This window comes from Salmo salar, chromosome ssa24, assembly GCF_905237065.1.
Source record: "Salmo salar chromosome ssa24, Ssal_v3.1, whole genome shotgun sequence".
NCBI classification, from domain to species: domain Eukaryota; kingdom Metazoa; phylum Chordata; class Actinopteri; order Salmoniformes; family Salmonidae; genus Salmo; species Salmo salar.
The window spans coordinates 24,074,031-24,315,890 of NC_059465.1; the positions used below are offsets into that span (position 1 = coordinate 24,074,031).

A 241,860-nucleotide genomic window follows, 5' to 3' on the forward strand; every position below is an offset into this window, starting at 1 on the left:
ATAGCTACTGTAAATTGGACAGTGCAGTTAGATTAAGAAGAATTTAAGCTTTCTGCCCATATCAGATATGTCTATGTCCTGGGAAATGTTCTTGTTACTTACAACCTCATGCTAATCATATTAGCCTACCTTAGCTCAACTGTTCCGCAGGGGGACACCGATCCTGTAGAGCACTGGTTCTCACCGCTGGTCCTGGGGACCCAAAGGGGTGCACATTTTTGTTTTTGCCCTAGCACTACACAGCTGATTAAAATGATCAACTCATCAAAAGGCTTTGATGATTTGAATCAGGTGTGTAGTGCTAGGGCAAAAACAAAAATGTGCACCCCTTTGGGTTCCCAGGACCAGGATTGAGAACCACTGCTGTAGAGGTTTTAAGTTACAGCCTTATTCTAAAATTGATTAAATAAAAAAAATGTTATCAATCCACTCACAATAGCCCATAATGACAAAACAAAAACAGTTTTTTTGAAATTGTTGCAAATGTATTAAAATAAAAAACAGAAATACTTTATTTACATAAGTATTCAGACCCTTTCCTATAGACCCGAAATTGAGCTCAGGTGCATCCTGTTTCCATTGATCATCCTTGAGATGTTTCTACAACTTGGAGTCCACCTGTGGTAAATTCAATTGATTGGACATGATTTGGAAAGGCACACACCTGTCTAAATAAGGTCCCACATTTGACAGTGCATGTCAGAGCAAAAAACAAGCCATGAGGTTCGCAGGAATTGTCTGTAGAACCTTGAGACAGGATTGTGTCGAGACACAGATCTGGGGAAGGGTACCAAAACATTTTTGCAGAATTGACTGTCCCCAAGAACACAGTGGCCTCCATCATTCTTAAATGGAAGAAGTTTGGAACCACCAAGACTCTTCCTAGAGCTGGCCGCCTAGCCAAACTGAGCAACCGGGGGAGAAGGGCCTTGGTCAGGGAGGTGACCAAGAACCCAATGGTCACTCTGACAGAGCTCCATGGTGGTGACAGCATCATGCTTTGGGGACATTTTGCAGCGGCAGGGACTGAGAGACTAGTAAGGATCGAGGGAAAGATGAACAGAGCAAGGTACAGAGAGATCCTTAATGAAAACCTGCTCCAGAGCATTCAGGACCTCAGACTGGGGCGAAGGTTCACCTTCCAACGGGACAACGACCCTAAGCATACAGCCAAGACAACGCAGGAGTGGCTTCGCGACAAGTCTCTGAATGTCCTTGAGTGGCAGAGCCCAGACTTGAACCCGATTTAACATTTCTGGAGAGAACTGAAAATAGCTGTGCAGTGACGCTCCCCATCCAACCTGACAGAGCTTGAGAGGATCTGCAGAGAAGTTTGGGAGAAACTTCCCAAATACAGGTGTGCCAAGCTTGTAGCGTCATACCCAAGAAGACTTGAGGCTTTAATCGCTACCAAAGGTGCTTCAGCAAAGTACCGAGTAAAGGGTCTGAATACTTATGTAAATATGATATTTCCGTTTTTTTTTTTTTTTTATACATTTGCAAAATTTTCCTAAAATATTTTTTTGCTTTGTAATTATTGGGTATTGTGTGTAGATTGATGAGGGGAGAAAACAATGTAATACATTTTAGAATAAGGCTATAACGCAACAAAATGTGGAAAAAGTCGAGGGGTCTGAATACTTTCCAAATGTAATGTGTTTGTATGAAGCAGAACAGTGCATTAGATCAATGGGCTCTCTTCCTTATTGCTCAGAATGAGCCATTGCATTGCTATTCCAATTTCTGAAAGTCAGCACGAAATCAACATCAAGGTTCATTGCCTTGATGTTCAGTGTACTCAATTTCCACATCACATCAAATGGAACCCACACCTGCCGTTCACAGAGAAGTAGTTCTATCCACTGAAGCAACACAACTTACATGCTGACCAGACCGGACACGTGGTTTGCGCGAGCGTTGCAAAATACATTTACACATACATGTTATTCAATCATTGCACACACACTGCTCGCAAGTGTCTGTGTGGCCAGGCGCTGAAATAGAATCTGGTTCTATTTGTGACGCTCAACGCGCTGCAAGTCCGTCCTCTCCCATCTTCTCATTGGGTTTTAGTAGCATACACTACCGTTCAAAAATTTTGGGTCACTTAGAAATGTCCTTGTTTTTGAAAGAAAAGCTATTTTTTTGGTCCATTAAAATAAAATAAAATTGATCAATACAGTGTAGACATTGTTAATGTTGTAAAGGACTTATGTAGCTGGAAACGGCTGATTTTTTTATGGAATATCTACATAGGTGTACAGAGGCCCATTATCAGCAACCATCACTCCTGTGTTCCAATGGCATGTTGTGTTAGCTAATCCAAGTTTATAATTTTAAAAGGCAAATTGATCATTAGAAAACCCTTTTTCAATTATGTTAGCACAGCTGAAAACTGTTGTGCTAATTAAAGAAGCAAAAAAACTGGCCTTCTTTAGACTAGTTGAGTATCTGGAGGATCAGCATTTGTGGGTTCGATTACAGGCTCAAAATGGCCAGAAACAAAGAACTTTCTTCTGAAACTCATCAGTCTATTCTTGTTCTGAGAAATGAAGACTGGGGTCACTTAGAAGTTGATTGCCAACCGCCATATAAAGTCCAAAGAAGAAAAGCCATATGAAGTCCAAAGAAGAAAAAGAAGCCTGGAGGAAGGAGAGATGATGAGAAACAAATTCGGTTTACCGTTTCATCTGTGGATTAATTGTCGGAGTAGAGGACCTTGTGCATTTCAGGTAAAATAACAACCCAATGTTGTCATGTGTGCTCCCTCTCCGGCCTCTAGGTCACCAGGCTGCTCATTCTGGCGCACACCTGTCACTATCGTTACACGCATCAGCGCATTATGACACTCACCTGAACTCCATCACCACCTTGATTACCTGCCCTATATATGCCACTCCCTTTGGTTCCTTCCCCAGGCGTCATTGTTTCTGTGTCATGTCTGTGCGTTGTTTGTGTTTTCTTGTTTTGTATTATGTTACGTTTATTTATTAAAACACTAACTCCCTGAACTTGCTTCCCGACTCTCAGCGAGCTCGTTAAAAATGTTTATATACCAGGACAAATTAGCGAGCTAGCTAAATTGCCATAAATGTTTAATGCTTTTTGACCTGTCCCCAAATTAATATAATTGGTTCAGAGTTTGTTTTTATATTTCAACCTGCTTGTCCTGATCGCATCTGGTGTGGGTGGACAAAATCAACGTGCGCACGATGGCGGGCGCACGCGCGTGTCCGGTTTGGTCAGCATGTTACGCTATCAAATGCATTTTCTATGCTGGTAAAATCTGTTAATTCCATGTTTTCTCTTTGATGGCTTACAAAAGTGTTACATATTTTATCAATCAAATATTTCTGCCACACTCTCCTGTTGCCACAATCCCAAATAATTTTTCTACCATTTGTCTGTCTCAATATTTTCTTGTTTCAGTCATTAAAACATGTTTGTTTGGCTTTCAAATGAAGTGTCATACAATCAGATGGTGAGTGTTTTTGGCTCTTGGTAATAAGGAAATCAATGCTTTTCATTCTCTGAATGAGGAGCTTGGATGTTTCGGATGTTTTGGCCCTTCACTGTGTACACTGCTAAATCCTCATGCTGCAGAATCAATATCAGCCTTCCGCTCCAAGCGTGCCCAACCCCCCTCCTTTATACAACACAGGAAACACAATATGACACAAGGGCCATGTTCCCAGGTCACACACTTAGATGATACAATTAACACAAAAATATCACTACTCAGCCCCTCTATTTCCCTCATTCATTAAAAAAAGGTGCTATCTAAAACCTAAAAGGGTTCTTCGGCTGTCCCCGTAAGAGAACCCTTTGAACAACCCCTTTTGGTTCCAGATAGAGTCCTTTGGGTTCCATGTAGAACCATTTCCACAGAGGCTTATACCTGGAACCAAAAATGGTTATCCTATGGGGACAGCCAAAGAACCCTTTTGGAAAAATTTTTTCTAAGAGTGTAAGCTCTGAGATATCTTAACTGAGCTTTTGTACTTTCATATCCAAGAATGTCTCAAATAATGGTCAATATCTAACCCTTTTTTTCTTTACAGTCTCAAGACAACCCTGCAGAGAAAAGTATCCACAGACACAGTTGACTTGTCTGGCATACCTCTCTCCAGTCGAGATGTCCGCCACGTGGCGTTCTACCTTCAGAACAGTGGGGATGCAGTGGTGGCTGTGGATATCAGCTTCACTGAGCTCCAAGATGAGAACCTCCGTGTCCTGCTACCCGTCCTGGGGTCTCTGCCCAAACTCAACACCCTGGCCCTCAACGGCAACCGGCTGACCCTGGCCATAGTCAAAGACCTGACTGAGATCCTGAAAGACCCAAAGAAGTTCTCCAGCCTGGCTTGGATTGATCTGGGCAACAACTTGGACATTTTCACCATGCCCCAGCCCCTGTTAGTGGCCCTGCGACGCCGCTGCAGCCTGAAGAGCAGCTTACCCACCATCTATGAGTACACAGAGGGCCAACCCTACTGCTACCACATGGAAACCTCCATTGAGGAACCCAGCCACTACGAGGAGGAGGAGGAGGCAGGGGAAGAGGAGGGGGAGGAAGATGAAGATGAGCTGGAGCCATGGGGTATAGGGGAGAAAAAGATTTCAAAGGACTTCACCCTACACTACTGTGAGAGGTGATGAGTTAAAGTCCCCCTGGCTCGGTTCAGCAGTGTTTGAAAGGCCTTCCCACAGCTTCAAGTTCCTACCTTTCCCATGTTGCCCTTTACACCATGAGCCCAGTCACCCATTGTGGCACGAGGGATGTTTAGCGCCACACATTCCAGAGACCATCGTTCCAACACAGCCACCAAATAATCTCTCACCATCTATGAGTTAACCCACACAAGACCACTGCAGTAACTGATTATGTTGGTGACTTACTGTGTTGGTGGATGGTGCTCCTAGGAACGAGGTGCGGTTTCATTGGAGGTGGGCTAGAAGAATTTAGGAAAAGGTGCTCTCTCTCTCGCCCTCTTAAAGTAGCAGCTGTGGAGCAAATCCCAAGGACTTGGGATCAGACGGCTTGACGATGGAGCGGCATAACGCTGGTGGTCTAATGAGCTGCTGTTGGTTTGGAAGCAGTAGGTCCCAACCAGGTTCTCTACCAGGACTGTCACTGAGACTATCCCTGGCAGGCAGGGCCTAGCTCCACATTGTGTGTTCTCTGTTAATCTCTCAACAAAGGCTATGAAACAAGTTCAACAGACTATACAGCCGACGAACCGTCACGTGATTCTGGCAAAACTGCTAAGTCAAGACTTTTTGCTTCCCCCCCTTTCGAAATGGCCACTTGTGAATACCTACGTAGATGTAAATGATGACACAAAACAGGGCTCTGTTGTATTTCCACAGGCTATTTTAGTGCACTGCTGGTGAATAAAGCCATCTTAGAAGACAACAGGTAGGACTCAACAATAGACAGTTGTTTTCACTGATTGTTTGTGTTTTCACTGATTGTTTGCTGTTGCCAAAACTCTGAGATTCACCACTCTATTTTGCTGTTTTAGTCATGATCATTTTAGAACACATGTGGGGTGAATGACAGTACAGCCAAGCCCCAAGGGTGGACCCATTCATCTCTTTGTAGTAAGGAATGTACCAAATGGAATCACATACTGACACCCTTTGTACTAATATGTCGTTATTAACATTTATATGTGCTTATATGTTTGTTTATTGTGGGAGGAACATGACTGTTACATATCAGCTGTAGGCTATTACCAGGACTGATAATCAGCGGGGTGGGCTGAGTATAGTGCTGGATAGTGGTGGTCTATGAAATAGCACATAATAGTTAAGTTGGGTTTACCAACTGCAGCTGAGCTCCATGCTGTATTGCACTTTAAGAAATGTGAGAAATGGATTTGACTTCAGATCCATTTCATTCTCTCATTGATGCATAAAGCTGTTTTTGCCAATTCATCCTAATATCAATATTGATTTTTCACAGCGATATTTCAGAAGCTTAACCACACTGACACCATAATATAAATAAAGGTCATTCTGAGAACTGTTATTAATGGAGTCAATGGATTAACAATAATTGAATAACTGGGTGTAATATACTTGTATCATCTGATTGAATATGTGTGAGGGTGTTTAATGTGTGTTTGCTGTTGTATAATGTCTGATTACTGTTGTAACTGTTTGTATTATTTATCATAGTTATTTCATTGTGAAAATGAGCACTCTAACCTCTGCTGGAACAATTAGGGGACACACAAGGGCAAGGTATTAATAAACTAATGACATACCGCTAGCAACAAATGTTCCCCATTTCACTGACATTAAATGTACACTGAAATGTAGCACAGGAAATCGCTTTTCATGTAAAATATGTGTATGTTTAAAAAATATCAAAGGCGTTGTAATGGTTTTATGGGACTATGATAGGAAAATATTTTGCTCACACTGTATATGTTAGCATTGTCTGGCATTGTTATACTATTTGTCAACTCTCAGTCATTGTATCTGTATGTGGTGCCATACTTAGAATGACATTTTACTGCCAATAAAAACAGTGACTCTAAGCAACTGTTTGCAGGATGAAGTGTAACAGAAAGAGAAGAGTAAGATTGGCATAAGGGTCACAAGAGCCCTAGTTAAGTTTAATTTCTATGTTAAAGTCATGATTGAGTGTTTGAGTGGGGGTGCAGGTGATTTAATAATGACACCGCTAGCAACAAATGTGATGAGTTAATTGTTTGTCTCTTTGGGTTGTTTTGACTCGTCTGCCGCTGCTCATTGGCACAAACAACAGGAGGAAGTGTAGAAGTGTCAGTAAACAACAAAGCAGCTATGCAGACTTGAGAGGTGATTGATGTGGGTGGCTAGGCTAGAGTTTTAGGGGTTGGGGTGCCAGGGGAGGGGTTTGTGTGTCTGTGTGCCAGGGGAGGGGTTTGTCTGCGTTGTTGCATCCCATTAGTAAAAACCTTAAGCTCCCATCATGCACCAAGGCGACGCAGGGGCAGGGATAGGGTGGCAGTCACAAGGTCTTGTCCCTGGTCCTCTCCTCCCCAGCCTTTTGTCCCTGCTGCCACAGATGGTAATGTGGCATTTCCACCAGGTGGCTCCCATAAGGTCACAGCACAGTGTGACTGTCACACCTCCCAGGTCGCAAATGCCATGTTCTATCTAGGTCAGACATACACACTGTAATAGTCAAGGATTGCCCACACCACATCTTGTAGATTTGGTCTTGCTTACATAGCAAGTCAAACATCATACATGTGAAAGTCTTAGTTCGCTTGTTGTGAATATTTTAAGACATGAGCAGATTTTCTGTATCTACTATGTTCACACAGCTCATGACTAAAGGCTTCCTGGGTATTCTTTTAAAAGGGAATCACAAAATGTATTTAAATGTCGTAAAATACCATCACAAAATGTACTTAAAGTTCATAAAATACAGTGTGGTCAGCATCATCCTTGCTGTATCCCCTTGCTCATGACTAAAGGCTTCCTGGGTATTTTTTTAAAAGGGAATCACAAAATGTATTTAATGGTCGTATAATACAGTGTGCTGTATTCCCTTCCTTTGTCCAGTGAATAGTTAGCACTGATCTGAAATTCAAAGATTATAGTTACCCATCCTCCTTGTCTGATAGAGCAATAATGTTTGCATAATGAGTTTGGCGGAAGCACACTTGAATAGATTATAGAATTAAGCCTGCTTCTGCTAAATCAAGGGGAGGATAATTTTGTGTGATGCTTTATTTTCTGTATAATAGCTACACTACCTGACCAAAAGTATGTGGACACCGGCTCATCGAACATCTCATTCCAAAATCATGGGCATTAATATGGGGTTGATTCATCTCAAATATGTTTGATGGGGTTGAGGTCAGGGCACTGTGCAGGCCAGTCGAGTTCTTCCACACCATCTCTACAAATCCTTCCTGTATGGACCTCGCTTTAAGCACAGGGGCATTGTCATGCTGAAACAGGAAAGGGCCTTCCCCAAACTGTTACCACAAAGTTGGAAGCACAGAATCATCTAAAATGTCATTGTATGCTGTAGATTTAAGATTTCCCTTCACTGGAACTAAGGGGCCTAGCCGAACCAGGACCGAAGATTTTTGCACGATACACAATTCAGCACTCACCAGTCCTGTTCTGTGAGCTTGTGTGGCCTACCACTTCGCGGCTGAGCCATTGTTGCTCCTAGACATTTTTACTTCACAATAACAGCACTTAGAGTTGACCGGGGCAGCTCTAGCAGGGCAGAAATTTGACAAAATGACTTGTTGGAAAGGTGGCATCCTTTCACTGAGCTCTTCAGTATGGGCCATTCTACTGCCTATGTTTGTCTATGGGGATTGCATGGCTGTGTGCTCAATTTTATACACCTGTCAGCAACTGGTGTGACTGAAATAGCTGAATCCACTAATTTGAAGGGGTGTCCACAGACTATATAGTGTATATTCACAATGATGGTTTCTACAATTGCCATCGAAGTCCCTTCAATCTTACAGCGATGCCATTTATCTATTGTTTACTTCAATTACTACTCTAATGACTTCCGGACCACCAATGATAATCATACCAAAAGATTTATTAGAATGAATTCTGATTAATTTACAGTATTAAAGTAAACATATTTTGCATCAACAGCACTTGCTCTAATCAGACACTCAAAACAGAAACAAAAGAGGAGTCTCATCTTCAGAAAAATTGATACAGGAAAGAGCATTGTATCTGCAATGAGTCATTTACTGATCCCATTATCTTGCTCCATCTCCTGTATACTCCAGCACCCTGAAAAAAAGGAAAACGGCAAGAAGCCAAACAGATAGACAGCTCCTAATACAATCTGGTACAGAGCAGCGGAAATACCCAGCAGATCTCAATACGGATGAGCTATGCTTATGAAACATGCCCAGCTGACTCACTAGCCCTGTTTATACCTGGTTCTAACATGCGTCTTTTGTCCTGATCAATCGGATTGTGCCCACATTTTTAGACAGGTGTAGACGATTAAAAGATGCATTGTGAACTGATTTTGATCAGATATTATAACTGTAACGGGCAAGATCAGGACAAGATCAGGACGAAGGATGCATGTTAGCGGCAGGTATAAACGGGGATACTGATTCCCCACAGAGTGTTTCATTTGTAAAAAAATTAAGGCCCAATAACAACACAACAGCTCTCCGTTTCTAACATCTGGAGCAGACCAGCTCTTCCCTCTGCACCCTCAGGCATACAGAGGACCAGGTCGATGCTTTCGGTACTGTTCTGTTCAGAGCTTCAACAGTAGGATGCTCTTGTAATATGTGACACTTGATATTAACATTCTGTGTAACCTCAACATCTGTCTATCATTTACAACTTGATAGACCACAGCTAATATAATACCCCTCCCATGACAAATCAGATATTACATACAGTATGCCTATCCAACAGTGGGCTGTATTTAAGGGTCAGTGAATGTTTTCATAAGGTGTGAGGAAAATGTTCTGTTAAGCCCTACTAATACTTGTGTACTAAAATATCCTTATTTAAGCCTAGGCATTGGGCTTGAGAGAGTTAAAGAAACTAACTCATATAAGCTAAGTAACAAAGATAAAGATAATTAAGATAATTGAGATGTCTTATCTGCAGAATATGCTTATATGATTGAACTGTTGAAACTCTTGTTATTAGAATGTCTCCTTTCGGGCTCTGGTGTTGGCAGCTGTGCTTCCTCCCTCAAATGGGCCTCAGTCACTTTGGGTCCAGAGAGGGGAGAAATCATGCTTATCTATCACATGTCGCTGTTGCTATGCAGAATATCAGCAGGGAGTATGGCAAAGGTGGTCAGAAGGAAAAATTGTTTCCATATGTGAACTGTGTGTCTTTATTGCAAACCCTGTGAAGGGATGGCGCGAGTAATGGGGAACCAATCACTTGTCTCCACAGTGTTTGTGCGTCAGTCACCTCCTCCTAGGGGGAGATAGTTTCTACCTTGAACTAGGGGAGAGAACAAAGTGACAACAAATGTCCTAAGTTCTTAGTACTGAACAAAACAAGTTATTTGTATTTGGGGCCCAAGGTCTGGCACGGGATGTGTGGGGTTAGTGTTTGGAACCATTGTACATCATATCTGAAGTTGCACCTATCCTGACCTATCCTGAGATCGTATATAACCCAGAAGCTAACTCCACTCAGGGGGGCTCTCACTCCACCACCTGCGGGGGTGGGGCGACCAGCCTCCTTGTTATAACAAATGTTTTAATAAAAGTAATACCTTGATTAATTTTGCCTCTCCTCATTATTGACTAAGGGTATAATTTCCACCACAAAGGTGTCACACAGTGTATGAATAAAAGATAAAGACCATGTGGCTATGGGCCTGTTAATAAGTTTGTAACCACCAAATATATGAAACTTTCATTAGGTCAGAACATATGTAAAATAAACAGACCTATGTAATAATACAGATATGAAAAGCAAAACTAAAGTATCAAACTGAAGAAAGCATCAATAGAAATAAATTCAACATCAATTCTAAAATAGAATATAAAGAAAATATATTGCATAGACAACATATTTGAACATTTCAGGTATTAAAAGGCTCCTTCCATATACACTGAACAAAAATATAAATGCAACATGTAAAATGTTGGTCCCATGTTTCATGAGCTGAAATAAAAGATCCTAGAAATGTTCCATACGCACAAAAAGCTTATTTCTCTCAAATGTTGTGCACAAATTTGTTTACATCCCTGTTAGTGAGCATTTCTCCTTGGCAGAATAATCCATCCACGTGACAGGTGTGGCATATCAAAAAGCTGATTAAACAGCATGCTCCTTACAAAGTTGCACCTTGTGCTGGGGACAATAAAAGGCCACTCTAAAATATGCAGTTTTGTCACACAATATAATGCCACAGATGTCTCAAGTTTTTAGGGAGCGTGTAATTGGCATGCTGACTGCAGGAATGTCCACCAGAGCTGTTGCCAGAGAATTTAATGTTAATTTCTCTAACATAAGCTGTTTTACAGAATTTGGCAGTACGTCCAACCGGCCTCACAACCGCAGACCACGTGTAACCATGCCAGCCCAGGACCGCTACACCTGGCTTCTTCCCCTGTCGGATCGTCTGAGACCAGCCATCCGGACAGCTGATGAAAGTGAGTTTGCACAACTGAAGAATTTCTGCACAAATTGGCAGACAGTCTCAGGGAAGCTCGTCATCTTCACCAGGTCTTGGCCTGATTGCAATTCGGTGTCATAACCAACTTCAGTGGGCAAATGCTCACTTTAGATGGCCACTGGCACACTGGAGAAGTGTGCTCTTCACGAATTACACCTGGTTTCAACTTTACCGGGCAGATGGCAAAGGATCTGTATGGTGTCGTGTGGGCGAGTGGTTTGCTGATGTCAACGTTGTGAACAGAGTGCCCCATGATGGTGGGGTTATGGTATGGGCAGGCATAAGCTATGGACAACGAAGACAATTGTATTTTATCGATTGCAATTTGAATGCACAGAGAAACCGTGCCGAGATCCTGAGGCCCATTGTTGTGCCATCAATCCACTGCCATCCCCTCATGTTTCAGCAAGATAATGCACGGCTCCAAGTCGCAAGGATCTGTACACAATTCCAGTAAGTTGAAAATGTCCCAGGTCTTCCATGGCCTGCATACTCACCAGACATGTCACCCACTGAGCACGTTTGGGATGCTCTGGATCGATGTGTACGACAGCATGTTCCAGTTCCTGCCAATATCAAAGCAACTTCGCACAGCCATTGAAGAAGAGTGGGACAACATTCCACAATCAACAGCCTGATCAACTCTATGCAAAGGAAATATGTTGCGCTGGCTGCTTGAGGAAAATGGTGGTCACACCAGATACTGACTGGTTTTCTGCCCTTTCCTTTTTTTTAAGGTATCTGTGACCAACAGATACATATCTGTATTCCCATTCATGTGAAATTCATAGATTAGGGCCTAATTCATTCATTTCAATTTACTGATTTCCTTGTAAGAACTGTAACTCAGTAAAACCTTTGAAATTGTTGTGTTTATATTTTTGGTCAGTGTACATTATTAAGTACATACATTCCAGTACTGGAATAATATCCAGTAAGTTCTAGAAAAAGGGATGGGGAAGAGAAGACAGAACAGATCTAGCATTCAATCATCCTCTACATTACAATGAAATACAGTATGCTCCTATTTGTGACTCAATATCAGAGGTTGCTGTTCTACATGTTGCCTGTTGATACTGTAGTAAATGGGATGAGAAGCATATACTGTCTGCACAATCACATTTTGTCTGAGGCATAATCAGAGCCATGTTTTTGCTATAGCTACAGTAGCTCTATATTGACAGTTGGAAGACTATCTATATCCAGAGTCAGTGACCAACAGTCTGGAAGACTAATAACCAGCTGCCTTGCCCATCTTTCTGGAATCTGAAACGGCTTGGATGCAACCGATGTCCTTCTCTACAGCATTGACCACATTGTAGAAGTACTTTGGAACTTCCACTGTGTGCCCAAAATTCTTCAGATCCTCCACCACAGCCTTAGGGAGAGAGGAACAAAGTGCCACGAACAGGAGGACAGACACACTGAAGTATGAGCACAATGTATACGGAAACCTGTGAATACTACCCCTTCAGATGTGTAAATCTGTGAAAGACCAACAATATTCTTCAGAAACATAACTGAATACTTCTTTAATTGTTGAGTGCTCATGATGTGTGGTGTTACCTTGTCAAAGTCAGGTTCAAACTTCAGTGCATTTTTGGAATCCACAAACACAACGGGGGCAGCGATGGCCTCCTCCAGACTCTTCCCAAACCACAGGTGGTTCATGAGGGTCTGGGAGAGAGACAGATATACGAGACCATGAGGAGGAAGACTGCTAATACTGTGCCTGTATGTGGACTGAAAGTGAATGTTAACATGGTGGTGTGTTTAAGGTACAGAGTGTTTTCGAAAACAAACAGTAAAGTATTGGTCACACAGTCGATTTATGAACATTAGGTGAGTGTTGGTGTTATTCAGGTATTTGTTATTTGCTTACACAAAGTGTATGTTGATCAAATATTGTTGTTACCATGGTCACTTACCAAGGCCATCCCTGTGGTGATCATGCTGCCACCTGACCCGCCAATCACCAGAGTCTTATACTTGGACTGCAGGACAACAGGGGACATGGAGGAGGGAGGCTGCTCACCTGCAAGCCAAACCATAAAACAAATCATCAAGGAGAGGCTACAAAAGCAATCGAAATGTCCAAGAAACTATCAGTTTATTTTACAGCCACCCTTACAAACACTCAGGAAATATTTTTGGGGGTCACATTACCTGCAACAATGTGATCTGCCTTCCCACAGAAATCTGCCAACTCATTATTGAGGATGACACCAGTTTTAGGGGAGAACACTCTGGATCCAAACCTGAGTGAAGGGAAAGATATTTGACAAGTCATTGTGTGTATTGTGAATGTTACATGGTTATACATAGCTAATGACAATTATACATTGCTGACAATTATACATTGCTGACATAGCCCTAATGATGATTATTGTTATGATTCTACACAGTGAATAATATTTGACTTACATGTGATTGATAGTGCTGGTAACAGAGACGGCAGTTCCATCCTCAGCCATCACAGACACATGTGTGGTGCCCATGGTGTCCAGGTATGGAGTGATGTTGTAGTACTGAGCATCATGGGTCTCATTACTGCTGATCATGGCCCTGAAGTGGTCAGCAAACTGCTGCTCAGTGAACTTCAATGCTCTCTGGACAAAATAAGTAAATGGACCTTGATTAGGCATGTTGGAGTTACAGTATATATTACATTACAGTAGCAACTCCCTACTTAGCCACTTCCCATTTCACCCTCCTAACTTATCATGCAGAATGCATGTTTTGCTGTTTTGTGTTGTTTTGTGTGTGAGTGATTTGAAAAGCATGTGTTTTGCCCTGGGGCGTGGCTGCAGACGCCTGTGACCCCATGGAGTTAGACACCTATGAGTATACAGCCATGTCTCAGGTCTAGCAGGTTTGCAGAGATGAGACATCTTTTGAACAATTTGTGAAAGAAACCCAGGAATATCTGATCATGGTAGGGATGGAAAGTCATTTCAGACTGGAGCACAGCTAAGCTGGCATCAGTAATAGCTGATGCTGCACCCTCCATAATTATCCCTTGTGGCTCAACATGACCCTGAGAGTACCCTGTTGGGATAAAACAGCACTTAGATCATTAAAGACTTACGACTTACGAGCACCCAGGTCTTGACCTATAATATGTCATGATTTCCTATACGCCTGGAGTCTTGTGGAACTTACTGGTTCTGAGTTGAAGTGTGGATCACGGATGTACTTCCTCAGTCCGTTAGAAAATTTGCAAGCTTCGATGTAGCGTTGATAGGTGAGAGTCTTTTGTTTTCCCATCAGAGAAGCTGAGTTTAGGGTGTATTCTATAGACAAAGACATAAGGAAAATGTAATAAGGAGGTGGGTTTCCTGCCAGTTTTCTGGTCTCCAGGATGCTTTCAATCTTAAACGTTTTATAATCAATTTCAGTTAACCCAAATACTGTATCAATAAGCTAACGATTACTTATATGCTCTAAATAAGAGCATGTCAGTGTTATATGGGGTCCATCTTAAAATGAAAAAATTATTATTATTCAAGTCCAACCTTTCATGATGTTGAGGATGAAGCTGAGGATAGCGCCTCCTGATGGGGGTGGGGGGAAGTGCATCTGGTACTCTCCTAGAGGAATGGTCCATGCATCTGTCACAGTCACTTTAAACAATTCCAGGTCCTTCATGGATAGTGTTCCACCTAAAATACAGTTACAAGACAGCAAAAACATTAATTGAAATATATTGATGAGTTAATCAGCACTCCAAATGCCTATACATACCACAGGCACATTATAGTTTGGGTGTGATCAATGTGAATGCATTAGAGACTTACAGCTTCCTTGTAATTAAATATATTTGCTGTAAAGCAATGCCACAATCAGGGAGAGGTGATTATCAATAATGGAACTTGGTGTACCTGCTTCTTTTATGTCGCTGATTAAATCCTCTGCTACTTTTCCAGTGTAAAAAGCATCTGCCCCTTGGTTTGCAATGATCTCCAATGTGTCAGCCAATTTTTCAAACTTCACAGTGTCTCCAACCTTCAGCAGGTTTCCATCCTTATCTAGAAACAACTGACTACAGCTCAAATATTATTTTCTTGCAATGTGGTGACAGAATGATGGCTTGACATTTGATCTCTTGAAAAACTTTTCATATTATACATCCACACATCTGGGACTCATCATACTGTTTTATTGTCTCACTCTAGGGTGGGCTTTATGAGTTGGATTCCTCCAGTTATCTAGGGTCAACGTGGCTCTTACCATAATGGTAAGGTCTTTAAGATCAGGGTGGTTCTTACCGTACTGGTAGGGTCTCATCCGTGTTGATCAGTGGGATAAAGCGGCCCAGGACCTGGGGTACAGGGAAACCCTCTCTGGCCAGCTTGATGGTGGGATGGAAGAGGCTGGCCCATGGGAGTTTCCCAAACAACCTGTGGGCCTGCTCATACCCACGGATCTCTCCAGGGACACCAATCCATTGGCTGCCTGGAACCAGGAGTGGGGGTGGGGAAAATCAGACTTTTTTATTTTTTCTCGCTCTCTATCCGAAACTGTCTTTGGTCACAGTCACGGTATCTTTTATATGCCTGAGTTTGCTATCACATACTGATTATAGCTTGTTTGTCCGCTTTCATATGTATAAGTAAATCTGGTGTTGTTTAACTTTTAACAACGTTTCTGAAAAATAAACTTTGAATGGAGTAAACATTGTTTAAGCCTTTCATGAGTTGATTTCCTTTAGGGATTTTGCTAAGCCATTACATTTAGACTGGTATGGTAATACATATAATCTTTTGCGGAAGATTTCTCTTTTTGTGTTTACAAATGAAGATGAACATTTTCAATAAAGTTTATGTTAATTTATAGTATATATAACAACCTGATTTGTGGTATTAAAAACAAAGCCAACTGACTGGCTGTTCACTGTGTGTGCTCTTGGCTTACATCACATAGCAACATGCTGCTTAAAGGTCCACGGGAACCCTTTTGTCTTGTTTAGTGCGTTTATAATCTCATTTTATTGAAAAGGGGAGAAATCAAAAGGAAGCAGCAAAACCATCTGCCTCACAGTGTGAGGAGAACCAGAAGCAGGCTGGCATTAACCAAGGAATGAAAATCCTTGCTTATAAACCAGCATAGTCGGCTTGTCGCTTGACAGACAGCTTTAATCAGCTAGATCAAGCTGCCCCAGGATTACTGGAGTTCAACAGAATTCCCACCTTGATGCCAACAGGAAAGAAAGCTCGAACAACAAGAAAAACAGCTCGCATCGTAAAGCGGAAGGACATGCTTTTTGACTACAAAAACAAGTCAAGTAAGACAAAGTTCATGTTCACTCATTTTCACTACAAATACCTGTCATCATTTGGAAGGTGTGTGGGCATCCACTCAGTAGATCAGGATTAAACTTCTGAGGGACAGTCTCTCTTGAATTGATGATTTTAACCTTGCCTTTGAAATAAACAAATGTACATGACATGAAAGTGTTTATCCCCTCTCTGTGACTTTAATATTTGGATGTATGTGTGGTATCTCATAGTAGGGGGATGAGGTGTTCTTACCGCTACTGTCCATCACCGTGAATATGGACCCCCCGCCAATGCCCATACTTTGTGGGTTTATGACAGAGGTGCACAGTAATGCAGCAATGGCTCCATCTACTGCTGATCCTCCTCTCTGCAAGATATCTCTGGATGGGGGATTACATAGCATGTAGTGAGCCTGGCTATTTGTCTGTCTCGATGTGGACTGTGCAATAATACTAAGAACCATTAGACTAGCATTAAATTAATCTGATAGCTTCAAACCCCACTGTAGATGTATAACCTCAGTAAAATCAGATAAGTACTGGATATATACTGTAGCTATCAATGCAAATGCATGTTCATTTCATTTCTTAAAGGTCAGACAATACATAGATACACAAAAAGGTAGTTGCATAGCTGGAATTGTGTCAGCGATTATGTAGTTGATAACTGAATTGTTTCAATGAGCACTTTGTATCATCTGGTAGGCTGTTTGATTCAGTGTCCTCTGTCTCTGTCCAACCCTGTGTGGATGAACCAGCGAGAGCTGGTCAAACCTTTAGCTTTTTGCCATTCTCAGTGCAGGTGGTACATAAGGCCCTGAAATCCTTAGATCAGAGAAATCCTGCAGGTCCTGATCTTCTTGATCCCTGCTTTTTAAATCTGGCAGCTGATGTCATAGCTGAACCACTTACATATCTGTTCAATCTAACCCTGGAATGTAATGAAATTCCAAAGATCTGGAAATCAGCATTTGTCCTACCACTTTTAAAAGGGGGAGATCCAACTCTTTTAAATAATTATAGGCCAGTCTCAAAGCTGTCACCCCTGGTGAAAATACTTGAAACACTTGTGAATGAACAGTTAAAATAGTTTTTATATACTAACTCTATTTTATCAATGTACCAATCGGGCTCCAGGAAGAAGCATAGCACAATTACAGCAGCCATGACGGTTTTAAATGATATCACTGAAGCCCTTGACAAAAAAACAGCACTGTGTCTCACTTTTTATTGATCTCTCTAAGGGTTTTGATACAGTTCATCATGCTATACTGAGGCAGAGATTGTCAAGTGTAGGTCTTTCGGAGCATGCAGTTGCATGGTTTGCTAACTATCTGTCTAATAGAACTCAGTGCACTCAATTTGATGAGCTCATGTCTGTTAAATTGTCTGTCTGTAATGATGTGCCCCAGGGCTCTGTACTTGGTCCCCTCTTATTCACGATTTATATAAATAATTTAGACAAAAATGTGCAAAATGCTCAACTTCACTTTTATGCTGATGATACTGTTATTAATTGTTGTGCCTCATCTCTCACAAAAGCTTTCCAGAACTTGCAAACTGCTTTTCAACATACCTTGTGTCAATTGAAGCTTATCCTCAATACTGACAAAACTAATCAAATGGTTTTCTAAAGCAAGAAATATATCTCTGACCCTTTCACCCATTACTACCTGTCAGGGCAATGAGATTGAGACTGTAAGCTCATATAAATATCTTGGAATTTTAATTGATGATGGCCTCTCTTTTAAATTGCATATTCAACAACTTTCAAAAAAATTGAAGCTGAAATTGGGACTTTATTTTAGGAATAAGGCCTGTTTTTCTTTTGAAGCCAGAAGGAGGCTAGTATCAGCTACATTTATGGCTTTACTAGACTATGGGGATATTTTATATATGAATGCTTCCGCTCAGTGTTTGAGATCAATTGACACCCTTTACCATGGCACTTTGAGATTTATTTTAAATTGCAAAACCCTTACGCACCACTGCACTTTATATACCAGGGTTGGCTGGCCTTCTCTAGTCACTCGTAGGCTCAGTCACTGGTATACTTTTATTTACAAAGCCATTTTGGGTTTACTACCTTTTTATTTGGGCATTTTTATTGTTCAGAAATGTGATGGGTACTCTCTTCGTTCGCAGGACTTTATCCTGCTAACTGTTCCAAATGTCAGAACTGAATTTGGTAAAAAAGGGCTTTTATGTACTCTGCTCCATCGGCTTGGAACGCCTTACAAAATACTTTTAAACTGGAAGAACTTGTCCAGATTTGGTGTTTTTAAATCACTGATGAATGATCTTGAGACTGATTCCCTGACCTGTCAATGTTTTTAATTTGCTGTTTTATGATTTTGTTATACTCTTGTGAATTCTATGGTTTTTACTAGATTACTTGTAGTTTTTCATGTTGTCTGTCTGTAATTTTTGTAATGACTTGGCGCTGCCTATCTTGGCCAGGACTCTCTTGAAAAATGAGATTTCAAATCTCAATGAGCCCTTCCTGGTTAAATAAAGGTAAAATAAAATAAAAACTGCCTATTTACATTTCTCAACAATGGGTACTATCTAATAGGCTACATACCAGTGCAGATGAGAGGGTAGAAGGAGGCCACATTTTTCATTAAACTGGTAGGCAAGGTAGGCAGTAAATCCTAACGTATGAATAACCAAAGTTAGTGATTAGGGTTAAACTTTATCTACTCAAGACTAAATGTGGCCCTGCGCGGCTACGCGCGTGACGAACGCACATACATATCCGCACCGGACAGCTCCTTTTCTCGGCTATTTAACAGTGAGTGACATTGCCTGTGTTAGAGACTGAGGAACTGTTTCGACTTTAAGGATTGTCCATTCCTAACATTTGATTAAGTCTAAATTATACGCTCTATGCGACTGTGCCATTTTTGTTTTTGGAAAACTTGACCATAATAAGTTTGTCAAATAAATAAATACCAGTTATACCACCTTTGCAATACTATAATCCACTGTAGCCTACCTAGGGGTAAACGGATAAGCAGTAAGCACTTACCGTCCAATCTTTGAGCATGTTTCCGAGTCTGCGGCTACAGCTGCGCTTCTAAAGACCCCTTCCGTAGAATGTTGCTTGGCGAATGCAGTGCATAAGATAATTATCCCAATCGCGCTCACTAGCGTTAAAGCTATACACGTGTATATTCTTGCTTTAGATCTGGCCATTACTTGTTTTTTTAGTCCACTCTTATAATTGCGGCGGCGTCCAAAACTTTTGTCACCATGTCCTTATTCCGAACGCAGATGGACAGGCAAACTCCTCCTCTTTGACATTGTTCATTGGAGTCACAGGAGAAGATGTTTAGGATAAAACTCGTAGGTTGTTAAGTCATACCCATGTCAGCAATGCTCTGGTCCAATGTAGGTAGTGTCATAGCATAATGCGTGGGCGGAGCCCAAAGGAATTATGGAACAGTGGCTCATGTTATCATACCTGGGGGAACTGTGCACCACCTTGCAATTATGGGCAGTTAGGCTATGTTTAAGACAGTTGCTGTATAGCCTAAATGGCCAACATTACGCGTAGGTATAGTTTAACGACAGTAGGAAAAACAATAACTATGGGTTTATACTGCTAACCACCTCTGCACAGATTACCACCAGCGATTCCTTCAAGTATTAGCCCAGAGCCGGCCCTAGCTTTTTGGTGGCTCTAAGTGAGATTTAGTTGGGGGCCCCGTCATACCCAATATTGTCCCCTGGCCAAATAGTGTCCCCCTCTACTTCACAATGGGATTCGATAAACTATTAGCGTCGTTGCTATATCAACGCTGTGATGACCTAATGATTAGAATTTTGGAGATCATTTTGGCCTAAATGACGTTCGTTTCATCATCGCTATGCAAATAAGGCAGGTTTCCGCGACCATTCCGCTGTTTAAAAAACTCTTAAAGGATCCGACCCTTTTTTTCAAATGTTGCCTAAAACGACATACCCAAATCTAACTGCCTGTAGCTCAGGACCTGAAGCAAGGATATGCATATTCTTGATACCATTTGAAAGGAAACACTTTGAAGTTTGAGGAAATGTGAAATTAATGTAGGAAAATATAACACAGATCTGGTAAAAGATAATAAAAAGAAGAAAACATGCAGTTTTTTTGTACCATCCTCTTTGAAATGCAAGAGAAAGGCCATAATGTATTATTCCAGCCCAGGCACAGTTTAGATTTTGGCCACTAGATGACAGCAGTGTATGTGCACAGTTTTAGACTGATCCAATGAACCATTGCATATCTGTTCAGAATGTTGTATCAAGACGGCCCAAATGTGCCTAATTGGTTTATTAATACATTTTCAAGTTCAGAATTGTGCACTCTCCTCAAACAATAGCATGGTCTTCTTTCACTGAATAGCTACTGTAACTTGGACAGTGCAGTTATGTTAACAAGAATTTAAGCTTTCTTGTAAACTTTCCATGTCTTAAACATTGCTACGTTTCGGAAATGGCAAAGAAAACGTGTAATTTGTTTGACACATTAAAGTTACATACCTTACAGATCACAAACTCAGCTAATTTCCACTCCATTCATATGCAAATCGATTTGATTCATACACTGGTTTGTCTGGCTGTCATGTTTTTATTTTAACCTGCCTTTCACTTATCTACACTGAAATAATATAATTTCAGTAGTCTTCTGTTATGATTAAAAAAAAATCTGTGTCTTGCATAGCTCATTAGTACACCCTTGTGGTTGAATATATATGTATCTATTGTAGGTCCTAGGAAACAACAATGAATAATGTGGAGCAAATAAATACAATCAAAAGATAACTTACAATAATGAACACCTTGTGAAACAGCTGTGAAAACCTACCAGGCAATATTTAAGATTTTAATACCTCAACTTTGATCGTTTTTGGTACAATTGTGTTAATCTGTGTATCTCACATACTATGTGCTCAGTATGATATAGCAAGAAAGCTTTCTTAGCGGATAATGACAACATGTCAACAACTGTAGCTGTAGATGATGCAATGAAAAGTTGGAGGGTGGTTGGTAATGAAGGACATCAGGTAGATCCACGTATGGGTGTTGGGCAGAACCCCTAGGTCCTGGAGAACAGGAGCAGAGTTAAAGGGAACAGGGTAGGAGACAGAGACGTAAACAAGCAAACACACAGGTTACACTTTACTGTGAGAAAATGTTATGGATTAGTGCAGTGTTATAAGTGGGAGATATGTACTTTTCAACACTACCTCATGCTGGTTCCCCTCGACTCAGAGCACAGAGAATCAGACTGATCCGAACTCACTGGTTCTGGTGGACGAGATTCCTCATGGGGGTCAGGTGTTGAAGATGTCCACCATCGCCTTGGAGGTGGCCTCGCAAGTCTCGTCCTTGATGGGTATCACACAAAACGAAATTCATAATATAACAGATATAATAGAATGTGATTGAAAAACAAAAGGTTATTTGACTTGCCCAGCTGTCCACCTCCTTGACAATTCCCCGTCAGAAGAAGCATAGGTTGGTTTTGCCAATCATGCGCTTCACTCTGAAATGGCCAGCATGCATCTCGGTCAGCACGGCCTTCTCAGTAAAAATCACCCTCCTGTGTAGCTTTCCATCCTTCCTCGGTAGGTAGATATGATTGCCTAACAAGTTGGAAGAGAAGAGTTGTTGAAATAAGTCTAAGTATATTTGCACTGCTGTCTTTCTCTCTTTGTTACTCTCTCCCCATCACTCTCTCTGTCTGTCTTCTACGCTCTTCTCAGCTCTCTCTCTTCCCCCCCCCCACCCCTCTAGCAAAGACACCTAGTTAAGGGCATTTGGAATTACCATAATTGCTGACACCTATCCATTTGATTGATCAGGTTTAACTTATAGCTATAAATATAAGAAATATAACTATTACAGTGGAGGCTGCTGAGGGGAGGACGGCTCATAATAATGACTGGAATGGAGTCAATTGAATGGTAACAACCACATGGAAACCACGTGTTTGATACCATTCCATTTACTCCATATTATGAGCCATCCTCCCCTCAGCAGCATCCACTGAACTATATGTATAGCTAGCAACTAGCTAACATTAGATGGAAAATGGTTGTTGAAAAATGGTTGTACATAGGTAAATCCGTCCAGTTATCTGCTTAACGTTAGCCTGAACTGTGAATTTCTCAGAATGTTGCACCTCTTGTCGAGATCAGTGTATCACTTTGCAGGTAAGACCCAGATGCAGTCAATGTCGAAGTAATTAATCGACCAGGGGCAGGAAAAAGGCATGTCAAGGGCAGGCAGAGATCAGTAATCCAGATAGGTGGGGCAAAGGTACAGGACAGCAGGCAGGCTCAGGGTCAGGGCAGGCAAAAGGGTCAGTAATCCAGATAGGTGGGGCAAAGGTACAGGACAGCAGGCAGGCTCAGGGTCAGGGCAGGCAAAAGGGTCAGTAATCCAGATAGGTGGGGCAAAGGTACAGGACAGCAGGCAGGCTCAGGGTCAGGGCAGGCAGAATGGTCAATAATCTAGAAAGGTGGGGCAAAGGTACAGGACGACAGGCAGGCTCAGGGTCAGGGCAGGCAGAATGGTCATCACCGGGAAAACTAGGAAACAGAAACAATGGAGATATGAGCAGAGGGAAAAACGCTGGTAGGGTTGACGAAACAAAACGACCTGGCAACAGACAAACAGAGAACACAGGTATAAATACACAGGGGATAATGGGGAAGATGGGCGACACCTGGAGGGGTGTGGAGACAATCACAAAGACAGGTGAAACAGATCAGGGTGTGACAGTACCCCCACCCCCCCTCTAGGGGCGCCACCTGGCATCCTACCTGGTCGCATACCTGGTTGACTGGGGTGCCGGCGTTGGAAATCCGTGATGAGGCCTGGGTCCAGGATGTCCCTGGCGGGGACCCAGCACCTCTCCTCCCAGTCAACCAGGTACTGGAACCCCCTGCCCTGAGGTCAAACATTCAGGAGACGCCTGACAGTGTACGCCGGTTGGCCGTCGATGAGACAGGGGAGAGGGGTTGGCCTGGAAACAGGAGACAAAGGGCTGTGAGACATGGGTTTAACTCTGGACACACGAAAGGTAGGATGTATACAAAGGGTACAGGGCAACAGAAGACAAACAGCAGAGGGGTTAATGACTTTGGAGATGGGAAATGGGCCAATAAACCGGGGGGAGAGTTTGCAGGATTCCACCCGGAGGGGCAGATCCCAGGTAGACAGTCATACCTTCTGCCCTAGCCGATACCAGGGAGCCGGGGTCCGGTGGCAATCTGCTTGTCGTCGATACCTGGAGGTGGTCTTGAGGAGGGCCGATCGGGCTCTCCTCCAGGTACGATGACAGAGGCGGACAAACATTTGGGCAGAAGGTATGCCGACCTCTTCTTCCTACTCAGGAAAGAGTGGGGGATGATACTCCAGGGAACACTCAAAAGGTGATAGGCCCGTGGCAGAGCAGGGAAGAGTTGCGGGCGTATTCGACCCACACAAGCTGCTGTCTCCAGGTGGTGGGGTTGACAGAGACCAGGCAGTGCAGAGTAGACTCTAGGTCCTGGTTGGCTCGCTCTGACTGGCCGTTGGACTGGGGGTGGAACCCGGAGGACAGGCTGGCTGACGACCCAATGAGGGTGCAGAACGCCTTCCAGACCTGGGACGAGAACTGAGGACCCCGGTCGGAGACCATGTTCTGTGCACAAACCGTTTAAGTGGCGACGAACGCTGGCACGTCAAGGACCATGGTAGGCCACCAAAAGCATTGTCACACAAAAGCCAGGGTCCGACGGGAGCCTGGGTGGCAGGCAAGCCTGAAGGAGTGGGCCACTCCAGGACATCCGGTTATCAGGGCCCCCCCGGGGTTCGGCTGGGAACACTGCGCCTCACGGACCTGCTTCCCTATTCCCCAGCTGAGTGCCATTGCCAGGCACGAAGTGGGAAGGACGGTCTCGGGTTCTGCGGTAGTAGTCGTGGGGCTATAGCGGTGTGACAGCACATCCGGCTTGACAGTCTTGGATCCCGGCCATTACGAGAGGGAGAAGTTGAAACATGCGAACAGCAGGGCCCATCTAGCTTGCCTGGAATTGAGCCACTTGGTGGTGCGGAGATACTCCAGGTTCTTGTGGTTGGTCCACACGATGAACGGATGTTCCGCCCCCTCCAGACAGTGCTTCCATTCCTCCAATGCCATCCTTACCGTGAGAAGCTCACGATTCCCCACATCGTAGTTCTTCTCCGTGGCGTTGAGGCGATGGAAGAAGAAGGCGCAGGGATGTAGCTTGAGGTCCAGGGCAGAACACTGGGACAGGACAGCCCCCACTCCGACATCCGAAGCATCGGCCTCCACCACGAATTGACGGGATGGGTCAGATGAACCAAGATGGGAGGTGAAGTGATGTTTGAGGTCCCGGAATGTCCGGTCAGCAGCTGGAGACCACATGAACGGAACCTTGGGCGAGGTGAGTGCTGACAGGGGGGAAGCTAGGGTGCTGTAACCCCAAATAAAGCGGCAATAGAAGTTGGCGAACCCCAGGAAACGTTGCAGCTGCACCCTGGAAGTAGGCTGGGGCCAATCCACCACTGCTCTCACCTTCCCGGGATCCATTTGTGCACTCCCTGCAGCGATGATTTAACCCAGAAAAGGGATGGTGGAGCGATGGAACTCGCACTTCTCTGCTTTTACAAACAGCTGGTTCTCCAGGAGGCTATGGAGATCATGTCGGACGTGAAACACATGTGCTTGGGTGGAGTGGGAGAAGACGAGGATGTCATCGAGGTAGACAAAGACAAACCGGTTCAACATGTCGCGGAGAACATCATTAACCAGAGCCTGGAACACAGCAGGGGCATTGGTAAGGCCAAAGGGCATGACCATATGCTCGTAGTGACCGCTGGCCGTGTTGAAGGCTTCCACTCATCCCGTTCTCCTATCTGCACCAGGTGGTAGGCCTTCCGTAGATCCAGCTTGGAAAACACGGTGGCCCCCTGGAACAGCTCGAAGGCTGAGGAGATGAGGGGTAGCGGGTAGCGGTTTTTCACCGTTATGTCATTGAGACCCCGGCAGTCGATGCACGGGCACAGGATCTTGCCCTTCTTCTCCATTGAACCATGCGCCGGTGGGAGAGGAAGAAGGACGGATGAATCCTGCAGCTAGGGAGTCCCCAATGTAAGTCTCCATCGCCTTGGTCTCTGGTCCCGACAGAGATTAGTCATCCCCGGGGTGGAGTAGTGCTAGGGAGAAGGCCAATCCCGCAGTCATATGGTCGGTGCGGGGGAAGCAAAGTGGCCCGGAGGTCCTGGTACTCCGCGGGAATGGCGGAGAGGTCCGGGGCAACTTCCGAGGCCCCAGGAAGACGTCCCGGGGAAAGCTGTGCTGACTTCAGGCAATGGGTGTGGCAGAACAGGCTCCAGCCCATGATGGCACCAGTAGACCAGTTAATGAGGGGATTGTGTCGCTGGAGCCAGGAGAATCCCAATACCACGGGAATCTGAGGAGACTAAATGAGCAGGAACGGGATAGCCTCGCTGTGGTTCCCTGACACACGTAGGTTGATGGGAGTGTTGTTCTGGGTGACCCGGCCTATAGAGCGCCCATCCAGTGCTCTAACGTCCATGGGAATGGAGAGGAGCTGAGTGGGGATGCCCAGCTCAGAAGTCAGTGTAGAGTCCAAAAAGCTCTCATCAGCCCCAGAGTCGATGAGGAACAGGAGAGATTTCGACTGGTTTCCCAACAGCAGAATGGCATGAAATGGAGTGCGAGTAAGGGAAGCAGAAAAGTTCTCCATATGGCCCACCAGAGTACTCGCTCCTACCGGTGAGCCTGGTCTTTTAACGGACAAGAGGACACAAACCGACTACGAGTCCCAAAATACAGGCAACTCTTAGTGTTGAGCCTGTATAGCCGTTCCACTGGAGACAACCCAGCTCTGCCTAGTTGCATAGGCTTGGGAAACGGTAACTCGGCAGTCTTCGGCGACTCTCGGGGAACCTCGGGTAGCCTTGGGTTCTCTCGGCAATGGGACCATCGGGGACTTCCAGGATGCCTCGGAGGCGAGGTGGAATCCTTGGATGGACGAGCAAAATCAAATCTCCTCTCCCTCCGTCGTTCCCGTAGTTGCCCATCAATCTTGATTGTCAAGGCGATGAGGGAATCGAGATCCATTGGTAATTCCAGGGCTGCAAGCTTGTCCTTGACCTCCTCCGAGACTCCGTGTAGGAACATGTCGAACAGCGCTTCCTGGTTCCAGGAACTCTCAGCTGTTGACGTGCGGAAATCCACCGCATAGTCTGCCACACTGCGGGAGTCCTGCCGAAGCTGGAATAGCTTCCGGGCAGCCTCTCTCCCGGAGAATGGGGCATCAAACACCTTCTTGATCTCTCCCACAAACTCCTCCAGACTTACGCATATGGCCGGCTGTTGCTCCCATACAGCTGTAGCCCAGGCGAGCGCCCTCCCGGACATCAGCGTGATAAGGTACACTATCTTAGAGCGGTCCAAGGGGAAGGAGGAGGGCTGAAGCTCGAAGATGAGAGCACACTGAGCTAGAAACGCCCGACAGGTGCCCGGCTCTCCATTGAAGTGTTCCGGGGGAGGTAAGCGAGGCTCCCGGGAAAGTGGAGTGACCGGTGAGGTGGCACTGCTAATAGCCAAGTTACTGAGGGGCTGTGAGGTTACCGTCATAGTAGGCTGCCTCCCAGCCAACCCGCGGAATTGCTCCAGCAAGATGTCCAATGCCCGGTCATGGCGTTCGGCTAAGGTTTGGACCACCTCCATAATGCCACGAAGCAATTCCTTATGCCCACCAATGGTGGCTCTTTGGGAGGAGATGGCATTGCGCAGCTGGTCTGAGTCTACTGGGTCAGTCATGGCCAGTTCGTACTATCACGTTTCAGGTAAGACCCAGATGTAGACAACGTCAAAGTAACAGCAGTTTATTAATCGAACAGGGGCAGGCAAAAGGCAGGTCAAGGGCAGGCAGAGGTCAGTAATCCACATAGGTGGGGCAAATGCACAGGACGGCAGGCAGGCTCAGGGTCGGGGCAGGCAGAATTATCAACACCGGGAAAACTAGGAAACAGGAACAATCGAGAGACAGGAGCAGAGGGAAAAAAGCTGGTAGGCTTGACGAAACAAAATGAACTGGCAACAGACAAACAGAGAACACAGGTATAAATACACGGGATAATGAGGAAGATGGGCGACACCTGGAGGGGGGTGAAGACAATCACAAAGACATGTGAAATAGATCAGGGTGTGACACAGTGGTGTCTTCATAGTAACGTTCCTTCACCTTGTTGGAAAGATAAATTAACATCTCCTCGAGGGATGTCATTGAAGTGCAAGCTAACGTTTCATACAAACAAAAAGCTGCAATAACAATTACAGTAGCTTGCTTGCTAGCTAGCTAACTAACGTTAGCTACTCTAGTTGGCTAGCTGACAAGGCAGGCTGGGGTATATAAGTACAGTAGCTAGCAACGTCAATCTAAAAACAGCTTAAATTACTTATTGTTATTTGTATTTACATAAAGACAAATACATGGTAAAGAAAGTGTTCTCTTTCCAGTCTTTTCGGTCCTCTAAGCAGCAGGTAGTCAGCAGGTTGTCACCGTCAAAAACACCGTCCTTGGAGAGCAATTCTGAGGTAATAATTTTGCGTGGACTGAGCGAGCGTCTATGCGGTCAACTGCCCGCGTCCTCCTTCCAAGCAACCAGCATAGCAACGGACACTTTGGTTCATTACGTAATCCAGTCAGAATGTTTCAAGTTCTAGCAACAGCCCTAGCAACAGAAGCTAGAACTCATTGAATACCATTGTAACGTAGAGGGGGACACTATTTGGCCGGGGGACACAATTTGGCATGACAGCCCCCCCACATTGTGGGCCAAACATTTAATTTAAGTTTTGAAGTTTATTTTCCTGCAATTCTACACGTTTTGCCATGGGGAGTAGAGAAAATGTTGCAGTTTTAAAGCTAGCTTTCTGCAATTCTGCACATCTTGCCATGGGACTGAGAGAAGTTTAGAAATGTTATAACAAATTTCATGCAATTCTACAAATTTTGCCATCGCACAGAGATATATTTTTTTGCAGTGTTACAGCTAATTTCCTGCAATTCTATCCATTTTTCTATGACTTATACCATGTTAATGATATCTGAATGAGAGTGACTAACACCCCTGGAGGTCAGGGATCCTTGGCGCATGGTTGTCCTCCTGGAAGCTTCTCCTATCTCCACAGAGGAACTGTGGAGCTCTGTCAGAGTGACCATCGTGTTTTTGGTCACCTCCCTGACCAAGGCTCTGTTTGGCCGGGCGGCCAGCTCTAGGAAGAGTCTTGGTGGTTCCAAACTTCTTCGTGTGTTCTTGGGGACCTTCAATGCTGCAGAAATGTTTTGGTACCTTTCCCCACATCTGTGCCTCAACACAATCCTGTTTCGGAGCTCTACGGACAATTCCTTTGACCTCATGGCTTGGGTTTTACTCTGACATGCACTGTCTACTGTGGGACCTCTAGGTGTGTGCCTTTCAAAATCATGTCCAATCAATTGAATTTACCACAGGTGGACTCCAATCTAGTTGTAGAAACATCTAAAGGATGATCAATGGAAACAGGATGCTCCTGAGCTAAATTTCGAGTCTCATAGCAAAGGGTCTGAATACTTATGTAAATAAGATATTTCTGTTTTTTATTTTAATACATTTGCAAATTATAAAACCTGTTTTTGCTTTGTCATTATGGGGTATTGTGTGTAGATTGCTGAGGATTTTATATTTTTTATTGCTGCCAAAGGTGCTTCAACAAAGTACTGAGTAAAGGGTCTTAATAATTATGTAAATGTGATATTTCAGTTTTTATTTTTTATAAATTATCAAAAATTTCTAAAAACATGTTTTTGCTTTGTCATCTTGGGGTATTGTGTGTAGATTGATGAAGAAGAAAAAAACAATTGTATCAGTTTTAGAATATGGCTGTAACTTAACAAAATGTGGAAAAAGTCAAGTGGTCTGAATACTTTCTGAAGGCACTGTATATAATCTGAAAACCAATTCAACTGAGGAACTCACCCTTACACAGCCTACCACCAGTTTTTCCATTAAATACAAACCCACAAGTATAAATCCTTATCACCCGTAGCTTATAGGCCTGTAACTTGTGTTACTTTTTAAAGCACATAAGCTAAAGACAACAGTAAAAAACAACAACCCATAGGCTAATCCAGGGATAATGCATTTTTATGGACCCCCCAACATACATAATCATATAAGCATGACTCTCCTGAAACTAAAAAAATGTGTTCCTGGACGGTCATAAGCCTACTACATATAGGCTACTGTACCAATGTATCAACAATGTTAATGGAGCAGTTTACCCTAAAATGTACGTTTGAGAAACATCCTCGGATTTCAGTGTCACAAGGTCAGTATTTGGTGCAAAATTTGATCATCTGGATTGGCACAAAACCGTAGTGGCATTTCTGTGCTCTGTGCTATTCAAAGCACAGGAAACATGCACATTTACATCAGCAACTGGTAATCTGACAACCAACTCAATTTAATGAAAAATACACTTTGAAAAGAACAAAGGACTATAACATTTGATGTTGCTCCTATTTCTGCCAACAGCAGCCAGCTACATTTTAACCTCGTCCCCAGACTATTGCGCACAGCACATAAACCTGGGATATCAACTACTTAAAGTTGGCCTTAGTTTGCGTGATCCGTAGAGATAGATAGAGGACTCATCTTTATATCTATGCCATTATAGCGTCTGTGACAGCTTGGGCAGCGCCATTGAGGTGACAACCCATAGGAATCCCCACCTAGTTGACTACTATGACTACTTTAAAATGGTGGAAGCATAGATGTGGTAAAGGAGTCAACGGAATGCAGACGTTCCATTGACCAGATTGGCACACATTCACCAAATCCAATATTTTTTTATATATAAATATATATATATATACTGTATATGTATTTTTTGTACCCCTTTTTTTCTTCAATTTCGTGGTATCCAATTGGTAGTTACAGTCTTGTCCCATTGCTGCAACTCACGTATGGACTCGGGAGAGGCGAAGATCGAGAGCTGTGCGTCCTCCGAAACACGACCCAGCCAAGCCACACTGCTTCTTGACACCATGCCCGCTTAACCCGGAAGCCAGCCACACCAATGTGTCGGAGGAAACACCGTACACCTGCCGACCTTGTCAGCATGCATGCGCCCGGTCCGCCACGGGAGTCACTAGAGCACGATGGGACAAGGACATCTCGGCTGGGCCAAACCCTCCCCTAACCCGGACGACGCTGGGCCAATTGTGCACCGCCCCATGGGTCTCTCGGTCGCGGCCGGCTGCGACAGCGCCTGGACTCGAACCAGGATCTCTAGTGGCACAGCTAGCACTGCGATGCAGTGCCTTAGACCACCACCAAATCTGATCTAACAAAGTGGATATTTGTCAAATCCATCATTATTCAGGTATTGTAACAGGCCCACTATGTGGTTACTTAAGTCAAATGTTGATATTTGTGTCTGTATTTGCTGCATAACATGTAGAAGTTGTCCCTTTTCAGGTTTAGAAAAAGTAACTGCTAAATGCTAACTCCAGTTCGTATAAACTGGTTAGCATAGCTAGCATACAGAAATCAGTGGTGTTAGTCAAAGTCATTTTTAACTGTAATGCATTTGAGTGGTAACGATGACATGAACATGTGTTGGGGTTGACATCCTGGGTTACCAGTTGTCTTCAACTTACTGACGTCTGAGATTTCCCAGTTCCGAGTTTCCAGTTGTTTTGACCGCGGCAAAAGTAAAAAAAACAATAAGAGACAATAAGTTTTGAATGATCATCCAATTCAGAATTCCAAGTCGGGAACTCTGGCCTCTTCCTTGAGCTCCAACCTGAAGATCAATGACGTCATTATTCAACCTTTGATGGCAAAGTTTGATGACAAAATTTGCTCACAAGAAGGACCGCTGCGCTACCTCCCTGTTCAAGTGAGTACAGCACAACAAGGTGAGTCCAAAAATGTCTTGTATGCTGCTGCATAAATGGTGTACTATGCCAGGGAGATATGTATACTGTAGCTAAGAAAGTAACACTTAGTGTATGTTGTGTAGTAAGTTGTTAGTAGGCCATGTGCCTAACCCTAATAATTTGGTCCCTTTCCCCCTCATAACTTAGTCTACTGTTCTGACTTGGTGGTGGACATGTAGCCTATAGCCTGTTTAAGAGAAATGTAATCATCTTAAAATATATTTTAAGAGCTTTCATTGTTTGCTTATATGCCGCCTTTATTTATCCTACAGTTCTGACTTGGTGTACAGGGAGAATACTGTAAGACCGGCCCATGTTCTGAATTCTGTCACTGTACATTTCAAAAGTGCTGAACAAATAGTTATATTGACAACATCCATCCTAGCTTGCTTATTAATGTCTTAATCGGAATTAATGATTGCCTCTTATCCGCTCGTCGTCCCCTTATGCCATAGTTTGTACATCTCAATTGTCAGTAGAAACCACATTTGTTTAAGCAAGTCAGCCATATCAACAGTGGCGACCTGTTTTGAGCAACATATTTTTAGCAAAAAAACCCATGTTTTTGGGGCTTGCCTGTTTTGCATGTTGTTTTGGCATTAGTATGTGTCACATATCAGTTTGCAAACAATGTAAAAATATATATATATCATAGAGATAATAAAGCCGCATACAAACATGGTCTCTTTTTTTGTTTTCTTGAGTAAGGCAGCTGTAAAATGCAGGTGTTTCAGCCTAGCTCAGTGCTTCTGTGGTAGTGGGGCAAACCAGCAAAAAATAGGTGCGTTGCACCGTGATTGTCTCAGTATTCTGTCACTCATGGGGACACTACGTCACCGCCAAGTCTAAGGGTAGACATCGAAAATTCAAGCCCTTTGGGTCCGGACATAGTTATATTAGAAGTGCCCTTCCAAGAAGGCTCAAGGTCAATGACCACAGATAAAATGACGTCAAGTCACGTTATATGTACAGTAGCTTTGATTGGACTGATCGTGTCAACATCTTACTTTCAAAATCTAAGCTAGCAGTCATCATCATGAATCAAGCTGACAATCTACTGGCAAATCCTTTTTAATCCTTGTCATATGAAGAGAAATAATGAAGAGAAATTATAGATAAAAAAGTATCGGTGCTCATCAGCCATTAGACATAAACATTACACAACAAGTAGGAAATCACAAATTCAACAATGAGTGGTTTGGAAGGAATCGGTGACAGTGGCTAACTGCAAGCATTGCAACTGGGAAGTTCTGGGAAAATACATTTTGAACGGTCATCCAACTCGGAATTGTAAATCCATCCTCTTTCTCTTTCTTTGGTGACAAAATTTGCAAACGAAGGACTGCCGCGCCACATTTATTTTATGCTACTGCATAAATGATGTAATATGCCAGGGAGATATGTATACTGTAGCTAAGAAAGTAATGCTAAGTGTATGTTGTGTAATAAGCTGTTAGTAGCCCGTTTGCCTTACTCTAATAATTTGGTGTACTTTCACCTCTTAATTTTCACCCATAACCTGTTTTAGAGAAATGTAATCATCGAATATTGTAAGAGCTTTCATTGTCTGCTACATGCCCCCTTTATTTATCCTACGGTTTTGACTTGGTGTACAGGGAGAGCACTGTAAGAATGGCCCATGTTCTGAATTTTGTTGCTGTACATTTTGTACATTTCAAAAGTGCTGAACAAATAGTTATATTGACTACTTACGTCCCAGCTTGCTCATTAATGTCAATCAAAATTACGGATTGCATCTTATCGCTAGTCGTCCCTTATGCCATAGTTTGTATATCTCAATTGTCAGTAAACACCACATTTGTTTAATCAAGTCAGCTATGTTTTTTTAAAAGGCAGTAAATGAGGCTGAATGAACTGTTTCGCTGCAAGACAAGGCTCCGCTGATAGCCAGGTGTAGCAGTGGTAAGGATTCACTCCATGGTGCTGAAAAGAAGGCTCTGTTGTTGGGACAATTTTTATGTAGACCCTAACAGTTAGTGGGCACGTTTGTCACCGTTATAGTGCGATTCATATATTGTTTAGTATTGTGTTGTGTTGTGTAGAGGCTTTGGTGGCATGCATCTTTAAAAAATGTTTAAGTTTGCCTCGCCAAGATATATATGCTAAAATCGCCACTGGTGATTTATGACGATCAATGGGACGTCGGAGTATCGCGTCTCAGCGTTTGTGGACTATTGCCACGTTCATATACTATTTGGAACCAGGAAACTCAGAAATATTCGACTTGCCAACTACAACCAGTTAGCGAGTCGGACATTTCTTAGTTTCCTAGTTCCGACTAATCTATGAACGTGGCATAAAATGTACGTTCCTGTCATAGTTCACAAGGGCATGTTGGGGACTGTAGTTTAAATAGTAGAGGGACTGGATGAGTTGCCCAAGTCTTCTGTCCTGTAGAGTTTTATAGGCTACTGGCTACATTATTACAAGGCGATTTAAGGTTATTTTTACGGACACATATAGCTTATAAGTATTTAGCATTTACATTCTTATTTGCGAAGGCCTATGTTTAATTTTAAATCTAAAGATTAGCTTGTACGCCTATACCGGGGTAGATTGATCTGACTTCCTGTTGCACTGCAGTGCTTTGTACGTGCTTTGCCTGCTGTTAGTTTACTAGATATCGCGGTGAATGTCATGCAACAACACAAGTTAAGTAGGGCCTCGTTAGGTAATTATAGGCTTATAACCTAGATATAGAGGACACTAGCTGCTTGGTAACATGGTAAACCTGTAGGCGAGATATCATCCACAACCATGACAATTGGGTGAGTTGTTATTATTATTGCGCAGGCCTATCATGTTGCATTCGTTCCGAGTTGTTTTTATGGGCTACAAGTCTAGCTTTTACAGATCTTCACACAAGATGCTGTCTGAGATTCTGTGGTGATTTTATGCGATTGAATGATGACACGTAGGCAAGCATGAGGGCATTAGAGGCAGGAATATTGGTGAAATTGAGAGAGGAGAGGGGAGACGAGTGTTATGGATGGTTGTCCCCATTGCTGTAGGGTTTTTTAATATGACAGTTCCTCAAGGCATGGCAGCAGACAACGAGCGTATATAGGCTATAGCTCAGTGGAGTGAACTATGTAGTTGTGCCAGGGCGGTTCTGTGGGGGCGTGCGTCTCGGTGGACTGTGATCGGGGTTGTGTTCACTTGAGAGGAGAGGGCTGTTCTGGCTGTCCAAGCAGGTTTGCCGGACCATTCTTGGTGAGATTGTTTTGCAGGAGAAGCATAGGCAGTTATGTACATTGTGAGCGCTGCTTATGCGTGTTTATGTTTACTGTATGCAGTGCATAGTATTCTTGTGACAGTATCTTTTCGTCTGTGTCGTGACTCGTGATTGTGGGTGCTTCATACTGCAGTTACTGTTCATGTATATATGCTGGTGCAAATCCTTTGTTCTCTTCATGCACATCATGGTTGTTTACATTGCCATGATCCTTTTTCACTTTCCTAAGGGACAGTTCGAAACGAAATGTACAGTACTGGGTGGGGGGGGGCAAAAACATTTTTTGGTTTGGGGAGTGTTGTTTTTTTTTGTTTGCACAGGGGAGGGTAGTGCGTTTTTTCCCCCTGATTTACATTCGCCATTCTGCATGTGTTACTATATATTGTCTTCCATATTGCCAGATTTCCTATTCTGCTTGCATGCGCCTCCCCTATCAAGGTGTTTTGGTACTTCCCTTATGCCCTATGCTTTTTCCACATGCTTACTATACCACACACAGGTCAATATAGTCTACCAATCAACTGTCTATCCTGCCCTGTATTCATAGTGACAATAGTGGTAGGTGGATCGTTTGTCCAGATCTGCTGTAGGTTAAGTAGAAATCATACCACACAAAATAATTAAAATCGGAATTTTTCAAAATAAGTCCACAAAATAGAGGAATAGCTGATAAGCAGAGGAGAGGCCAGGTGCATAATTGCATGAAAGAACAGTGAAGACATGCAATTCAAAAAGCTCTCTTATTGATCTTGTTTAAGAACAATCAAATTATCCTACCAAGCCTACAACACCACAATCCAGTTAATAATTGCAATATTGTTTTCAAGTGAGTATAATTCTACTCTAGGCTTTACACTGCAGTGGAAAAGGTCATTTGAATAATGGCGCAAAAGCCCTGTTATTTGAATGTTTCATTCCATTTGGATCAGTTGTGGGTCTACTCTTGACAGATTATAGAATGGCACAGTAGCAGGCCACTCTGTCTGTATTTTTACTTCTGATGCGTTGTCTGTTGCTGAACCATTATTCTCCCAAGTTGTCATATGCTCCCAGCAGGCCCAGTTATCAGTGTGGACTCGAGTCACATGACTTGGACTCGAGTCTGACTCGAGAAAATAAAATAACTTGACTTCACCTTGGAGCCTCAAGACTCGGGACCTGACTGATTACTTGAAATTATTTGGCCAGGGTTTGTAATGTCATGTCACTTATTTTGTGGCACAGAGTCTCCATGGATTAGGCTACTCTCCACACAGCCAGAGACAGTACCGCACTTGCAAATAAACAGATTAGCTAGTGAAACGCACACTCTGCCCTCTGATTGGACCAGCAAACTGTCAATTAACACAGGTCGGGTGCGCTACAGTAGCGCAGTGAGAAGGTTTTGAGGGGATGCTGGCACTGGAAAAAACAGAGTAGACTAACTATGTTATTATTATCCATATAAAATTCAGTCTAGAAATCTGCTACGGAGGCATCTTGCCAGAACAATAGGCTACCTGGTGATTTCATTGATTATTTTCATATTTCAGGTAGGCCTAGTTTGGGTGGGTTATAAGTAGGCCTGTGGCGGTCACGAAATTCCGTCAGCTGGTGATTGTCAAGCAAATAACTGTCAGTCTCACGGTAATTGACCGTTAATTAACAAACACATTAAGGATCTCCTGGCTTCCACACATAGCCTACAAGCCATTTTAAAAACTTGAATAAATCCATGTAATATAGCCTACACCTTAACAATAAATCCATAATTTATTTTAGACATGTCTAAAGAAGCATGATATGAAGAAAATGTAGTCTATTTCAGAAGAACATAATAGCATACTCTGAGTTGTCCTGATGTGGCTATGACTGTGGGCTACACTAGTTTAACAGACAAGATTTACTTATAATTCCGTGGCATTATTTTATATTATTTTCTAGTATGAATAATACAATTGAACAAAGCTGAATAAAATCTAAATATTTTCTCCAAACGATTTGAGGGAGTGCGCACATGCGGCTATTCTGTGTTGAGTGGTTAACAAAGAAACTGGTACTCCTATATGCTTAATTTAGAGTTATTAATGTAACTTCAGTTGTTCTACAAATGTTGGGCTATATGTTTTGATGTTTAATACATTGTAAGGCTGCATGGTGAGACTAATGATTATTTTTAAAAAGTCGCTTGAAAGGCATGAGCTCTGCTTTGTTTTTTTGCGCCGGCTGTACATACTTCATTAGTCTCTCATTCACTATTTGACAAGCATTTGATGATGCCTTGAATTTCATGGCGGCATTGCCTTTGTGGCCGTAATGCACCCTAAAAAAATCCATGCCTTTTGCGGCCGGGAGTGCTGCGTTGTGCCATATCCAATTACGAGGTGCATATTGAAGATATTGGATGAACTGTCCACATTTACTTTTCGTCAGCCAACAAGATGAGTAGGCCTAAAAAACAGCAAAAACTATAGCCAATGTCAATGTACTATCCCCCATAGTACAAAAGTCGACCTATTCTGTGCGAGAAATAAATATTCCAAACAGTCTGGGACAGTTGTGGGATGCGATAGATCCCAAATTAATACAACAACTAGCATCAAAAAACCTTGTTTATGTAATGTGGCTGACAACAGAAGAGCACGTTTAGCTTAAAATGTTGATAAACTATTAGGCTATTTCTTCACATTATAAGCGCAGCCATGCGCACATGGTAGTAGGCTATAAGCGCAAATGTTCCATTAGCAGAAAACACCATTATCAAAAGTGACCGCAAATGAAATTATGCATGTAATGCTTTTATCATAAAGGTGCATTTTTATGTTGAAAATTATCTTACCCAAACTTGAAACTCACGAGTAAAGCGGATTAATGTGCTTAATTTTAAGAAATTATTTGGCCACTTTAGTTGTGTTGCAAACCTTATTAAAACATATAAGCCTATGGGCTAGGCTACATGAGGTGTGTGACTATGATTTGAACAAGTCGCAAAAACAGGCATTGTTTCTTATGCTCGGCATCATTCACAAGTGATGATATATAATTAATCAGACTATTCTTGATTTAATCTTGTCTTTACATATACTAAACAATATGTGTGACATTTATGATTTAGAATGGACCATTATCATGCACCTGTATCGAAACGGGCAGAGGAAAAAATACATGTCATCTATGCACTTAAATAGCGAATGGATGCTTTTCCCGTCGTTTATTTTCATGCCAGCCAGGTTGGCTATACTCCTGTTGTAAATATAAGCAATGTGCTTAATATTAGGAAAGTTGATGAATAAATATAGTAGGCCTAGCCTATAGAAAGCTCATGGGATCCTCCTCTTTTTATTAGTGGCCATCACTCTGTTTTCTCACACAATTGCATAGCCTATAGAAATGTTGCGCAACATGAAGTGTTTGATTAGATTTTCAAATACATTTGCATTGATGTCAGAGGGAGTAGAGGGACAATATAGTGCTGAGTACCAGGCAGTTAGAAAGTTTGGTAGGCTACTAATGACCTGCAGCAACATCGGAGCTTAGACAAGCGTAAAAATCGTAAGTAAATGGTCATGTGGAATTTGAATGCCTTCATGACTTGTGACCGCTGGTAATACGGTCACTGCAACAACCCTAGTTATAATTTTATACCTCAGGGGTGGTACTGGCTATATATCTAAGATCGCACTAGCTTCAGTACTTATGTGATGAAGATGTAACATATTCTGGTGAATTACAGTGCCTTCAGAAACCTTTACTTTTCCCACATTTTGTTAGGTTACAGACTTATTCTAAAATGTATTCAATTGTTTGTTTACCCTCAATCTACACACTACCCCATAATGACAAAGCAAAAACAGGTTTTTAGAAATTTTAGCAAATGTATAAAATAAAAAAAAACGGAAATATCACATTTACATAAGTATTCAGACCCTTTACTCAGTACTTTGTTGAAGCACCTTTGGCAGCGATTACAGCCACGGGTCTTCTTGGGTGTGACGCTACAAGCTTGGCACATCTGTATTTGGGGAGATTCTCCCATTCTTCTCTGCAGATCCTCTAAAGCTCTGTCAGGTTGGATGGGGAGCGTCGCTGCACAGCTATTTTCAGGTCTCTTCAGAGATGTTCGATCGGGTTCAATTCCGGGCTCTGGCTGGGCCACTCAAGGACATTCAGAGACTTGTCCCGAAGCCACTCTTGTGTTGTGTGTGTTCTTAGGGTCGTTGTCTTGTTGGAAGGTGAACCTTCGCCACAATCTGAGTTCCTGAATGCTCTGGAGCAGGTTTTCATCAAGGATCTCTCTGTACTTTGCTCTGTTCATCTTTGCCTCAATCCTGATTAGTCTCCCAGTCCCTGCCACTGAAAAACATCCCCACAGCATGATGCCGCCACCACCATGCTTGACCGTAGGGATGGTGCCAGGTTTCCTCCAGATGTGACGCTGGACATTCAGGCCAAAGAGTCCAATCTTGGTTTCACCAGACCAGAGGATCTTATTTCTTATGGTCTGAGAGTCTTTAAGTGCCTTTTTGGCAAACTCCAAGTGGGCTGTCATGTGTCTTTTACTGAGGAGTGGCTTCCGTTTCGACCACTCTACCATAAGGCCTGATTGGTGGAGTGCTGCAGAGATGGTTGTCCTTCTGGAAGGTTCTCCCATCTCCACAGAGGAACTCTAGAGCTCTGTCAGAGTGACCATCGGGTTCTTGGTCACCTCCCTGACCAAGGCCATTCTCCCCCGATTGCTCAGTTTGGCCGGGCGACCAGCTCTAGGAAGAGTCTTGGTGGTTCCAAACTTCTTCCATTTAAGAATGATGGAGGCCACTGTGCTTTTGGGGACCTTTAATGCTGCAGAAATGTTTTGGTACCCTTCCTCATATTTGTGCCTTGACAAAATCCTGTCTCGGAGCTCTATGGACAATTCCTTCGACCTCATGTCTTGGTTTTTGCTCTGACATTTACTGTCAACTGTGGGACCTTATATAGACGAGTGTGTGCCTTTCCAAATCATGTCCAATCAATTGAATTTACCACAGGTGGATTTCAATTAAATTGTAGAAACATCTCAAGGATGATCAATGGAAACAGGATGCACCTGACCTCAATTTAGTTTCTCATATCAAAGGGTCTGAATACATATGTAAATAAGGTATTTCTGTTTTTTTAAATGTCAAAACTGTTTTCGCTTTGTCATTATGTGGTATTGTGTGTAGATTGCTGCAGATTTGTATTTATTTAATCCATTTTAGAATAAGGCTGTAACGTAACAAAATGTGTAAAAAGTCAAGGGATCTGAATACGTTCTGAATGCACTGTAATTACAATATTTGAGAGAAAGAAAAAGACTACAGACAGATCATGCTTTCCATCCAATCCTGCAACCCCCGCTGCATATAGGTAGGCTGTGTGATCGTGCTTGCTCTGGACTCTGGACTAGTTTATATTGACTGTTAACATTAATGACTTTCAGCTCAAAATGCAGGTGTAAAACGCAGTTTATTTCTGTATCTTTCGTTTAAAAAAAAAAGCATCATTTGCGCGTGCATGCGTGGGGGGTCGCAAACTTTGAACCCCTCCTTTTTGTCGTACGCAGGTCAAAACCTTTGAGATCCACTGCGCTAGCGAACAGGTTGCTGATTTGTGGTACAGCTATAGGATCGGGTGCAGCGCAAATGTAGGGAGAGAGGATTAACATAACTAAATATGCAGCTACAAAAATGGTTTGCTGATCAAGAATATTAACTGTTTTGTAGTGAATTCTTCTTTCTTAACCCATTATTTTATTTTTTATTTTTTTATTTCACCATTATTTAACCAGGTAGGCTAGTTGAGAACAAGTTCTCATTTACAACTGCGGCCTGGCCAAGATAAAGCAAAGCAATGCGACACAAACAACAACACAGAGTTACACATGGAATAAACAAACATACAGCCAATAATACAATAGAGAAAGTCTATATACAGTGTGTGCAAATTAGGTAGGATAAGGGGGGCGAGGCAATAAATAGGCCATAGTGGCCAAATTATTACAGTATGGCAAATTAATCACTGGGGTGATATATGTGTAAGTAGCGGTACTGGGGTGCAAAGGAGCAAAATAAATAACAGTATGGTGATGAGGTAGTTGGATGGGCTATTTACAGATTGGCTATGTACAGGTGCAGTGATCTGTGAGCTGCTCTGACAGCTGCTCTGACAGCTGGTGCTTAAAGCTAGTGAGGCAGATATGAGTCTCCAGCTTCAGTGATTTTTGCAGTTTGTTCCAGTCATTGGCAGCAGAGAACTGGAAGGAAAGGCAGCCAAAGGAGGAATTGGCTTTGGGGGTGACCAGTGAAATATACCTGCTGGAGCGCGTGCTATAGGTGGGTGCTGCTATGGTGACCAGTGAGCTGAGATAAGGTGGTGCTTTACCTAGCAACGACTTATAGATGACCTGGAGCCAGTGGGTTTGGCGACGGATATTAAGCGAGGGCCAGCCAACGAGAGCATACAGTGGGTAGTATATGGGGCTTTGGTGACAAAACGGGTGGCACTGTGATAGACTGCATCCAATTTGCTTAGTAGAGTGTTGGAGGCTATTTTGTAAATGACATAGCCGAAGTCAAGGATCGGTAGGATAGTCAGTTTTACGAGGGTGTGTTTGGCAGCATGAGTGAAGGATGCTTTGTTGCGAAACAGGAAGCAGATTCTAGATTTCATTTTGGATTGGAGATGCTTAATGTGAGTCTGGAAGGAGACTTTACAGTCTAACCAGACACCTAGGTATTTGTAGTTGTCCACATATTCTAAGTCAGAACCGTCCAGAGTAGTGATGCTGGACGGGTGGGTAGGTGTGAGCAGCGATCGGTTGAAGAGCAGGCATTTAGTTTTGCTTGCATTTAAGAGCAGTTGGAGGCCACGGAAGGAGAGTTGTATGGCATTGAAGATCGTCTGGAGGTTTGTTAACACAGTGTCCAAAGAAGGGCCAGAAGTATACAGAATGGTGTCGTCTGCGTAGAGGTGGATCAGAGAATCACCAGCAGCAAGAGCAACATCATTGATATATACAGAGAAAAGAGCCGGCCTGAGGACTGAACCCTGAGGCACCCCCATAGAGACTGCCAGAGGTCCGGACAACAGGCCCTCCGATTTGACACACTGAACTCTATCAGAGAAGTAGTTGGTGAACCAGGCGAGGCAGTCATTTGAGAAACCAAGGCTGTTGAGTCTGCCGATAAGGATGTGGTGATTGACAGAGTCGAAAGCCTTGGCCAGGTCGATGAATACAGCTGCACAGTATTGTCTTTTATCGAGCGTGGCTGAGGTGCACCCATGACCAGCTCGGAAACCAGATTGCATAGCGGAGAAGGTACGGTGGAATTCGAAATGGTCGGTGATCTGTTTGTTAACTTGGCTTTCGAAGACCGTAGAAAGGCAGGATAGGATAGATATAGGTCTGTAACAGTTTGGGTCTAGAGTGTCTCCCCCTTTGAAAAGGGGGATGACCGATGCAGCTTTCCAATCTTTGTGGATCTCAGACGATACGAAAGAGAGGTTGAACAAGCTAGTAATAGGGGTTGCAACAATTTCGGCTGATAACTTTAGGAAGAGAGGGTCCAGATTGTCTAGCCCTTCTGATTTGTAGGGGTCCAGATTTTGCAGCTCTTTCAGAACATCAGCTATCTGGATTTGGGTGAAGGAGAAATAGGGGAGGCTTGGGCAAGTTGCAGTGAGGGATGCAGGGCCGTTGACCGGGCTAGGGGTAGCCAGGTGGAAAGCATGGCCAGCCGTAGAAAAATGCTTCTTGAAATAGTCAATTATCGCGGATTTATCGGTGGTGACAGTGTTTCCTAGCCTCAATGCAGTGGGCAGCTGGCAGGAGGTGCTCTCGTATCCCAGAACTTTTTGGAGTTAGTACTTCGAAGCATGTCAACCGCTGTTTAAAATCAATTTTTATGCTATTTTTCTCGTAAAAAAGCGATAATATTCCAACCGGGAAAGCGTGTTTACGTTCAAAGAGAGAGAAAATAAAAACATGGGATCCCCTCGTGCACGAGCCTCAGTCTGATGGTCCTCTGATAGACCACTTAGCAAAGGCGCTAATGTGTTTCAGCCTGGGGCTGGAATTACATCATTCAGTTTTTTCCCGGGTTCTGAGAGCCTATGGGAGCCATGAAGTGTCACGTTACTGCAAAGATCCTCAGTTTTCAATAAAGAGAGCCAAGAAGCCCAAGGAATGGTCAGAGAGGGCACTTTCTGTACAGAATCTTCTCAGGTTTTTGCCTGCCATATGAGTTCTCTTATACTCACAGACACCATTCAAACAGTTTTAGAAACTTTAGGGTGTTTTCTATCCAAAGCCAATAATTATATGCATATTCTAGTTACTGGGCAGGAGTAGTAACCAGATTAAATCGGGTACGTTTTTTATCCGGCCATGCAAATACTGCCCCCTATCCCCAACAGGTTAAGCTAACAGTCCGATGTGCTCTAGACAGCTAGCGGGCCGCGGCTAGCAAGCTAGCGGGTGGGCATACAGGGGACGTCGCGACGGAGGAGTCAGTTGAAAAACCAGTCGTGATGGGTCGGTGGGGGTCCAGGTATTGTAGCCCAAGGAGTGGCTGATGTGCCTCTACTGCTAGCCGGGAGATTGGCCTAGCAGATGGGCCCAGCAATGGCTAACTGACTACTAGTTAGTAGCCAGTTAGCTGGCTAGCTTTTGATGGGGGTTCCGGTTCTTAAGTATAAAGAAATAGCAGATCTGTACCACATTGGGTGAGGCGGGTTGCAGGAGAGTATATTCAGTCCGTAGATGGAAAGTGATATTAAAATATATATGAAATATATACGGAAAAAAACAAGGAAAAACGATATTTACACGTGACAAGACAAAACACACGTCCCACTGCTACGCCATCTTGGATGTAGACCCTCACCTTAAGGTCCTCACCTAAAGTGCAGAGTATCAAAATCCTGAGGCATTTGTAAATCTGTTTTTTTCAGGAGGGTGCAATCACAAAGGTTCTATCTGACACTTCTGAATTAGACTTGTTCAGTTTTTAAGAAGACTGTAGCTATTTGAATACATACATGATATAATATCACTATTGTACCAAGATAGTCAGTACTCATCATCAAATAGTTAAGAAATGTATTACGATCATCAGACGAATTACTGTCATCACTGAACAACGATGTGACATTGTTTACTTTAAGATTTCTGATAGTGTTATTTTCTTGCTTGTGTGCCATTTTTGCTCGCTAGACTAGCCTAGACCATACTTAGAGGGAGATGGCAAAGACGTGTTCTGATTGGTCCCTCTGTATTTGTTCAGGCTTGTGATTGGATTGCAGATACAACCTTATAGCACCAAGTTCAAATTAGTTTATGCGGATAGAAAGCTGTAGTTTTTCACTTAAAATTAACTTTTTCAAAAATCTAACTTCACAAACGTATGAATAACCATCTAAAGATCTATTATATGTGACTAATTCATTTTTGACAAAAATGTCAGATGGAACCTTATGGTCTCAGCATCTCAATTTGTACTTGAACAAGTCATTGCATGTATAGATTTTTTTTTTTTACTTGACTTGTGACTCGACTTCACTTGCTCTTAGAATGCACGACTTTGACTTGACTCCACCCGTTCTACTTGGGACTCGACTTGAGACTCTGACCTTGTTACTTGAGACTTGCTTGTTACTCGAATAATAGTGACTTGGTCTCACCTCTGCCAGTTATTCAGGAAAGCTTAACGCGTGTTCTGCCTTCTTTCCGGATCAGACCGGCTATTCCTCGACCTAGAAACTAATGTGCCAATATAGCCTAAATATTTGTCATTTAACTTTTAAAATGTATTACCTTTTTATGGGGCAGCAGGTAGCCTAGCGGTTAAGAGCGTTGGACCAGTAACTGAAAGGTCTCTGGTTTGAATCCCGGAGCTAGCTGAAAACTCTGTGAATGTGCCCTTGTGCAAGGCACTTAACCCTAATCGTTCCTGTAAATTGCTCTGGATAAGAGTGTCTACTAAATTATTAAAATGTAATAAACATTTAAAAAAGCATTATTTATGGGGAAAAAATAAGGTATTATCTTATAAATAGGGAAGGTGGAGTTATGTCACGTGCTGTTAACAAAAATATGGAAATGTTTGCTCTATCCCAAATTACAACCAGCTGATTTCAGCGTTAACTCAAAAATGGAGGAGGCAATTGGAAAGTGGAGAAGGTAGGGAACTTGTCTGCCCTTTATTAAAGACCAAAATTGGCCTCCAAAAATTGTCATAAATACAAAAATATACCCGCTTTAATTTTAGGATCAAAATCTTTTACAGGTTGCAAAATAGTTTCGATTTTCGATGTGCCGATTCCATGGCACATGGTTTATGAACTGATACACAAAACAACGCTTGTTTCAAAAAACAGTTTTTTATTATACAAGATTCTTGCCATGAACAGAATGTTATGTGCAGTGCTGTGAAAAAGCATTTACCCCCTTATTTTTCTCATATTTTGCCAATTTTGGATACTGCAGTGTCTGGTTTTTGCCAGGCATAATGGGACCGATGTCGTCCAAAAATTTAGACTTTTGAATCATCTGTGCATGGAGCATACTTCCAAGAGTGTTGATGGCCATCCAGGGGCTTCCAGGTGCTTTTTGGAAAACATGGGTCCCGTTATGCCTTGCAGAAACCAAACACTGCATTCCACAGTAAGTACCTCATACCAACAGTCAAGCATGGTGGTGGTTTGGGGATGCTTTGCTACTTCAGGACCTGGACGACTTGCCTTAATAGAAGGAACCATGAATATCAGAGAATTCTACAGGAGAATGTCAGGCCATCCGTCTGTGAGCTGAAGCGCAGATGGTTCATGCAGCAAGATAATGATCCAAAACACACAATCAAGTTTACATGAAAATGGCTATAAAGCAACACATTTGAATGGTTTGGAATGGCCTAGTCAAAGTCCAGACCTAATCCGAATTGAGAAGATGTGGCAGGACTTGAAACGAGCAGTTCATGCTTGAAAACCCACAAATGTCGCTAAGTTAAATCAATTCTTCATGCAAGAGTGGGCCAAATTTCCTCGACAGCAATGTGAGAGACTGATCAACAACTATAGGAAGCATTTGGTTGCAGTCATTGCAGCTAAAGGTGGCACAACCAGTTATTCCGTGTAAGGGGGCAATTACTTTTTCACACAGGGGAATTGGGTGTTGCATAACTCTGTTAATTAAATAAATAAAATAATATTTTTTGTGTTATTTGAACAGGTTCCCTTTATCTAATAGTAGGTTTTGGTTGAAGAGCTGATAACATTACCTATCAAAAATATGCAAAAATAGAGAATCAGAAAGGAGGCAAATACTTTCTCACGGCACTGATATGGGGCATACAACCATGTTAGCTTTGCAGATTTTGCTGCGAAGAGACAGAACCATTAGATCACTTATTCTGGTATTGCCTCTATGGTATTGCCCACACAAAACCCACACACATTCACATACACACATAACACACACACACATAACACACACATGCATACTGACACAACACAAACACACATACAGTTGAAGTCGGAAGTTTACATACACTTAGGTTGGTGTCATTAAAACTGGTTTTTCAACAACCCCACAAATTTCTTGTTAACAAACTATAGTTATGGCAAGTCGGTTAGGACATCTACTTTGTGCATGACACAAGTCATTTTTCCAACAATTGTTTACAGACAGACTATTTCACTTATAATTCACTGTTTCACAATTCCAGTGGGTCAGAAGTTTACATACACTAAGTTGACTGTGCCTTTTTAACCTTTCTAGCGCAGGCGTTCTGCTAGCGAACCACCTCGACAACATCCGGTGAAATTGCAGAGCGCGAAATTCAAATGACAGAAATATAAATATTTAACATTCATGAAAATACAAGTGTTATACATCAAAATAAAGCTTAACTTCTTGTTAATCCAGCCGCTGTGTCAGATTTCAAAAATACTTTACGCCGAAAGCACACCATACGATTATCTGAGGACAGCGCCCCGCATACAAAAGCATGAAAAACATATTTCAACCAGGCAGGTGCGCCACGAAAGTCAGAAATAGCGATATAATAAATGCCTTACCTTTGAAGATCTTCTGTTGGCACTCCAAAAGGTCCCAGTTACATCACAAATGGTCCTTTTGTTTGATAAAGTCCTTCTTTATATCCATAAATACTCAGTTTAGCTGGCGCGCTTCAGTCAATAATCCACCAGTTTCCCTCCTTCAAAATGCATACAAAATGAATCCCAAACATTACAAATAAACTTATCCAAACAAGTCAAACAACATTTATAATCAAACCTTAGGTACCCTAATACGTAAATAAATTATACAAATTTAAGACGGAGAATAGTATGTTCATTACCGGAGATAAATAACAAAGAACACACTTCATCCACGCGCATGGAAACACTACAGCCAAAATGGGAGCCACTTAGAAAAACTACAACTTCTAGCTAATTTTTCCAAAAACCAGCCTGAAACTCTTTCTAAAGACTGTTGACATCTAGTGGAAGCCCTAGGGACTGCAATCGGGGAGGACTTCGCCTCATAATAAACATGAAAGCCATTGGAAACAGTGGTAGGCTGAATTTCTTTTGGGGGGGATGGTTTGTCCTCGAGGTTTCGCCTGCATATCAGTTCTGTTATACTCACAGACATTATTTTAACAGTTTTAGAAACTTTAGAGTGTTTTCTATCGAAATGTACCAATTATATGCATATCCTAGCTTCTGTGCCTGAGTAACAGGCAGTTTACTTTGGGCACGCTTTTCATCCGGACGTGAAAATACTACCCCCTAGCCTAAAGAGGATATTAAACAGCTTGGAAAATTCCAGAAAATGATGTCATGGCATTAGAAGTTTCTGATAGGCTAATAGACATAATTTGAGTCAATTGGAGGTGAACCTATGGATGTATTTTAATGCCCATCTTCATACTCAGTGCCTCTTTGCTTGACAACATGGAAAAATCAAAAGAAATCAGCCAAGACCTCAGAAAAAAAGTTGTAGACCTCCACAAGTCTGGTTCATCCTTGGGAGTAATTTCCAAACGCCTGAAGGTACCACGTTCATCTGTACAAACAATAGTATGCAAGTATAAACTCCATAGGACCACGCAGCCATCATACCTCTCAGGAAGGAGATGCGTTCTGTCTCCTAGAGATGAACGTACTTTGGTGCGAAAAGTGCAAATCAATCCCAGAACAACAGCAAAGGAACTTGTGAAGATGCTGGAGGAAACAGGTACAAAAGTATCTATATCCACAGTTAAACGAGTCCTATATCGACATAACCTGAAAGGCCGCTTAGCAAGGAAGAAGCCACTGCTCCAAAACCGCCATAAAAAAGCCAGACTACGGTTTGCAACTGCAAATGGGGACAAAGATCGTACTTTTTGGAGAAATGTCCTCTGGTCTGATGAAACAAAAATAGAACTGTTTGGCCATAATGACCATCGTTATGTTTGGAGGAAAAAGGGGGAGGCTTGCAAGCAGAAGAACACCATCCCAACCGTGAAGCACGGTGGTGGCAGCATAATGTTGTGGGGTTGCTTTTCTGCAGGAAGGACTGGTGCACTTCACAAAATAAGGCAATAAATAGGCCATGGTGGCGAAGTAATTACAATATAGCAATTAATGGCGCTGAGAGAAAAATTGCAGTTTCATAGGTCATTTCCTGCAATTCTACACATTTTGCCATGGGGCTGAGAGAATTTGTAGTTTTAAACCTAGTTTCCTGCAATTCTATACATTTTGCTATTCTTATGCTATCTGATTGACTCAAACATTATAACAAAGTCAATGGGGGCCCCATGCCATGCAATTTTTTACATTTAAAATTCTCCTTGTCTAGTTTTTATTTTGGTGATTGTTAGTTCTCAAAGATGATCTTATTTAAAAATATATTGCTCCATGATATGTTCTACATATTTTTATATCTGGTTGTAGTCGTTTAAGTTTATACTAAAAACGTTTTACCATCCCAAAAAAATTATCCATGAAGTCATTTTACATGCATGAAATGTGACTCATGGCTTTGTACAATGCAGTGTGGAGGTGTGTGGAGACCTGAATTTGAAATGCCATCCGTATGGGTGTGTGCATGATGCACTGCGTGTGTCCAGAGCTGAGTGTGGGGGTGGGAGTTTGCACAAAGGGTGGTGCAGAGGGTGGGAGTTAGCTGGTTTAATATGGAACTAAGTGGGGGAGTCATGTGGAAAACTGAACTTGCAATGACATCTGCATGTTGGTACTCTACTTCTGTATTAGATGCTGCCTAAAGTCTTGAGTGTATTTGTTTGTGCAATGCTTATGTCTAATGACCTTTTCCCTATTTCCTTCCCTGTCTTTCTGATGCAGATGCCAGATACTCTGAGGTATGTTGTCTGTCTGCATTTGTCTAAAATGAAAAAGGGCGGGAGCAGCACAAATACCGCACAGCCAGACGCGATGCAGGGGGAGCCCTCCCCTCATCCCTGAGTGCTGAAATGTCCGGACTGGAGCCTTAGTGTGTCATCAGATAGTGTCAGACTGCATCCAACAGGGGGGATGATAAGAGTTTATTGAAAGTAGCCTTTCAGACACCCTGTGGAAGATTTTCCTCTAAAATACATTTTCAATCAGTCAGACAGATTTGGTCATTGACCTTCTCAACAGTAGTTTCTCCAGACCAGACCATCAGGGGTTTTAGCGAGGAGCCAGTATGGAGTGGTCACTAGAAAGGGTGAGGGAGATGGTGGCTGGAGGGATGCAGTCTATGAGGGACTGTGAGTCCAGTGCCTTTGGCACAGCCATGTGCCTGCTGCTGCTCTTTGTGTGGTACTGTTACAGGGTAGGCCGTGAGCACAGCTCCTCTCCCCTGCGTGGGGGGTACAGCACTGAGCCCAGTCGAGTAGGAGGGGGTGGGGGGGCCTTGATCAGCACAGATGGGGATGGTAGGGCTAAAGGCAGGCCGGTGTCAGGGGTGGAGGAGCAGAACGGCTTTGCTTACTGCCAGTCCACCGAGTGTTTTCGCTGCACCAACACAGGGGAGGGTCTTAATCAGAGGCTGTACCACAGCTTGCAGGATTACGCCAAACGCTACACCTGGTCAGGCATGGGCAGGGTACACAAAGGGGTACGAGACCAGGGCCGCTACCTCACCAGCCGGCCCACCATCCAGAGGCCAGAGGTGTTCTTCCTCCCTGACCTGCCCTCAGCACCCTTCTTCTCCCGGGACGCACAGAAACACGACGTGGAGCTGCTGGAGAGAAGCTTCCCTGCTCTGCTGGCTGAGTTTGAGAACATCTACCACGCCCCCCCAGCGCGGGCAGGCTCCTCCCTGCCTCCGGGCTGGAAGGCCAACAGCACCCCCCATGGCCAGTGGTGGACCTTCTACCTGGTGAACCAGGGAACTCCGCTGGCCCTCAACGCCAGGAGGTGCCCCCGAGCATGGAGGGTGCTGGGCCAGCTGCGCACCTTCATTGCCAACAACGTGTTTGGAAATGCCTGCTTCTCTGTGCTGACCCCCGGAGCCCTGATAACTGAGCATTACGGCCCGACCAACGTCAGGCTGCGCTGCCACCTGGGTAAGAAATAGAGAGAGCTCCCTGGAGGGCTACAACACTGTTAAATATAGGGATGCACCTGGCTCCCAAAATGCACCTGGCTCCCATATGTATGTGTTCACCTGTGCCTTTGTGAAAGTATTACAATGATAATAATGATATTCACTTTCGTATGGTTGGTTTCAAAGCTTGCTTTGCTTGCAGCATATACAGCAGACATTTTAGAATATATTCATATATGTTTGAGTCATACAATATTTTCCTTGGTTTCTTTAGTAATTATATAGACTGACTTGCTGTCTGTCCTCTGTAGGTCTTAGAGTGCCCTCTTCCTGTGAGCTGGTAGTTGGAGGGGAGCCGCAGTGCTGGTCTGAGGGGAGCTGTCTGCTGTTTGATGACTCCTTCCTCCACAGGGCCTTCCATGAGGGTGAGAGAGGGACAGCTGTTTGTGAGGAGGGATGAAAGGGGTTGCCTTTTTCTACCCTGGGTTGTGTGTGTGTGTGTTTGTAATATTCTGACAAAATGTTATTAAGCTGTTATAAAGGGTTGATTGGAGGAAAACAGGAATCTGTGTTTTCTCTATGTTCAGGCAGCCCAGAGGACGGCCCCAGGGTGGTCTTCATGGTGGACCTCTGGCATCCTAATGTGGCAGCTGCTGAGAGGCAGGCTCTGGACTACATCTTCACCCCTGGACGCTGAGCAGACGGTGGGGTGGGGTGGGGTGGGGGGGAGAAAAAGAGAGACAGAGCTACAGAGAGAAACACAGAGAGGTAAAGAGAGACAGAGAGAATGTGTCAGAATTGAAGAGAGAGTTGGTGAGAAAAGTAGAGAAGAACAGTGTGAGTGAGGTGAGAGATCTTCTTTGTCTCTTGTTCCGTTCCCACACTCACTGTGTACATATTCTCTGTCTTGTTCAAATTGGCTCTCTCCCTGTAACTCTCCCTTAGCACCTACTGACTTTGACCAAACAGACGTAATGTAAAATATTACATTTGAATGTTTACAGCCCCAATCCTTATATCTGTGATTATCCCTGCCCATGTGTGATAGTTTACCGTGCTCTCCTTTAGAAATCAATACAGCTTTCACAAAAACAGTTGGATAAGCACATAGAAAATGTTTTTTAGAGATCAAATGATTTGCTAGAGACTGCCTGTGTTGTTGCTACACAGGAGAAATGGTTGTATTTGCAGTAGTGGGGAAAAGCCAGAAAAAAAGCCATATTACAACCTGTGTTGTGATAACTGCGTTGTTTGCTCTATAACCTGTTAATTCATATGCCTTGCGACTGTGATATATAGCTCTAAAGGCCAAGACAATAAGAAGACAGTGGCAGAATAAATTCAACCACCCTTGTTTTATCACAAAACCGGATAGCAACCTCTGTCCGGTTTAGTCCACAAAGCATATTGCATGTAACAGACAGTTACATGACCTACAGCATGGTCAAGCAAGTTAATGTCTCTGACATTTTGGACTACTAAACAACTATTGATTTAGAACCACAGAGAGTTACCGCAAGTCACAAAGAAAACAGGCGCTGCCTCCACTATTCCAGCACCATTTCAACTTCAACATTTCAACATCATCAAATCACCTTTGCTTAGTCTAATACAGTGAACTAAAAGATACCAAAAACAATTTAGTCCAATCAACATAAGCTAAACATGTTGTGGCTGTCCACGGTTCTAATTTCTTTGTGCGTGTGCGCGTTTGTGCAAGTAGAATAATATGTTGACTCACCCTACTTGTAGAGAAATTCCAATGCCATCCTCCTCCCTTTCATTTTGACCAAACAGTCTGTCATACAGTACACAGTTTTATTTTTTGTTGTCCTAGGCTAGCTGGCTAAAACGCATGCTGGCCTAACTTCCATTCATGGGCAATGTTAGCTAGATAACGTTAGCCTTCTACATCTAGCTACATGTTGAACTAACATCCTCTCAGGCCAGGGTCACAACAATGTATGAATGAATGGTCAGAATGCCGTTATAATCATTGGCCAGTACAGAGAATTAAGTAAAACAACAAGTCCAAATCCCTATCGCCATCCATGGCTTATTTAGGAAACGGACAACTGTAGCTAGCTAGCTAGTCACTGGAAGACAATAACACAACGAGATGCAACACCTCAACTTGTTTCTATCAATGATGTATGCTCTCAATGCGATTTGATAGTAGTGACGCCAAAATCCAAGCTGGCTTCCCTTGACACTTTTTTTTGGTGCGCCAGGACCGTTTAGCTCAACGATGAGCAACTTTTTTTTTTTATCAAGGGAGGCCAAATGCTCGCAGGCTTTCCTTGCATTCCATTCAATGCTTGGGGTCGGCAACAATGTCATACATCTATCTGATGCTGGCTGTCGTTGGGACCATACAGAATCAGAAAGATGGCATACACGTAGACCGACAGAGGGGGATCTGTTTCGCTTGTTCGGATGCTTTCTCCTCCGAGATACATTCAGCCTCTTGCGAATTGAGGGAAAATGATGAAACAGAGAGATGAATGATAAATGATTTAATGTTATTTTCTTGGTACATTTTGGGGGGAGCCTGGCTTCCCTTGACATCCATGAATACACGCCACTGTGTATTTGGTAAATTATCTAATTAATGCTTGTAATATGCTTGGTTGTATTTGATATCAACTTTGTATTTATGTAAATATAGTTGGAGTACAAAACATATCTGAGAGGTTTTGAAATATAATTGTCTTACAATCAGTAGTTATTGTGTGGTCTTAATTTACTGGTACTGCAATGTCATCTTCTCTCCCGAGTATTTGTCATTTTGAGACATTCATTTTTAGATATTTGAAATGTTTATCAAGTGGTTTGGCTATTGTTCAGTAACATTTTATACCATTCTGTGATTTTTCAGCTGCATATCAAATGTTTGGTGATATTCTTCCCCAATAGTCATATTTGTGGCATTTGTACTCATTTTGAACAGTATTTAATAAATGGCAAATTATCTGAATCAGACAACTTCAGTCTTGAATTCATAATCTATTTTGTGCATGGTAACACTGTTGCAACCGCTTATGTATTCCGTGTGTGTCTGCATATCAGTACCCTTGGGTAGAATGTTGTTCTGCAGTTTCATATTAGTGGCACGAGGAGGCGTAGGTGTGCCATATTCAGTATGAACAGATGGAGAGGTGAATATGGAGATTCCACTGAAGCAAAGCAAGGCCAGTACACTAACACACCTACGCTACTCAATCTTAGCAGCAGAGGAATTATAATGTACTGTAAAAAAAAAAAAGTGTGAAATCAGTAAAAAACAATGGTTACTGGAATGAACACCTGTTCTGGGGCTACTACCCTTCTACATATGACTAAGTATACTGAACAAAAATGTAAACGCAACATGTAAAGTGTTGGTCCCATGTTCCGTGAGCTGAAATAAAATATCTCAGAAATGTTCCATATGCACAGAAAGCTTATTTCTCTCAAATTGTGCATAAATTTGTTTACATCCCTGTTAGTGAACATTTCCATCCACCTGACAGGTGTGGCATATCAAGAAGCTGATTAACCAGCATGATCGTTACACAGGTGCACCTTGTGCTGGGGACAATAAAAGGCCACATTAAAATGTGCCGTTTTTTCACACAACACAATACCACATATTTCTGCTGATGAGTATTTCTGTCTGTTATAAAGCTATTTTGTAGGGGGAAACTCATTTCTGATTCACTGGGCCTGGCTCCCTATTGGGTGGCCCTATGCCCTCCAAGGCCCAGCCATGGCTGCACCCCTGTCCAGTCATGTGAAATCCATAGATTAGGGCCAAATGAATTTATTTAAATTGACTGATGTCCTTATATGAACTGTAACTCAGTAAAAACTTTGAAATTGTTGAATTGATATTTTTGTTCAGCATAGTTTGAGTAGTTTCTCAGACTGTTTTGTAATTTGGTCCATCTGCATAAAGCTGCAATTTGTTCATTTGTGAAAATGGGTCATATTTTACCCTGCACCTCAGAGTTCAGTGATGATTCAAGTGAATCAGTAGTGGGACTATTCAATTGTTCAGGGGTGCAATTTTGGATTTAGAACTGGGGGGGACATAACTTGGTGGGGGGTCTTGGGGTCCTCCCATTTTTGGGGGTGTCTAAAGCACATTTCCTTAATTTCTACACAATCTAATATGACCCATGACCCTTCTAGCAGTCTCTATTTAGAACAACAAAAAGTCAACAAAAATGCCCACAGTCATCAAGCTAGGTAAGAGATTATTAAATATATTAAGTGATTGAAAAGACTGAACTAGATCAATGATAATTCAATCATCAATATTGTGTTGCACCTTTAACCAATAGCCTAACATATTAACAACTGTTACAAATAAAGTACAACGACTTAACTTTTGATTGTTTTTATTAAGACATCCTCTATATTCAATTTCAGCCAGACCGCCCAGCCAGCCAGCCCGAGCTACCTGCGCACCCAGACTGAGCAGACCAGCAGCTAGGGATTGCCTAAATAGGTAACTTCCCTGACGTGGGAATGTTTTCAATAAAGACTGTCATCCAGTATTCCATATAAGGCATATAAACACTAGCACACGCACTCTATACATTGTTATATGGCGATATTATGCATTTTGTATTGTAGATATGTAGTGCTGTAATAATGTTACATTGTTTTATGTATAATGTAAGTGCCTTAATGTGTTTGGACCCCAGGAAGAGTAGCTGCTGCCTTGGCAGCGCCTAATGGGGATTCGTACTGAATACAAATACAAATCTTGTAAAAACAAATCTAGTATACATGACTTGACATTTCTTCCATACACTGTGAGAGGATAACCAACCTTCCAATTAATAGCAATGCATTTCTTAGCCACAATAAATGCTATGTTACAGTTTCTTCTGGTAACAGTTTCCAGTATCAACATTTCCAAGCAAACAAAAACAGGAAGAAGGGAAAATCTTGAGACATGCTGATATAAAATAACATATTCTTTGCCAGAATTCAATTGGCCTTCACATGACCATAACATACAGTATGCAAATCTTTCCCCGTTTGTGCTTTAGGGGCGGGGGTGTATGTCTATTTGTCAATAACTGCTGGTGCACGAATCAGAGGGGTGCGGGGTGCTGCCTTAATCGACATCCACGTCTTCGGCGCCCGGAGAACAGTGGGTTAACTGCCTTGCTCAGGGGCAGAATGACAGATTTTTACATTTCAGTTACTGGCCCAACGCTCTAACTACTAGGCTACCTGCCGTCTGTAGAGATATTTATACTGTGTCAGTGTGAAAAGTAGGGAATTAGCTAGGGAAACTGACAGATCAATAATGTTACATTACTATACTGACTAATAAAAACTAACATTGCGCTGAAAAAAACGTCAGAATAACGATCTTTAATCGTTTGGCAGCTTGTTTCATTGTTTGATTCAGGACTAGTGTGATTGAGAAAAAATAATAGCTGAAGTTAGTCAGCTAGCTAGCTAGCTAGCTAACATTAGCCAACTTTTGGCTAGCTCTAGCTAGGTACATCATCAAATGTACTCATTTTGAAACGGGACAAAACAAAGTCTACAAAATATTTCCATACACACAACAGCTGTATTCTGTTACCTGACAGATAGGGGCGACAGGGTAGCCTAGAGCGTTGGGCTAGTAACCGAAAGGTTGCAAGTTCAAATCCCCGAGCTGACAAGGTACAAATCTGTCGTTCTGCCCCTGAACAAGGAAGTTAACCCACTGTTCCTAGGCCGTCATTGAAAATAAGAATTTGTTCTTAACTGACTTGCCTAGTTAAATAAAGGTAAAATATATCTTTTTTAAATAGTTAGAGGCTAGCTAGAGCTGAACTGGCTATGGTTGCTACTAGCTAGCTAACTAGCTGCTAGTAGTTCATTCACTTCAGTCGAGAGGGTATGAAACATTGGCTAACGTAACATGTTACTACTAGCTCAGCACTCGGAATACATACTTTTTTTCTGTCAAACAGCAGTTACCTTGCCAGCTAGATCAGTCAACTAAACAGTAGCCAGTTTCTGCTCAGCTTGCACAACTCGGAGAAAAAGCACGATACAGACAGCAGCTGCCTCTTCATCTCTCCGGTGCTGGTCCTATACGCCAGCCTTTCAGGAGCTTTGCCTTCACACAGCCTGTCAGCACGATCTGTGGTGTCCATGTGGTCCTAACTCCACCCGGCTGAAACTGGAAAACAGCCTACCCGACCGCTCTGAGGTGTCTGCGTGGTCCTGAAGCACACCGGCACCACGTTTTGTATCACAGTGCAATGATAAAACTGGGGGGACAAATATGCAATTTCAGAATGTGGGGGGGACATGTCCCGTCTCCCCCCCCCCATCCCCTGTCCCCAGTGAAAGTTGCGCCCCTGCAATTATTCAATAAAGTGTGTGCATGTGTTTGTTTGTTAGAGTGTGTATAGCAGGGAGGGGTCAGCAACCTGCTGTTAGGGGAAATACGCTATCTCCTGTGCCATAGAGGACTAGACCTTTTGGTAGACATTTGCTTGAAATTATGCTTACATAAAATGGCCTACTGAGTATAAATAAATGCAGTTGATAATGTGTAACATAGTTAAGAACATATCGTAAGATCACTACACAGCTAGCTTGAAATGTTGAGGATGGAGCCTTCCAATCTGTAGTTTTTGGGTTGTCAAGAAAGGCAGTCACGTGTGCTGCGAAGCAGGGGATCACTGGTTCGAGCCCAGTATGAGACAGTCGGACATTGGGGGAAGCTATTAGTAGCAAACTGACCCCCGTTACACGAGCATACAGTGGGGGAAAAAAGTATTTGATCCCCTGATGATTTTGTATGTTTGCCCACTGACAAAGAAATGATCAGTTTATAATTTTAATGGTAGGTTTATTTGAACAGTGAGAGACAGAATAACAACAAAAATATCGAGAAATACGCATGTCAAAAATGTTATAAATTGATTTGCATTTTAATGAGGGAAATAAGTATTTGACCCCCTCTCAATCAGAAAGATTTCTGGCTCCCAGGTGTCTTTTATACAGGTAACGAGCTGAGATTAGGAGCATACTCTTAAAGGGAGTGCTCCTAATCTCAGCTTGTTACCTGTATAAAAGACACCTGTCCACAGAAGCAATCAATCAATCAGATTCCAAACTCTCCACCATGGCCAAGACCAAAGAGCTCTCCAAGGATGTCAGTGACAAGATTGTAGACCTACACAAGGCTGGAATGGGCTACAAGACCATCGCCAAGCAGCTTGGTGAGAAGGTGACAACATTTGGTGCGATTATTCGCAAATGGAAGAAACACAAAAGAACTGTCAATATCCCTCGGCCTGGGGCTCCATACAAGATCTCACCTCGAGGAGTTGCAATGATCATGAGAACGGTGAGGGTTCAGCCCAGAACTACACGGGAGGATCTTGTCAATGATCTCAAGGCAGCTGGGACCATAGTCACCAAGAAAACAATTGGTAACACACTACGCCGTGAAGGACTGAAATCCTGCAACGCCCGCAAGGTCCCCCTGCTCAAGAATACATATACATGCCCGTCTGAAGTTTGCCAATGAACATCTGAATCATTCAGAGGACAACTGGTGAAAGTGTTGTGGTCAGATGAGACCAAAATGGAGCTCTTTGGCATCAACTCAACTCGCCATGTTTGGAGGAGGAGGAATGCTGCCTATGACCCCAAGAACACCATCTCCACTGCCAAACATGGAGGTGGAAACATTATGCTTTGGGGGTGTTTTTCTGCTAAGGGGACAGGACAACTTCACCGCATCATTTGACGGGGCCATGTACTGTCAAATCTTGGGTGAGAACCTCTTTCCCTCAGCCAGGGCATTGAAAATGGGTCGTGGATGGGTATTCCAGCATGACAATGACCCAAAACACACGGCCAAGGCAACAAAGGAGTGGCTCAAGAAGAAGCACATTAAGGTCCTGGAGTGGCCTAGCCAGTCTCCAGACCTTAATCCCATAGAAGATCTGTGGAGGGAGCTGAAGGTTCGAGTTGCCAAACGTCAGCCTCGAAACCTTAATGACTTGGAGAAGATCTGCAAAGAGGAGTGGGACAAAATCCCTCCTGAGATGTGTGCAAACCTGGCGGCCAACTACAAGAAACGTCTGACCTCTGATTGCCAACAAGGGTTTTGCCACCAAGTACTAAGTCATGTTTTGCAGAGGGGTCAAATACTTATTTGCCTCATTAAAATGCAAATCAATTTATAACATTTTTGACGTGTTTTTCTTGATTTTTTTGTTGTTATTCTGTCTCTCACTGTTCATATAAACCTACCATTAAAATTATAGACTGATCATTTCTTTGTCAGTGGAAAAACGTACAAAATCAGCAGGGGATCAAATACTTTTTTCCCTTACTGTTTAGGGAAGCATTTACGCAAGCTTTTGGCAAGAATCAATATGTGCATAGCAACATCAATATTCATGCAAGTAGGAGGAGGTTGACAGTTAATATGTATGGAAGCCCATTCCCGTTGATACTATCTAAAGATTTTGAGATTTGTCAGTCAAAATTTCAAGATAGTATCTCAAAATGTTGTGATACTATTTTAAAATGTTGAGATACTATCTAAAAAAACATTTGGAGATACTATCAACTGTAGCCTACTGATAACAACCACAGCTGCAGTAGCCTAGAGAGGCCTATGCGCTCTGCTCTACAGGTGCATCAAAGCTGGGACCAAGAGACTGAAAAATACTTTTTTTTCACAAGGTCATCAGACTGTTAAATAGCCATCACTAGCCGGCCTCCACCCAGTACCTTGCCCTGAACTTAGTCACTGTCACTAGCAGGCTACCACCTGGTTAGTCAACCCTGCACCTTAGAGGTTGCTGCCCTATGTACATAGACAGGGAATCACTGATCATTTTAATAATGGAACACTGGTCACTTTAATAATGTTTACATACTATTTTACTCATTTCATATGTATATCACAGGAGGTTGGTGGCACCTTAATTGGGGAGAAGGGGCTTGTGTTAATGACTGGAGCGGAATTAGTGGAATGGTATCAAATAAAGCAAACACATGGATTCTAGGTGATTGATGCCATTCCATTTGCTCTGTTCTGGACATTATGATGAGCCGTTCTGCCCTCAGCAGCCTCCTGTGATGTATATGTAACAGTATAGCTTCCGTCCCTCTCCTCGCCCCAACCTGGGCTTGAACCAGGGACCCTCTGCGCACATCAACAACTGACACCCATGAAGCATCGTTACCCATCGCGCCACAAAAGCCGCGGCCCTTGCAACGCAAGGGGAACAACCACTTCAGGTCTCAGAGCGAGTGATGTCACTGATTGAAACGCTATTAGCGCGCACCACCGCTAACTAACTAGCCATTTCACATCGGTTACACTCACCCCCCTTTTGACCTCCTCTTTTTCCGCAGCAACCAATGATCCGGGTCAACAGCATCAATGTAACAGTGTAGGTTCCGTCCCTCTCTTCGCCCCAACCTGGGCTCGAACCAGGGACCCTTGCACACATCAACAACTGACACCCACGAAGCATCGTTACCCATCGCGCCACAAAAGCCACGGCCCTTGTAACGCAAGGGGAACAACCACTTCAGGTCTCAGAGCGAGTGACGTCACTGATTGAAACGTTATTAGCGCGCACCACCGCTAACTAACTAGCCATTTCACATCGGTTACATATATACTGTATTCTACTGTAGTCTAGTCAATGCCACTCTGACATTGCTGATCCTTATATTTATATATTTCTTAATTCCATTCTTTTACTTTGAGATTTGTGTGTATTGTTGTGAATTGTTAGATATTACTGCACTGTTGGAGCTAGGAACACAAGCATGTCGCTACACAAGCATCTCGCTACACTCGAAATAACATCTGCTAAATATGTGTATGTGACCACAAGCATCTCGCTACACTCGCCATAACATTTGCTAAATATGTGTATGTGACCAATAACATTTGATTTGATTTTAACATCCTGTATTTATAGCCTAAACTATGTACTGTATTTATAGCATAAAATACGCCAATTTATTTGTGTTAAAAGAGAATGTGATCAAATGTTGTTAATATTCACATTTCGGGTGGCTAGGTTAGTACTTTTCTAGTACTTTTCGATACAAAATGATTGACTGGAATTAATCAATCAACATTAGTGATTAAATACTGTATGAGTAACTTTTCAATTACAGATTTAAAGGCCTACATGATGCAACCCTACATAAAGCAAGCTTAGCCCTGTTATTTCTATTGTCCAAACGCAGTTGTCTCTTTGTCTGTGTAAAGAAAAATCGCTACACATGCTCAGAATTCATATCAACAATTACAAGGTGTCTGCAGTTTGTTTACCGCTTCGTTTCCCCTGGCCAGAGGTGATCAGAGCGCATAGGCTCTCTAGGCCAGGGTTTCCCAAACTTTGTCCTGGGGCTCGCTCTGGGTGAACGTTTTGGTTTTTGCCGTAGCACTACACAGCTGATTCAAATAATCCAGGCTTGATAATGAGTTGTTTATTTCAATCACCTGTGTAGTGCTTGGGCAAAAACCAAACATGCACCCAGGGATGGCCCCAGGACAGAGTTTGGGAAACCCTGCTCTGGGCTACCTGCAACTGTGGTTGTTATCAGTAGGCTACAGTTGATCAGACTGAAGCACAGATTAATTGTACACGATTTGACAAATCATGAGGCAAATCAGTCTAAACAACATTACTTTGTCCATATTTAATGGCTTTGTGCCAATATTTTTTATTAAATCATATCAAAACTGCTGGGGTAAATGCCAGCTCACCACACATTTGATGGCGGTCCCACTGTGCTGATCTCTGCAATGTCAACGTGGATAGATGGAAATCGCCACACAATGCTACAAATTAAGAAACATATCCTCTATGATCTACTATCTCAACATTTTGAGGTAGGCTAGTATCTAAAAAATGTTACTTGGTATCTCAATGTTTACATAGTAGCCTATCTCAACATTTTTTAGATAGTATTGACATTTAAAGGCCCAGTGCAGTCAAAAAACGTGATCTTCCTGTGTTTTGTATATATATTTCCACACTATGAGGTTGGAATAATATGTGAAATTGTGAAAATTATGATAATGCCCTTTTAGTGTAAGAGCTGTTTGAAAAGACCACTGGAATTTTTTCCCTGTTTTGGTGGGATGGAGTTATGGCCTGCCTGTTGACCTCACCAGGTGGTAAATTAACAGACCAATAAGAAAGAGAGTTCCAAATTATCTCTCTGCCAATAACAGCTAGTTTTCAGTTTCCCCCTCCCCACTCAGACCACTCCCAGAAATTGCTCTTTGTTAAGAAGCTATTTTTGTTTATTTTTGACCATTTTAATTGTTAACAATTACAGTAAGGTACTTGATTGTTATCCAAAAATGATTTGATATTGAGATTTAAAAAAACTGCTGCCTAGGAACTTTTTAAAAAATGGTGGAGGAAATGGGTTTCCATATCCATAGTTATTATCTGCATTCATTTTGGAGCTTTGCCCTCTCTGTTTAAATCAATAGAGATGTAGCCTACCATAGCTGGCACCCGAGAGATGGGCATTGACATTTACTGCTGAATTATGACCCATTCCATTTGAAGACGGCATAGCCTACCGCAATCATTTATGAGCACGGTGTTTGGTCCTCCCACAACAGAACACGCACGGTAAATTCAATGTTCCAGGGACGTTTACATTAGTGACAGGATGACGCGACGTGAACATCGTGCTCTCCCTCATCACTATGATTTTGGTTACGCGTCTGCGCGCGCCCTGCATCAGCGGCCGGGCCACATAGCAATCAGGTGGTAAAATGCAACTTTTAAGGATAGCTTTTGAAGGCAGCTATGGTGTAGTTGTTACCTTACGAGGGCCGACAATGTGAGAAAATGACATAGTTGATGGGTAACCAAACGGCAATGAGTAGGTTAACCGGATGAAACGAGACTAGAAGCAAGACACAATCATGAGCTCCTCTTTTCCCAAATCCGAATCCAAGACCTCATTGCTGAAATCTTCCTCGGCAAGCGGAAGATCGACACACTTCCCTGAACGTACGACAGGAACCGACCGAAATCATCATCATCATCACCACCGTCCAGCTGCAAGTCAAGTGAGCAGCAATGCCGCAGAGGAGTCTTTCTGGTCGGCAGAGTGCGACGTTACCGCGCGGAGACCCCTGTGCCACCCCTCGCTCCTCGGTACCCGGAATAGGGCGACGACCCGAGCTAGTAAGAGCCAGCCCCACGCCCCACATGGCAACGTCCCCGCCGCCCACTCCCAGGATGACCCATCTGAGCAACATGGTGTGGGTCGAGGTATGAGAGAACGCTGCAAGTCAGCCAAGCATCACCGACACCACCGGAAAACGACCCGGGACGACCAGCCAGCTGCACAACACCACAGCCACACTCACCCTACCCGTTTAGACCCCAGAATAGGCATACAGCCTCACTCAGACTGCAAAGACGACACCGCGCTCTTGTTTGAATCGAGGGACCATACAAGGGCCAGTTCGTCTGCTAGCGTGGATGCCAGCATCCTGTCCCCAGCTTCCTCCTCACCTATCCCCGTATCCAGCCGATCCTCTCACCGCTCTCGAAGGTCCAGCGCAGCATCGTGTGAATCTGACTTTTTGCGGCCAATTCTCAACTCGGTTTTTGGACAGGTAAGACCCTTGCCTAAAACATAATACACATTAAATTGTTAATTAAAAGTCTTTCTTAATTATGAAAAATAATAATTAACTTGCAATCACAAATTATAAGGCTAAGCTTCTTCAAATAGTTTCATAATCAATAAGGCCTATTTAGCCTAGTAATGTAGGCTATTTCTTAAGAGGGAGTAGGTCTACCATTATCAGAGTATTGATCTCAGATAGAGAGGTAGTAGTCTGAATGTAATTGATAGTGCATGAAAACTATAGTATTTGAGGTTCACATTACTGTCTTGTAGTGGAATCGTACAGCCATTGAACATGCCTGGCTCACTGAGCCCAGTAAATCAATGACATTATTAATGGATGAGCTTGTCTGTGAAAGCACAGAGGGCTTCAGTGAGTCTTCTTATTAAAGCTCCTCTGTTAATGAACCTTGAAAAGGAAACCATATAGGCTATCCTCATTGTACATTTCACATAAAATTATCCAGAAATGTAATGCCCACATTTGGTGCACAAATTGTTATCCTCACATGTACCATGATGTCACAGGTGATTTAGCCTTACGTTCCAGATTTTTCTGCCTTTGTAACATTCACAGCTACACACATTGCCATATAAAGCCATGTCTCGATTGATGGTTTCTCAGCATGGATGTTCAGTAGTAGGCCTACACATTGAAATGAGAGAGGAGAGAGGCAGAGGAGATAGAGAGTTACAGAGTAGAACGGTTCTGAAGTGTTCATTTGTATTACACTGAAATCAATGTAATTTGCATATTCATAAATACATTGATTTAAAAAATATAACTATCTTTTTTGTATTTTGCTGTTTGACGGTAGCCGAGTCACATTGAAGGTAGCCTAGTCACATTGAAGTATCTCGTCACGATGAAAGGATGTTAGATGTTCCTCACTGCACTCCGAACAGGTGTTTTCCAAACATTTGCTGGATGTGTTTATAGATATTCAAATTATTGTCCAGAAATAAATAGCCAATTGTTATTCATGCACAGAGCTTAATCTCCATAGTGACATAGGCCTTCCAATAGTCGATTTACTGGTGTTAAGATATGCCTATCTATAGCTCAAGCAATTTGTTTTAGGATGGTTGTGTAAATGTCATAATATGTTAACTAGAGGTCGACTGATTAATCGGAATGGCCGATTAATTAGGACCGATTTCAAGTTTTCATAACAATCGGAAATCGGTATTTTTGGATGCCGATTTGGCCGATTTATTTATTATTATTATTATTATAATTATTATAATTTATTTTTTTAGACCTTTATTTAACTAGGCAAGTCAGTTAAGAACACATTTTTATTTTCAATGACGGCCTAGGAACGGTGGGTTAACTGCCTTGTTCAGGGGCAGAACGACAGATTTTTACCTTGTCAGCTCAGGGATTCAATCTTGCAACCTCACGGTTAACTAGTCCAACGCTCTAACCACCTGCTTTACATTGCACTCCACGAGGTTACGCGAATGCAGTAAGAAGCTAAGGTAAGTTGCTAGCTAGCATTAAACTTATCTTATAAAAAACAATCAATCAATCATAATCACTAGTTAACTACACATGGTTGATGATATTACTAGTTTATCTAGCCTGTCCTGCGTTGCATATAATCGCTTAGGTACACGTTACTCTAACCATAAACATCAATGCCTTTCTTAAAATCAATACACAAGTATATATTTTTAAACCTCCATATTTAGTTAATATTGCCTGCTTACATGAATTTCTTTTAACTAGGGAAAATGTGTCACTTCTCTTGCAAACAGAGTCAGGGTATATGCAGCAGTTTGGGCCGCCTGGCTCGTTGCGAACTGTGAAGACTATTTCTTCCTAACAAAGACAGCCGACTTCGCCAAACGGGGATGATTTAACAAAAGCGCATTTGCGAAAAAAGCACAATCGTTGCACGACTGTACCCAACCATAAACATCAATGCCTTTCTTAAAATCAATACACAGAAGTATATATTTTTAAACCTGCATATTTAGCTAAAAGAAATCCAGGTTAGCAGGCAATATTAACCAGGTGAAATTGTGTCATTTTGCGTTCATTGCATGCAGAGTCAGTGTTTATGCAACAGTTTGGGCCGCCTGGCTCGTTGCAAACTAATTTGCCAGAATTTTACGTAATTATGACATAACATTGAAGATTGTGCAATGTAACAGGAATAACGTTTTTTTTTTCCGGATTCAACCATATTAATGACCTAAGGCTCGTATTTCTGTGTGTTATTATATTATAATTAAGTCTATGATTTGATAGAGCAGTCTGACTGAGCGGTGGTAGGCAGCAGCAGGCTCGTAAGCATTCATTCAAAATAGCACTTTTGTGCGTTTTGCAAGCAGCCCTTCGCAATGCATTGCGCTGTTTATGACTTCAAGCCTGTCAACTCCCGAGATTAGGCTGGTGTAACCGATGTGAAATGGCTAGCTAGTTAGCCGGGTGCGCGCTAATAGCGTTTCAAACGTCACTCGCTCTGAGACTTGGAGTAGTTATTTCCCTTCCTCTACGTGGGTAACGCTGCTTCGAGGGTGGCTGTTGTCGAAGTGTTCCTGGTTCGAGCCCAGGTAGGAGCGAGGAGAGGGACGGAAGCTATACTGTTACACTGGCAAGACTAAAGTGCCTATAAGAACATCCAATTGTCAAAGGTATATGAAATACAAATGGTATAGAGAGAAATAGTCCTATAATAACTACAACCTAAAACTTCTTACCTGGGAATATTGAAGACTCATGTTAAAAGGAACCACCAGCTTTCATATGTTGTCATGTTCTGAGCAAGGAACTTAAACGTTAGCTTTTTTACATGGCACATACTGCACTTTTACTTTCTTCTCCAACACTTTGTTTTTGCATTATTTAAACCAAATTGAACATGTTTCATTATTTATTTGAGGCTAAATTGATTTTATTTATGTATTATATTAAGTTAAAATAAGTGTTCATTCAGTATTGTTGTAATTGTCATTATTACAAATAAATAAAGAAATAAAAAAAACGGCTGATTAATCGGCATCGGTTGTTTTGACCCTCCAATAATCGGCATCGGTATCGGCGTTGAAAAAAATCATAATCGGTCGACCTCTAATGTTAACTACTGTTGATGCTTATAAGCCACATGGAATACAGTAGTAACTACATTCAGACATTATAATGACACTTTACGCTAGAGGACACTCTGATAATGTATTAGTATTGCTCAAAATGAAACATGATAAGATCAGAAAACATTCCTATATTAGTGAATGATTTGTGTCCCTGCTCTGTAAACATAGTAATGTGCTGGCACTGACCCTTCTGCTGACTGGGGTCCTTAGTATTCATAAAGAGGAAGTTGGTATTGGTCTGTCAATGGGAGTGTGCGGCATCATGGAATGGGCTCTTGACTTTGTGGATCACTCTTGACTTGTATGGTGATGGTGTGTTGTGATATGCTATGCCTCATACTTTGGTTATAATCTATTCAATAAGTGTCCTGCAGATTAGGTGGAGTATATTATGTGTTCTCAATGTTTAATTCGTTTCCTTTTGTGTTTTTGCTGAGCGTTTGCAAACTGAAGCTTTGGTGCTTCTAACAATGAAGTCAATGAGTCTTTGTGACATCCCTCAGCTCAGCAGCCAATCTATTTCCATAATTGTTTTGTCTCTCGGGTGTTTTCCCTGTCATCTGTGAGTCAGTCAGGAAGTGTGTGCCAGTGAAACATAAGCTCAATATGAATCAGCTATTTATGACACAGTAATTGAGAGGTGGTGAGACACAGGGAGAAGCGTAACACATCTTCTATTAGATCCCAATGTAGCATGTGTTATAAGACACAATGTTTCTGAGACAGATAAAGCAGCCATCTCATTCTACCTAGTTGCTTTTTTTTCTTACAGACTACCGGTATAACAGAATGTTCCAAAATGAATCCAATGCTCCAATGTTCTACCTCCCTCCATGGTTTTCTCTCCCTCCCCTTCCATGACGTTCTCTGTTCATTTGGCTCTGTATCTGTTAGGTCAGTGTGACCTTGTCATAGTCTACAGAGTGGTGGAGATGGGAGGGGGAGAGGGGAGGAGAGTGAAGGATAGAGGGATGACGGGGAAAATAGGGGGTAGGAGATAGAGAGCCAGGTGACAGTTGAGCAGAAAAATGTATTCATCTCCAATGTACCTGTACATTTACAATGAATTATTTACAGGCACATTAAAAGGAACTGTGCATTTTACAGTCAGAGTTCCATCTAGAGCTTAAAACCAGGTGTGAAATTGAACAGAGTTTGATGTGTACTGTCTACATGTGGATGTGCATGCGTACACATCTGCATGATGCTAACATGATGCAATCAAACCAGAGAATGGCTCTGATCAGATGTGGGATGTGTTCTGAAGTTCACCATGACTCTGAGAAAGAATGCTACATTAGCTAAATATGCTCCTACCAAGATGAATCATCACCTGAGAGAGAGAGAGAGAGAGAGAGAGAGAGAGAGAGAGAGAGAGGAGGAAGGTTATATCAGAGATTTTGTAGAAATAACTTACACCATCTGCGTGTTTCACGGTCATCCAACGTGTCAGCCAATTCTCATTGCCTATCTCCCAAAGTAGCTGCATATTTTGCTGGTTTTACATTTATAGCCTATTGATGAACAATTTAAGGAAATGACTCAATAAATGAGTGGGGCATGTTGTATTTGTCTCACAGTGATAACTGTGATATCAATGGCAGTGCAACCAACCGTAGTGCAAATTGCCCCCTCTGGTACACCTGAAAGACAAAACTCTTGAGGTGTAGTGGTCTACTACTTTATTCATCAGTACTGTACAGTCAGGGATAATTTTCATGGCTTGGCAGTTGAGAGAAAGTGGAATTAAAAACACTCAATGGCACAGCAGTATATAATAATCCATTCATTAAACCATGAATTACTACTAGTCCCACCTAAACATGCACTTAACGCATGGTAAAAACATTGTTACAAATACTTTTGCTAATGTCCCTGCATATTATCCTCATTTTGTTATATATTTGCTTAACATTGTTGATGGTGTTTAGTCAAGCTTGCATTCTTTATATGTGCCAGAAAATGGTATCCTGCCGCTTTTAGACAGATGAGCCTTTTTTTAAACACCTGCTGCCCCCTAAATATCTCTGCACAACCTTCCTGCTGATTAGAATCGTGTATGTTTGTGTAGGTAATGGAATGTGTCATGTGTTTTGAGAGAGACGGAAGGGGACTGTGGGTAAAGGATCGGCATCTTCTCTCTGCATTATTTGTTTCAGCTTGTGCATTTTATGGGAAAGTTGGATCTACCTCCCCCCCCCCCCCCTTTCCATCTCTTGTTCCCTCCCTCTTACTCCTTCTTCCTCCCTCCCTCTGTCCTTCGCTCTCCCTCTCTCTTACTGTTTTTGTTGGTCCTGTCACTTTCGTTTCCACTTTCGTTAGGTGCTAATCAGCTCAGCTCTCTCTCACTATCATTCTTACACTCAGTACCTCAAATCAAAACAAATGTTATCACATGCGCCGAATACAACAGGTAGACCTTACCGTGAAATGCTTACTTACAAGCCCTTAACCAACAATGCAGTTTTAAGAAAAAAAAGAGTTAAGAAAATATTTACAAACTAAACTATAGTAAAAGAAAGTAACACAATAACAATAACAAGGCTATATACAGGCTGTACCGGTACCGGGTCAATGTGCGGGGGCCAAGGTTAGTCGAGGTAATTGAGGTAATATGTACATGTACACTACTGTTCAAAAGTTTGGGGTCACTTAGAAATGTCCTTGTTTTGGAAAGAAAAGCAATTTTTTGGTCCATTAAAATAACATCAAATTGATCAGAAATACAGTGTAGACATTGTTAGTGTTGTAAATGACTATTGTAGCTGGAAACGGCAGATTTATGGAATATCTACATAGACGTACAGAGGCCCATTATCAGCAAACATCACTCCTGTGTTCCAATGGCAAGTTGTGTTAGCTAATCCAAGTTTATCATTTTAAAAGGCTAATTGATCATTAGAAAACCCTTTTTCAATTATGTTAGCACAGCTGAAAACTGTTGTTCTGATTTTAAAGAAGCAATAAAACTGGCCTTCTTTAGACTAGTTGAGTATCTGGAGCATCAGCATTTGTGGGTTTGATTACAGGCTCAAAATGACCAGAAACAAATAATTTTCTTCTGAAACTCGTCAGTCTATTCTTGTTCTGAGAAATTAAGGCTATTCCATGCGAGAAATTGCCAAGAAACTGAAGATCTCGTACAACGCTGTGTACTACTCCCTTCACAGAACAGCGCACAATGGCTCTAAACAGAAATGAATAAGGAGTGGGAGGCCCCGGTGCACAACTGAGCAAGAGGAGAAGTACATTAGAGTGTCTAGTTTGAGAAACAGATGCCTCACAAGTCCTCAACTGGCAGCTTCATTAAATAGTACCCGCAAAACACCAGTCTCAAGGTCAACAGTGAAGAGACGCAGAAAAAATGAAAATATGCTGGAGGAGTGCTTGACGCCATCTGTCAAGCATGGTGGAGGCAATGTGATGGTCTGGGGTGTGCTTTGGTGGTGGTAAAGTGGCAGATGTGTACAGGGTAAAAGGGATCTTGAAGAAGGAAGGCTATCACTCCATTTTGCAATGCCATGCCATACCCTGTGGATGGCGCTTAATTGCAGCCAATTTCCTCCTACAACAGGACAATGACCAAAGCACAGCTCCAAACTATGCAATAACTTTTTAGGGAAGAAGCAGTCAGCTGGTATTCTGTCTATAATGGAGTGGCCAGCACAGTCACCGGATGTCAACCCTATTGAGCTGTTGTGGGAGCAGCTTGACCGTATGGTACGTAAGAAGTGCCCATCAAGCCAATCCAATTTGTGGGAGGTTGTCATTGTCGTGTGTGTAGGTGGCAGGGAAGTCAGGCGCAGGAGAAACCAACTTGGTGTAACTGGAGTAGTTTAAGATAAAACAAACTCCAAAAACCAATGTACATAAAAAAAATAACATGGGTAAAATAACCCGTCGCGCACCAATACAAAATACACGAGCACATAACAACAAACAATCTCTGACAAGGACATGAGGGGAAACAGAGGGTTAAATACACAACATGTAATGAATGGGATTGGAACCAGGTGTGTAGGAAGACAAGACAAAACCAATGGAAAATGAAAAATGGATCAATGATGGCTAGAAGACCGGTGACGTCGACCGCCGAGCACCACCCGAACAAGGAGGGGCATCGACTTCGGCAGAAGTCGTGACAGAGGTGCTTCAGGAAGCATAGGGTGAAATCTCTTCAGACTACCTCGACAAACTGACAACTAGAATGCCAAAGGTCTGCAAGGCTGTAATTGCTGCAAATGGAGGATTCTTTGATGAAAGCGAAGTTTCAAGGACACAATTATTATTTCAATTACAAATCATTATTTATAACCTTGTCAACGTCTTGACTATATTTCCTACTCATTCTGCAACAAATTTCATGTATGTTTTCATGGAAAACAAGGACATTTCTAAGTGACCCCCTACTTTTGAACGGTAGTGTAGGTAGGGGTAAAGTGACTATGCATAGATAATAAACAGCGAGTAGCAGCAGCGCGAAAAAACGAGGGGTCAATTCAATTAGTCCGGGTAGCCATTTGATTAACTGTTCAGCAGTCTTGTGGCTTGAGGGTAGAAGCTGTTAAGGAGCCTTTTGGACCTAGACTTGGCGCTCCTGTACCGCTTGGCATGCGGTAGAAGAGAGAACAGTCTATGACTAGGGTGGCTGGAGTCTTTGACAATTTTTAGTGCCTCTGACACCGCCTGGTATAGAGGTCCTGGATAGCAGGAAGCTTGGCCCCAGTGATGTACTGGGCTGTACACACTACCCTCTGTAGCGCATTGCTGTCAGATGTCGACCAGTTGCCATACCAGGCAGTGATGCAACCAGTCAGGATGCTATCGATGGTGCAGCTGTAGAACTTTTTGCGGATCTGAGTACCCATGCCAAATCTTTTCTGTCTCCTGAGGGGGAATAGGCGTTGTCGTGCACTCTTCACGACTGTCGTGGTGTGTTTGGACCATGATAGTTTGTTGGTGATGTGGACACCAAGGATCTTGAAGCTCTCGACCTCTATCCACATGGATCTACCTCAAACCTGTGTTATCTCTCCTCTCCTCCAAACCCTCTCAGAAAGACCCTTGTGGTCTTTTTATGTCTGGCGCAAACCCTTGTTTTCTACCATTGGGAACTGTGTAAAATCTCCTTTTAGAAGCCTCTCCAAAAAGGTAAGGTTGTATTTAATGTGATGCACTGTAGCCAGGGTTGAGGAGTAATTGATTACATGTAATCAGTTCCATGTAATCTGATTACAAAATACTGTAACTGTACGGATACGTTACCAGAAAAAAAGATTGAAATCAGATTACATATACATTTGAAAAACTAGATGATTACTTCTTGGATTACTTTTAAATTCAGAAAGGATGTTTGCGGAAAAAAAATACATTATGACACTTTTCTGTTTTCTTAATGACATTCAATTCAGCATTGAAAAGTCAGAGACCGCAATGATGACACACCAAATGCATTTGATGGATCCTTTTTGTGTTCTTTGAATGCCTCTTAAGGGTAAAGTAGTCTGAAGTAATCAGATTACGTTACAGAGTTTTGGTAGTCCAAAAGTTATGTTACTGATTACAGTTTTGGACAGGTAACTAGTAACTGTAACGAATTACATTTACAAAGTTACCTACCCAACCCTGACTATAGCACATGTGCTCTACCTCTCCAGCTGTCTATCCTCTATGTCTTGTGTCTGTTCCCATTTGACGTCAATTGAGTATGTAGAATGCTTATTGGTCATTGTATGGATATTGTTAGAATGCCAAAAGTTCCCAGATGTCGTACTAAACTTGCCAAAATACGAAGTATACAAGCAGCGGACACTCAATCCATGCTTTTAGGGCCCATAATGCAATTCTTCAGAAAATGGGCGTGGCTTCACATTTTCAGATTTGAAGAAAATGGTGGAAAATATGCAGCTGAAGTCCGACGAGAGTGGTTACAAATGCATTGCTTTAACTAATTATGTCAAATTTTAAGAAAATGTTAAGGAATGTAATAAAGAAATGACTTTTCAAATAAGTTACGTTACAAGTTATGTTGGATGACAATTTGTTAGCTACGCTATCCTTATGAAACGCATAGCATTACAGCAGTATGTACCGGTATGTTAGCTAGTTACCTGGTTGGCTAATTATTAGACAAGTGAGTATTCTGATCTTATCATTATTTCTATTCACATTTTCGAACTCCAAACCATATAAACTTGAATTCTTATTGGATTTAATCATTTTCTGGTGATATGTATTTGTGTAATGAGGGAGGGTGTGGTGAAAGTGAATAACACCTTATATCAAGGTGTGCATAATTATTAGGCAGCCTCATTACCTCAGGTAAAATGGGCCAAAAAAGAGATTTAACTGACACTGAAAAGCCCAAAAATGTAAAATGCATTTCAGACGGATGCGACACTCTTTAAATAGCTAAACTATTGTGGCGTGACCACCGGACAATCAAATGTTTTGTTGCGAATAGTCAACTGGGGTGAAAAAAACGCTTGGGGAAGAAAAGGCGCTAATTAACTGCAAAAGACTTGAGAAGAATTAAACGTCAAACTACCAGGAACCCATTATCCTCCAGTGCCACCGTATTCCAGAACTGCAACCTACCTGGAGTGTTCAGAAGTACAAGGTGTCAAGTGCTCAGAGACATGGCCAAGGTCAAGAAGACTGAAACAAGACCACCACTGAATAAGATTCACAAGTTGAAGCGTCAAGATTGGGCAAATAAATACCTGAAGACAGATTTTTCAAAGGTTTTATGGACAGATGAAATGAAAGTGACTCTTGATGGACCAAATGGATGGGCCCGTGGCTGGATCAGTAATGGACACAGGGCACCACTTTGAGTCAGGTGCCAGCAAGATGAAGGAGGGGTACTGGTATGGGCTGCTATCATTGAGGATGAGGTAGTTGGACCTTTTCAGGTTGAAGATGGACAGAAACTCAACTACCAAACCTACTGCCAGTTCCTGGAAGATTCTTTCGTCAAACAGTGGTACAGGAAGAAGTCCTCAGCGTTCTAGAAGGCCATGATCTTTATGCAGGACAATGCTCCATCACATGCATCCAAGTACTCCACTGCTTGGCTAGCCAGCAAGGGCCTCAAAGATGCCTGAATAACGACCTGGCCCCCTTCCTCACCTGACTTAAATCCTATTGAGAACTTGTGGACCCTTCTCAAATGTGAGATTTACAGTGAGGGAAGACAATACACCTCTTTGAACAGCATTTGGGAGGCTGTGGTTGCTGCTTCAGCGAAAATTGATCGTGAACAGATCAAGAAACTGACAGACTCCATGGATGGAAGGCTCATGGCAGTTCTTGAAAATAAGGGTGGCTATATTGGTCACTGAATATTTTTGAAAGGCCAAAAATGTTATATAATTGTCGTTTTGTGTTACTTATCTGTTACACTTACTCTAAAAATTTAGAATCAACAAGTGAGTTGAGAGAAATTATTTTTGTAATTTAGTTGCCTAATAATTCTGCACACTAATAGTTGCCTAATAATTGTGCACACTTATATATTTCCCTGCGAAAGACAAAACTCACTTTTCCTTTGTTAAACATTCAGGTTTGAGGTTCAATAACATTTTGGATTGACTGAGAGCATTGTGTTTGTTCAACAGTAAAATTAATCCCGAGGAATACAATTTGCCTAACAATTGTGCACGCAGTGTACATCGAACTTGCCAGGCAGTATATTAACTATATGCTAACTAACTATCCAACATTTATTGACTTGATTATTCACGTAATTCTTAGCTAAGTGTTATAGTTGTTGTGCGTTCTCAATGGACATGTTAATTCTGGCTATCTACTCCGATTTCATAGTGTGCCAGAGTCAGAGTGTCAGTAAACATTGCCAAAAAAAGGAGTAATTAAATTGTATCCAGCAGCACAGTTACAGTCACCAACAATCTGGATAACATGAAAACAGCCTAACCAGCTCTGCTAAGGCGAGTAAAATGGTCAGAGTGAGGTGTTCTCTCATTTGTGTCTGGAAGTAGCTAGCTTGGGTGCTTGACTGCCGTTGTAAGGTCAGAACGCTCGGATCCCTAACCCTACTCCTCGGCCAGAGCAAAACGCTCTGAGGTTACGAATGGACAATCTGACAATCGCACTCCAGATTGAATTTACGAACACACCCGACATCATAAAATGTCTAGCTAGTCATTTGTTATGCTAACAAGCTAGCAAGAGGTTGCATAGCCACACCATCAACTTCCGGTAAACAGGTGAAGCGCTAGTATGCTCAACTGAAATGATACCTTTCATTTACAGTATACTAAAATGAAATAATAGTGTGTAGTATATACTCATTAAGTATGTTGTATACAGTATGTTATTATGGGTATTCAAACACAGCTCATGTCCATATTATGTCAAGAACAGCTCAAATAAGCAAAGCGAAACAATAGTCCATCAGTACTTTAAGACATGAAGGTCAGTTAATCGGGAAGATTTCAAGAACTTTGAAAGTTTCTTCAAGTGCACTCGCAAAAACCATCAAGCTTTATGATGAAACTGGCTCTCATGAGGACCGCCACAGGAAAGGAAGACCCAGAGTTACCTCTGCTGCAGAGGATAAGTTCACAGAGTTCAAGTAACAGACACATCTCAACATCAACTGTTCAGAGGAGACTGCATGAATCAGGCCTTCATGGTCGAATTGCTGCAAAGAAACCACCACTAAAGGACACCAATAATAAGAAGAGATTTGCTTGGCCCAAGAAACACGAGCATTGGATATTAGACCGGTGGAAATCTGTCCTTTGGTCTGATGGGTCCAAATTTGAGATTTTTGCTTCCAACCGCTGTGTCTTTGTGAGACGCAGAGTAGGTGAACGGATGATCTCCACATGTTTGGTTCCCACGGTGAAGCATGGAGGAGTAGGTGTGATGGTGTTGGGGTGCTTTGCTGGTGGTACTGTCAGTGATTTATTTAGAATTCAAGGCACACTTAACCAGCATGGCTATCACAGCATTCTGCAGTGGTTTCTGGTTTGCACTTAGTGGGACTGTCATTTGTTTTTCAACAGGACAATGACGCAAAACACACCTCCAGGCTGTGTAAGGGCTATTTGACCAAGGAGAGTGATGGAGTGCAGCATCAGATGACCTGACCTCCACAATCACCTGACCTCAACCCAATTGAGATGTTTTGGGATGAGTTGGACCACAGAGTGATGGAAAAGCAGACAACAAGTGCTCAGCATATGTGGGAACTCCTTCAAGACTGTTAGAAAAGCATTCCTCATAAGCTGGTTGAGAGAATGCCAAGGACGTGCAAAGCTGTCATCAAGGCAAATGGTGGCTACTTTGAAGAATATAAAATATATTTTGATTTGTTTAACACTTTTTTCATTACTGCATGATTCCATATGTATTATTTCATAGTATTCTACAATGCAGAAAATAGTAAAAATAAAGAAAAACCCTTGAATGAGTAGGTGTGTCCAAACTTTCAACTGGTACTGTATTACTAGAATAAGAACAAGTCACTTGTCATTTGATTTATTACATTTACATATACAGTAAAGTTCATAACAGTCTGTAGACTGCAGAGCTCTTCATCTGTGTAAATTAGTTTACAAAGCGATGCAGAGTATTTTTATACTGTTTGTCTACTCATGTCAGGCCACGTTTTTACAATTATATTTCACTCATGACAGCAAAACATTTGTTGGGGACATCTACTACTTTCACAATGCCTCTTACCATGCCTATTTATACCTATACTTGGCCTGCCTCTTGGAACATGCTCTGTCGTAGAAAAAAAAATATTTGAACCAAATCTAAATTGCAAGTGAAGTCTTTGGCACAAATGGTCGGTCTTGGGCATCAGTGTAGAATGATGGAGAGATCCAGGTTCTAGTAGCAGATCCAGGTTCTAGTAGCAGATCCAGGTTCTAGTAGAGTATTAAGAGTTAAATGGAATACACGTGTGAGTGCAGTCCTAGTTCACTGAAAGAAAGTATCTTCTCTTCCATCTATTCTCTGCCTTTCATCCACTAGTCTTTCTCGCCTTTCCCCCTGTGTGTGTGCTTACTGTCGTGTTGACAGTGTATAGGTCTCAAGTGCCAGTCTACATGATGTGACCGGTAAACTGTTATGATGAATGAATGGAAAGTTCCACACACTTTTTTATTGATGTGGATATACAGTCCCTCCACCCCTCTCTTTTGCGCCCTCTCTCTCCCTCTCTCTCTCTCTCCCTCTCTCTGTCTCGAACACACACACACACTAAAACATTCACATTTAGAACACATTTTACTGACAGCGATGACAGCAAGTGTGACGTTACTGATAACAAGCGCTGTAAAAGTCTCCACTGATGTGCCAACAGGCTTGCTAACAGACCCCATCCCGCTGGCAGCATTAGCAGATCTACTATAACTATTGCAATCAGTCATGTTTGCTGTGTGAAAGGTTTATGTAAAAAAAAATCACTTTGATAAATTAGGAAGTGGGAGTAGGATGAATGGGAGTAATTTATTAAACAGGGGAGGGCTTTTGGGTGTGAAAGCTGTCGATAATTCCTGCTAGACTAGCATAAAGGAAATTTGATAAAGTAGCAAGCAGCACAAGCTACTGACTGATAAGTATTACAACATGACTGCAGCATGACAGAATTAACAGGTCAAAGGTAGGGCCCTAAACACATTGAACAGGTCATTCATATGAAAGGATATTATGCACTACAGCCCTTACAATGTTTTTTTTCTATCAGATGTATTTGACAAGGCATGTAGATTTTTGAGAAATTAGAGACTCACTGACGCTATACAGATCAAATTGACTTACTACTCCCTCTGAACTCTACCTCTGAGTTCATTCTGTCCCGAAGCTGCTGTTGACTACAGGTCTCTAACACTGTCTCTGTCCCCCTATACCCAAACCCCCCTGGAAAGCTGGTCCAGGAAGACAGGAGGCAGTACAGAGGTGGTGCAGTCCTGTGATGAAAGGGGCCTCCCCATTTGAGGGGCCTATCAGGAGCCGCTCATAACCCTAGCGCTCTCATTCACAACATTATGAGGCCCACCTGCATCTTCCTGCTCAAGAGCCTGGCTGATATCAGGCAGGCTGTAAGTAAGTCTGGACACACACAAACACATATGCACTGAGTATACCAAACATTAAGAACACCTTTCTAATAATGAGTTGCACCCCCTTTTGCCCTCAGAACAGCCTAAATTCGTCGGGCATGGACTCTACAAGCTGTCGAAAGCATTCCACAGGGATGCTACCCCATATTGACTCCAATGCATCCCACAGTTGTGTCAAGTTGTCATTCTTGATACACACGGGAAACTGTTGAGCGTGAAGAACCCAGCAGCATTGCAGTTTCTTGACACAAACCTGTACGCCTGGCACCTACTACCATACCCCGTTCAAAGGCACTAAAATGTTTTGTGTTGCCCATTCGCAGTATGAATGGCACACATACACAATCTACGTGTATTATCTCAATGCTTAAAAATCCTTCTTTAACCTGTATCCTCCCCTCCATCTACACTGATTGAAGTGGATTTAACAAGTGACATCAATAAGGGATCATAACTTTCACCTAGATTCACCTGGTCAGTCTATGTCATGGAAAGAGCAGGTGTTCTTAATACTTTGCATACTTAGTGTACATTGGTGTGTGTGTGTGTGTGTGTGTGTGTGTGTGTGTGTGTGTGTGTGTGTGTGTGTGTGTGTGTGTGTGTGTGTGTGTGTGTGTGTGTGTGTGTGTGTGTGTGTGTGTGGCAGATAAAGTACAAATATGTGGATGAGACCGCAAACAGGGACTTACCTACCTGGGGCTACTGTACTCCTTGGTCAACGCTCTTTGTTTTACATTCTGTTTGTGTTGTGACTGATGTCAAAAGAAACCCCTGCAGTTTGTTCCATTATTGGATTCATTTAGGATTCTGATGGCTGTTTGATGTTTAGCCAAATATATTTCTTCGGGCCACTATGTTTACACTTCTCCCTGCCGATTAACCCCTAAGGGTTCTGGGATATGTCTCTCTCTCTCTCTCTGTCCTCTATATCCTTTAAAGGTTGCTTTCATTATAAGCAAGAGCTGAAAAAAGAACATAGCTACATTCCTTGCAGACTGAAAGACATGCGTTTCCCGTTTGTGCTCTGTCTCTGATGACGCTGGGAGCAGTCTGAATGGGAGTCATTAAGATGTTTGAAAACATTCCAGTGACTATATATATAGCTATTGTGCCTTGCTTGAGTTCCACCAGAATAGATAGAGGATTATCATGGCGCAGACCGCAGATTCACCTTTTGAAGTCGCTATGTTCCTGGGATTGTTAACATCAGATAGTGTAAGAATATAATATGATGGACGTTGACAATTGTTGTCTCTAAACGACTTAATCATAATCTTTATTTATTCATTGTTAATAACTTAATTTTATTTGAAGTTCTGATTACACGGACACTGTCTTCTTTGCCCCAATAGGACAGAGACCTGAGGCCAGAGGAGATTGATGGTAAGTTGTTTTTCATTAATGTTCCTGTGCTTGTCTCTCTGTAGTTGGGTCTCTGGTAGTGGCAGGAGTTTTCAGATTACAGGAGAGTAATCTTTCTCTGTATTCTCTCTGCAGAGTTGCGGGATGCTTTTAAGGAGTTTGATAAGGACAAAGATGGTTTCATCAGCTGTAAAGACCTGGGAAACTGTATGAGAACCATGGGATACATGCCTACTGAAATGGAGTTGATAGAACTGAGCCAACAGATCAACATGAATTGTAAGAGTGTGCCCTAGTCTACATAGTTGCAGTACAGGTACATTACACCATGGTTTGCTAATTCCCTCCCCATAACATTCTCTCCCTCGTTCCTTCTCTTTTTGGGAAGTGGGAGGTCATGTTGACTTTGAGGATTTTGTGGAGTTGATGGGCCCCAAACTTCTTGCTGAAACTGCAGATATGATTGGTGTGAAAGAACTGAGGGATGCCTTCAAAGAGGTGAGAAACTGGATTGCCAGAGAGAGAGGGAGGAGAGGGTGATTACGGAGAGAAGTAGTTCTATTGCCTGTCTGTCTAATATTTCATGCTCTGGATTATGAATGTGATCATTTGTTTTTTCCTCATGAAGTTTGACACCAATGGTGATGGAGCGATAAGCACAGCTGAGCTGAGAGAAGCCATGAGGAAGTTGCTGGGACAACAGGTGAGGTTACAAAATGAAGTCTGTCTGAGTAGCTTAATCGATGTATGCATCACTACTAAAAACTGTTTGTTTTTCACACACGTATTCCTCCTTTGTTACTGGACTGTAGGTTGGCCACAAGGACTTAGAAGATATCCTGAGGGACATCGACTTGAATGGTGATGGGCATGTTGACTTTGAAGGTAAGCTGATGCAGAGTTTTTATTTATCTATACCAACAGAATAATAAAATCACAGACAATATTGTAATAGCTAGAGATTTTGCTATTCATGCTGTGTGCAAGCTAGTCTTCAGCTGATGGGACAGGAGTGCTTCATAAACGCTTGATGTCAACTGGTCTTCCTTACTGTTCAATTTCATGATATTTCCTTCCTTTTATCTACTTTCTGGCAAAGCTTCAAATAGCTTTGACATTTGCAAACTGCCTATTTCAACAATGTAAGGAAAGTGTGGTCTCCTCCTGTGTTTTCCTTATAACAGCGAGAACACAATCCCTATACCCCAATCCTTAAACTGGTAAATGCATTATGATACAGTATTCAATATGTCTGTCGGCTGCAGACAACTATGGGGCCCCACTGCTCTCTGTGACTCAAATATAGACATGTGCAGTAACATGTGATACTGTCCACTTTCACACATAGTCTGCATGTCCTATGCATATTTTAACACACACAGACTGAACTTCTAATATTTGACAGATCTTATCCTCTCTTTTCACAGAGTTTGTACGAATGATGTCCCGCTGAGAGGAAGAATGGTCGATATGGCTTCAAGTTAATTATTCTGAATGTGAACCTCTGCCCCTTTGTCATCATCATTGAATGAGCAAAACAGAGTAAATACTTGGACCTCTGAGCTATCTTTTCCTGAGAAAAACTGGAATTAAAGCCCTTACCTCTAAGTAGAAACGGAAGACCACGGTACTGGTCAAAATAGTGTTCTTCGCTAAAAGCCCCACATTCCAACTTAGACAGGTTCTACTGTAGCTTACAGACTGACCCGCTAATGGTTTCCGCACTATTAACCCTCCACGAACTGTATACACTTGTGTGTAGCCTGCTGTTTAGGCAAGTTTTGTTTCTCAACCTTTAAATGGCAATATTACTTGTGACTACTGATACGTTGTTCAAGTTTGGGTAATAGAGTGAGAAAAGCAGAGTCTTACTTGTGTGTGTGTTTGTCACTGTGATCTTTTGTGAGGTGATCACTGTGTTTACCCAGCACCATAAAAGCACCAGATCCTCTCTAATGCACTGGGTTTATGGGACAAGCAAGAGCTAAGAGGACCTCAGCAAACACGTCAACCCCAGATCTGGAAAATAGTAGCTTTTCTTCACATTTGTGTGCAGTGAATAAACATGATGGTTTATGTGTACAGAATCTTGTCTGTCTGTCTGTCTGTCTGTCTGTCTGTCTGTCTGTCTGTCTGTCTGTCTGTCTGTCTGTCTGTCTGTCTGTCTGTCTGTCTGTCTGTCTGTCTGTCTGTCTGTCTGTTGGTACAGTTTGACAAATAAATTCCAGAGTCCTAGTTTGTCATTGTGCTGTTTTTATGCATGCCAGAGACAAACCTAATTTGAAATATAGTATGTATCTGTATGGGTGTGACAGTAAATGTAATACATTGTCTAATGTATATAGTAGGCTACGCAATCTACTAAAAATAAATGTCTACTTGTGAACCTGTTTTTTTCCAGTGATGCAATAAGTCCTAGGGAAATAGCTATATGGTGTAAAGCCAGGAAAGAATAGAAGGATTTAACTATTGCAATACAAGACAAACATGTAAAGGGCCTATACTAGGGTCCAGTGTGAAGTGAAGAAGTGTCTCACAAGGACATTGGACTGACACATCTAACCTTCCTTTTCATTTTTTGCATAATGGTTAAACAATACAGAGCAATAGGCCTAGAACATTCTGGGCTCAAACAATATCAAAATTTAAGAAAATATTCAAACAGATATGGCTAAAGGCTGACCTTGACAGAACAGAAATTATTTGGAGAAGTTTTTGTGTTATTAGCGGGAACAGGATACGAGACAGAGACGTTTTCATGGTACCAGGACACAACAATGGTGCGCGAATGATTGGCTGGCTGGAACAGAGGAACAAGTTGTCATGGCAACTGTCTCGCTCGACCACCTGGATCCGCAGGAGCGGCGAAACATCTCTCTTCTTTGTTCCCTACCGTCTGTCTTGACAGGACCCAAAATCCGCACGGGCTCCATCGTGTGGTAAATGTCTAGAATACATTTTGTTTTGAGTTCTTGATGTTCTCAATTTTCGAAACTAAAGACATGCAAGGGATAAAATTGTCTCATCGTTAGCATACAACTAGCTACACAGCACTTTAAAAAAGTCAGGTGCAGGTTTCTTTCATCATAGTGTTCGCTGTATGCATATTGTGTGGGAATTGTGTTGTGTGTATTGCTGAATTGTCATATGTTGATATGATTATGTAGGCTACAGGTTGTGTTTTCCTAGTGACAACATATCGGCATGGTCTGTTGTGGTTGATCAAAACCCAGGGACAGTTTCTAAACCAGTGGTCACCAATTGGTCGATCGCGATCGACTGGTTGATCGCCTGGTCATCACCAAACATTTCTGTAGCAAAGTGTGTTTTCGCTGTTGACGGTAGGTGCACATGATTCAGAAGCCCTGCGCACCCATTTTGAACCATTTTATTTGTCTGAAAAGACAAACTCCGCCTACCCGGCAGACCAGGGAGATATGTGGCTAAATCGAGTGGCCAATCGGATAGCTCACATCACCGTGCCTACAAGCTTCCAAGACAGGAGGACCCCGGCGACAGAAAAGTTTGATACTAGCCAACGTGAGAATTCATAACTTTTAAAACCATGTTCAGATAAATACTTTTAAAGAATACAGCAAAGACCTGCTGTTTATATGAGTGAGTTAATGACAACGTTTTTATTCAGCAGTCTTTATTCAACACTATTACAAAACAAAAATGCGCTTCTCTATACTTCCACTCACGCTGCAGCTACAATGAATGAGTTGGCAAGTTCTTCGATAGCCGCATTTTTTTATTTAATCAAATGTAATTTGTCACATTCGCGGAATACAACAGGTGTAGTAGACCTTATCGTGAAACGTTTACTTACAACCACATAACCAACAATGCAGTGTTAAGAAAAATAAGAGTTAAGAAAACATTTACTACATAAGTTTTAAAAAGTAACACAATAAAATAACAGTAACGAGGCTATACACAGGGGTACCGGTGTTGTGCCGAAAAGCTCACCCCTGCCAGAACCCCCCCTCCCCTCCAGAACCCCCCCCCCCCCTCCCCTCCAGAACCCCCCCTCCCCTCCAGAATCCCCCCTTCGCGTGAACAACGCGCACGCACTCAATTCTTCATTGCTCCGACTTGCTTGCTAGTTGGGATTTCTGATCACGTTAGGCTGCGTTTCATGTTATTTTTTTATGTCGGTTTGATCGCGGGTAGGCACTAGTAATGTCTGCAGTTTTCGGGTTGGCTATTTGTTTCAAGTGTATTAGTCTATAAATAAATATCTTTGACAAAATTCGTCATCTCTCCCATGTCTTATTCGACTAGTAGTTGTTCTGAAATGTTTATTGCTTGCCTATATTTTACTCCCTCCTCTATGTTTAATGTAACACACCTACATTACTTATTAATTTCGGTTGCTTATCCTGACGTGAAGTTTGTTCTATAGAAAGTATTTGACTCTGATGTGTGCCACAGAAAGTGTTTGACTCTAGCCACAAAATTAAGGAAATTAGAGGGGGGGGGCTAGAGTCTAGAGTCAAATACTTTCTATAGAACCAACTTCACGTCAGGATAGGCAACCGAAATTAATAATGAATGTGTGTGTGTTATATTAAACATAGAGGAGGGAGAAAAATGTCGGCAAGCAATAAACATTTCAGAACAACTACTAGTCGAATAAGACATGGAAGAGATGATGGATTCTGGCAAAGAAATGTATTTATATACTAATACACGTGAAACAAATAGCCAACCCGAAAACTGCAGACATTACTTGGCAGGGGTACCAAGTCAATGTGCGGGTGTAATTTGAGGTAATATGTACATGTATGTAGGGGAAAAGTGACTATGCATAGATAATGAACAGCGAGTAGCAGCAGCGTAAAAACAGAAGGGGGGGGGGGGGGGTAAATACAAATAGTCTGGATAGCCATTTAATTAACTCTATAGCAGTTTTATGGCTTGGGGGTAGAAGCTGTTAAGGAGCCTTTTGGACCTAGACTTGGCACTCTTCTCGACTGTCTGGACCATGGTAGTTTGTTGGTGATGTGGAACTTGAAGCTCTCGACCTGCTCCACCACAGCCCCGTCGATTTGAATGGGGGTGTGTTCTGCCCTCCTTTCCCTGTACAGCTCCTTTGTCTTGATCACATTGAGGAAGAGGTTGTTGTCGTCTCTGACCTCCCTATAGGCTGTCTCATCGTTGTCGGTGATCAGGCTATTATTAGCAGCTCGTCGTGTCTGTTTTAATATTGAGGAATATTTCACTTTCTCTGGTCATAGCATGAAGTGGTGCATGAGGCAGATGCAATGCGACTCGAGTTTCGCCATCAGGTTGAAGACATTGTCCCCTCTCTCTGGTCAGTCTCACAACTGAGACTAAACTCGAGAATTGATAACAAAATAAATCTCTGACTTCAGTGCGTTCAAGACAACTGGGAACTTGGGGGGAAAAACGAGATCCAATTGGGAAAAATCGTTTTGAACGGACATCCAACTCGAAATTCCAAGACGGAAACTCAGCATATTTCCAGAGCTCCGACTTTCCGACCTGAAGATCACTTGCAAATGCTACACCTGATTTATTTTGTTATCAAAGCTCGAATTTTGAAATTATGGTCTGAGAATAACAATATTGGCAGGACGGTGATAGGACAATAGCCACTATGCTGTGATAATGTTTTAGGGCACATTCCTACAGAACTGTCTTTATTTAGTAATTTTTTTTTTAGCTGTAGATCTCGGCTTGTTTTTTTATTGCGAAAGTGATCTTGACTCAGAAAAGGTAGGTGACCACTGATCTTAACCATCTTTGCCCAGAGAGCCCTCATATGAAATCTAAGCGTCAAATGTTACTACGGCAACGTTATTTGTTCATTCATTCTTTTTGACAAACCCAGGGTGCACTGCAAGCGCGCTGCGTTGGACTCTCCTGATTGGCCAAGATTTCAGACATCAGTTGCGTTCCAGGTCGTCCATATTGTAGTAGCGCTGCGCCGATTATCAGATCACAAAATGCCTGAGAGGGGGTTTTAACTTCTCGAGAGCCACGTCGTTTCGTATCATATTAATGTTCTTCCTAAGAAGTTAGACACTTCTCCTGACATTGTGAGATCGGATCATCTGCACAGCACAACTACAATAAATACGACCTGGAATAGGGCCATTGCATTACAGTCTTTAAACAATTTTTTTTTAGGAAATTGATATCACTTTCTTCCTTCAAGTTTGCACAAAATACATCGCATACATGTGGACTGCAAATGTCGTTTTTATGAAATTCGTATATACATTATATTCTAAATGTTTTATTTTCGAAGATTAATACAATTAAGAATAACTCCCATTAGGTGTAATTGTGTGTACCTTTCACCTTCTGCATTTTTCCAACTAAACAGCTTTGCATCAAACAGACCCTTAGCACGTTGATATACAGTGGTGGTATGGAATTGTATTTGATTCGTGAATCCGATGCATTTCTATGAATATGCTAAAGAGAGAGAGAGAGAGAGAGAGAGAGAGATGTGATTGGTTGTCACTTCAGTCATTCACTCCCTCTCTACACTGAACCAGCATGTTCACACCCTCTCTCGCCTCAGCCTTCATGCACCGTGTGTGCATCTGAGGAAATCAACGTCAGTCATACCGGTTTGGCAGAGAAGACTAAACGTTCATTGCTTTCAATGAGAGCTGCAGTGTAGATTGTGGACTATTCGATTTACATCTTGAAGCAAACAGGCATAGAAGCAAGTTGCACCAAAGATTTTGCAACGTAAGAACCTCATATTCCGCTAGAGCTTCTGGGAGCGTTGATGACCGAGCAGTAAGTCAGCTAGCAAGTCACATAGATAGCTTTTAGCTAACAGATAAGACCACTCAGTTATAGTGAAGGCCAACGAGGCTGTTCGTTTACCTGAGAGTATTTGAGATTTAGCCATGTTTAGTGTTTGCGAACATTTGCCAGCTGCAACCATTCATCAGTCATACTTGGCTAATGTTAGCCAGATAGCTAGCTACCTAAATATATTTGACTACCTTATCTGGGAAGGGGGTGGAAGGGTTTTGTGCTGTCATGTATGCTAGTTGGCTGGCTAGCTACAATTGATGCCTTCTCTCACACAGCTTCCTTGTACCAAGTTGTGTATGGCAATGCGGCGGGTAACGGTGCCATTGGTCGCCGGGCTGGTCGTGGTGGTGGTGGTGGTGGTGTTGTCGCTGCTGGCTGAACACTGTTGGGCGGATGGTGGGGGCCTTGCTGAACGAGTTATTTGGGCAGTGAACGCTGGCGGGGAAGCTCACACAGACATGCATGGCATTCATTTCAAGAAGGATCCATTGGAAGGAAAGCTTGGGAAAGGTGAGTATGTAGGCATGGCTGGGTCATCAAAATGGCTATATTAGATTACTATTTCCTGTTAATAATAGCAAATGTGACTGCTAAATTGAATTGAACGCTATAGCCAGTTAGTCTGTGTGAAATTAGCTACAATTGTAGCCATTTGGCTAAAAGCAAGTGAAATATTTGCTTCTGCCAGAGGGTGATCATATGGTTGTAGAGATGTGTATTTCCCATTAATTGAACCTATTTAACCCAATGAATAGTCAGTATTAGTAGTGCTGTCATTTGTTGAGCTTCTTCGAAAATGAACCATCTCATGGAAGAATAGTAAACTCAACTGTGATGTTTGTTTATTTTATTTGTATGTGACCTTTAACTAGGCAAGTGATAATGACTGATATTCAGAAATGTATTTCTTTAAAATCAATTGCATACTAATAACATGAGCAGTTAAAGGGAAAGTATATTGAGGTAAAGGATATATTGATGACATTTCTTGTTTGATGTATTATAGCCACTATGCATAGTTCCACTGCATGTTCATAGATTTTTTTGAAACACACTTCATTCTGCGACATTTCATATTGTTTCTGACATCCATCCCAGTTAAACTAAAGACCAAATGGGTCTGTCTACAAATAGAAACCAGACAGTTAAGGAAACATTGACACTTGACACAGGTATATCGCCTCTCACTTGCCAGAACAGATAAGTCATGAATATTTTAACATGCCAAGCTATGGTTAGCCAGCAAGTTTGCATCTCACATTTTTTAAAAGGACCTTATCAGCCATAAAATGCATGTGCCATTTTCCTGGTTTTCACCGTTTGTGTGCAAGTACAGTAAATAAATGTATGCAGCCATCACTATACTGTTCCAATACCTGGGTAAGCAAATGGGCTTGCATTATGTAAGGAGTGTGTTGGGTGCATATGTGACAGAATTGCTTATAAATCAAAAGCATAGTGAACAATCTACTCTGTATTTCCCTCTAGCTTCAGATTATGGAGTGCGTCTGCCCATATTGCGCTCTAGTCCCGAGGACCAGATTCTCTACCAGACAGAACGCTACAATGAGGATACTTTTGGCTATGAGGTGCCGATTCGTGAGGAAGGAGACTATATACTTGTCTTGAAGTATGCAGAGGTCTACTTTGCTCAGTCTCAGCAGAAGGTACGACTCAGCTTTCCAATCAAATCATCAAAATATGTTTTCAGTTTAGATCTCAAAGTTATCACTGCTGTAAACAGTAAGTCATAGTAATGTTATTCTAATTTCGCAGCAAATAATGTTGTTCAACTTAGATATTGATAGTCTCCAAAAAAAGACAGTTTCCAACAGATGTTTTATTGCAAGGTAATTTATTAGTAATATTTAAATACCTTTTGACATTCTACAGGTGTTTGATGTGCGTCTTAATGACCATGTGGTGGTGAAAGATCTGGATATCTTTGAGCGGGTGGGTCACAGTACAGCTCATGACGAGATTGTGCCCTTCTCCATACGCCGCGGTAAACTGAGTGTCCAGGGGGAGGTGTCCACCTTCAACGGCAAGCTCACTGTGGAGTTTGTCAAGGTGAGTTGACACGACCGAAGTGTGTCACTGCTCAATGTTTTCTCCTCTCCTCCTGACCCATTAAAAAAATCTATTTTTCAGATGTGTCCTCAAATTAAAGTCAAGCACTAAATTGATGATTACCTGCACACAACTCTGAATGTACAGTCGTGGCCAAAAGTTTTGTGAATGACACAAATATGAATTTTCACAAAGTCTGCTGCCTCAGTTTGTAGGATGGCAATTTGCATGTACTCCAGAATGTTATGAAGAGTGATCAGATGAATTACAATGTCCCTCTTTGCCATGCAAATGAACTGAATCCCCAAAAAACATTTCCTCTTCATTTCAGCCCTGCCTCAAAAGGACCAGTTGACATCATGTCAGTGATTCTCTCGTTAACACAGGTGTGAGTGTTGACGAGGACAAGGCTGGAGATCACTGTGTCATGCTGATTGAGTTCGAATAACAGACTAGAAGCTTCAAAAAGGAGGGTGGTGCTTAGAATCATTGTTCTTCCTCTGTCAATCATGGTTATCTGCAAGGAAACGCGTGCCGTCATTGCTTTGCACAAAAAGGGCTTCACAGGCAAGGATATTGCTGCCAGTAAGATTGCACCTAAATCAACCATTTATCAGATCATCAAGAAGTTCAAGGAGAGCGGTTCAATTGTTGTAAAGAAGGCTTCAGGTCGCCCAAGAAAGTCCAGCAAGCGCCAGGACCGTCTCCTAAAGATGATTCAGCTGCGGGATCGGGGCAGCACCAGTACAGAGCTTGTTCAGGAATGGCAGCAGGCAGGTGTGAGTGCATTTGCACGCACAGTGAGGTGAAGACTTTTGTAGGATGGCCTGGTGTCACTCACAATTTTGCCTAAGGACACAGCCATGAATAAAGAATGGTACCAACACATCCTCCGAGAGCAACTTCTCCCAACCATCCAGGGACAGTTTGGTGACAAACACTGCCTTTTCCAGCATGATGGAGCACCTTGCCATAAGGCAAAAGTGATAACTAAGTGGCTCGGGGAACAAAACATCAATATTTTGGGTCCATGGTCAGGAAACTCCCCAGACCTTAATCCCATTGAGAACTTGTAGTCAATCCTCAAGAGGCAGGTGGACAAACAAAAACCCACAAATTCTGACAAACTCCAAGCATTGATTATGCAAGAAAGGGCTGCCATCAGTCAGGATGTGGCCCAGAAGTTAATTGATAGCATGCCAGGGCAGATTGCAGAGGTCTTGAAAAAGAAGAGTCAACACTGAAAATATTGACTCTTTGCATCAACTTTATGTAATTGTCAATAAAAGCCTTTGACACTTATGAAATGCTTAGAATTATAGTTCAGTATTCCATAGTAACATCTGACAAAAATAACTAAAGACACTGAAGCAGCAAACTTTGTGGAAATTAATATTTGTCATTCTCAAAACTTTTGGCCATGACTGTTTGTTTATGCCTTTTCTGTGTCACTAATCTTTTTTTTTTGTGTGCAAATAATGGTAGGACAGTGTTTCTCTGCATGTTCATTTGACACATGGCTTTATCTCTGCTGTGCGCTGATAACCTGCCCTTTGTTTTCTTAGGGTTATTACGACAACCCCAAGGTCTGTGCTCTGTATGTGATGAAGGGAACATTAGATGGTGAGCCTCATCAGTCTATTAACAGGAGAATATTCAGCAGTGCCAGTGAAAAATTGTATTTTCTAAAATGTTGTCTAAATAATTCTGAAATTATTTAAATTGTAATAGAATGTTGTATTACAAAATTATTGCTCTCTTTTTTTTAAATCTGACATTCCTTTTCAATAACATTATTCATTTGGCTGCTCAAACAATTAATTGTATGTACAATCCAGTCTAAAGACATCGCACCCTCTCCTCAATGTCTTACCTCTAAGTTCTGCATGAAATTAATTTCACTCAACCCTATCTTTAAACCCATGATCTCTCCCATCTCTATATTTTCTGCATCTCAGATGTACCAAAACTTCAGCCTCACCCAGGACTGGAGAAACGTGAAGAACTTGAGGAGGAGGAGGAAGAGGAGTCTGAGGCAGGAGAGGAGGGTGGTAAGAAGAGTACCTCGACAGCTCCTAAGTACAGGGTCCAGTCAGGCCCCAGAACACCAAACCCGTATGCAGCCGACAATAGCAGCCTCATGTTCCCTATCCTGGTGGCATTCGGGGTGTTCATCCCTACACTCTTCTGCCTCTGTCGGCTGTGAGAATGTAAAATGGAGGGGGAAACGGAACATGATGGACAAGAGACTGAAGGGGGGGGACAAGGAAGAGACACAAGGAAAGTCAAGGCAAATAGACAGGAGTGAGCACGAGAGCCAATGGGGATAACAGTGGACAAAAAAGAGACAACAAATTTGGAATTCAGGGCAGGTGACAGAATAAAAGGCCTTCCTCACTGACTTTAAGGTCACAGAGAAAAGGGGATGGAGAGAGTGCGTTTGTGTGTGTTGTACATCTTACACATTTCCACCATGTTGCATATTACTACATCGCAAAGACATGATCTCACATGAGACGGGATTGACCACTTTCAAACCAGGTTTGTCTTGTCTTGCAGGAAGAGGCTGGGACTATACTGAGGGGTGCTGAAATGTGATTGGCTGTCCCTCTTTATAGACTAGTATGGCTTTGGATGAGGTGTGGCTTGAAGTGAATGCAGATAGGCTGCTATGGTGATCAACAAAAGTCAGGCCCAGTATTTAGTCAGAGATGATACAGGAGGTAATATCCAGAAAATGTATTGATTCTTACAAATTTGGAAATTGAAGATATTTTGTTTTAGAGAATACGTCTTTGGTGGAGATTGGAGGGGCAGTGGAAGACGGTGGCCAATCGGGCTTTTGAATGTTTTTGCTTGCTCTTTTTTTTTTAACTTTATTTTTGTGCTTGATTATCGCCAAACTTGCTAGTGTTGTAAAGCTACAATTTATTTGAGCTTTTGATACAAAGCTGTGCCATAATTTGTTGAGAAACAACATACTAATCATTTCAACAAGTCTGTACTGTTACAGCCTCAGCCTATTCTATAGCGGAGAATTGATGTTTCATGTGCTGTTTGAAAAGAAGGCTGATTGTGTTTTCACATCTAAGGTGGGTTTCACAATTATGTTGCATAATGTGTTTAAAAATGCATGTGTACCTCCATGGGACTATACCATGCTGTGCTGTTTCATATAACAATGCAAGTTTCCTCAAATGTGGTCACAGGTAAGAAGTCCACTTGTGCTGGCATGCATAACTCTGTACTAGCAGGTACCTTTTTGGGACAGCTAGACTATTGAGTTACCAGAAATTGCAGGGTAAGAGTGCAGGGCTTGACATTTTCACTTTTTCAGCCACTTGTTTTCCAGTGCTTGAAATTTAAGGGCGTCCTGTTGTCCCTGGGACGATAAATGTCTACGGTTCAAAACAGACTAAAAAAAGCAATGAGGCTGATACAACAGATCAGACCGTTTAGCTTAATTTACATTTTATGTTTTTTTACATTTTAGTCATTTAGCAAATGCTCTTATCCAGAGCAACTTACAGTACTGAATGCATACATTTCATTTTTTTTTTTTTGTACTGGCCCCCGTGGGAATCAAACCCACAACCCTGGCGTTGCACACACCATGCTGGCGTTGCAAACACCATGCTCTACCAACTGAGCCACAGGGAAGTGTTGATTAAGTATTATTTTTTCATATTATCAGCTCAACAATGTGCACATGGCTATGCTATGTGTGAAGGTTCCAAAATGCAATTAGTGGGAAAACAGTTGCCAAAAGTGCACTGCACGTGTGAGTGGTTTCATGTGACAAAGATAAAAAATATCTGTTAGAAATTAAGAGGGGAGATCTAAAGATGCATCAACTAGCATCAGTTACTTATATGACTAGGATTATGCCTTTCCTGCTCGACAATAAAATTAAAATAATGTGAAAACCAATAGAACATTTGGCATGTTAGGTGTTTATAAAATAATGACTTCAACATTTCTATGGTTGTATTTTGGCTAGGCTACTTTTAAACAAGGTAAGCCATGCTTCATAAAATAACATAAAACATCCAGGTTTTCAACAAGTTTATGGTTAAATAGTTAAAATGCTGACCACCTCTGCTCAGATTCAAGGTGGGTGATGTGTGGTGCGCAACAGGCACTGTGCTTCACTCTCCGGTCTTTTTTAATTTTATTTCTCCTTTATTTAACCAGGTAGGCCAGTTGAGAACAAGTTCTCATTTGCAACTACGACCTGGCCAAGATAAAGCATAGCAATTCAACACATACAACAACACAGAGTTATACATGGAATAAACAAAACATACAGTCAATAATACAGTAGAACAAAATAAAACTAAAAGTCTACATACAGTGAGTGCAAATGAGGTAAGATAAGGGAGTTAAGGCAATAAATAGGCCATGGTGGCGAAGTAATTACAATATATAAATTAAACACTGGAATGTTAGATGTGCAGAAAATGAATGTGCAAGTAGGGATACTGGGGTGCAAAGGAGCAAGATAAATAAATACAGTATGGGGATGAGGTAGGTAGATAGATGGGCTATGTTCAGGTGCAGTGATCTGTCAGTCTCCAGCTTGTGACCATTTAATCTGAACAAACTGCGCCTCAAGCCTTTAAACGTTCATGTTAATTTTCCTTCATTATATTTGTCAAAAATGACTGGTGTTTGCCTATGTTTATGTAATTAGCAGTCTCGTTAAGTTTGGCTACATTTTACGGAGCCTCCCTCTTGTCAGCATCGGTTTGGACATGAGGCTGCAGCCAATATGCATATCACCTAGACTTTGACATGTAGGCTTTTTTTTATTTATGTACATGAAAAATAGATTAGAACGTTATTCCAATGTTGGCCCCTCTGATTTAATTCTGATCTGAGTAATTGTTTGATATTGTGCTAAAAAAAAAACAATTTACTTGTCAATTCAGACAACTCCAAATCTATATTATTCTTCTCTACCTTTATTTATTTTTTTTACAATTTTTTTGAACTTGTCCCGGACAAGAGGACAAGCCTTAATGTTCGAGCCCTGGAGTGTTTTGAGTCCTTTGAGGGTTTACATGGTATTCAATCACATTGTTTCTCTAACTTAGCTTGGTTTGCATCTGGTGAAAGGACACCTCTGAAAGGTTATGTGATTTAGTTAGTTAGTTTGCCAACATTGAGGGACCTGGTAATTAAACAAATTCTCAAACGAGTGGGACAGGTCCTGAATCAGGAACATGTCTGAATTGTCACAGAGATGCATGTAGTGTAGTCCTTTGTCATGGTCACTGCCTTTTCCATTCATGACTGTGCATGCCTTCTTTTGTTTTGTGTTGAAGAATTTTGTTCTATAAAACTCCCAGCAATCCTCTGTTCATAACACTGTGATTGATATAATTTAGTTTTTTAACTCACAATGTTGGTGCTGGAGTGATTTTAAGTACTAGGTCAAGATATAACGTAAACATCAGAAGTTATCCCAATACAATGTGTCATTAGAATGAATAACCGGAAGGGCCTAAGCATTTTTTATTTACTATTTATGTAAAGTCCTCATGGAAAGACTGCTGGATTCTTTTAGTATATTGGAATATAAATGTAGGACTTACAAGTGTGTGTGTGTGTGTGTGTGTCAGCTATCCTAGAAGGTTAGAAAGTGAGGGGAGTTAGAAAGAACTAGTTATGTTACACATCTTTTGCTAAGGCCAACCAAGATTGTCAGTAGTAGCCTAAATTGAAACTGGCTTGGAGTAGAAACCTTAAGAGCAGCCTTCTTAACAATTATTTTATTGCATTAAATTATGATTTTCCCAGAGAAAAGTGTTTCTAAAAGCCAGCTCCCCAAATTAGTTTGAAAAGTGTGCAATCAGTCAAATCAACATGATGTAAAAACAGTGGGCTGGCACCAGTCTTAATTATGATCTATATTTACTGTGCACATGTGAGTATCTATAGATGTGTGTACATGTTTCACTATTGGGAATATTTTTCCTCTTTCCCATCTCCCCATGAGATAATCTTTTTTGTAAGTTGAGGCCTTATTTTTTGTCTGATCCCTTTTGATTTCCTTTCCAAAGCTGTTTAAAAAAAACTTGCCTTAAAGTGGACTGCAGCATTTTGTTATTACTAATCTCTAAGGTGTCCCACGGACATATCCATATGTCCTTCAATACAGTTAGCCTGGAAGTCAGTAGCTGCATGTTTGCATTGTTTTTGTGTGTCTAACTGCCTCTGTATCAGGAACATAGCTCTTTCCATGAGGGACAAATCTTTTACCAAGCCTATTACTTGCCTCTCCACACTTGTCATTGGTTTTATACTTGCTGAATACTTGACAAATAGATGATCCTGGTGGTTTAAATTCTCTCTCACTCTTGTGGTTTCCCTCTCCATGTTCCATGCTGCTGGGAAAAAAACAGCAAGGGAGAGGTTACAATACTTGGTCAGCTGATAGTTGTTTGGCTTGTTTTGTATAAAAAATACATTTAAAAAACGAAACAGTCCGTATCTAATAAGAGAGAAGCACCTTTGTTACTCATTTGAAAAAAAGATTATTTAATTCAGTACCAAAGTTATAATCTTTTGTTGGCTAATTGAAATCGCTTCACAGTTGCGGGTGTATATACTGTAAGGTACAAAATCACATTTATTGTAGTGTGGCAGCGGTTATTTTCTAATCTAAATATTGTTATTATTGAGGTGTTTTTATTGGTTAATTTTAAAGAAGACTGGCATTTCTGCTGGGGATAACTTACAACGGTGGCACTGTAGAAAAGAAGAGGTCTTGACTGACTGTCAGGAAGAGAGGAGATTGGTGAAGCATGGCATTTTTTACATGTATTTGTATAGTTTAAGAAAGAGGTTTAATCTGAAATATTTGCTTAATGACTAAAGGATTTGTAGCTTTTTATTTTTTTCTCAGGACCTGTTTTGTTTTGTTTTAGTGGTGTGACTACTTGGTTTATTTTCAAAGCATTTGTCTGTCATTTGTTGTGTGTACATTTTATTTTAATTGAATCCCTGTTGCCTTGAATTTGAATACAGTTGTGCATTATCATTGTCAGCTTTGAGGTTCCTTTTTTTTTTTGGTGTGCTTTTGATTTCTTCATTGGATGTTTCATTTTTTTCTTCTTTTTTCCCACCAAAGTCCTAGTGTGCAAAAATCCTAACCTTACTTGAGCTCACCTAAGATAAGAACCAAATACTTGCTACACCACTCTCTCCCATTAGCCCTACTGAGGTGCAGATGGAGCAACCATACACTCTTGTGCAGTCCACACACAGTCTTAAGAATCACAGAATGAGAGTATGAATTAATTAGTGTGAACGTGAGAGAAAGCGATCAATGTCAATAAGGAATTCTACTCTACTTATTGATTTCTCCCACCCCGTGAGGGCTTCATGCAGCAGGTGGACTGATGGAGTCCTTTGAGATGCCCCCTCCATACTCCGTTGTGGCTCTACCAATAACATCTAAGTGGGAACTGCTGATAAATGCTGTCTCTTTTTTTAATAAATGTGCTATTTTATCTAACTGGTGTTCTGGCAAATGTTTTCCATATGATTCATCTCATGTTTTACTATCCTTGGGGTTATTGTAGTACCCCTCATGTAACTGAACTGTTCAACATGCTGTATATCGCTGAGATACTGTAGTCATAAGTAATAGAGAAACCCTAGAAGTAGAATGAGATTGTTTATATTGGGGAGACAGTAATGCAGATGAGAGATGTAAGAAGAGACGTTATATTTTATATAAATGTAGTGTATGGGAAAATTACATAAGTATGCTCAAATTGCTCAATATACTAATGAAGTTGGACCATACACAGCTGCGCGTTCAGCAGGACACAACGTTTTGGAACGTTAAGATAGAAATATAAGGAATCATGTTGGCTCGATTAGTGGCATTTCTATCTGCAACGTTTGGCAACTGAACGTGACCGCTGGTGTTCTCTAATTGGAATTCAATTTACTCGCTACGTTTCTAAACAGTCCGCCCTACTGGTAACTATGGTAACCACCTAGCGTTTTAAGCCAATTACAATCGACTATTCTCAGCATATGTTCTCCGTAGAGACGCTTCGCCATCTTGAATTTTGTAAAAGTTGCAGACAGCCATCGACACAGTCGCCTTAATAAACACAAAACAACCAAGATATGAGTGGCTCTAACTCTCGAAACAAGACTACAGTCAAAGGACCGGACACCGATATCGGCCCAACTGCAAATTCCAGAGAGCGAAAGTCCGGTGGAGGTGTACTGAAGAGACTCAAATCGCGACGAAATCAAACCGATAAACAGCGGCCTGTTATTACAGAAGAAGAGCTAAGGGCGCTAGGAAGACACATCACACCGGACGAAGTCCTTGGTCTGCGTGCTGTTACACGGGGTATGTATGCCTTAGTTGATTGGAGTTGATGGGATTTGGATAAGATTCAAGTTAATGTATTCTAGCTAACGTTCCCTTTGTTAGTTAACTAGCAAGCTAAATTTGCACCAATGGTTTGAGGTAACCAAACAAAGAATCCTTCAACACACCAGATTCCCTGTCTGTATGTGCTTCTAACTACGAATTTCCTTCCAGATTATCTATGTAATCCTGAGGACAATGTCTACAATATTGACTTCACACGTTTCAAGATTAGAGATCTGGAGACTGGGACAGTGCTCTTTGAGATTGCTAAACCTCACAACTGTGGTAAACTCAAATGTCTTGCCCAGCATCAAGTTTCAACTTTTCCACCACACTTTGGCACACCATAAATAGCTTGGATAGGCCACATCTTAAAGGTAAACTCAGCAATATGACATCATTATACACATTGGAGCGTATTCCTACTTATAGAAATCAAGTCCAGGTCACTGTCAGCTTGAACAGGGCACCAGGCTCAATCTGTAAAACAGCCTAGTTGGAAAAACCACTGCTGACGGTGCACTCATGTTGTTAGGTTGGGGTGCAAAACTAATGCTCAAATCTGCCACTATATTTTCTCTTTCCAATGAGGACTTGCCTCATTAGAAGGCATAAATGAGAAACCCCATAGTCTTGGCAGATTTTAGCATTAGTTTAGTAAGCAGGAAGTTGCCCCGCTGTGTGTGATGTAGTATCGCTAAGTCTACTTAATGAATTGGTCTATTATTTCAAGAAAGGCCTAACACACGCCAAGTTATTCCCTCTATGATAATTGATGTAGTCCTTACACAAATGTTGTAGATACAATTTTAGGTTGAAATCAGAGATGACATGTTGACACTTATTTGGATGTCAATCACAGTTGAATTCATGTTCTCTGTCAGACCCTGAAGATGAGGAAGAAGAGAATGGAGACGTAGACACCAGTGCTGGACGCTTTGTGCGGTATCAGTTTACGCCGGCCTTCCTCAGACTGCGGACTGTTGGTGCAACGTAAATCAGTGGATTAAACAGGAAACACCACATGCATTATCATTATTAGAAATCATATAACTCGTAGTTTAAAAACCACATACTGTGGTTATACTTAAATGTTCCATAATATATGTGCTTTCCAATATGGCAGGATTACCTCAAGCTCTAGTATGCTGTTAGCACCCTCAAATTCTGTTCAGGTCCATTGCTTATAACTCAGCAGTTACTTATGCAGATGAATCATGATCTCAGTTTCATGCTCAATTTTGTTTGCTGGTGTGGCTTTGCAGCTCTGGCAACCAATCCAACTGTGGTGACAGAGGATTTAGCAGAGCCCTGACACCACACTTAATGCTTTTCTCCTAAAGTTGTATCACATGGCTGGCAACAATACAATTGAAATAATCATCCTTCTTTTTGACTTTTAGAAATATAGATGGTTAATGAATAAAGCTTCAATTCTAGTAGCTTAAGCCATTTCATGCAGTTATGTTCAGCATGTCCCTACTAGTATCTCAAGTGCCTCTCTTTCTTCCCCGCTTTCAGTGTCGAGTTCACCGTGGGGGATCGGCCTGTTAACAGCTTTCGCATGATAGAGAGGCATTATTTCCAGGATAAAGTTCTCAAGAACTTTGACTTTGACTTTGGATTCTGCATCCCAAACAGCTGCAACACTTGCGAACATATCTATGAGTTTCCCCAGCTCCCTGAGGACCTCAGTAAGTCTACTAGTAGTAGGAGCGCACCAACAATGCTCCCTCTCACTTTGTCTATCATCTTTGTTTTAGCCTGTGTCCTATAAGCTAAAGTTCAGACTGGCCACAACATAGCTAGCCAAGTCTGTATACTAAACACATCCATACAGAGCCAGTCAGGCCACTCAAATTGTAAGATAAGTAATGTGGAACTAGACAGTCACATGGATCCCCTTCAGGAGTAATTTACTGTAAGCCAGGCTAATGTGCATTCTGCTGTTCCTTATGAAGTTATTTCCAAACTGAAATCCCTTGTTTGTTTGTTTTTCCCTCTCTTTCTTTTGAAGTTTGCCTAATGGTGGAGCACCCATATGAGACCAGGTCAGACAGCTTCTACTTTGTGGACAACAAACTGATCATGCACAATAAGGCAGACTACGCCTACGATGGGGGCGAGTAGTGCCTGAATATTAGCCTCTTGTGTGCAATGCAACACAGCGGTCACATTGCCCCAGAACACAACCACAATATAGCCCTTTTGGGAACAGGAGTATACTTCTTCCACTTCAGACATTCCAACAAACTTTACCAGCCCCAGGTTTGGGAAAACAGGACCAGATCTGCCTTCAAAACAAGTTGCTCATTTATTTGATACCTCGTACCCTTCTGTTGCTGGGACTCATAGGAAACTCTTGTCAATCACTCTTTTGTAATGTTGAACATGTTTTTCTTTTAATCTTTTCGAATGTTTTCATGTTTAAATGGTTACTTTTAATACGTATTATTTTAATCTGCCTTGAGTTAGTTAGTTCAGTATTTGTTGCAATATCCTTGTTTTCTGTTGGAATACATTTAGGCATGTCTTGTGGGTTTGTGTGACTCTTATCAGCCTAATGATCTAATACACTCGTTCAAATTGAATAATATTAGTTTCAATTTCTCAAGTTGTCAATTTTTTCAGGGTTGCCATCTCCCTGGTGAAAGGCCACTCTGTTACCAAACGGCTCTACAGAGGGAATCTTAAACTTTACAAGATCAAAGTGAATGTTGAATACTGGATATTTTTAGCCCGTAAGATGGACACTGGTTGAAGTTGAGCATGTTTTGTGTTATTTTGTCCATACAACAATAGTTGACAGATGGCAAGCCAATTACAACTGTTTGATACCACCTAATTTGATTGAACAAGTAAATACATTTTCGCTACTCATTGTGCTCTAGTAACAATCATTATCCTTTGCTGTGTCTTCCCTCCTCAGTCTCAAAGCTGAATATTTAGCCCACTAACAAATGCTCCATGACTTAGAAATCTTGCCTTGATAGAAGCTGTATTATTCATATTGGGTGTCCCATGTCACCTCTAGCAGTATATTCAACCAATAACCCCTGTTGACTATGAGACATTTTTGTATTAACTGCCATTGGTAGTAAGTCACAGACAGCACCCCTGGCCTTTAAGTTGTTAGCATTTGTGACAGTGCTGTAAATTTACTTGTAGTGTGTTTGTGCCTGCTGGAGCCTCCCAACACTAAATTAAACCTCCCCATGGGCCTTTGTATTCAGACTGTTAAACTCAAGGCTTTGTGTGTGTGAGAGAAATCCCTGTCAAGTCCAGCTGTCGATCAGCTGTGCTCCGCTACACATCTCTCCAACAACACTCATCAACAGTTGTCAAAAGCAGGCTAGAAGAGATTTTGTGAAGTAAATCTTTTTCAACTATGAAATGATAACTACAGGTCAATGCTCAGTGGAAGGTATGATGTGATGTTCATCTCTTTATAGACTTGTGATATGTGTATAATTTTTTTTTTTTACAGTTACTGACGGAAAATTGTGATGGCATCTACCACTTTAAATTCTGTATTTCTAATAGCGCCCTCAAAATTGTTAAGATGGCGCCGAAGAGAATAGCTGACGTTCTACATGCCCGTAACCAATTGTGCTGTTTTTTTGGCGTTTAACTTCAGTAAAAAATTATTTTGTACATAATGTTGCTGCTACTGTCTCTTATGACTGAAAATAACTTCAGGACATCAGAACTGGGATTACTCACCACGAACTGGAAGAAGCTTTTTCCTTTAACGGGTCCGACGAGAAGGATATATACTGCTCTCCCGGGAACACGCCCAGATCTCCGTCATTTGCGTGAAGAAAAGACAGAGGAAGCAGATCGGTCTGCCATTTGAGAATCTGTAGGCGAATGAGTAAACTCCCATTGCCATCAATTCTACTTGCTAACATGCAATCACTGGAAAATAAAATTGAAGACTTACGATTATCCTACCAACAGGAAATTAAGAACTGTAATATCTTACGCTTCACCGAGTCATGGCTGAACGACGAAACGGATAATATCGAGCTGGGGGATTTTCAATACACCGACAGAACAGAGAAGCTACGTCTGGTAAGACAAGGGGTGGGGGTGTGTCTTTCTGTCAATAATAGCTGCTGCGCAATGTCTAATATTAAAGAAGTCTTGAGGTATTGCTCGCATGAGGTAGAGTAACTTATGATGAGCTGTAGACCGCAATATCTACCAAGAGAGTTCTCATCTATTATTTGTAGCCGTCTATTTACCACCATAGACCGATGCTGGCACTAAGACCGCACTCAATGAGCTGTATACCGCCATAAGCAAACAAGAAAATGCTCACCCAGAAGTGGTGCTCCTAGTGGCCGGGGACTTTAATGCAGGCAAACAAATCAGTTTTACCAAATTTTTACCAGTATGTCACATATGCACTAGAGGGGGAAAAAAACTCTAGACCACCATTACTCCACACACAGAGATGCATACAAAGCTCTCCCCGCTCTCCATTTGGCAAATCTGACCATAATTATATCCTCCTGATTCCTGCTTACAAGCAAAAACTAAAGGAGGAAGTACCAGTGACTCGCTCAATACGGAAGTGGTCAGATGATGCGGATGCTACGCTACAGGACTGTTTTGTTAGCACAGACTGGAATATGTTCCGGGATTCATCCAATGGCACTGAGGAGTATACCACCTCAGTCATCGGCTTCATCAATAAGTGCATTGATGACATCGTCCCCACAGTGACCATACGTACATATCCCAACCAGAAGCCATGGTTTACAGGCAACATCCGTATCGAGCTAAAGGTTAATGCTGCCGGTTTCAAGGAGCGGGACACTACAGTCATGGCCAAAGGTTTTGAGAATGACACAAATATTAATTTCCACAATGTTTGCTGCTTCAGTGTCTTTAGATATTTTTGTCAGATGTTACTATGGAATACTGAAGTATAATTACAAGCATTTCATAAGTGTCAAAAGCTTTTATTGACAATTACATGAAGTTGATGCAAAGAGTCAATATTTGCAGTGTTGACCCTTCTTTTTCAAGACCTCTGCAATCCACCCTGGCATGCTGTCAATTAACTTCTGGGCCACATCCTGACTGATGGCAGCCCATTCTTGTAGAGAGACACTGTCCTACCATTATTTGCACAAAAAAAAAAGATTAGTGACACAGAAAAGGCATAAACAAACAGTCATGGCCAAAAGTTTTGAGAATGACATATTAATTTCCACAAAGTTTGCTGCTTCAGTGTCTTTAGATATTTTTGTCAGATGTTACTATGGAATACTGAACTATAATTCTAAGCATTTCATAAGTGTCAAAGGCTTTTATTGACAATTACATAAAGTTGATGCAAAAAAGATTAGTGACAAAGAGTCAATATTTTCAGTGTTGACTCTTCTTTTTCAAGACCTCTGCAATCCGCCCTGGCATGCTATCAATTAACTTCTGGGCCACATCCTGACTGATGGCAGCCCTTTCTTGCATAATCAATGCTTGGAGTTTGTCAGAATTTGTGGGTTTTTGTTTGTCCACCTGCCTCTTGAGGATTGACTACAAGTTCTCAATGGGATTAAGGTCTGGGGAGTTTCCTGACCATGGACCCAAAATATTGATGTTTTGTTCCCCGAGCCACTTAGTTATCACTTTTGCCTTATGGCAAGGTGCTCCATCATGCTGGAAAAGGCAGTGTTTGTCACCAAACTGTCCCTGGATGGTTGGGAGAAGTTGCTCTCGGAGGATGTGTTGGTACCATTCTTTATTCATGGTTCTTAGGCAAAATTGTGAGTGAGCCCACTCCCTTGGCTGAGAAGCAACCCCACACATGAATGGTCTCAGTATGCTTTACTGTTGGCATGACACAGGAGTGATGGTAGCGCTCACCTTGTCTTCTCCGGACAAGATTTTTTCCAGATGCCCCAAACAATTGGAAAGGGGATTCATCAGAGAAAATGACTTTACCCCAGTCTTCAGCAGTCCAATCCCTGTACCTTTTGCAGAATATCAGTCTATCCCTGATGTTTTTCATGGAGAGAAGTGGCTTCTTTGCTGCCCTTCTTGACACCAGGCCATCCTCCAAAAGTCTTCGCCTCACTGTGCGTGCAGATGCACTCACACCTGCCTGCTGCCATTCCTGAGCAAGCCCTGTACTGGTGGTGCCCCGATCCCGCAGCTGAATCAACTGTAGGAGACGGTCCTGGCGCTTGTTGGACTTTCTTGGGCGCCCTGAAGCCTTCTTCACAACAATTGAACCGCTCTCCTTGAACTTCTTGATGATCTGATAAATGGTTGATTTAGGTGCAATCTTACTGGCAGCAATATCCTTGCCTGTGAAGCCCTTTTTGTGCAAAGCAATGATGACGGCACGTGTTTCCTTGCAGGTAACCATGTTTGGCAGAGGAAGAACAAGGATTCCATGCACCACCCTCCTTTTTGAAGCTTCCAGTCTGTTATTCGAACTCAATCAGCATTACAGAGTGATCTCCAGCCTTGTCCTCGTCAACACTCACACCTGTGTTAACGAGAGAATCACTGACATGTCAGCTGGTCCTTTTGTGGCAGGGCTGAAATGCAGTGGAAATGTTTTTGGGTGATTCAGTTCATTTGCATGGCAATGAGGGACTTTGCAGTTAATTGCAATTCATCTGATCACTCTTCATAACATTCTGGAGTATATGCAAATTACCATCATACAAACTGAGGCAGCAGACTTTGTGAAAATTCATATTTGTGTCATTCTCAAAACTTTTGGCCACGGCTGTAATCCGGACGCCTATAAGAAATCCCGCTATGCCCTCAGACAAACCATCAAACAAGCAAAGCGTCAATACAGGATTAAGATCGAATCGTACTACACCGGCTCTGACGCTCGTCGGATGTAGCAGGGCTTGGAAACTATTACGGACTACAAAGGGAAACCCAGAGGTGAGCTGCCAAGTGACGCGAGCCTACCGGACGTGCTAAATACCTTTTTTATGCACGCTTCGAGGCATTCAATACTGAAGCATGCACGAGAGCACCAGCTGTTCTGGATGACTGTGTGATAATGCTCTCAATAGCCGATGTGAGCAAGACCTTTAAACAGGTCAACATTCACAAAGCCGCGGGGCAGGATGGATTACCAGGACGTGTACTCAAAGCATGTACAGACCAACTGGCAAATATCTTCACTGACATTTTCAATCTCTCCCTGACTGAGTCTGTAATACCTACATGTTTCAAGCAGACCACCATAGTCCCTGTGCCCAAGGAAGCAAAGGTAACCTGCCTAAATGATTACCGCCCCGTAGCCATGAAGTGCTTTGAAAGGCTGGTCATGGCTCACATCAACGGCATCCTCCCCGGATACCCTAGACCTACTCCAATTCGCCTCAACAGATCCACAGATGATGCAATCTCTATTGCACTCCACACTTCCCTTTTCCGACCTGGACAGAAGGAACACCTATGTGAGAGTGCTGTTCATTGACTACAGCTCAGCATTCAACACCATTGTGCCCACGTAGCTCATCACTAAGCTAAGGACCCTGGGACTAAACACCTCCCTCTGCAACTGGGTCCTGGACTTCCTGAAGGGCCATCCCCAGGTGGTAAAGGTAGGCAACAACACGTCTGCCACGTCTGATCCTCAACACTGGAGACCCTCAGGGGTGTGTACTTAGTACCCTCCTGTACTCCCTGTTCACCCACGACTGCGTGGCCAAGCATGACTCCAACACCATCATTAAGTTTGCTTATGACACAACAGTGGTAGGCCTGATCACTGACAACGATGAGACGGCTTATAGGGAGGAGGTCAGAGAACTGGCAGTGTGGTGCCAGGACAACAACCTCTCCCTTAATGTGAGCAAGACAAAGGAGCTGATTGTGGACTACAGGTTAAGGCGGGGCGAACAGGCCTCATTAACATCAACGGGGCTGTACTGGAGCGGGTCGAGAGTTTTAAGTTCCTTGGTGTCCACATCATCAACACACTATCGTGGTCAAAACACACCAAGATAGTCATGAAGAGGGCATGACAAAACTTTTTCCCTCTCAGGAGACTGAAAAGATTTGGCATGGGTCCCCAAATCCTCAAAGTTCTACAGCTGCACCATTGAGAGCATCCTGACCGGTACATCATCGCCTGGTATGGCAACTGCTCGGCATCTGACTGTAAGGCGCTACAGAGGGTAGTGCATACGGCCTAGTACATCACTGGGGCCAAGCTTCCTGCAATCCAGGACCTCTATAATAGGCGGTGTCAGAGGAAAGGCCATAAAATTGTCAGACTCTCCAGTCATCCAAGTCATGGACTGACTGGAGAGTAAGGCTCCTTAACAGCTTCTACCCCCAAGCCATTAGACTGCTGAACAATTAATCAGATGGCCACTGAACTATTACATTGACCCCCCCCCCTCATATGCTTTGTACACTGCTGCTACTCACTGTTTATTATCTATGCAAAGTCACTTCACCCCCACCTACATGTACAAATGACCTCTAACCTGTATCCCCGCACACTGACTCTATGCCTGTGCCACCTGTATATAGCCTCGTTATTGTGTTACTTTTATTTTTTACTTTCTTTTATTTGTTCAAAATTTTCTTAACTCTTCTTGAACTGCATTGTTGGTTAAGAGCTTGTAAGTAAGCACTTCACGGTAAGGTCTACACTTGTATTCGGCGGACGTGGCAAAGTTTGATTTGAAATTAACACTAATTATGGCTTTTACAACATGATCGCTACTGATATAATTTTTCACTCTTATTTAGTTGGACCCACATACTGAGTAAATTGAAACCCCGTAGATTTTTATTGAACATATTGTACTTTTGCCTATAGATGAATGTGTTTTATGACAAGACATCTCAGTGACTACAAAGTGTGGTGTCTTGAATGTTACATTTCAGGTACCATAGACTCTGTCAAATACTATTGTTTACATCTTTGGCTGTGTACTTGGTGAGTATCTGCTAAGAACTAGAAGCCCACCTAACATTGCCTTTTATATTCTGCAGAAACAAAAGCAATTGAAGAAAAATGTTGGCTTCACTCGTCAAACTCTGGTCTGCCCTTGTCGCCACTAGTTACCACAGTCACAAAGTCATAATTATGGCTATACCACGCCCATTTCTACAATTTATCATCTTAAAATAATATTTAAACCAAACCTTAACCACGCTGCAAACATTATGCCTAATCTTAAATTAAGACCAAAAAGCTAATTTGTGTTTTCATAAATGTTTACGATACATAGCCAATTTGGACTTTGTGGCTGGGGTAACTAGTGACAACCGTTTGCCCTGAAATAATTAATTACCCATAGTGCATTGCTTTGTAGCCACACGTGCTCGATCCAACATGTCAGCGCCTGTTGGGACGATGGCCGAAGACGCAAGCAGTGAAGATGAAGATCTAGAACATTTTAAGGAAGCAGCTTGGAGTTTTGGCACATATGGAACTAATGGTACACACAATGCCAACCCGGCAGGTAAATTCAGCCGAACTTTAAGTGTACCATTTGCTTTAGCTAAGACACAGGGTGTAGTTAGTTAGCTAACAGTTAGTCATAACAAATGTGGGGTGGGAGATGGCTAGCTAAGTGTGTGAAATCTTGAGCCAACGAGCAAATCTATCATACCCCAAAACGACAGCAAAGTCCTAACAGTAACTAACGTTACTGTTGTTTTAGATGGGGTAAGCAATGTCAAGCAATCCCGTCGGTAAGTTTTAATTTACTCTGAAATCATGCTATCCCCTCTCTATTTTTGACTCATCATGAATATAGGTTTTGTTTCAAGCTTGGCTTTACCAGCTACACTTATACTGTTTTATGGTATACCATGGTCAACAGTGTGGCTGTATCTAAACATGAACATGATGGGAACGAGTTGCAGACGACCCCGGAGTTCCGTGCGCACGTTGCAAAGAAATTAGGGGCTATGCTTGACAGGTATTTATTTTATATTTATTATATGTATATATTAATTTAGGGGGTGGATCAGCTTTAATATTGTGGATAGAGTTTTGCTTCCATCAATGTAATTGGTCATTTCCAATCCCCCATATATTTTTGGGGTATACAGTGGGGGGGGGGAAAGTATTTGATCCCCTGCTGATTTTGTACGTTTGCCCACTTACAAAGAAATTATCAGTCTATAATTTTAATGGTAGGTTTATATGAACAGTGAGAGACAGAATAACAAAAAAAAATCCAGAAAACGCATGTCAAAAATTAGAGGTCGGCCGATTATGATTTTACCGCCGGTACCGATTATTGGAGGCCCAAAAAAAAGCCGATACCGATTAATCGGCTGATTATTATTATGCTTTTTTAAATATGTGTATATATATATATATATACACACACACACACACACACACACACAGCTCTGAAGTGACAACAATACTGAAGAGTCTGCTTAGGAGACAAATACTCTCAACTGTTTGAATAATAAAAATAGAGTATAAGTTACCTGTGATGAATGCTGAAAACAAACTGTAATTTCTATATGCAGGAAATCCTATTTTAATAATGGGCATGGTAAGAATTGACTGCCAAAGTGTGAGTCACAATTCCCATGACACCTAGCAAAATCTGAAAAGCGGTTCCTTCATTTATTCCATAGGATATTTTTAGATTCATTTAAAATAAGGTCTGTGTTTGGTTTAGGCTTACACCACCTTGCCAATTTTATAACTGTGTAGATATCCATAGGATATAACTCTGATCAATATAAGCGAAGCTCATTTTTTTGTAGAGTGGATTTATGAAAATATGTTGACAAACGTTACCTAGTGAGATTTACACGGGTATCAAAACGCCGAGGCGGTTTAAGCACAAAACACAGACCTTATTTGAAGTAGATCAAGACATTCTCTATGGAAGACATGAACGGTAAAATAACGAAGGAACCCCTTTCAAGTTCAGCCGCAAGTTATTACAGGAATTATGATGCGTCGACTATTTCTCTTTAAACCATATATCTTTGACTATTACGAGCCTGCTGCTGCCTAACACCGCTCAGTCAGACTGCTCTATCAAATATCAAATCATAGACTTAACTATAATATAATAAACCTTAGGTCATTAATATGGTCAAATCCGGAAACTATCATCTCGAATACATTATTCTTTCAGTGACATACGTTCCGTATTTCCGTATTTTATCTAAATATTCCTGTTACATCGCACAACCTACAATGTTATTTCATAGTTCCGTAAAATTCTGGAAAATTAGTCCGCAACGAGCCAGATTCTGTATACCCTGATTCTGCGTGCAACGAACGCAAGAGAACTGACACAATTTCACCTGGTTAATATTGCCTGCTAACCTGGATTTCTTTTAGCTAAATATGCAGGTTTAAAAATATATACTTCTGTGTATTGATTTTAAGAAAGGCATTGATGTTTATGGTTGGGTACAGTCGTGCAACGATTGTGCTTTTTTTTTGCAAATGCGCTTTTGTTAAATCATCCCCGTTTGGCGAAGTCTGCTGTCTTTGTTAGGAAGAAATAGTCTTCACAGTTCGCAACAAGCCAGGCGGCCCAAACTGCTGCATATACCCTGACTGTTTGCAAGAGAAGTGACACATTTTCCCTAGTTAAAAGAAATTCATGTTAGCAGGCAATATTAACTAAATATCCAGGTTTAAAAATATATACTTGTGTATTGATTTTAAGAAAGACATTGATGTTTATGGTTAGGTACACGTTGGAGCAAAGACAGTCCTTTTTCGCGAATGCGCACCACATCGATTATATGCAAAGCAGGACAGGCTAGATAACTACACATGGTTGATGATATTACTAGTTTAACTAGTGTTTATGATTGATTGATTGTTTTTTTTTATAAGATAAGTTTAATGCTAGCTAGCAACTTACCTTGGCAACGTAAAGCAGGTGGTTAGAGCGTTGGGCTAGTTAACGTAAGGTTGCATCCCCAAGCTGACAAGGTAAAAATCTGTCGTTCTGCCCCTGAACAAGGCAGTAACCCACCGTTCCTAGGCCGTCATTGAAAATAAGAATGTGTTCTTAACTGACTTGCCTAGTTAAATAAAAGTTGTTTTAAAAAAAAGTTACATCGGCAAATCGGTGGCCAAAAATACCGATCCGATTGTTATGAAAACTTGAAATCGGCCCTAATTAATCGGCCATTCCGATTAATCGGTCAACCTCTATCAAAAATGTTATATAATGATTTTCATTTTAATGAGGGAAATAAATATTTGACCCCTCTGCAAAACATGACTTAGTACTTGGTGGCAAAACCCTTGTTGGCAATCAGAGGTCAGACCTTTCTTGTAGTTGGCCACCAGGTTTGCACACATCTCAGGAGGGATTTTGTCCCACTCCTCTTTGCAGATCTTCTCCAAGTCATTAAGGTTTCGAGGCTGACGTTTGGCAACTCGAACCTTCAGCTCCCTCCACAGATTTTCCATGGGATTAAGGTCTGGAGACTGGCTAGGCCACACCAGGACCTTAATGCGCTTCTTCTTGAGCCACTCCTTTGTTGCCTTGGCCGTGTGTTTTGGGTCATTGTCATGCTGGAATACCCATCCACGACCCATTTTCAATGCCCTGGCTGAGGGAAGGAGGTTCTCACCCAAGATTTGACAGTACATGGCCCCGTCAAATGATGCGGTGAAGTTGTCCTGTCCCCTCCAGACGGGCAAACTTCAGACGGGCATGTAAATGTATTATTGAACAGGGGGACCTTGCGGGCGCTGCAGGATTTCAGTCTTCATGGCGTAGTGTGTTACCAATTGTTTTCTTGGTGACTATGGTCCCAGCTGCCTTGAGATCATTGACAAGATCCTCCCGTGTAGTTCTGGGCTAATTCCTCACCGTTCTCATGATCATTGCAACTCCACAAGGTGAGATCTTGCATGGAGCCCCAGGCCGAGGGGTATTGACAGTTCTTTTGTGTTTCTTCCATTTGCGAATAATCGCACCAAATGTTGTCACCTTCTCACCAAGCTGCTTGGCGATGGTCTTGTAGCCCATTCCAGCCTTGTGTAGGTCTACAATCTTGTCCCTGACATCCTTGGAGAGCTCTTTGGTCTTGGCCATGGTGGAGAGTTTGGAATCAGATTGATTGATTGCTTCTGTGGACAGGTGTCTTTTATACAGGTAACAAACTGCGGTTAGGAGCACTCCCTTTAAGAGTGTGCTCCTAATCTCAGCTTGTTACCTGTATAAAAGACACCTGGGAGCCAGAAATCTTTCTGATTGCGAGGGGGTCAAATACTTATTTCTCTCATTATAATGCAAATCAATTTCTAACATTTTTGACATGCATTTTTATCTATTTTTGTTGTTATTCTGTCTCTCACTGTTCATATAAACTTACCATTAAAATGATAGATTGATCATTTCTTTGTAAGTGGGCAAACGTACAAAATCAGCAGGGGATCAAAGACTTTTTTCCCCCACTGTATATATATTAGAGGTCGACCGGTTATGATTTTTCAATACTGATTTTTGGAGGACCAAAAAAATCCGACACCGATTAAACAGCCGAAATTATTTATTTTATTTTTTCCTTTTTAATTTAAATTTAATTTTAATTTTATATATATATATACTGCTCAAAAAAATAAAGGGAACACTTAAACAACACAATGTAACTCCAAGTCAATCACACTTCTGTGAAATCAAACTGTCCACTTGGGAAGCAACACTGATTGACAATACATTTCACATGCTGTTGTGCAAATGGAATAAACAACCGGTGGAAATTATAGGCAATTAGCAGGACACCCCCAATAAAGGAGTGGTTCGGCAGGTGGGGACCACTTCTCAGTTCCTATGCTTCCTGGCTGATGTTTTGGTCACTTTTGAATGCTGGCGGTGCTTTCACTCTAGTGGTAGCATGAGACGGAGTCTACAACCCACACAAGTGGCTCAGGTAGTGCAGCTCATCCAGGATGGCACATCACTGCGAGCTGTGGCAAGAAGGTTTGCTGTGTCTGTCAGCGTAGTGTCCAGAGCATGGAGGCGCTACCAGGAGACAGGCCAGTACATCAGGAGACGTGGAGGAGGCCGTAGGAGGGCAACAACTCAGCAGCAGGACCGCTACCTCCGCCTTTGTGCAAGGAGGAGCAGGAGAAGCACTGCCAGAGCCCTGCAAAATGACCTCCAGTAGGCCACAAATGTGCATGTGTCAGCTCAAACGGTCAGAAACAGACTCCATGAGGGCCCGACGTCCACAAGTGGGGGTTGTGCTTACAGCCCAACACCGTGCAGGACGTTTGGCATTTGCCAGAGAACACCAAGATTGGCAAATTCGCCACTGGCGCCCTGTGCTTTTCACAGATGAAAGCAGGTTCACACTGAGCACGTGACAGACGTGACAGAGTCTGGAGACGCCGTGGAGAACGTTCTGCTGCCTGTAACATCCTCCAGCATGACCGGTTTGGCGGTGGGTCAGTCATGGGGTGGCATTTCTTTGGGGGGCCGCACAGCCCTCCATGTGCTCGCCAGAGGTAGCCTGACTGCCATTAGGTACCGAGATGAGATCCTCAGACCCCTTGTGAGACCATATGCTGGTGCGGTTGGCCCTGGGTTCCTCCTAATGCAAGATAATGCTAGACCTCATGTGGCTGGAGTGTGTCAGCAGTTCCTGCAAGAGGAAGGCATTGATGCTATGGACTGGCCCGCCCGTTCCCCAGACCTGAATCCAATTGAGCACATCTGGGACATCATGTCTCGCTCCAGCCACCAACGCCACGTTGCACCACAGACTGTCCAGGAGTTGGCGGATGCTTTAGTTCAGGTCTGGGAGGAGATCCCTCAGGAGACCATCCGCCACCTCATCAGGAGCATGCCCAGGCGTTGTAGGGAGGTCATACAGGCACGTGGAGGCCACACACACTACTGAGCCTCATTTTGACTTGTTTTAAGGACATTACATCAAAGTTGGATCAGCTTGTAGTGTGGTTTTCCACTTTAATTTTGAGTGTGACTCCAAATCCAGACCTCCATGGGTTGATAAATTGGATTTACATTGATTATTTTTGTGATTTTTTTTTGTTGTCAGCACATTCAACTATGTAAAGAAAAAAGTATTTAATAAGATTATTTCTTTCATTCAGATCTAGGATGTGTTGTTTAAGTGTTCCCTTTATTTTTTTGAGCAGTATGTGTATATATATATATATAATCACACACACACTTAGAATATAATTTAGAATATACCTTTATTATTCTCTGCAAACCCTACCCGCCCCTCCCACAATTGGAGTAAACTAATAAACAATAACACTTAGGCTTACCTTCAGTTTATACATGCTATACACATTTTACAGACACAATCTATTTTACAATAGTTATATTTTGTTTGTTTTTAGTCATGGCCTTCCTCTATTTCTGATTTCCATCCAGTTTGATTTCTATTGTAACTGTGCTATTTCACAAATGTTCTGAACCTATATACTTTTTACAGACCCCATATCTTTTACATTTGTTTTCTTGTTGTTGTTAGTCCCACCCTTCAGCTCCATTCAAGCTCTCCCATCTATCCCTTAACACCATCCATTTTGGATTTCTATTTGCCATATATTTTTCAACTGTGCTGTGATGCTTCACAAAAGTACTGAACCTTTCTATTCTCATCGTTTCTATAGATTGTAAATTAAGGAAACATTTTTTCTAAAATAATTATTATATTATTGGTCGATTGACTATGACTTTTCAAATCACCCAGTATTGCTATCTGCAGCGTTAGTTCTAGGTAAATGTTGCAATTCTTCAGCCATTCCTGGACCTGACAGGTATTTCTTATATGTCATGGGAAAATGTTAATAAACATCAGTTTTGCTATTTTAGCTAGCTACATCAAACTGTTATAGCCTTTGCCTCATGTTACCATCACCTGTCTACTTTTCAGTCACCTACTTTAATCCAACTATGAAATTTGATGTTCAGTTGTATTTCAGTGATCTCTGCAGAAACATCAAGACCCTGCACAGAGTCAACCAAATGTGAAGATGGTAAGGGTTTATCCATAAATTGGTTTGCATTGAAACTGATACAGTAATTACAAAATGTGTGATGTGTTGTCAGATGTGATGTAGATGCTGGATGTGGTCTTGATCTTATTTCTTGGTTTTGAAGGTTTCCGGCTGTTCACCACATCTGTCCCAGGAGAATTTACTATTGAGCCCCCTCCTCCTGTAAGGCGCAGGCCCATCCCCAGCTCAAGGTGATGCTTGTTCTATTTAGGCCTTTTAACCATTGGGATGTGTGAGGTGGTTTGATGTCACCTTCATTTCTACATTGGGAGGAATCCTTATACAGTAGCATTGCATACTGTAATAAATGTTTGTTTCTGCAATTTTATTCTAGTGACAGTGACAGTGAAATGGAAATGAGACTGAGAGAGGCAGCAGTGTCAGTCACAGACCTCCTATCAGCAGCTCTCCCCAGCGCGGTTACACATTCCCTGCCGGAGTCCCCCAGCTCAGAGAAAATTATGATGAAGAACAACAAAGGAGATGAGGCAGAAAGAGAGGACCATAATAACAGCCCTGTCCCTAAGAAAAGGAAAGCTCTCCAGGGGGAGTGTGGAGAGGTAGAGCACTGTGGAGAATCCTCACCTAATGCTAAGACCGATGAGGAGCAGAAGAGGCCAGAAGAGGACATTATACCCCTGAAGAAGAAGAAGAAGAAGAAGAAGAAGAAGAAAAAGGCACAGATGATAGATGGAGTGTAAAAGCACTGAGAGACTTGAGGGCTGTGATTTGGAATGTTGGCTGTTTGTTCTGTACTTGTGAGACCTGTTGTACTTGGGAATCTTATCACTGATTATAACATGGTCAGGTCATACACTCATATCACAGCAATGTTGTACTACTTTGTAGATTGCATTCCAGAAAATAACAATGTGTTCTTTCAGAAATGTGAAATAAGTCTTTCACCAGATATTTGATGACCTTTTTCTCTACCCAATTTGTTCTATCCCTTGTTTTTCTTAAAGGAAGTAGTTTACACTGAATTCGACTTACATGTACATTTATGAGCAGAATGCTATACAAGAATTGAGAGCATTTTTATTAACACTTCTCCGTTGATAACGTACACATACTGGCCACTTTATTTGGTACAACACCCTGTTCACAAAAATGGATCGCTTGTACAGTGAGTCACTTGGCTGTGGCTTGGTATATAAGACGGGCATCGAGGCATTCAGTTACTGTTCAATTGAATGTTAGAATGGGCAAAACGAGTGACCTAAGTAACTTTGAGAGTGGTATGATCATCTGTGCCAGGTGCACCGGTTCCAGTATCTCAGAAACAGCCACTCTCCTGGGCTATTCACACATGACAGTGTCTAGGGTTTACAGAGAATGGTGCAACAAACAAAAACATCCAGTCAGCGGTAGCCCTGTGGGCAAAAACAGCTTGTTGATGAGATCGGTCGAAGGAAAATGGCAACAATCGTGCAAGCTAACAGGCGGGCCACAAACAGACATATAACGGCGCAGAAGGGCATCTCGGAACGCACAACTTGTCAATCCTGGCCACGAATGGGCTATTGCAGCAGACGACCACACTGGGTTCCTTTCCTTAGCTAAAAACAAGAAGAAGCGGCTCCAGTGGGGATGCGATCACCGACAAATGCTGTTGTGTTATGCTGATGGCAGAGTCAGGATTTGGTGTAAGCAGCATGAATCCATGGACCCATCATGCCTGGTGCAGGGGCGGAAATCCCGGGGGGGACGGGGGACACACGACCCCCCAATCCTTGGAAAAATATGATTTGTCCCCCCCAATATATCACTGAAACATAACTATGTAATTTAAATAATATTAATAATACGCAATGAAAGCAATTGTGCTGATTATAGACACTTAATAGCGCGTTTTTAAGTTTCAAAAGATTGTGACCCCCCCACCCTTTGCCTCACAATGTTTTGATCCTCTGCCAGTTCCTTAGTTGGCAAGGTAACAGAGGGGTCGTATCTACTGTCTGAAAGGCACTCAATGAACGTAACTGACGTGAGGTTAATCCAGTCAATCGCGCGCACACACACTAGCTGAATATGCAGAGCTAGCGCGCAAATATTAACTATTAAGCTAGCTAGTACCTATTCCATTTATGTGGCCTCGTCAAAGATGGAATCTTTGCTATCGTCAATTTATTCCAAGATCAGCATGCAGATGATGTAAGTTAGTGCTTCAAAGTCCCTGCGATAAGGTTAGCGATAAACTGAAGTCCAAACTGAACTACACTCTCTTCTACCATTGTCTTAAATATATTTAATGGTCTCGTTGCAAAAGCTAAATTGTCGCAAGGGAACTTTTATTTATTTATTTTATTTCACCTTTATTTAACCCGGGTAGCAAAGATTATAGCAAACACCACTGAAACGGAATTGGTGCTCGCTAGCTTTGCAAATTCAGCTATTGTTGGAAGCCAGCCAATATGAAACAAACTATTAAAATTACAAAAGGTTGCAGCATATGTTGTGTAAATGGTGAACTCATACAGCTGTCAACTCTTGTCATTTTAATCCATTTCACATTTGGTAGCTACCTTTTAGATCGAAGCCCAAATAGAATGATAAAAGATAAGATGATAGAAGCCCATCTCCTACTGTAAATAACCTACACACTGTGTGTGTGTGTAGCCAGCCAGCCAGCCAGGTAGAAAAATGGCAGAAAAATAAAAGACGGACATCAGAGTATTTTTCAGTACACCAAAACGCAAAGTAAGAACCCTAGTAGCCTAATATCGCAAAGACTAGTTGATAAAATGTTCATAAGAAAGAAATGAAATTCTAATGGAAATGTTTAACAATGATGTCATTAGGCAGAGCAGGCAACAGATGGCACACAGACAGCAGAGTTGGGGACAGATATGCAGGGACAGACTGGCAGAGACAGGGAGTCTCAGGTAAGTTTGTTGAGTCTTTGTTTGGCAACATTATGAAAGGTTCTCCATTTTTTTGACTTGTAAAATAGGAACAAAATTGGAAAATGCCATGGATACCCCCACTCTCAACTTAAACTGGTGACTGAACTAAGATTTGTTAAAGGCAATGGTATTGCTGTTGTGATTAGTTGTGTAGTTTTCGGTACCGGTAGTTAGGAGTACGGCAAACACCTTATTTCTTTGGTTCCTCAATATACATTTACCATATTACAATGTAGGCTATGTGTTACAGCACTACTTTTGGTGTCCCCCTCAGGAATTGCTCTTGAGAAAATGTAATGTAATTGTCCCCTCCAAAGTTGATATCAGATTTTCGCCCCTGGCCTGGTGTCAACGGTACAGGCCGGTGGCGGTAGTGTACTGGTGTGGGGAATGTTTTCCTGGCACACGTTAGGTCTCTTGATACCAATTGAGCAACCAAATATTCTGACACCTAATAGAATTCATGCCCCGAAAAATTCAGTCTGTCCTGGAGGCAAAGGGGGTTTGAACCGGCACTAGATGGGTGCAGTGCTTAATTTGAGTCAGATCTTGCCAGAACAGGATCCGGCACCTCTCCGTTTTGGACTATTTCGCTACGCAGCCTATTTGGCCGGATCCGGTACCTCTCATGGCATGAACAATTATTTATCTGATTTATTGAAATACATTTGCCAAAGTTATAGAATTACTGTTGTCTGTTCAGAAAGAAATGAAATAATTCAGAATACTACACAATGAAAAGGACTACACTGCGTGCACAATTATTAGGCAAGTGAGTATTCTGGTCTTATCATTATTTCTATGCACATTTTCCAATTCCAAACCATATAAACTTGAATGCTTATTGGATTTAATAATTTTCAGGTGATATGTATTTGTGTAATGAGGGAGGGTGTGGCGAAAGTGAATAACACCTTATATCAAGGTGTGCATAATTATTTGGCAGCTTCATTACCTCAGGTAAAATGGGCCAAAAAAGAGATTTAACTGATTTAATTAAAAGTCAAAAATTGTAAAATACCTTTCAGACTGAAGCAACACTCGAAATAGCTAAACTATTGAGGCGTGACCACCAGACAATCAAACGTTTTGTTTGCGAAGAGTCAACTGGGGTGCAAAAAAACGCATTGGAGAAGAAAAGGCGCTAATTAACTGCAAAAGACTTGATAGGAATTAAACGTCAAGCTACCAGGAACCCCTTATCCTCCAGTGCCACCATATTCCAGAACTGCAACCTACCTGGAGTGTCCAGAAGTACAAGGTGTCAAGTGCTCAGAGACATGGCCAAGGTCGAGAAGGCTGAACCATGACCACCACTGAATAATATTCACAAGTTGAAGTGTCAAGATTGGGCAAAGAAATACCTGAAGACAGATTTGTCAAAGGTTTTATGGATAGATGAAATGAGAGTGACTCTTGATGGATGGGCCTGTGGCTGGATCAGTAATGGACACAGGGCACCACTTCGAGACAGGCGCCAGCAAGGTGGAGGAGGGTTACTGGTATAGGCTGCTTTCATTAAGGATGAGGTAGTTGGACCTTTTCGGGTTGAAGATAACTCAACTCCCAAACCTACTGCTGGTTTCTGGAAGATACTTTCTTCAAGCAGTGGTACAGGAGAAGTCCTCAGCATTCAAGAAGGCCATGATCTTTTTGCAGGATAATGCTCCAACACATGCATCCAAGTACTCCACTGCTTGGCTAGCCAGCAAGGGCCTCAAAGATGCCCGAATAATGACCTGGCCCCATTCCTCACCTGACTTAAATCCTATTGAGAACTTGTGGACCCTTCTCAAATGTGAGATTTACAGTGAGGGAAGACAATACACCTCTTTGAACAGCATTTGGGAGGCTGTGGTTGCTGCTTCAGCGAAAATTGATCGTGAACAGATCAAGAAACTGACAGACTTCATGGATGGAAGGCTCATGGAAGTTATTGAAAAGAAGGGTGGCGATATTGATCACTGAATATTTTTGAAATGCCAAAATTTGTATTTAATTGTCATTTTGTGTTATTTGTTACACTTACTCAAAAAATTGAGAATTAACAAGTGAGTTGGGAGAAATTATTTTTGTAAGTTAGTTGTGTAATGGTCTGGGTGTAGCTGGTGCAGAGGAGTCTGGCGCAGGACAGCAGAGATGACTAATAAAAGTAACTTTACTCAAAATCATCAAATACATGTAGATATACCAAGCCCACACAAACGGACTGAAATACATAAAACAAACATGCACAAAAACCATGGGGAAAACAGAGGGTTAAATAAAGAGCATGTAATTGGGGAATTGAAACCAGGTGTGTAAAACAAAGACAAAACAAATGAAAAGTGGATCGGCGATGGCTAGAAGGCCGGTGACGTCGAACGCCGCCCGAACAAGGAGAGGGACCGACTTTGGTGGAAGTTGTGACAGTACCTCCCCAATCCCCCCCCCGACGCGCGGCTCCAGCAGCATGTCGACACCGACCTCGGGGACGACCCGGAGGACGAGGCGCAGGGCGATCCGGATGAAGACGGTGGATCTCCCGCAACAATGAAGGGTCCAAAACGTCCTCCACCGGCACCCAGCATCTCTCTCCCGGACCATACCCCTCCCACTCCACGAGGTACTGAAAGCCCGACGCCTCGAGTCCAGTATGGCTCGAACAGCATACGCCGGGGCCCCCTCGATGTCCAGAGGGACAAACTCCTGGAGTGGACCAGCCACCACCTGCCTGAGGAGAGAGACATGGAACAAGGGGTTAATACGGTAATCTGGAGGAAGCTGTAACCTGTAGCAAACCTCATTCAGTCTCCTCAGGACTTTGAATGGCCCCACAAACCGCAGACCCAGCTTCCGGCAGGGCAGGCGGAGGGGCAGGTTTCGGGTCGAGAGCCAGACCCGGTCCCCAGGTGCGAACACCGGGGCCTCACTGCGGTGGCAATCGGCGCTCGCCTTCTGATGCCTCACGGCCCGTTGCAGGTGCACATGGGCGGCATCCCAGGTCTCCTCCGAGCGCTTCATCCATTCATCCAGCACAGGCGCCTCGATCTGGCTCTGATGCCAAGGTGCCAGAACCGGCTGATACCCCAGTACGCACTGGAAGGGAGAGAGGTTAGTGGAGGAGTGGCGACGCAAGTTTTGGGCCATCTCTGCCCAGGGGATGAATGCCGGTCCTGGCAATAAGACCGCAGGTTTACTCTCTCTACCTGCCCGTTACTCTCGGGGTGAAAGCCTGAGGTAAGGCTGACCGAGACCCCCAGACGTTCCATGAATGCCCTCCAGACCCTTGACGTGAACTGGGGACCTCGATCAGACACTATATCCTCAGGCACCCCGTAGTGCCGGAAGACGTGTGTAAACAGGGCCTCCGCAGTCTGTAGGGCTGTAGGGAGACCAGGCAAAGGAAGGAGACGGCAGGACTTAGAGAACCGATCCACAACGACCAGGATCGTGGTGTTACCCTGTGAGACGGACTGTTGGAAGAACAGACATTTCTCAGCCTTGACGTACAGGTCATGCTCCAACAGTCGACCAAGCACCCTGCACACCAGGGACACATGCTCTGCGCGTGTAGCGAAGTATATCAGAATGTTGTCGTTATACACCACTACACCCTGCCCGTGCATGTCCCGGAAAATCTCGTCTACAAATGCCTGGAAGACTACTGGAGCATTCATCAACCCGTACGGCATGTTGAGGTATTCATAGTGCCCTGAGGTGGTACTAAATGCCGTCTTCCACTCGTCCCCCTCCCGGATACGCACCAGGTTGTAAGCGATCCTGAGATCCAATTTTGTGAAGAAGCGCGCCCCGTGCATTGACTCTATCGCAATGGCTATGAGAGGCAGCGGGTAGCTGTACCTCACAGTGATCTGGTTGGTACCTCGATAGTCAATGCACGGGCGCAGACCTCCATCCTCCCTCTTCACAAAAAAGATCCTCGAAGAGGCAGGCGAAGTGGAGGGCCGAATGTACCCCTGCCCCAGGGATTCGGAGACATATTTTTCCATAGCCGCCGTCTCCTCCTGTGACAGAGGATACACGTGACTCCTGGGAAGTGCTGCGTCTACCAGGAGATTTATCGCACAATCCCCCCGTTGATGAGGTGGTAATTGAGTCGCCTTCTTCTTACAGAAGGCGAGAGCCAAATCGGCATATTCTAAGGGGATGCACACGGTGGAGACCTGGTCTGGACTTTCCACCGTAGTAGCACCGACGGAAACCCCTAAACACCTCCCCGAGCACATTCGTGACTGCCCGTTGAGCGCCCTCTGTTGCCACGAAATATTGGGGTCATGACAGGCCAACCAGGGTAGGCCCAGCACCACGGGAAATGCAGGAGAATCAATAAGGAAAAAACGAATTCTCTCCCTGTGACCCTCCTGCGTAACCATGCCCAGTGGAGCGGTGGCCTCCCTAATTAGCCCCGACCCTAATGGTCGACTATCTAGGGCGTGCACAGGGAAGGGCATATCCACAGGAACAATGGGGATCCCTAAACTATGGGCAAATGCCCTGTCAATAAAATTCCCAGCTGCGCCTGAATCTACGAGCGCCTTATGCTGGGAATGCGTGGAAAACTTAGGAAAATGTATAAACAAAAACATGTGAGCAACAGGGGGCTCTGAGTGAGCCTGGTGCCGACTCACCTGGGGTGACACGAGAGTGCCCTGCCTGCCGTCTCGACTTCCAGAGGAACCTCCCCAGCACCAACCAGCAGTGTTCCCTCTGCGGCCACAGATGGTACAGGGAACGGCCCTGTACCAGCCGGCTTTTTGCATGAACACCAGCAAGTGAGCTGTGCATGGTGACAGTGGATTATAATTTCCTCCTCATATTGTAGCCTACAATATGTGTCCACAAGTCTAGGCTATTGATGCAGTCGTTTTCATTGATCTCAGTTTGTTAGTGTCAAAGTAGCATGTCCGTTAGATAATTTGTGCGGTATTAAAAAAATGTTCTTCCAAAGTCTCCAGTCATGTAAAAAATGACAGAATTGCAAGAGATGCATTTTTATACATTTCTTTACAGAACCTAGGCTACTAAAAATGTTCCACATGTGTGCAACTGTTGGCAGTCCCTCTACTGCTCTATGCCAATACACAAATGCGATGATATGCCTACAATACTTTATTATAAATGGGATTTCTTTTTTTATGCGTTCCGATACCGTTGAGCTAGGTTGCAGAGCCCCCCATTTGCCGATTTACAAATTAAGCACTGAATGGGTGTACCTAATAAACTGTTCGGTGAGTGTGTGTTCATTGTAAAACGGGGATCAATGGCTCAGCTGTCTTTGCATCGATTTAGGTGAGGCTGTTTATAATGGTTTATCTCTGACCTCAGATCAGCAGTATAAGACTGACACCCTGTGTACTAAGTACACTGTTCAAATCAAATGTTCTGTCTAATAGTAAAGCAGCTTCTTCAAGTGACTACACTGGTAATTGGCAGTGAGTCTCCCTGATGTACAGTACCATTCAAAAGTTACAACACACCTACTCATTCCAGGGTTTTTCTTTATTTTTACTATTTTCTACATTGTAGAATAATAGTGAAGACATCAAAACTATGAAATAACACATGGAATCATATAGTACCAAAAAAGTGTTAAACAAATCAAAATATATTTTATATTTGAGATTCTTGAAAGTAGCCACCCTTTGCCTTGATGACAGCTTTGCACACTCATGGCATTCCCTCAACCAGCTTCATGAGGTAGTACTTGTTAAAAGTTCATTTGTGGAATGTCTTTCCTTCTTAATGCGGTTGAGCCAATCAGTTGTGTTGTGACAACGTAGGGTTGTTCTGTCTCCTCTTCGGGGTCTGTTGTCAGAATCTAACCAATGCAAAAGTCATTATCAGATTCAATCAACATTAATACTATTTCTGATCATTAGCCGGTGAGTCTAGACTTTTCTGTACCTGTATCCTATAACTTAGCCTATATGTAAGCGATTATTAATGGCATCACTTTTCATATTGGTAAATATTTGGCTTCACAGTACCTCTCCGACTGCGCTTAGACTGATCAGTGTTCCAAGGCTGCTGCTGTCAGTGACAACCATGGCTTGGGACAGTAGGCTGGACGGAGGGTAGGGAGACATACTGGACTTGCTGTACACTGCAATGGAGAAATTGAGAGCAGAGATACTTTATGAAACCCTTGTTAGTTCTAGCTATTATGTCACTTATTCCTTGTTTAATACATGTATTTATGTCAACAGGGCAAATTAAGGAATAACATGCTGCCACTGTGGCCTTACTGTGACATGGAAGCCCTGTCATGGTTGCCATGAAAGGACTGTGGCCCATATGATTCTGAAACTGCTGTGTGAGTTGCTGCTGGAAAGAGATTGGCTGAAGGGTGGTGAACCCGCCTCCCACGTTGTTGATGACAGGTACTGTTTGACCTGTTGACCAACATAGGCCAGGAAAACATGGATTAGGCTACTTTGTAAATGTCAATTAAAGTTGATATCTGACAGCTTTCTGATCATCACTGAAAAAGTAAACGATACACTACAGTGGATATATTTTGAAATGATAATTTGATAATATGCACAGACTTTTACATACACCGTAGCCAAATACATTTAAACTCAGTTTTTCACAATTTCTGACATTTAATCCTAGTAAAAAATTTCAGTTAGGATCACCACTTCCTTTTAAGAATGTGAAATGTCAGAATAATAGAAGAGAGAATGATTTATTTCAGCTTTTATTTATTTCATCACATCCCCAGTGGGTCAGAAGTTTACATACACTCAATTAGTATTTGGTAGCATTGCCTTTAAATTGTTTAACATAGGTCAAACTTTTCAGGTAGCCTTCCACAAGCTTCCCACAATAAATTGTGTGAGTTTTGGCCCATTCCTCCTGACAGAGCTGGTATAACTGAGTCAGGTTTGTAGGCCTCCTTGCTCGCACATGCTTTTTCAGTTCTGCCCACAAATTTTCTATGGGACTGAGATCAGGGCTTTGTGATGGCCACTCCAATACCTTGACTTTGTTGTCCTTAAGCCATTTTGCCAAAACTTTGGAAGTATGCTTGGGGTCATTGTCCATTTGGAAGACTCATTTGCGACCAAACTTTAACTTCCTGACTGATGTCTTGACATGTTGCTTCAATATATCCACATCATTTTCTTTCCTCATGATGCCATCTATTTTGTGAAGTGCACCAGTCCCTCCTGCATCAAAGCACCCCCACAACATGATGCTGCCACCCCCGTGCTTCACAGTTGGGATGGTGTTCTTCGGCTTGCAAGCATCCCCCTTTGTCCTCCAAACATAATGATGGTCATTATGGCCAAACAGTTCTATTTTTGTTTCATCAGACCAGAGGACATTTCTCCAAAAAGTATGATATTTGTCCCCATGTGCAGTTGCAAACCGTAGTCTGGCTTTTTTATGACGGTTTTGGAGCAGTGGCTTCTTCCTTGCTGAGAAGCCTTTCAGGTTAAGTCGAAATAGGACTTGTTTTACTGTGGATAGAGATACTTTTGTACCGGTTTCCTCCAGCATCTTCACAAGGTCCTTTGCTGTTGTTCTAGGATTGATTTGCAATTCACACCAAAGTACGTTAATCTCTAGGACACAGAACGCGCCTCCTTCCTGAGCGGTATGGCGGCTGCGTGGTCCCATGGTGTTTATACTTGCGTACTATTGTTTGTACAGATGAACGTGGTACCTTCATGCGTTTGGAAACTGCTCCCAAGGATGAACCAGACTTGTGGAGGTCTACCATTTTTTTCTGAGGTCTTGGCTGATTATTTTTTATTTTCCCATGATGTCAAGCAAAGAGGCACTGAGTTTGAAGGTAGGCCTTGAAATTCATCCACAGGTCCACCTCCAATTGATTCAAATCATGTCAATTAGCCAATCAGAAGCTTCTAAAGCCATGACATAATTTTCTGGAATTTTCCAAGCTGTTTAAAGGCACAGTCAACTTAGTGTATGTAAACTTCTGACCCACTGGAATTGTGATGCAGTGAATTATAAGTGAAATAATCTGTCTGTAAACAATTGTTGGAAATTACTTGTGTCATGCACAAAGTAGATGTCCTAACCGACTTTCCAAAACTATAGTTTGTTAACAAGAAATGTGTGGAGTGGTTGAAAAACGAGTTTTAATGACTCCAACCTAAGTGTATGTAAACTTCCGACTTCAACTGTATTAAGGATCCCCATTAGCTGCTACTAAGGCAGCAGCTACTCTTCCTGAGGTCCAGCAACATTAAGGCAGTAATGTTCTGAGCCCATTGTCATTTTCTGAGGTCCCTCTTTGTGGCATCTGACCACACGACTGAACAGTAGTCCATGTGTGACAAAACTAGGGCCTGTAGGACCTGCCTTGTTGATAGTGTTGTTAAAAAGGAAGAGCAGCGCTTTATTGACAGACTTCTCCCCATTTTAGCTACTGTTGTATCAACATGTTTTGACCATGACAGTTTACATTCCAGGGTTACTCCAAGCAGTTTAGTCACCTAAACTTGTTCAATTTCCACATTATTTAGTGCAAGATTAAGTTGAGGTTTAGTGAACGATTTGTCCCAAATACAATGCTTTTAGTTTTTGAAATATTTAGAACCAACTTATTTCTTGCCACCCATTCTGAAACTAACTGCTGCTCTTTGTTAAGTGTTGCAGTGATTTCACTCGCTGTAGTAGCTTACGTGTATAGTGTTGTGTCATCCGCATACATAGGGCACACTGGCTTTACTCAGAGCCAGTGGCATGTCAATAGTAAAGATTGAAAAAAGTAAAGGGCCTAGACAGCTGCCCTGGGGAATTCCTGATTCTGGAGAGGCTTCCATTAAAGAACACCCTCTGTGTTCTGTTAGACAGGTAACTTTTTATCCACAATATAGCAGGGGGTGTAAAGCCATTGCACATATGTTTTTCCAGCAGCAGACTATGATCGATAATGTCATAAGTTACCTATGAGGAGAGAGAACTCTCCCAGACTCATGGCACTGGGCAAGGAGGCCATGTTAAGTCCCTGGGGGGGAGAAGGCGAGGCAGACAGACTGTGCAGTGAGGTCAGGGTGCTTACTGGGGGCAGTGGACCACCTCCTGATACCTGAGATGGGAAAGAGGGTGGTTGGCAGATAGTGACAGCCATAGATTATTGTGAGGATTGAGATGCTTTGTAAACTCAAAGGTTTATGATGGTGGGAAGTATTGTACAATCTTACTAGTTTGATGTGATATGGCTTTGTAATTTCACTGGCTTACATGATGATCTATCACTTGTGATGATATGATATGGATTGCGATCTCATTGGCTTATATTATGATGTAATAAATATGGTTTGCGATCTCATTGGCTTATTATGATGTAATATGAGTTGTGATTGCATTTGCTTATTATGATATGTGGTTTGTGATATCATTGGCTTATTATGATATAATATTATTTGTGATCACACTGGTTTGCATGATGCAGTTAATAATCTCTGTATTGTGATTATGTGAACATATTTGCTGATCTCTCTGGTTTGTGAAAATAGGAGGTTGTTTGTGATCTCACTGGTTGGTGACAATGTGTGTCGGTGTGAGATATGGTTAATGATTATACAGTGCATTCGGAAAGTATTCAGATCCCTTGATTTTTTCCCCCACATTTTATTACGTAACAGCCTTATTCTAAAATTGATTAAATCATTTTTTCCCCCTCATCAATTTACACACAATACCCCATATTGACAAAGCAAAAACATGTTTTTAGACATATTAGAAATGTAAATATCACATTTACATAAGTATTCAGACCCTTTACTCAGTACTTTGTTGAAGCACCTTTGGCAGTGATTACAGCCTCAATTTTTCTTGGGTATGACACTTCAAGCTTGGCACACCTGTATTTGGGGAGTTTCTCCCATTTTTCTCTGCAGATCTTCTCAATCTCTGTCAGGTTGGATGGGGAGTATTGCTGCACAGCTATTTTTAGGTCTCACCAGAGATGTTTGATCGGGTTCAAGTCCGGCTTCTGGCTGGGCCACTCAAGGACATTCAGAGACTTTTCCCGAAGCCACTCCTGCGTTGGCTGTGTGCTTAGGGTCGTTGTCCTGTTGGAAGGTCAACCTTTACCCCAGTCTGCGATCCTGAGTGCTCATTAGCAGGTTTTCATCAAGGATCTCTCTGTACATTGCTCCGTTCATCTTTCCCTCGATCCTGACTAGTCTCCCAGTCCCTACCAATGAAAAACATCCCCACAGCATGATGCTGCCACCACCATGCTTCACCGTAGGGATGGTGCCAGGTTTCCAGGTTTCCTCCAGACGTGACGCTTGGTTGAGTCTTGATTTCATCAGACCAGAGAATCTTGTTTCTCATGGTCTGAGAGTCCTTTAGGTGCCTTTTGGCAAACTCCAAGCGGGCTGTCATGTGCCTTTTACTGAGGAGTGGCTTCCGTCTGGCCACTCTACCATAAAGGCCTGATTGGTGGAGTGCTGCAGAGATGGTTGTCCTTTTGGAAGGTTCTCCCATCCCCACAGAGGAACTCTAGAGCTCTGTCAGAGTGACCATCGGGTTCGTAACAAAATGTGGAAAAAGGGAAGGTGTCTGAATACTTTCCGAATGCACTGTATAATGGTAGGTGATCTCACTAGTTTGTGATAGTGTGTTTCCAGGAGTGTGTGGCTGGGCTCAAGTTGGATGGGGCTGGCCAGGCGGCCTCCCAAGCCTCGGTCTCCACTGCGACCCCTCGCTGATCCCAGACTGTCACATGGGATTTGCTGGCTGTACTTCATAACTGGAAGAGAGGAAGAGTGTTAGGATGAGTTAAGATCAGGTGTTTCCTGGTATAAGGACATTTTGCACCCTGGCAGTCTTGGTTCTGTTGCTCTGTATCGCGGTACTAATAATAGTACATAACAGAACATCTGAGGACAACATGAATGATTAATTATGCTGTTTGTGGATTCAATTAATTAATATTTTTATTCACTTTGGTCTTAGTGAGTGATACCTTGCACAGGGCTGTGTGCGAGAGTGTGGTTGGTGGTGTTTGCTGATTGGCTGGTGTAAGGCGTATCGAGAGCCAATTTATGGCGGAATGCCTCCTCCTTGCGGCGGTTAGCAAACCAGTTGTACACTCGTACCTCTGTCACCAGGTTAGAGCCCAGTCCAGCCAGCTGGGACGAAGACACACCCCTCTGGAGACACTCAGCCCTGAGGGAGAGACAGAAAGGCCCCAGAGCAAGAAAAACATGTTTAAAAGGGACACGCTAAAATGACAATGACAGCTCCTATAAGCCACAGTGTGTTATATGTGCAAAAGTACTATCTCACAACACAATGAAACCTTCACTCTTGCGCAGACATTTAGAAACAAAACAGGCCAATTTGGAAAATAAGCCACTGGAGTTTTTTGAGCGAGAATTAAGACTTTCGAGTTGTAAGACGTGTATAAAAGCAACAGATACCATTAATAAGAAAGGGCTAGAAGCGTCTTATATGGTGAACTACTGAGTGGCTAGGACAGGCAAGCCCCATATTATTGTGGATGACTTAATTCTTCCTGCTTTCGCGGATATGGCTGGGACAATGCTGGGGGGAAAAGGCCCAAAAAACTACACAGACAATGCCTTCATCAAACAACACTGTTTCAGGACGCATCAGTGACATGGCAGGAGATGTTTTGAAACAATTACTTCTTTGCATACAAGCCAGTGAATTTTGTGCGTTACAGCTGGATGAGTCAACAGACGTGGCACAGCTCCTGGTATATGTCCGTTACATTTATGGGAGGTTAATTAAGGAAGACATCCTCTTCTGGAAACCAGGAACCAGGACAACAGGAGAGGATCTTTTTTAAGTACTGGACAGCTTTGTGACATCAAATGGACTTTGGTGGTCAAGATGTGTTGGTATCTGTACTGATAGCGCAAAAGCCATTACAGGGAGACATAGTGGAGTGGTAACGCACATGCAAGCAGTTGCTCCAGACGCCACTTGGGTACACTGCAGCATCCACCGAGAGGCTCTCACTGCCAAGGGAATGCCTGACAGCTTGAAAGACGTTTTGGACACTACAGTGAAAATGGTTTACTTTGTTAAAGCAAAGCCCCTGAACTCTCGTATATTTTCTGCACTATGCAATGATATGGGCAGTAACCATTTAACACTTTTACAACATACAGTGCTGGTTATCAAGGGGCAAAGTATTGACACCTTTTTTTGTATTGAGAGATGAGCTTAAAGTTTTCTTTACTGACCATCATTTTCACTTGTTTCTCACACGACTGGTCTATCTGGGTGATGTTTTCTCTCACCTGAATGATCTGAATCTAGGATTACAGGGACTTTCCGCAACTATATTCAATGTGCGGGACAAAATTGAGGCTATGATTAAGAAGTTGGAGCTCTTCTCTGTCTGCATTAACAAGGACAACACACAGGTCTTTCCATCATTGTATGATTTTTTTTGTGTGCAAATGAACTCAAGTTTACGGACAATGTCAAATGTGATATAACGAAGCACCTGAGTGAGTTGGGTGCGCAATTACGCAGGTACTTTACCGAAACGGATGACACAAACAACTTGATTCGTTATCCCTTTCATGCCCTGCCTCCAGTCCACTTATATCTGAACAAGATAGCCTGAGTTGGCAAATGAGGCAGGAAGGGGGAGTGAAGCAGAAGCATGAGGGCGGAAGGGGGGAGTGGAGCAGGAGCATGAGGGCGGAAGGGGGGAGTGGAGCAGGAGAATTAGGGAGGAAGGGGGGAGTGGAGCAGGAGTATGAGGGCGGAAGGGGGGAGTGGAGCAGGAGAATTAGGGAGGAAGGGGGGAGTGGAGCAGGAGTATGAGGGCGGAAAGGGGGAGTGGAGCAGGAGCATGAGGACGGAAGGGGGGAGTGGAGCAGGAGCATGAGGACGGATGGGGGGAGTGGAGCAGGAGAATGAGGACGGAAGGGGGGAGTGGAGCAGGAGCATGAGGACGGAAGGGGGGAGTGGAGCAGGAGCATGAGGACGGATGGGGGGAGTGGAGCAGGAGAATGAGGACGGAAGGGGGGAGTGGAGCAGGAGCATGAGGACGGAAGGGGGGAGTGGAGCAGGAGCATGAGGACGGAAGGGGGAGTGGAGCAGGAGCATGAGGACGGAAGGGGGGAGTGGAGCAGGAGCATGAGGACGGAAGGGGGGAGTGGAGCAGGAGCATGAGGACGGAAGGGGGGAGTGGAGCAGGAGCATGAGGACGGAAGGGGGGAGTGGAGCAGGAGCATGAGGACGGAAGGGGGAGTGGAGCAGGAGAATGAGGACGGAAGGGGGGAGTGGAGCACGAGAATGAGGGAGGAAGGGGGGAGTAGAGCAGGAGCATGAGGGAGGAAGTGGGGAGTGGAGCAGGAGCATGAGGACGGAAGGGGGGAGTGGAGCAGGAGCATGAGGACGGAAGGGGGGAGTGGAGCAGGAGCATGAGGACGGAAGGGGGGAGTGGAGCAGGAGCATGAGGACGGAAGGGGGGAGTGGAGCAGGAGCATGAGGCAGGAAGGGGGGAGTGGAGCAGGACGATGAGGACGGAAGGGGGGAGTGGAGCAGGAGCTTGAGGCAGGAAGGGGGGAGTGGAGCAGGAGCTTGAGGCAGGAAGGGGGGAGTGGAGCAGGAGCATGAGGCAGGAAGGGGGGAGTGGAGCAGGACGATGAGGACGGAAGGGGGGAGTGGAGCAGGAGCTTGAGGCAGGAAGGGGGGAGTGGAGCAGGAGCTTGAGGGAGGAAGGGGGGAGTGGGGGACTAAATTTGATAAAGACCAAGAACAACTGACTTATTTGTACTCTTTTCTTGGTGAGAAAACATCAGGAAAAGATAGCAGAAAAGAAAGAGAATGGAAAACGGAATCAAGTAACCACCCTAAAATGTATTTGTTTTTTAAATAATTTTTACCAAATGAGTTGGACATTGTTTTGAGAAATTAAAGCTTGCATGAGAGAATAAAACCACAGCAAAGGGATGTGGCAATTTTTTGTTGTATTAATAGTTGAGGTTTGATTAAATGAAGAGATTGATGTGTATGTTGTTCAGGAGAGGATAGGGCGGAGGGCAGAGATTTGGGAGCTACTTACTGCAGCAGTTGGTCGACCAGAGCCCTCTCTCTGGCTGCCTCCTCTGAGGGTAGTGCCTCCAGCTCCTGGAATATTGGGGGTGGAAAATCAATTTCTCCCTCCTCCGAACTCTCTCCATCTCCCCTGTCCCCCTTCTCTGCTCCAGGGGTGACCCTCTCTTGCTCAAGTTCTTCCAGTGCTTGGACCAGGACCTCCCGGGACAGTCCAGAGCCCAGCAGTGCCCAGATAAGCTCGTTCTGGAGATTAGTCAGATGCCCAGGGCCCCATTTCCTCTCCTCTCCCTCCATTACACTGTTTCCTAAACCTTACCCCACTAACACAACACACAGACTACGTAGAACACAGGTCACAAACATACACATATTCACACACTAAGACAGACACACTGCAGTCATGCGCTTACAGAAAAGACAAAGAATTGTGGCTTCTTGAGTCATTACCTTTCTGTCTTTCTTCAGTTCAGGAAAATACAAAGTTTACTTTCATTTTCCCCCGTTCGATTCTCTTCTCGTCTCGTTCTGAGCTGTCTGGTTTAAGCCCTCCACCTGCTGTTAAGCTTTCAATTATTTTTTTAACCTTTTTTACCTTCCTCCCCCTTACTCTCCATGTGCTCTCTTTGAACTTTGTCCATCCCTAAAAGTGAGCAATGTGCAATCAAAAACTCTAAATGAAAATAAACTTTCTGTCACATGCAAGTTCCTTCCTGTATATCACACATACGTGAAAGGTTACAAAAATAATACAACCATTACAAATTATAATGTTCATTTTGTCAATATATTCAAAACTGACACAATTCTTTATGACACTTATAGATATTCATTTTAGGATCCAAAAAGGATGACAACAAAATTTATATTTGGCCTGCCTTAATGTAATTTACGGCTGGTTACACTATACTATACTATTTCAAATCAATTGTAATGTATAGGCCCAATGGAATGGATGTTGTAGCTTAATGTTTATCATGAACACCTGATAGGTGTGTTTTGAGACATCTTTGGAATGAATTGGACAGAGGAAATGAAAGTAGGTATTGTCCTGCACAGCACAAGAGAGCACTATTGTGTAATCTTAGACAGATGAGGTCGGATTGAGGTAGCTTTTAGATGCCATACATCTGCTGTGTTATCGTCATGATTTTGTCTAACTTTGTGCTTACTTCTGAATCAGTAATACTTAAGAACCCCTGCAGGTGGCATTGTAGCTATGCTGTATTGGTAGTGTTGCTTTCAGTGTGGCTTCAACTCCAATAACCCTCTCCTCTCCCCTTCTCTTTCCCTCCCCCTCTCTTACCTTATGCCTTCCTCCAGTTCAGCCTATCACCTGCCTTTTTGTGTTGAGCTCTCTCTCCTCTCCTCACCCCGCCCTACCCTAGGGAAGATGGCATTATACAGTATTTGAAAGGGGGGAAACTCTGAGAAACAGGGCTCCCTCTATCTTTCTGACCAGTAATTAAGTCCCATTGTGCCTTAGTTTGCACTGTTCAGAGGACAGCCTAGCGAGGGAAAAGGGGCAGGGTAGTGTGGCTTGTACTGCATTTAAATTCCATACAGTGCGTTATATCACACATTCTAGCATGCATTTGGTGTGAGAAAGTAAATATGCAGTTATGTCATTTTATTATTATATAAAAAAAAGTGTGCTGTGTTAATATGTAACCTACTGTATTTTCTGTTTCTAGAAATAACGAACCACAGAACCAGTTTACACGTTCTTTACTTGAAAAGGGAACAGAGCTACTGTTTTCCTGTTGTCCTCCTCATAGTCTCATTAATCAACCTCTCTCCCTATTTCTGCCCCCTCCTCTCTCAGCATTGTGTCCATACCGCCCTGGCACCCCCCTCTACCCCACACGCTATTCAACCCCATTGATCATGCATGCAGAAATTTAACACACCCCTTAGTTCCTGCCCGAATAGGCCCTGTCCCACTTTTGGAGATTCCTCTGCTGAGGACAGAGGCTGTGTAGTCTACACTGGGTGTCTTCAACAACATCCAACAACTCACCCAGTATAAACCTCATGGACACTTCACACACAGGGTTTATCATCCAGATCACAAACAAATAAACCTTTTCAAAACCAGTCAACAGACATGGCAATAGGAATGTAAGAAAGTTTGCCGTTTCACATGTTGAGCGATATTCTCGTTCTTAATGTCATCTGGAATTAGTTTAACAGCTTGTCATGAGTGCACCCCCTAATAGAACAAGCTGCATGTGTAAAGGGGAGTTGAAGAACCAGAGGCTTGTTTGATAATACAGTAGTTATGGTTAGTCGATTTGAAGTTTTAATGCAGATTATACTTCCCAGAGTTCCAACAGTCTTTCAGAGGCATGTGAATCAACAGCATTGTTTACCTGTATCACTCTAGGCATTGGTGCTAATGTATTACCATTGCTTGAATTATTAGAATGGCTGTTCTGAGAAGCGACATTGTGATCGGCCTCCAAACGGTTAACGAGTCACATGTTGAGTCGGTGTTGGAGAGGAGATTAGGTGGAGCTGGCTTTGGGACTAATTAAATACTTAAGACCCAGCAGTGAATGAGCAAGCACACTGCCCAAAATCACTTCCTATATGAAACACAACCCTCATCAGGGGGTTATGGGGGGGGGGGGGGGTCCTGCCAAAGTGAGGGACTGTCTTACTGATGCTAGTGTTAGGAGTAGGCGAACCAAGGCCTGGAGACACTGACACAGAATTTAAAACTATGTGGACACTTATAAGATGGTCTGTCTTTCAAAGAACATCAATTAGGCCTAAAAGTTTCATTTTCTCAATCCATTATGTATTTATTTTGACAAAAAAGGGCACATTTTCATGATAGCCTATACTGTAGTTGTACAATGGTATGTTTTGTGAGATTGATTAAAAGTGGAGAGCAGATTTATAAAGGCAAGCTACTGTACATAGTTCTATATTTAGTAATGCAGTGGTCAGAAAGCTAACAAACAACTACTATACATGACCATATACATGACCTACTGTGAAACAAAATAGAATTCTAAGCTTGTAGGCTGTAGAGGGTTGGAAACAATATGGATTAGTGTGAGCGCCAATTGGTGTTAATGTTCATCAAACCTAGTAATTTGTTTTGTTGACTATGTCTTGTAAAGTTTTGCAGCAACTTATGTCACCTTAGTGAGTTGGGTGAACTCAAGCACATGTATTAGGCCTGTGGGCCAGTTCATTCAATCCTGTTATTCAACTGAATGAAGAGAGCATGCTAGCACATTCAATTTAGGATTGTTTCATTGCAAACCATTTGTCAAACTAATAAAAAAGGACTCTCTTTTCAAGACACCTGTTGAAAGAGAATCCCAGTTAAACCTAGTGAGGGGGAGCACCCACAGTGGGGTTTGAACCAGAAACCCTGAGGTTATAGGGAGAGTGCACTACCTCCTGTGCCTTAGAGACAAATCTCTTGGAAGAGGCCAGTACATTTTCATCTATCAAGGAGTGGGCACACAAGTTGAATAAATCCAATGCTTACAGATTGAAGCCCACTTACAAAAGGACATGTGAAACTCTTGAAATATCCCATCACTGACACCACTGTAGAGATTGAGGGGAAACATCCATCATGGTCCAGTGGTCATGCAGTAACTGGGCAAGCTCCATCTCTCCTGTGGCATAAAGGCCCAGACCTCTTGGCAGAAGTCATAGTAGCACACGTTACACGTCTACTTCTATTTTCAAATATTAATATGGCCAAGCTTAACACCTTAACACCTGATATTTGGAGCCCAGACCACCACAAAAATTATAATTCCAATTATTTCATACAATATTATCATTTATCCAAATTAGAATACCTTTATTGATATCTCTATTTGTATCTTTTACACGTTTTAAGAAATTGTTGTATTTATTTATATGCGTAAAATAAGCGTGCGTAATTTCGAAATAATGTATGGGATAGAGCCGTGCACCGCTGACGCGGATGAGGGGAACTAGCCGGCACAGCGAGGCACAGCGAGAGGAGGAGTCTACCAGCTCTCCTTGAGCCCGATATACTCCTCCCTTCTCTCTGCAACAGCTCGTTCCCCCCTTAAAACCCTTGGCCAAACCCCCGCCCCATCACTCCACTCTGCCTGTTTTTCCATACGGTACAGTCTGAACACACGGGCACGGAATGGAGATGGAAAGGAGCCAGAGCAGCCTGTCATCCACGGACTCCCCTCACGATCCCTGGTAAACTTACCTTCCCCGTCGGCTCTACCTAGTCCTGAGAGCGGATACACCTTCAAGACAAACCCATGAGTTGAAAGAAACTTCCTATTGGAGTATTGAGATGAAGGAGAGCATGCTCGCACTTTTTGCGTTGTTGGTAGCAGTGCTCATCTTCTGAGAGACCGCTCATTCATAGTGTTTTTGTGGACAGAGAAAATATATTTTGGTTTTAATAACGATGTTATAACTTATAATAACTTATATAACGGGTCGACATTTCTAAATAATTTAACTGTCCTCGTTACCTAACATCAAAGCTTACATGTTACATTTACACTGGCATGTGTTTGTTTTTTTGTTTTTTAGCAAAATGTTCATAGGCGGTCTCAGCTGGCAGACGACACAAGGTAAGCTTATTATCGCCTCAAAACTTTATCAAACTTTAAGCCGTTTATTCTCTCATATAATTCTCAGTCATGAAGCTGTTTAAAATACAAAGTGAGAGTTGGAAATAAGAATCTGTAAAAATCATTGTTTTGATTCAAGATTTCTAAAAGTGATGAATGAGTTGTGCTGCTTGTAGACTACTACTCTCGCTTGCCGTCTATATAAATCAAATCTGTGGTCCAATGCTGAAATCAAAGCGCTCATTCAACACAGATCAGAAGCCTACAGGGGGATATAATAAAGAATGCCAAGTTGAAAATAAACCAATCCTAAAGTAATTAGAAAAAACTACCACTGACCTTAGGCTATAAATCCGTGGAAAATGTGTGGCATTTTGGAAAAGGAGTTTCCAAAAGTTCTGATCAATAAACCTTGGCAACAGGCTATTGTTCAAGACAATAATTGCACACTTATAACATGGTAAGAGAGGTTTTCTAGCATCTCTTGAGTGATGAGTTATGTCCAGATTCTGTCATTGGATCATAATTGACTCTTATGCGGTATGTAGGTTGATGTAACTTTAAGAGAGCATGTTCTGTATAGGATGTCATTGTCAACTTTAAACCCCTTATTTTACGTTCTCATTTCTGGACACTGGACAGTAGCATTGTTGATGTCTGAAGACAATCACAGACTGCGACCATCAGAAAGTTTAACAATGGTGGCTGCAATTTTGCCGTAGTAGGCTATATGTCACACACCACCTGCTGTAAGCTTTTGCTACGGACATACAAAAAAAATTGCGCACAATTTCTTACTATTCTTTCTTTCAGAGGGATTGAAAGAGTACTTTTGCAAGTATGGCGAGGTGAAAGAGTGCATGGTGATGCGGGATCCAGTTACTAAGCGCTCGAGGTGAGGGAGGCGTCCGCAGTGCAGCGCCAAAACAGAAAAGCTCACAACACAACAGTTCAACTGCTAGTCATGACATAGGTCTAGTTCATTCATATTCAGATTATTATCTGTGTCGATACTTTGTGTTTAATGATTGTATATTCTGATATTTTTTTTGAAGGGGTTTTGGATTTGTCACTTTTGTTGACCAGGCCGGTGTGGATTCAGTTTCGGCAGTAACCAGGCATGAGTTGGATTCAAAAACAGTGAGTTATTAAACCACTAAAAGTATTCATGTTGACGAGCATACTCTTCTAGTCTTATCACTTCCATTTCACCTCACCCAATACTACAAGACATGTTTCCACTCTCAAGAACTAACTGAAACATTATTGCAAATGGCTGTAGCAGTTTGATCACTTTGAATAGTCTTTTAGACATACACTATTTGTTCTACTTTTTTCAAGTTCTTACATTATCTCTGGGAAATAAGTTGAATATAAATAAAAAATTATGTAAATATAGATAGGCCTACATTATTGCCTTTATATGGCACTATTAAAGAAGTTGCCATTACTAACTTTAATTTAAACTGGACTAATAAACGAGGCTACTTGGAAAATACTTTGGAATGCTGTTCCCATTATGATGTGCAAGTGTTCTTCACACGTGAAGTGTAATGGGATCTAAAATCTACATGTTGAACCATGGAGGAAAGCTCAGGAATAGACTGGGCTACAGAATGTGCTCTCTCTCCCCTCACCCTCCCACAGTGAAACGGTCAAGAAAGTGTTACTCAGTGTCAATTTCCATGGTAACTGGGGGACCCAGACAGGGTTGTGCTCAATAGCACAGTCTCTGCTTCATAGCAAACTCATCATCAAACTTTCCGCATGCTGTTTTGTGTTTCAGTTTACAAGTATGTCTTATGTGAACAAATGAATGAATGAATTAGTGCCTCTGCACCCTGAAACCAGTAAGCTACAGATGTTGATGTAGTTGGGGCAAGATAGTGATTTTCCTAACATCACATAGGTGCTATTCCATAGGGAGTGTCAGAGTAACCACTACCATATGGAATGGCATTGTGATCACTTGTGGGAAAACTAAAAGACATTTCAGAACTTCATTAGCAAAATCAAAGATTGCCCCATTGTTTCAGACATAACCTGTTTCTATGTGTACATGTGCGTGAGGGAATGCGTGTAACTTGTGTTTGTAAAACTCTGTGGTGTGTGTGTGTCTTTGTCAGTAATGAATGTGGGCTGGTCTGGGAACAATGCTGCCCGTTGGTCGCCATAGGGACGGCTGAGTTCCCCCTTACTGGGTGGGAGTGGTGACGGCTGTGTGTAGATCAGTGATGGCTGGGGGTAGATCAGTGATGGCTGGGGGTAGATCAGTGTATTGACATTTATTGAGGCTCTTTCTCCCATTTTTGTGTTTGGAGTGGGACACCATCTCAACATATCTACAGATACACACAAGGAAGATTTGTAGACACTTAAGAGGACACCACTCAGGAAGGAAGGAAGGATTAAAAGGGGTCATAGTCAGGGTGGAGCACTTTATGGGATGGGAACGGGACAGTTTCAAAGTAGTACAGTAGTTTTGCACAAGCATTCTGTACAGAAGTATGGAAAGTGGTTTGTAGATAAACAATAGACCAAAGTCTGACCAAATCAAAAGTTACTGCAGCAGTCTGATTTGGCATGATGATAACCTAGAATGGGGGCTTTAATGGTTAGTCGCCATGGCTTTTTTGTCTCCATGATACTTCCCTCCAAAGATAATGGACACAAAACCAACATCTTTGAAAATGATCATTTCTTCAATACCAAACTAGCCAACAGTTTAAGCTCATAGCAAAACCCTAGAGCAGTAATAGGTTAGATCAATGTGATGTCAGCTGGAGGGAGCTTGGCTGACTGGTTGGTAACAGGGTGGGACTGTGCTCTGCATGGATGGTGCTCTGTGGCATCTTTAGAGTGTGTGTTTCTGGCAAGGAGAAGGCTCAGTGACCAGCGGCAGGGGTGGGATGGTGAGTAGAGTAGGCTTTAGTTTAGAGAGAATACCCTGCCCCCTCTCCTCTCTCGCAGCCACAGGCAGGTTATCCTGTTAGAGAGTTCTCCAGTGGCAACAGAAAGAATGTGCCATGCTCGGACATACTGAACTGCTCCAGGACAAGAATGGAGAGAGGTTTACTCAGACGGGAGAGTAGAGGGCAACTATTCTCAGAGTTGGAGAGGAATTAATGGACTTTTATTTGTAGCTGCTAGCACACTGTCTGCTAGTGACTTGAGTAGCCCATCTACCCATCTATGCAGAATTATTATATTATGTTGTTGTAAGATTATACTAGCTCCCCATGGTGTCTACAACAAAATGTTCCAGGGTCCTAGTTGACACAAGTTGACGGAGGGGGATAGACTGGCTGGCTGCTATGGGATTTTGATAGAGAGTGCCCTATCTGAGTGACGTTGGACGTTAAAGGTTTAGAATAGTGTTTGAGGGAAAATTAGTTTTACAAGATATTATGTCATCCTACATTTCTCCAGCATAGCTTTAGCACAAGGATACTTCAATAGGCAGATATACAGTATACAGATGATAACAACAGTAGTTCAATCTCAAGTGCTTCAAGTTACAGAGTGTTACAGTAGACTGCATCCGATACTCCGTCCAGTCTAGCCTAGCCTTCTCACACTGCTCTATAGAACCTGCCGTGTTGTCTACACTACACATGTAGAACATATTCTGTCTAAACATGGAGAACTGTGTCAGTCGGACTCAGTCCTGAATATGGACACTGGTGCTGTCCCACACCTGCTATGCACCCACAAGGCAGGTGCTCAGTCCTAAGAATAGGAAAATATTAACCTGTCCTAAATATCGTCCAGGTCAGATCAAAGCAGTTTGAGACTTCCTAAAATCAATAATTCTATTGATTATAGAATACGATGTTTCAGTTCACCCTAATGTGAAGAGACTAACAAGCTGACCCAGAAGGAAGAAGATGAGGAGGAGGAGGAAGGGAGGGAAGGTGGCAGGAGGGATCACCCCATCTGTGATTAGTATGGCTCTACAAAGCAGCTAATAGGATTGAAGGAAAAATGCTTGGGTTGTACTTCTGAGTCACAGATATTTTACTTGACAGTGTGTTTGACCCCTGAGTTTGTGTGCGTTGCTAACTAAGGCCGGGTCGTGCACCTCACCAACTGTTGCCTATGGTTGGACAGTAATTGATCAAAGGCATTGTTCTGATTTGATAAACCCCCTTGCCTTCTTCTTAGACTCAGCTCTGTGGACGGTGGGGGTGAGCCTGGGTTACGGCCTGGCCTGTCTCTCCAACACCAACACCTCTGCCACGTTTAGCATCCTGGAACTGTTACCATCTAATAAATATGTGATCATTAGATTTTTTATTGAATTTGCATGATCATGTCTGTTATTTTGTCATAAATATAGAAGAAAGGGGGCATTTCATTTTTTCTAAAATGAATTGTTTATGCGGGTCATACATTTTGTTTTTAAAAATACTTTTATTAAAAAGTTACCTCACCTGTCTAATGTCCATATTTCCCCCCATGGATGTGTGTTGGTTGCTCTATGTTGATTTTGTCTGTTTGTTTGTTTTTGAATGTGCACAGGAGTGTTGGACATCAGGAGGGTTGGTGACCGGAGGTGACTATCAGAGTAGTAGAGACCATAGAACTAAACAGTAGACTGCATCCGATACTCCGTCCAGTCTAGCCTAGCCTTCTCACACTGCTCTATAGAACCTGCCGTGATGTCTACACTACACATGTAGACTAAACACTGTACTTTACTCTGGTAAACACACATGGTTTACCATAGAGGCTCTAGCTGTTTACTGTAGTTCTGCTCTACCCCGTCATGGTTACGGACTAATATAGTGCTCTTAGCACTGTACTGTCTTACTGTCTCGTAGCATAACAACAGTACTGCGTGGAGTAGTCTAGTCATTCTTTAGTTCTGTTAGATAAGTATAGACTAATACTATAGCTAGAGGTCTCCAATTGCTGTACTATAGTCTCTATAGTTGTATCTTTTTGGCATGGTGTAGTTACTCTTTATCCAATCAGAGTAAATTACTATATTGTAAATGTATGAATTCAAATGGGTTTTGCTTTTGTGTGACACATATCATGGTGAATCTACAATTGACTTGACAGTTTATGTAGTTGCATTGTTATTATATTTATTTAGTATTATTATTATCGTCATCATAAAATGTCCAATATTTCAGTCTCTGCACTGTAAGTGATAGCTTAGCTCTCACGTTTACTGATGCTTTTAGAGCAGAGGTCCACACAGTGGAACAACTGTGTGATGAAAACACTATGAAATGTTGATTTTTTAAATAGCGCACAAGATTATCATATTGTCTTAGCGGGAGAGGGAGGCAAAAACAAACAAACACAAACAAAATGAGGCTGATGTGCTGTCAGTGTGTGAGGTTGATGGCTCTCTCCTCTGTTTGCGTCCGTCCATTCTCCCTCCTTGTCTTCCTCTTGTTCTGTGCTGTTCCTCCCTTTCTTCAGCTCACTGTGTCTCTTTCTCTGTCCTTTTTTGCGGAGGTGAGATGTGTTTGTGATTGTAGTGCCTGTGTGAGATTCCAGGAGATCACATGTCACATGTTGGTGACGAGAGGAGGAGAGGGCTTAGGAAGGCAGGCCAGAGAGGAGAGGCACCTCTGTGCCTCTGTCACTCCAACATTCCCACACATTCTACCTGCACAAATACACCAATAGACCAGCACTTCTGAGGTTGGAGCAGTATTCAGCTCTGGCCAGTGCACGGTGTAGGCCAATTGGGTTATTGTTAGAATGAAGTTAGATTTGGAACTAAGTAATTCTCATTTTATCAGCAGATTCTTTCAATTCAAAACATTTTATTTGTCCCATGCTTCGTGAACAACTGGTGTAGACTAAGAGTGAGATGGTTACTCGCGGGTCCTTTTCCAACAATGCTGAAAAGAGAACATTTCTTCAAAGAGAAAGCACATTTTATACTCAACATTTTTTTCACCTTCTATGCCCCACCTTGTGGAAACAATTACCCCTCTATCTATCCTCTACTTGTCTTATTCCTCTAGGTCTCATAATGACCTATGTACTGGTGTAGCGTTATAACCCAAACACCCATGCTGAGGAACCCTTACAGGATGAGGCAAGGAGCACCATCAAAGAGACCATAACCATGGACTTGGTTCACACAGATTCACCTGATTGCATGGGCTAGTTTATCTGTATTGAGCTGTGTGTGTAAACAGGCCTTTCTCCTCTTAACTCCCTCCTCTAGATTGATCCGAAAGTTGCGTTCCCGCGTAGAGCCCAGCCCAAGGTGAGTGAGCCAGTCTAGTCATTATTTGTCAGGGCTTAATCAGTCCAGTGTGAATGACATTGCTGGGAGGGAGCAGGTTAGCCTGTGCTTGCTGTGTTTAGCTTTTCACATTCTATCTGGGCTAATGCCTTGTAATGAGATGAACATGACTGCTGCTGTGACATCACTGTGCTCCGTACACTCTTATGTGATCAAGTGGCTTTTGTTAACACCTTATACAGCACAATAATGTCCATGGTATATTCTCAAGAGCCTAAAGTGTATACGGCAAGTTCACCGGCATTAATGCTGATTGTGGTAGCAGAAGTAATTTTCTACATAAGCAGTGCAATAGTATGTTAATAATGTACTGTACTGTTGGTCGTGATGGCATAAAGATCAACATAAAGTCTATGACCATTTTGTGGTTATACATGGGCAGAGCTATTTCATCTGATTCCTTTATTTGTCATGCAAAGTGGCCTTTTAGGAGCTTTAGGGGAAATTGGAAGCATGCCTGTTGGTTTTTCCATTAGCACCTGAATTATTTTATCATTTAGACGAAACACATGAGATGATAACACAAACATATGATGGACAATACCAGGCTACCCAACGACAGCCACCATTAATGGTTGATCTTAACCCTTGGTTTGATCAGTTACTCATTCATGAATCCATTCTCCATCCATTAATAAACTGACCCATTTCTCCTTGCAGCTAGTGACTCGGACCAAGAAGATCTTTGTTGGAGGTCTGTCCGTGAACACGACCATCGAGGATGTTAAGGCATATTTCGACCAGTTCGGAAAGGTAAGCAGCATGTAAGCTAGTATTGCTATTGAATGTGACTTTTTAAAATGTTTTATTTAGCTAGCTAGGTAGTTAACGTTAGCTAGCGCTAGTCGGTTGTAACGGCACCAACACTTAGGTATTTCTCCTCCTATAGCTTGGCCTCAAGCTTCTTTTTAAATGGTGTGCCAACATGTAATTCATTAAAAAAAATTATCGTTATAAGCCGTGATACACATACAGTGCATTCGGAAAGTATTCAGATCGCTTGACTTTTTCCACATTTTGTTACATTACAGTTTTATTCTAAAATGTATTAAATAGTTTTTTTACCCCCTCATCAATCTACACACAATACCCCATAATGACAAAGCAAAAAAGTTTTTTTGAAATAAGACAAAAAATATGAAATATTACATTTACATAAGTATTCAGACCCTTTACTCAGTACTTTGTTGAAGCACGTTTAGCAACGATTACAGCCTTGAGTCTTCTTGGATATGACGCTACAAGCTTGGCACACCGGTATTAGGGGAGTTTCTCCCATTCTTTTCTGCAGATCCTCTCAAGCTCTGTCAGGTTGGATTGGGAGCGTCACTGCACAGCTATTTTCAGGTCTTTCCAGAGATGTCCGATCAGGCTCAAGTTGGTATTCAGGCCAAAGTGTTCAATCTTGGTTTCATCAGACCAGAGAATCTTGTTTCTCATGGTCTGAGAGTCCTTTAGGTGCCTTTTGGCAAACTCCAAGCGGGCTGTCGTGTGCCTTTTACTGAGGAGTGGCTTCCTTCTTGCCACTCTACCATAAAGGCCTGATTGGTAGAGTGCTGCAGAGATGGTTGACCTTCTGGAAGGTTCTCCCATCTCCACAGAGGAACTCTGGAGTTCTGTCAGAGTGACCATCGGGTTCTTGGTCACCTCCCTGACCAAGGCCTTTCTCTCCAGATTGCTCAGTTTGGCCGGGGGGACAGCTCTAGGAAGAGTCTTGGTGGTTCAAAACTTCTTCCATTTAAGAATGATGGAGGCCACTGTGTTCTTGGAGACCTTCAATGCTGCAGAAATGTTTGGGTACCCTTTCCCAGATCTGTGCCTTGACACAATCCTGTCTCGGAGCTCGACCTCATGGCTTGGTTTTTGCTCTGACTTGCACTGTCAAATGTGGGACCTTATATAGACAGGTGTGTGCCTTTCCAAATCATGTCCAATTAATTGAATTTACCACAGGTGGACTCCAATCAAGCTGTAGAAACATCTCAAGGATGATCAATGGAAACAGGATACACCTGAGCTCAATTTCGAGTCTCATAGCAAAGGGTCTAAATACTTATGTAAATAAGGTATTACGGTTTTTTATTTTTAATACAAATTCATAAAACCTGTTTTGGCTTTGTCATTATGGGGTATTGTGTGTAGATTAATGAGTAAAAAAATATTTAATCCAAGTTTAGAATAAGGCTGTAACATAACAAAATATGGGAAAAAGTGAAGTGGTCTGAATACTTTCCAAATGCCCTGTAGAATCGCAATACATATTGTATCTGCACCTGAGTATTGTGACAATTTTATAGCGTGATGTCCCTGGCAATTCCCAGCCCTAGTACAGTGGTTCCCAAACTGTGGGGCACGCCCCCCTAGGGTCGACAGGGGTGGTGCGGGGGTCCAGCTTTCAACTTAATCTTGAAAGTTGTAATAGTAGAATGCACAAGGTGCAATTTCTAAATTGGGTAGTGCATCATCAGTTCCTCTTGTCATGTTAGTCATTGTATACCTTAGAGAGACATTTATAACTTGTCAGAAATGTCCAGATCAACTAGCCCAGGTCAGCTAATGTTTTTTAGCTAGGTTTTTTTAGCCCAAAGATTTTGTTGGAATGTTTGAGTCACTTAAATATCACATGAATACACATTAGACATGGCAAAATGTATAGAATTGTAAGAAAATGTACTTTAAAACTGCACAATATCTCTGCACCCATGACAAAATGTGTAGAATTGCAGGAAAAAAGCTTTAAACCTGCAAAATGTTCTCTCTGCCAACAACAGTTTGTGTTATGAACAGTGCCTATAGAAATCGACGTGGCGGGTGCACGCGCAGGGGTGGTGTGGGATGTTCCCCAATGCTGGAAGGGGGGCCTGAGTGAAAAGGTTTGGGAACCGCTGTCCTAGTAAACGTGTCTGGATCTCATAGCCATTAAAACCAGTAGATAGTAATAGCGCTGACGTCATTCACGAATTCCTATGGAAAACTCCTGATGGCGCATGAAACCGGAAGTATTTTAATTTGAAGGGCGCCGTATTGCTGAATGGGGCTGAATGGCACCAAAAAATCTTTACATATCATTGTGAAAGTGGCCGTAGCTAGCAAAGGATCATGGTCGATGTAGTCATTTTCATCCTTCCTGAGAGAGTCAACCGGCAGCCTTCTCGTAGCCTGCCGACCCGTGATTGGTCTGTGTCAGCAAGTGGTCCTGTGTAACGACAAATGTAGTAGTCGGATTGGATCACTATTTAATGAAATATATCGATTTGTAGCGAACTTTTAAATAATTCACCTTGGGGATTTATGCCGATCATAATTTACATAGGCTTTCCTGCCTGGCTTTTGGCACGGCTAGGTTGCTACACAGTAGCCGACCAAGAGAGCTCCAGACCGGACACAGGTGGGCTGGTGGATCTGTTTCTTAGACTGTGTTGTTGAGGGGAGGAGGGAGTGGAGATGAGTGGGATGCTGCATCCTCCTCCATGGCAGTGTTTCCTCAATACGTCTCACATCTTTGTTGTTTAGATGAAACTGATTGCTGAGGTAAGGCTAAACATTAAGTGGAATAGAAGAGTTGCTTTGGAAGAAAGGAGAGTTACTTGTGGGAGGGGTGGAGGAGAAGAGGGATAGAGAGAGTAGAAGCAGAGTGGACAGGCTTAGGGAGGTATGGAGCACTAGGCTAAGTTAGGGAAAATAGGGAGCAAAAAGTTTTGGAGTGAGTGTGTGTGGCAATGGTGGGGAGGGATTATCAGAATCTGAATTAATCTGATGTAACAGCTGCTTCTACCCCAACCCCCTCCTGGCCCATTACCGTGGTGACCCGGCTTGCCCATTGTCCCCAAGTAATTCAGCGGGCAAGGGGTTTTGTGTTGAGGGTGGGGGGGTGTGTCAACCCAGAAGTTGTGTAACAATAACACTCGTCGACCAACGGTCAAAACAGACCCAAACCAACATACTTTTCACTTCCAGTCTGTCATCAGTTCATAGATATTTATTTGAATATCCGTAGTGTACTGTTTTTACTCTTCCCACCATAGATTCCAAGGGTCTTGAAATGCAGACTGGAGAGAATAAATGAAGGGTGAGTAATAGAGAGAGAGAGAGAGAGGAACTAGGCCAGAGAGATGGGGTGCAGGGATTTAGTGGGACTATTAGGTATTTGAACAAAGCTAGGGAAATATTTAGTTAGTTTGTACAGGAGTTTAGTATTTACAAGGAGGAGCACTTTTACTCCTCTGTTGAATCTTTAAAATATTCTTACTTTTTGTTGACACTGTACCTATTTTAAACAGGCAAAACTTAAAATAGTGGCCGCAGGTAACCTACAGAAGTAGGTAAGTTGCAATTCAATAGGAAATCAGATAAACCAATGAGCCTGGATGCTAACTAGATTAGCTTTCAACCCCAGTAATAGGCTGAGGCAAAGCTCATTTATATAGTTTAGTCAGCCATTAGTAAGTCTAGTCTAGCCAGTCAGGGCAGAGTTTGATTATGTAATATTACATTTGAAGTCTTGATAGTTGAAATGGTACTTCCTGTTTCTATCATATACAATACTGTATGTGACACATGAAATGCTTCACTCCCAATCATAAAACAGCATGAATGGAATGAGAGAGATGGATGGATTGAGAAATGTAGGCTCCAGCCATCCATGGAAGTTCCTGATTATACTGCCTCACTGGACCTTTTGTATTCTGTCCTGCTCTGGACAAGGGGGTGGAGAGAGAGATGGGGAGAGAATGACAGGGAGGATGAGCGGTGGAAGAGGGAAATATTGTCCAGTGCGCCATTAAAATGTCCCGTGTTTGAAATATCTAGGTTTAAAGGACAGTTATTGATTTAGAAACATTTTGTTAAATGAGGACATTATTGCCGTTTTAACTTTTAATTGCACTGGGTGCTTGTGGTTAATCTCTGTTGATGACTCTATAGCACATGTGAATAACATATCTTAAGTGTTAGTTCTGCCTTTTTGCGAGTTGTAGATTTCAGCATATAATTCAGCTTCTAATTCAGTCCAGTTTGGTGGTGTAAACCGTGGAGTGACGTTGCCTGTGGTGTTCCATTGCTGTGTCATGGGGCTTGGCCTAGAAAGAGGCAGTCCTGGTTAGGGAGACAGGAGGGGTGATAGGGAAATGTCAGAGTGGAAGGAGTCAGTGATTTGAGAGGGCTAAGACCAACAGGTCTTCTTTCACACTGGCTGGAGGCACTCCTCCCTCACCCTTGACCTTTCTGCGTGCAAGCTGCCCAGTGATATCCCCAAGCACGAACACACACTCACTCTGACACACACTCACTGACACTAACACAATGTACCAGTTCTGGGTGGAACCATGTACACCTGTCAATGGCTTTATTACAAACCGAAACACATTTTATGTGGAAAACTCAGATTCATTTAGGAGTTTATTTGAATTTAGGAGTTTATTTCAATTATAATAGGTGTGTGATATTTCATGCTTTTTTTATTAGATTTTGTATTGAAAGGTATTAGTCTGGGTTCAGTTGAAGGATATACCTGGGACTCTTCACTTTGAAGGGGGGGGGGGGCAGAGAGGGAGAGAGAAAGGGCACAAGGAGAGGAGGAGTTATGGCTGGCTGTGCCAACAGACAAAGCCTCCACACCTCTTTGTTCTCTTGCTCCCATTCTTTGTCTCTCTCTGTTCTCCTCCCTCCCTATTTTGTCCCATACTTTCTGTCTCCACCTTTATCTCACGACACTGTATCTTCTCTCTCACTCTCTCTTGCTCTCACTCTCTCACACACACTCATCTCTACCTCACTATGGTCTATACCCGTGTTCTCTCCCCAGTCCCTCTTCTTGTCATCAACTCTATACTTGCCCACATTTTTACTTTACTTATTGTACCCCCTACCACTCTCTCTGTTTCTCTATCTCTCTCACCCTCTGTCTCTCTCTTGTACACTCTCTCTCTCTCTTCACAAATAGTGCTTGTTGCCCGATAAAGCTCTTTAGGAGAACTTCTTGCACAATTGCCATGGGAAGGGCAAACTTTCGAAAGTAGGGGGAACGAGGATGGATTATGTCTTCTTTTTCAAAGAGATTGCGACAATGCAGTTCAGAGGCAGGAAATCTAACAGTGAAGGGTTTCTAATTTTGTCATGAATCAAACCTTTCCTAGCGACCATCTTGTGCCCATGCACCACAAATGTCCCCTCAAGATTTTTTCTGTTTTTTTCCTTATTATCCTTCCCTCTCCTCCTCTGTAACCCCCTCTCCTCCTCTGTAACCCCCTCTCCTCCTCTGTAACCCCCTCTCCTCCTCTGTAACCCCCTCTCCTCCTCTGTAACACCCTCTCCTCCTCTGTAACCCCCTCTCCTCCTCTGTAACCCCCTCTCCTCCTCTGTAACACCCTCTCCTCCTCTGTAACCCCCTCTCCTCCTCTGTAACCCCCTCTCCTCCTCTGTAACACCCTCTCCTCCTCTGTAACCCCCTCTCCTCCTCTGTAACCCCCTCTCCTCCTCTGTAACCCCCTCTCCTCCTCTGTAACCCCCTCTCCTCCTCTGTAACCCCCTCTCCTCCTCTGTAACCCCCTCTCCTCCTCTGTAACCCCCTCTCCTCCTCTGTAACCCCCTCTCCTCCTCTGTAACCCCCTCTCCTCCTCTGTAACCCCCTCTCCTCCTCTGTAACCCCCTCTCCTCCTCTGTAACCCCCTCTCCTCCTCTGTAACCCCCTCTCCTCCTCTGTAACCCCCTCTCCTCCTCTGTAACCCCCTCTCCTCCTCTGTAACCCCCTCTCCTCCTCTGTAACACCCTCTCCTCCTCTGTAACCCCCTCTCCTCCTCTGTAACCCCCTCTCCTCCTCTGTAACCCCCTCTCCTCCTCTGTAACCCCCTCTCCTCCTCTGTAACCCCCTCTCCTCCTCTGTAACACCCTCTCCTCCTCTGTAACCCCCTCTCCTCCTCTGTAACCCCCTCTCCTCCTCTGTAACCCCCTCTCCTCCTCTGTAACCCCCTCTCCTCCTCTGTAACCCCCTCTCCTCCTCTGTAACACCCTCTCCTCCTCAGTAACCCCCCTCCTCCTCATTCTGCCCTTTCCATCCATCTGTTGCTGAGCCTCCCTGCAGAACTTGAGAAGGGATGAGGTCAGACAATATAGTGCGAGTGTGTGTTGTTTGAGGTGATGTGTGTACAACTCTGTGTTTGTCTCGTCTAGGTTGACGATGCCATGCTCATGTTTGACAAGACCACCAACAGACACAGAGGTGAGACTCCATCTCTGTATCCTCAACAACAATTTTTTTTTAAAATTTTGGTCATTTAGCAGACACTTTTATAGTTAGTGCATCCATCTTAAGGTAGCTAGCTAGGTTAGACAACCACGTATCACAATCGGAGTAAGTAAAACTTTTCTCCAGAAAGCAACTATCAGCAAAGTCAATGCTAGTAGGAAAAAAAACACTACCCCCCCATCGGCTGAGCAGGAAGAGCTGAGCATGAGGAGAGGAACGAGGCTAGGCTAATTAGTCCGTTAATCGGGATCAGGATAAAGCCTCCTTAAGCTCCTCCTCCCCACCCTGGGACTGATCGATTATGACAGCCCACCAGCTTTACTGGGCTGAGGGAGGAGGGGAGGCTCTCTGGCCTAGCCAGGAGGGATGGGAGGGAGGAGGGGATGAGCCAGGAACAGCACCCCAGAGGGGGGAGGGTGCCAACATTCTAAGCAGTTATTACAGGACCTAATACAGGAGGGGGTTAGCAGCAGTGCATTAGCCCCACACTCGAACCCCCTAGAGACAGTGGAAGGGATTTACCCAAACTTGGGTCTGATATGTTCAGTAATGGGAACAAGAGCTTTAATCCATTGTGTCGTGCACAATGCTTCATGAGTTTAACCTCCTCACATACATTATTTGTATTTTGTCTACTCCAGGATTTGGCTTTGTCACGTTTGAGAATGAGGACGTGGTAGATAAAGTGTGTGAGATCCACTTCCATGAGATAAATAACAAAATGGTGAGCTAAGAAGGCCGTATATCAATCCTTCGTAATTCAATACACAATGTAATTGTGAGAGGTGTAGTTGTTGACTGTTTTTTCCCCCTCGTGTGTTTCTGACAGGTGGAGTGTAAGAAGGCTCAGCCCAAGGAAGTGATGTCACCCATGGGCTCGGCCAGGGGGCGCTCTCGGGTGATGCCCTATGGCATGGACGCTTTCATGCTGGGTATCGGCATGCTGGGTAAGCTCATAGTGACGATGAGGACGACAGTAATGCCAGCGATGATGATGTGGCCTCTTATATCTTGTTACTCCATATCGTCAAATGACTGTGAAACACTGTAAAGAATCTTCTCGTAATATCATATTTTACATCATGTGGAGATAATTTACCACAGAAAGTACAACCGCTAGGGGACAGATGTCATACTCTTTATAGGATCATCTCCCCATAATAAGATCATTCCATACTTGAGCCTGCCAACTGAAAAGTCTATTAAAACATGTACTACCAAATGAGTTTAAGTGGTACCCTGGAATGTATGCAATCTATGGTATTAGGGTAAAGTAGTGCTTGTATGTGTGTAATATTGCTATTTATGAAATCCCAAATGACACATTGGCTTCCTTACCCTGTAAACAGTCAATGGACAAGGTATGACAGCAATCCATGCTTTGGCTTAGTTTCCCTGGCACTGTTTCCAAATGCTAACGCTTTAGCATTTGTGGCAAAAGTCCCATTGAAGTTATGGTACCGATATTAGCATTTTTCACCAATGCATGGATTGCTGTTATACCCTATCCTTAGACTGCTTACAGGGTAAGGAAATCAGCATGTCATTTTGTCATTTGGGGTTATATGACACCACCATCATCTACTGTTCAGTCTGAGAACTGCAATATTCACAATGACATTGGCAGGACAAGGGGAATTATAGTCAAGGGTACAGTTGTTAAGTTAGATCAACTGTGGGCTGAGCATACATACATACACTAAATATCCTATTGGCTGATCTAGACTAGAGAATGTCATTGACTGCATTGTTTCTATGAACCTGTTGTTACATTGACAGTATCCTCTTTCACAGGCAGGGGGCAGCACTGTTTCACTCAAACACAGACCCATGACTGTCCTTTCGCCATAGGTTACCCAGGGTTCCAGGCAGCTACGTATGCTAGTCGAAGTTACACTGGCATCACCCCTGGATATACCTATCAATTCCCTGGTAAGAAGCTACTCCTCCACCCATTCATACTCCCTTGAGTCAATCATGGCCATTTTGCCCGTTCCTTGGACCATCACTGAGCAGTAGAGGAGTCCAATCATTTGACGATGGTTGTGTAATTCTTAGGGTTTATTCATTTCCAGTTGGTGTGTGTTTAGACTCGTCATAATGTATATAGCTCCCACAAAATACAGACAAACTATTTAACCAATACACACACATGCCTCCATGGAAGCTCATAAAGCACTCTGTGTGTGTCATTGGCTGCTTGTAAATATCAGGGAGTGGAATTACATATGCTTTGCATGCTTTGTGTGTGGTTGTATGTGTTAGTAAGAGAAAGAGAGAGAGTGGGTGTGTTTGTGAGGGCCAGTATATTCTTAATCCATCCTAATGTATTAGGCTTGTACGACCAGTTAAGCAAATGAATTCTTCGGCTACGTCAATCTGCCACTTCCCATTCCCTCTCTTCTTTAATTTCTTCCTCTTACTCCATCTCTCCAGCTCAGTGTTGTGTTCCCCTGTTGTCACCCTAGTTGTGTGTTCTCTGCAGGTGTGTGTATGTGTACGGATGAGTGTGTCCCTTGCTTCACTGGTGGTGTGTTTCAACAGCACTCTGATGTTTTTGTTCTAGAATTCCATTTAGAGAGGACCCCCCTTCTGACATCATCCCACCCCCCTGAGCTCACAGGTCAGTCCCTCCTCTGGCCTTTACAAGCAGCTTGCTGTCAGTCTGCTACACACCCCTTTACTGTGCTGCAAACTAGTTATTACACAGTGACACCAGTAATTACACACTACAGAGTCGTGGGCTTGCACTCATCAGTGTTTTTGTTAATATACACTACCGTTCAAAAGTTTGGGGTCACTTAGAAATGTCCTTGTTTTTGGAAGAAAAGCACATTTTTTTGTCAATAAAATAACATCAAATTGATCAGAAATACAGTGTAGACATTGTTAATGTTGTAAATGACTATTGTAGCTGGAAACGGCAGATTTTTTATGGACTATCTACATAGGTGTACAAGAGGCCCATTATCAGCAACCATCACTCCTGTGTTCCAATGGCATGTTGTGTTAGCTAATCCAAGTTTATAATTTTAAAAGGCTAATTGATCATTAGAAAACCCTTTTGCAATTATGTTAGCACAGTTGAAAACGGTTGTTCGGATTAAAGAAGCAATAAAACTGGCCTTCTTTAGACTAGTTGAGTATCTGGAGCATCAGCATTTGTGGGTTCGATTACAGGCTCAAAATGGCCAGAAGCAAACAGATGCCTCACAAGTCCTCACCTGGCAGCTTCATTAAATAGTACTCGTAAAACACCAGTCTGAACGTCAACAATGAAGAGGCGACTCCAGGATGTTGGCCTTCTAGGCATTGTTCCTCTGTCCAGTGTCTGTGTTATTTTGCCCATCTTAATCTTTTATTTTTATTGGCCAGTCTGAGATTTGGCTTTTTATTTACAACTCTGCCTGGAAGACCAGCATCCCGGAGTCGCCTCTTCAATATTGACATTGAGACTGGTGTTTTGCGAGTACTATTTAATGAAATTGCCAGCTGAGGACTTGTGAGGCATCTGTTTCTCAAACTAGACACTCTAATGTACTTGTCCTCTTGCTCAGTTGTGCACCGGGGCCTCCCACTTCTCTTTCTATTCTGGTTAGAGACAGCTTGCGCTGTTCTGTGAAGAGAGTAGTACACAGCGTTTGTCATGGATCCCTCTGGAACTTTCATTGTGCACACCTGGCCCCTATTCCCACTGATTGTATTTGTATATATGTGCCCTTTGTTCACCATGGTGCTGTCGATTATTGTTACAATGTCCGTTGGTGCGTGCGAGTACCTGTGCTGTGTGTTTTGGGCTTTCGTGCCCTTGTGGATTGCGCAGATGATTACGGGTCTCGTCCCGTGTGTTAATCATTGTGCTAGTATGTTATTTATTTGAGGTACTCCTCACTCTTTTGTTTGGGTTTCAACCCTGTGTTTTGTTACGTGTTTGTTTGGTCTTCGTCCCCGTGCCTTTACACGGCACGCCGTAATTTGGGCTGAATAAAAAAACGCATTCCTGCGCCTGTCTCCCGAATCTCTTCATGCCGACGTAACAGAATAATCGACCATTGAGGGAGACAGCGGGAATGGCCCATCCAACGACGCTGCAACTGGTCCATCCGGCACCGCCGCAACTTCGGCAGCTGCAACTGGGTTGTCTGACGTCACCACAACGGGTCCGTCCGACGATGCAACTTCAGCAGCTACAACTGGCCCGTCCGCCGCCGCCACAACCGGACCATCCGACGCCACTGCCACTGGTCCGTCTGACGCCACCGCAACTTCAGCAGCGGCAACTGGCCCGTCCGACGACGACGCTACTTCGACAGCTGCATCGGGTCCTGTTCGACCCGCGCTGCGTTCCTGTGATCGTCCCGGTATCGGGGGGGGTACTGTCACGGATCCCTCCAGAACTTTCATCACGCACGCTGTCCCCTATTCCCACTGATTAGTATTTGTATATACAGTTGAAGTCAGAAGTTTACATACACTTAGGTTGGAGTCCTTAAAACTCATTTTTCAACCACTCCACAAATTTTTTGTTTACAAACTATAGTTTTGGCAAGTCGGTTAGGACATCTACTTTGTGCATGACACAATTAATTTTTCCAACAATTGTTTACAGACAGATTATTTAACATATAATTCACTGTATCACAATTCCAGTGGGTCAGAAGTTTACATACACTAAGTTGACTGTGCTTTTAAACAGCTTGGAAAATTCCAGAAAATGATGACATGGCTTTAGAAGCTTCGGATAGGCTAATTGACATCATTTGAGTCAATTGGAGGTGGACCTGTGGATGTATTTCAAGGCCTACCTTCAAAATCAGTGCCTCTTTGCTTGACATCACGGGAAAATCATGGGACAATCAAAGGAAATCAGCCAAGACTTCAGAAAAACATTGTAGACCTCCACAAGTCTGGTTCTTCCTTGGGAGCAATTTCCAAATGCCTGAAGGTACCAAGTTCATCTGTACAAACAATAGTACGCAAGTATAAACACCATGGGACCACGCAGCCACCATCCCGCTCAGGAAGGAGACACGTTCTGTCTCCTAGAGATGAACGTACTTTGGTGCGAAAATTGCAAATCAATCCCAGGGGGTGATTTGCTGCAGGAGAGACTGGTGCACTTCACAAAATAGATGGCATCATGAGGAGGAAAATTATGTGTATATATTGAAGCAACGTATCAAGACATCAGTCAGGAAGTTAAAGCTTGGCCGCAAATGGGTCTTCCAAATGGACAATGACCCCAAGCATACTTCCAAAGTTGTGGCAAAATGGCTTAAGGACAACAAAGTCAAGGTATTGGAGTGGCCATTACAAAGCCAGGACCTCAATTCCATCGAAAATTTGTGATCAGAACTGAAAAGGCGTGTGCGAGCAAGGAGGCCTACGAACCTGACTCAGTTACACCAGCTCTGTCAGGAGGAATGGGCCAAAATTCACCCAACTTATTGTGGGAAGCTTGTGGAAGGCTACCCGAAATGTTTGACCCATGTTAAACAATTTAAAGGCAATGCTACCGAATACTTATTGAGTGTATGTAAACTTCTGACCCACTGGGAATGCGATGAAAGAAATAAAACCTGAAATAAATCATTCTCTCTGCTATTTTTCTGACATTTCACATTCTTAAAATAAAGTGGTGATCCTAACTGACCTAAAACAGGGAATTATTACTAGGATTAAATGTCAGGATTTGTGAAAAACTGAGTTTAAATGTATTTGACAAAGGTGTATGTAAACTTCCGATTTCAACTGTATGTGCCCTTTGGTTTCCATGGTCTTGTCGATTATTGTTACTATGTCTGTTGGTGCGTGTGAGTACCTGTGCTGTCTGTTTTGGCTTTCGTGCCATTGTGGATTGTGCAGATGATTACTGGTCTCGTCCCGTGTATTAATCATTGTGCGGTGTGTATTTATTTGAGGTACTCCTCGCTCTTTTGTTTGGGTTTCAACCCTGTGTTTTTGTTACGTGTTTGTTTGGTCTTCGTCCCCGTGCCTTTACACGGCACGCCGTAATTTGGGCTGAATAAAAAACCCTATTACGCATTCCTGCGCCTGTCTCCCGGATCATTCATGCCAACGTGACAGCATTGTACAAGATCTTCAGTTTCTTGGCAATTTCTCTTATGGAATTGCCTTCATTTCTCAGAACAAGAATAGACTGACCTGTTTCAGAAGAAAGTTCTTTGTTTCTGGCCATTTTGAGCCTGTAATTGAAACCCACAAATAATGATGCAGATTTGGCATGGGTCCTCAGATCCTCAAAAAGTTCTACAGCTGCGCCATCGAGAGTATCCTAACTGGTTGCATCACTGCCTGGTATGGCAACTGCTTGCCTCCGACCGCAAGGCACTACAGAGGCTAGTGCGAACGGCCCAGTACATTACTGGGGCCAAGCTTCCTGCCATCCAGGACCTCTACCAGCCGGTGTCAGAGGAAAGCCTAAAAATGGTCAAAGACTCCAGCCACCCTAGTCATAGACTGTTCTCTCTGCTACCGTGGTACCGGAGTGGTACCGGAGCACCAAGTCTAGGTCCAAGAGGCTTCTAAACAGCTTCTACCCCCAAGCCATAAGACTCCTGAACATCTAATCAAATGGCCACCCAGACTATTTGCATTGCCCCTCCCCTCTCCACACCAATGCCACTCTCTGTTGTCATCTATGCATAGTCACTTTAATTAACTTTACCTACATGTACATAGTACCTCAACTAATCGGTGCCCCCGCCCATTGACTCTGTACCGGCACCCCCTGTATATATATTGTTATTTTTACTGCTGCTTTTTAATTACTTGTTACTTTTATCTCTTTTTCTTATCCGTATCTTTTGAAACTGCACTGTTGGTTAGGGGCTCGTAAGTAAGCATTTCACTGTAAGGTCTACACCTGTTGTATTCGGCACATGTGTCTAATAAAATTTGATTTTGATTTGATGCTCCAGATACTCAACTAGTCTAAAGAAGGCCAGTTTTATTGCTTCTTTAATCAGAACAACCGTTTTCAGCTATGCTAACATAATTGCAAAAGGGTTTTCTAATGATCAATTAGCGTTTTAAAATGATAAACTTGGATTAGCTAACACAACTTGCCATTGGAACACAGGAGTGATGGTTGCTGATAACGGGCCTCTGTACACCTATGTAGATATTCCATAAAAAATATGCCGTTTCCAGCTACAATAGTCATTTACAACATTAACAAAGTCTACACTGTATTTCTGATCAATTTGATGTTATTTTAATGGACAAAAAATTAGCTTTTATTTCAAAACAAGGACATTTCTAAGTGACCCCAAACTTTTGAACGGTAGTGTACCTTGCACTATGTAGCTCCATATGTTAGAGTTTTGACATGATGTTGATGATAATGGTAAAACTCATTTTCTGACTGACTTGTCTAGAGAGGTCATGTATGTTTTTGTAGCCTGAGCTGGATGTGTAACCTGTTGTACCTCCTCTTCCCTGTCAGCCATTCCTCTGTCGGCATACGGACCAATGGCAGCAGCGGCAGCAGCAGTAGCTAGAGGTATGTTGGTGCTGTTTAAGATGAGGGAGGACGATTTTTCTTCTATTACAGCATATTGGATGACTGTCATTCATATTCCATTCACCCAGATCAATGTAACAGTGATAGATTTAGGCTACTACATGATACTCAGATTCTCCCTATACCCATCATGAGGTTGCTACAACATAGCCTAAGAATAAACATTTACAATGTAATTGCACAGGTCAAGAGACAAATTTGAGTAATCAAGGTGAAAGACAGTGACACGTTCAATATCGTCTTGCACGTCAAGCTCAAGGATGGGCAACTGGCGGCATGCATACCAATTAAAAACTATAACTTACTGTTGAGAGTTAGAATAATAGAATACACAAGGTGCAATTTTTTCACTCAATTAGATCATGTCAACTAAAATGTTTTTGATTGGTAAGTTAGTCTAGCGGCCAGCTATCTAAACTTTTAGTAAGCATGGTCGAATTACTGACCGGTATGGGGCCCTTTGATCATCAGTTATCATATTAAAAACGGTAAACATTTGCCTCCACCCCATGGCAAAATGTGTAGAATTGCAGCAAACTTGCTTTAAAATGGCAACATTTTCTCTACGCCCCATGGCAACATGTGCAGAATTGAAGGAAATTAACTTTAAAACTTTTTTTTCTCTCTTCGCTGTCATGAGGGTGGCCACTAAAATGTTCTAGATTCATTCTCTGATCCTTTGATTGGGTGGATTACACGTAAGTTCATGCTGCAAGAGCTCTGATAGGTTGGAGGACGTCCTCCGGAAGTTGTCGTAATTACTGTGTAAGTCTATGGAAGGGGGTGAGAACCATGAGATTTTGTATTGAAGTCAATGTACCCAGAGGAGGACGGAAACTAGCTGTCCTCCGGCTACACCATGGTGCTACCCTACAGAGGGCTGTTGATTCTACTGTAGACCTTCATTGTAAAACAGTGTGTTTTAATTAATTATTTGGTTACGTGAATATATTTAGTACAGTTTTATCAAAAAAGGAACACTTTTTTAATGTTTCACAATTTTTCTGAAATTCACTGAGGAGGATGGTCCTCCCCTTCCTCCTCTGAGGAGCCTCCACTGGTATGAGGGGTTGAAAGACTGAAAACCTCTCTCATCTGTATCTCTGCCAGGGTATGACTGAATGGAGAAATTGTCTGTTTGTTTTACAGTATTTCTTGTGTGTACTTAATTCTGTGACTGTCCACTTATTTGCATCTGTATTTGATATATTAGGCTCCACCCCCTCTCGTTCAGGAGGGTTCCTGGGAACCAGCAGCCCTGGCCCAATGGCAGACTTGTATGCAGCAGCCAATCAGGAGTCTGCTGTCAGCAGCTATCTCAGCGCTGCAAGCCCCTCCCCAAGCACTGGGTTTGGCCATAGTCTGGGGGTAAGACACAGCCCTTATCACGTAGGTATTTTAGACCCTATTCATTTTTGGTAATGCAAACTATCTGTTCAGTTTGTCATAGGAAGAATATCTATGCCTCATAGCAGTGCTTCTAAGATGTTGAGTGCAATATCAAATAAAATCTACGTTTATTGGTCATGTACACAGATTTGCAGATGTTATCACAGGTGCAGCGGAATTATTGTTTTTCTAGCTCTAACAGTGCAGTAATACAAAACAATACACACACAATCCAAAAAGTTAAAAGAAAGAAATGTTGAAATCAATTCAATTAACAACCCAAATAGCACTGTAACAGTAATCCAAACGCAATCTATGCATATGTACACTGGATTAATTTATACAAGATATACTAGGAATGATATGTATAGCAGTAGATATGTTAGAATGAACTATGTCAAGAATCCACTATATACAGTACATTCAGAAAGTATTCAGACCCATTGACTTTTTCCATATTTTGTTACGTTACAGCCTTATTCTAAAATTGATTAAATAAAAATGTTTCCTCATCAATCTACACACAATTCCCCATAATGACAAAGGGAAACAGGTTTTTAGAAATGTTTGATAATTTATAACAAAATAAAAAACATAAGTATTCAGACCCTTTGCGATGAGACTCGATATTGAGCTCAGGTGTATCCTGTTTCCATTGATCATCCTTGAGAAGTTTCTACAACTTGATTGGAGTCCATGATTGGTAAATTCAATTGATTGGACATGATTTGGAAAGGCACACACCTGTCTATATAAGGTCCCACAGTTGACAGTGCGTGTCAGAGCAAAAACCCAAGCCATTAGAGCGAAGGAATTGTCTGTAGAGCTTCGAGACAGGATTGTGTTGAGGCACAGATCTGGGAAAAGCTACCAAAAGATATCTGCAGCATTGAATGTCCCTGAAAACACAGTGGCCTCCATCATTCTTAAATGGAAGAAGTTTGGAACCACCAAGACTCTTCCTAGAGCCAAACTGAGCAATCAGGGGAGAAGGGCCTTGGTCAGGGAGGTGACCAAGAACCCGATGGTCACTCTGACAGAGTTCCTCTGTGGAGATGGGAGAACCTTCCAGAAGGACAACCATCTCTGCAACACTCCACCAATCAGGCCTTTATGGTAGAGTGGCTAGAAGGAAGCCACTCCTCAGTAAAAGGCACATGACAGCCCGCTTGGAGTTTGCCAAAAGGCACCTAAAGACTCTCAGACCATGAGAAACAAGATTCTCTGGTCTGATGAAAACCTGCTTCAGAGCGCTCAGAACCTCGGAAGGTGAACCTTCGCACCAGTCTAACAGGAAAACGACCCCAAGCACACAGCCAAGACAATGCAGGAGTTGCTTCAGGGCAAGTCTCTGAATGTCCTTGAGTGGCCCAGCCACAGCCCGGACTTGTACCTGATCGAGCATCTCTGGAGAGACCTGAAAATAGCTGTGCAGCGACGCTCCCCGTCCAACCTGACAGAACTTGAGAGGATCTGCAGAGATGAATGGGAGAAACTCCCCAAATACAGGTGTGCCAAGCTTGAAGCGTCATACCCAAGAAGATTCGAGGCTGTGGTGCTTGAACAAAGTATTTAGTAAAGGTTCCGAATACTTATGTAAATGTGATATTTCAGTTTTGTATTTTTTATACATTTGCAAAAATGTCTAAAAACCTGTTTTTGCTTTGTCATTATGGGGAATTCTGTGTAGATAGATGAAAAAAAACAATGTAATAATTTTTAGAATAAGGCTTTAACGTAACAAAATGTGGAAAAAGTCAAGGGGTCTGAATACTTTCTGACTGCACTGTAAATACATATCCGGTGTATAAACAGTGTAACTAAAATACAATGTACAGTAGTAGAAATAGTGTATAGACAGTATGGTCAGTATGTGAATAAAAAAGGTGTGTATAGCATATAGGGTGAGCCTTGAGTTGAATACATTATATACATATAAAGTGCGGAAAACAATATGTAAACATTATTAAAGTGACCAGTGTTCTATTTACATAGGGCAGCGGTCTCTAAGGTGCATACTGGTGGTAGCTGGCTAGTGACAGTGTCTGAGTGTCCATTCCTTTGTTATGACTGTATGAGCATCTGTCTGTCATTGTGTGACTGATAAAAAAAAAGTCAAATGAACAAGTAATGTTGCTCTCGTGTAATGAGAGCCTATCTACACTGTCTATTTTGACAGACTTGTCTGGCAGATTTGGTGAGGGTTGAGTTATTGTATTGTTGAGTGTGATATTGGTGTTGTTGGTGGTTGTGTTGTGATGACTGGGCGCTCCCTCTAATCACTCCTGTGTGTCTGACTGCTCCCTACAGGGCCCTCTGATTGCTACGGCTTTCACTAACGGCTACCACTGAGAGAGTGAGTCTGCTGATACACCCACCCACAGCATCACATACTCAAAAGTGTCATGTTCCATTCAAATGAATCACTCTAATTTACTGTACATTTATTGTAACTAATGTGTGGTCTAATATATGTGGTCTAATAGAAACATGAAAATAAAATAAACATTGTCTCTATTCCTCTGCAGGTCTGTGATCTGAGAGATGGAAGGAGTTGAAGCTGTTTTGAGCTGATCCGACTCTCTATGGTTACTCCTCTCTGGCTGTGTGACCCTGCAGTTTGGACCCTGACCCTTGACCCCCGATGTCCCCGCCCCTCCTCCCACTGAGGATCTCTCTTCTTCAGACTTCCTGTGTTCTGTCTTAACATCACCTCCTGTCTAACATGTTACTGTAGTTAGCAGAAAGGAACAACAACCTTTAAAATGTTTCTGCTTGTATTAGAAAGATGCAGATAATTCTAGCTACTTTTTTCTTTTGTTTTATTTCACTTAAATGTTTTGTGAAAATTGTAATGTAATCTCATATGTCTTGATTCTTTGTTTAGTTTTTGGGAAATATTTTGTCAGAAGGTGTTTTATTGAGAGGCGGAGAGGGAGAAAGAGTGATCTCCAGGTACGAAATATGTGAAGGACTGGAACAATAATTTCTACTGAATAAGTATATACTTGTCTTTTAGTTCATACTGAATTTTAACAGAAAATGTCTGATTAATGAATTAAATTTAAAAAACGTATTACAATGTTGAAAATGTATATCTTGGTAGGTTTTTAACAAGCATTTGTTATACTAATAATGATCAAAGTAACAAAATTGATAGTCATGAGTCTATTTCCAGTCAGATTGAACCGTGTGATGTCTGTTTTTGTAAAATATTGTAAATATAACTGTATTTTGCATTCTGCAAAAAAATGAAGGGTGTTGGGAGGGCAGGGGAAATGGTACGATGGTATTTGTTTTCAGCAGATGGTTTTATAGTTTCATTGGAAACCCAGACTGGAAATCCAGACTGTTCCATATCATAGTATAATAGAGACGGGAGGTCAGTCATCATCACAGGTATTGTCAGACACAAACTGTGTTTTTGTCAGTCAGTTTTATCATTCTCTTTCCACTGGACAACATTCATGACACTAACATGAAGTTATGATATAGTTTTATGGGAGGGTTTATGTGCTGGTTTATTACTGATGTATTTGTTTGATTCATAATATTTCGTTGTCTTAGTTGTGAGCCTGGCCCAGGTCTGTCAGAGTGAAAGGGTTTTCTCCTATACTGTGAATTCACCCAGGAATCCCTTTTATCAGCACTGGGAGAGAGAAAGCTTGAGATGTTACATTGACGTGGGAGACGCGGGTGTTGGGATACTCCTTTAATATGAGAAAAACTAGCTGTTTCTATCCTCATTACTTGGTACTGTGTTGTTTTCTTGTTGTTTTAGAATGATCATTTTTAATATGTAATGGTTGTAAAGGAAAATGAAGGACAAGCATGCAGAAACAGTCGTAAAACAGTTTCACAATGGTACGATTTTACGACTCAATTCTTCTGCAGATTGTGTTGATGAGTGTGAGTGCGCGTTTGTGTGTGTGTGTGTGTGTGTGTGTGCATTGTATGGCTATATGTGGTCACACTTATTGGCATCATGTGTGAAATGTATTGTCAGGGAATGGATACATTGGTAGTAAATGTGAATGTATTACTGCTAATTTGGTTTGTTACTGAACTTCCTTGTCTCTTTCGGTGTGTGGAAGGGATTTGTTCATTTCTAAGTGAACACTATCTCAGAGGTGGTCCTGAGGCTCTTCCATGATGAGATTGTATGTATTTCTCAACCCCTCCTCCACACCAACAGAGACGCTACATATCTACTGGGTGACACAGACTGTAGCCATGAAACTCATAAGAAGCAATATACTTTTTTAAGAGAACGCAATCGTTTTGTTCAGAAATTTTACGTTGTTGCACTGGGAGGTCAAAATAAAGTGTTTTAATGTTATGGTTAGTTTAAGAAAAAGAGGCACTGTCAATTTCTATCACAAAGTTGTAGATTTTGATATTTTTCTAAGCCTGCTGGTTGCCACGGTGTTGCAGCCTTTGGATTCTGTGTTTACTCTGGAAGGTAATGTTCTTGTCAACACTGTAACCCTCTTTCAGTTATTTTTCTTCCTGTTTTCTCGTTTTTTCTTTGGAAAAAAACTTTTAAAAATTCCTAATAAATTATTTTAAAACATTCCATTTATGCTTTGAGTTGTAACTGTCTTTCCAAACATTGTTTTCATGAAAAGGTTTACAAACAGTATAAGAGGAGGAAGGGAGGGGATAGTAATGGATTGATTTAAGCTCCAAAAGGTGTAGCTACATAAAAGTAAAAATGGTGACATAACATGACTAGTATACTGTATGTCAGATATAAAGGGATTGCAGTCTCTCCATAGACTACTTTCAAGGTTAGGAAACATTCAAGCAATTTAGTCATTTAGGTTAACTAGCCCCAATGTGTTATGCATCCATATTGGAAATGTAAGCATAACAGAAAAGTATATTTAAAGTAATCAAAGTACTGATTCTTAAGTGAATTGCCATTAAGTTACTCTTCTGAGCCATTTACAATAGGCAGAGGCACACAAACATCATGGTCCATGACTTGTCCATAATCTCCCAACCTCCATCACCATAGGGCTTGTTTGAGTAGTAAGGCTGAAGCACGCGACTGCTGTTGAAAGTTGAAGAGTGAAGTCAGAGGAGGTGCATCTGTATATAGCCAAAAGTCAGACACTGATGTAGTTTTCCAACAGCAAAGCTCAGTGCAATATGGCAGTGTTGCCATTGTTTAAAAAGGCTTTTATTTGTAATGTCGAAATAAACATGTCTCCAACCTCATATCACACACTAAATATGTGCGTAGCCTACATTATACTATCAATTGGGGAGAGAGAGCCTCAAATATCAATTTAATTTGTACATATCCACTGTATACATGTGAATTGCAGCAAAGTTACTTCCTGTTTCAGTCATGTTTTTGGTCCCGTTCGCATGGGTCAAACAAAAACACAAATAGTGCCTCCCACAATGCAGGCGATGGCTGCAAGTTGCCGCTAGTGACGAGCAACTGAAGAAAATGTAAATACACTGCAGGCGAAACTTCAGGACCTTTAATCACATGGTTGCTGTAAAGTTCATGCAGTCGACATGTATGTCACGCCCTGATCTGTTTCACCTGTCCTTGTGCTTGTCTCCATCCCCCTTCAGGTGTCACCCATCTTCCCCATTATCCCCTGGGTATTTATACCTGTGTTTTCTGTCTGTCTGTCTGTGTGAGTTTGTTTTGTTCGTTCAAACCTACAAGTGGTTCCCCTTGCATCCTGTCTTTGCGATAGTCCCTGTTTTCTAGTTTTGAGCCTGCCTTGCCCTGTGCCTGCCTTGCCCTGAGCCTGCCTTGCCCTGAGCCTGCCTGCATTGCCCTGAGCCTGCCTGCCTTGCCCTGAGCCTGCCTGCCTTGCCCTGAGCCTGCCTGCCTTACCCTGAGCCTGCCTGCCTTACCCTGAGCCTGCCTGCCTTACCCTGAGCCTGCCTGCCTGCCTTACCCTGAGCCTGCCTGCCGTCCTGTACCTTTGCCTCTACTCTGGATTACCGACCTCTGCCTGACCTGACCCTAAACCCACCTGCTGTTCTGGTGCCTTACACTCTCTCTGGATTATTGACCCCTGCCTGCTTGACCTGTCATTTGCCTGCCCCTGTTTTAAAGAATAAACTTTTGTTTCTTCAACATTGTCTGCACCTGGGTCATACCTTGAAACGTGATAATGTAGGCACAAGTCGGACAATTTTTATCCCCACAATGCAACACACTGAAAGTTGGTCACCGATTTTTAACATTAGTAATCTGATCGAACGCACCCCATGTCTCACTCCTATCCAATGTTGTATGTAGGCCGTCATTGTAAAATAAGAATTTGTTCTTAACTGATTTGCCTAATTAAATAAAGGTTCAATAATAAATATGCTCTTATGAAGTAAATTACAGTGCATAGAGAATGGTGTTATTTCTATCAGAAAAACATTTATGGCTTTCTTACATTATCCCTAATATTCTGAACCCGTTCTCTCCATATATTCTAGTGAGTCTGTGGACAACATTCAAACTAAAAGGTACACTGTATTTAAAGGGATGGCTTCAGATAAATGTACTGAAAACCCTATTGAATGAATACTCCATGAGAAAATCTGTTGCCAGCAAGTCGGAGGGTTTTCAGCAGTTGAATTACATGTATTCAATGCGTGCAAGGGAACCAGGCCTGCAAAGCCCATTAAGCACCTGCACAAGGTAAGTCTGAATACCAACTACTGAGAAGTGTGTAGGAAAGGCGTGCATAAGAAAGGCATAATTAACTAAATCGGAATCGGGCCCTATGTGCATGCCTTAATCTACTTTCTCTTCACTTTTTCTCTCTTGAACCCTGTTCATCTCACTTTCTTCCCTGTCCCTCCCTCTCTCCGTCCTCTAGTGCCCCTCCTCTCTCAGAAGAAGGATAGTATTCACCCCTGAAAGTAATTAGGTTATCTCTCATCTCTGGCTGGAGCCCCTAGTCTGCTTCAGTCTTCTCACACCTAAGACAGTCTTAAGACACTTGTCCCCAGGTAGGGGTTTTCCTCCCATACATTGGCTTACTTTTTAACCTGGCTCCTCTACTTCCTTTCTGTCCATCTCTGACTGACCAGTGTGACCTGTTTAGCCGGTCCAATGTCTCCAGGGACGCCCCAGCCAACGGAGGTGAAGACCAAGCAGCTGCTGGATGTGAATGCTGACCACTTGGGGGGCAGGGGGGCCCAGGAGATCCCCCCTCTGAAGAACTATGTCTACCTTACCATGCTCACTTGCTTCTGCCCAGCCTGGCCTGTCAACATCGTGGCTCTGGTCTTCTCTGTACTGGTGAGTCTGATCAAGAGTTGGGTCAACATGTCAATGTTGTCTGCCTCTACCTCAATGTTGGTCAAGAGTAGAGTACACGTCTCATCTTTAGACAGGCATGAAGTAATGAGGATGGATCAATGATATGTGACCTCTTATCTCAGGATACTGTTAAGGTATTGAGGACTGGTTATTTTGACTGTGTTTAAAAATGTTTGAGAAACACTGATCATTTTATTAGCAGTATATCATGAGTGAAATCTCAGCCATGACAACACTTCATGGTAATTTTCTGGCACAACAGTTTATTTGAAGTTATACATGCTGTTCTGTGTGATGCACCTGTCTCAGTGCAAGTGTGTCAGTGGTGTATGATCACTGAATGGCTAATGAGTCAGTGTGCCTGTGAAGTTCAGTCTCATGAGTTACAAAAATAGCCTGTCCACCTCTTTGAACCCCCGTCAGCGTCACACACACGTACACATAATGCTGACGATGTGTGCTCGGTCATGACTGGAGCTGAAGTCAAGTTCAACTACAGGATAGGATACATGTCCACGACTGTGTCAAATCCCAGATCACAGATGTGTTGGAGGGTTAACATTCCGGGAGAGTTTAAACAACCAAAATAAATGGACATAGCTTTGCACAATACAATGACTGTATTGTGAGTATAGTTTCCTCTCATCAACAGCAGTACTGTAGGGCAGGAAGAGCATACAGTGGCTTGCAAATGTATTCACCCCCCTTGGCATTTTTCCTATTTTGTTGCCTTATAACTTGGAATTAAAATTGATTTTTGGGGGGTTTATATCACTTGATTTAAACAACATATTTTGAAGATGCAAAAGATTTTTTATTGTGAAACAAACAAGAAATAAGAACTTGAACTTGAGTGTGCATAACTATTCACCCCCCAAAGTCAATACTTTGTAGAGCCACCTTTTGCAGCAATTACAGCTGCAAGTCTCTTGGAGTATGTCTCTATAAGCTTGGCACATAGAGCCACTGGGATTTTTGCCCATTCTTCAAGGCAAAACTGCTCCAGCTCCTTCAAGTTGGATGAGTTCCGCTGGTGTACAGCAATTTTTAAGTCATACCACAGATTCTCAATTGGATTGAGGTCTGGGATTTGACTAGGCCATTCCAAGACATTTAAATGTTTCCCTTTAAACCACTGTTGCTTTAGCAGTATGCTTAGGGTCATTGTCTTGCTGGAAGGTGACCCTCCATCCCAGTCTCAAATCTCTGGAAGACTGAAACAGGTTTCCATCAAGAATTTCCCTGTATTTAGCGCCATCCATCATTCCTTCAATTCTGACCATTTTCCCAGCCCCTGCCGATGAAAACATCCCCACAGCATGATGCTGCCACCACCATGATTCACTGTGGGGATGGTGTTCTCGGGGTGATGAGAGGTGTTGGGTTTTCGTTTTCCTTGATGGCCAAAAAGCTCAATTTTAGTCTCATCTGACCAGAGTACCGTCTTCCATATGTTTGGGGAGTCTCCCATATGCCTTTTGGCGAACACCAAACGTGTTTGCTTATTTTTCTCTTTAAGCAATGGCTTTTTTCTGGCCACTCTTCCGTAAAGCCCAGCTCTTCAGGGTTATCTTTGGTCTCTTTGTTGCCTCGCTGATTAATGCCCTCCTTGCCTGGTCCGTGAGCTTTGGTGGGCAGCCCTCTCTTGGCAGGTTTGTTGTGGTGCCATATTCTTTACATTTTTTAATAATGGATTTAAAAGACCATGCTGACCACCAGGCTGCCATCCTGGATGTCCGCTAGGACGTGAATCAAAAGTGCAAGAAGTTGGAAGACGCCATCTCTAAACTCGAGTAGAAATTAGATTCTTACGAACATTTCCAAAAGCGCTCGAAATTGTGATTTCAAGTTTTCCCGGAGGCTGTAGAAGGAATGGATTCCCAAAATTCTGGATCTACCCCCTTCAAATAAAATGATATTTGTCACATGCGTTGAATACAGTAGGTGTAGACCCTACAGTCAAATGCTTACTTACAAGCTCTAACCAACAAAGCAGTTAAACAATTTTTTTTTTAAATACCTTAAAAAATATAAGATATATAACAAATAAAAGTAACAAATAATTAAAGAGCAGCAGTAAAATAACAATAGCGAGGCTATATACAGGGGGTACCGGTACAGAGTCAATGTGCGGGGGCACTGGTATCGAGGTAATTGAGGTAATATGTACATGTAGGTAGAGTTATTAAAGTGGCTATGCATGTATATTAACAAAGAGTAGCAGCAGCGTAGAGAGGGGGGTGTGCAAATAGTCTGGGTAGCCATTTGATTAGATGTTCAGGAGTCTTATGAACATGGAGATGATAAAGCAGGAAAGTTGCTGGCTTGGCAGATAAGGCGAGAGGAAGCTCGTAGAGATATTAGCTCTATTAAGCTAACAAATAATACAGTTGTTCAGGGTCCTGAGGGAATTAATCTGGTCTTTAACGAGTTTTATGAAACATTGTCCAAGTCTGAAGGGGATGCCCCTGCCACAATGCATGAGTTTTTGAACAACCTCAATTTACAAGCTTTAACTGATAAGGATAGAGAGTACTATGAGAAAGAGATTACATTTGAGGAAATTAGGGAACCCATTTTCAACATTTATGGGGGAAAATCACCAAGGTTAGACGGATTCCCTATTGAATTCTAAAGATCCTTTTTACCCAAACTATTCGAGCCTCTTTGAGATATGTTTAATTATGACATAGAGACAGAAAAGCTCACAGACACACTTGAATAAGCACTGACCACAGTTTTATTAAAACCTGGGAAAGATCCTCTGCTTTGTGGGTCGTATAGACCAATAACTTAATTGAACACTTCATATAAGATTCTTGCAAAACTCATAGCTCTTAATTATTGCAAAACTCATAGCTCTTAGACTAGATAAGGTTCTTCCTGACTTGGTTGCTATGGACCAAACAAGCTTTGTAAGAAACCGCTCATCTCCTGATAATATCAGAAGATGATTTAATATTATGCATTATGTAGAGAATGACCAAGAACCTGTATTGGCAGCTTCATTAGGTGCGGAAAAAGCTTTTGACCGCATAAAATGGACCTACCTGTTTGAAGTTTTACAGAGGATGGATATTGGACCTAAGTATGTAGGCCTGATTAGATTACTGTGCAAATGTCCAGTAGCTCAGATCCTGACTAATGGAAACATTTCCTCACAGTTCTCCCTATCACGTGGCACAAGACAGGGTTGTCCCGCTAGTCCTCTCCTTTTTTCTTTGGCTATAGAGCCACTGGCAGAAGCTTTTAGATCTCATCCATCCATCCATGGTGTTCGTATAGGTGGGCGTGAACATCTGGTCTCGCTATATGCTGATACATTTTGCTTTAGCTCACTAAATCAGAAATTTCACTCCGAGCATTAGTTGACATCATGAAAGAATATGGGACCTTTTCAGGGTATAAAATGAACCTATCGAAGAGTATAATTATGTCTTTTAACAGGGCAGCTATGCAGAACCCAATCTTAGACCAGCTGTTTTCTTGGAGACCTCAGAAAATGACATACCTTGGATTGCAAATTCTTTCTGAAATTATTAAGACATATCAACTGAACTATACTCCAATTCTCAAAAAGGTTGGGGAAGAATTGGCGGGATTTACCAATTTCTCTTACTGGGCGGGTCAATTGTGTAAAGATTAATATATTACCAAAATTCTTTGGTACCTTTTTCAAACCTTGCCCTTTCCTATTCCCAAAGTTTTTTTCAAACAACTTAATTGGAAGGTCTCTTCATTTCTGTGAAAAGGGAAACCCCCAAGAGTGAAACTCACAACTTTATGCAAACCATACTCAGAAGTAGGACTTACCCTACCTGACTTCCAGTTGTATTACTGGGCATCTCAGTTAAAGGCTGTGTGGGTATGGCAAAATACAACAAGTTCACTCTCTTGGAGACAGATAGAGGAAGAGTGTCTTTCCCTAGTAATATTGGCAAATATACCTTACATTAGCCCACCTAAAGCTTTGCTAGGTCGCATAAACAATCCTTTCATTAAAAACACTTATTGATTGAAGTGCATAAACAAACAGAAGGGTATAAATCTATATATGAACAAACACCTTTCTATAATAACCCCATTTTACCCAAACCCCTAAGAGATGCTATTACATTTTATTGTTTCAACAAAGGAATTAAAACATTTGGTCATCTGTATAGAGAAGCTGAACTACTATCCTTTCAACAACTGGCATCTCATGTTCAGTTAACTCAAACTCATTTCTTCAAGTACCTACAGGTTAGGCATTATATTGCCACTCAGCAGGGAGGTAGGATTCAGTCCATGAGTAAACGTGTAACTGATAAACTGTGGCTGGAGAGGAAAGGGGTCAAAGGTTTAATTTCTTACGTGTACTCTGGTCTTCAAGGTCTGTTGGGGAACGATGGCGCTCTGAAGGCTTGCATGAAGTGGCATGATGACCTTGGTCTCATTGCAATTCAATATTTACATAGGGTCTACTTTACACCAGAGAGACTATAAGATCAAGGTGTAAAACAGGGGTGGGCACAATTATGCATATGTTTTTGTCCTGCCCTGAACTAGGCAATTATTGGAAAAACATTATTCAGATCTTATCACAGGTCACTAAAATGACTGTACCACTAGATCCTTCCCTTATTCTTCTTGAAGATGACTCTGCAAAACCAGATTCATTAAATTGGCAGTCATTGCAGCCAATAAATGCACAGCTATTTAATGGAAGAGTGATACTCCGCCAAGCAAGCAGATGTGGCTAAAACTAACATCCTATTTTCCATCGGAAAACATTACTACAATTCACGTAATAAACCCTTTGAATTTAATGAGGTCTGGGGGGACTTTCAGCAGTTTCTAGAGTTGTCACCTTAGCTGCCTCATTATTATTTTCTTTATTAATGTATTATTTGTTTTTGCGTTGATCATTTATTTTCTACATTGAATGTGAAGGTCATTCTGTTTTGTTTTTGTTAATCATCGACGCTAATAGCGGTAGATGGGAGGGAGGGGGGTGTTAATGGGTTGGGGATGGAAGGGTTTTGTACGATGTGCTCCCATGTAGCATGCTGTTTTGTGTAGGTGGAGTGAATAACGGGGCATTATCTGTGTCATATTTTGTTGATGATTGTTAAATTGTAAAAAATGACAATTAATACATTGTTAATTAAAAAAAAAAAATTATGGACCTCGCTTTGTGGACGGGGGCACTGTCAAGCTGAAACAGGAAAGGGCCTTGCCCAAACTGTTGCCACAAATTTGTAAGCACAGAATCATCTACAATGTCATTGTGTGCTGTAGCATTAAGATTTCTCTTCTCTGTAAATAAGTGGCTTAGCCCAAATCATGAAATACAGACCCAGACCATTATTCCTCCTCCACCAAACTTTACAGTTGTCACTATGCATTGGGACAGGTAGCGTTCTCCTGGCATCCGCCAAACCCAGATTAGTCCGTCGGACTGCCATATGGTGAAGCGTTATTCATCACTCCAGAGAGCCCGTTTCCATTGCTCCAGCTTTACACCACTCCAGTCGACGCTTGGCATTGTGCATGGTGATCTTAGGCTTGTGTGCTGCTGCCCGGCCATGGAAACCCATTTCATGAAGCTCCCGATGAACAGTTCTTGAGCTGACGTTGTTTCTGGAGACAGGACATACAGTTGACCGGGCAGCTCTAGCAAGGCAGAAATTTGATGAACTGACTTGTTGGAAAGGTGGCATCCTATGACGGTGCCATGTTGAAAGTCACTGAGCTCTTTATTCTATTGCCAATGTTTGTTTATGGAGATTGCATGGCTGTGTGCTCGATTTTATACACCTGTCAGCAATGGGTGAAATAGCCAAATCCACTTATTTGAAGGGGTGTCCACTTACTTTTGGCCATGTAGTGTATACTGTATATATTTTTTGATTAAATACTGAATTTGGCCTTTACTACTACAGCCATTAGAAACGCATTGAATAACACGTTCATAAATGGCAAAACAGTCAAAAATGTATCATAAGGAATAAGGTTTTGAAGTGTCTGTCCTATATCTAGGAGATATAAGAAAGCTCAGGAGGTATATATAGACACATTTAACCCCTTTTTTTGTTGTCACAAAACTACTTTTATACTTCCATAATTTTTTTAAATTGGTACCGGGTTACCTTCAGATGTGGGTGACCACATTTAAAATACCCAAATGTGGGACAACAGGATGATTTTGCGGGAGATTCGCGGGATAGTGTAACGTAGACATTCATATTTTTTCACACACAAAAATCTTCCCCCTACTGCACCGAGCCAGCTAATTGAAGCACACGTAGTCTACTCTGTAACGACTGGATCACACCGACAGCATCATCTGTATATGTATGCAACAAAAGTTCAACATTCACCTTCTGCTACCATTTCTGTCAAGACGTCTACGCATACAGTTTGACGCACACGTTCGATAAATTAAACATATGCACCACACAGAACGCATTGCAACTGCCTCTGCAAGGCAAATGCAGCGTTCCATTGGAAATGGATGTACTTATGGTCAGTGGCGATTTTAGCATGTAAATCTTGGTGGGGCAAACAAACAAAAAATGTGTGAGGCATGCCAGCAAAGCCACAACACAACACTAAATAATGCATTAATTTCACTATAACTGTGACAAACGGTACCCACAAACTGTTATGGCCTACAAAAAGCTATCCCAACAGCAGAGTCCCAACACCTTACCAGTGCTACACCTGGCTTTCAGCGGAGCCTTGTCTTGCAGCAAAACAGTTCATTCAGCCTCATTTACTGCCTTTTAAAAAAACATAGCCCATACGGCTGACTTGCTTAAAAAAAAATTGGTTTCTACTGACAATTGAGATGTGCAAACTATGGCACAAGGGGACGACAAGCGGATAAGAGGCAATCCGTAATTTTGATTAAGACAATGAGCAAGCGACGACGGACGTAGTCGATATAACTATTTATTCAGCACTTTTGTACAACAACAGAATTCAGAACTTGGGCCGTTCTTACAGTATTCTCTCTGTACACCAAGTCAGAACCGTAGGATAAATACAGGGGGCATATAAACAGACAATGAAAGCTCTTACAATATTTAATGACTACATTTCTCTAAAACAGGTTATAGGCTACATGTGCACCACCAAGTTAGAACAGTAGGCGAAATTAAGAGGTGAAAATAGACCAAATTATTAGGGTGAGGCATATTGCACGTCGTTTGGGTCTTTGAGTGTCAAAAAAGATACACGTCATATAACACTATTTGACACGTTAAGTAAGCTTTTCATTTGACACATCAAATAACACAATTCTATTGTAGAATGTTGTGTGTGCTGAATTTGCATGTGCAAGCCAAGCGCCACCACTACTATCGGTAGCACTGTCGATGCTGTACAAAAAGAAGCACACACCTGCCACGAACGTTTACAATACCGCGTTGGTGAAAATAGACCAAATTACTACACAACATACACTTAGTATTACTTTCTTAGCTACAGTATACATATCTCCCTGGTATATTACATAATTTATGCAGCAGCATACAAGAGATTTTTGTACTCACCTTGTGAAGGTGGTGCGGCAGTCCTTTGTTTGCAAATTTTGTCATAAAAGTCTGGCATTCTCTGGACTTATGTTGGGAACTCTGGGAAAAAAACACAGCCACTCCATTGAATAGCAGGCTAACGTTAGTGGTTGCTTTGCAATGCCTGCAGTTAGCCACTGATTCTTTACAGATGGCTCATTTGTTGAATTTGCGATTTTCAACTTGTTGTGTAATCTTTATGTCCAATGGCCGATGAGCACCGATATGTTTTATCTATAATTTCTCTCCATTATTTATCTTCATATGACAAGGATTAAAAAAGATGTGCTAGTAGATTGTCGACTTAATTCATGATGATGACTGCTAGCTAAGACTTTGAAAGTAAGATCTTGACATCGTCAGTCCAATCAAACTACTGTACATATAACATGATTTGACGTAATTTTATCTGTGGCCAATGACCTTGAGCCTTCTTGGAAGGGCACTTGAAATATAACTCTATGGCAGGACCCAAAGGGCTAAAATTGTGGATGTCTACTCTTACTAAGGACTTAAACTGAGTGACAGAACACTGAGCCAATCACGGCGCAGTGATCCTGTTTTCTGTTGGCTCGCCCCACCACCACAGAAAGCACTGAGCTAGGCTGAAACACCTGCATTTTGGAACTGCCTTACTCAAGAAAACAAAAAAGAGACCATGTGTGTATGCAGCTTTATTAACTGTGCCACCTGCCCTGAATGATGGGTCGCCACTGCTTATGGTGTACCAAAATGCAATGATGCTGTCGGTGTGATCGAGGTGTAACGCCTCAATCAAAACCACCCCAACAGCGTCATTGCATTTTGGTACACCAGAAGTACATTAATTTCCAATGGAAAGCTGCGTTTGCCCTGCAACATTGCGTTGCAGAGGCAGTTGTAGTGCATATGTTGGATTTATCCTTAGAGTTGATCCGTTGCGAAGTTGCTGGATATTGGCGGGAACTGAAACACGCTGTCGTACACGATGATCCAGAGCATCCCAAACATGCTCAATGGGTGACATGTCTGGTGAGTATGCAGGGCATGGAAGAACTGGGACATTTCCAGCTTCCAGGAATTGTGTACAGACCCTTGTGACATGGGGCCATGCATTATCATGCTGAAACATGAGGTGATAGCATCGGATGAATGGCATGACAATGGGCCTCAGAATCTCGTCACAGTATCTCTGTGCATTCAAATAGCCATCGATAAAATGCAATTGTGTTCGTTGTCCGTAGCTTATGCCTGCCCATAACATAACCCCACTGCCACCATGGGGCACTTTGTTCACATTGTTGACATCAGCAAACTGAGCACCATACACGTTGTCTGCCATCTGCCCGGTACAGTTGAAACCGGGATTCTTCAGTGAAGAGCACACTTCTCCAGTGTGCCAGTGGCAATGGAAGGTGAGCTTTTGCTCACTGAAGTTGGTTATGACGCCGAACTGCAGTCAGGTCAAGACCCTGGTGAGGATGACGAGCACGCAAGTGCATAAATTCTTTGGTTGTTTGTACATAAATTCTTTGGTTGTGCAAACCCAGTTTCATCAGCTGTCCGGGTGGCTGGTCTCAGACGATCCTGCAGGTGAAAAAGACAGATGTGGAGGTCCTGGTCTGTGGTTGTGAGGCCGGTTGGAAGTAGTGCCTAATTCTCTAAAACAACATTGTGGTAGAGAAATTAACATTACATTCTCTGGCAACAGCTTTGGTGAACATTCCTGCAATCAGCATGCCAATTGCACACTCTCTCATAACTTGAGACGTTTGTGGCATTGTATTGTGTGACCAAACTGCACATTTTAGAGTGGCCTTTTATTGTCCCCAGCACAAGGTGCATCTGTATAATGATCATGATATTTAATCAGCTTCTTCATATTCCATAACGGTCAGGTGGATGGATTATCTTGGCAACAGAGAAAGCTCACTAACAGGAATGTCAACAAATTTGTGCACAACATTTGAGAGAAATAAGCTTTTTGTGCATATAGAACATTTCTGGGATCTTTTATTTTATCCTGGGACCAACACTTTACATGTTACATTTATATTTGGGTTTAGTGTATATAAGCTATTTATATTTTGGTTCAGTCTCGATAAGCTACTTATATTTTGGTTCAGTGTCGATAAGCTATTTATATTTTGGTTCAGTGTAGATAAGCTATTTATATTTTGGTTCAGCGTAGATAAGCTATTTATATTTTGGTTCAGCGTAGTTAAGCTATTTATATTTTGGTTCAGCGTAGTTAAGCTATTTATATTTTGGTTCAGCGTAGTTAAGCTATTTATATTTTGGTTCAGCGTAGATAAGCTATTTATATTTTGGTTCAGCGTAGTTAAGCTATTTATATTTTGGTTCAGCGTAGATAAGCTATTTATATTTTGGTTCAGTGTAGATAAGCTATTTATATTTAGGTTCAGCGTAGTTAAGCTATTTATATTTTGGTTCAGCGTAGTTAAGCTATTTATATTTTGGTTCAGCATAGTTAAGCTATTTCAACTATTTAGCTCTGTGATCCGAACTGAAGCTCAGTTAAACGTAGAACAGATGGTTCAGCTTTTCTATTGACGTTTGTAGGCTACGTCTGAATAATGTAATGTCAAATTTCTGGAGGCGACAATATTTCATTGATAAATATAATACAAAATACATATCATAAATATACACTGCTCAAAAAAATAAAGGGACCACTTAAACAACACATCCTAGATCTGAATGAAATAAATAATCTTATTAAATACTTTTTTCTTTACATAGTTGAATGTGCTGACAACAAAATCACACAAAAATAATCAATGGAAATCCAATTTATCAACCCATGGAAGTCTGGATTTGGAGTCACACTCAAAATTAAAGTGGAAAACCACACTACAGGCTGATCCAACTTTGATGTAATGTCCTTAAAACAAGTCAAAATGAGGCCCAGTAGTGTGTGTGGCCTCCACGTGCCTGTATGACCTCCCTACAACGCCTGGGCATGCTCCTGATGAGGTGGCGGATGCTCTCCTGAGGGATCTCCTCCCAGACCTGGACTAAAGCATCCGCCAACTCCTGGACAGTCTGTGATGCAACGTGGCGTTGGTGGATGGAGTGAGACATGATGTCCCAGATGTGCTCAATTGGATTCAGGTCTGGGGAACGGGCGGGCCAGTCCATACCATCAATGCCTTCCTCTTGCAGGAACTACTGACACACTCCAGCCACATGAGGTCTAGCATTGTCTTGCATTAGGAGGAACCCAGGGCCAACCGCACCAGCATATGGTCTCACAAGGGGTCTGAGGATCTCATCTCGGTACCTAATGGCAGTCAGGCTACCTCTGGCGAGCACATGGAGGGCTGCGCAGCCCCCCAAAGAAATGCCACCCCACACCATGACTGAACCACCGCCAAACCGGTCATGCTATGGGATGTTGCAGGCAGCAGAACGTTCTCCACGGCGTCTCCAGACTCTGTCACATCTGTCACGTGCTCAGTGTGAACCTGCTTTCATCTGTGAAGAGCACAGGGCGCCAGTGGCGAATTTGCCAATCTTGGTGTTCTCTGGCAAATGCCAAACGTCCTGCACGGTGTTGGGCTGTAAGCACAACCCCCACCTGTGGACGTCGGGCCCTCATACCACCCTCATGGAGTCTGTTTCTGACCGTTTGAGCAGACATATGCACATTTGTGGCCTGCTGGAGGTCATTTTGCAGGGCTCTGGCAGTGCTCCTCCTTGCACAAAGGCGGAGGTAGCGGTCCTGCTGCTGGGTTGTTGCCCTCCTACGGCCTCCTCCACGTCTCCTGATGTACTGGCCTGTCTCCTGGTAGCACCTCCATGCTCTGGACACTACGCTGACAGACACAGCAAACCTTCTTGCCACAGCTCGCATTGATGTGCCATCCTGGATGAGCTGCACTACCTGAGCCACTTGTGTGGGTTGTAGACTCCGTCTCATGCTACCACTAGAGTGAAAGCACCGTCAGCATTCAAAAGTGACCAAAACATCAGCCAGGAAGCATAGGAACTGAGAAGTGGTCTGTGGTCACCACCTGCTGAACCACTCCTTTATTGGGGGTGTCTTGCTTATTGCCTATAATTTCCACCTGTTGTCTATTCCATTTGCACAACAGCATGTGAAATGTATTGTCAATCAGTGTTGCTTCCTAAGTGGACAGTTTGATTTCACAGAAGTGTGATTGACTTGGAGTTACATTGTGTTGTTTAAGTGTTCCCTTAATTTTTTTGAGCAGTGTATTTTGCAATGGTTTTCATCTTTTCTGGACATGAGTTCATATTCCCAAAGTAGCCATACAACAAATTGCCATGCGCATGTCTAATTTAATTGGGCCTATTAATTTCACGTTTTTTCTCTATGCATACAGTAGAATTTAACAGGTGAACAGACAGTTGATAGACAATTGATGCTTCACATTGAAATGTGTAGGCTACCACTGTAAGTAGGCCTACTGTAGTTTTCATATTTTTCAGAGTAGACAATGTTTCAGAATTCGCAGGCAGTGCAACATATTTAGGTTCGGAAAAAGTAAATGCAAAACGTTATTGAAATCAAACAGTGTGCTTACAGGTCGACAACAATTTGCAATTGTTTTGTCTTTCAGAAACGGTCAGTTAGACTACACCAAATATCACTGCAAAAGAAAAGGACATTATTGTCACCATAAAAGGTGAATGATGGGTAATTTTTAGGCGGAGTTATAATGCTCGTTCACGTGCACAGTTTTACGACAGGTCTGATTTATAACGGAAAAATACATAGGCTATGTATGGTGTGCGCTAAGTTTATTAATCTCAATACTGTGTGCATAGGCAGTCTTTTCAGAAATGGTGCAAGCAGATATCTAGTATAAAATGTACGCAACGGTTTTAAATGAGGCCCCTAGTCTGACAAACAATGCTGTAGCTCTGCCACTTTCCACAGCAGATGAGGAAGGCAAACAGGCAGATGTGGTGGATTGAGATGCAGCCCATACAAATAAACAGATATCTCTAGCTTAAACAGACTGCTTTTGATGGATTTATTTTATTAGATTAATTAGATCGACTTAAGGATCCGTTAAACCTAACATGTGCCAACGGCAGCTGTTGCAGCTTTGTGGCTGTGAGAAACAAGATGAGGAGCACATGACACTGAGTAATCCACAGCACTCTGACAAATCTTAATATAAACATGAATTTAAGGTGCCACCCAAGGCAGGGACGAAGTGAGAAACAGAAGTTCAGCAAGAGCATTTTCTCTTCAACCGAGTGCCGAGAAGTGTACTGATCAGTGCCCATAAGGGTTTCCCCTAAAAATTATTTAGTGTTCACAGGTCCAGTCCAGCCTTTTCATCTGACTCACCAATGATACAGCGTCACTCTTCCCTCCATTCGTAGTATTATGATCTCTTTAACTGGTGTGTCCCCCTCTGAATCACTGGCTAAATATTAGATGGTTTATTGGCTGGGATGAAACCTACCTGTATCTCCCCAGTGTCCACTAATAGTGTACACTGTTACAGTAATGGTTATTGATGAATACTTAAAGAAAACTTTACACCATTTATTGATGAATGGTTCTAATTGTTTAAAAGTGATATTTTCTGTTGCTCTGCCCCAACTGTACTCTCCTCTCACCCATTGTTCTTGTCCTCCCTCCCTCTCTCTCTGTTTCTCCCTCTCCTGTCTTCTGAAGTCTCAGAACAGTTATGATGAGGAGGACTATGAGGGTTCCGAGAGGCTCGGTAGGAAAGCCTTTCACATGGCGATAGCCTCCATGATCATTGGCCTCCTGATTATCCTGATCTTATCCATAGTGCACTTTACCACGGTATGATTACAACCATCAGTGTACCTGATTCCATACTCATAATAATGTTTTTCTTGCTTCATTTAGAATTATAGGGAGATCTTAATAATGAACTATTTTGTGTTTTTCTATCTCTGTTCAATTCCATAGCATGCTGTATGAGTGCTGGAGGATGAAAGATGGCAACATTCACCAGGAATGATCATCTCCTGGGGAAGGATCCTCTCTGGACACTTTCATGATCAGACCAGACATTCTTCAGAGCATCGTCTGCTGATCGGGTTTGAACCTTTGAATCCTGGGTTGGATCGTCTTGTCTGTATTCCTATTATGATAACCCTCACATCAGTTTACTTTGTAGTGAAAACAGAAACTAACATTCAGCAGTCTTATTGTAATGTACAGTATGCTGTTGGCCGCATCTGATGGAACATGCAGTCTATGGAACCAGCCCGCAGATCATTTTCTGACGTAAACCTTAAAAAAGCATTATATTGTCAGTATTGTACAGTAACATTTGATACAATTTTTATGAATGCTTATTGTTTATACATACCAAAAACACAAAGGTACTGTACACTAGCCTAAAGGGCATAGGCAAATAAATTGTGCTCAGATGGTTAAAGGTGCATAATTCCTGTCATTCTCTTCTATGTGTGTATGTTTTGCATTTTATAGATCTAGACATAGTATAATCTATGTAGGGTTGTTTAAAGGACAAACAGTTGTTGATGCACTGAGAGCTTGCAGGATCCTAATGAAATTTGAATACATATAGGGCTCAATACATAAATGCCACACCCTGGGGTGTTCTCCTGTATCATAACCTGATGTTGTCTTACAGCTGCTCTGTCTTTTATTTTATCATCTGATGGAAAAGTTCTAAAAATGAAATAGAACTGATAAATGTAGAATTTACTATGTATTCATATTTTCTTACTTTTACTATGGAACTGAAATGAATGTTCAGCCACTTGTGGTAAAGAACGTGTGTGTTGTATTCCAATAAATGTTGTCCAATTTTAAAGTTATCGTTTGATTTTGACATTCTACCTGCATGACCTCTCTCTCTTTCTCTCTCTCTCACACAGACACACAGACACACAGACACACACACACACACACACACACACACACACACACACACACACACAAGCATACATGCACTTATTCATACACCAAGAGGGCCTCTGCAAGCCAAAAGTGATTTTTTCACAGGTTAAGGCACTGATGGGTGAGATGTTTGTTTGGCTGATTGCCTTCCTTACTCCCCCCTCATGCCCCATGTCCCACATTCCCACGTATCCTTCACAGCCTTTGCAATCTGCAGAGTCTGGAGGATCCTGTACTCTGATATGTAATAATATCATCATTAAAGGCTATAAATAGAGGCCTGGCACTTAGCTGGTACCTTAACGATGGCTTCAACAACCCAACATCCCTTAGTCATTATTTGGATGATACAATGGTGGTGGTAATGACAATGTTGACGATGGTGAAGATGAGAACGATGACCATTAATCTTTTATTTAATTTCAGTCAAGAATTTAAGGATTCAACATTGAGCAGTGCACAGCAAACTGAATCCATGCGCAAAACAATAACTTTTTTTACACCTCAGGGTCAAAACTGTAAATTGTCAATTTAGTTAATTTGTATGATTGTGTGCAGTGCTCCCTTGTTAAAGAAGTATTGGTCTCAATAGGATTTCCTGTTTAAATAAGGTTAAAAAATACAAATACAAACCTGCTAAGACTGCTTTTCACACCCCAGTCTGTGTTTATCTAAGTGGGTACACTTTTTGGAGCCTCTGAGGAAAGCTTTGTGACTGGTTTCCCAGTGTATATTTTGGTGTGGCCCAGTTGTGAGACGGTGAAACTGGATAGCCGTGTGAAAGCATTAGAGGAATAATTCAACCTGCAATGGTTGAGCAGGGATACCGTAGGATATCTAAATCAGGAGTCATATGTGTAGACAGACCATAGAGGACTCTAGTTCCCAAAAGTCCGTTTTAACATCGGCAGCCCCATTGAGGACTTTCACCATTTTGAAGTAGTCAGCTGGGTGGGACTTCCTATGGGTTAAGGAATGATAACATAATTCCATCCAGGTCATCAGAAGGGATCAGCCAATGAATTATACTTGTAAACAAACATTTCATAACTGCAGTTGGCAGTAAGTCGCCAACCTTGGCGTTATACCTGTTCAAACAACACACTCCAGTATGCACCCTTTCAGTTTGTTTACCAACTCATAGAAGTCATAGAAGAAGAAAATGTACTACTTTAAAATGGAGATGGCCTCAATGGTGCTGGCCATGCTCTCAGAGATGCCATAATGGGACAGATACAATGTTACGTCGTCCAACTATCTCTGAGACAGACACATGATATTAGTCTTCTAAAACTTGACTGATAAGTGCCAAAGATGTTTTATCAGTGTAAACCCCACTTGCACAGCATTTCCATATTTATTTATTTTAGGCTATCAAAAACTTGATTCAATGTTATTAAAAATAAAAGGAAAATGTATCTATTCAGTATGGCTAGGCTATATGCCAGGGGTCTGTCATGCCAAATAGTGTCCCACGGCCAAATAGTGTCCCCCTCTACGTCCTCTAGTGAGGAGGAGAAGGAGGCCATTCTGACCGAGATGCATGCCCATTTCGGAGTGAAGTGCATGATTGCCAAAATCAACCTACGCTTCTTCTGCCGGGGAATTGTCAAGGAGGTGGACAGCTGGGCAAGTGAGAAACTTTTATCAATCACATTCTATTATATCTGAAATTATTATGATTTCAATGAATGTCATATCAGAGAGCACACAATGTTTCAATTTGTCACTTTTCGCTTAAAGGTCAGTACCCTGTCTAGCCTGCCAGAAGTTTGAGGGTGAAGACTGTGGCACCGGAGTTGAAGCCAATCAAAGTTGTTTCACCATGGCCCATGATCAGTAAGTGTCAAATTTTGCCCTGATAAGTTGTTTTGTAATGGTTTCTTTATTTGACCACAGCAGAGTTCAATATTATAGCGTGTGTGTGTGTGTGTGTGTGTGTGTGTGTGTGTGTGTGTGTGTGTGTGTGTGTGTGTGTGTGTGTGTGTCAGTATCCTTACAAATATGAAAATCTGCATACTGTATGACACAGATACTGGTAAGAATAAAGTAATCTTCTCTCTAACACTTTAAATGTTAGGGGTTGACCTCATTGGACCCTTCACGAAATCCAGGAATGGCAACAGCTGGTGTCTGATGGCGACCGATCCCTTTACCAAGTGGGTGGAGGCAATACCCATTAAGGTCAGTAAAGGAAGAGTACGTGCTTAACTCTCAATTCCCTTCTGTAACCCATTAAAAAGGGTGCTTGGAACCAAAAATAAATGTTGCTTTGTATGATACCCAACAATGACAAGACTAGCTAGGCCACCTCCAAGGTGATGGTGGACATCTTCAACACCCACGGTTCTCCCGAGGTCATCTTGAGTGACCGAGATCATGAACGCTGGAACAGGTATGGATGTTATAGGTTATATTCTGTTACCAATGGTTTGTTTTATTTCTTTTGTACACATTCCATGGTACATTATCAGACATATTTCAATATCTTACATTGTCAATAGATATCGCTTTCCTACCTCTGAGTACAATGCAATTTTATATACAATTATTGTATATGCTATAGTCTTTCAAATGTGTGATTGACTTAGTGTTGTTGTTTGTCTATTGCTATGTCGGTATAACGTACTTTCAGATCACTGAAACCCCACCGGATGTGGTGGAAGTTGTGGAACCAGATCAGAACACCTTGGAGGACCACCTACCTTCAGGCACGGACTGAGAAGGATGTGGAGGTTTTTGACCAGGTAAAAATGATTGTCTGCTGTTAATTTATTTTCTGGCCCTCCAAGAGATATGTAAGAAATATATTTGTAATATGAAATATAATTGCATGTATTTCTGTCATCAATCAAGGTGAGACTGAACATGGACAAGACGCAGGAGAAGAAGGAGAGCTACTGGAGCCGAATCAAGAAGGGGACCAAGTGCTACGACATCCGGACAAATTACTTGGTTTGGAAGAAGGACGAAAGGAAGGTGTGACTGGGGAAACCTCGCTGCTCTTTTGCTCCTAGCTGGGGTCACCGTCTGATAAAGTGAGTATAAAAAATATCATCACTATATGCATTTGCACACAAAATAACCTGGGGCTAGTTTTAGTTTCCCTAACACTGATATTTTTCTCTTTGTCTTCCTAGGGTTACCTGAGTGGAAGCCAACAATCTTCTGCAGTTGGAGCAGTTGGACGGTCGACCACTGGAAGCACTGACGCCCTACACTTCAGTGAAGCCCAATAGACAAAGTATGTTAAGCTTTGGTTGACATTTGAGAAAGCAAGAAATGGTAGTTATGCTAAGCTTATAAAAATGTACCTCTTCAATTTACCTCTCCAAATGACTTTAGGACCATTGACTGTCTGAGCCACCCAGGAGGTATCCCATCCACCAGAACCAGCGAGTTCAGATCAGTCTGATTCTCTGTGCTCAGAGTCGGAGGGGGACCAGCTTCAGGTAGGCTATACCTTCCAAAAGTGTTGAAAAGTACATATCTCGCATTTATAAGACAGCACTAATCCATCAAATTTTCTCACAGTAAAATGTAACCTGTGTGTTTGCTTGTTTACATCTCTGTCTCCTACCCTGTTCCCTTTAACTCTGCTCCTGTTCTCCAGGACCTAGGGGTTCTGCCCAACACCCAGACGCTAATAGTTTATCGAATCCCATTGTGACGTAGAGGGGGACACTATTTGGCCGGGGGACATTATTTGGCATGACAGGCCCCCAAAGTGGCGGCAGGTACTTTCTGGATCGAATCCCCAAGCTGACAAGGTAAAAATCTGTCATTCTGCCCCTGAACAAGGCAGCTAAACCCACTGTTCCCGGTAGGCTGTCATTGTAAATAAGAATTTGTTCTTAACTGACTTGCCTAGTTTAATAAAAGTAAAAAAAAAAAAAAACGTTTTGATTAAAACAAATAATAATAATAATTTAAAAAAAGACTCACATAGAATCACCAGAATCACCAGGAATTCATCCAAAAATAAAATCATTCAGGAAATCTGTTCCCAAGTATTCACACAAATAAAAAAAGAGAATGTGATCGTTTATCAATGCAATCCAGGTATGAAATTATTGTTATTTTCAAATTCTATCTCTTTTTCGGTTTAATTGTCGTCAATTTGCAGTGTACAAATTATTATAATTATTTTACAACCATTCGCTCCAATAAAAATAATCCCAAGGCTGAATCAAATTTCCTATCCCTGGGCTGCGTTCAGTACATACAAATGTAATAGAACGTTCAATTGAACGGAAATGGTGCTGTACTGAATGACTAGTTGAAAAACGGGCAGGGGTTGGGTTGTGGGCTCAAATTGCACATCTGTCTTTTAAAACGTCACTCATTGCTTCAAGCGACACCCCGGCACACCCACCGAGCAGAGCAAACTTTTCTCAAAGTCTGTTCAAGAACCTACATAACGTTTTGGAAAAACGTGTAGTTCAGCACAAACCGCAACGTAGCATAAATTCAAGCGACACAACCCAGGTCTGTTCTTGGACCTACCCATTGATTCTTGAATGCCTCATGAGCTTTGTATAACTGTCATACCACATCAGAGCCCAACATATAAGCTTGTTTTACTCCAATATTGGTAAACAAAGTAAATGTAAACGAACACTATATAGCACTATATAGCCCCAACAACATTAAAACTATAATTGTGGGATCATGGATGGTCAGTCCTTGCATCCATAGCTCTGTCTATGAATTTGAGAGTTGTTACATTTCGCCAGTCCCATTCCTTGGCTTTTTACCGAAACAGGAGCGGATTCACGTGTTGTTTCAAATGCTGATTGCCACTTTAAGGCTAAATTCTATGGTTCTGAAATTAATTTAGGTTTAAGATGCTTTTGCGAAACCGGGCCCTGAACGTTTCCTTTTTTAAACCTAGGAATTCATCATGGCCAATCCTAAAATTTGCTCCAGCTTCACATTTTGTTTGTTAAATCAGAGTAGTGTTTTCTGTTGTGACCTAGAAAAGGTTACACTAGTTTTTGAAATTGAACTGTACTCAATGGTCTGAAAAATCATTCCGAGACAGGCGTGACTTCGAATGCGAGAAAACAGGAAGAGGTGTGTGCTTGTGCAGCCTACTGTCTGTCTGTCTTTGGGTTAGGTTACAATTTACCCTTTCAGGGGAAAATGGCGATAGGAAATACAATAGCGTAGATTCCCAGTATTAGAATTTCCAGAAATTAAACGAAGGTAAGAAAAGTGAAAACAATTAGGCCTACTTCAATGTTACTTTGGCATGGATCTTCCGGATGTGATGTGTTTTTAAGTTTGAGTAACGAGGCAGGTTTTCCCCATAGGTGGTATATATAGTAGGTCATATGGTTTTTGCTTATGCACGGAAACGCAAACCTAATGTCAGTGTGTGTCTGCGCCGGTGTTTGTTTTTGCGAGCATGTTTGTGTTGGGGGTAGGGGTATTGGTCATGTCAGGAAACGGGGATCTTTTATCAAATGCTTACATTTTGGTCTTGGCCATTCCTCAATCAATTACAATAGGCTTTGGTGGAGGATTCGCCAGCAGATTCGATCCTGCTTATTTACAGCTGCACTACGGTCAGACAGCATCCCTTTGTATATTAAGGCACGGTGTAGCCTGCGCGAGATATGGCTTGGTAACATAGGCCCCTACCTCAATCAGGGATGAGAAATGGGCTGTACTCCGAATTGTCCCATTATCCCAACTGTTACACCGAGTAGATTGAACGACGGATAGTTTTTAAGTAAACTGCCGTTTTTTTGTCCTAGTTAGCAATTCTGAGCACAACCCATTTCTCATCCCTGGATTGAGGTATGTTTTCCGAGCCATATCTCACGTCGTCACTGTGCACGGGTCTTAATGTACACAGGAACGTTGCTGTCCCACCCTGGTGCAAGCGGGTCTGTTCAACAAGGAAATGCTCAGAATGATTAAATGTTCAACCAGGCCAGCTTTATGTAAATGTCAGATATTAGAAGATATATTTATATTACATTATGTCAATGTTCCTTGTATATAACAGGGCTGGTGTGTACTATATTGACTGTATTATTGTTGTTGATCATTTGTTCATACTTGTGTGTTAATGAACAGTGCAGTGGTTGTTGCTGAGTCAGAATGGGAAACAACAGCAGCAGTGGTGAGCGGGCCAGTGCAGGTCAGGGTGAGAGGCCCTATCAGCGTGATGATGGACAAGGTGCCAAGGATGGCGCACTGCCCAAGATTCTCATGGACAGCACAGATGATGCTGACCTGTTTAACCCCCGAGAGGCTAAAAACGTACAGAAATATAGATAGTGAAGTCTAAAGGGGTTAATTCATTCAGATTTACATTAAAGTATTTACAAGTTTGCCTGTAGGGCAGGCTATACCCAACTTTTGTTTTCGGTGGGCCTCAATGTGTAGTGATGTTAATGTGAGTGCAATTGTGCCAGGCTCCTCAGGAGATCCAGGAGTTTCTAGCCTGGCAGCGGGACCTTGAGAGTGACAGTAAATGTCCCAGTCAGGCCAAGCCCACTGTGTTCCGTTGGACAGGCGCTGGCAAAGAGATCTTTGTGTCTGGATCATTCAACAACTGGACCACCAAGATTCCCCTCAACAAAAGGTGAGCAGGTTTGGGGAAAACCCCAACAAAGCACTTTAATTTGGCAAAATGTGAATAGTTGATACTGATTGAAATTGAATGATGTTTCCTGCTCAATATTGATTGTATTGTGATATTTTTCTGATCCAGCCAGAACAACTTTGCAGCGGTTGTGGACTTGCCTGAGGGAGAGCACCAGTATAAGTTCTGTGTAGATGGACAGTGGACCCTTGACCCGACAGGGGTGAGTACAAACCCTCTGTCGGAATGATATAATACCATTCCCTCTGTGTTCAGTCTTTCAACTGTATTTCATCCATCACAGGCTGTGTTGACGACCAAAACTGGCACTGTCAATAATGTCATTCAGGTGAAGAGGACTGACTTTGAGGTGTTTGATGCCCTCATGATTGATTCTCAGGAATGTGCAGACATGTCAGGTACTGATGCTTGATTACCATCATAATTTGTGTTTTCCTATAACTCCATTTTAGTGATGAAGGCCATTTCATTCCTGATGATAAATTAATTAAGGTGCCTAATTTCACCTGGTGGTTTACTGCACATTGAATCATTGTGTGTGTCCCTGTGATTTCAGACCTCTCGAGTTCCCCTCCGGGACCCTACCAGCAGGACCCATACTTAACCAAGACGAGCGACAAGCTCAAGAACCCCCCCATCCTGCCACCACACTTGCTGCAAGTCCTACTCAATAAGGACACTGGCGTGTCTGTGAGTGATGGTTCAGAGGCTGGAGAACACCTTCATTGGGAGTCATGATGGTGGAAATATGTTTTTATTTTCTCTGATTGGTGTCAATTTCTTAGTGCTAATTGTTTGTTTTCCATATCCTGAACAGTGTGACCCAGCCCTTCTTCCAGAGCCCAACCATGTGATGCTCAACCATCTCTATGCCCTCTCCATCAAGGTAAATCATTGCTGCTCTCAACTCATTTGTTTCCTCACTAGACCAGACACCTCAGCAGAGATGGGGTCAATTACATTCCCTGTTGAATTTGACATGGAATAGAGCAAATCAAATCCTGTGTTAAATAGACCTCAACTCTGCATCTCAAGACATTCCTGCCTGATCCATGTCTATTTTCTTTTCTTTCAGGATGGGGTGATGGTTCTTAGCGCAACCCACCGCTACAAAAAGAAGTATGTGACCACACTTCTGTACAAGCCGATCTAATCATACCATCATGTGCTTCCTGCCTAGAAACATTTCAAATCTATTCTTGTATAATTCTGTTTTTTATATCGATGATTAAACTTCTCTCTATCTCAGATGATTTGTAAATAGTATGACCACTTGACCTTTAAGAGTTAAAATGTTCTGTTCAGATATCTTCATATTAGCTCATGGAAAAAGACCTGCATTTGCCAAACAGAAACTTATCATCCTAGTTCATGGAAAAGTATCATTGTGTAATGGTGAGACAAAACCAGCTGCTACAAAACTACACCAGAAAGTGGAAGATAGCCATATAAATACACACCAAGGTGGACAAAAAGTTATTGGATTCAGTCCAGAAATGACCTTGTTAGACTGCTTTTGCATATTGATTCTTGGTCTAACACCTTTTGATCTCACTTCCACTCGTACACTCCAATAACTATATTACAGTGCGTTCGGAAAGGATTCAGACCCTTGACTTTTTCCACATTTTTGTTATTCGAAAATTGATTAAATGGTTTTTTCCCCCTCGTCAATCTACAGACTACCCCGTAATGACAAAGCAAAAACAGGTTTTTAGAAATTTTAGCAATGTATAAAAAAAAATAACGGATATCATATTTACATTAGTATTCAGAAACTTTACTCAGTACTTTGTTGAAGCACCTTTGGCAGCAATTACAGCCTCAAATCAAATTTTAATAGTCACATGCGCCGAATACATCAGGTGTAGACCTTACAGTGAAATTCTTACTTACATGCCCCTAACCAACAATGCATTTATAAAAATATGAATAAGAAATAAAATTAACAAGTGGTTAAAGAGCAGCAGTAAAATAACGAGACTATATACAGGGGGTACCGGTACAGAGTCAATGTGTGGGGGCACCAGTTAGTCAAGGTAATTGAGGTAATATGTACATGTAGGTAGAGTTATTCTTGGGTATGACGCTACAAGCTTGGCACCTGTATTTGGGGAGTTTCTCCCATTTATTCTCTGCAGATCCTCTCAAGCTCTGTTAGGATGGATGGGGAGCATCATTGTACAGCTATTTTCAGGTTTCATCAGAGACGTTCGATCGGGTTCAAGTCTGGGCTCTGGCTGGACCACTCAAGGCCAATCAGAGATTTGTCCTGAAGCCACTCCTGCGTTGTCCTGGCTGTGTGCTTAGGGTCGTTGTTCTGTTGGAATGTGAACCTTTGCACCACTCTGAGGTCCTGAGCGCTCTGGAGCAGGTTTTCATCAATGAACTCTCTGTACTTTGCTCTGTTCATCTTTCCCTCGCTCCTTACTAGTCTCCCAGTCCCTGCCGCTGAAAAACATCCCGACAGGATGATGCTGCTGTTACCAACATGCTTCACCGTAGGGATGGTGCCAGGTTTCTTCCAGATGTGACGTTTGGCATTCAGGCCAAAGAGTTCAATCTTGGTTTCATCAGACCAGAGAATCTTGTTTCTCATGGTCAGAGTCCTTTAGGTGCCTTTTTGTAAACGCCAAGCGGGCCTTTTACTAAGGAGTGGATTCCGTCTGACCACTCTACCATAAAGGCCTGATTGGTAGAGTGCTCTAGAGATGGTTGTCCTTCCGGAAGGTTCTCCCATCTCCACAGAGGAGCTCTGTCAGAGTGACCATCGGGTTCTTGGTCACCTCTCTGACCAAGGCCCTTCTCCCCCAATTGCTCAGTTTGGCTAGGCGGTCTGCACTAGGAAGAGTCCTGGTGATTCAAAACTTCTTCCATTTAAGAATGATGGAGGCCACTGTGTTCTTGGGAACCTTCAATGCTGCAGACATCTTTGGTACTGTTCCCCAGACCTGTGCCTCGACACAATCCTGTCTCGGAGCTCTACAGAAAATGTATTCGACCTCATGGTTTGGTTTTTGCTCTGACATGCACTGTCAACTGTGGGATTTTACATAGACAGGTGTGCGCCTTTCCAAATCATGTCCAATGAATTTAATATACCGCAGATGGACTCCCAAGTTGTAGAAACATCTTAAGGATGATCAATACCCTCTGTAGCACCTTACGGTCAGATACCGAGCAGTTGCCATACCAGGCGGTGATGCAACCGGTCAGGATGCTCTCGATGGTGCAGCTGTAGAACTTTTTGAGGATCTGGGGACTCATGCCAAATTATTTGTCTCCTGAGTGGGAAAAGGTGTTGTCGTGCCCTCTTCACAATTGTCTTGGTATGTTTTAGACCATGATCGTGTGTTGGTGATGTGGACAACAAGGAACTTGACACGCTGCACTTCAGCCCCGTCGTTGTAAATTGGGGCCTGTTCGGCTCTCCATTTCCTGTAGTCCAAGATCATTTCCTTTATCTTGCTCACATTGAGGGAGAGGGTGTTGGCCTGGCACCACACTGACAGGTCTTTGACTTTCCTATAGGCTGTCTCATTGTTGTCGGTGATCAGGCCTACCACTGTTGTGTCATCAGCAAACTTAATGATGGTGTTGGAGTCGTGCTTGGCCACACAGTCATGGGTGAACAGGGAGTACAGGAGAAGACTAAGCACGAACCCCTGAGGGGAACCAGTGTTGAGGATCAGTGTGGCAGGTGTGTTGTTGCCTACCCTTACCACCTGGGGGTGCCCGTCAGGAAGTCCAGGATCCAGTTGCAGAGGGAGGTGTTTTGTCCCAGGATCCTTAGCTTAGTGATGAGCTTCGTGGACACAATGGTGTTGAACGCTGAGCTGTAGTCAATGAACAGCATTCTCATATAGGTGTTCCTTTTGTCCAGGTGGGAAAGGGCAGAATGGAGTGCGATTGAGATTGCGCGATCTGTTGGGGCGGTATGTGAATTGGAGTGGGTCTAGGGTTTCTGGGATGATGATGTTGGTGTGAGCCATGACCAGCCTTTCAAAGCACTTCATGGCTACAGATGTGAGGGCTACAGGGCAGTAGTCATTTAGGCAGGTTACCTTCGCATTCCTGGGCACAGGGATTATGGTGGTGTGCTTGAAACGTGGGTATTACAGACTAGGTCAGGGAGAGGTTGAAAATGTCAGTGAAGACACTTGCCAGTTCAAGGGCTTTCCTTTGTTTTTACTATTTTCTACATCAAACCTATGAAATAAAGCATATGAAATCATCTGGTAACCAAAAAAGTGTTAAATAAATCAAAATAGATTTTATGCTTGAGATTCTTTAAAGTAGCCACCCTTTGCCTTGATGACAGTTGGCATTCTCTCAACCAGCTTCTTAAGGTAGTCACCTGGAATGCATTTCAATTAACAGGTGTACCTTAAGTTAATTTGTGGAATTTCTTTCCTTAATGCATTTGAGCCTATCACTTGTGTTTTGACAAGGTAGGGGTGGTATACAGAAGATAGCCCTATTTGGTAAAAGATCAAGTCCGTATTATGGCAAGAACAGCGCAAATAGGCAAAGAGAAAAGACAGTCCATCATTACTTTAAGACATGAAGGTCAATCAATACGGAAATTTCAAGAACTTTCAAAGTTTCTTCAAGTGCAGTCACAAAAACCATCAGGCGCTATGATGAAACTGGCTCTCATGAGGACCGCCACAGGAAAGGAAGACCCAGAGTTACCTCTGCTGCAGAGGATAAGTTCATTAGAGTTAACTGCACCTCAGATTGCAGCCCAAATAAATGTTTCACAGAGTTCAAGTAACAGACACATCTCAACATCAACTGTTCAGAGGAGACTGCGCGAATCAGGCCTTCATGGTCAAATTGCTGCAAAGGAACCACTACTAAAAGGACACCAATAAGAAGAAGAGACTTGCTTGGGCCAAGAAACATGAGCAATGGAAATTAGACCGGTGGAAATCTGTCATTTGGTCTGATGAGTTCAAATTTGAGATTTTTAGTTCCAACCGCCGTGTCTTTGTGAGACGCAGAGTAGGTGAACGGATGATCTCCGCATGTGTAGTTCCCACCGTGAAGCATGGAGGAGGAGGTGTGATGGTGTTGGGGTGCTTTACTGGTGACACTGTGATTTATTTAGAATTCAAGGCACACTTAACCAGCGTAGCTACTACAGCAATCTGCAGCGTTATGCCATCCCATTTGGTTTGCGCTTAGTGGGACTATCATTTGTTTTTCAACAGGACAATGACTCAACACACCTCCAGGCTGTGTAAGGGCTATTTGACCAAGAAGAAGAGTGATGGAGTGCTGCATCAGATGACCTGGCCTCCAAAATCACCTGACCTCAACCCAATTGAGATGGTTTGGGATGAGTTGGACTGCAGAGTGAAGGAAAAGCAGCCAACAAGTGCTCAGCACTCCTTCAAAACTGTTGGAAAAGCATTCCAGGTGAAGCTGTTTGAGAGAATGCGAAGAGTAAGCAATGCTGTCATCAAGGCAAAGGGTGGCTACTTTGAAGAATCTAACAAAATATATTTTGATTTGTTTAACACTTTTTTGGTTATATGATTCCATATGTGTTATTTCATAGTTTTGATGTCTTCACTATTATTCCACAATGTAGAAAATAGTAAAAAAATAAACCCTTGAGTAGGTGTGTCCAAACTTTTGACTGGTACCGTATGTAAATAAGGTATTTCTGTTTTGTATTTTGTATACATTTGCAAACATTTCTAAAAACCTGTTTTTGCTTTGTCATTATGAGGTATTGTGTGTGTAGATTGAGGAAAATGTTTTATTTAATCCGTTTTAGAATAAGACTGTAAAGTAACAAAATGTGGAAATAGTCAAGGGGTCTGATTTCTTTCTGAATGCACTGTATACAGGTATTCTCCAGTTATTACTTACACAGAATTCTATGTGTTCAATACAAATACAGAACTAACAAACACATACTCAAAAGAAAGCCATTCAATCATTTAATAGGTCAACAGTTTAATTGGCACAGTAAATTCCATTCCAGCAAACATGACACACATCCATGAAACAGGATTCATAAACATTCAGTGAATCTACAGTTGTGAATAGCTCTGTAGTTTCAGATGTTCGTACTGCTTCCGGAGGATTTGTCTTGGCTCAGGTGATACAGTGGGTTTTGGGGTCTAGGTTATTGTTCTCAGGGTTGTAGGTGGACTGGGCGAAGCAGTTGGCGGCGACTCGGTCACACTCGCACACTGAGGCCTGGCACACATCGTTGGAAGCTGAGGCGTGAGGAAACAGGTTTAGGCTCATGATAAACATTAGTTGCAGTTATAATCAGAAAGCTGAAACCTCACCTTTACTTCAAAACATCATTGCATCTGACAATATCATAGAGCTTGGGCAGATTGTATAGTTTATTGCAAATGTATGTCCACAAATTATTCTATTGTTTCTACAATTCAGTTGTTACCTGAACAGGAGACCTGCCCATTCGTGCAAGAGAATATGTACACCTTGATGTAAGGGACGTCAATGATGGGACGGCACTCTGGAAGATGCCTGCTCGCTCGGTAGCAGAGGTCGTGGACCTCACAACACCTGAGAGAAGAAAGTAATGAGTTTTCTGAGATACACAGAAAAACCTGGTCATGATGTCTAACACAAGTGGAATGAAATTCAGTTACCTATCCAGGTCATCCCTGGGAGTCCCAGTCCCCCCCAAGCCACACCAACAGCCATAGTTATTGTACATGAAGGGGTTGACATCAGGCTGGGTGCATGTGATCATTTTGCCAAATTGCCACAGAGCCTGGGGCTGCAGTGAACCATGGGCTGCATATGCTGGCAGAGGAGGGAGGTGAAGCTATCAGTCACACTACTGCACATATTCCTGACATTGAGGTTCCAAATAAGAGTTACAGAGGGAACACATGATTATTATTCTATCTGAAATCATGTCCGACTGTATGTATATTCTTAGGCAAGTGAAAAAGTGGACAACAAGCTTCGAATCAATATTCAAATGTGACAGGCTTACCAGTCAGCAGCAACAGGAGGGATTTTGGATGCATGACAGAGGAAACATTGAGGGTATCCACCAACCTTACCTCCTCTTATATTAGATGAAGGGAGGTCAAGGAGAACAAGTGCTAAAATGGGAGGTAAACTGGGAGGGGTTGTGTCATACAGCCAGGAATATGAATGATATCTCAGCTAAAATGCTTTCCTCAGGTTCTAAACTTGTTTACCCAAGATTGCTACTGCTATCACGGATACAAATTCAAAACAGAAACATGAGATATGACACATAATGGAAAACATGGGTTGAATGTGATTTCCACATGACACTAAAATGACAGAGGATCTGTTATGCTATTGAGTAATACCAGCCTCGGGTCTATAAAGTAGAGTTTAAGTAAGTCAACTCCTAGCTGAAATATTGGCTGGTGGATGTTTTATGGCTGGATTAAATATATCCAATCAAATTAGACTGATTTATGTCATTTTTCCTCTTTTATATTGCTTTCTTAAAGCAGTCATTGTTAGGGTTGAAATACCAGCATTGCCCGCTATCATATCATTTGCTAATACTCTGAAAGGTACATTTTGCATTTCCCCTGATGTTCTTCCAAAGTACATTCCAGCAGACAGCTGTGTAAATGACAAAACACATGCTTACATTCCCACACATTTCCATTACACAACTCCAGTCAAGCCTTGTACAATGACCCAATGAGTCTCCTGTATTTCTGCATATTATCCTATCGCTCTTGAAAAAGATTTTTAATCAGTGAGATGAACCTGGTTAAATTAAGGTTAAATAAATAAAACATGGAACCAGTATTGAAATGTGATTCAATGCACCTTTATCACTATACACAAGTGTTTATTAAAATATGTCTGTGCAGTTTACTGTGCACTGTGTATCTCACCTTATCTAATCATCCAACGCCTGCCCCTAAAGGCCATGATTCTATATATATATATCAGTTGCGTTCCAGATCAGTGATACTCTTCATCACCAAAATGAGGTCTTCTCACACTCTGCTGCTGTTAGCCTTCTGTCTGCCTGTCTGTAAGTATTCTTAATTACACTGGATTTTAAGACAGAGCTTTGATGCTGTCGATGCTTTTTAATAACAGAGCAGTGTACAGTCATCCTGTCATAGCTTTCTTTGCTGAAAATATTCCTTTAGTTAAGTCAGTGTGCACTGCAAAATATTTGACTCACAGCTGGTTATGCAAAATACATTTACATTAAGCAATAAGGGCTCACCAGTCAGTTGCCTAGAATGTGACGTTTCCCAGTTCAACCATGATGCTGTATGGTTCCATTTGAGTGATTCACTAGTTTTTATTTGTTTCTGATATAAAAATGGTAATGTCCGGTGTAGATATTTGAATGTGCTCTGTCTGTCTGAGACGTGGCCCCTCGTGTGTTTCAGTGCTGGCGGTGCATGAACCCAGCCCATGGGCACTATGGCAGTTCAGAGCGATGATCGTCTGTGTCAACCCTAGCAGCTGGCCTGTGCTGGACTACGCTGACTATGGCTGCTACTGTGGGAAGGGAGGCTCAGGCACACCTGTGGATGATCTGGACAGGTACGCAGTCAGGGAGGGGAGGATGGGGTCAGGGGTGTTGAACACGGCAAGAATCTGAGAAGAGGATGAATTTGAACCTGGAGGTTGTGTACACGGTGTAGGTGGATGGCGGGAGTTACACTGTGTGTGTGTGTGTGTGTGTGTGTGTGTGTGTGTGTGTGTGTGTGTGTGTGTGTGTGTGTGTGTGTGTGTGTGTGTGTGTGTGTGTGTGTGTGTGTGTGTGTGTGTGTGTGTGTGTGTGTGTGTGTGTGTGTGTGTGTGGGGGGGGGTGTATACATTAGCTTTAACGGGAAGTCAGTCATTATACTTGTATTGAAACAGATGCCCTCTGTGTGTTCCAGATGCTGTCAGGTTCATGACTACTGCTACTCTGATTCCATGCAACATGAGGATTGCTGGGGCATCTTTGACAACCCTTACACTGAAATATATAGCTACCAGTGTGACAGAGCCTCTAAGACTGTCACCTGCAAAGGCGAGTGTGATCAGCCTAACTATAGGATTCAAAAACAGTCCCTTTGTCAAAATATAACTTTTATTCTGCAACAGCACCCCCTTTAGGATGGTCTAGTCCTCTGCATCTTTTAAATTGGAGAAGCTCTATTTTCCTTCCCCCTTGAAATTTACCATTTACCATTACCCATCTTTCTCCTTCTCAATTTTCCCTCTTCTTCCCCTCCCGCCTCCTTACTTTTTCTTCTGTCTCTCTCTCATACAGAAAACAACAATCCATGTGAGATGTTTATCTGCGAGTGTGACAGAAAAGCAGCCATGTGCTTTGAGAAGGCGGGGTACAACCCAGAGCATGCGCACCTTCCCAGTGAGCACTGCTAGTATGGAAATGCACGGGAAACCAGGACATAACCTGCACATCCAATATGTGCCTCTGTAATGGTTATTGCTATTCATATACACCCACAGATAGAGTGGATGCTGAACTGGAAAAATATCTGATGAAAAGACCTCCAAGAAAGCTATTAAATTCTGACATACCAAGGTTTAATTAAACATTATTCTGTATAACCTCACGTTATACACTGTGTGCTTCTTATGCTCAATACCATCATTTGTGATTGTTATAAAGTCACTGAAAGAAAACCATCCTTTCTCCTGTATCCTGAGACTGTCATGTTATATCAGTCAGGCAGCACTGGCATAGCTTACAGCTCATGTGTCAATGGCAAGCATGGGTCTACTGTTTCTCATTTCCCCTTTGCCTCACAGATGTAATTGTACATTAGGTTGCAGTCTGCATCATTCCACAGCTTGCGTCGTCTGTGTGGACCGTCATGAAGCTGTCCACAGTCCTCTCCACTCACACCAACGTGCCAGTCGTCTGGCTGCCCTTTATCCCAGAAGCTGAGCAAAGACAGTAGAGGGAAGGATATTACCTATTATAAACTGGGTGGTTCCAGCCCTCAATGCTGATTGGCTGACAGCCGTGGTATACCACTTGCATGCCAAAACATATATTTTTACTGCTCTGGTTAGGTTGGTAACCAGTTTATAATAGCAATAAGGCATCTCGGGGGTTTGTGGTATATGGCCAAAATACCACAGCTAAGGGCTGTACCCAGTCACTCTGCGCTGCGTCGTGCATAAGAACAGCCCTTAGCCGTGGTATATTGGCCATATATCACATCCCCTTAGGCCTTATAGCTTAATTATAATGTCTGATGACTGTGTTTTTAGGATGTAATACAAATATCCCTACTCCAGAGGAGGCTGGTGGGAGGAGCTATAGGAGGATGGGCTCACTGTAATGGCTGGAATGGAATCAATAGAATGGAGTCAAACAAGTTTTTTTTCATGTGTTTGATGTGTGTGGTGTGTTTGGTACCATTCCATTCCAGTCATTACACTGAGCCTGTCCTCCCACCAGCCTCCGCTGCCCTACTCTCATCATCCCAGTACTCCCTTACTGTGGAACTGATTTGTAGTCAGTTCCATCCACCCAGGTCCAGTGGCCCTCTTGTGTTCTCTCCACAAGCCCAACCCAGTATCTCTCTCCTGCATCAATCACTTGGGAGATGTAGTCCTAAACAGCACAAATAGAGAATATTTAACATAGCCCACAGCTCTTGATATGAGACCAATACTGCTTCACTTCCTTGGCCTTACCAGCTCATCCTCACTGTTAAGAACAAGCAGGTGTGCTCCTAGCTCAATACATTTTTCCTCTGCACTGTTCCAGTTGAGCTTCCTTTTTGATGCCAGGTAGCAGCTATCCTGGAAAGACCACCATTCTTCACTACAAGTTCCTGAGGAGGACACAATGTTTTGCACAATGGATAGGGATGGACTTTATCTACCAATCACTAGCGGTTCTGGGGGGGGAGCCAGGGGGGGGCCAGTGCCCCTGTGACAACAATTTTGGACCCCCTTGTGGCCCCCCTAAATGTGGAGTATGAAATCATTTTTACATAACAGATTTTTGCTATCGTTCTTTTTTTACATCCGTTATTAGACAGTGGCAACGATGATGATTATGAACATGGTCTTTTGCCTGCTAATGCCTGCAATGCAGTGAAGAAAACGATATGACAACAATAACGTCTAATGTAACTGGCCCCTCTAATAGTACAACTGGCCCCAGCTTGGCCCCCCCAGTTGAAATGGTCAAGAACCGCCACTGCTACCAATAAGTCACTTACCTCTCACTGGAAGCTGATATTCATCATAATAGTGATGGTTGATAGTAGCTGGGTCTGAAAGGCACAAGAGTAAGATAATGAATGAAGGAAGGAGTGAGAGATTATGAACAAAGCATCTACAATGTTATCCACTGATATACAGTGCCTTCGGAAAGTATTCAGACCCCCTGACTTTTTCCACATTTGTTACGTTACAGCCTTATTATAAAATTGATAAAATAGTTTTTTTCCCCTCATCAATCTGACAGAGCAAAAATAGGTTTTTAGACATTTTTGCAAATGTATTACAAATAAAAACAGATATCACATTTACATAAGTATTCAGACCCTTTACTTGTTGAAGCACCTTTGGCAGCGATTACAGTCTTGAGTCCTCTTGGGTATGACGCTAAAAGCTTGGCACAACTGTGTTTGGGGAGTTTCTCCCATTCTTCTCTGCAGATCCTCTCAAGCTCTGTCAGGTTGGATGGGGAGCGTCGCTGCACAGCTATTTTCAGGTTTCTCCAGAGATGTTTGATCGGGTTCAAGTCCGGGCTGTGGCTGGGCCACTCAAGGACATTCAGAGACTTGTCCCGAAGCCACTCTTGTGTTGTCTTGCCTGTGTCCTTAGGGTCATTGTCCTGTTGGAAGGTGAACCTTCACCCCAGTCTGAGGTCTTGAGCAGGTTTTCATCAAGGATCTTTTCATCAAGTCAGTTAAGAACAAATTCTTATTTACAATGAAAGCCTACTGGAAAACAGTGCCTTGTTCAGGGGAAGAACAACAGATTTTTACCTTGTCAGCTCGGGGATTCGATCCAACAACCTTCCGGTTACTGGCCCAACACTCTAACCACTAAGCTACCTGCCGCCTCTCTGTTCATCTTTGCCTCGATCCTGACTAGTCAAACAAAAAACATCCAGTCCACGGCAGTCCTGTGGGCAAAAACAGCTAGTTGATGAGAGGTCAAAGGAGAATGGCAAGAATCGTGCAAGCTAACTGGCGGGCCACAAATAGGCAAATAACGGCACAGTACTACAACGGTGTGCAGAATGGCATCTCAGAATTCACAACTCCTCTGTCCTTATATTAGGTCCCACCATTGACAGTGCATGTCAGAGCAAAAACCAAGCCATGAGGTTGAAGGAATTGTCCGTAGAGCTCCGAGACAGGATTGTGTCAAGGCACAGATCTGGGGAAGGGTACCAAAACATTTCTGCAGCTTTGAAGGTCAACTAAGAACACAGTGGCCTCCATCATTCTTAAATGGAAGAAGTTTGGAACCACCATGACTCTTCCTAGAGCTGGCCGCCCGGCCAAACTGAGCAATCTGGAGAGAAGGGCCTTGGTCAGGGAGGTGACCAAGAACCCGATGGTCACTCTGACAGAGCTCCAGAGTTCCTCTGTGGAGATGGGAGAACCTTCCAGAAGGATTATAATCTCTGCAGCAATCCACCTGTAGAAAGGCCCATGGAGTTGGTGGAATCGTCCCTTTAATTCATGGCCACTTGCTCAGCTGGGCCAGGGGCGCTTTAATTAGGTCAGGTGGAAATGTCCGACAGATCTCAACTCATTAAAAGGAGGGAATCGCCATCGCCAGACCTCGCTGCTTTCTCTTCCTTAACTCCGTCTAATCCAGACATTCTGTGCGTACATGAATCAACGTGAATCCACCGAATCTGTTACCTTTCATCTGAACTATCTGTTGCGATCGAGAGAGCGGGCCATCAGTTATTGTTTATAGTTATTACCGTGGAGCGCGGCTTGGAGCACATGCTTCAAACCTATTGTGTTATGTCAATGGACAATGATCACGGCCTTACAGATCATCACAGGCCAATTATGCCATTGACATATGGTTGAAATGTAACGAACTTACATGTATATATGAAGACAAACCTGAAAGGATGAAATATGAAACGTCATTATTGTTTGCTGAACTGATCAATTCTGATATCAAACTGATGGAGATTATAGATTAAATAACCGATAACTGATTGAATTATTTGTATTATTATTCTCATGATTATGATGAACAGTTATGAGCCGAAATGCCTCAACGACGATTCCTATTGACTTCTTATTGACCTGAATTGCTGAATTACCTAATTATGTTAATAATGAGAATGATTGTTATGATTTGACCTTTGTGATTATGAATTTGATTGGATACATGTTATTCTGTTTCCTTTGTTATGCAGCACAGACAAACTACCCAGTAAATATACCACTTTATGGTTAAAGGAATTCCTGCCTCAGTCTCATCCATTCCTCTGTCACCTGACCCATGACCACCTGTTCATCTTCACTGTCAGTCATTCTACCTGTCCAGCTACCCACACAGATTCCAATCATCTTTCACCACCAATCATGCCTTTATGGTAGAGTGGCCAGACGGAAGACACTCTTCAGTAAAAGGCACATGACTGCCCGCTTGGAATTCGCCAAAAGGCACCTAAAGACTCTCAAACCATGAGAAGCAAGATTCTCTGGTCTGATGAAACCAAGATTGAACTCTTTGGCCTGAATGTCAAGTGTCACATCTGGAAGAAACCAGGCACTGCTCATCACCTGGCCAATACCATCCCTATGGTGAAGCATGGTGGTGGCAGCATCATACTGTGCGGATGTTTTTCTGCGGCAGGGACTGGGAGACTAATCAGGGAAAGATGAACAGAGCAAAGTACAGAGAGAACCTGCTCCAGAGCGCTCAGGACTTATGTAAATGTCATATTTCAAGTTTTTTCTAAAAGCCTGTTTTTGATTTGACATTATGGGGTATTATGTGTAGTTTGATGAGGGAAAACAACTATTTAATCCATTTTAGAATAAGGCTGTAAAGTAACAAAAATGTGAAAACAGTCAAGGGGTCTGAATACTTTCCAAATGCACTGTATGTGTCTAAAAAACAGAAATACTTTCTTATATATTCTAGATATAGGACAGACAATTCAAAACCTAATTTCTTATTATTTATTTTTGGACTGTCTGTTTTGCCATTTATGAATGTATTATTCAATGTGTTTCCATGGTCTACAGTAGTAAAGGCCAAATTCAATATTTTATCAAATAATCTAAAATAAGTATATACAGTTGAAGTCGGAAGTACATACACTTAGGTTTGAGTTATTAAAACTCTTTTTTCAACCACTCCACAAATTTCATGTTTACAAACTATGGTTTTGGCAAGTCAGTTAAGACATTTACTTTGTGCATGACACAAACAATATTTAATTTATAATTCACTGTATTACAATTCCAGTGGATCAGAAGTTTACATACACTAAGTTGACTGTGCCTTTAAACAGCTTGGAAAATTCCAGAAAATTATGTCATGACTTTAGAAGCTTTTGATAGGCTAATTGACATCATTTGAGTCAATTGGAGGTGTACCTGTGGATGTATTTCAAGGCCTACCTTCAAACTCAGTGCCTCTTTTCTTGACATCATGGGAAAATCACAAGAAATCAGCCAAGACCTCAGAAAAAAAATTGTAGACCTCCACAAGTCTGGTTCATCCTTGGGAGAAATGTCCAAACGCCTGAAGGTACCACGTTCATCTGTACAAACAATAGTACGCAAGTATAAACATCATGGGACCACGCAGCCGCCATACCGCTCAGGAAGGAGACACGTTCTGTCTCCTAGAGATGAACATACTTTGGTGCGAAAAGTGCAAATCAATCCCAGAACAACAGCAAAGGACCTTGTGAAGATGCTGGAGGAAAGAGGTTCCAAAGTATCTATATCCACAGTAAATCGAGTCCTATATCGACATAACCTGAAAGGCTGCTCAGCAAGGAAGAAGCCACTGCTCCGAAACTGCCATAAAAAAGCCAGACTATGGTTTGCAACTGCACATGGGGACAAAGATTGTACTTCTTTGAGAAATATCCTCTGGTCTGATGAAACAAAAATAGAACTGTTTGGCCATAATGACAATCGTTATGTTTGGAGGAAAAAGGGGGATGCTTGCAAGCCGAAGAACCCCATCCCAACCGTGAAGCACGGGGGTGGCAGCATCATGTTGTGGGGGTGATTTGCTGCAGGAGGAAGTGGTGCACTTCACAAAATAGATGGTAACATGAGGGAAGAAAATTATGTGGATATATTAAGGCAACATCTCAAGACATCAGTCAGGAAGTTAAAGCTTGGTCGCAAATGGGTCTTCCAAATGAACAATGACCCCAAGCATACTTCCAAAGTTGTGGCAAAATGGCTTAAGGACAACAAAGTCAAGGTATTGGAGTGGCCATCACAAAGCCCTGACCTCAATCCTATAGAAAATTTGTGGGAAGAACTGAAAAAGTGTGTGTGCGCAAGGAGGCCTACAAACCTGACTCAGTTACACCAGCTCTGTCAGGAGGAATGGGCCAAAATTCACCCGACTTATTGTGGGAAGCTTGTGGAAGGTTACCCGAAACATTTTATCCAAGTTAAACAATTTAAAGGCAATGCTACCAAATACTAATTGAGTGTATGTAAACTTCTGACCCACTGGGAATGTGATGAAAGAAATAAAAGCTGAAATAAATCATTCTCTCTACTATTATTCTGACATTTCACATTCTTAAAATAAAATGGGGATCTTAACTGACCTAAAATAGAGAATTTTTAACAGAATTAAATGTCAGGAATTGTGAAAAACTGAGATTAAATGAATTTGGCTAAGGTGTATGTAAACTTCCGACTTCAACTGTATATACCTACAGGGCTATCTAAATTATCTATGGTATGACCATTTTAAACAATTTCATATGTTAGCTTAGTACACACATTCCCCATGTACACATACAAATCAGGTCATGTCTGAAACAATGGGGCAGTCTTTGATCTGGCTAATGGAGTTCTGAAATATAATTTTCTTCCCACAGGTGATCATAATGCCATTCCATACGTTAGTGGTTGTTCTGACACTCCCTATGGAATAGTACATACATTGTGCTCCAAAAGTATTGGGACAGTGACACATTTTTTGTTGTTTTGGCTCTGTATTCCAGCACTTTGGATTTGAAATGATACGGTCTGAAAGTGCAGACTGTCAGCTTTAATTTTAGGGTATTTACAGCAGTTTTTGTACATAGTCCCCCCATTTTAGGGGAGGAATTTTGGACAAATTCACTTATATGTGTATTAAAGTAGTCAAAAGTGTACTTTTTGGTCTCATATTCTTAGCAGGCAATTATTACATCAAACTTGTGACTCTACAAACGTGTTGAATCCATTTGCTGTTTGTTTTGGTTGTGTTTTAAGATTATTTGGTGCCCAATAAAATAAATAATAATAATAAATACTGTGTAATTTTGGAGTTACTTTTATTGTAAATAATAATATAGTATGTTTCTAAACACATAATGTGGATGCTACCATGATTATGGATTGTCCTGAATGAATCGTGAATAATGATAAGTGAGAAGGTTACACAAATATCATACTCCGTAGACATGCTAACCTCTTACCATTACAATAACAGGGGTTATTGATCTTTGTGCCTCTGTAACTTTCTTACTCACCATTATTCACGATTATCCATAATCATGGTAGCATCCACATATTTTAGTCTTATAATAAAAGTGACTCCAAAATGACACAATACATGATTCTCCATTCAGTTCTTATTGGGCAAAACATATTCTGAAACAGAAACACAACCAAAACAAACTGCAAATGCATCCAACAAGTTTGTAGTCAAAAGCGTGCCAGGAATATGGGACCAAGTACTACACTTTTGACTACTTTAATGCACTAGAAGTGAATTTGTCCAAATACTTATGAATACTTCAAATGAGGGGACTAGATACATAAAGTGCTTTTATTTCTAAAAGGTAAAACAAATATGTATGAAAATACCCTCAGATACAGTATAAGGGGATATTCTGTACTGTCGCCTCATATGAAACATTTGATCTCAAATCCAAAATACTTCGTTAGAGTATTTTTTTTTATAGCTTCACTGTCCAAATAAATACAGGAGGGGAGTGTACATGTCTAATATAATATATAGCCCTTCAACAAGACTCTGAGGTTTATTAGTCCTTTAGTAATAAAAGCCTTTATACATCACTGTACCTGAACTGGAAGATGTGGCACAAGCACTCATCACAGTCTTGTTCAGGGACTCAAGGTAAAGATGGACATCAACTATCGCTTGGTTTAACTGAGAGACTTAGGAAAATGGAGGAAGAATTGATTGAAGAAAAAAATATGAAATTATGAATTGGTGGAAATTAAATAGAGAGTTTAACAATACAATTTGATTTGTCTTTTGGTCCCCTTGAATGATAAATGAACTGTACAATTAAGCAAGCTGTCACGTCCTGACCAGTAATAAGATTATTTGCTATTGTAGTTTGGTCAGGACATGGCAGAGGGTATTTTGTTTATGTGTTTCGGGGTGATGGTTTATGTAGTAGGGTGTTTGATTTATTATTTCAGTTTTTTTTGGTCACTGCTCTGTTAGTCTATTTCTATGTTCTTTCTAGTTAGACTGTTTCTATGTTTAGTTAATTGGGGTGTGGACTCTCAATTGGAGGCAGGGGTTGTCTAGTTGCCTTTGATTGAGAGTCCTATATATTAGGGTGTGTTTGTAATTTGTGGGAGGTTGTTTCTTGTTTTGCCTGTGTGAGCATGACAAGACTGTTTTGTTGTTTGTGAGTTCTTCGTTTTTGTTATTTTGGTGTTCTCTTGATTTAAAAATGAATTAACAAGATGAGCATCCACATTCCTGCTGCGTTTTGGTCCTCTATCCCCGACGACAACCGTTACACAAGCCTTACATTTTAGTCCAGTTATCAGCAGTAGTATCAACAGGAGAAGCACCAAGACACCATACAGGAGATGAACGACCCTGCTCTGCATACCTGAAATAATATACAGTGGGAAGAAAAAGTATGTGAACCCTTTAGAATTACCAGGGTTTCTGCATAAATTGGTCGTAACATTTTATCTGATCTTCATCTAAGTCACAACAATAGACAATCACAGTCTGCTTAAATTAATAACACATAAACAATTATAATTTTTCATGTCTTTAATGAACACACTGTGTAAACATTCACAGTGCAGGTTGGAAAAAGTACATGAACCCTTGGATTTAATAACAGGTTAACCCTCCTTTGGCAGCAATAACCTGAACCAAACGTTTTCTGTAGTTGCGGATCAGACCTGCACAACGGTCAGGAGGAATTTTGGACCATTCCTCTTTACAAAACTTTATCAGTTCCACAATATTCTTGGGATGTCTGGTGTGAACCACTCTCTTGAGGTCCTGCCACAGCATCTCAATCGGGTTGAGGTCAGGACTGACTGGGCCACTTCTGTTCAAGCCATTCTATTGTTGATTTACTTCTGTCTTTTGGGTTGTTGTCCTGTTGCATCACCTAACTTCTGTTGAGCTTCAATTGGTTAACAGATAGCCTTACATTCTCCTGCAAAATGTCTTGATAAACTTGGGAATTCATTTTTCCATCGATGATAGCAAGCTGTCCAGGCCCTGAGGCAGCAAAGCAGCCCCACCATAGTTTACAGTTTGGATGAGGTGTTGATGTTGGTGTGCTGTGCTTTTCTTCTCCACACATAGTCTTGTGTGTTCCTTCCAAACAACACAACTTTAGTTTAATCTGTCCAAAGAATATTTTGCCAGTAGCACTGAGGAACATCCAGGTGCTCTTTTGCAAACTTTAGACATGCAGCAATGTTTTTTTTGGACAGCAGTGGCTTCTTCCGTGGAGTCCTCCAATGAACACCATTCTTGTTTAGTGTTTTTGTAACGGTCGTCGTGAACACAGGACCAAAACGCAGCGGGAATATGAATGCTCATCTTTTTTAATATTTAAGAAAAGTGAACACTTACAAAATAAACAAAACATCGACTACACAGTTCCATAAGGCAAAGTAGCTATACAGAAAACATCTACCCACAAAACACAAAGGAAAAACAGGCTGCCTAAGTATGACTCCCAATCAGCAACAACGATATACAGCTGTTCCTGATTGAGTCATACCCGGCCGAAACAAAGAAATCCCAAACATAGAAACACGGACACAGAATGCCCACCCAAATCACACCCTGACCAAACCTAAATAGAGACATAAAAAGGCTCTCTCAGGTCAGGGCGGACAGTTTTACGTATCGTAGACTCGTCAACAGAGATGTTAGCATCTTCCAGAGATTTCTGTGTCTTTAGCTGACACTTTACAGTGAGGGAAAAAAGTATTTGATCCCCTGCTGATTTTGTACGTTTGCCCACTGACAAAGAAATGATCAGTCTATAATTTTAATGGTAGGTTTATTTGAACAGTGAGAGACAGAATAACAACAAAAAAATCCAGAAAAAACACATGTCAAAAATGTTATAAATTGATTTGCATTTTAATGAGGGAAATAAGTATTTGACCCCTCTGCAAAACATGACTTAGTACTTGGTGGCAAAACCCTTGTTGGCAATCAGAGGTCAAACGTTTCTTGTAGTTGGCCACCAGGTTTGCACACATCTCAGGAGGGATTTTGTCCCACTCCTCTTTGCATATCTTCTCCAAGTCATTAAGGTTTCGAGGCTGACGTTTGGCAACTCGAACCTTCAGCTCCCTCCACAGATTTTCTATGGGATTAAGGTCTGGAGACTGGCTAGGCCACTCCGGGACCTTAATGTGCTTCTTCTTGAGCCACTCCTTTGTTGCCTTGGCCGTGTGTTTTGGGTCATTGTCATGCTGGAATACCCATCCACGACCCATTTTCAATGCCCTGGCTGAGGGAAGGAGGTTCTCACCCAAGATTTGACAGTACATGGCCCCGTCCATCGTCCCTTTGATGCGGTGAAGTTGTCCTGTCCCCTTATCAGAAAAACACCCCTAAAGCATAATGTTTCCACCTCCATGTTTGACGGTGGGGATGGTTTTCTTGGGTTCATAGGCTGCATTCCTCCTCCTCCAAACACGGCGAGTTGAGTTGATGCCAAAGAGCTCCATTTTGGTCTCATCTGACCACAACACTTTCACCCAGTTGTCCTCTGAATCATTCAGATGTTCATTGGCAAACTTCAGATGGGCATGTATATGTGCTTTCTTGAGCAGGGGGACCTTGCTGGCGCTGCAGGATTTCAGTCCTTCACGGCGTAGTGTGTTACCAATTGTTTTCTTGGTGACTATGGTCTCAGCTGTCTTGAGATCATTGTCAAGATCCTCCCGTGTAGTTCTGGGCTGATTCCTCACCGTTCTCATGATCATTGCAACTCCACGAGGTGAGATCTTGCATGGAGCCCCAGGCCGAGGGAGACTGATAGTTCTTTTGTGTTTCTTCCATTTGCGAATAATCACTGTTGTCACATTCTCACCAAGCTGCTTGACGATGGTCTTGTAGCCCATTCCAGCCTTGTGTAGGTCTACAATCTTGTCCCTGGCATCCTTGGAGAGCTCTTTGGTCTTGGCCATGGTGGAGAGTTTGGAATCTGATTGATTGATTGCTTCTGTGGACAGGTGTCTTTTATACAGGTAACAAGATGAGATTAGGAGCACTCCCTTTAAGAGTGTGCTCCTAATCTCAGCTCGTTACCTGTATAAAAGACACCTGGGAGCCAGAAATCTTTCTGATTGAGAGGGGGTCAAATACTTATTTCCCTCATTAAAATGCAAATCCATTTATAACATTTTTCACATGCGTTTTTCTGGATTTTTTTGTTGTTATTCTGTCTCTCACTGTTCAAATAAAACTACCATTAAAATTATAGACTGATCATTACTTTGTCAGTGGGCAAACGTACAAAATCATCAGGGGATCAAATACTTTTTTCCCTCACTGTAGGATTCTTCTTAACCTCATTGAGCATTCTGCGCTGTGCTCTTGCAGTCATCTTTGCAGGACGGCCACTCCTAGGGAGAGTAGCAACAGTGCTGAAATTTCTCAATTTATAGACAATTTGTCTTACCGTAGACTGTCTTTTAGAGATACTTTTGCAACCCTTTCCAGCTTTATGCAAGGCAACAATTCTTAATCTTAGGTCTTCTGAGATCTCTTTTGTTCGAGGCATGGTTCACATCAGGCAATGTTTTTTTGTGAATAACAAACTGAAATTTTGTGAGTGTTTTTTAATGGGGCTCTAACCAAAATCTCCAATCTCGTCTCATTGATTCGACTCCAGGTTAGTTGACTCCAATTAGCTTTTGGAGAAGTCATTAGCCGAGGGGTTCACATACTTTTTCCAACCTACACTGTGAATGTTTAAATGATGTATTCAACATAGACAAGAAAAATACAATAATATGTGTGTTATTAGTTTAAGCACACTGTGTTTGTCTATTATTGTGACTTAGATGAAGATCAGATAAAATGTTATGTAAAATGTATGCAGAAATCCAGGTAATTCCAAAGGGTTCACATACTTTTTCTTGCCACTGTTCATGGAGAAAATTACATGGAATATGAAGGCACATTAACAGATATTGATTAAAATAGATTAGTTTACCTCTTTGTGGGATGATTTTCAGCTGACTGTGGTTACTTTCAATGTCAGACGTACCAAATTGATCATACTGAATGGAATCCATTACTGGAGGAGAGATTTCCATTTTGAAAATGAACTGAGGTCTTTAGTGCTTTTGTCAGCAATATGCCCTGACTCAAAATGAAACATGTCACTCATCGCGTCCAGACATTTGCAATTTAGAGACAGAAAAGCTGGTAATCCGTAATGCATCTAAAGTTCTAATGTCCCAAATTAACCTGTGCTGTGGTAGTGAATTTATTCGTGCCAGGACAGTAAAGCAAATGAAAAGACAGATGATAGGAGCTCTTGTGTTTTAAGGTCATAGACTAAATAGTTGAATATTAACCTCTCAATCAATATGCTATGCTAACCTGCATCTCACAATCACATGAAATACAGACACCATGATGATTGATTTCCCAATTTGAATTATTATGTGTCTAAATCTCAACACACAGACTAGAGGAAAGTAGAGAATTATGTATTTAGAAAAAATCTGATTAAGTTCAGATATGATATGATTATTCAATAAAAGTCCAGATTCGAAATGTAGTAGGCTACATACATATCATATCCTAAATGTTTAGGCTAAATCTGATGATGGTGAGAAAGATTTTGCTGCCTACTACCAAACACAAACCCCCCCAAATCTTGGGGGGTTTATCCCTTACCTCACTCCTGTTATGTTCATGGAAATGTGAACACCTCTCAGCTGATCTATCAGTCTGTCCAGTCTTCTTCTGGTATTTGACCCAAGGTTCAAAGTTGTGTTTGTGTCTAGTCCTCCCACTGAGTTTGTTATATGTGATATTGAACAAAGAACACAAACAATTCTGAGAAGTAGCCAATCCAAGCTTGATACAAAGAACAATATAGAAGATTTGATAGCATAGGCCTAGGCTATATAAGAAGTCAAGATTATTATGAACTCATTCAGACAGAGTAGAATTTGCCATACGGTTCATACAGTTGGGTCCGTATTTGGTGATTTAGTTTACTGTAGATGCAAAACTGATGAATCTGGTATAATGTTGGTTAGGGTCATTTTCTCACATAGTCTCTGCATAGGCTACTGTAAAAAAAAGTATAGTTAAAATCTCATTTTTAGGCCTCACTTTTAAGGCACTGCATCACTACAGATCCTGGTTCGATCCCAGACTGTGTCGCAGCCGGCCGTGACCTTAAGACCCATGAGGCGGTACACAATTGGCCCATTGTTGTCCGGGTTAGGGGAGGGTTTAGTGTACTGTGCTTCCTCCGACCCATTGGTGCCTCTGGCTTCCGGATTAAGCGAGCGTTGTGTCAAGAAGCAGTGAGGCTTGGCGGGGTCATGTTTGGGAGGAGGCACTGCTCTCGACCTTCGCCTCTCCCGAGTCCGTACGGATGTTGCAGCGATGGGACAAGACTGTAACTACCAATTGGATAACACAAAAAAGGGGTACAAATGTAAGGATAAAAAAAATCTCACTTTTAAAAGTGAATATTCTGTTAACTCATACCCAAATAATGTTGTTGACTTATCCTACACTCCAGTCTAGGCTGCTGAGCAGAGGACTGCTCATAACAATGGCCAGAACAAAGCTAATGGAATAGCATCAATACCATTCCATTAATTCCTGAGTGCTCCCAAATGGAGCAGTTGTCTAAGCCACTGCATCTCAGTGTAAGAGGCATCACTACAGTTCCTGGTTTGAATCCAGACTGTATCACATCTGGCCGTCATTGGGAGTCCCATAGGGCAGCAAACAATTGGCCCAGCGCCGTCTGGGTTTGGCCGGGGTAGGCCGTCATTGTAAATAAGAATTTGTTCTTAACTGACTTGCCTAGTTAAATAAAGGTTACATTTTAAAATCAAATTTTCAAAAATTCTGCTCCAACCATTACCACAAACCCGTCCTCCCCAATTAAGGTGCCACCAACCTCCTGTGCCATACTCGTATTTTTGTCCAAAGCATAAATTAGAGGGGGGAAAAACCACTTCAGAAACCCCACCTCAAACTTGTATCTCAAACATGAACATAAAAATGCTATTTCCTCATATAGGATGATGTCATCACCCTGAGGAGGATGAGCGGGCCAATCAGCGGTCTACTTGCGTTCATATTTTTAATGACCGGTATAAGCCCACGCCACCCTGTTGTTGGGGTACGCCCACACCATTCCAATACAAAACAAAGCAGATTTTTTGCATACTTCATTTAAATTTTTTGGAAAGAAAAGTATTTCACTCGTATTGTATTGTGTCATTGACATTTTTTGGAAAGAAAAGTATTTCCCTCTTATTGTATTGTACCTCTCTTTTCAGATGACCGTTCTAGGTGGCCTGGTTGTTGATTTAAGCGGAGCACGTTTCCCCTACATCACTTCCGTTCATCGAGTCAGAAAGACAGTGAAGATGGCGGCTTTCGGACGAATTTCTCAAACTCTCCTGCGGTCCTCATTGATCCAGACTCGTCAACTCTCTGCCACAGCGGCCCATGGTCATGGAGAGCAAACAGGTAATGCCACACAAACATTGCTCAAAGGACACGATATACGAATGACAAAACCGTAAACATATTCTTGGAGGACGTGGTACCTTCGTGACCTTGTTAGCTAACGTCGGCGCGAAGCAGCATACAGTTGCTGTATTGGTTAACTAGCTAGGTTAGAGAACTCAACCACATACCTAGCTACACAGAACTCGTTGGCAATTGCTAAATCCCCATTCTATACTAGCCAGTTGGCTGGATTAACACAATGTTAGACTAGTTAGCTAACTAGAGCTCATTTGCAGAAGAGACCTTGGTCTCAACATGACTCCCTGTTGAATTAAATGTTATCTACGATAGCGGTTTTTATTTAACGTTTAGATATCTAGCTAACTAGCGTTAGATATCTAGTTAACTGTACACTCTTGCTAGCTTTCAAACCTACCAAACATCTGTCTAGGTTGTGTTTTCAATGTCCCATCTTTAGCTAGCCAAAGTTAGCGCAGTATGTGAAGGTAATGAAGAAACCAATTATTTAATCAGTTTCAAAATTGTGATTAACAATGTCGATGTCATGGAGATCAGTTGGCAAGCTCAAAGCCGTAGTGCGTTAAAGGTGTTCACTCATTTCGACCATAACTCTCCATGACCATGGGGGGTAGGAAACCTTGTACCTGGAGTGCTGCCAGTACTGCAGGACTTTGTCAACCTAGCATGACACCTTATTCATCCGATAACCTCTTTACCAACAGTAATTTTCTAAATTCTTAATCTTTTCTCCCAGGTCAGCAAAATGTTAAATCTAAACTATGAAGTGCCGTGGCACTCCACTGTGTGCACTAGTTCAAATGTGGTTAAATACTCTACTGAAACGTTTTTATTAATTTAACCTTTATTTAACTAGACAAGTCAGTTAAGAACAAATTGTTATTTTCAATAACTGCCTTGTTCAGGGGCAGAACGACAGATTTGTACCTTGTCAGCTTGAGGATTCGATCTTGCAACCTTTCAGTTACTAGTCCAATGCTCTAACTACTAGGCTACGCTGCCTCCCCTGATTGAGATACTTAGGATCTCAGCGGAGCACACATTCAAAGGGAAGTTACGCATTCCAGTGACCTCAAAGTAGCTATGTTAAGCTAACATGTCTGTCACATCACAATGAATTTGAACAGAACATAAAGGTTAAATGTATTAACTATAACTGGCTTCAGTGTAAATGAAGCCTTTGTTGCTCGTCAAACAACAATGTATTTTTTTGGTTTCCTTTGTTTCTTCTCCAGCCAGAACATGGAAGATCCTCTCCTTTGTGGTTGCCCTTCCGGGGGTTGCAGTGTGCATGTTGAACATGTACCTGAAAATGCAGCACCATGCTGCACACCATGTGGAGCCAGAGTTTGTCCCTTACAGCCATCTGCGCATTCGCAGCAAGGTCTGATCAATTATGGCAAGATCCTAAATGGTTATTGTTGCAAAACGTATTTCTTTGATTATATACTTTTTTGCATTGTCTAATTTTTGCCTTGAGTAGTTACATTTGAATTTGCCCCCTGTTAATTTACTTTGTCATTATGTTAACTTGATTCTTCTCACCAGCGTTTCCCTTGGGGTGATGGCAACAAGAGCCTGTTCCACAACTCTGAAGTGAATGCCCTCCCTGATGGCTACGAGGGACGTGATGAGTGATCTCTCCCTCAGACCACCTCACACACTGGGACCAGTCTCTTTCCTCAACTCATTAGTTATTGGACCACACTCCCCAAACTGTTTACTCTTCTCTATTCTATTATGTTTACCTCTGTGCACCTGCCACAAGGGACCCAAAATGTTAGTTACATTTTTCTGGACCATTTAACAACATTTCTGCTTTAACTTAAATAAAATAAATAATTACCGAAATACATTGTTGTTTGTATCTCAACTTGACACAATATGGTTTCTAATGTCTGTTTCTCCAAATGTGTTTTAGAATAACGAAAGGAGTTTAGAGCTTCATGTTTCAGAACGACGCACTGTTTGACCCTATTACACCTCTACTTTCACATGACTAACTTGTGATTTGCATTACTCTTGCAAACCAGTAGGGTTGTCACTAGTTACCACAGCCAAAGTCAAAATGGTCTATGAAAATGTATAACAAATTTACATTTGTATTAAAGGTGAGCCATAAGGTTAGCAGTGTGGTTAAGGTTAGGCTTGAGATGAGATTAAGAGATTGTAGAAATAGGTGGGGTTTAGCCATAATTATGGCTGTGGTAACTAGTGATGACCTGTTAGTAAATCTGTTTTCAGTTGTAAAATTGTCTGAAAGTCTTGCAAAGAAAGTTTATGAAATTTGAAAGTATTCTGCTGAGATTATTCTGCTGAGATTACTTGTGTTATCTTCAAAAAATGGGGAGGAAGAGTGCGTGAACTTCATTTGGAACAAGATTGTTGGGTAAGCTAAACATCAGCCAGCTGGTAGCTTGCTTGACATGGCACATGCTGCAAAGTGAAATTATGTTTTCCCGTAACTTTTGGGCTGTTCTGATCAGTTTGCTTTATTTTTTATTTTTTTTAAGTATCCAATTGCCAGCAGCAGTTGGTTCAATAGTGAATGCATGGCATATCAACATAAACACTATGCCTACCTATGCATTTTACCTAGGATATAACTCAAATTCGAATTAATCCACTCTTAATCTGACTTTATAAATGTAGGGCGAGGGATGAATGTGGAAGACAGCCTTTGAGCGAACCAGTATAACCCGCTGTCAGCTGTGGTTGAGATCACTGCCTGACTCAAGGTGGGACTGTCACCTTATCTGAGGTTCTATTCTCCTGTATTAAATTGGGCTTCTATCCTTAGTCGGCCATTCTATAGTCTCTACTTTTCTATTGGTATGGTGTTATGTAATTTTACACTGATTTGCAAATGCATGAACAACTTCTTGTATGATGGGTCAAAGGTGAGGGTGACTACAAGAGCTGGAATCTGCTATTTCTATCCTGAAGAGGTAGGGACATCAGAGATGTGGTCCCTAGATGAGATTATTGATACTAACTGCGTACCAAGAATGATCCCTGTTTTTATTGATGATGACGGCCCATAAGACATCTTCAAATGTTTGACGCTTACAGATAAAGTGCAATGGTCTGATACATTCACCCACATCTCAGATGTATAGACCATTGTAATGAGAATGCTCATCCACTAAACCAGTTAAAATGCCACAGGGTTGTTTAGTGATGTTTTTGTCTCTCCATCCCCCGTGTAGATGTCATAATTACTCTCCATGCTGCTGTCTCTCAGGCCTTAAGCTGTTATGTGGAAATACCAGACGTCAGTATCTGTGACTTCCTCGATCAGCTTATAAATCACTTTAGTTTTTATAATGGCCCTATCCGCCAGAGTTACCAGGTACAGTCATCTCTAACACTTATCTTAGCTGTTTACAGCAATCTGTCATATCCATATCAAATTGTATTAGTCACAAGCGCTGAATACAACAGATGTAGACCTTAGTGAAATGCTTACTTACGAGCCCTTAACCAACAATGCAGTTAAAAAAGTCTTAATTTCACATAGATGTGTGTTAATCAAGGATAATTTTTTTTGCTAATGCTAAATATGTCTCCCTCTGATTTGCCTTGCATTTAGATCTACAGTCAGGAAGATTTTGCAGTTCAATGGGAACAGTACCTCTACCACTTACAAGGAGGCTTCACTGAACTCCACTCTTCAGTTGCTTGAGCACCATTGACTCTACACATGTAAGTAATAAGGAGTTTGTTGATATATCGATACCTATTTCATTCATCTCTTATGTTTATTAACTTCTGGCCTAGCCTGGCAATATTTTCCTTGTTTCATGTGGGACATTTTGATTCTCAGATATTGACCCACTTCTCCTACTCAAGGCTGCCCTAATTCTGCAGGCCTGTCAGCGCTGCCCTCTAGTGTTACCTGGTTGTTTACTCTATCGGTGGAGGTAAACTGTCTGACCAAAGGACTAGAATAGTTAACCACAGATTAAAAAACAAGTCTTTGCTCCACAGGGTTGACAGCACACAGATGCCCCCTAATCTCACAGTGAAAGTCCTGCTTCATTTTTTAACCTTTATTTAACTAGGCAGGTCAGTTAAGAACAAATTCTTATTTACAATGACGGCCTAGGAACAGTGAACGACTGATTTTTACCTTGTCAGCTCAGGGATTCAAACTTGCAACCTTTCGGTTACAAGTTCAACGCTCTAACCACTAGGCTACCTGCCACCCCATGAAACTGAAATGTTCAACCAGTGGCTGATAATTTAGGTTCTTCTCTCCTTTGAGATTTTAGAAATCATCTTGTGATCATCTTAATTTGTTGAGGTTCCTTCTAAGTTGGGTTGTTGTAATATGCATCACTATCTGAATACAAAAGCTATGCTTTAGATTGTTTACAAAGTCAGCAGTTTAGGTAACAGGCCTTGCCATACATTTTTGCTTATACTTTGCCTTAGGTCCAGAGACCCGATGGACTGAGTTCTTCCAGCTCTTCCGGCAACACTCCTCTATTTAGCGCAGTGACCTCCACTGTGTTCCTGACCGCCACTGAACTACAGTATCTACTCTCCTCTCCTGTGTACAGAGCATCCAGGTACTTCACCCCCCTCAGGAAGAAACCCACCTCCATCCTCCACTGTAGAAACACTTTCCTTCGTAACACTTTATTTGGATAGTCCATCTGTAGATGCTTTACAGACTATCAGTAACATTTCAACTATCTATCTACTAACCTTAGCTCTAACCGTAACCTTACCAAGCAGTTGCTTATCAACGCATAGTTTGTTGATAGTATGACTATCCGGACTATCCAGATGAAGTGTGACCCTTTTCTGGTAAACACTCTTACTCGAGTGAGTTATGTGTTCCGTCCTGATACAGTAATCTCAAAGCCAAGTGAAAGTTAGGGTTAGACACGTTTGAAATATTCGCAACCCTGATGTGAGTGTAAATTGTTGAGAATCTTTGTCCTACAGATCCCGATCTACTCCAAGGGAGTGACCCCGGAAGTCCCGGCTCCCGTCAAGAACCCTATCTGACACACCGACCACTGATCCATCTGACCCGGACCCCACCCACTATCTCTCCGCTATCCCTCCACTAGTTGCTATTTAACCCAAGACCTTAATTTCACACTCCTGGCCCTCTCAGCCCCTCACCTATCAAGGTCGCTCCAGAGACCTCTCATCATACCTTGTCCAATGGAAAGCTGTCCCATGAGGTGGAAGAGAGTGTCACAGGAGGTTCGTACGACCACAGTTTTAACAACATAAAGGGTGGGAGCAATGAGTCAGGTCTTGCAGGAGAAGGCAAGTCAATGCAAAACAACGACAGACGTCACGTCAATGAACAGAATGGAGGTAGTATTGCACTGGGTGGAGAAAGGTCTGCAGCCCACAGGTTCAGCGGTGAGGAGTCCTGAGCGCCTGGCAGTCAGAGGATGGGGAATGTGGGAGATAAGGCGTTTAGGGTGAAGGAACGACACGGGAGTAAAGTCCAGCAGGTGGCTTGCCCCCCACCTCCCCCTTGCCCTGTGAGAACTCTACAGATGCCCCTTTTCTCCCCACGGCACTACCAGCACAGGGTGAGAGGGCTGGTACTGGCCCTACTGGTAGAGACACAATTCCACAGCGACACTGCAGCCACAAATGAAGTGGTGAGGAACTGTTGGGGAATATGGGAGGGATATGAATGTTTGTTCATGTATGAGTGTTCCACAAGAGATTCCCCTCTCTGGACAACCACATGTTCAACTGTTTGAAAATTAAATAGAATATCTCCACTATTGCCCTATATGTTATTACTGCAGTTTGATATTTTGTCAAACCATTTAATCAGCTAACACCCTTGTGGTTTATCCCCAGTATCTCAGAAGCCTGGCATCTCTGAATGGACTGGAGGCACATCTGAGGACTACTGCTCCGGGGGCCTCTGGCCCTCAGGGACACTACACACTGACTGTATACAGAACACGCTCACAAGTGAGGCTCTAATATTCTCAGAGCTCTCTGAAATGTTGTCAAACTACGGTATATTCCATAGCTCTATTTGTTTTCTCTAGCTGTCCTATCTGACTTTTACCTTTTTTCCTCTCTCTATTGGTCTGTTGCTTATGATATTTGTGGAACTCTGTCTCCCAGCGTTGACCTTACTGCTGGAGTGAGTAGTAAACTCAGTGCTTTGCAGTAGCTGATTGGGATGTTTTGGGACATTTTGTGGAGCTGTGGTGCCTTGTGAAAATGTGTTTTAGCTGATTGTGGAGTCTTGGGTCATTTGTAGTACTTAGTGGTGATTTGAGTTAGTAAGATGCTGTATAGTGTATATACCACCTCTGTCTTTTACTTTCATGGTCATCCATGTTTGTGTGGTATTTGTAATGAGTGCCTATGCTGTGTCCCTGCAGGCAACCTGTCTGGTAGGCCAGGACCATTCTTTTGTGAGAGCCACATCGCTGCTCCACTCGCATTTCTCTCACACTGAAGCTCTGCAGGAGGCTATTGTCAGGCCAGTATGACTGGCAGGGGGCTCTCTCAACATGCATTACTCCTCCTCAAGTCAGATGATGGGGGAGGGGGAACAGGCCATCATTATGCAGTTTGTATTATCTTAAAATAAATCCCTGAGTGTTTCCATTGAGTTGTAATGTGTCTTACGTTTATAATACAGGAGTGCGGGTGCAGCTGTGTACGGGACTCGCAGTGTGGCCCAGGAGATGTACTTCCTGCGGCAAGGCGGAGCGGTGAGAAACTCGGGCATCCCGGACCGCCAGGACAATGCTTTCTCTCTGCCCAGCAAGGCCCGACACAGATTACTGAAACACAGGGTTAACCTGCTCTGACTGTGACAAGAAGTTCCACCAGAACCACTGTCTACTCAGTCACTTCTCTGAATATGGATCTCTCTAAATTAATTTCAAACAATGAACTTACTGAACATTTTTCTAAGATAAACACTGTGTAAAGAGTTTTAGGAAGTACAATTATTTACACGAGCATTGGTCAAGTCCTATAGTGTGTTGTATTAATGTGCAGAGGACCATGATCTCTGTCAACACTGCAAAGACATTTTGCACAATATATAATGAAATTCCAAACCAACACACCACATGAAATATGAGCTTATAGAGATGTTGTGTAACAAATATTCAATGTACAAACATCATGGCTGCTGGGTTTCCTAATCACTGTAATCCTTTTCATTTGGATAAAGATAATCAGCTACCACTGAATCCTTCACCACCACCCACAATGTATATATCTTTTTTGGAATATTATGTTGTACCTAATGACATACCATATGTAGGAAAAACGTATTGTATATAATTACAGATATCATGTAATATTTTGTCCTGAGAGTATACTCTTGGGTTTTCAGTGTAGAGTTGATTTTGACCACCTCTGAAATCAAGCCAAAAGCCATTGAATACACTAAATGTGATATTCTCCGATTAATGCGGCACATGAATCATTTGCCAATAATATTCTGTAAGGTTGTTTACAAAGATTGACTATGTTTGTAACAACAACAAAGATAATGAATGGCTGATTCTTAACACACAAAAAATGCCTTGGTCAAAAAAATGTTTTGGTCATATGGCAAGCATTTTCCTTCCAAGCATTGCAAATACATTCATTCAAATATGATTATTTATCATATATCCACTCTAAATTAACACCGATGTATGGATATTGTCTTCTCTAAATGAGCTGCACATTGTAGTCTAAACTACAGGGGCAATCGTGGTCCCTATAGTGCCACAACCATAGTAGTACTGTAGCATCAGGCACACAGCTCAAGCTAAGCATAAATACGGCGCCCACAGTACTTTACAAACACTAAAGTACGAACACTCGCCCCAATTGTTATCATGGTAATTATATTGCTTTGGGTGAAGGGGACGAACAATGCCTAAATGTAAGTTTTCATGAAATTTAAGATAGCTGGACTCTACGTGCGTAAATATATCCAAATAGAAAGTAACCTCTGTTTCTGTGCCTAGTGTCCTGGAAATAAGTAGTCTCGAAAACCCAACCCTAAGAAACAATCACTGTGTTGCCTATGGTTGGGTTTTCGAGACTATCAAATGAGACCTTTCTTGATGGTCCAAATAGTGTAATTAGGGTCATTAGATACGCGGTAGCTGAATTTGAATGACTGGAGTCGGTGTTTTCGGAGTGCCTTATTATGCAAACTCATTTTATGGGTCAGTGGGGTGCAAATGGGTAGTTAGGGGCACGAACAAAACAGGGGGGTGGAGAAACAGAATTAAAATTCTAAGTGGCAGAATGCCCCATTGTCAGTGGAGGGGCATACCATATAAACCACGCAGATATGCGATCCTTTTCAGATACACCGCACCACTGGACGGAGCTGGTACAACTAGTGGAGCTCCCCAACTACGGACCCATCACCATGGCTTCTACCACATGCTCTTGGATTGCCTTCATTTTCTTATCTGTGTCTACTAATTTCATTGGAGTACAGTGTCGCGCGGTGCAGGAGATACTGTCAAAGTCCTCCGCTTTTCAGGATGGTCCCAATACTTTAACCACAGATATCTTGAGACGATGGCGACGGGAGAGCGATGAGACGCAGCGGCAACATTGCGCATTGTTGTCAGCGCCTTGGATGGAAACCAGCGCGTACCCGATGGAATTGGCACTGCTACATCGTCTCCGGGTGCGTTCAATGGCCCAAGGAGGTTTACGGCGCACAGTCTTTCCTGAGCAACCACTATTCCATTTTGTCAGACGCGTCTATCATTGCTGTCAGTTAGGTTTTCATTGCAGAGGCGTCAAAGGGATTCAGGGTAGTATCAGTGGAGGTAAGAATCTAAATCCTAAGTCATTTGAAGTAGATTCTTAGCCATGTATTAAGAGTACTCTTGGACTAAATTAGTATTTAGGCCTACTGTAGAGAATCTCCATTTTAAAGTGCCTTTAGACTTGGTTTTATAGAATATATAAATGATTCTACTAAGGAATGTGGCCACTGTCACATTCTCAGTAGTGCTTATTTCATTTAGGCCTTACATTCTTTTGTTGATCTTTTCCCACCCTAGATACAGATTTGGAGTTCCTTCTCAGTCAGGATGTTCTGTCAGTGACAGTCATGAGAGCTGAGATTCATCTCTATGTGTTGAATCCTCAACACCTGAACATAGAGCCTGTTCTTCCATACATGGCAAAACGCAAGCTTCCCACACGGTAAGAGTCCTGGTTGACATGATGGCACACTCACTTAGCTGTCATACCTCAACTTTTTATATGACTTTATTCCATATCTATGGAAACTGAAAGTTGTAATTATTAGGCTAAAGTACTTTGGGTCCTGTCTTAACCTTTTATTCCACAGATACCGTTTTGGGTCAAAGGAGAATGTCCTGGAGCTTCGAGTGGATCTGCTGTTCCTATTCCAAGGTCTTCAGGAGGCAGCTGGTGGTGCCAGAGGGGAGCCAAGTCTGGTTGACATGCGGAAAGTGGGGGAGCTTTCAAGCGGGGGTCCACGAGAAAGGCAAGGAGCTCCATGGTCTCTGCAGGACACCAATGCTGATCTGTTGGGGAAGGGGGTGGGCCCCCTGCTGACGGCCATGGAGCTGGGCCTGGCCCTGAATTGTGACAGGGGGGGAGTGGAGGTGTCTTGTGAGCACAATGGAGTCCACCTATTACACGCTCCATTCATTGCTCTCTCCTACAGATAAAGATGACACAAACCAGGATTGTACACACTATGACATTTTACCTTGAGTTGCACCATGACCCCATCTCCATGTTGTCTCTAATGTCCTCAAGTCTATGAAGCTGCATTTATCTCTCGGAGGGCAACATGTCAACTTTTATTATTGATATGTGAAGGAAGTGGATCTGATGTCTTAACTACATAACTTTTGCAATAACCCTTTGCAAAATAAAACATTGTCTTTAATGTTATGATGCAAAATATATTTTTTTATATACATAATACCCCAACGTGTATGTGGTTCTGTGCACTTCAGCAAATGCTTGAATATATTAACTTATCAGTGTTGTGTTTTGTAAGAAAGAAATACATTTGTAAAGATGTAAATAGTGTATATTATCACATATGTTTATTGGAAAATTGTTTTTGGTTTTCCTTTATTGAAACTCAATTTATAAAATGTGTGAAACTATGGGTGGTGTCTTTTTGTTGTTGCATTAACCTAAAGCGGTTGATAAAGGAGTAAAGTCCTTTACAATGTGACCACCGTAGCTTTATCTTGTTTCTTATGTATCTGTGTTCCTTGTTTTCCTCTGCAGTTCTCAAGTTACAGGTGGTGGTTTCCTCTCTCAGCCGAAAGACTACCAGATCAAAATAATGACCTTGTCTTGCTAGACTTTACAACTTTTGACAGTTGGTGTGAAAAACGTGGTGCAGAAAAACCTCCACCCTGGACCACTATCATCAGAAACCAACAACTAGCAAATACTGTGCATCTATGCTCAGTTGCTGAAACTTTCTTGTGCATGGTCTGGCTAATAAACGGTTATGACGAAAAAGAAAAAAACACTTGTCAATTTAAACTACATTTCAGTCAATGGGCAAAACAATGCATATCGAGTTAAACATGTAAATGGTATTACAGTAGTAATTTATTCTCTTGGGAGAAGCCAAGCAAAAGGTTGCCTGTACTCGCACGCCTCACAGCATGCATCTGCACAGTACAATTATTTTGGTAAACGTAAGCGATGGGTTTATCATGATGTCAATCTTAAACCCCACCATCCGCAACTTGTCATTCGTTAAATTACACAACACGGAAGAATACATCTATTTTCATTGACATTTGTGGAACGAGGTGTGACTGAATCCCAGGTAAAATATCTCGTATTCACAAGTCTGAAGTTCTCTCTTCTGTCGCCTACAGATCACACTTTCATCACAGATATTTGCTTTGTTAAGTTTGCGTATCAGATCGAAGTAATCTGTCACTGGTAGATGACCGAGCCACTCTACACTGCAGCCAAAATAGCAATGTATCGAGTGCACGGTGACCATGGCGCTGCACTGTCCAGCCTTGGTTTCTCAGGTATTGATGAAGGGAATTAGTCCAGATTGTGTAGTAAAATATGCAATTGCATGTGTAACAGTGTAGGTTCCGTCCCTCTCTTCGCCCCAGGGACCCTTGCACACATCAACAACTGACACCCACGAAGCATCGTTACCCATCGCGCCACAAAAGCCGCAGCCCTTGCAACGCAAGGGGAAACCCTACTTCAGGTCTCAGAGCGAGTGACGTCACCGATTGAAACGCTATTAGCGCGCACCACCGCTAACTAACTAGCCATTTCACATCGGTTACACATACACTTGAAAGGGGGTTGTAGCCCACTATGCTAGACTTGTAGAACTACCTAGGTTTACGATCGCGTTTTAGATTCATGTCAGAGATTAACGTTATAGCCTGACATTAGATGTGTGATATTGTGGTACGAACTACTACTGTTGTCTTTAAACAAGCCAATTAACCCCAAATAACTACATTCATAAAAGTAATTTTAGAAAAAAATATTCGGTGAAATATCTGAATGCCCACACTGTAATTGTGTTCCTGTACTGTCAGAAAATCCACTAAAGACTCGTCTTGTCTGCTTTGCCCTTCATCACCACTCTAGAGAATCGAGGGGAAAGAGCAGTGGTGTAAAGTACTTAAGGGAAACTACTTTAAAGTACTACTTAAATAGTATTTTGGGGGCTATCTGCACTTTACTATTTATATTTTTGACAACTTTTACTTTTTTACTCCATACATTTTCCCTGACACCCAAAAGTACTCGTTACATTTTGAATGCTTAGCAGGACAGGAACATTGTCTAATTCACACACTTAGCAAGATAACATCCCTAGGGCCTCTGATCTGGCAGACTCACTAAACACAAATGCTTAGTTTGTTAATTATTTCTGAGTGATGAACTGCGCCCCTGGCTAGCCATAAATAATAATAATTTAAAACAGAAAATCGTATCGTCTGGTTTGCTCAATATAAGAAATGTTAAATTATTTATACTTAAGTACATTTCAAACCAAATACTTTTAGACTTAGTATTTTAGTATTTTTAAAGTAGTATTTCACTGGGTGACTTTCACATTTACTTGAGTCATTATCTTTTAAGGTATCTTTACTTTTACTCAAGTATGAAAATTGAGAAAGAGTGCCATGTTTTCTGAACTGTTTGCATGTGGGAGGTAAGACAGACCAACTTCCCATTGCATGAACAACTTGTAACTGATGTTTGGGATGTAAAAGTGACACGAACACAAACGGCATACCAATACAGTGCATTCGGAAAGTATTCAGACCCCTTGACTTTTCCCACATTGTTACATGACAGCCTTATTCTAAAATTGATTAAATAGACGTCCCTTGAGCTCTGTCAGAGTGACCATCGTGTTCTTGGTCACCTCCCTGACCAAGGCCCTTCTCCCCCAATTGCTCAGTTTGTCCGGTCGGCCAGCTCTAGGAGCTCTTGGTGGTTCCAAACTTCTTCCATTTAAGAATGATGGAGGCTCCTGTGTTCTTGGGGACCTTCAATGCTGCAAACATTTTTGGTACCCTTCCCCAGATTTGTGCCTCGGCACCATCCTGTCTCTGAGCTCTACGGACAATTCCTTTTACCTCATTGCTTGGTTTTTGCTCTGACATGCACTGTCAACTGTGGGACCTTATATAGACAGGTGGGTGCCTTTCCAAATCATGTTCAATTAATTGAATTTACCATAGGTTGACTCCAATCAAGCTGTAGAAACTTCTCAAGGATGATCAATGGAAACAGGTTGCACCTGAGCTCAATTTCGAGTCTCATAGCAAAGGGTCTGAATACTTATGTAAATAAGTTATTTCTGTTTTTTATTTGTTATAAATTAGCATACATTTCTAAACCTGGTTTCACTTTGTCATTATGGGGTATTGTGCGTAGATTGATGAGGAAAAAATGTATTCAATCAGTTTTAGAATAAGGCTGTAATGTAACAAAATGGGGAAAAGTCAAGGGGTCTGAATACTTTCCCAAGGCACTGTATCAGTGGAGGCTGCTGAGGGGAGGACAGCTCACAATAATGGCTGGAACGGAGAAACGATGTATTTAATACCAAGTGACCCTAACCCTAAAATTACTCTATTGCTACTCGCAGTGACTCTCATCTGAGGGAAGCCACCGTAAATCCCAAGACACTACAGGTAGGTCTGTTACTGGGCTGATACTGGGCTCCTGACAGAATAGCACCTGCTGCTTCAATGCAGCTCTTGTAGTGTGAATGCAGCTCAGTTTGGAGCGAATTAAAACAAAGCAAATAAAATATGGGACAAATGAAATGTACATAAATAGTTGTTATTTCTGTTATGTTTGTAATTAATACACAATGTTACTTCTGCTCTTTTGTATATTTTTTAAAAGCAAAATAATACTCTCTTCACAATGGGATTGGATAAACTATTAGCATCCGTTGCTATATCAAAGGTGTAATAACCTAATGCATCGAATTCTGGAGATCATTACAGCCTAAATTACGTTCATTTCATCCTCACTATGCAAACATAGCTGATTTCTGCAACAATTTAGCTGTTTAAAAGAGTTTTGTTTAGCTAATAAGATGCAAACGGTACTTCAAACTACTTTTGGGTACAACATGACATCCATGTCTTAAAAGTTGCAGAATAGGTGCCGGAGAAGAATACAGACATTTTACGTGTCCCCAACCGATTATGTTTCTTTGTTCGTTTATTTGCGTTTTTTGTAACTTATTTTTGTTACTTATTTTGTACATAATGTTGCCGCTACCGTCTCTTATGACCGAAAATAACTTCTGGACATCAGGACAGTGATTACTCACCACAGACTGGCAGAATCCTTTTTTTCCTTTAACGAGTCTGACGAGCCCGACGCAAATTAAATACTGGTTTCTCGGGAACAGGTCCAGATCCATGTGATTTCCCCGAAGAGGAGGCGGAGAAAAAGGGGCCAGAGGGCGGGCTACCTTCTGAGAATTCGTAGGCGATCAAATAAACCCCCACTTCCTTCCATTCTGCTAGCAAACGTGCAATCTTTGGAGAATAAAATCGATGACCTACGCGCAAGTTTAAACTACCAACGGGACATTCAAAACTGTAATATCTTATGCTTCACGGAGTCGTGGCTGAACGACGACACTATCAACATACAGGTGGCTGTACACCACATCCGTCACTGGCTTCATCAATAAGTGCATCGATGACGCCGTCCCCACAGTGACCGTACATACCCCAACCAGAAGCCATGGATTACAGGCAACATCCGCACTGAGCTAAAGGTTAGAGCTACCAATTTCAAGGAGCGGGACTCTAACCTGGAAGCTTATAAGAAATCCCGCTATGCCCTCCGACGAACCATCAAACAGGCAAATCATCAATATAGGACTAAGATCGAATCGTACTACACCGGCTCTGATGCTCGTTGGATGTGGCAGGGCTTGCAAACCATTACAGACTACAAAGGGAAGCACAGCCGAGAGCTGCCCATTGACACGAGCCTACAAGACGAGCTAAATTAATTCTATGCTCACTTCGAGGCAAATAACACTGAAACCTGGATGAGAGCACCAGCTGTTCCCGGAAGACTGTGTGATCATGCTCTCCGCAGCCAATGTGAGTAAGACATTTAAACAGGTCAACATTCACAAGGCCGCAGGGCCAGACGGATTACCAGGACGTGTACTGTGAGCATGCGCTGACTAACTGGCAAGTGTCTTCACTGACATTTTCAACCTCTCCCTGTCCGAGTCTGTAATACCAACATGTTTTAAGCAGACCACCATAGTGCCTGTGCCCAAGAACACTAAGGTGACCTGCCTAAATGACTACTGACCCGTAGCACTCACGTCTGTAGCCATGAAGTGCTTTGAAAGGCTGGTCATGACTCACATCAACACCATTATCCCAGAAACCCTAGATCCACTCCAATTTGCATACCGCCTGATGCAATCTCTGCACTCCACACTGCCCTTTCCCACCTGGACAAAAGGAAAACCAATTCATTGTCTACAGCTCAGCGTTCAACACCATAGTGCCCTCAAAGCTCATCAATAAGCTAAGGACCCTGGGACTAAACACCTCCCTCTGCATCTGGATCCTGGACTTCCTGACGGGCCGCCCCCAGGTGGTAAGGGTAGGTAACAACATACCCGCCACGCTGATCCTCAACACAGTCCCCTCCTGTACTCCCTGTTCACTGATGACTGCACGGCCAGGCACGACTCCAACACCATCATTAAGTTTGCCGATGACACAACAGTGGTAGGCCTGATCACCAACAACGAAGAGACAGCCTATAGGGAGTAGGTCAGAGACCTGACCGTGTGGTGCCAGGACAACAACCTCTCCTTCAACGTGATCAAGACAAAGGAGATGATTATGGACTACAGGAAAAAGAGAACCGAGCATGCTCCCATTCTCATCGACGGGGCTGCAGTGGAGCAGGTTGAGCGCTTCAAGTTCCTTGGTGTCCATATCACCAACAAACTAACATGGTCCAAGCACACCAAGACAGTCGTGAAGAGCGCACAACAAAACCTATTCCCCCTCAGGAGACTGAAACGATTTGGCATGGGTCCTCAGATCCTCAAAAGGTTCTACAGCTGCAGCATCTACAGCTGCACCATCCTGACTGATTGCATCACTGCCTGGTATGGCAACTGCTCGGCCTCCGACCGCAAGGCACTACAGAGGGTAGTGCATACGGCCCAGTACATCACTGGGGCCAAGCTTCCTGCCATCCAGGACCTCTATACCAGGCAGTGTCAGAGGAAGGCCCTAAAAATGGTCAAAGACTCCAGCCACCCTAGTCATAGACTGTTCTCTCTGCTACCGCACGGCAAGCGGTACCGGAGCGCCAAGTCTAGGTTCAAGAGGCTTCTAAACAGCTTCTACCCCCAAGCCATAAGACTTCTGAACAACTAATCAAATGGCTACCCAGACTATTTGCATTCCCCCCTCTTTTACACCGCTGCTACTCTCTGTTGTTATCATCTATGCATAGTCACTTCAATAACTCTACCTACATGTTCATATTACCTCAACTAACCGATGCCCCCACACATTGACTCTGTACCGGTACCCCCTGTATATAGTCTCGCTATTGTTATTTTACTGCTGCTTTTTAATTACTTGTTACTTTTATTTCTTATCCATATTTTTTTGAAACTGCATTGTTAGTTAGGGGCTCGTAAGTAAGCATTTCACTGTAAGGTCTACACCTGTTGTATTTGGCGCATGTGACTAATACAATTTGATATAGCAAAGAAAACTTGTAATCTGTTTGACACATTGTTACTTATCTTACAGATCACAGTCAGCTAATTTCCCCTCCATTCATATGCAAATATGTTTGATTCATTTACTGGCTTGTCTGGCTGACATATTTTTATTTTAAGCTACACAGAAATAATATTTTACTAGGCCTCTATTATGCTTCATTCTTTCTCTCTCGCATAGCTCATTAATACACCCTCGTGGTTGAATATATCTATTGTAGGTTCCAAGATAGAACAATGAATAATGTTGAACTAACAAATACCATCAAGGGATACCTTACAAATTACAGTAATGAACACCTTGTGAAACAGCTGTGAAAACCAGCCTGGCAATATTTAAGATTTAAATATAAACTTTGACCTTTTTAAGGGTACAGTTGCGTCATTAATTTATTTTCACAGATTTTGTTGTTGTTGTACACTCACATTGCAAACATATACTGAAATCTGGTGAGTTGAATAGAGAGGAGGTGGGTGCTGTGTGAGTGCGAGGTTCTGACTGTCACTTGTTCTCAACAGGCAGCCAGTCTCGGAAAGGGGACTTGAAGAGGGATACTGCAAAGTCTAGGCACTGCTGCCCTCTTTGTTCTGAGTGTTTTCAGTGCTAGTGTTTTCAGTGCTAGTGTTTTTAATTCGTCTTTGTATCTCACATTATGTGCCCAGTATGATAGAGCAGTATGAGAACTTTCTTAGCAGATGATAACAACAAGACAATAACAGTAGCTGTAGATGATGTAATGAAAAGTTGGAGGGTGGTTGGTAATGAAGGACATCAGGTAGATCCACGTCTGGGTGTTGGGCAGAACCCCTAGGTCCTGGAGAACAGGAGCAGAGTTAAAGGGAACAGGGTAGGAGACTGCGACATAAACAAGAAAACACACAGGTTACTCTTTAGTTGAGAATATTTGATGGATTAGTGCAGTGTCATAAATGGGAGATATGTACTTTTCAACAGTTTTTGAAGGTATAGCCTATCTCAAGCTGGTCCCCCTCCGACTCTGAGCACAGAGAATCAGACTGATCTGAACTCGCTGGTTCTGGTGGATGGGATACCTCCTGGGTGGCTCAGACAGTCAATGGTCCTAAAGTCATTTTGAGAGGTAAATTGAAGAGGTACATTTTTATAACCTTAGCATAACTACCCTAACCACCTTCAAATCCTGAAAAGGTTCTATAGCTGTACCATTGAGAGCATATTGACTGGCTGCATCACTGCTTGGTATGGTAATAGCACTGCACTCGATCGCATGGTGCTACAGAGTGTTGTGAGGACAGCCCAGTACATTACTGGGGCTGAGCTCCCTGCCATCCAGGACCTCTATTTCAGGCGGTGTGAAAAGAAGGCCCAGAAAATCGTCAAAGACTTCAACCACCCAAGCCATAAACTTTTCTCTGCTGTCGCACGGCAAGAGGTACCAGTACATCAAGTCTGACACCAACAAGCTCTTGAACAGCTTCTATCCCCAAGCAATATGACTGATAAATACTTAACAAAATAGCAAAACGGGCCGAGTTTACCTTGAATCTTTATTGACCTCTTCCCATGGCGGTCTTGTGGGTCTGGTTGGTTCGTTCATCCAAACCTGGAGGAGGGGGTAAGAAAGGGATATATATTGGCAATGTAAGATATTGAAATATGTATGATTATGTACCATGGTAAAAGAAATATTAATTGTAAAATAAGCTAAAATCAAATCAAATCAAATTTATTTAAATAGCCCTTCGTACATCAGCTGATATCTCAAAGTGCTGTACAGAAACCCAGCCTAAAGCCCCAAACAGCAAGCAATGCATGTGAAAGAAGCACGGTGGCTAGGAAAAACTCCCTAGGAAAAACTCCCTAGAAAGGCCAAAAACCGAGGAAGAAACCTAGAGAGGAACCAGGCTATGAGGGGTGGCCAGTCCTCTTCTGGCTGTGCAGGGTGGATATTATAACAGAACATGGTCAAGATGTTAAAATGTTCATAAATGACCAGCATGGTCAAATAATAATAATCATAGTAGTTGTCGAGGGTGCAACAAGCACGTCCGGTGAACAGGTCAGGGTTCCATAGCCGCAGGCAGAACAGTTGAAACTGGAGAAGCAGCACAGCCAGGTGGACTGGGGACAGCAAGGAGTCATAATACCATGTAGTCCTGAGGCATGGTCCTAGGGCTCAGGTCCTCCGAGAGAAAGACAGAAAGAGAGAATTAGAGAGAGCATATTTAAATTCTCATAGGACACCGGATAAGACAAGAGAAATACTCCAGATGTAACAGACTGACCCTAGCCCCCCGACACATAAACTACTGCAGCATAAATACTGGAGGCTGAGACAGAAGGGATCAGAAGACACTGTGGCCCCATCCAATGATACCCCCGGACAGGGCCAAACAGGCAGGATATAACCCCACCCACTTTGCCAAAGCACAGCCCCTACACAACTAGAGGGATGTCTCCAACCACCAACTTACCGTCCTAAGACAAGGCCGAGAATAGCCCACAACGATCTCCGCCATGGCACAACCCAAGGGGGGGGCGCCAACCCAGACAGGAAGACCACGTCAGTGACTCAACCCACTCAAGTGACGCACCCCTCCCATGGACGGCATGGAAGAACACCAGTAAGCCAGTGACTCAGCCCCTGTAAAAGGGTTAGAGGCAGAGAATCCCAGTGGAAAGAGGGGAACCGGCAAGGCAGAGACAGCAAGGGCGGTTCGTTGCTCCAGCCTTTCCGTTCACCTTCACACTCCTGGGCCAGACTATACTTAATCATAGGACCTACTGAAGAGATAAGTCTTCAGTAAAGACTTAAAGGTTGAGACTGAGTCTGCATCTCTCACATTGGTAGGCAGACCATTCCATAAAAATTGAGCTCTATAGGAGAAAGCCCTACCTCCAGCCGTTTGCTTAGAAATTCTAGGGACAATTAGGAGGCCTGCGTCTTGTGACCGTAGCGTACGTGTAGGTATGTACGGCAGGACCAAATCGGAAAGATAGGTAGGAGCAAGCCCATGTAATGCTTTGTAGGTTAGCAGTAAAACCTTGAAATCAGCCCTTGCCTTAACAGGAAGCCAGTGTAGGGAGGCTAGCACTGGAGTAATATGATCAAATTTTTTGGTTCTAGTCAGGATTCTAGCAGCCGTATTTAGCACTAACTGAAGTTTGTTTAGTGCTTTATCCGGGTAGCCGGAAAGTAGAGCATTGCAGTAGTCCAGCCTAGAAGAAACAAAAGCATGGATTAATTTTTCTGCGTCATTTTTGGACAGAAAGTTTCAGATTTTCGCAATGTTACGTAGATGGAAAAAAGCTGTCCTTGAAACAGTCTTGATATGTTCTTCAAAAGAGAGATCAGGGTCCAGAGTAACGCCGAGGTCCTTCACAGTTTTATTTGAGACGACTGTACAACCATCCAGATTAATTGTCAGATTCAACAGAAGATCTCTTTGTTTCTTGGGACCTAGAACAAGCATCTCTGTTTTGTCCGAGTTTAAAAGTAGAAAGTTTGCAGCCATCCACTTCTTTATGTCTGAAACACAGGCTTCTAGCGAGGGCAATTTTGGGGCTTCACCATGTTTCATTGAAATGTACAGCTGTGTGTTGTCCGCATAGCAGTGAAATTTAACATTATGTTTTCGAATGACATCCCCAAGAGGTAAAATATATAGTGAAAACAATAGTGGTCCTAAAACGGAACCTTGAGGAACACCGAAATTTACAATTGATTTGTCAGAGGACAAACCATTCACAGAGACAAACTGATATCTTTCCGACAGATAAGATCTAAACCAGGCCAGAACTTGTCCATGTAGACCAATTTGGGTTTCCAATCTCTCCAAAAGAATGTGGTGATCGATGGTATCAAAAGCGGCACTAAGATCTAGGAGCACGAGGACAGATGCAGAGCCTCGGTCTGACGTCATTAAAAGGTCATTTACCACCTTCACAAGTGCAGTCTCAGTGCTATGATGGGGTCTAAAACCAGACTGAAGCGTTTCGTATACATTGTTTGTCTTCAGGAAGGCAGTGAGTTGCTGTGCAACAGCTTTTTCAATTTTTTTTGAGAGGAATGGAAGATTCGATATAGGCAGATAGTTTTTTATAATTTCTGGGTCAAGATTCGGCTTTTTCAAGAGAGGCTTTATTACTGCCACTTTTAGTGAGCTTGGTACACATCCGGTGGATAGAGAGCCGTTTATTATGTTCAACATTGGAGGGCCAAGCACAGGAAGCAGCTCTTTCAGTAGTTTAGTTGGAATAGGGTCCAGTATGCAGCTTGAGGGTTTGGAGGCCATGATTATTTTCATCATTGTGTCAAGAGATATAGTACTAAAACACTTTAGTATCTCCCTTGATCCTAGGTCCTGGCAGAGTTGTGTAGACTCAGGACAATGGAGCTTTGGAGGAATACCCAGATTTAAAGAGGAGTCCGTAATTTGCTTTCTAATGATCATGATCTTTTCCTCAAAGAAGTTCATAAATTTATTACTGCTGAAGTGAAAGCCATCCTCCATTTGCGAAGGCTGCTTTTTAGTTAGCTTTGCGACAGTATCAAAAATACATTTCGGATTGTTCTTATTTTCCTCAATTAAGTTGGAAAAATAGGATGATCGAGCAGCAGTGGGGGCTCTTCGATACTGCACGGTACTGTCTTTCCAAGCTAGTCGGAAGACTTCCAGTTTGGTGTGGCGCCATTTCCGATCCAATTTTCTGGAAGCTTGCTTCAGAGCTCGTGTATTTTCTGTATACCAGGGAGCTAGTTTCTTATGACAGATGTTTTTAATTTTTAGGGGTGCAACTGCATCTAGGTTAAATTGAGTTCCTCGGTTAGGTGGTTAACTGATTTTTGTCCTCTGACGTCCTTGGGTAGGCAGAGGGAGTCTGGAAGGGCATCAAGGAATCTTTGGGTTGTCTGAGAATTTATAGCACGACTTTTAATGCTCCTTGGTTGGGGTCTGAGCAGATTATTTGTTGCGATTGCAAACGCAATAAAATGGTGGTCCAACAAACAAACCATTGGTGATGGAATATAACCTATAACATCCATAAATGGTTCCAGAGTTCACGACCTCAGTCACTCAAGATGACCTCAGGAGAACCGTGGGTGTTGAAGATGTCCATCATCACCTTGGAGGTGGCATAGACAGATTCTATAATATTTCACTCTGCTGTGGTCAAATAAAGCAACCTTTACAAAACAACTTATCAGGGCAAAATTTGAATTATGACATTTACCGATCATTGTCCATTGTAATACAACTTTCATGGATTTCAACTCCGGCGCCACACTCAACCTCAAACTTCTGGCAGGCTAGACAGGTACGGACCTTTAAGCATGAAAGTGACAAATTGAAACATTGGGTGCTCCCTGATATGACATTCATTGAAATCATAATAATTTCAGATATAATAGAATGTGATTGATAAAAGTTTCTCACTTGCCCAGCTGTCCACCTCCTTGACAATTCCCCGGCAGAAGAAGCGTAGGTTGATTTTGGCAATCATGCGTTTCACTCCGAAATGGCCAGCATGCATCTCGGTCAGAACGGCCTCCTTTTCCTTCGTGAAAATCACCCTCCTGTGTGGCTGGCCATTCACTGTAGGTACATGTTATTGCCTAACAAGTTGGAAGAGAAGAGTTGTTGAAATACTCAAGTCTAAGTAAATTTGCACTGCTGTCTTTCTCTCTCTCGCCATCTGTCTTCCACTTACTTCCCACCTCTCTCTCGCTCTCATCCTTTCTTTCTCACTTTCTTCCTCTCCCCGCTCTCTGTGTTTAGCAAAGACACCAAGTTAAGGGCAGTTGGAATTACGATAATTGCTTACACCTATCCATTTTATTGATCAGGGTTAACTTATATCTAGATACCTCAATATGACAGACATACTGTATAACTAACTATATGTATAGCTAGCAACATGTAGATGACCAACTAGCTAGATGGAAATGGTTGTTGAAAAATGGTTGTACATGGCTAAATCCTTCAAGTAATCTAACAGAAGTTGACTGCTTAAGCATTGAGGCTAGCATTTTGTTGACAACATGGTGGTTTACACTATGTCTACTGTGTGTGAATGATGGAAGAATCTTACCCCAGCTGTAGGCCCATTTGAGTGTGTGTGGTCACTTAGCCCTGCACATCAACCAGTACAGGGACCATTGGAGACTTGCTCAACAAAGAGCTGCTTGAATGTCTTTAAGTACAAAATGGAGGAAGTTAACAATCTGTGGCTTAGATTGAATTCAAAGTTGAGACAAATTATGAACTAAGCAATACGATGCAACAAACTACAACACATATAAAAGACTGTACCACACAGGCTAGTACAACAGCCTACACATAGAAAGGAACCTAAAGGCACATGCAGTACCAAACAGTACTACCCGACAGACAGGGCAGGTGTGGACCAGTGTTGTCTTGGCTACAGTCTTCTGGTTCACAGCTGCTTTTAAATTAATACCAATTCATTTAAAACCCACCATAATAGGTAAGACTAAATAAGATGACATAACCTTTCCTACTAGCTATACGAATGATCTGCTGTCCAGAGGGTAACAACAAACATATCAATATTTTCCCGCAGTAAAGTAAGCACATGGTTGACTCGAGAGGATGCTAATCAGTCCATCTCTGAAACCACTCAAAAAGACAGACTAAAATAATACAGCTAGCTAGGGTAGCTACAAGTCAAGCAGTACTAGAAGTAGGCTACCCACTGCTCACCCACAGACACAAACAAACATTATCAAGAACACCTAGCTCTAGCTTATCTAGCAAGTTAACTAGCAAGCTAGACTTTTGGTTTATAAAAGTCAAAGAAAGCTAAACTCGTTTTTATGAATTTCTCATGCATTTAAATGGCTAGACAAATAGACAGCTAATGTAACCTCGATTTGGCAGTCTCATCCAGATCATCATGGCCCTGGTGAGTAACGTGAAGCTTCAGACAGGAATTTGTTGTTCTGCATGACAGCCGCATTAGCAGCTAATTAGGATTTCATTTTTTTTTTTGGGGGGGGGGGTAAATACCAGCAAATATATTGATAAAAGTCACCTTGTCCGAGAGTGATTAACATGGTTATAAAACAAAACACAGCCCTCATTTGAAATGTTTCTAACATCCACAATGGATAGTCCCGTGTGGCTCAGTTGGTAGAGCATGGTGTTTGCAACGCCAGGGTTGTGGGTTTGGTTCCCACGGGGGACCAGTATAGAAGAAAGAAATGTATTCACTACTGTAAGTTCCTCTGGATAAGAGTGTCTGCTAAATGACTAAAATGGATAAAATGAATGGTGGAAAAACAATTGGAACCGTTTCTGTGTTTGGACTGCTAGGTATTATGATTCATACTGAGGGACTCAATTAATGTAGCACGATAGGAGAACTAACGCAGCTGGTTAGGAGAACTAATGTGGCAGGATAGGAGAACTAATGCAGCTGGTTAGGAGAACTAACGCAGCTGGTTAGGAGAACTAATGTGGCAGGTTAGGAGAATTAATATGTCAGGTTAGGAGAATGAGGTTACATTTAGGAAACTCTAGTTAAGCCATGGAATGAGAGAGGCCTCTAGTGGCCAAAAGGCTGTTTTTAGAATGGGCAGCGCCATTGAGGGCTTCCAGCATGCTTCAGACATTTTAAAGTAGTACTCAACTGGGTGGGGATTCCTATAGGTTGTAGCCTCAATGGCGCTGCCCATGCAGTCACAGACGTTATAATGGCAGAGATAAAGATGAGTCCTCTATCTATCTCTGTGGGTTAGGCTTAGTTAAAATACTACACTGGCATATCTAGTTGTCCACGCAATCAGCCACGCAAAACGGTGTCAACAAATCTGCCCAATTAGCTGATTCGCTTTCCATATTCCCACGTCTGTTGATCCACCCACTTCTTTCGCAATGCCCACTTTCAGACACACTCCACTTATATAGTTACCCATGACTCAACATTTTAAAGACAGCATGAAGTGTTCGAGCAGTAAGCCTAACAAAGCCGACTTCTTCATATACCCCCATATCACACACTCACAAACTGATAGCATAAGATGGGTACTATTAAAGTTGCAGTATGCAACTTTTTGGGCGACCCGACCAAATTCACATAAATGTGAATTATAGATCTGTCATTCTCATTAAAAGCAAGTCTAAGAAGATGTAGATCTGTTCTATGTGAACTTTTTCTATGCTTCCCATTCTTAAGTGTATTTTTGCCGGCTATATCCAGTAGGTTAATACAGGACTATTAAAGGCCCATTTTGATGAAAATAAAAAGATTTTTGTATAAAAAATATATTTTATTCCGAATTTTCAGGGGGTGCTGCAGCAACCTCAGCACCATAGCCACGGGAAGTAGTTTCTGTGTAAGTGTGTGATTATTTTGCTGACGGTGGAATGCAAAAAAAATGATGCCCCCGCTGAAGACGTCTATATTGGTCCACTAATACAGGACTAGTAAAGGCCCAGTGCAGTACTTTTGTGAATAAAAAAAAACTAAATGTATTTGAGTGTTTACAAGCATTTGTGACTTGAATCTTATAATTATCTGTACAAAACAGTTAATCTGATAATACTTGTGTAATATAGAAATACTTGCTTTCCAGTTTCTTGAAATACTTTGCAAATGTAACTTATTTCTATGTGAAAACTTAAATGGTTTACTCATTCCTTTTCAGTAAATGCTCTTATCCAGAGCAGCTTACAGTAGTGAGTGCATACATTTTCCCTATGGGAATTGAACCCACGACCCTAATATTGCAAGCACCACACTCTACCAACTGAGCTACATCATCACAAACGACTTTACGTTTGAATGCACTCAATTACTGTATTGTTCTTCTTCATGGTGATGGAAAGTCCACAGGTACAAAACTAGATGACCAGCCTATGTACAATACAGTAACGTACATTTACATTAAGTGGTAGGTAAGGATGGTAAAATAATGGTTGTTGTCCATGTTATTTGATCAAGAAAAATATTTAATTTGATGTGGATGTTTTGTGTCTTTTCCCATAACTGCACCTTTGATGTAGATGTTTGAGGACAAAGTTTTGTTCTTTATGGATTCTATTAAAATGACAATAGCAGAGAAAAGGACAGAGCAACAAGTCTTACACTTCCAACTATTGAATCCTGCAAGATACTGTTCGTAATTATACAACTACCTTTTTTGCCAAAGTGGAGATGCTTAAAAAATATTTTTGCTCACGCTACAGACATCTATATCGGTCCCCTAATATAGATGTCTGTATCATTTTTTAAAATGATTTTTCAGGGGGTGCTGCAGCACCCTCAGCACCCCTACTTCCGGCTTCTATGGTTTTGTACACCAGCTTCAAACAGCTGAAAATACAATATTTTTGGTTATGGAAAAGATATTTCACATTGGTTTAGATTGTACAATGATTCTAAACACTAAACTGAAATTAGGCGAACCATTAGAATTTTAGTAACCAGGAAATTGTGGATCGATTTCTGCATAGTGCATCTTTAATTGGTTATAGAAAGCAGAGAGGTCTTTGGCCACATTCAAACAAAAACACCCTAATGATTGGTTGACAAATAGTGCCTCCCACAATGCAGGTGATTGGCTGCATCACTGCATCATTGGTTAGAAGCAACTGTAGCGACTTCATCAAAACCTGCATGACCTTTAATCACATGATTTTGTCAAGTTCATGCAGTCCACATGTAGTCACAAGTCGGACAATTTTAATCCCTGTGTTTTTATCCTGTGTAGCTCAGTTGGTAGAGCATGGCAATGCTAGGGTTGTGGATTTGATTCCCACGGGGGACCAGTATGAAAAAGTATTCAAATGTATGCCCTCACTACAGTAAATCACTCTGGATAAGAGTGTCTGCTAAATGACTAAAATGTAATGCAACACACTTTGAAAGGTGGTCTTGACAAGTGTCATCTGCTTTAATGTGCCTGAAGTCCCTGAATCATGTAGGGTTTTTTTGTTTTCATTTTGAAAGTAAAAATGAGAATACTAGTAGCAGAAATGTTAATTCTATTTAACAGTGAATTGTCTCCCCCTCATCAGGGGCGGACTGGCCATCTGGCATTTCGGGCCAATTTTTTGCAGAGTGGGTCTGTCATGCCAAATAGTGTGTCCCCCTGCGTCACAATGGGATTCGATGAGTTATAGCTTCGGTTGCTAGGGCTGTTGCTAGAATGATAGCTTCGGTTGCTAGGGCTGTTGCTAGAACTTGCAAAAATTCTGACTGACCCACGTAATGAACCAAGCGGTCCTTGCTATACTGGTTGCTTAGCTCTATTTTACCTCGTAGCGGTCATGGAGGTCGCGGGCAGATCTAGTTTTATTTCACCTCATAAGCCCTCGCTCATTCTGCGCAAAATTATTACCTCACAACCTGTGGTTTTGAAGGCTGACTGCTTCAGAAGACTGGAAAGAGAACACTTTCTTTACCATATATTTGTGTTTCACAGGAGGTTGCTGGCACCTTAATTGGGGAGGACGAGCTCTTGGCAATGGCTGGAGCGGAATGGGTGCGATGGTATCAAATACATCAAACACATGATTTCCATGTGTTTGATGCCATTCCATTCGCTTTGTTCCAGTCATTATCATGAGCCGTCCTAATTTAAGCTGTTTTTAAATTGACGTTGCTATATACAGTACTTACTGTATATACCTCAGCCTGCTTAGTCAGCTAGCTAGCTAGCCAGACTGTTTTCTTTAGCTAATGTTAGCTAGCTAACTGTTATTGTAGCTTTCTGTTTGAATGTAGCTTACACTTCAATGGCATCACTCGAGGAGATTTTCTTTTATCTTTCCAACCAGGCAAAGTACTATGAAGGCACTATTGACCTCGACAAGAGGCACATTTGTGGAGGGCAGAGAAATTCACAATTCAGGGTAATGTTAAGTTGTTATGTCTATTGTTCAATTTGTGGAACTGCTGTGATCACTCATTATCTTTAATGTTGTGATTCACAGACACACGATGACCACAATTTGAATTTGCAACTGAGACGTTTGCAACTGAGACGGAATGACGTCATTGGGACACACGCTGAGACCCCCAGTATGACTCAACTTGGGAGAAATCAGATCTTGTGACAGATCTAAAATGGGTGCCGAAGCACACCAGCACCCCATTTTATGTTTATTCTATGGCCAACCATCTCTCTAGCTCCCCATTATTCAATTTATGCCCCATGGTCAATGGTCCCTCAACTTCAGACACTTTGGAACTCTCCATCTTATCTCTATAAACCCACCCTTCCTTCACTCATTTTCCCTATGCTTCTTCCTTCACTTGTTAGGGTCACTTTCAAGTTTTCATAACAATCGGTAATCAGCCTTTTTGGACACCGATTATGTTCGATTACATTGCAAACCACGAGGAAACTGCGTGGCAGGCTGACCACCTGTTACGCGAGTGCAGTGTCAAAAGGACCTTGTGACTGCAAGGAGACAAGGTAAGTTGCTACATAATTATGACATAACATTGAAGGTTGTGCAATGTAACAGCAATATTTAGACTTAGGGTTGCCACCCGCTCGATAAAATACGAAACGGTTCCGTATTTCACTGAAAGAATAAACGTTTTGTTTTCGAAATTATAGTTTCCGGATTTGACCATATTAATGACCAAAGGCTCGTATTTCTGTATGTTTATTATATTATAATTAAGTCTGATTTGATATTTGATAGAGCAGTCTGACTGAGTGGTGGTAGGCAGCAGCAGGCTCGTAAGCATTCATTCAAACAGCACTTTCCTGCGTTTGCCAGCAGCTCTTAGCAATGCTGGGATGCACAGTGCTGTTTATGACTTCAAGCTTATCAACTCCCGAGATTAGGCTGGCAATACTAAAGTGCCTATAAGAACATCCAATAGTCAAAGGTATATGAAATGCTAATGGTACAGAGAGAAATAGTTGACGCGTCATAATTCCTATAATAACTATAACCTAAAACTTCTTAACTGGGAATATTGAAGAACTGGGAATTGTTCATTGAACCACTAGCTTTCATATGTTCTCATGTTCTGAGCAAGGAACTTTAGCTTTTTTACATGGCACATATTGCACTTTTACATTTTTGCATTATTTAAACCAAATTGAACATGTTTCATTATTTATTTGAGACTAAATAGATTTTATTTATGTATTATATTAAGTTAAAATAAGTGTTCATTGTTCATTCAGTATTGTTGTAATTGTCATTATTACAAATATAAACTCAGCAAAAAAATAAACGTCCTCTCACTGTCAACTGCGTTTATTTTCAGCAAACTTAACGTGTAAATATTTGTATGAACATAAGATTCAACAACTGAGATATAAACTGAACAAGTTCCACAGACATGTGACTAACAAAAATTGAATAATGTGTCCCTGAACAAAGGTGGGGGGGGTCAAAATCAAAAGTAACAGTCAGTATCTGGTGTGGCCACCAGCTGCATTAAGTACTGCAGTACATCTCCTCTGCATGGGCTGCACCAAATTTGCCAGTTCTTGCTGTGAGATATTACTCCACTCTTCCATCAAGGCACCTGCAAGTACCCAGACATTTCTGGGGGGAATGGCCCTAGCCCTCACCCTCCGATCCAACAGGTCCCAAACATGCTCAATGGGATTGAGATCCGGGCACTTCGCTGGCCATGGCAGAACACTGACATTCCTGTCTTGCAGGAAATCACACACAGAAGGAGCAGTATGGCTGGTGGCATTGTCATGCTGGTGGGTCATGTCAGGATGAGTCTGCAGGAAGGGTACCACATGAGGGAGGAGGATGTCTTCCCTGTAACGCACAGCGTTGAGACTGCCTGTATTGACCACAAGCTCAGTCCGATGGTGACACACCGCCCCAGACCATGACGGACCCTCCACCTCCAAATCGATCCCGCTCCAGAGTACAGGCCTCGGTGTAACGCTCATTCCTTCGATGATAAACGCAAATCCAACCATCACCCCTGGTGGGACAAAACCGTGACTCGTCAGTGAAGAGCACTTTTTGCCAGTCCTGTCTGGTCCAGCTACGGTGGGTTTGTGCCCATAGGCGACGTTGTTGCCAGTGATGTCTGGTGAGGACCTGCATTACAACAGGCCTACAAGCCCTCAGTCCAGCCTCTCTCAGCCTATTGCGGACAGTCTGAGCACTGATGGAGGGATTGTGCGTTCCTGGTGTAACTCAGGCAGTTGTTGTTGCCATCCTGTACCTGTCCCACAGGTGTGGTGTTCGGATGTACCGATCCTGTGAAGGTGTTGTTACACATGGTCTCCCACTGCGAGGATGATCAGTTGTCCGTCCTGTCTCCCTGTAGCGCTGTCTTAGGCATCTCACAGTACGGACATTGCAATTTATTGCCCTGGCCACATCTGCAATCCTCATGCCTCCTTGCAACATGCCTAAGGCACATTCACACAGATGAGCAGGGACCCTGGGCATCTTTCTTTTAGTGTTTTTCAGAGTCAGTAGAAAGGCCTCTTTAGTGTCCTAAGTTTTCATAACTGTGACCTCAATTTCCTACCGTCTGTAAGCTGTTAGTGTCTTAACGACCGTTCCACAGGTGCATGTTCATTAATTGTTTATGGTTCATTGAACAAGCATGGAAAACTATCATGACACAAGGCGAGACCCAGATGCAGACACAGGAGGCAGATGGTTGGAGTCTTACAATGTTTATTAATCCAAAAAGGGGTAGGCAAGAGAATGGTCGTGTACAGGCAAAAGGTCAAAACCAGTTCAGATTCCAAAAGGTACCGAAGGGCAGAATCAAGGTCAGGGCAGGCAGGATGATCAGGCAGGCGGGAAAGTAGTCCAGAGTCAGGCAGGGGTCAAAACCGGGAAGACTATCAAAAAGAGAATAGCAAAAGGAGTATGGGAAAAACACACTGTTTGACTTGACTAACATACAAGACAAACTGGCACAGAAAGACAGGAAACACAGAGATAAATACACTGGGGAAAGTAAGCGACACCTGGAGGGGGTAGAGACAATCAAAGGAACAGGTGAAACAGATCAGGGCGTGACAGGAAACAGTGTTTAAACCCTTTACAATGAAGATCTGTGAAGTTATTTGGATTTTTACGAATTATCTTTGAAAGACAGGGTCCTGAAAAAGGGACTTTTCTTTTTTTGCTGAGTTTATATATAAAAATCTGCCAATTAATCGGTATCAGCTTTTTTTGGTCCTCCAATAATCGGTATCAGCGTTGAAAAATCATCATCGGTCGACCTCTAATCTAGACTCAGTAGCACATTTAAAAGTGTTGTGGTGTACTGTTTTCGCTACCTTTTTATCACCTGGGATATGCTGTCCTGCTTATTCTAGGGTTCAGACTGAATGCAGTGGTAATTGTGCTGCTCACAGTTGACAGCAGCAACATAGACCTGTTAAATTGACAAGCAAGGTGTTGATATAGTTGTGTTAAGACATGGCTTTCTTGTTTTGAGTCTGTTAAATGTGTTTCTCATTCTGCTGGAGTGACCTAGTATTTTACATAAAACTTACATTCAGTCTTTCGATTTGTAACTCACCCACCAAAATCACAATATGCTGTTTTACATTGTGTTATTTGTGCTGGTCTAATTCCTCAAATGGAAAAGCAGAAGAATCTGTGTGCTCTCAGATAGTAATAATAGTTCATATGGTGCACTTCGATGTCCCATGTTTGTGACATTGATCAATACATTTAAGGTTGACCTAAATTCAGAAGTGTATATATTATGTATGAAAGGCACATGTATGCATTGTTTACTATTTTGATTTATTTAAAGCAATGTCATTGTTGGAGTTCAGGTGTTTGACGAGATTGATGGGGGACTAGGTGCCTTCTTGTCAAATAAATATGCTTATTCATTCATGATTATGGATACTTTCTGCAATGAGTTAATCTGACTTTGAATCTTCAACAGAAAACGTCAACAACTTAGTTCAAAATTGCTTTAATACAGCAGTGCATTCGGACACTATGAATTTAAATATATTTCACCTTGTTCATAAAGTTGTCAGAAATTGTAAGCGATTAAATAAAGATCTCCACTGGCTGAAGGAGAAGAGGATCTGGTAAAATAAGAGTATGTTGCTAATATCATCTAGGTCGGTACAGTTGAAATCGGAAGTTTACCTACACCTTAGCGAAATATATTTAAATTAAGTTTTTCACAATTCCTGACATTTAATCCTAGTAAAAAAATGTTTTTATTTCTTTAATCACATTCCCAGTGGGTCAGAAGTTTACATACACTCAATTAGTATTTGGTAGCATTGCCTTTAAATTGCTTAACTTGGGTCAAATGTTTCAGGTAGCCTTCCACAACCTTCCCACAATAAGTTGGGTGAATTTTGTCCCATTCCTCCTGACAGAGCTGGTGTAACTGAGTCAGGTTTGTAGGCCTCCTTGCTCGCACACGCTTTTTCAGTTCTGCCCACAAATGTTCAATAGGATGAGGTTAGGGCTTTGTGATGGCCACTCCAATACCTTGACTTTGTTGTCCTTATGCCATTTTGGCACAACTTTGGAAGTATGCTTGAGGTCATTGTCCATTTGGAAGACCCATTTGTGACCAAGCTTTAACTTCCTGACTGATGTCTTGAGATGTTGCTTCAATATATCCACATAATTTTCTTTCCTCATAATGCCATCTATTTTGTGAAGTGCACCAGTCCCTCCTGCAGCAAAGCACCCCCACAACATGATGCTGCCACCCCAATGCTTCACGGTTGGGATGGTGTTCTTTGGCTTGCAAGCCTCCCCCTTTTCCTCCAAACATAACAATGGTCATTATGGCCAAACAGTACTATTTTTGTGTCCTCAGACCAGAGGACATTTCTCCAAAAAGTATTATCTTTGTCCCCATGTGCAGTTGCAAACCATAGTCTGGCTTTTTCATGGTGGTTTTGGAGCAGTCGCTTCTTCCTTGCTGAGCGGCCTTTCAGGTTATGTCGATATAGAACTCGTTTTACTGTGGATATAGATACTTTTGTACCGGTTTCCTGCAGCAGCTTCACAAGGTCCTTTGCTGATCTTCTGGGATTGATTTGCACTTTTCGCACCAAACTACGTTAATCTCTAGGAGACAGAACGTGTCTCCTTCTTGAGCGGTATGATGGCTGCATGGTAACTTCAGGCGTTTGGAAATTGCTCCCAAGGATGAACCAGACTTCTGGAGGTCGAAAAACAAAATTCTGAGGTCTTGGCTGATTTATTTTGATTTTCCCATGATGTCAAGCAAAGAGACACTGAGTTTGAAGGTAGGCCTTGAAATACATCCACAGGTACACCACCAATTGACTCAAATGATGTCAATTAACCTATCAGAAGCTTCTAAAGCCATGACATAATTTTCTGGAATTTTCTGGAATCCAAGCTGTTTAAAGGCACAGTCAACTTAGTGTATGTAAACTTCTGACCCACTGGAATTGTGATACAGTGAATTATAAGTGAAATAATAATTGTATATATATTGTATATAATAATAATAATAATTGTATGAAAAATTACTTGTGTCATGCACAAAGTAGATGTCCTAACCGACTTGCCAAAACTATAGTTTGTTCACAAGAACTTTGTGGAGTGGTTGAAAAACGAGTTTTTGTCACGTCCTGACCAGTATAGGGGTTATTTTGTTATTGTAGTTTGGTCAGGACGTGGCAGGGGGTATTTGTTTAATATGGTTCGGGTTGTATGTGTATGTAGAGGGGTGTTTGGTTTATGTATTCCGGGGGTTTTTGTATTGTTCTATGTTAGTATAGTTCTATGTTCTGTGTAGTCTATTGTAGTTCTATGTTTAGTTTATTGGGGTTGGACCTTCAATTGGAAGCAGCTGGTAATCGTTGCTTCTGATTGAGGGTCCTATAATTAGGAGTTTGTTTTCATGGGGGTTTTGTGGGAGGTTGTTCTTGTATTGCTGTATGTTGCGTTCAAGACTGTTTTTCGTCTCATCGTTTTCTTGGTTATAAGTGTTCACAGTAAAAGTTTAATTATGAGCACTCAACCCGCTGCACCTTGGTCCATTCCTCACGACGAACGTTACAGTTTTAATGACTCCAACCTAAGTGTATGTAAACCTCCGACTTCAACTGTATATACTACATACTTAATGAGTATATACTACATACTATAAGTTAATGTTACTATACTGTAAACAAACAAGTATCCTTTCAGTTGAGCATACTAGCTCTTCGCCTGTCTACGGGAAGTTGATGCAGTTGCTATTCAATCTGGGGTGCCAGAGTGCGCTAGTAAATTCAGAGCGTTGCCAGATTGTCCGTTTGTAAATTCAGACGCACACTGGATGCACGGCCGAGGAGTATGATTGATTTGAGCATTCTGTCCTTAT

The 241,860-nt window shown here is 42.2% G+C and overlaps 16 protein-coding genes and 1 pseudogene across 44 annotated transcripts in view; 13 read left to right on the forward strand and 4 right to left on the reverse strand.

Annotated features, from left to right (window-relative positions):
* LOC106585502 (leucine-rich repeat-containing protein 75B) overlaps positions 1-6,545 on the forward strand; it is a 19,233-nt gene extending 12,688 nt beyond the window's left edge. Inside the window, exon 4 of the mRNA XM_014171780.2 lies at positions 4,062-6,545. Within this exon, the coding sequence (XP_014027255.1) occupies positions 4,062-4,653 (592 nt within the window). The 3' untranslated portion in view covers positions 4,654-6,545. The remainder of the gene's footprint in view (positions 1-4,061) is intronic.
* A 5,460-nt stretch (positions 6,546-12,005) lies between these two features.
* LOC106585500 (glutathione hydrolase 5 proenzyme) lies at positions 12,006-20,078 on the reverse strand. Its single transcript, XM_014171776.2, has 12 exons — positions 19,462-20,078; positions 16,684-16,811; positions 16,478-16,573; positions 15,421-15,607; positions 15,034-15,194; positions 14,668-14,814; positions 14,315-14,445; positions 13,577-13,761; positions 13,319-13,410; positions 13,081-13,187; positions 12,719-12,829; positions 12,006-12,530 (listed from the first exon to the last, which is right to left on the reverse strand). Exons 1-12 carry the CDS (start codon positions 19,626-19,628, stop codon positions 12,384-12,386), a joined length of 1,659 nt encoding a protein of 552 aa, XP_014027251.1. The 5' UTR covers positions 19,629-20,078; the 3' UTR covers positions 12,006-12,383.
* A 13,744-nt stretch (positions 20,079-33,822) lies between these two features.
* On the forward strand, positions 33,823-53,229 carry LOC106585499 (aspartate beta-hydroxylase domain-containing protein 2). 2 transcript variants are annotated; one of them, XM_014171774.2, is made up of 4 exons: positions 33,823-34,236; positions 49,059-50,266; positions 50,559-50,672; positions 50,835-53,229. In XM_014171774.2, the coding sequence occupies exons 2-4, from the start codon at positions 49,402-49,404 to the stop codon at positions 50,942-50,944; spliced, it is 1,089 nt and encodes a 362-aa protein (XP_014027249.1). In that variant the 5' UTR covers positions 33,823-34,236; positions 49,059-49,401; the 3' UTR covers positions 50,945-53,229. The 2 variants fall into 2 exon arrangements, with proteins under 2 accessions (XP_014027249.1, XP_014027250.1); XM_014171775.2 differs by lacking the exon at positions 33,823-34,236 and adding an exon at positions 34,325-34,681.
* An 8,673-nt stretch (positions 53,230-61,902) lies between these two features.
* Positions 61,903-80,856, forward strand: LOC106585497 (calcium-binding protein 1). 2 transcript variants are annotated; one of them, XM_014171772.2, is made up of 7 exons: positions 61,903-62,893; positions 78,461-78,491; positions 78,606-78,749; positions 78,859-78,968; positions 79,099-79,173; positions 79,283-79,355; positions 79,898-80,856. In XM_014171772.2, the coding sequence occupies exons 1-7, from the start codon at positions 62,192-62,194 to the stop codon at positions 79,921-79,923; spliced, it is 1,161 nt and encodes a 386-aa protein (XP_014027247.1). In that variant the 5' UTR covers positions 61,903-62,191; the 3' UTR covers positions 79,924-80,856. The 2 variants fall into 2 exon arrangements, with proteins under 2 accessions (XP_014027247.1, XP_014027248.1); XM_014171773.2 differs by lacking the exon at positions 61,903-62,893 and adding an exon at positions 77,756-78,323.
* A 468-nt stretch (positions 80,857-81,324) lies between these two features.
* LOC106585496 (malectin) lies at positions 81,325-94,869 on the forward strand. 3 transcript variants are annotated; one of them, XM_014171770.2, is made up of 6 exons: positions 81,325-81,409; positions 85,553-85,787; positions 86,766-86,944; positions 87,171-87,347; positions 88,913-88,970; positions 89,306-94,869. In XM_014171770.2, the coding sequence occupies exons 2-6, from the start codon at positions 85,574-85,576 to the stop codon at positions 89,551-89,553; spliced, it is 876 nt and encodes a 291-aa protein (XP_014027245.1). In that variant the 5' UTR covers positions 81,325-81,409; positions 85,553-85,573; the 3' UTR covers positions 89,554-94,869. The 3 variants fall into 3 exon arrangements, with proteins under 3 accessions (XP_014027245.1, XP_014027243.1, XP_014027244.1); XM_014171768.2 differs by lacking the exon at positions 81,325-81,409 and adding an exon at positions 84,975-85,253; XM_014171769.2 differs by lacking the exon at positions 81,325-81,409 and adding an exon at positions 85,005-85,202.
* A 529-nt stretch (positions 94,870-95,398) lies between these two features.
* On the forward strand, positions 95,399-98,627 carry LOC106585495 (protein unc-119 homolog B). The gene is made up of 5 exons (XM_014171767.2): positions 95,399-95,727; positions 95,923-96,036; positions 96,636-96,744; positions 97,273-97,445; positions 97,769-98,627. The coding sequence occupies exons 1-5, from the start codon at positions 95,496-95,498 to the stop codon at positions 97,879-97,881; spliced, it is 741 nt and encodes a 246-aa protein (XP_014027242.1). The 5' UTR covers positions 95,399-95,495; the 3' UTR covers positions 97,882-98,627.
* A 6,418-nt stretch (positions 98,628-105,045) lies between these two features.
* LOC106585494 (protein CUSTOS) lies at positions 105,046-112,725 on the forward strand. 2 transcript variants are annotated; one of them, XM_014171764.2, is made up of 6 exons: positions 105,046-105,218; positions 105,420-105,450; positions 105,582-105,680; positions 111,657-111,721; positions 111,846-111,933; positions 112,077-112,725. In XM_014171764.2, exons 1-6 carry the CDS (start codon positions 105,089-105,091, stop codon positions 112,441-112,443), a joined length of 780 nt encoding a protein of 259 aa, XP_014027239.1. In that variant the 5' UTR covers positions 105,046-105,088; the 3' UTR covers positions 112,444-112,725. The 2 variants fall into 2 exon arrangements, with proteins under 2 accessions (XP_014027239.1, XP_014027241.1); XM_014171766.2 differs by lacking the exons at positions 105,420-105,450; positions 105,582-105,680 and having other exon boundaries at positions 105,051-105,218; positions 111,668-111,721.
* Positions 112,726-114,996: 2,271 nt separating this feature from the next.
* Positions 114,997-128,979, reverse strand: LOC106585312 (hepatocyte nuclear factor 1-alpha-like). The gene is made up of 9 exons (XM_045706623.1): positions 128,693-128,979; positions 127,547-128,335; positions 125,606-125,808; positions 125,244-125,389; positions 123,574-123,715; positions 120,897-121,043; positions 120,639-120,754; positions 120,425-120,469; positions 114,997-115,026 (listed from the first exon to the last, which is right to left on the reverse strand). The coding sequence occupies exons 1-9, from the start codon at positions 128,977-128,979 to the stop codon at positions 114,997-114,999; spliced, it is 1,905 nt and encodes a 634-aa protein (XP_045562579.1).
* Positions 128,980-132,703: 3,724 nt separating this feature from the next.
* Positions 132,704-160,305, forward strand: LOC106585492 (RNA-binding protein Musashi homolog 1). 14 transcript variants are annotated; one of them, XM_014171753.2, is made up of 15 exons: positions 132,704-132,891; positions 133,237-133,277; positions 134,091-134,172; positions 134,333-134,417; positions 139,474-139,515; positions 140,215-140,307; positions 146,722-146,770; positions 147,439-147,521; positions 147,627-147,744; positions 148,592-148,729; positions 149,364-149,420; positions 154,266-154,322; positions 155,557-155,736; positions 158,043-158,088; positions 158,261-160,305. In XM_014171753.2, the coding sequence occupies exons 1-14, from the start codon at positions 132,833-132,835 to the stop codon at positions 158,069-158,071; spliced, it is 1,113 nt and encodes a 370-aa protein (XP_014027228.2). In that variant the 5' UTR covers positions 132,704-132,832; the 3' UTR covers positions 158,072-158,088; positions 158,261-160,305. The 14 variants fall into 14 exon arrangements, with proteins under 14 accessions (XP_014027228.2, XP_014027227.2, XP_014027230.2 ...); XM_014171752.2 differs by having other exon boundaries at positions 155,557-155,732; XM_014171755.2 differs by having other exon boundaries at positions 155,557-155,711.
* Positions 160,306-162,581: 2,276 nt separating this feature from the next.
* Positions 162,582-177,385, forward strand: LOC106585337 (transmembrane protein 233). 2 transcript variants are annotated; one of them, XM_045706977.1, is made up of 4 exons: positions 162,582-162,713; positions 162,809-163,005; positions 176,245-176,379; positions 176,509-177,385. In XM_045706977.1, exons 2-4 carry the CDS (start codon positions 162,817-162,819, stop codon positions 176,518-176,520), a joined length of 336 nt encoding a protein of 111 aa, XP_045562933.1. In that variant the 5' UTR covers positions 162,582-162,713; positions 162,809-162,816; the 3' UTR covers positions 176,521-177,385. The 2 variants fall into 2 exon arrangements, with proteins under 2 accessions (XP_045562933.1, XP_014026903.1); XM_014171428.2 differs by having other exon boundaries at positions 162,618-163,005.
* A 5,112-nt stretch (positions 177,386-182,497) lies between these two features.
* aakb1 (5-AMP-activated protein kinase subunit beta-1) lies at positions 182,498-185,338 on the forward strand. Of its 5 annotated transcripts, none has more exons than XM_014171383.2 (8): positions 182,498-182,679; positions 183,559-183,744; positions 183,900-184,069; positions 184,199-184,292; positions 184,374-184,488; positions 184,647-184,780; positions 184,908-184,976; positions 185,166-185,338. In XM_014171383.2, exons 2-8 carry the CDS (start codon positions 183,583-183,585, stop codon positions 185,241-185,243), a joined length of 822 nt encoding a protein of 273 aa, XP_014026858.1. In that variant the 5' UTR covers positions 182,498-182,679; positions 183,559-183,582; the 3' UTR covers positions 185,244-185,338.
* Positions 185,339-190,043: 4,705 nt separating this feature from the next.
* On the reverse strand, positions 190,044-191,888 carry LOC106585491 (phospholipase A2, minor isoenzyme). The gene is made up of 4 exons (XM_014171751.2): positions 191,085-191,888; positions 190,732-190,888; positions 190,518-190,645; positions 190,044-190,326 (listed from the first exon to the last, which is right to left on the reverse strand). The coding sequence occupies exons 1-4, from the start codon at positions 191,116-191,118 to the stop codon at positions 190,202-190,204; spliced, it is 444 nt and encodes a 147-aa protein (XP_014027226.1). The 5' UTR covers positions 191,119-191,888; the 3' UTR covers positions 190,044-190,201.
* Positions 191,889-192,031: 143 nt separating this feature from the next.
* Positions 192,032-193,677, forward strand: LOC106585490 (phospholipase A2). Its single transcript, XM_014171748.2, has 4 exons — positions 192,032-192,122; positions 192,493-192,649; positions 192,991-193,124; positions 193,368-193,677. Exons 1-4 carry the CDS (start codon positions 192,074-192,076, stop codon positions 193,481-193,483), a joined length of 456 nt encoding a protein of 151 aa, XP_014027223.1. The 5' UTR covers positions 192,032-192,073; the 3' UTR covers positions 193,484-193,677.
* On the reverse strand, positions 193,627-206,535 carry asgrl1 (asialoglycoprotein receptor-like 1). 6 transcript variants are annotated; one of them, XM_014171744.2, is made up of 8 exons: positions 206,435-206,521; positions 205,743-205,826; positions 202,059-202,142; positions 201,352-201,447; positions 195,304-195,357; positions 194,771-194,910; positions 194,572-194,687; positions 193,627-194,008 (listed from the first exon to the last, which is right to left on the reverse strand). In XM_014171744.2, exons 2-8 carry the CDS (start codon positions 205,822-205,824, stop codon positions 193,852-193,854), a joined length of 729 nt encoding a protein of 242 aa, XP_014027219.1. In that variant the 5' UTR covers positions 205,825-205,826; positions 206,435-206,521; the 3' UTR covers positions 193,627-193,851. The 6 variants fall into 6 exon arrangements, with proteins under 6 accessions (XP_014027219.1, XP_045562586.1, XP_045562585.1 ...); XM_045706630.1 differs by lacking the exon at positions 201,352-201,447 and having other exon boundaries at positions 206,435-206,535; XM_045706629.1 differs by lacking the exon at positions 202,059-202,142 and having other exon boundaries at positions 206,435-206,530.
* Positions 206,536-207,131: 596 nt separating this feature from the next.
* Positions 207,132-210,135, forward strand: LOC106585487 (cytochrome c oxidase subunit 6A1, mitochondrial). Its single transcript, XM_014171742.2, has 5 exons — positions 207,132-207,209; positions 207,807-207,908; positions 208,069-208,261; positions 209,518-209,666; positions 209,831-210,135. The coding sequence occupies exons 1-5, from the start codon at positions 207,147-207,149 to the stop codon at positions 209,918-209,920; spliced, it is 597 nt and encodes a 198-aa protein (XP_014027217.2). The 5' UTR covers positions 207,132-207,146; the 3' UTR covers positions 209,921-210,135.
* A 1,017-nt stretch (positions 210,136-211,152) lies between these two features.
* LOC106585311 (uncharacterized) lies at positions 211,153-215,503 on the forward strand (annotated as a pseudogene).
* An 814-nt stretch (positions 215,504-216,317) lies between these two features.
* LOC106585336 (uncharacterized) lies at positions 216,318-218,412 on the forward strand. Its single transcript, XM_014171426.2, has 3 exons — positions 216,318-217,086; positions 217,324-217,468; positions 217,617-218,412. The coding sequence occupies exons 1-3, from the start codon at positions 216,594-216,596 to the stop codon at positions 217,960-217,962; spliced, it is 984 nt and encodes a 327-aa protein (XP_014026901.2). The 5' UTR covers positions 216,318-216,593; the 3' UTR covers positions 217,963-218,412.
* Positions 218,413-241,860: the final 23,448 nt, after the last annotated feature.

Coding starts and splice junctions, on each gene's coding strand:
- LOC106585490 (XM_014171748.2), top strand. CDS start 192,074: ATGAGGTCTTCTCACACTCTGCTGCTGTTAGCCTTCTGTCTGCCTGTC. Junction 192,123..192,492: donor AGCCTTCTGTCTGCCTGTCT/GTAAGTATTCTT, acceptor CGTGTGTTTCAG/TGCTGGCGGTGCATGAACCC. Junction 192,650..192,990: donor CCTGTGGATGATCTGGACAG/GTACGCAGTCAG, acceptor TGTGTGTTCCAG/ATGCTGTCAGGTTCATGACT.
- LOC106585336 (XM_014171426.2), top strand. CDS start 216,594: ATGCGATCCTTTTCAGATACACCGCACCACTGGACGGAGCTGGTACAA. Junction 217,087..217,323: donor TCAGGGTAGTATCAGTGGAG/GTAAGAATCTAA, acceptor TTCCCACCCTAG/ATACAGATTTGGAGTTCCTT. Junction 217,469..217,616: donor AAACGCAAGCTTCCCACACG/GTAAGAGTCCTG, acceptor TTTATTCCACAG/ATACCGTTTTGGGTCAAAGG.
- LOC106585337 (XM_045706977.1), top strand. CDS start 162,817: ATGTCTCCAGGGACGCCCCAGCCAACGGAGGTGAAGACCAAGCAGCTG. Junction 163,006..176,244: donor CTCTGGTCTTCTCTGTACTG/GTGAGTCTGATC, acceptor TGTCTTCTGAAG/TCTCAGAACAGTTATGATGA.
- LOC106585492 (XM_014171752.2), top strand. CDS start 132,833: ATGGAGATGGAAAGGAGCCAGAGCAGCCTGTCATCCACGGACTCCCCT. Junction 132,892..133,236: donor GACTCCCCTCACGATCCCTG/GTAAACTTACCT, acceptor TTTGTTTTTTAG/CAAAATGTTCATAGGCGGTC. Junction 147,745..148,591: donor GCTGGGTATCGGCATGCTGG/GTAAGCTCATAG, acceptor CCTCTTTCACAG/GCAGGGGGCAGCACTGTTTC.
- LOC106585499 (XM_014171774.2), top strand. CDS start 49,402: ATGGAGTGGTCACTAGAAAGGGTGAGGGAGATGGTGGCTGGAGGGATG. Junction 50,267..50,558: donor CAGGCTGCGCTGCCACCTGG/GTAAGAAATAGA, acceptor TGTCCTCTGTAG/GTCTTAGAGTGCCCTCTTCC. Junction 50,673..50,834: donor CCACAGGGCCTTCCATGAGG/GTGAGAGAGGGA, acceptor CTCTATGTTCAG/GCAGCCCAGAGGACGGCCCC.
- LOC106585495 (XM_014171767.2), top strand. CDS start 95,496: ATGAGTGGCTCTAACTCTCGAAACAAGACTACAGTCAAAGGACCGGAC. Junction 95,728..95,922: donor TCTGCGTGCTGTTACACGGG/GTATGTATGCCT, acceptor ATTTCCTTCCAG/ATTATCTATGTAATCCTGAG. Junction 96,037..96,635: donor TGCTAAACCTCACAACTGTG/GTAAACTCAAAT, acceptor GTTCTCTGTCAG/ACCCTGAAGATGAGGAAGAA.
- LOC106585496 (XM_014171770.2), top strand. CDS start 85,574: ATGGCAATGCGGCGGGTAACGGTGCCATTGGTCGCCGGGCTGGTCGTG. Junction 86,945..87,170: donor TTGCTCAGTCTCAGCAGAAG/GTACGACTCAGC, acceptor GACATTCTACAG/GTGTTTGATGTGCGTCTTAA. Junction 88,971..89,305: donor GATGAAGGGAACATTAGATG/GTGAGCCTCATC, acceptor TCTGCATCTCAG/ATGTACCAAAACTTCAGCCT.
- asgrl1 (XM_014171743.2), bottom strand. CDS start 205,845: ATGGAAATCTCTCCTCCAGTAATGGATTCCATTCAGTATGATCAATTT. Junction 195,358..201,351: donor TGCCACATCTTCCAGTTCAG/GTACAGTGATGT, acceptor TGTGCCTTTCAG/ACCCAGCTACTATCAACCAT. Junction 194,911..195,303: donor ATATCAGCTTCCAGTGAGAG/GTAAGTGACTTA, acceptor TGTCCTCCTCAG/GAACTTGTAGTGAAGAATGG.
- LOC106585494 (XM_014171764.2), top strand. CDS start 105,089: ATGTCAGCGCCTGTTGGGACGATGGCCGAAGACGCAAGCAGTGAAGAT. Junction 111,722..111,845: donor GTCAACCAAATGTGAAGATG/GTAAGGGTTTAT, acceptor TTGGTTTTGAAG/GTTTCCGGCTGTTCACCACA. Junction 111,934..112,076: donor AGGCCCATCCCCAGCTCAAG/GTGATGCTTGTT, acceptor ATTTTATTCTAG/TGACAGTGACAGTGAAATGG.
- LOC106585500 (XM_014171776.2), bottom strand. CDS start 19,628: ATGGCCAGATCTAAAGCAAGAATATACACGTGTATAGCTTTAACGCTA. Junction 14,446..14,667: donor CATCCTCAACATCATGAAAG/GTTGGACTTGAA, acceptor CTTTGTCTATAG/AATACACCCTAAACTCAGCT. Junction 12,830..13,080: donor TCACCACAGGGATGGCCTTG/GTAAGTGACCAT, acceptor TCTCTCTCCCAG/ACCCTCATGAACCACCTGTG.
- LOC106585487 (XM_014171742.2), top strand. CDS start 207,147: ATGTTGCAGCGATGGGACAAGACTGTAACTACCAATTGGATAACACAA. Junction 207,909..208,068: donor CACGCCACCCTGTTGTTGGG/GTACGCCCACAC, acceptor CTCTCTTTTCAG/ATGACCGTTCTAGGTGGCCT. Junction 209,667..209,830: donor ATCTGCGCATTCGCAGCAAG/GTCTGATCAATT, acceptor TCTTCTCACCAG/CGTTTCCCTTGGGGTGATGG.
- LOC106585491 (XM_014171751.2), bottom strand. CDS start 191,118: ATGCATCCAAAATCCCTCCTGTTGCTGCTGACTG. Junction 190,646..190,731: donor CCCAGGGATGACCTGGATAG/GTAACTGAATTT, acceptor TTCTTCTCTCAG/GTGTTGTGAGGTCCACGACC. Junction 190,327..190,517: donor TGGGCAGGTCTCCTGTTCAG/GTAACAACTGAA, acceptor CTCACGCCTCAG/CTTCCAACGATGTGTGCCAG.
- LOC106585497 (XM_014171772.2), top strand. CDS start 62,192: ATGAGCTCCTCTTTTCCCAAATCCGAATCCAAGACCTCATTGCTGAAA. Junction 78,492..78,605: donor GAGGCCAGAGGAGATTGATG/GTAAGTTGTTTT, acceptor TTCTCTCTGCAG/AGTTGCGGGATGCTTTTAAG. Junction 78,750..78,858: donor CCAACAGATCAACATGAATT/GTAAGAGTGTGC, acceptor CTTTTTGGGAAG/TGGGAGGTCATGTTGACTTT.
- LOC106585312 (XM_045706623.1), bottom strand. CDS start 128,979: ATGGAGGGAGAGGAGAGGAAATGGGGCCCTGGGCATCTGACTAATCTC. Junction 125,390..125,605: donor CGCACACAGCCCTGTGCAAG/GTATCACTCACT, acceptor CCTCTCTTCCAG/TTATGAAGTACAGCCAGCAA. Junction 121,044..123,573: donor AGAGTTCTCTCTCCTCATAG/GTAACTTATGAC, acceptor GTTGGTCAACAG/GTCAAACAGTACCTGTCATC.
- aakb1 (XM_014171383.2), top strand. CDS start 183,583: ATGGGAAACAACAGCAGCAGTGGTGAGCGGGCCAGTGCAGGTCAGGGT. Junction 184,293..184,373: donor GGACCCTTGACCCGACAGGG/GTGAGTACAAAC, acceptor CATCCATCACAG/GCTGTGTTGACGACCAAAAC. Junction 184,977..185,165: donor TCTATGCCCTCTCCATCAAG/GTAAATCATTGC, acceptor CTTTTCTTTCAG/GATGGGGTGATGGTTCTTAG.